This window comes from Strix aluco, chromosome 3 (genome assembly GCF_031877795.1).
Source record: "Strix aluco isolate bStrAlu1 chromosome 3, bStrAlu1.hap1, whole genome shotgun sequence".
NCBI classification, from domain to species: domain Eukaryota; kingdom Metazoa; phylum Chordata; class Aves; order Strigiformes; family Strigidae; genus Strix; species Strix aluco.
This window is the reverse complement of record NC_133933.1, coordinates 49585198-49873555: the sequence shown is the minus strand read 5'-3', so window position 1 is coordinate 49873555 and position 288358 is coordinate 49585198. Positions and strand designations below refer to the sequence as shown.

The window sequence follows — 288358 nt, the reverse complement described above, 5'->3', positions numbered from 1 at the left end:
CCTCAAGCTGTTTCCTACAACCATTCTGAGCATCATCTCCACAGCCTCCTCTGAGTTATGGGAGATTCTGGAGGAAGTTTATTTATAGCTGTCATCTTGCATCAAGCCTCCGTGGTTCATGGGCCTAACATCTAGTGAGCTCTCTACCAGTTAGCTGATCCACTGTGTTTCATCCACCAGGGGTGGGGGGGTGGAGGGGGGAGAGATTCCCCCAAGGTTAAGCATCTAACTTAACAATCCTAGTGGGGCACAGCCCAAGATAAAGAGTTGAGGGGATGCTGATGGCCAGCCTACTGATAGCGTTTGCACTTTTGCAAGTGATCCTGGTGTTGGAGGGTGTGTTCCCCAGTCACGTGAGGAAACAGCAAAGAAAATATCAAAATATTTGCAAGGGTGAAGGGCAGGTCAGCGAGATGAGCATTGAAATTATTTGCTAGCATGGGCCACCCAATGTTCTCTCTATACAGGAGGATACAGGCACTAGCAAGCTGGGAAAAGATAGCCATGGCCCTGTGGATTTAGAAATACATCAAAACACTTTCTGTCTTTTAAATTGTATTTCAAATTCCCTGCAAACAGGCTAAAATTTCACTGTCATGGGTATTTATGGGATGGTTAAGGCACAATAATTCATGTTTTAAAGGGCGCTGTCTACTCCTACTTGAGATATTGCTGTCATATATCCAGTCTAATCCACTTCTCACACTGCCAGGTACATAAAGCAGATGTCTGTCATCACCAACCAGTTCTATCCCAGACCAGTCCCTTGAAGATGTTCAAGTTGCTGACTTGCAATGTTGCTGCTTTAGTCATTATTGTGTTTCCTCACGTTCCTCGGGGTCACCGTCTCTTCTTTCCTCTTCATGTTGAAACAGGGCTGTTGAAGGACCTGGTTATCTGGCACTCTCAAAACATGGCCAAGGTCAATCTGTTTTCTCCACTGTACTGTTTGTACAGCTGTGGGTAATCACGCAGGCTCTGAAATCTCAGCATTCCTTTTGCTCTCTGGGTGCTTTACAATCACTGTCCCCCTCAGGCATCCGCACTGAAAGCACTTTGATTTCTGGGGAATAGACATGTTCTTCCAAGACTTCAACTTGTACAGGTGTATGTGTAATGTATTTTTAATAACGGTGGCTCAAAAGAGCTACAAGGAAGCTTAGTGTTGCTGCTGATGACTTCCATATGGGGTGTATCCTTCTCATGGAAACAAAGAAAAGATTCCACCCATTTGGATATCATGTTCTTAGACCAGTGAGTAGAGATGTGCATGTCATGTATAGGTATCCTCAAAAGCCTCCTGCTCCAAGCTTACTCTATGTTGTGTATTACCCTTACATAGCCTGTGGTAAAGTTAGAAACCATTAATAAAGGCATTTATCATTAAATAGGCATTAGAATTGATGTTTCAGTTATTACAGCTTTCTAAACGAGTACTGATTTGCTGGGATTTGTTGATATAAATAGATTTTCCTGGAGGACAGGAAAATAAAAACTTCATCCTGAATTTTTAAAGGTGAGGTTATAAATGCATATCAAATCTTTATTAGTTTGCTCTCTAGGGCCTTTGCACTGTGACAGAACTATAAAGTGTTCAGTCTGTAATGAGCACAGTTTTATTACGATTTCAGTTTTCCAGGCTGGAGCTGATTACACAGCAGAGCAGTCAGGGAGAGCAGGGCCAGAATTCTGGAGATGCTTGGTCAAGTAACAGACTATGACCAGGTCACAGCATTGGCATGCGTATGGTAGATTCAGCAAGGAGGTTTTTAGTTTTACAGTCCTCAGCATCTTCAAGGTCATCACCCATGACACAAAATTACATTCTTAGACTAATACGTCTTGACAAAGTCTTCTTCAGCTCATTTTCAATGGACAAAGGTCTGTAGTACTACTGTACTTCATCTACTTGTCTATAATTCTTTGTATAGAAGCTGCATCAAGACCCTCCCCTGAGACCCAACGTAAACCTTCTAGTTTCTGTGTCTGGACCAACACATCTTTATTCTTCTGCAGAGTATGAGAAGGCTCATGAGCCCCCTGTGGCACAGAGGTGGCAGATAAAGTCTGCTAGTGTGATGCCAAGACATTGTTCCTAGAGCGCCTGAGTATAAAAAGGCAGAACTAACTTTGTATTAGCATTTAAACAACAAGGTGAAACCTGGTCAGTATGAGTCACCGTGACCCTGTGGAGCAGAAGAAACTTGGATGAAAGTAGCAGCTAGGCACCGGAGGTTATAAAGCTATATAGGAAGGTAGATGGAAGACCACCAACACTGTAAAGCAAGGGCTTCTTCAACGCAAATCTGTAACCAGAATCTGTAACCAGTACCCCTGCTCCTGACTCCTTGTAATATGGTTAGCATAACTAATGCCATTTTTAAGGCAAATGGCCATTCTCTGTGACCAAACTGGTCATGTATCAGTCCCCTTTCCCCTCCTCATCAGGCCTGGAAGGTCCTGCACATCAGGCAGATTTATTCTTCCCCTCCCTATCAGCCTCAAGGTTCCTTGGCACCAGGCCAACTACTCCCCTCCTTACCAGCCTTGAGGGTCCCAGGCATCCGGCCAACCAGGTTGTGAGGACCCCATCACAGAACAGGAAAGTGCAGCAGCACACACTGTATGTAAAATCAAGCAGTTACAAGTCCTAAATGGGACTTGGACCACAACTGCTGCTGGACAGCAAAACCCATGATCCCCCAGTGGTCAGGGATGCCTTCACCGTCATCTGCTTCCTCCAAGGATTGAGTGAGTGACTCATATTCTTTTGCATGTTTTGAGTCTATATTATGATTGTTATATTGATCCTGCAAGCCAAGTATTAAGATTTGACCCAATCTGCAGAGGGTTCAGGGGATTAGGAACCATAAGCTAACCTGTGCTACAAATTTTGTGCTATGCTACTTATAAAATTGTGCTACACTGATTCTGATTATAAAAATCCTGTGCTATTATGGTCATAAAATTGTATGCTATACGGATCATAAAATTCTGTTTAAAAAATAAAGCTTTAATTGTAACTACAACTTAGTGCTGTCATCATTCTATCCAGGATCCCTGTAGCATTGGGTGACAAAACGCTTTCATGTAAAATCTGTCCTGGTCCAGCTGGGAATAAATCATCTAGAAGAAGTCCCATACAAATACCTGGTGCAGGTGTAGCTATTTTTGCAGGAAGGGAACCAGATTTACACTGGTGTAAATATTTCAAACAGCTCATTCTCCAATGTAATAAAAAGCAACAGATGGCTCTTCAGCTCTGCATTGTGGAAGGGGTCTACTAAGTGGAGTGGTCAACCACAGAGAAAACACCGTCTGACAAAGTCAGAGCAGTTCCCCGAGACCAGCAGTACCAGCAGAGTGCATGCTCAGGGGGGCACTTGTTAATCTCTGTTTTTTTCCCATAATTTCCATAGCCTCTACGCATGCACCAGCCGCTAATGCTAGTGTTGCAGAAGCCAGAGGCTTTTGCACTGAAGCGTGTGGGAGGGATGGGTATTTGGTTTGTTTCTTTATCCCGCAGAACAAGGGAAGCTTCTTGTTGGGGTTTGGAGTCTGTCACTGGGAGTGGTTAATATGAGGTGTGCACGATAGCTTATGCGAAGAAGGTTCCCCTAACCTGTCATTTCTTGTGTGGGTGTGTTTTGCCCTGGAGCAACCTTAACTGCTTTTTAACAGAACTTTTTGGTGGGAATTTTTAGGAAAGCATTTCTCTAACTACCTGAGCCTTGCTGTGTTTTTTTGGCCCTACTTATACCACAGCATAAAATATTCTGTACACTGGGAATTCTCAAGACTTGATAGTCATCTCAATGGCACCCAATTTAAACAGAATTATTCCTGATTTACATTGGCACGAATTAGGGTTTTCCATATATAATGTAATATTTTGCCTCTCTCAGATGTAGACACAAACACCATTCTCAGACTCCTTCTTACAGAGGGTTAACTGCAGATGAATCAGATAACTCTTTTGCTAAGAGCCATTACCTCCAAACTGCAGCACTGAAGAGGACCAGGAGGGTGGAGGAGAATATGTATTTGACACTGCTTATCCAGAAAGTACTGAGGGCTGTAGGCACTGAAGAGCATCTGAGACTTTTCAAGGTTGGTAGGATCCAGATGAGAGACTTAGGCATGTGTACAAAAAAAATAGCAAATTCTGTTGTTATGCGATCAGATTTACCATTTCTCATGAGAACTGCACCTTCAGACTGCCTCACTTTTGTGACTCCCATAGCTGAAGGAAATGTTTTGGTTTTGCTTTGTTTGCAGCTCTTACTCCATCAGCATCTTTTCCCAAACTACAACAAACTATAACTTTAGCCCATACCTTTTCTTTGTCCTGCCACTATGGCAGAAAAGCCCAGCATTTCATCGAGTGGGCCAGATGGAAGCAGCTAAAAATATAAAGGTTCATATAACTTCAGTTATAATTCGCAAGGGGCTCAGGTACAGAGAGGGGCATGGGAGAGATGAGGGAGAAAGGTCAGTCTCTGCACTTCGCTTCTACTGCATTAAGGGTGTTGGTGTTGCTGTAGATGCAGAATCAAGATATTCTCACCTTGAATTCCTCCAAAACAATTCTTTCATGTGGTTGCCTCAGTAGAATGAAATCTTTATGAAGTAGCCAGCACACCCACCCAGACATAAGCCAGGCACTAACTGTTCATGTTTAGAAACAAACTTTCCCCATGGGTACATTATTCATAGTCGGTCACTTGCCAGTTTTCCCTTGGAAGATATGAACTAAACATTAGGAATAAAGGCAATACACAGTTGGATTTTTTTTTTTTTTCCCAGCTGGATGCTGCAGCAAACCTGTAGGTTCTCTCAGTCCCTCTCTTTTCCATCCCCTCATTTACAAGCTGGCTAAATTGATGGTGCATTCCCAAAGTCTTCCTGCTGATCCCCTCAAAGGCTGCACCATGGTGTATTAGCACTTGGGAGAATCCTGCCACTTCCAAGAGAAATCCCAAATTCAACTGGCTGAAAAACATTCAGAGCTTTCAAACATTATTCCAGGAAAAGAGGAAATCATCCTGATCCATCCCGCCAAAAGACTCTGGGCATCTCTGTTGCCTGAGAAACATAACAGGTTGTTGTTATAACAACTAGAGACCAGCTGACCTCCCACTTCCTTTCGTCAACCAGCTGCAGAACTCCTCGATCATGTAACAGTCTCAAACTGAACATCTGACCTCAGTTTATGCAATTCCCCTGTGACCATTTCATAAGTTTTTTGTCACTTCACTCAATTGTTTGTTGAAAGCATTTAGTTATATTGGCTAATGTGAATGTTTCAGTATGACAGATAGCCCCATGGTTAAGCCCTCCATCTCCAAGGCAACCTCACAGCCTTGCTCTAAGAGTATGTCATGTCATGAGATAAAACGAAAACCAAAAGGATACGCAGAGATAATTTCAGCTCTAACTATCCATAGTGCTATTGATTAGCAGAGACTTTAGGAGACGTTCCCAGGCTGGTTATTTAAATGTGGGAGGGCATCGCAAAGACAGCATTTGTCTCTAAAGCTAAACAAGCTGTATGGGTCCACTGTGAGCTCTGACAGTAGACCCCAGGATCTTAAACAGTTTCCAAAGAGCTACATTGAAATGACTGAGGGCATAAAGCTATGGTGATGTTATGTGTCTGCCAAATCATTGCCCTACCTCTGTACAACCTCATTACCTGGAGCTGTAGGTGTTGAAGCAGCTTCAGTACTGCGGTCCTTGAGTTGGACCCACCACCACTCCTATGTCTGCCCTTCACAGTGTTCAGCTGAGTCGATATGGGACTTGGGCTTTTCCAGAGAAGGAAAGATTCATTCTCCACTCCCTTGAGTATCATTTCAAAGTGGTCTCTGCTGACAATACTGCAGCAGAGCAAAAGCTTCACTGAAGAATATTGTGTAGGAGTGTTATTAAAGTAGGTCATTGCCCAAAGCGGCAGACTTCATGGATAAAATGAATTAAGAAGTTCCTACCTCCTACAGTAGTTGTTTTCAGTTAGTTTGCCCACTCAGAAAGGCACAGATCGTATCTGGTCCACCTACTCATGCTCTGTCCTCACAACTGTGAGTCTTAAAAACCACTTTTTTTCCATATGAAAGCTGAGTTACCAACCTTGTCTTAGGATCTGGAGCACAGATGTATGCAACCCATATGCAACATCTCAGTGTGACCTTAAGACTCTGAGAAAACCTCATTGGTTTGTTAGCTTGTTTGGGTTTTTTGCCCTACCCGAAGTCCTTGCACCTCCTTTCTGTTACCATTTACTCCCTCAAAATGTTGCTGTTCCTCCTTCACACTTGTGCAGGTGCCATTTGCTTCAGGCATAAAGAAAACATAACCGGAAGGGAAGGGTGAAAGGTATAATTATCAGCTAGAAGAAAGGGAAAGATATTGCAAATAACCTGTTGCCAAAGAAGTTTAACATTGTCACATTTAAATGGATTGTCTCAGAAAAAAAACCCAGTTCTTATTCATGACAACATCTCAGGGATGTCAAGCAAGCTGTTGAGTATCTCTGGGCATGTGCAAAGTGTCATGGAGTCCAACAGAAATCAGTGGAAGACCAAACCTCCACTCCCCACAACTGGTTGAAAATTCTCCACTGCTGGGAAACATTCAAATGTCAGCGCTCTTTCAACTATCCAGTGACATCAGCATAACCAAAAACTACTCTGCTTTTTGTTCGAATAGCTGCTGAGAACAGGGAAATGCACAGTTTTTTTAAAAAATTATGTTTCCAAAGCAGATTTGTACATCTTCTAAACCAAAAGGCTGTGCTTAACTGTGTGCAGCGATAACACTGACACAAATAATTTCATGTTCTGATTTTGCTACGTAGAAAGCAGAAAGCTCCTGTGCAGCTGGTAGGACAGCAATCAAGCTGTTGCACAACTCCATATGCAGATCAGGCCTGAGGAAGTTCTGCTGGGATCCTCTTTGTACTCTGTTTTTCAAATGTGATAAACATCTGTTTTCTTAGATTAGAAAACTGGAGAGAGGTTTTATGTTATACTTCTGAATAATTTTGAACACTGCACGACAGAGTCATGTGTTCTAGATATTTGGAAATACCAGGTTTTAGCAACTCCTGCTTGGCTGCCTAGGGACTGTTTAAAGCTCACTGTCAAAGCTTTTCTCCTCTACTATCTGACTTCGGTGATTTATTGTCCTTCTGAATCTGTTGACAGATTCGCCTGGTATTCTATTTTTTCAATTTATAGCCATATTCATTTGTTAAACACAAAGGCCTGAGTCAGGACTGGTGTCCCTGCTCTGTGAGAACTCCCAAAGGCTGGGCTCTGCTAATGTTGGACTCCGAAGCATTTGCATCTCCCAGCTGGGCTTATCTGGTTTCTAGTAAGGTGCAAGTTCCACCCAAAATTTTTTCCCTAGTCAGGATGTTTATAATCAGTCCTGGAGGCTCTTTCCCTCTGTCAAATCAGATCAACCAATTGACCAACAGATTCAAAAATTATTAAGGGTGGGGAGGAAGGACAGACACATATGCACACCCACACACAAAGGCTGCGAGCACTCCGCCTTTGTGCTCATATGGGCTTTGTTTCCTTGGGAATCCAGCTACTAAAACAGGCAACAGATGTGACAAGAAATGAAATCTAGCAGAAGAGCAACAAGACTGATGATTTGCAAGCCTTTTGGTTTCGGGATTTGCAACACCCATCCCTTTTTTAAACATGTTAGAGGAACACATCAGGATGCGTGTGTAGGAAAGAAAAACATGAATAATTCGTTGGGGCGAGCAGACTTTTTGTAGCTCATCACCATAAGAACTGAAGTGTCATCAAGCGCCCTCTGTGCAGGGAGATATTTAGAGTGTGCATCCATCTCCCTTGTGCTCAGTCCTGTGATGTCTCCTATGAACGCTCACACTAAATCCCTAGCAGAGCAATCACTTTTTATCAGGTTTGACAAAACACAGGATGCAAATAACCTGGGTTCAGGAATTAGCAGTTCCAAACCAGGTCAGATTAGCAATCCACAGTCCCCTCCTGACCCTCTCTCCCTGCCTGCAGGCCAGGGACCTCTGTTCTACTGCTGTGGCCACCGCCTTCCCTGTGACTGCAGCTACATCAGCTGCTTCTCAGATTTCTTTTCCAGGTATCAGATGGCTTCACTATCAGATCTTTTCGGTGTATAGTTAAGTGTCTCCAGTTCCCAAGTCCTGTCTCACTATCAGTCTGCATCCTCCCTGGCCTCCTTCACCTGGTGCACCTCGTGGCTGGGTGCTGTGGGGCCCCCTCCCCACTGGGCACTGAGGTGCTGGCTACTCTGGGATGATGATGTGTTCCGATTCACCTCGTGTGGAAGGAAAGCACCATGGTCCTGAGATGGCAGGGATGGAAGGGCAGTAAGGAGACAGGGAGTGGGGAGAGGGCCTGAGAGGGAAGGGAGGTGGGTGAGGGGAAGGCGACATGACAGCAACTTTCTGCGGGTCCAGGCCGAGAAGAGTCGATAGCACCAACGCCGCCACCCCTCCCGCTCTGTTCAACTGGTCGGGCAGGGCGGTGGCGGTACACACCGGCTGCCAGAGGGAGTGGCGGGCGGGCAGCACCGGAGCTCCCCCGCCCGCAGCTCTGCCACCCAGCCCCGCTCTGACGGCATCGCCACTGCCGCCCCAGCACTACATGTCCCGTCGTGCCGCGGGCGCGGGAGGCCCCACGGCGGGGTCGCACAGTAGCTGCCACGGAGTCGCCTGCTCGGAAGCACGGCCCGGCCCACAGCGCTGCCCCGATCTCGCGGGCAGCAAGGCCCGATATCACCCCCGGGCCGCCACAGCTCCGCACCGCGCCTCCCACGCCGCGGGCGACGAGCCGGCGCACCCCGGCTGTGTGGCATCTTGCCGTCAGGCACTTGCGCGGGCGCCCCGCCGCGGTGCCGTCGGGGCGGGAGCGTCGTGCGCCGCGGCGGGGCCCTGGCGGCGCGCGGGGCGGAAGCGGGTTGCCGGGGGGACGCGGCCTGGCTCGTCGGTGGCAGCGCCGGCACCGAGATGAGCGGCAAGGAAGGTGACGGCGGCGGCGCGCGTGTACCTCTCCCCCTCCCGCCCCCCGGCCCGGCCCAGCGGCGGTTGGAGCCGGCGGCTCTCCGGTGTGTGGCGCAGCGCGGCTGCGGCCCCGGCCCCCGCCGGAGCGAGGCGAGTACTGCGGCCCCCTGAGGCTCGGTGCCGCCTCCCCAGCGGAGTGGGGCCGCCCGCCGCCACCTGGCGCGCTGGGGTAGGGGCGGGCGCCTCTTGGGGTGTGCGGCCGATGCGCCGCCTGCCGCCGCCGAGGGGCGGTCCAGCCGCAGCTGGCCGGGGCCGGCGGCTGTGCGGGCCTTCCGGGGCCGGTTCGGCTCCGTGAGCCGGCGGGAGACAGAGGCGCGAGAAGTTAGAGCTGGCGAAGGCGGCGGGGAGGCCCTGCAGCTAGGAGGGGACGGGGGTGTGAGCCTGTGCTGTGAGCCAGTGATTTCCTTCAGCTCTGTCACTGAACTCTGCGCTCAGGCTGAGAGAGGCCGGTTCTTCTGAGGTGTTACCGCCTTCTCGCTTGGGCTTTACAAATATGTCTGTGAATGTAGTTTTAGAATTGTTCATCCTTGGCGATAAAAAAGCAGTTGCTACAGTTGAAAGCTGGGTATGTGTTAGGCCTGTAAAGTGCTTGTAGAAGTAACGAACTTTCAATAACGCAGCACTTGCTTTGTGGCCTGTATGTTGGTTTAGCCTAGGCAGTCTCACACACCTCCTTTCAGCCAGAAAGTAAGCTCTGCAACAAGGAAGCTGGCTTTTTTATTTCTTATTTTTTCAAATTAAGGCTAAGTTACTGTTATTGCAGGCAGTGGTTTTCAGATACTCAAATTGTTGGTTATTTAGTGGAACCTCTTCTCTCTATTTCTAACCCCCCCCCACACACACACTTGAGGAGAGCCTGTTTTTTCCTGTAGGTCGTTATGATGTTCCTAAATTTCAGAGTACTGCAGAGAGTTTAATTTTCTGCACTATTTCAGGGGTTGTGTTTGTAATGTTTTCAGCTGCTACAGGAAAAACAAAACCCTGAACTCATGTCCTAACAGAAAAGAAGGAAAAAATGATTTTCAGTTTCCTCTTTTAGAAAGTAGCTACGCCCACTTCTGGTTTTGGTTTGGGATAATAAACAATTAAACGGAAACATTTTAAAATCCAGTGTTCGTCTGTAACTTTTAAGTAGCTTCCTTTTGTTCTTTTAAGGAAATTGAGAGAACTCCACATATTCAAAAAGGTATGCTTGTATGTAAGAGTTTGCCAAATTTTGGCCTCTGTTAGGAACACAAAGTATACAGCTTACCCTTAGCGAGAGCGAGGGATGGTTAAAAACATGAATGACACATTGAGTCAGTGCTAGGTGAAGGAAGGACAAAAGTGTAAATCACAGTCCAAAAGAGATGAGTTCTGGGTGGGGGTTTGAAAAGGGAGGTTAAGAAAGAGACATATAAGGCCGTGTGAAAGGAACAGCTATATTGGTGTGAAAAGAAAAGAAACTGGTTAATGGGCAGAGTGTAAGGACTTAAGATGCTATGCTGTAGGAGCTAAACCTGCATACATGGATAATGGTAGTCTGTGAAGACCCATGATGTAAATAATTGCAGTAATGAAAAACTTGTAGTTTTATTGACTCATGTCAAGCTGAATATTTAAAATAATAAAAAAAAAAGAAGGGGGGGAAAAAAAGGTCTAATCCTGCAGGTCCTTGCTCACACAAGGATTTCCATGCAGCGATTCCTTACAGAAAGGAAACATAAAATGGTGTGAAGACCTTACCAAAAAAAAAGGACTTTGGATCCTACCACACTCATCCATTGAAATTGGTAGGAATTTTTTCTAATTTCCACTAGGCATGTGGTGGAAAAAGTAGCATGCTAATATGAAGATGAGGTCAGTTGGTAATGAGGTTCATCCAATTACTTTATCCTGTAAAATATGGCTAAAGTCAGGAATGCTCTGAAGATGGCATTCTAATGCTGCTTATGCTCTGGCAAAACTACTCTGTTTTTAAATATATTTTTTTGTGTGTATCTCATATTAATAGGATCAGGTGGGTTCAGAAAACGAAAGCATGACAATTTTCCACATGGTCAAAGAAGAGAGGAAAAAGAGAATGTTAATCCATCTTCAGCTTTGATGATGTCTTTTAAATGTAAGTAACCATTTGGAAAGCCAGATTGTAAAAACATGTGGTGTAGAAATTGTTAGGAAATTACTAGTATTTAGTGATGGAATAAACCAGCTTTCTCTGGGGGAGAAACTTGAAACTAGTTGAACTTGTACTTCATACGTTTAGAGCTTGGTGTTTTGCTTTTTGTGCAATAAAGTCCTGAGAGAGGGATTTCACATAGCTCCACCTGACTCATGACTTGCTCCCTTTTTCATCCTACCTGCTGTTGCCCCTGCCGACCCCGCTTGTGCTGACCCTGATGCTAAGCAAACTGCGGAAGTGTTCAGCCAGAGAAGAGGTGATGAGGCCCTTTGGTGGCAGGAAACTGTAAGATCTGCAGAGGTGTAATGCAAAATCTGAGCCATGGGGATGAGAGGAGGAGATGGCTACCGCTGGGGAGACTGAGATTCTCTTAGCTGTTGACCTTAGCTCTGGTGCACAGATGACTGAGCTACTTTAGTGTAAATCTGGATGCATTAATTTGCGAGTTGGTAGCTGTTTATACATGCACTTTTTAAAAATATAAGTTTAGCTAACTGATACAGACCTGTATGTAGACACTTATTTCAGTTTGAGTGCCTTTTTAAAATTAGCTTGTATTTCGGTTTCTTAAAAAAGGAAGTGTAAACTTCCCTCCAACCAAATTGTTTTTATGGATTTTGCACAAAACCAGATTTAAACTCTAGTAAATTTAGTTGAACTTTCTCATTAGATGAGCCCTAACAAGGCAAAATTGAGCTTCAGAAATGAGAAGCCTTGACAGAAAAAAGGAGATGTGATGTGGGGAACAGATTAATTCTTGGTACAAAATTTTCCCTGTCCCACCTATTTTTTGTGAAGCTAGGGAGGATGAAGAAGTAAGAGCTGAATGGCTGTTATAGATGGTCACTTCAACATCATATAATTTCCTTGCTTCCTTTAAAATGCATAGTTCTTTTTTCTGTGTAAGTCAGCCTGGCAGATGATTAACTTTAACCCCTGAACTTTTATACTGAATAGCATACATACACTTGCACTTGAATTGAGTAGTGCAACTGTACTTTCAACTTTAATTTTTCACCCTTAGGCATATCAGTTTATTATAAGGTTCCCATTAATTCAAATTCAAAACAACACTTGTTTTCCTCCTTTCACATGAGATCCAGTCAGCAGCGTTTGGTTAATTTCAGAGAGGATGTAAGGGACGCGGTTTATTCAGCTTTTCAGTGATCCACTTTTTGTATTGCACTAGTGCTTATAAGACCCAGACAGAGACACTGGTGGTCTTTGTGTCCATGTCAGGCACAAATGTTAAGCAAAAGGTGTGCTCCAGATGGCTTCTAATTGAACAAGCTGTGTCAGGTGAACTGGAGTGGTGCACTATTTCTATGTATGTTGCCTGAATCTAAACAACTTAATGTGTGAAATTAAATGATTATACACATTTTGCTCTTTTTCGTCTCTTTGGAAGAATGTTGTACTTGACATAGTTATCTGTTGGCACCAAAGATTTCTAAAAAATGAATGAGAAATTGTCTTCTACAATAAAAATTAATCAAAAACCAAGGAGTATTCAGTTACATCTTTTTTAGTTTGGTTTGTAAGATTAAGATTTATTAAGTGTCATTTTTAATGGTCTGATTCTGGACCACCAAAATCAATAGAGTCTGAGTCCTTGCTTTCAGTGATGGATTGTACATTAAAGTGGAATGTGTGGAGGAAGTGACTGTGCAGTCTTGATGTGTTAGCCTGAAGAATCCCCTGGGTTCTAATCCTTTGCAATTTCAGGCAACAGTACAGTAGATTTTCTTGCACCCTTTTAGGCTAAAGATTACCAGTTTTGTCTGTGTTTTACTTCAGGTGACAAGACACTTGCTAGTAGTCCCTAACAGTTTAAAATGTAGCATAGAACTCTAAAAGCCACAACTGTCCAGAAGAGCTTGGGGGCATTGCTAATATTGTAGATCTTCAGAATAGTGAATTTCCTGGTAGATGAAATCTATAAATGGTAATTGGAAATGTCATATATGGCATCCTAGGAAGGAAAGTACCAGTCACCTTCCCTCAAGTTCCTGTTACTATGATCTGAGGGAAAATGGCTTCCTGATGATAAATCAGTGGTGGACTTGACTCTCAGAATTTGAAGAGACACAGCAATCAGACACATGAAACATTTAAAAGATCGGTGGGAGCGTTTGTGACTTAGGGTTTCAGACAAAGATTGGGAAGAACAGAACAAGATAAGAGGAACCAAGTTTTTATCAAGACGATGAGAAATACAGTTGTTTTTGTAGCTTCATCTAAACTTTGCTTGCTAGCAAACTGCTGTGCTTTTCTAAAGGATATTCACTTGCTAGGCCCTTTAAAAATGTAACCTCTTAGCTTATTTTCACCATCTTCTCACACAGACACTTTAACACTTCAGACAATTATGCAGGAAATGTGTTGAATTTCTTGTAAGTATCTATTAATGGTTTACTTAGTGGAATAATGGTCTATCAAATGTTAATGGTATCTGTGAAACATTCATAATATTTGAATGTGGTAACCAGATACGCGTCCTCTCTTCTCTGTGTTCATTGTAGTTAGAGGGAATTTACATCAGTAAGTCAGAAATCTTATTTTATGTAATTGATCTCGCTTTGCTTTAGCACTTCTGTTTCTTAGGGATATTGAAATACTAGACTTTTGGCCAAAGCTGGGATGTGAAATGCAACCTTTCTTTTTACTAAATGGTGCATTTTTAGTAGTATATGTGCCTTAGTCAAATGCCTTTTTTTGTTTGCTGTTTTTCTTTTAGAGACTGGTGAATATCATTTACTAATGATTGTAGTATTTTATTTTTTGATTTATCTTGTTTAATTTGGGTGAAGCTTTAAGTCAGTTTCTTAAACAGCAGTATTGCAAGATAGATTTTATGGGTTAAAACAAGTATTTTTACCTTAAAATTGTTTGGGCTGCCTTAAATCATTATAAGGTTTGACATATATTTAAGCCTGACTTATTAAACAACAGTAGTATTAATGATGACTGTTGCAGCTCTGGCAGGTGGTGGGCAGTGGTGGCCTCCGCAGCCATGCCCTGTGCAGGAGCAGCTGCGCTGCCCAACCTGGGAAAAGGCACCTTGGGGAAAAGGCTGGTGAGGCTGGGGCCCAAAAGCAGTTACTGTAGCACAGGCCCTCTGCTCTTCCCCTGCGCTGTGTACATGTGATAACCGTGTTTGTTACTGTAATGATTGACTCTGCAGCGTTTCAGCTGGAGCTTGACACCAGACACGATAAATATGAACGGCTTGTGAAGCTCAGTCGTGATATAACTATCGAAAGCAAAAGAACGATATTTCTGCTCCACAGGTTTACCAGGTGAGTCATACTGACGTGAGTGTTCATAGAAACCTAGAAGCTGCCTTGCAGTGTTCTCTCTATCTGTGATTAATAGCTGCAATGTTCTGTTGAGAGGAATTTGATTGACTTCCCATAAACATCCTTTAGGCTGGATGTGAGCTAAGGAGTGCACACTCCAGTTAGAGAATTAAAAGATGCTGGTTCAGGTTTCTCGGTTTTATTGACGTGTTAAACAGGATCGGAGCAGTAGAGTGTAACAGCAGATGGGAGCTTTCCAGCTTTCAGCAAGCTGGGAGAGAAGAGCATGCACCCTTCCTTCAGGTTAGTTGCCTCTGCAGTTATTTCACCATTTTGGTTTTTGCAGCCCACCACAGGTCATCAATGCAAAGAGGAGGTGACCTGGGTTCTGTTTACTTCGATACATACTGCAACCTAGGAGGCTTTTGTATAGAGTTTTGAGCTTTTATGTGTGTTGTATTCTCATGAGCCTTCAAGCAATCTTAGGAAGCCACAGACAAACTAGAAGAATAACAGGAAAATGTGAAGCTTTGCATAGCCTGTTGTATAAAATGCTTGCTCTATGTGTCAAGCATTGGTCTTACGTTTTACAATTTTAACAGCTCTCACTGTTCCTTTTATTTTTAATTTAATTTTTGTTATATATTAATGCATTTCTGCAGTAGTAGTAACTATTTATATTTACCAGTAACAGTTATAAATAGGGATTTTGAAGTTGCCCTGTTTTTAGCTTGGTCGTCTTCTGCGAAGAGGCATTGTGGTAATTCTAGTAACTGCTACAGCCTTGACTGTAAATAGCTACTCCCACTGCAGGGGCTGGATAGCTGGGAACTGGTAGAGGAAAGAACAACAACAAAAAACTCCTCTTTACTCCAAATTTTAGATTCCTGTTTTGTAAGACATTCCTGGTTTTGTGAGAGTGGAAGCTTTCCATACTGTAGCTTTATTTCCTTCTCCTTTGCTTTTTGCTATTATTGTGGCTTTACTTTCAGAAATCTGTTTGTTTTTAAATGTTTTCTTGAGACTAGTTGATCAGTAGTTCCTCAAATAGACTGTAAACTAATATACCATATAGATTATTAGGGGATGGGGGAAGTTTAAAGGAAATTAGATAAACTAAACTTTAAATGCCAAGTATATATTGTGATTGTGAATCAGATATTTCAGCTGTTCCTGAACAGCATAGTCCATAATTACTTCCTAAAAAAAAAGAAGATATGTAGGTCATGTATTATGCAATACTGTAATGTATTGCAAAGTATTGATTTTTTTTTTTTTTTTAAGGTTGAAGTACTTCTGCAAATACTTCTAGTTTTCCGGAATACTCTTCTGAAGCCTTTGCACATGTTTCTCATTGTTCTTACTTAAGCAATAATTAAAATTCTAGTCTGGAATAATCATCATGCTACCAGAACTGTGTTTGGCTTGTTGATTATTTTCATGTTAAGAATCTACAGAATTTCAGAATCTGCAACAGGTAGCAATGTTAAACTGTTTCTTATTCCAATATCAGCTTTGTTTTTCCCTGAAGCCGTTGAAAATGTATTGGTTAGTAAAAGAAAATGTGTAGTATTTAACTGTTTGGTCATGATCTGAAAGGTGCTCTTTCAGTTTCTGTTTTATGATTGCAGTGCTCCCAATGGGGAAGAAATACTAAATGAATCTGAAGTCAAGCTAGATGCTGTCCGACGGAAGATTAAGCAGGTTGCCCAAGAACTGATTGGAGAAGACATGTATCAGTTCCACAGAGCTATATCTCCAGGTAAATTATTTTAAAACAGGGAAAGTAGCCTATTTTGCACTAAGCTCAGTTTCTCTTTATGTGGCAGTGGTTCCTCTTAATGCTGCAGGTCATTTCTGTCACATTTCTATGGTTATAAATTAGGGCTCAGATTAATCTTTGTTGTTAGCAAAGTTAGCTCTGGTATTAGAGAGGCTCTTGCCCTACAGTCTTCTTATCATTGCAGTTAAGCAAAGACTTAAATGGGAGACTACAGCTGGAAGAATTTGGACCCTGACCTAAACTGAAGCTGGGAGTAGTTCTAATGAATGTACTGGCTGGTCTTCTCTGACTCAGAGGAGTATGTGCAACACAATCATTTACCCCACCTGAAGGGTTATAATTTCTAGGAGGGGAGCGGGAGCGACTGTCTTGTGAAATGATCCCATGTTGAGTTTATAAAGTTCATGAATTAAAACCCTTAGATCAGTATTTTCTTCTCAAGACTCAGAATGTGCTTCTGCCTGTTACAAGCATTAAATCAGAGTTTATATCTGTTTCAATCACATCTTTTCTGTTTCTCTCTGTAAATAGCAGTCTTTACTAATGTCCTTGAGATACTGTGTCCCAGTGCTTTCATGACTCTTGCTGTCAAATCATGTTTCTTTGCTGAATCTTTGCCGACAGTCTGAATCTTACCTAAATTGTTATGACCCATTTGTGGCAACACATGAGTAAAATATGTAACTGCTTCTTTGTCATCTTGATCACGGCGTGAAAGTGTCTTGTGTTTATCAATCTTGTTTTAAACATACTGGAATCTTTGAGACAAACAGTGCACAGGTTAACTTGTACTTACATCTTACACAAACTTAAGTTTGTTAAGAGTGAGATAGCTCTTAAGTGAAAGCTCAGTTTGGCACTTCTGAGTCAAAAGGAGCTTGCCATGCTGGTCTGCAGTGGCTCTAATTCAGTTCCTCAGTCCTCTTGCCTGTGGTGCATTGGGTTGTTCAAATTAAATAGAAGTAGTTATTCTTAAAGAGCCACTTAATCTCTGTGTGTCTTGCTGCTATTTATAGCTTAGTACTGTAATGAGGCAATGAAAAGAAAGATAATTCAAAACTCTAACACTACAGATGACCCTCAACTGTGAACAATACTAGTCCAAGTGTATTATGAGTATCTTGACATGCTGAAAATGTGTTTGGATTTTAATTTTAAGTACTGCTTGTAAAAGCTGAAAATCCTTGCATTCATTTTTATGAACAAAAATTTCTGAAAGCTTCATTGGGACTTGTAAACCTTGTCTGAATAACCCATGAAGTTTGTAGTCCCATGTGAGTCATATAATGCTGTTTATAGAACAACAGCATTTGAGGTCTGCTACCTCATGAATCTTTGTGAGACCTCATGATAGAAGCTATCAGCCTTGCCATGTGAGCAAAACTGGTACCGTGCAACCAGTTACCCTGCATCGGCTGCTTCACATGAATTGTCTCTATTTTCTTAGTATGTGGCTTTGTGTGGGTAAATTCAAAGAGGCATACCTACCTCTTGTTTTTACTGAGGGGCAGCTTGCCTGGAATTAGCTTGCATTCATCTCAGATGTAATAGAGTACGCCTACATAGCAGACATATGGAAACTTAGCGCACAATAACTTCTGTGTGTATCCATGTCTTATAAAGCAAGTGAGCAAACCTGACGCTAGGTTTCTACTTCCAGATTCTCTCCTCTGAGTAAAAAAAGATCATTGGTTTTGTTTTTTAAAAAATACATCTTTTCCAACCTGAAAAGTTGGATTTTTTTTTTATATGAAAGATACGTAAACTTAAGCTAGCCATAGCAACCTGAAAATACAGAAATTAATGAAAAAATTTCTGTTCAGATTTGCTATGTGTATTGGGTAAATACTCATCCACAATCAGCTACACTGGTTCTCCTGCATAATTGGTTTCTGACTTGCATAAAAATACCTGTTAATATCTAAATGGACCTGAATAAACTCTTTAGAAAACAACTGAAAATATGATATCAGAAACAATTCATTGTTTCTAAAACTTTTCCCCATTATTTTAAATCTTAGCCTCTTAAAAATTACTAAAATTGACATTGTAGAGCCAACCAAATTACTATAGACCTCTAGTAGAGGAAGTTAGAGGCCTGCTGCATGTGTATGATGACTCAATGCATCCACAGCTGCAAAGGTTTTAGGATAGACTATTTCAGTTGGAAGGGACACACAACAATCTCCTAGTCCAACTGCCTGACCAATTCAGGGCTGACCAAGTTAAAGTATGTTGTTAAGGGCATTGTTGAAATGCCTTTTCAATACTGACAGACTTGGGGCATCAACCACCTTTCTGGGAAGCCAGTTGCAGTATTTGATCACCCTGTCAGTAAAGAAACTCTCCGGTCTAAACCTCCCCCTGACACAGCTTTGAACCATTCCCAGGCGTCCTATCACAGGATACGAGGGATCAGCACCTCCTTCTCTGCTTCCCCCGAAGCTGCAGAGAGCAATTGAGGTTGCCCCTCAGCCTCCTTCTCTCCAAACTAGACAATCCCAAAGTCCTTAGCTGCTCCTCATAGGAAATTGCTCCAGCTCTTTCACCAGCTTTGTTGCCCTCCTGGACGCATTCAGGGACCTTAAAATCCTTCTTAAATTGTGTGGCCGAGAACTGCACGCAGTTACATATACAACAGCACATCCATAACACTTGCATGGGACTTGGAGTGAGATTATCATAGAATTAAAGAATTGTCTTACTACAGTTTTAAGACAACATAAGAGGGTGAATCTTACTGACCTCTCTAGGTAGGAAGAAAGGATGACAAAGAGGTATTAATTAGTACACTAAATAATGATGGGGAGGAGAAGCAGACTTTGCTGTCCATCTTTCCAGCAATCAGGTGTGCAATCTCTCAAACAAATGCCCGAACTTTGTGGTTTTGTGGACAGAACTAAAAGACAGAAATATGCAGCCCCCCACTGCACTTCTGGAGCTAGAACTGGGAATGGCTGTGCTTTTACCTTTTTCCTCTCTTCAGGTGACATGAGTAAGTGTCAAGCCCCTGGAATCTCATCAGTTGTGTAACTGTATCCTGGGCTGCATCAAGAGAAGTGTGGCCAGCAGGTTGAGCAAGGTGATTCTCCCCCTCCACTCCACTCTTGTGAGACCCCACCTGCAGTGCTGTGTCCAGCTCTGGAGTCTCCAGCACAGGAAAGACATGTGCTCGAGTGGGTCCAGAGGAGGCCACAAAGATGATCAGGGGGCTGGAGCACCTCCCCTATGCGGACAGGCTGAGAGAGTTGGGGTTGTTCAGCCTGGAGAAGAAATGGCTCTAGGGAGACCTTATAACAGCCTTACATTACTTAAAGGGGGCTACAGGAAAGATGGGTAGGGACTCTTTATCGGGGAGTGTAGTGATAGGATGAGGGGTAACGGTTTTAACCAAAAGAGGGTAGATTTAGATTAGATATAAGGAAGAGGGTGGTGAGGCACTGGAACAGGTTGCCCAGAGAAGTTGTGGCTGCCCCCTCCCTGGAAGTGTTCAAGGCCAGGCTGGACGGGGCTTTGAGCAGCCTGGTCTAGTGGAAGGTGTCCCTGCCCATGGCAGGAGGGTTGGAACTAGATGATCTTTAAGGTCCCTTCCAACCCAAACTGTTCTGTGATTCTGTGGTAATGCTGGCTAGCTCTGAGATCTCCCTGTTGTTGCTGTAATTAGGTAGTTCTTGCCTTATTAAGAAGACTGTATATAAAATCCAAATGAATAAGTTGCCTTCAATCAATTTCTATAGGTCATCCACAGCATCTTCTTAAATTCTAGCTCTTCAACATGCTGCTCCTCTGAGGGGAGTTTGTGCCAGCTGGTGTCCCATTGTGCATGTTTTGTAAGGACTGTGTTAGAATATACGTGTGTCACTGAGAAGACAGGGAATGCTTTTAGGCATTGTTTAAATGAGCTTGTGTGTACAAGAAGTATGAATTGCAAACTTTTAGCCAGAGCTAAAACTTTTAGCCAGAGTTAGTCACTGGGATGGCAAAAAAAAGGAATATGCAGGCTTAAGGCTTGTAGATCTTTGTCTTGGTGAAGCTAGGATCAAGGAGGTGTCAGAGATGCAAGGATATTTGATGTCAGGATTATGATGCTGAGATGGAAAACCTAGAGACCTGAAGAATGAGGGGATAGTTAGATAAAGAGCAACTGTGGGAGGGAATGCTTTATTCCCCCTGCCTCCCACTGTTTATGAAGAGCTGTAATTGGGAGGGAAACAGTGACAAGAGTTCAGAATGTTGCTTTTAGTTTTGTTTTTAAGTCTAGTGTTCTTTAATTGTTGCTTTGCTTTTTTGGCAGTGGAAAAAGCTTGCATGTTTTGAAAATAAATGTAGCTAGGAAAAGTGCTAGATCTTTTGTCTTTATGTATTTCCTAGAGCTGTAAGTCTTGACCTTCCTTTCACCTGGTTTTCAATTCTGATTTTGTATTTTAAAGAAATTCTGGAGAACTAGTTAAAAAGCTTTTTATGAACAAAAACATTGCCATTAAACTGCTTTTTTTCTTCAAAAAAGAATAAAGAAACGCCTATGTCCCATATCTCAAAAGCAGCATGTCCAATTAACCTCAAACTTCCTAAAAATATTCTCCTTTGTCTTGAAACCAAACATGAGACATCCTCCTGTTCCCCACCCTACCTCTCACAGAAAGAGTAAAAGGGATCAAAACTGGGCTTATAATGGAAACCATCGTAGCAGCCTTAACTGGGGAATCATGACTGTCTGCATAATAAAGCTGCCTAATACATATTTTATTCAGTATAATAACTGTTAGCCTATAAATAGAATAGTTCTATGAGTATAATGCTTGGGAATATTGTTTGCCACTTGTAATTGTTAAATGCTTTTTTTGGGGTTACTCCAAGCAGTTGTTCTTTTGACTTGAAGATAAAACAATTCTGGCAGAGCACTAAAGGAGTTTCATGCTTTCCCTCATTAAGAATAGTGCTAATGGCACGCAGGACGTTTCCCCAAAGGACACTTGCATGAGCTCAAACACTGAGTATAGCACTAATTGAACAACAACAAAAACTGATGACTGTTTTCTACACGTTTCTTAACAGTACAGATTGTCCCAGGGGATGATTAAACAAGCAAACAAAGAGATACTGAAATAATGAAGTCTTTTTTTAATGTAGAGCTCTTCATTTGTTATGTTAGAATGTTCTGCTTTGTTGATATTTTTAAAGCTTTACTATTTGTAATATAGAATTCCTGCTCCTTTACCCCACTTTGCAGTGTATACCTTATATATCCTGTGAGGAAATGTGTACTGTTTCTTTAAAATTGTTGTGAGACACTGTGCAAGAGAAGGACTGGAAAATATTGTAGGAATTTATGAAGGGGAGGAAGAAATTTTTGAAGATTTTATATATGTATATCTCTGTGTTTGGGTATTTTTATATATAAATATCTAAAATACTAAGGAAAATATTAATTGTATACAGGAAAGACCTCTATGCACCTTAAAGACAAGAAAGAGAGTGCTCTGCAACATGTTAGCATTTATGGAATTATTCTGAGCATGTTCTAAATCTATTCTGCATAAATGCAATCTTGAGGGAGGCTAAGACAGTTAGGCTTGATAGGTTGGCACTGTGTGGGATTGAATAGAGTACCTTTTTAACATGATTTTGTTAAATGAAATCTGTAGCTGTTTGAAGACTCACTCAGTTTTTTGTTCCTTAACAATAAGGGCTTGTGAGAGAATAGTAAGGCTTTTGAGATGTTAAACTATTTTCTATAGGGCAGCTTGACTGAAAAACCTCTAGGAGTGATAGTTTTAACTATGTGTTGATGTTTTTACAGTGTGGTTATTAGATTCTGCTTGGAGCAAGTACAGGTGTGGTATTATCTTCACAGCTGATAGCCGTGCATAAGACAAGATACGGAATGAGGAGACCATAATTCTTTTGGGGCTTCTTCAGTAGAGCGACATAGAGTGATGATAGTAGGTGGAACTAGAGCGTTGTTGGCTGACCTTTCTGTTTGCTGTGTGCCTGTGCTAGCAGCAGTGGTGAGTGGAGTGGTGTGCACAGAGAAGCTCATTAGCTCTTTATCATGTCTGCACTTGCTCTCAATAGGATTAGATGACGAGGCTGTAAAATGTCAGCACCTTGTCAAAACTATTGCTCTGACTGCTTCTGCTGCTGATGATGTGGGAAATTCTGTGTAAAAGTTCAGCATTGACGCAGTCCAACACATAATTTATCTGGTGCAGGCACTATTTGTGTTCTGCGAGAATGATATAATGGAGCTTATTTCTGTCTCCTCCCTTATACCATTCAGAGTCACATTAGGTGTGTAATCATACTGCAACAAACTGCATTGCTGGACTGGACAAAGTCAGTTAAGTCTGTGTGGATGAAAAGGAAATACTTCAGTTGTGCTAGAATACTATTTTTTAACTGCAGTATGTAGGACCACCAGACATGATGCTGTAAGAAATGCTGTGCGGATGAGTGAGGTCCATCCAAGCAAGCCAGATTTAGGTTACTGATTATTTAAGTAATTTTGGGTTTTTTAGTATTGGATGAAGGATTTTGATTAGAACACAAACTAAAGAACCATCCAAGTGATGCTTTCTGTGTTACCTGTTTTTTTGTTCTTAACTCTCCTTCACTCATAATATGGAAAGAACATCTCATACTTGAGCTGTGCTAGTTATCTTTGTATTTGTAGATACCTATGTATTTCTGAAATAATACCAAGGTAAAGAACTATTCTGCACATTGGGAACAGTAGAAGTAGGACATTCTTTTCTTCTGAGGAAAGCTTAAAAAGTGTAGTAAAAATAGGTGGCATATTTAATCATAGGTTGGTGATACAAAGGAAAAGCTTTTTACTGCATGAGGAAGGTGTCATGAATTGTAAACATCTCACCCAGGAAAAGGTTTGAATACACCTAAAACTTGAAAGGAAAGCTATCCATGAAGGAAGCAATCAGGTTTCTGCAAGATGGTGGGAAAACATAGCAACACAGGAACAGGATGTAACTGAAGAATTAAAGTTAATCTCTTTGCTGTTGTGGGTGAAAGGTAAAATGCCAGAACTGGAAACAAAGTTTCCTGATTATACTGGAAAATTAACAGAAATTGCAGTGAATAAGCTAATATTTATCAGATCTAGTTCTGTTAATTTCTTTCTCTGTTTCTCTGATGTTCTTCCATCAACAAGCATGCCAACAAATTTTGTCAAACTGATTTTCTTCACCCTACAAGTTGCTTATTTGAAACTTGATACCTTCAGCTTGTTGCATTTTGTTACGCTTTGTTTATTTCTGGTTCATGCCTTTTTTCCTAGGTTCTTCCATTGAAAGTAAAAAAATAGCAACTGCACAGCCTTTTTACTTTCTGCTGCAGGGTTTGTATGTCCATACACAAAAACTCAAAATAAACCTGGGAAAATGAATGTGAATTCAGACATGACCAAACAGGGCATGCACTATGTGAGCACTGATTATCAGCTGATCCTTGAATGAGCCATTGAGTTCAGCATAAGCCATAAATTCAGCAGGAGCCATTGAAGGCAACATAAGACTGTTAAGAGAAGCTATATACAGTCTTTTAAAGATATGTGCTGTGGATCAGGTGAAACAAAGATTGTCCTTTCCTGGTTCTAACTTAAGACCTAACTGTCCTAAAGTTCTGCGGTATGTTATGGCAAGTATTGCAGTTACTTACATGACAATCTAAAACTGGTGATGTTGTTTGTCTTTTAATTCAGTTTCATAGCTAGCAAATAGAGGAGACCTTGTGCTCTGGCTCAGGAATTTTTTTTCAACCTTGCAGCTGTTAAAAGCAGTCATTCACAGACCAGAGCCCTCCAGCCTTTACAGGAACCAAGTGCAGGTGGAACATGAGAGAAGACCAAGAAAAAAATCTGTGAACCTTTTTTGTTTGTTTGTTTAAAATCAGCAGAATGTGTCATAGAACTACTCCATTCCAGGAAACAACTAGTATAGCACATCATGATTAGGTTTTTGTTTTGCAGTCATGTGGTGAGAAATAGCTCTTAGTGAGTGGTGATATACCTTTTTCACCATATCATCAGATCTGTATTTATGAGGATAAATGGCCACCATTGGTATTTCTTACATGCTAGTGAGTTGGGGCTGTTGCACAGAAACATCATCATCTTGAGGAGAACTTTCACTGGAGTTTGAACTGAAGAAGCTGTGTTGTGTTAGGTGCTCTTTCTTCTTTGATCATTGAACATCCTGGCTGAGTCAGAGCTTCCTTTCTTTGGTGTCTTGAACCCTTGCCTTCAAGGCCATTACATAGTGTAAAATTTGCTGTCTGACTGATTGACTTTTAAAAGTCTGTATCAATGATCAAGGCAATTGGAGGGGAGTCAAAGAGATCAAGAAGACTACTTGTCATAGGAATAGTTTGGGATTTTTCTGTTTGTTTTTTAAGAACTCATAGAACGTAGGCTGCTCTTCAGAATTACTACATTTTTGGGGGAATAAACAAACCAAACCCGTCAGAACAAAAAACACGGTTACAAAAGTAACCATGGTACATCCCTCAGGTCTTCAACTAGGAGTGAAATGAAAGCTTGTGAATTTTTCATATGTGAGTTATGTGCAAGAAACGTAGCATTTGTCATATGTACACGTTTCTAATAACGATAACAAAGAGGCTTGATTAAAGTATTCTCTGCAATCAGAGATTAAAATATTCTTTGCAGTTCTATGCAGGGGTTTTGTGGCTGTTTGGGGAAATAATTTAACTCTCACAGGCACCTGTGCCTATTAAATAGGGAACTTATATTTGTTTCTGTAGTTACTGGGAAAACAGGCTAATCTCGGGATTACATTTTCCCTAAAGTTTGTGTGTATTCAGCTTTAAACAAAGTGCAAACAATATTAATACTTCAGTATCTGAAATATATCACTTCAACACGTACATCTAGAAGGGAACAGAACTTGGTGGTTACAGATGTGTCGAGTAGCAATTGGCTCATCAACAAAGCATTCAGGACTTAATATGAGAAATTTGCATCAGTTTAATTACTGATACAATAGTAAACTGGTTTAGACAAATCACTGCTAGATGTAATATACATTCTTTATTTATATTTCGTTAGTAATCAGTTCAAGGTTGTTTAAGTCTGACAAATACATCTGGGTTTGTACTGATTACTAAAGTAATTTCAAAACTGAATTGATAACATGGAGCAGTTTGTTTACGTGGATGTGGATTTAGTTGTGTTTTTTCTCTCTCCAGTTCCCTTAAAAATTCAGACTACTCATAGCCTTGTCTGCCATAATGACTCAGCTTTTGAAGTATTACTCAGTGAATAGAACCAGATTGTTTTCCCCCAGATTTGTAAGCTTTTGTGGACATTTGTTCTAGTGCTTCCATTTGTATTTGTTTAGTCCCATTTTATAAAATCCGTCCCTGTTAGAATTATTGTTTTAAGGCATTTTCACAACAGGATGTCCAGAGCATGCCTGTCTCAGAGGATAGTTGGCTTTACGCTCTTTCAGTGTACTCTCATAAAATTAACCTTTGACTTCATGCACACAATCAGCAAAGCAGTTGGATTGTTTCACGGCCTCAGTTTTAGTTTAATTACTTAAGTTTTTGTCACTTATGCGTGGAAAGAGACCTGTGAATCTAAGGAATCATTGCCAAGTCTGCAGAGAACTTAAATGAAAAAGACTGAGATGTGAATTGTCAGTTTATTCTTAATAGGACGCTGACTCTGAGGCAAAATGATTTAATTTGTGTATTAATACTTTTAGATTTATTGCTTGTACTTGTTTCAGTTGATGTACCTGGTTAATTATTTGCTTATTTCACCAGTTCTCCCCTTCAGTGATCAATATGCTTGTAGAAGTGGGTTCTTTAAGTCTTACCATCCTCCCAGTATTCTGCAGAGCTTAGCAGTAAGGGCCCTTCAGTTTAACTTTGATTTTTCTGTTTGGGCTTTACACAAGAATATGACACCTATTTTTTTTCTGGGTTGTGTGGGGTTGTGGTTGTTTTTGTTTGTTTTTTTTTAATGAGAATACAACTTGCCAGCCTAAACATGATGATAAGATAGATCTGTGGCTGTGCTGTTTTGATTTTGTAATGAATTTGCAAGTGGGTAGTTTCACATGACTTGCCCTGTAAATTATCTGCCCCACCCTTCATATAGTGATCCTAGAAGAAACTTGCTGTGTAGATTTTCTTACAATCTTTTTAGTGGCTGCTATGGGCCTGGGATTCCTGCTGCAGGGTTTAGGGGAGGAGCTGGGTAAGAGAACACAGGCTGTCATGTGCTTGTGTCCCTAACCGTCAGCACAGACTGCTCTGTGAACAAAAAAATACAGAGAAAGAAAGAGGACAAAGGGATAGAAGGAAAATGAGTTTGAGAAGAAATAGGGAGAAGCAGCAGCTTGTTTGGGAAGATGGCAGGTAGCATTGGCATTGCTAACCTTAAGAACTGAGAGGCATGAAATCCATTTTAACCCATTTTTAAACTGTTGAACAGATACTTAAAGGAGAAAGTGAAGTAAACAGAATTTTAGGAGGAAAGTTTCACCTCTTTGATTGGTCATTCTGGGTTAAAACTTTCATGTATGCAGGCATGTACAATCTCAGGTGGAACTGGATTCTGTTTACCCTAACCTGAGTCCTGCAACCAAGGAATTTCTATTCTTTACTCATTTTTTAAATAGAACTATTTTTTCCTACCCCTTATGCATTCATTTGACTCTTTGTTTGAGTGCTCCCATGACTTGGTTTTTTGAAGAAACCGGATTTCTTGCTAAGTTTCTGCTTAACAGATCTGTCTCAGAGATTGCACATGTAGACAAGTCTTTCACATCAGCTGATACAGCTGGCAAAAAAAAGTGCACGAACTTTCAGGCACAAATTTCCTCCTTTTCAGATAATATGTGCTTAGAAGATATCTCAGGGTAACTTTCTAGTTCTTATGTAGAAAATAAAATTCCAAAATGTAGAAGGAAGCTGTTATACTGGGTCACTGGAACTTATCACTAGTACAAGCTATTTATGTAGAGTAAATGTAATAAAATACCAAAAATACTTAGCCATTTTTTTACCTCACATCTGTAATTTTAAGAATTGCTAGTAGAAATAATACAATGCTTTTAATTGGGATTTTTGGTTGGTGTACTAGAAAAAAAAAAATTACAAAAAAGGCAGTGTTACAAACTATTCCATTACTGGCAACTCAATCTGTAAATAAGCCAATTTTGGAATAAATCCAAAACAAGAGCATAAGGGGAAAGGTATTGTTGGATGGAGTAGTGAAATGGGCTGGGGTTTTTCACCTTGGGGATTGTTTGCTCAAAATAGCGGATGTCCTACCATTAAGCTAAAACATAACATGTTTAAACATCCTTCTATCTGCAGGTGGAAACACCTTATTTCAAGGTCTTGGGTCATGGAAGTGTCATGTTGTAGCAACTTCTGGAAGAAGGACTTAAAAAAGGAACAAAAAAAGTCAAATATGAGTATTTTTTGTGAAGTAGTTGTTACCAGGATTTGTTACCAGTCTATTTGTAATAGTAACAACTTTAAATCAGGTTTTGTAAGCCTTACTTGTAAATAGTAGGAGATAGATTCCCTAATTGTGAAAAGGTGACACTAAATGACAAACCAGACTGTTGTGTGCAACATTCACATGGTGGCATTAAACAGAAGAAGTGAGGAGAAGAGTGGGACATGTCAGCTCGGGTGGGATGACGAGAGGAAGTAAAAATGTGTGTGTGTATATGTACATATAAGTATGCCTATATAAAAAAAGGAATAAAAAGTGAACTGCGGAGCCAAACGCTTATCATGGAAAAGGACAAAACCTGTGTGAAGAAATAGTAAAGTGGCGTGAACTGAAACTGGAAGTTATGATGGATCAAGAAAACTGTTTATTAAAAAAGTTTGAAAGCTGATTTGATCTCTCTGAGAACTTGGGAAAATGCCAAGTTGATTCTTCGTATGTGATAGTTTTCTCCACAGATAGCAGAGAGAGATTCGCAGAGATGTCATGTTGAGGGCTGCTGTATCTGGTAGTTTACAGCTTATCTACAGAAAAAGCCAAAATTTCGTAATGGATTACTGGCCATGTTACATCAGAGGGTAAGGCAGGAAAAGAACGGGTGATGAAATCTTCCTCTCTGCAAGTTTTGAAGTTACTTATCTTAGAAGATGCTTTTATCTAGTATTCTTCTATTGCTTGTGCCCAGAATGCTTTATCCAAATTCCGTTGATTAAATTACTGTATTTAATTGGCCTTGCAGCTCCCTGTGTGTGTTCTGATCTGTGAACAGCTTATGCTGAGTGTGGCTTTGGTTGCTGGATGTTTATTCCGCTTTTCCCATTGCTGCTGTACAGAAGCATAAAGGGTGCAGGCTGAACTGTCATTCTGAATTGCCTCTGCTCACCTTGCAAATACACACTTAAAAGGAAAAAATGCAGGTCACTCATCATGCTTTTGTGGTTGTAACGTGGAAAGTTGCCTACAATTGAATTTTCCCTTGAGGTTACCTCTAGTTTTTTTGGGGTATTTCCACCCTCATCTGTTGTTCAATTCTATGGTCTCTTCTTTTTGATTTAGACTTTTTCTTTGATACAGGTGAAGACTAAATTTGCTGCTTCCTGCATATCTCTGTAGGTTGAGGTCCTGGCCCTGTAGTGGTCAGTTGAGGATTTTGAGATTATTCTAATGTGTGGTGGTTTAGCCCCTGCCGGGGTCTGAGACCACGCGGCCGCTGCCCGTCCCCCACAAAGGGAGTGAAATACAAAGCCCCAAGACTGAAATAAGGAAAAGTTTAATACAACAATGCAATAGCAACACAACAAACAACAACAATAACAATAACAGTAATAGTGATAGCAATGATCAGAGCAAAATAGCTACCAAATACAGCAGTGAGAAGCACGATGTACAAAACCACGAGTGCGCCGCGCTCCCGTGCCAGGAAAATGTGACCTGCCAGGATGTGACATCCGCATGGTATCTGAATAACCCGGCTAGAGCTCCCCCCCACTGCTGGGGAAACTTAACCCTATCCTGGTTAAACCAGGACATAATGGAACCAGGATTCTACTTTTGATACTCTTGGGTACCTCCACATTTTCTCACTTTATGCACTGGCAAAACTATTGTCTAATCCTGGTTGTCTTGCAGCATGATGTGGCAGTGTCACCTTTGCTTCCTTTGAAGTGAAACCCTTAAAATGACTCAGAATGGCTCTGCTAGAGCCATCTTGGTCATGTTACAGTCTGTTCCTTTAATGTCCTCCTTTGGTGCTTTCTCTGTCTATAGGTCAGATATACACATGCATTGATTTTTATCTTCAAAACTTTTTTTATCTTAGTCCTGCCATGGCTGTTTGTTCCAGGTTTGTTTCTGCTATTTTTCCACTGACAGTGCCAATTTCAGCTTTCTGCTTTGAACTTTTCCCACATGCTTTCCCCAAATCTGGTCTCTGCATGTAAGGAAAATCTGACAGAAGCTGTGAAATTGCTGTCTGAACATCCAAGCTCTTTTTTAGATCTCACCTTTGCTATAATGCATACAGAAAATCACCATCTGCTAAGTAGGTAGTGAGAGGTAATTGTGGCAGGTGGCTGCAGATGGCATATAAATCTGGTACAAGCTAGATTTGTTATCCAGTCTTTTATTTCCTTGCCAACACACCAACTCCTTTTGTTGCCCTTCATGTCTTGTTTTTAGACTATCAGGTCTTTTGGGCAGAGCTGTTGTTGCTCTTACTGGACATCACAGCCCTGCCTTTTTTTTGTTTTTTTCTTTTTTTTATGTGTTTTTTTTTTTTGTCTGGAGTGATTTATAACAACAGATGCTTTGTCCTGCACATGAATTTCACCTAACCTGCCTCTTTTAGGGAGCCTGTTCACGAATTCCCACAAAATAGTGAAGTGGGAAACTCAGTTTTAAACAAGTGTTTACTGTTGCTAGTGTCTTGGTTTAGCCAGGATAGGGTTAAGTTTCCCCAGCAGTAGGGGGGGAGCTCTAGCCGGGTTATTCAGATACCATGCGGACGTCACATCCTGGCGCTGAAGCGAGACGGTCGGTTAACACGTGTGTTATGCCATCGCGCTTCTCACTGCTGTATTGGTAGATATTTTGCTCTGTTCATTGTTATTACTGTTATTGTTGTTTTTTGTTGTTTTTTTGTTGTGTTGCTGTTGCAACCTTTCCTTATCTCAGCCTCGGGGCTTTGTATTTCACTCTCTTTGTGGGGGAGGGGCAGCGGCCGCGTGGTCTCAGACCCCGGCAGGGACTAAACCACCACAGCTAGTAAGATGGAACAACAGGAACTTTCTTTTTCTGTAGGTGAACTGCCTTGCTTTTGATTTATCTGCAGTCTTGTTCTCTGCGTTGTGTCCTCTGTCTTTGTGAACTCATGAAATAGTAATCTGCGCTGTCCATCGTACAAATGCTGATTTTGAAAAACTCTGTTATCATAGAATGGTTTGGGTTGGAAGGGACCTTTAAAGATCATCTAGTCCACCCCCCCTGTCATGGGCAGGGACACCTTCCACTAGACCAGGTTGCTCAAAGCCCCGTCCAACCTGACTTTGAATGTTTCCAGGGATGGAGCATCTACAACCTCTCTGGGCAACCTGTTTGAGTGTTTTGCTGCCCTCATTTTAAAAAATGTCTTCCTTATATCTAGTCTACCTTCTTTTAGTTTAAAAGCATTGGCCTTTGGCCTGTGCAACAGGCCCTACTAAAAAGTCTCCCCATCTTTCTTATAAGCTCCCTTTAAGTACTGGAAAGGTGCTATAAGGTCTCCCTGGAGCCTTCTCTTCTCCAGGCTGAACAACCCCAACTCTCTCAGCCTGTCCTCATAGGAGAGGTGCTCCAGTCCTCTGATCATTTTTGTGGCCTCCTCTGGACCTGCTCGAGCAGGTCCATGTCTTTCCTGTGCTGAGGACTCCAGAGCTGGACACAGCACTGCAGGTGGGATCTCACCAGAGCGGAGTAGAGGGGCAGAATCACCTCCCTTGACCTGCTGGTCACGCTGCTTTTGATGCAGCCCAGGACACGGTTGGCCGCTTGGGCTGTGAGTCATGTTGGGGTAAAATTGCTGGGTCATGTTGGAGTAAAAACTGGAAAATGTTTATCTGCTGTGTTCTTGGTCTGGTTTTTGTACTTCGGAACTGTGCTATGTTAGATTATGTTTCAGTGTTATTTCTGGATTATTTTAGTTTTCACTTTTTGCTAGTAACCTTAAAATAGTCTCACTCAAAAGATTTCTAAAAAAATAAATAATTGTGAGCATGGATCACTGCTGGAAAGTTTGAATCATTAGCTTAATTCTTCTGCTGTTTCTCCAGGACTTCAAGAATATGTTGAGGCAGTCTCATTTCAGTATTTTATCAAGACACGATCTTTGATTAGTGTTGAAGAGATCAACAAACAACTAATATTTACAGCGGAAGACAGAGAAGAAACAACAAACATGGTAAAATTTTTTCTTATGTGACAAACATCTTTCTGGGATGGAAATGCAATGAGTAGGCTTAGTCACATTTTGGCATCTGATTAAATAAGGCCAGTTAGTGGAATGGTATTAGATATACATGTGGGCTTTGACTCACTTGTTCAAAACATGCTTTTCATTCTGGCAAGTAGTAAACTAAATCCGTGGGATTCAAGTTTATAAATTTCACATCCTTTTTATTCAGAGCAAACTGAACTTCTGGTAGGGGGAAAGATCCAGGATAGTGAAATACTAGCAAACAAATATAGAGGAGGGGTTTTTAATGGCTGGGACTGCCTCTAAGGCCTAACAGTGTATAGTGATGTCACAAAAGTCGGGGGAGACAAACGAATCCGAGGCAGGATGAACTCCATGAATGAAGTCTTACTGCTGGTGCTGAATGAGTCACAGGAGGCACTGTATTCAGCTTCTGTTAAAATGCACGGCGTACGTCTTCGCTTAGTCATTGGTAACTTTCCCGGAGTTGATCTTGATGCTTCCCCTCAGAGAACAAGCTTGTGTTCCATCATACCTGGGCCCTAATACCGTATCTGCTGTTTCTTGACTTGCCCATACTCCTACTCTGTCCTAAATAGAACTTTTTGCGTAGGGACAAACTGCTGCCACCGACCACAGTGAACTGGGTACAGTTTGATTGTTGATAGGGGACAAAAGGCGATTTTGTAGTAATGTACAGAAATACACATGTGGTGTACTGCTGCTTTAGATGAATTCCTCAGTCTGCTTCCATTGAAGAGATTCTGCTGTAAAGCACTTCTTATTCTTTCTTCATTCGCTTTGTAGGATATTTGCAAAGAAGCCAAGTTTTTAGCTTAACTTCATTTGTTCTTACCAGAGGCAAACCCATTGTGGCACACCTGTGTTAACAAACTGTGAAGCTGTTAACCCCTGCATACACATCTCTGACCAGATTTGTGAATTTGGGTGGATAGCATGTTATGGGAGCAAGGAAACAGGAAGAAACCTGTGTTGTCTTCCATGTTACCAATATGGTAATAAAAAAGTATTGGAAACTTGGATATAGGAGAAAGCTGGTAACTTTGTGATGAGTTTTCTTCATGAAGTATTTTTTAAGCTATTTTAATGAGTGCAGTTGATATCAAATGCATCTGAGAGAACTGTACCTATCAGCTTCTTGTAGAAAATAGATTTTGAAATTCCAGATGCTATTACAAAATCATAATTTATTTTCATAATGCAGATTATTTTTGATTCTTGGTTGCTTCGGTAGCTTTAGACAGACCATTTAGGGAAAATTTAAATCTTTTATGCTGAGATCTGTCAGCCTAAACAAGAGTGCCTAAAAGGCAACTGCAAATAAATGTTGGTACAAAGACGTGATAATTCTGTTTGCGAATAGAGATGGTAGAAGTAGGGTATGTTTATCATGCTTTGCTAGAATGGAAATCACATCTCAAGTGGAAATGATGCTTTCCTACCTTCTGGTATGCCTGAAGGAGATTAGTACTTCTGAAATCAGACTGTGTGGAGGTGCCATGCAATTTAATTTTCCCAAATGTTTTTAATTACCAGTTATGTTAAATAAGTTAGTGTGTATTTGAACCATTATAGACTGCTTTTCGTTGTTCTCTGTACTGGACTTTGTTCTGTTCTGTCCTCAGACCTCCAATTCCCATGATAAACAACCACACACTTGGAGCCTGAAGGTAACACCTGTAGATTACCTGCTGGGAGTGGCTGATCTAACTGGAGAGCTGATGCGGCTGTGCATCGGCAGTGTTGGAAATGGTGACATAGACACGCCTTTTGAACTGAGCCAGTTCTTACGTCAGATTTATGATGGGTTTACTTTCATTGGCAACACTGGACCTTACGAAGTATCTAAGAAGCTGTATACCTTGAAACAGAGTCTGGCAAAAGTAGAGAATGCCTGCTACACGTTAAAAGTACGGGGATCTGAAATTCCAAAGCACATGCTGGCTGATGTGTTCTCCACCAAAGCGGAATTGATTGACCAAGAGGAGGGCCTTTCTTAAAATAAGGAGATTGTTGCAACTCAGAAGGAAGGAGGACTTAGAGAAAGATTTCTAGTTAGGGTTTGTGGGGTTTTGACCCTTCTCAAAGCTTTTTAGGTAGAGACATTTTTAGTTTTGTCTATGAGAAGATTGTTTGCAGTGGTAATTTGTAACCAAAAGTACTTTTTATGATGTGCAAGAGAACGAATGTTTGACTTTGTCCTCTTGGTATGGAATTTCCTGTATTGCTCCATTGTATCTGCTTTCAGAATGACCAGAATTTCCACTGTCTTGTACACCAGTGACTGTCAGATGTGTGAGTCACCTCAAACTGTTGTGGTTGCTATCAGTTTTCAGCAAGCACAGCAGTAGAAAAAAAAATGATTAGGTACTGTTATTTAGCACTATCCACAGGTTTCTGCTGACCTGTTTTCTGAGTATTTGGATTCTGTACTAATGTCACACCTAAAACAATGCACCTATGTATGTGTAAGTTCATCCCTTGACTTGAAACTGAGGTGGTCTCAAAGGTGCCATGTAACTAAAGTTATCCCTGTTTAATGCTTTTGAGCATGAAACTGAAGCTAAGTCAACTTTTCACCGGTTGATAATGAAGCTAATTGCACAAGGTAAATACCACTGTGCACTCATTATTTTGGGGCTCTGTTTAAATTGAGCTCTGTTCAAGTTAACATTGGTACTTCACGGTTTTGACATGAGCTAGAAAATTCACCGAAAAAAAATTGTGGAATGTATTAGTTTACACTTTTTGCAATACAGTTTAATGCAGAATCTGACATCTTTCTGTTTGTAGACAAAAGCAGAAGACCTACCAAGTATGTTTAACATGAATAATTTGGTGTTAGGACAAGCAGGTTTTGGCCAAAACAAATGTGGTGTGGTGTTGGAAATCTGTTCTCCATTGTTTGTGCTGCCCTGAGGACCTCCAGTGGGGTTGAACTGTTACATGTGAAAAAGGGCTAGCCAAGCTTTAAATATCTGTTAGCAGGAACTATATCATGTGCATGTTCCTATGGAGAGGAAATTGCAAACAGAAATAAGGCAGACATTCTGACTTCCACATTTATCTTTAAGGTGGGTATGTCACCACTGGCAAAAAATCAGGGCTTTCTGCCGGTGTCTGAAGTTAGAAAAGTCTGATAATGTACATTATGCTAAAGGAAAACAGATAAAACAACATGATCTTTAGACTCCAGGAAATAGGCCTCCCAGCTGCAATTGAAAATATTGCATGTTTTTTATTTCCACTTCCATATGCTGTGATAGTGCCAATATTTTTCCCATGAGCATGTCCTGAGTAGCTGGGATCATCTGATATATGGATAGGAAAGGGTAAAATACATTTATGTCACATTTTTCCATTGTTTCCACATAAAGCAATATGTGGTGGGTTGAACAAGGAGTGGCTTTTTTCCTATTGTTTAATACTATTTTTTACAATAAACTCTGAAAAGCACTCACTGCCTGTACGTTGGTCCTTCTGCCTCTCGGTCCCAGTGGTAAATAACAGTGCCAGTTTCCCACTGTGCAGGACTTGACTCGGAAGTTTCACTCCATTCCTATATTCATACTTTGAGGAGCAGTTTCTAATCCTGAATCTCTTTTCTCTTTCTCCCTTAACTTTATTCTGTGAAGTCCAAAACCTAGTTAGGATAGAAATGTCATGTGATCCTCTTGAATTAAAAAAATGCAAAGGATTCCGATGACAAAAGTTTATTGCTGGAATAAATCTTCAACAGTACCCATGTTTTTATATCTCTCATTGTTTTTTTTTTTACTGCCTTTTTCCTAACGGGAGAAGGGGAAAGAAAGGAGAAGGATACTCATTAATATGGAACGGCTTTCAGGTTTTTTTCTCCCAGAAATATATGCATCTAGTATTTCAGTTGATTCAGGTAAGAGTATAGTTCTGTGTCTTTTGGCACAGCTAAATTTGCTGCAATTAATTTCTTGTTGAGTGTATGTGTGTGAAGTGAAAGCAGATATTGGTATTGTGTGATATTAAACAGAGGTCTGTCTCTTGTCTGTCCTAGCAACTATCAGGTGGAATTTAAAAATTTTCATGGCATAGTTTGAAACGGGATGAGATGAACTGCAGCACGTGGCAGCACTTGGCCAAGTGACATTGTGCCTCTAGCCATGGAATGAGCACACAGTGGCCACCGTGTTAGTCAAACAGCTGCTGCTTTTGTACAGTCATTCATTATTTTATAATTACAGATGTCTAAAAATAGGACTTTTTTCCTAGCAATCTCTATAAGTAGAGGTTCTCTCAAAAAATACATATTGGTTCTAATGATTTTGAGATTTAAATTTTCTGTAAGGCAAGAGAAAACTTTTTAATGACAGACGTGATTTCTAAACTTCAGGCTTCCTGCCCATAATCAAAACCTGTGAGTAATTTCTAATAGGGAGCAAAGTGTATGTGTGGTGTATTAAAACACCAGCACAGATGGGAAATAGCTAATGGCCTGCAAACCTCCTGCTCAAGGAAATATTTTCCCCAAAAAAACAATTACACTGTGGCTATTTGAAAAGTGACAGGCATTTATCAGCAAAACAAGCTGCTAAACAAGCAATGGCAATTTTCCCATTTCTTATCCCATTACTCTGTGGAGCTATTGATACGTTTGGTCTACGGCCAGAACAGGACTACGTCATAGCAGATGTTTCATGAGGGCAGCTCTGCGTGCTAAAAATCATCTGCCTTTCTAGAATCTCCTTTCTCAGAAATGACTTTTCTTTACGGGTTCACTTTTTTCCTGACTATTAATTTGCAGTGAGGAAAATAAACTCAACCGCGTTTAGCTTTCCAGAACTGCCGGAGAAGTTATGCAAGAGAAACTTCCTGTTGACAGGACACGTATGTCTGTCTACTTTTCCTGCTTGCTTGGATTTTCAGTGAGTTTATTGAAAATCAAAAGCAAAAATAAAAGAAAATAGGACCTTTTATAATATTTAGCATATTAGGTGCCTTATGGAATTCTATGGACCAGATTCTGGCACTGCCCTCAAAGACTTTGCAATTTTATAGTAGACAAAAGAGTAGCCAAGACAAACAAAAGGAAGATGGTAGAAGCCGGGGGGAGATGAAGTGACAGGATTTTTACCAGAAGACTAGTAGGTTGGTTTACCACTTCCCGTTTCGGAAAAGAAACTTGCCAAAACTTCAGAAGTTTGGAGTGTGACAGTAAAGGGTTAGTTGGGAAGGGCAAAGGCAGTGGAGAGGCAAAATGTAAGGAAGTGAGGTAGAGACAAAGGGGGGAAGAGTGGCAAGGAGTGGGACAGCATGGAGGAAGAGCAGGGTGAGCTGCAGGACAGCGGGTGCACATGTGAGTAGGGTGGGACTGGGAGGACGTGGGACAGGAAGACAGTCCTGCAAGGAGTTGAAAACAACACTTCAAAACCAGGTGACTCAGCTATAAAAGAGACTTGGAGTTGACCATAGGAACGAAATCTAAAATGACCACAAGGTCCCCGAAGCATCAGTTTGTCTATCCTTGGGTCATAAATAAGGGGAACTTGATTTTCTGAGCAGCTGAGAACCTGCAGGTCCTGGACTGAGCAGGGTTTGCAGGCTTCCAGCCATGCTGTCACAAATCAACAACAAGTAGACCCCGTACCGCCCAACTTGCCATGCACGTTCCATTCACTCCTATATTGGTAGCACTACCACCCTTTGCAGCTGTTAGAAACATGGTTACATACAGTTTTTAAGATAAAGGAATGCTTACGGTGATCACTGTTTTCCCCTTGTGTGCTGTTTACGTGTCCATTTTGCTGTCATTGCTGCTTCAACCCCCTCTCTGTTTCTTCCCTTTCTTTACTTATCCTTTCTTAGGCTGTACCGTTCTTTGGAGGAGCCATTGCCCAGGTCCATCCCATGGTTCGGTCCTTTCTGTGTGTAGCTGGAATCCTGGGGTAAATCATCTCCATGCAGGAAGAGGAATCAGTTGTTTTCTTAGGTAGGTTTGTCTACTTGCACCTCCAAATTTGGAAACAGTGCTCTGGCTGTGAGGGGAGAGGTCTGGTACTCCTGCACGCGGATAAGGCCTGGTGCGTATGTCCTACGGCAGCCATGGTGCCATGTGTCAGGATGGATGGGTGGGCAGGTCTCATGTTGCTTTTGCAGGTCAGCAGACCTTAGTTATTCTGAGGTTTGCAATCATCCTGAGCCAAGGTAAATTGCCTACAAACATGAAAGAAGTTTCTTCTCCAGTTCTGAGGAAGATTGTCTTTGAGGAATATTATTTCCTACCAACTCTAACACTTTTTACCTGATGCATTATTCCTTTGAAAGGCCTATTTGCAGAATGTAGTAGAAGAGACCTGCCTATGACTTCTTGTGGAGACAGTCAGTGCCTCCCTGAACACTGGCCAAAAGTGATGTGATGGCTCCTTTCTCAGCTCCTCCTACAGGCCAGGCAGGCTGGCTCTGGTGTCTCTCCGGCCACACAGGGGGGCTGACCTCAGAGCCTTCACTATTGGATTTTGCAGACCAGTGACTTGTGGGCTCATCCTCTGGTTTTTTGTTTGGTTTTTTTTTTGTTTGTTTTTTCCTAGTGGTTGTGTTTTCATGTCATGCAGATGTTCATTCCTCCCAAAGAAAGAAGCTGTTGTGTATTCTCTGCTCCGCCACTGCCACAGCATGTCAGATGACTTCTTAAGCCCATCATAAACTGTTTCTTGGGTAGTGGTGCAGTGCAGATTTCATGGGACGTCATCTATCTTTGGGCACTTCTTCCACAGTCCTGTGCTTTCCTGCAGGCTTGCAAGTCCCTTTTAATCCACAAGGGTCCTACCACTTCCATTTAGTTTTTCCTCAGGGTCCTCCTCTCTGATAGCCCCAGCAAGAAGAGCTGACAAAACTGATCTGGAAATAGCCCAAGTTTTTGTTAAAATGAGATTTTGCATGCTTGGGGACAGGAACCAGATGGGCAAAGGATGCACTTGAATGGACAGTCCTGGATGTTTCAGTGTCACAGGAATATTGTGCTGGCAGTCTCATTTTTAGAGGGAGTAGGGGTTTCTCTCTTTGCAGCAAGGACTGATGGTAGGTATGTTTTGCTCTGCATACCTCACACCTGAAGGGAAAGGTGACAGACAGGAGACACCAGGACTGTGAGGGAAAATGAGTCAGATGAAGCAGTATAAGGTCACATAGCAAATTAGTCAGGAGCCTGGGATTAGATGTGGCTCTTTCAACTTCCATCCCAGCTTTCACTGCTGCAAACCTGAGCTCCTTCTGCTCTCCAGAGTCAGGCAAGCCAAGAAGCTGCTCCACTGAAATGCAAAGGCCACTCGCATGTGCAGGTCTGTCACCTGCCACGTGTGTGTGTTTGTGTGCCCAGTGGGCAGGTAGCAGTGTTAGAAACGCTGATCATAGAATCATAGAATGGTTTGGATTGGAAGGGACCTTAAAGATCATCTAGTTCTAACTCCCCTGCCATGGGCAGGGACACCTTCCACTAGACCAGGCTGCTCAAAGCCCTGTCCAACCTGGCCTTGAACACTTCCTGGGGGGGGGGACAGCCACAGCCTCTCCGGGCAACCTGTTCCAGTGCCTCACCACCCTCACAGTAAAGAATTTATTCCTTATATCTAATCTAAATCTACCCTCTTTCAGTTTAAAACTGTTACCCCTTCTCCTATCACTACATGCCCTTGTAAAAAGTCCCTCCCCACCTTTCCTGTAGCCCCCTTTAGGTACTGGAAGGCCGCTATAAGGTCTCCCTGGAGCCATTTCTTCTCCAGGCTGAACAACCCCAACTCTCTCAGCCTGTCCTCATAGGGGAGGTGCTCCAGCCCCCTGATCATCTTTGTGGCCTCCTCTGGACCCACTCGAGCACATGTCTTTCCTGTGCTGGAGACTCCAGAGCTGGACACAGCACTGCAGGTGGGGTCTCACAAGAGCGGAGTAGAGGGGGAGAATCCCCTACCTTGTCCTGCTGGCCACACTTGATGCAGCCCTGGATACATTTGGCTTCCTGGGCTGTGAGTGCACATTGCTGGCTCATAATCCGTTTTCCATCCACTACTACTCTCAAGTCCTTCTCCTCAGGGCTGCTCTCAATCCACTCATCGCCCAGCCTGTGTTTGTGCTTGGGATTGCCCCAACCCATGTGCAGGACCTTGCATGTGGCCTTATTGAACTTCATGAGGTTTGCACAGCCCCACCTCTCAAGCCTGTCCAGGTCCCTCTGGATGGATCCCTTCCCTCCAGCCTGTCGACCTCACCACACAGCTTAGTGTCATCGGCAAACTTGCTGAGCGTGCACTCCATCCCACTGTCCGTGTCACCAACAAAGATGTTAAACCCTGCTGGTCCCAGTAATGACCCCTGAGGAATGCCACTCGTCACTGCTCTCCACTCGGACATCGAGCCATTGACCGCAACTGGTGACCCTCCAGCCGGCCTTCATAAAATCCTGTTGCGTGTAATTTTCTCAGCAGAACCGGTTTTTCTAATCCTTTCATGGAGCTCCGTGTGCTTGGCGCTGCCCCCCCCGCCCCCCAGCCGTGCCCGCAGCGGCACGCGCTCCCCTCCCGCCGGCAGCGCGCGGACAGGGGCCCGACGGGCGGGCAGGGCCGTGCTGACACCTCGTGGTGCAAAACGCTTCCTCTGCCTCCTTCCCAGACCTCTTTTCCAGCCTTTTCAACTCGGCCTTTGCCCACGGTGGCTCCTAGTTGATGTGGTGTTGCAGAAATGTTGCTTTACAGGAGCAAAGCAATAATTAGCAATTTAGATGCTTATTTCTTCATTTGAGGTACCTTTGCAGTGTCCTACCAACTTGCAGTTACACCAGTGTCCCTAAATCACTTGGGCTTATTTGAGATTCTTACATCTCTATAAAAACTTTTATTGTCTATTAAATGTTGGGGTGGAGTTTGTCTGGGTCCTCCTTTAAGAACGCATTGTAAGGGGAGCCACGGACATTTGTGGTGAGACCTGAGTTTGTGACTAAATCATGACCGTCATTGTAAAGAACTTAAAAGGTTTAAACTCAATCTTAACAGAGCCTGGCTCTACAGGAACTGATCAGGAAAAGCAGGGCAGCTGTAAGCTTTCAATTTATTTTAAATATATGCTAGACTTTATCGTCTCTGGGCCTGCCTTCTTAACTGAAAGGATGCGTATTTGTCAGCTATTAGAGAACACATATTTGTTCTGCCACCTAGTGTCCAGTTCTAGAAATACTCAAAGCAAGCAATTTTGGGTGTTAAAAGTTATTTGGGAGTTATAAGTTATTTTCTGATTTCTCTTTAAATTCTTACAAACACAATTAGTGGTGCAGTGTAAGCTTCATTTTTAGACTTAGGTAGGCCTCTGATAGTAATAAATCATGCTCAGCACCTTCTACTATTTGGAAATTTTGGGAATACCAGGGAATAGCATATGCTTATTTTATATCTCCTCATATGTGTGTATGGTGTTTTGAAGACAATAAAAAGCCATGAGAAACTTTGACTAAATGCATTCTTGCAGACTTGTGAGTTATACAAATACTCTTATTTGAACTAGTACTTTTAAGGAGTACCAGTGCTAATAGGGATTTGTAGACTGGAGTCCTAAATTCCTTAATTTATATTATAATCATGCTACCCATACAAGAAAATGCAAGCCTTTTTTTAGCTGTTGAACTCCTGGTATAAAATCAGATGCTCCTGCGTGTGTGAATGTGCCTGTGTACTACCCTGCCATGACTATGTTTGCCACAGAAAACCCTCAGGTAGAAGGCACAAGTGGCTTTAAACCCACAAGAAAAAGAAGTGTCTGTGCTGCACTCTGTGAACATAATGAGGCTGGGGTTGGTGTTTAAGCCCCGGGGCATTGCCCAGTTGATGCTAAAGGTGAGTTGTTCCCTCTCGTTGCACTGGTCCATTGGCTCTCCCTTGCCCTGTGCTGCTGAGGGGTGCCCTGGGCCAGGAAAGACCTGGCATGCACCGCAGCAGAGGGATGATGAAATACCGCAGTGGGCTTTTGAAGGGGATAACACAACCAGAGTTGTTGCTTGGATCGCCCCAGTGGAAAGGGACCGATAACAATCACTTGTAAAATTGCATCAATAGACATAGAAATGGTGGCACTGTCACCATGGAGATTTATCTATTCTTCTAAAAGTCATTCAAGGGTCATTTAAGGGTCCTTCTCCTACAGGGCCCATTTTTTACTGAGTACTTTCCACAGGATACCCACTCTGGGACTGAAAGCCATTGAGCAGCAAGATCTCCTGTTCTTACACCCACAGTTCCTGCTTGTCCTACACCCAGCACCAGGGTGGTGGGCTGGCACACTGGAAATGATTGGGCAAGGCTGATGTGTCTGGACATGTGGCTGCAGATATCTATTGCTACCCAGGCACTCTGCAATACTAAATTAGCCCTGTTTTATGTTATAGTGTCACAGTCATATCTGAACATCTTTGGCTTTTTGTAGTTTAGCTGGGGCCAGATACCCCATTAATGTAAACTGTGTTCTGGATTACAGCCACAGGAGGAAGGAGATGCTAGTTTGTTTTAGAGCAGTTCCTTTGCCTGTGGAAGATCACAGGTTTTGGAGGGATTTCCGTCTTTTTCCGCCACAGCTTAACAAAGACTAAGATTTTGTACAAACCTCTGAATGTATAGGATCGAACTTGCATTGTGTATAAAGGTAGGAGAGAGTTGGAGTCCTTTCTGTCTTTCGGATAAACTCAGGTGAGATTCTAGCTGGTGTCTTCAGTAAAAATACTTTGACATCCCTAGCTCTGGCAGGGAAGTTAGTGGCATTCCTCACCTGCTGAAACTTAGCAGCTACATCCTGCAGCTCTGTCTCGGGTCAAAGCTCTCCCTGAAGTCATAAGGAGCTCTGGGCAGCACTTGATGGTCCCTCTGGGCAACAGGAAAACCCAGAGATAAGCAGCTACAAAGGTGTCTCCACACCTTGGAAGCTCTTCCCTGGACTGCTTATGGCCCTGCTTCTTTTCTGAAGATTCTGGTCACCTTTGCTTTTGGGAATTGCACTTTGCTGTAGGGTGTTACCACAGGGGGTTGCTGATGCAGCACCCAAAACCAGAATAACAACTGGTATATGAGTACATACTTGTATTTTTGCTTTATTTCCTGCACACTTCCCTCCCCGCTGCCCTGTGCACACACACGGAGCATACCTGTAAAGATATAGAAAAGGAGGTGAGCTGTGAAGTGAGAGAGTTAGCTTGTGGTGAGATATCCACTGTAGTAAAGACAACAGTTGACTGAAAAAATGCAGAAGAGCATTACGAGACTGCAGAGTGACAGGATGGGGAAACAGATTGAGTGTAGGTAGATGTGAAGCGATACAGGGGAAAATAATCTCTGTGTACCCCCTTCAAGATCAAAATATTGGGATTTTTTCCATGAAAATATCAACTCAATGCTTGTCAGCAAGCAAAAAAGCCAGTCAAATGTTAGGAATTATTAGGAAAGGACTAGAAATAAAGATGAGGATATGCTGTATAAATGTCACCATAGGAATCCCGGTGTCATGTGCTTTTGAGTGTGACTCTGATCCCTTTATCTCAAAAAGGATATAGCAGAACTGGAGAAGGTCCAGAGAAGGGCAGAAAGGATGACCAAAGGTAGGGAATAGTTTCTCTATGAAAGGAAACTATGGAATTCCAGCGGGCTGGAATCGTTCTGCCTGAAAAAAAGGACATTAGGGAGGGTATAATAGACATCTACAGAGTTATGTATGCCATAAAGAAGGTGGGTATGGAGCAGCCACCTACTGTCTCTGGCAAGAGAAGAATTAGACACTATCAACTGCAGCTGGCCACAGCCTGGCTCAGAGCAAGCACAAGGAGCTGGTGCCTCGCACAGTGGATGCATACCTGGGGAGCCCCTCACCCATCAGTGGTGCGTGTGCCAAAAGCTGAAGAGGGCTCAAGCTGGGGCTGGGCAAGCACTTGGAGAGCATGAGAGCCGCTGCAGGTTACTGACTCAACAAACCAAACTAAGCTGAGGAAGCCTCTGAGCTCCTTTTAGGCCCAGGTTCCTTTCAGGTGAGCGCTGCTCTCAGCTGGAGGGTCGCCCTTCCTGGTGCTTTGCCCCCCTGCCCCACTGCGGGCGAGCGCTGCGCAGCTAGGCAGCCCCCGCAGGGGCTGAGCACAGTGACAGCAACAGGGACAGTGCACACCCCCGGGAGAAAACAGCCTGTGCTCTGGGACAGCTGCTGCTGCTGCTGCTGTTCTTCCTGGGAGGGGGATGCTGGACGTCTACTTGTGTGGAGGCAGCCACAAACATGGGGAAGGAGGATGTTGGCATAAACTGCTGTGGCCATACTTAGGCTCACATATGTTACAGCACAGGGGAATAGAGTTTAAACTGGGTTTCCCGGGTCATAGAAGCCAAACGCTTTCTACCAGAGTCTTACGCCTTTCACCTCAAGCTCCCCCAGCAAACCAGCTGGGTTTCTCCTGTAGGGCTCAGGGCCGGGAGGAGGACAGGGTGAGGGTGGCCACAGGTCCTAAACACAGCAGGGTACAGCCCTGAGAAGCAGTGGGGATCCAGACTGTACATGTAGCAACGTGCAGCAGAGACCACTTGGGCACCTTGACACAAAGCTGCTGCTGGATGTGCTTCAGGCACAGCTCTGTGACACAAATAGGACCATCGCAGCATCGCCCAGGCTTGACCTGAGCTCTTGCCTCGCCACAAAATTCACACCACTTGAGCTAACACAGGTTTTGATGTCGATGTCCTTAAATTGTTTGTCTGTTTGTAACAGGCTTGTATTGATTTAAGTTAATTTGGTTACCCAAAAAAAGGGTTGTGCTGATTGCTCTAAATGGATTAAATAGTGATTTTAGTTAAACTGATGGTAGGCTTGTGTGTAGACAGGGCCTGGAGCTTTGTAAGCTAATGACTTGGCAGTAATGCAGTGAGTTGTTTTAGACAGCTGAGACCAAGCTGTTTTAAATATAAGACTGTAAGTGTTACTGTTCTAGTAAATGGTCCCCAAACGTGATAATTTTCCACTAACTTGAGCTCTTTCTGAATCCTGACAGATCTCGGATAACTCTCACTTTTCTGATAATAATTTGGCAAGTACTTTTACTCCAAATGGATTTTAGATTAAATCCAAGTGTAAAACATGGAAAATTTTCATTTTTTTGGGCAAGATTTCCTAATTTCTGTTCACCTTCCCAGCCTGCTAAATTTTCCACATATTTGGCAATGGAAAAAAAGTTCATCCTTGTTTTTTATAAAAATTCAGATAGAAGAAAAATGCAAATGAGCCCAGCTCCTGCCAACAGCAGGGACCTTTCCCCACAAGTGAGACCCGAGAGGAGGACGGATCCAGAAGCAGCTACTATTTAATTTCTTCACTCAGAAAAGAGCAAGGGTGAGATTAGCTCTTGGTCATTAAATCTTTTGTGCCCATATCATCTCAATGGGAAGAAACTATTGTATCTGCATAAAGTCTTTCCTGCCTGCCTCTGAACCAGCCAGCTGAGCTTCTGTCAAGTGAATCTGCCTTCACAGGTCTTTTCTCTACCAACCTGCAAATCCCATTTTGATTCATCTGCTTTCTCTGTTGATGTTTTTTTCTCCAGGTTGGGACTGATATTTGAAAAGAACGTGACTCCAGACCAATGAGTCACTGAGCCTTGATTATCTTTGATTTGCAAGGAAGCCTGCTGAGATACTGAATAAACCTTAGCTCAGAAAACAACAGTCCAGCAGGTAGGCTGTGATCCCTTTCTGTCTTAGGCAGGTTTATGGAACCAGAAGCAGAAAGTTGGTGGCAAGATGGGAGGAGACTTGATGCCTCAGAGGACAGAGAGAACAGGAGGAAGGAAAAGCTTAGGGCTACCAACAGGACAGCGATTGGAGACGAAGAGTCTGAATTACCTAGAGAAGTGAGTACATGGTAACCACTGTGCACTAAGAGAAATTTTTGGCAATGAGGTTTCTATACCACTAGTGCATGTCAGGTCCTGACCTGTCTTCTGCATTCCTGTATTCTGGAATTGGAACCCAATAACCTGGAGCACACATAGAGCTGAATCTGTGGGAGGGGGACAAGACAAATCAGGCAAATCAGGGGTTAGAGGATTTCTGGAGGAGCTGTGTTGCAAAGAAGGAGTAACAAACTGATTCTTTGTCCAAGACATAGGCCAAAGAGATCAAGGGAATCAGCACCGTAAAAGCAAGCAGGTTCTGTGTGACCCAACCACTGCAGCTTGCTGGTCAGTAAAGGGTAGGGTAGGGTGAAAGCACAGCCAAAAGGCAGTCCCACGCCATAAATTTGCTTGTAACCCTGAGGCAATAAGCACTGTGGAAGCCATCCCCATCTTCACTGACCCTCTCGCCAGAGAGATCTGCCAGTGGATGAATGCCCTTCCGTTCCTCCTTCTAACCTGCAGCATGTCCCCAGCCGTTTGTGCAACCCCTAGGCCTGCGACTGCACTCATCCCTCTCACATACATCCTCAGTGCCCACACCAGGGTGTATCAGCATCGCAGGAGTACTGATGAATTGTTCTTATGTGAGGGAAAGGAAGTTGACACTCCACTATGCACTTACAAGACTGTGGCATAGCAGGACCCTGAATCCACATGCCTCCCAGACCCCCATTCATTCCCATTCATCACCCAGGATGTAACATTCAGCCCCCATAAAGTAAACCACCAGCAGCCAGGAGCTCTTCCCAGTCTTGTATCCAGCTCTACAGCTCCACTGAGCAAGGCTCAGGGGCCAGTCATTGAGACATCTTATCCAAGTCCGGAGGCTTGGGGGTAGATATATTTGTCAAATAATAATTAGAGTATCACCTTCTTGCCATGAACACCTGAAATGCAGGTGAACAAATCTTAACCAAACTGACCAAAACCTTTGCAGAGAGATGATGGGACAGCTGGACTGGGAATAAGGCCATTTATCCCCTCCTTCCATTTGCCATCAGGTGGTGTCTGAGAGCTCCTTCTGGACAGCTTCAAAGCTATTCCAGGCTCACAGAAGAAAATGCTGCCCACGAGGGATGCCCTGCCCTGGAACACAGCCCTCCCTGGGCTACAAGTCGTAAAATAAACTCTTAGATCAGAACGGCTGGCTTTGCTACAAAAGACTACAAAGCTCACAATGAGTAAAAGAATATCCTACAAAATCCTTCTTCAGACTTCCCTGAGCCTCATCCATGAAACAATTAGTGGATGCTCTTGTTTTGAACTCTGTGACTCACTCTTGTAATTCAGTTGTGGCCTGTGATCACTCAGTTGCTTAATGCGGTGCAGGGAAATAGGCAATTGTGAGAATTTCCTCTTTCCCTCCCTCAGCCTCTTGTAGCTCTGCAGCACGTTATACTGCAGCGCCATGCGACCGCAGTCTGGATGCTCATATCCCAGATGTGCTGGCTCACCCTTCAGGCAACACTTCCTCACAGTATTAAACAGTGATCAGGAAGGTTTCTCAAAGAGAAAATGCATCTCACTACATTTTACAGTACTTTGTAATCCAGCTGCAACTGCAGTCCTTTGATCAATGGTCTTAATAGTTAAGTTGTGGCTTGGCGCTACTAGACTTTTATTTCTAATTTGGTATCTTCACCATGTGTACATGTGTGTGCGCATTTGTATAAACTCCATTAAAGATAATAGACTCTATTAAAGCAATTACACTGGTTAATGTATTCCACATTCTTTTCTGTTCACCGTATTTAACTCTGCCAGTCAGCTGTATAGTTACTGTTATGAACTAGTAAGTGATTTTTAATCCCTGGATTTGCATAACATACACATTTGTGTAACTTTCCAAGTACATGGTAGATATGAAAGACTTTTAACAATTAAACCAAAAGTGTTTCCAGAGATTCTCAGCACCCACAGAATATGTTTGGGAGGCTTCTCTGTGCTTACCTTGCCTTGGTCATGCTGTGATAATTTTGGCAGCAGAGCAAGGAAAAAGCCCTGAATAACTGGCCAACTTTTTCACATCTAAAAGAGAATGAAAACAGAAAACTAAAAAATTCCTCCTGCTGGTACCATGCACCAGAAAACCTGCCCTGTGTCCACTAACAGTTCTGTATGTTTGTCATGAGGAGAAGACTATTTCATTCTCTGACTGCTGACTACCAAGTGCTAAATTTCTACTGTTAACAGGAATGGCAGACGAGGTGGTCACAGGAGTAGCCCGGACAGAGCAAGCTGCAGTGTCCTTCACACAGGGCTCCCTCTGCCCCTAGGGGTGGCTGAACCAGTGACTCCCACAGCCACAGGCAGCAGCTGCTCCTTGTCAGGGTTTGGGGACAAGGGCTTCTTCACGTGATGCTCAGGCTTCTCGCTTGTCTGCTTTTGGCTTTCCTCTGCTTGCTCTCTTCTCTCACACACTTTTTCCCCCTCAGTCTCTTTGTTATTGCGCTTCAGCGGTTGCTTTCCCTCTTACCACTCATCTTCATTTCTTTCCATTTCTTCCCCTTTTCCTCTTTTAGCTTCCCTATTTCTCTTGCTTTCTGCCAAACCATACACACCACTTTCTCCCTTTCTGATCATTTTCCCAAGGGCTGAATCACAGCTGCTCTGTTTGTGTGGCCATTTGTATGGCCCAGACTCATCTCCCACAGTTTGGGGTGCTCAGCTGAGGAAGGTGACCTTCCTTGGCTCCCTCTGTAGTCAAGGGGGAGAGATGGGAGCCTCCAGAAGGTGACTCAGTTTTTAAGGCTGATGAAAGACCTTGTGAAGACTGATCTCCTGCCATAGTGTGTCAGTAAGACAGATGAATATCCTAACTTAAGAGCTTTGAATTGGGGGCCAACAGTTATTTAGTACAAATCCTGCTTTTGCACAGTATTTTCTTGCGTCAGATGGAGGAGCACAAATCAGAGCATCTTTCCTCTAACCAACACTGCCCTCCCAGGTGCCAGACTTCTGCCTACACCTTGACGATTAGCACAAGTTGCACCTGCAGCACAGGAGCAGACTTGCTGACAGAGCCTTTGCAACAGCTTTCCCCCACCCCAGAGTCCTGTCTCTGTGCTACAGACAAAGCATTTGGTCCAACTTCAATAAGCCAAGTGAGCATTTTTGCTCCTGTTCCTTTTTTGCCCTAAAAATAAGTATCATGTAAGGAATAAGGAAATAAAAGTGAAAAGGGAAGTAAAACTATTAATTCTCACTCAACCATTTAAAAGCATGTGTCCGCACAGTTTCCACGGCTTTCATTTTGCCAGGAGAATGCCTCCCAGGGACTAACTTCAACATTTTGTATGGAGCCATGTTTAGCCTTTTCCATAGCAAATCACACAGGAACCATGAACCACAAATGCAGCCATATCTCTATCCAGACATTTGTTCCCAAAGAGATTTTTCCAGTTTTCTGTGATCAGACCAAGAAAAAACAGTCGAAATTATAACAACCCTCCCAGAGTTTCTCTGTAGTCACAATCTATTGTATACTGAGGTTGCTGACAAGCTGTTATATGGTAAAGGTCTATTTTCTATGTAGAAGTCTGGTCCTATGATCTGCCTGGAAGATTTTGTCAGTGACTTTCCCAGGATTTCATCTCCAGCCTGGATCACAGGTTTTATTGCCTGCTGATCCTGGAATGCAAAAATTTGTTCAGGTCACATGCTCCCTCCTATTCCTTGTGCATCTCTGCCCTCCCTTCCGTTTCAAACACTTGCGGGCACAAGAGGGATGACAGCTTTCCCAATGAAGGTCCCTTGTCCCCAGGGCAGGCTTGATGGGACACTCCCACACTTAACCCTTGTCCACAGGTCACTGGTGGAGGGAAAACTGGGTCCACGTCCACATGTTCTTTGACCCAGACAGCTCATGGGAGTATTTTTGGTTAATTTTATTACTGACCGCAGGACATGACATAACAGAAAAGTGTAATTCCTTGGCCTTGTGTCTAACCAAGGTGGCTGTTGTGGCAGTGGCTGTGACAGCTCGCTCTCTGTCTGCCGACTGCCATTCTGTGTGCAGCTGACCTGGTGGCTTTGATAATCAAATTTTTATTAGCCTGTTAAATAAAATGCTGGCATTGAGCCACTGGCAAGCTGTAAAGCTGGCCAAATAATTGGAATAATGATTCACTCATATTGAATGTGGTCCATTTAAAGGTGGTGCTTATTTCCTGAATGGAAATGAGTCTCTTCTAAGGATTTGGTTTAGATTAGTTCACTGCATGGTTTACTTCAGCCCTATAATTTTACCACTGATACATAAAGTAGATTCATAAATAGAGCAATAGAGCCTTGGCTGTGCTAGGAGATAGTGCTATGCACTAATGTAAATTATAAATGTAGAGTTAGAAAACCTAACAAGCCCAGCTGGCAAACTTCCATGTATTATCTCACAATAATTGCTTCCAGCCAGTAGATATTTTTTGTACAGAAGAAGACAGGTTATTTATATATTTAGCTTAAAACTGTAATAACATCCTCTGGCAAAGGTATTATCTGATGGTGTCTGAAATGGAACCAGCTTTCCTCTTTCCAGGCATTAACAGATGAAAACCTTTGTGTCATCTCATGGCATTTCCTGAATTGGAGAATAAAACGAGGAGGATTTTTAATTCATATAGTTTATTTCTTAAAAAGTAAATCTATTTTTGACAACCAGATTTCCCAGAATTGTTACATGTGGTTTGTATCACTGACCAGAGAAATATTTCCTTTATGATTCTAATCAGGCAGAAACAACAGTACCACTAGCTGGAGTGGCTCTTGGCTTAGTACAGCCAGAAAAATACCTGTGAACAAGCAAGGCACGTGAAGGTCACAGAAGAGAGCATGTTTTTCTCTGTTGCCTCAGAAATGCCTGGATGCCTGCTACGTTGCCCATCTGCACATTCTCAGGCAAGCACTACAGTAATGAGGATGTGAAGCTAATGATTAGGAAGAGAAATAAGGGTATGTTTTAGAAATCATAGGCAGAGACAAATCTTAGTGATGGGGCAGGCTCACTGCTCAATGTAGCTGTTCCATCTGCTGGTGATGACAAAGAATGAGAAAGCAGGAGGATGGTACTTGGGATTTTTGAAGACATCTCAGGTGCTTTCCAGTCCTTCAGTAACTTGGGAGGATGTCATGAATATCAAGAAATTTGTTGGCCTGAGTTGTCTTCTCCCTCCCCAGTCACAGGTCTTGGCCAAGGAAGTCTCTGCCAGTGTTTGGGTTAGGTGACTAATGGGTCCCGGCAGAACCCCAGAAGGTCAGGCTGTGCTAATGACAGGCTCCTTCTCAATAAAGGAGACTAGCCCCAGGGAACTCTAGGCAGGTTGTCTTAACTTTTGCCCCAGGCAGATCACTAAAAATAATTTAATTACTGGTAAAGAACCCAAACAGTTGTGAACTGAAGATGCTGATATAGTAAGTGTGGAAATCATTAATGTAAACAAGCCTTGTCAGGCCTGAGGCTCAGTATTCATTGTTGAGAGCACAAGTTTGGTGGATATGGACCACCATAAATGTAAGAGTTTACTGTCAGTTATTTGGACAAGTCACATAACAGCCTGATTTTTTAAAAAAAGAAAAGGTAGAACTATGTAAGATCAAAATATTCAATGGTATGAGACCTGGTAGATTGAAAAAGTACAGTTGTCCAAGGAGAACTGTTAAGGAATGGGAGTTACTGTAGTGAAGTCTATGCACGGAGCAGTATAAGACTTATTGCTGTTTAATGTTTTTATCAAGATCTGAGAGTAACCATAATATTTCTGCTAAGAAATTGAATAGTGCAAACACTGGCCAGGTGGCAAATAATGATGAAAAGAAGAGTCACCTAGAGTGGCACCTAGGATTGCTCAGTAGAGTGCCCATCCAGGCAAGTGGTGTCTCAGAACAGTCTGAAGATATCTAGCTAAATTAGATATCTAAAAGGCAGGAATAGAGGCTGTACTTACTGGAGGTGAGTTTCAGAGGGTAAGCAGTGACTCTGAAATACTTTGGAGATGTCAGAAGAGAGAAAGCAACTCAGTAGGAGCTCCCAGTGTGATGGAAGAAAAGGTGTTGACTGTCTTTGGATACACAGTTGGTGAGAAGTGGGTAGTGATCAAAAGCCCCACATGAAACTGTTGCTGGAATACATATCCCACTGGAGTGTTCCCACTTAAAAAGAGCACTGAAGAATTTTCTGCCAGCACATCAAAGAGTCACAGAAATAATTCAAGAACTGGAAAAGAAAGGCCTTTCATCAGCTGCTGTAGAGTTCACTTTATTTGGTTTATTCAAAGGAAGAAGATACCAGTCTTCATCACCCAGGGTATAAACACTTATATTGGGGTAAAGCCCCAGGGTGGGATTCAATGACCTAAACATGGTCACCTACAGTGTGTTAGATGCCAGAAGTGTGAGTCCTCCCTTGGGCAGAGGGAAGGATGAGATAAACTCTCAAGGCCCTGCTCAATCCTGTGTCTGAAAGTCTGCTGGATATGCCACAAGCTCAGAGTTAGGCACGGTGTGCTCTCCCTGAATTAAGCCCTTCAGTCTTCCCATGTCAGCAAGTCCCCCAGCTGCTCTGCAAGCTCTGCAGGTAACAGAAGAGTTTTAACAGAACAGCAAAAATTCCCTGCAATTACTGCTAACATAGTTGCACGCAGAGAATAACCTGCAGTGTCTGATGTAAACTCCAAGGACAGTCTCAGCACAGACATCCATGGATCAAGTTGAATTTGAAGCCAGACCCCATCCTCCAGCTGGAGACCCAATGCACTGGGCTTTCAATCCCTGGACTGTGGTCCTGCTCTAGCACCCCTTTCTGGCATGCAGGGACCATGCTTTACATATTTTCACTTTTAATATCTTGTATTTCTGCTTAATATATTATATAAATATGCTACACATATAAGGTATATTGGCATGAAAATAGGAAAAATAAAGGCATCAGGAGTGTGTTGCCAAAGCTATCACATTTGAATGCTCTTCGTGGCTGGGTACGTGAGCATCTCTGAGGGGCCCTGTACAGCCCAGGGCACTCGCCTTCTCTGCACCTGCTGCTCCTTCAGGCAGGGCAGCCGTGTTGACCAGCTGTGGGCAAGCCACAGGACCATTCCTCGGCCAGCGTTTTCACCTGCATCACAGCACCGGCAGGTCATTCGATAGCACTGATGCAGTTAGCCAGGGACTGAGTGTGGGAAAGCCCGCAAGAGCAGCCGCGTCCCAGTGCTACAGGATGGGACAAACTATTGCCACAGCTCCGTGAAAGTGGGAAATGTTTGTGAGGGACTCTGTGCCCAGATCCCAGGCCTTCCCCTCTATGTGATCTACTCAATCCACACAGGAAAATGAATGTATACAATGATCATCTTATGGGTAAGATGGCATGTTAAAGGGTTAAGGTCTATTAAAATGAATGCTACAACCAAATAATGACAAGTTCAAATCCAAATACACATGTGTTGTGGGGAAAAACCCTATAGTAATGACAGTTCAATAGAAAATAATTCTGTATCCAGATGTGAAAAGATGAATGCAGGAATGGTTGTTTACTGAGTGGCTGTACTGTGATGTTTAAATCCCAATTTGTGACAAGCAGTAGGTACTGAAGAGTGTGAGACAAAGAAATTTGATGCGATTTGGGGGGGTTAGTACAGTAAAAAGGATAGTTGCTGAGAAAGATATGCTTATTCTGCTTTTTAAACCACCAGTGTGCCTGCTTTTATTTCTCCCATGTTTGTTCTTAGTTGGTCTACTGATTTAGAATTATGGTTGGCCCACACTACAATGAGTAAAGGTCCCTAAAATCCATTTTTAAAGCCTGGAGAACAGCAACAGGAGTCCTCAGCTTGCTTGCTAGTGATCAGGTGTCTCTAGGGAAACTAATTTCTTCTTGGACTAATTTAAGTTTATAGGAAGGCATTCAGCCAAAATAAACATCCAAAGGCTTAACTTTTCTGATCTGCATATCCACTGGATTAGGACTTCAAACATTTTTGAATTATCTATAATGTAAGATTCTTAATCCCATAAATATTTTGAGCTGAGTTGTAATGAGCTATCAGCTTTACTCTTGTTTTGAAGTCTACCCTGACACCAGTTGAGTCACTGTCTTTGGAACAGGATCGGAAAATGATGCCAGTGAAGTCAACCAGCTGCTCTGTTACAGCTGTAGACGAAAAACAAAAAAGATTATTCTAGAAAGTGAAATATATTCACCTGTAACAACAATCACATTAAAGTCTCATCAGTTTCTTTCAGATTTGCATGAGTTTGTTTTAAGAAGTTGTTAAAATATTTTTAACAAAAATCCTGGCTTAGCTGAAGTCTCTAGGAGTTCTGTGGTTTAATAACTGGGACTGGGACTTTTACATTTTGCATTAAGCATTCCGATTTATTTTATTTACTTATCTATTATGAAGATTACCTTTATGCTAATCACATCACAAGCATGTTCTAGAGTTATTGTAAGTACCCATAGAATTAACTAAAGCACAATAAAATTTAGAACATCTCTTTTTGGATAGGGCATGGTAGTATATCTAAGCTAAGCACTGATTAAAGCTGTGCAAAAAAATTTTGCTTCAGTTCTGTGGATGAGCTAAATATATATATACTTAAAGGTTCTTTGCAGATTAACCCAAAATGCTCTTACTTTCACTGTTTCTTGACAGAAAACAATCCTTAGGGAAGGAACTTCACCACCGAAAGTGAAATTAATTCTTCTGGTTTTGGACGTTTAAAGTGAAACTGAAGGAAAAGTGGAAGATAGCATTAGTTTTCCCTGCAAAAGGTGTTACTGAGGGGAAAGAAAATGTGTCAGCTGAGCCGTGAGGGTGTGCAGATGAGAAGGAAGCATCTCAGAGGTTGTGGCTTCAGCAGGACCAGGCAATGGAAAAGTATCAGCCAAGTTCTGGCTTCTGCAGAGGGCGGAGCAGGAGCCCATGGCCACAGCAAACAACTGAGCTGAGTTGCCATCTCCCAGCCTCCTGGCCAGCCACAGTTATCGTCATCCCTTGTCCTGAGTCTTCTGGTGAGATCTGGCAGCTTGACTGGGTGCCCTACCTTCCCATGGGCACAGTCACCATCTCACTCTGTTCTGTGCCAGCCCATGCTGCTGCTCTGCCCTTGCCACCCCTTCCTGGCCTCTCACCTCACTGTTTCCCCAGTCCATGCTGAAGCCATGCTTCAAAAGGTGCCATGGAAATGTTTTTTTAAAGTGAAGGAGAGATGATGAGAAGAATAGCTTAAGAAAATCCGTATTAGAACACGAGGCCATGGCCATGATGGTTATTTACTCTTCTGCTCTGTGATAGATGCTGCAGTGCCACATGGGAGCCTAGCTTAAAAAGATCAAGATGTCTTGATCCTGGAGAGATCAAAATAAACGAGTCTAACATGTCTGGGCTTTCCTCATTTTTATGCTAGGCAAAACCTTTTTTTTTTTTTTTCTGAATTTGACTTGAATTTGCAAGTAGATTTGGCTTCCTTTCAGCGGCATGTTTTGGTGAATACGTTATTTACTACTGAAATAGAAAAGGTCTCTGGTGTAGCAGTGATGGGGTAGAGAGTGAAAAACAAAGATGAATGCAAGAAGAAGAAAAGCAGAGTTTGCAGCTGAGCTATGAGACGACGAACCAGAGGTCGTAAGGGACAGAGCTACAGGAAATCTGTTCACTATGGCAGCAGGTGCAGGGGGAGCTCTCATACACTGATGTCAATTGGAAGCAAAGGTACCACACAAAGAAGCAGCTATGTGAGACAGTGAGAAGCAGAGAGGCCGAGATGAGGACTGGAAAACAGAGGGGGCCATTTTGAGCTGGCACGAGGGCTCAGGAAGCCGTTTGAGAAGGAAAGAGGCAGCAGCACTGCCTTCAGTACACAGGGGGGATTGTTAAAATTTGGTGGGATTTCTGATGCGGCATGTAATGCTGTAGTTTCACAGGCGCTTTCAACTGGTGAAAGGTTTTTGGTGAAAAAAAAAAAGGTTTAAATACACATCTGTTCCCAGTTTACTCTAGTGCCAGAGAAATGCTCTTGCCAGCACAAAGTGGGCAGTAGCATGGGGGAAGGGAAGGAAGGCACAACTGGAGAAGTGGAGGGAGCCAGCAGGAACATTTCTTTTGGCAGGTGTGCCTGTATATGCCATCATAATGAAAACTGGAAATTTAGAAATAGAAAATATAATCTAGCTCCCTCCTGTCAAATCTAAAATAGAAGATAGCCATATAGTATCCGCTGTTAGGTATGTCTTCTGTGTAATTTCTTACACCATCCATCTCACTCTAGACACCTAGGTACTGCCCAAAAGTGCATTAGGGCAAACTGTAGGGAGGTAAATTTCTTTGTAAGCTCGGGATGTCTCACCATGTCATTTGGATCAGACCTTCCATGAAGGGCAGAATTCAAACAGCATTAAACCCCAAGAATACTATTCTCACCTACTAGTATTTGCTTCAGAAGTCTATCTGTTTCTTGCACCTTTTTCTCCAGGTATGCTTAAAGTCCTCTGTAGAAACTGTCTGCCATCTCTCTCCAACAACTTTCCAACAGTCTGACAACTGAATGAGGGTGATTGTCCAAAAGCAGCTCCTCTCTTGATTGAAACAGATTGCCATGTTCAATATATATATTATATACACACAATGCATACACATATTCACACATACTGCTGATTATCTACCGAGGTAATGAATTACCATCTGCTGAGTATTCTGTTGTGGTGGGACTTTTTTGTTAAATATACACATTGATGTGAGTATGCATGAGGTAAGGCAAAGTCACCTGAAGCGGAAGTGTTGAAGTTTGGTAGAAACTTTTAACTCTTGGAGCAGATTCAGAGCAAATGCAAAGAATCCATTCACAGGGCTTCTTTCTGAGTACAGATTATACCATACTTCTTTTGAATAGTAGTTTAGGGAAGTTACCTTTTGGTAGCTTTGGACTGATTAGTGTCTCTAGAACCTCCACTGTTCAACATATAAGCAGCTGAAACAAGTCTGCTGCTGATGCTGAGTTATTTGAGGTAGCATGAACAATGGCTGGCTGCAAAGAGCTGCAGAAGGACCTTGTGAGACTGAATGACTGGACAATCAAACAACAGATGAAATTCACTGTGTATAAACTGAATCACCACCTGCCAATAAGAACAATTCTAGCCTCTCATATAAAATGAAAAGCTCTGGGATGATCACTGCCACTGAGAAGGAAACCATGGGATTAGTTACGTATCAGAAAATACCAGCTAAGTGAGTGGCAGCAGTCAGAAAAAAACAATCAAATGTTACAGACTATTGGAAAAAGAACACAGAACACAACAGGAAACATGAAGATGTCACCATAGAAATCCATAGCTAACTCGCACCCTTACTTAACCTTCTCATCCCAAAAAGCAGACAGAAAACATTGAGAGGGGCAACAAAGATAATCAAAGGTTTGGAGCAGCTTCTGTACAAGGTCAGTCTGAGTAGCTTAGCACCGCACAGTTTGGAAAAGGGATCACATGATGTGATAACACATACGGAAATCATCAGAGGCACAGACGCATTGGGAAAAAATCTCTGTTTCTTCAAGCACAAAAATCTGGCAGCTCTCAAAGGCAGTGAGACACAGCCAGTCTCAGAGCAAGCGCCAGGAGCTGGTGCCCTGTGTCACGGGTGAGACCTGGGGAACCTGTCACCAGTGGATGCTGCGTGGGCCAAAAGCTGAGCGGGCTCAAGGGGAGGCTGGGCAAGCACCTGGAGAGCATGAGAGCCACTGCAGGTTACTGACTCGACAAACTGAACTGAGGAAAACCCTAAGCAGGCATTAGTCAGAGGGTGGGAGAGTCCAAAGAGGAAGTGGCGTGTGCGCTGCCTTGTTCCTACTCTTGCTGAGGCAACTGCCCTGGGTTTGAGTTGGAGGCAAGGCTGAGCTAGACGGGCCCTTTGTCTGCACCAGTACAGCTGCCCTTTTACATCAAATTTCTCTCTGAGTGATGGGAGCTAGCGCTGACATCATCTGAATCAGATGCACTACAGCGAGGCTGAAGGAAGAAGGAGAAGGATGCATGGCTATTTTTGGCATGTGAGGGACAGCTGCTTGCTGTCTTCTTTCACAAGTCAGGAAGGGCACAGACTGGAACATGAGGTCAAAACTCCCTTAGCATGTCCTGTATTTCTTAATAAATGGACTGAAACCAGAGAACATCAGTAAGCTGTCAGTTGTTAGATAAACCTGGGCTTTTTTTTAGCAACTTTTCTGAATGTTATGAAAACTTCCCTGTGCACAGGATGGTATTTTTAACTTACAATAGCATTTGCTGCATCTGAGAATGCAGAAGTATTCTTGAAGACTAGGATGGATGGATGTCATCTTGAAAAATGCTGATTTCATCTATATGGCTAATATAGTGGATATAATGATCCATGATTGAAGCAGGTGTTACTTTAGCAAAGTTAAAAAGCTGTAGTCAGTGAACAGTCATAAACTTATATAAAGTTCATAATTATGGGTATTAATAGAATTAAAACTGACTGTCAGTAGAGAAATACTAGGGATAGCAAAAGTGATGCATGTGTTAAATAGGGAGAAAATACACAGGAAGTGATGGAGGACTAAAATTATCTAAAACACAAAATAGGAGATGGGATTTTAGCAGAAACTCATGTTGTTGCAATGATATATGAGTTCAAGAGGACAGACTCAGGGAAAGTACAGCGATCTTAGAAAAAGGACTTCAAATTATTTGGTGTATATTGCTGTGGGTTAACTTTGGTAGGCAGCTAAGCCCCATGCAGCTGATTGTTCACTCCCCCTGCCCTCCCCTCCGGGTGGGACAGGGGAGAGAATCAGAAAGGTATAAGTGAGAAAACTCGTGGGTTGAGGTGCTGCATGCACAAGCAAAGCAAAGTAAGGAATTCATTCACTACTTCCCATCAGCAGGTCGGTGTTCAGTGATGTCCAGGAAAGCAGGGCTCCATCACGTGTAATGGTTACTTGGGAAGACAAACGCCATAACTTTGAATGTCCTCCCTTCCTCCACCTTTTCTGCAACATTTACTGCTGGGCATGATGTCATATGGACATATGGGCTGGGATATCCCTTTGGTCGTTGGGGGCAGCTGTCCCAGCTGTGTCTCCTCCCAGCTTCTTGTGTACCCCCAGGCTACTCACTGGCAGTGCAGCATGAGAAGCAAAAAGCCAGTGTAAGCACAGCTCAGCAGGAACTAAACGTCCCTGTGTTATTAACACCGGCCACAAATTCAAAACAGAGCCCTACACGAGGTACTACGAAGAAAATTGCCTATATCCCAGCCAAAACACGTTCATATATATAAAAATGATAGCACCTTGCAATAAAATGAAAAACTCCATGTTTGACATCAAGAGATGTGAAGCCATACAGAAGTAATGAAAACACATACGGAGCACTGACTAAAGCCAAAGAATCCCATATTCTCTAATTGTATGCATGCCTTGCTGAATTCAGCGAGTATCTGACACACAACGCAGTACCAGAGTAGGGCGCATCAACATCATGGCTGTAAGACCCAAGCAACGCACAGTATGGCTAAATCTGAAAACAAATCGTTTCCCAATAGTTTATTTGGTATATGCACTTGGTTACAGCCCTATCCCGGTGATGCTGGGGCTGCAGCTCGCCAGGACACGGGGAAGGAGGCCGGACGCCTCTGTACGTCCGGCAGAAGCGGCTCTTCTGGTGCGCTGGTCCCTTCAGGCTGATGGCGATGGGGAGTGGGACCGTAGTCGCCTCCACTTCCCTCCCAATTTACCGCCGGTGTCCTGCAGACCTGGGGGAACAGAGACCGGGCAGCCTGAGACCACTGCACGGGCCGGGACCCGCCTTGACCTGAAGGCCCCTCGCTCTCTGCGCCGGGCCTTTGCGCTGAGGACAGCCCCGAGAGCCCCGCTCCTCCCTCCCCGCAACACCCGCCAAGGCCGGGACCGCCCGCCGCCCTCTGCTTCCCCAGGGCGGCGGAGCTGCCTGCGGCCCGCCCCCGGCTGGGAGTGGCCGGCGCCGCCGCCGCTTTCCGCCCCGGTGAGGCGGGGAGGGAGCGGACGGGAGCGGACGGGAGCGGGCGGGGGGGCCGGGGGGGATGTCGGGATGTGGCGGCCGCAGTCCCGGCCGGGCGGTACCGACAGGCGGCGCCGCGGCGGCGGGGGGGAGGCGGCGAGCTCAGGTGAGCGGGGGGCGGCCTGAGGGCCCGGCGGCTGCTGAGGGGGAGGGCGGGCCGGGCCCGCGGCGTGAGGAGGGGAGAGGAAGGGGGTAACGGCGGCCGTTACCCCCTTCCTCTCCCTTCCTCACGCCGCCGGGGCAGGTGCCCGGCCAGAGAGCCGGTAACGGGTGCGAGGCGCCGAGCGAAGCCCGTGAACGAGCAAGGGGTGTCGGGGAGTGAGGCTGGAGGGGCCGGGCGGCTCGGTTGGACGCTGCCTTCAGGCTGGGAGGGCCGGCAAGTCGTGTGGAGTACGGGGGAATTTAGGGGTTTTTTTAGGTGAAAAAATAGGGATCTTTCATTTCACAATCTGAAAGTTTTGGGATTTTTAATTTTTTAAGTCCCCAGTTGGCATTTGTTTCAAAGTAAGCAGAGTTTAAGAAACCATGTTACAACATTGAAATAACATCATTATTTTAAACTCCAAAAATCTTTTCACCTGAAAGCAGTTATGTTGATACAAAGATGTAAAATTTATTCATTTATTTTTATAAAATAATCAACTGCAAAGAGGGAAGTAACGGTGCTCTTAGAAAAGTCACCCGTATAATACCTCCAAACTTGGCTTAAAGGAAGAAAAAGGAAACTGCCATCTTAACGGAGAAGCTGTGTGTGTATACTTTTATGAATAACTGGGTTTTATAAGACCGTGACCTCCAGTGCGGACGAGCTGCCCTCCTCGTCTTCCCTCGGAGCAGCAGCCGTCAGCTGGCCCAAGCTAGGGCTGCCCGCCTTACTGACACTGGTGCTGGTGAAAGGCTGGAGCCGTGGGGAAATTCTGGAAGCAAATGCTTCACCTTTCCCAGGAGAGCTGGGAAAGAAAGGCCTGTTGCTCACCGGGTGCGTCTGCTGCCTTTTGGGTTGTTTTGGATATGCAGTTCTCCGAGCTCCGTTAGTCCAGCAAGACTTTCTGCAAACACTTCAGTTGTCCTTGCCAATGTTTTTAATAGAAAACAGCTCATTCATGTTTTGGTAATCCATGCTAATCTTTGTGTACAAGTGCTTGAGTAACTTTTTGCTATACTTCTGAGTAGTGATTTAAGAGCTCTGCAGTCAAGTGTTTTTATAATAAAGGCTTTTACAAAATATGCTGCAGAACAGCAAGCACTACTGGTAATTAAAAGTAAATGAGAGTTTTCAAAGAAGTGAACAAAGTACACTGAGATGCGTTATCTCTGCTTTTGTCCTTTCATATTTGTTCATTTACTCGCTAATTTGCAATTGGCCATACAGTAACTCATGAAAAGGGGAGAAGTTCTACTTTATTAAACTTATCTTGTTGTTCAAATACTGAAGTCCCTTAATTATGTTGTATGGGTATTCTCCCATCTTGCTGCTGAAGTTAAAAAGTTGTGATTCTTTCTAGGAAGGCATTGACAGTGGTTTTCCAGTAGAAGCTACAGTAGAGTTTTACTATTGATAGGGCTTTTAGGTACTTATGAAACTGAAAAGTAGGGATGTCTAAAATAAATATTTGATTAAAAAAAAAAAAAAGTTGAGCTTAGACGTTTGTGGTTACTTAAAATGTTGTGGTCATGGTGGGTCGGGGAATGTAAATGAACCCCCAAATGCTTATGAACAGTGTTTTGTACGCTTGAGATTAAGGCCGTGTCCAACTATGTATTTTTTTCTTACTTCCAGTGCTTATACTGTCAAAGTTACCAATTTTCTGTATAGTTGTTTGAGATTGGGTGCTGAAAATAACATATTCATATACATGATACTGATGATTACAGTGCAGCAGCACTTTAAAGCGTGGTCAGAGGCAAGTGTTGTATTCCTGCTGCCTTCCTCCCTCTTTAAATTTAGATAAATCAACCTTTGTTCTTTTTGGTAAAGTGAAGTCAAAAGTTTGGACTGAAGCTGCTGCTGCTGGAATTGTAGTGGGGCCATGTAAGAAAAGAGGATTTATTAGTACCAGGATAAATTAATTGTGATGAACAGGAAGACAGAAAGCACTGCAAACAATATTTTGTAGTCAGAAAAGCGAAAACCGTAAAGGTTAATTCTGACTTTGTTCACAAATTAGGCACGCTCGCTTAGGCTTTTTTTTGCTCACCATAACTTGGGCCTCCGACAGCTACTGAAGCACCTGACCTTTCAAATGAGATTTACTGGAGTGTGTAACAGCTTCTGAGCTATGGAAGTTATGGAAAGAGTTATGATTTTTTTTGTTTCTTTGTTTTAGCATTGAGTTTCCTTGAGCAAACCTTCTTTCTAATTGAGCGGCAGACAGGCTGTGGCCTTCTCTGGTTTTGGCCATAATGCAAATTAATGACTCCTGTGGAAAGGTGTTTTCTTACCTCTTTTGGTGTATTGGCCTCTAAGGTGAACAAAAAGGAACCTGCAGAGTTGCCATAGTGATTTCCAAGTTCATCCTTAGCATCTTGTGTCTTTTTCCAGAGAGCAGCCCTTTCATGCTGTGTCACTTAGATTAGGATTGAGCCCAGGGTATGTTGTAATACTATTCAATATTCTTGAAGGAAAACTGCTGCAAAACCCTTATGTATTCGGGATGAATGTGCCCTTTGTAAATCAGCAGTCACACGAGGAAAAACTTGGCCCTCTGGCACTGAACAAAGGCTACTGTGCCTATGTTAAGCATGGTAGTATCCTTATTTGGAGTTGTTTACTTAATTCTGTGTAATGTTAACTATCTAACACTCCATTTAATTTTCTTTTTTTCTTCTCTTTTAGCCTGTAGGCACAGATTCCATTAACTGCTTACCTGAAAAATGCTTTCAGGGAGAAATGTTTCTTTATCGAGCCTCCTAGCTGCTGCTGCCGTTGAAGCTGAGATCTGCTATCGAAGTACTTTGTTTGTTAAACATGAGTTTTCTGTATGGAAATTGAATTAGCTATTGACATGGAGTTACTTCCCTATTTATTGATGTAGAGAATGTAAAGTGGCTTAATGACTGATCTGAAGCCGGCAGGCAGAGGGGTGAGATCATGAGCTTGCCTCAAGTAGGGTGTCTTTGTTCAGCACAATTCCTTTGGGGCACACAGAATTTGGATTCTGCCTCCCCTCTGTACATCCCATACAATGTTGCTCTATCTGTTTCAGACCCTCCTTCATCTTATAGCCATGCTTTCTTCCAGCACATCCCTTTCTATCTCTGTGTGATAAATTACTAGTTGGGACCCTGCTGGCTAATGAGTATGTTTGGTGGCACTTTCTATTCTTTCTCAACCCTTCCTCCTTTTTCTTTCTCTCTTGCTGCCTTATGAATAGGTGTGTTAGTTGTGTGACCCTGGTGTCAGAGCACACTCTGCTCTTTTTGCCTTCTGTCAATATGTTTATTTGTAACAAGTGTAAAAAAAAAAAAATTTAGATTTTACCTTGAAAAGTAAATAGTTACTGCATAAACAGCTCTGTATTCAGAATTAGGATGGAAGGTAGGAAATGCATTTTCTTAATAGTGCTTAGCTAGCTCCTTTCCTTTTGAAGGTGTGTGCATTACCTGTATTTATAGATCAGATCAAACAGCACCTGAGTCAGAACTGCAAATGTAACAGTAATTTGCTAAACACAGTGAATGTATGCTCAGATGATAAAATCTCCTTGGGAAAGAGCTGTGTGTGGGAAGTGCCTGCTTGGAACTAAGAGCAGAGCCAATGTGATGTGTGTGAACTTACTCTGTTCTCTGCAATGGCAGAAAGGTTGGTTGTTTAGAGGGGTGTAGTGGGCTCTGGTTGGAAGGTTTATTTTGTTGGGCTGAGAGGTCAGTGGGGCAGGAAACTGTTACAGGGGAAAATCTCTTAGTAGAGTGACTCTGAGGCAATCTGTAGAGTGAAAAGTCAAGGGCTTGATACTGAGTATTGCAAAACGGAGTACGAATGAAAGGATTAGTATCTGTGGGAGAGGCAGGAACTGGGAGGTGATATTAGATTTTCAGAACTGTTTTGCAAGTCTCCAGATCTGTGTATGGTGAGGCATGCAGCATCAGTGTAGCTTTTCAAGACCTTGCTAAATTCTGCGTAATAATAATGGAAATTTAGAATCAAATGATAGTGATGTTTTCAATGTGCCTGTAGATAAGGAAGTTTGACAATGGCTTCACAACTTTGCTGATTGATGCAGTGAGCAGAGGAGTCCCAAGCTCAGCTCAACTATGTGGCATCACTTTGAGTTTCAATTGGCAGTCAGGCCTTTGGGTCTGAAAAGTATGTTTTGAGCATTAATGAAAACCATCCTTAGAGTCTTTTTGTTTTGTTTTTGGAAAGCCATAAAGGGAGCTTGGGAAGTGGAAGGACAGTTTTTTCCTGCTAGTAAGCTACTTGCTTGCTGTTTTAGTGGGATACTGAAAGTATTTTGTTTCCCATCTTTAATGATATGATGGTAAGCATCCTTTCCACTGACATACCAGCTTAGTTTTATGGATTATCACTGCTGCAGATATGCAGGCACCTGGAATGGTGCTCGTGGAGACTACTTGCAAGGCCAAACACTTATAGCTGCAGGATTTTTTCTTGCGTTATGGCTGTCTAATTCCTGTGGTCTGTTTGTTTTCCTTCCCACACACACAAGTGTTTTACTTCAGGGAAACACCCTGAGGTTCTAAGGAAGGAGCATCACCATGCCTGTTCAGTGTGGTAAATCCAGGCAGCCGCAGCCCTGTAAAATATCTGACTTCTTGTTGTGAGGGCTAAGCTGATCATATCAGGAAGGACTTGTTTTCCCCCATTGTTGGAAAGCACGGCTTTAGGGACAAGAGCTTTCCCTTCTCTGTTAGGGTTTTGGCCGGGGATGGTTACTGAGGCAGGGACGAGGTTGAATTTCATGCGCTGGGCTAAGGTCCAGGTGCTTCCTGTTGTTAATGGCCCATGGAGACCCGGGTGATGGGGGGAATGGGCAGCACAGCTGTTTGCTGGGGCTTGGCTGTTCCCATTTATTGAGCAGTACATTAATCTGTCAGTATTTGTTCTAATAGCTCAGGCTGTGATCAGTGGGAGCTGAGCTGTGGACGTGTTGCATTCCCAGCTCTGCTCTTGAAGAGCGATAGGCACACCAGTCTCGGGAGAATGGGACAGACAACTGCTGAGTTTGGTGGCGTTTTACATTGCTGTAGCAAGATTTCCTTAATTTTAACATCTTTGTCGTTGCTGTGTCTCCAGTGGCAGTGACACAGAAGGGATGCTGACATCTCTGCATCAGCAGTGGTGTGGAGTCTCAGGGGCATGAGATGCTCTCAGACACCCTGGATGGTCCCAGGCTGTGCTGCTGCCACAGTGGGGCAGCACTGTTTTGGCAGGGCACTGTGCTGAAACTTTGCTCCCATCCTGCTGTAGCCCTTGTTTAGGAGAGCAGTACGTTTTTTATTTGCTTAGTGCAGTGAAAATCTTAAGGAGGCCCATGCTGAAATTCTGTGACAAGGGCCTGGTTGCCATTGACTGGAGTGCAGCACCAGTGCAGCTGATCCTCTGTGTGGTTTTGCTCCCAAACTAGTTAATAATCATCAGGTATTGCATTTCCCCTTTCCTTGGGAAACCTGAATGTGATCACGGTGAGACAGCTGCTGTAGTGTTCCCATGCTTGTGGTCCGCCAGGGTCTTACGCAGGCTTGGCCATGAGAAGAGCTGCTCAGGTTCCCTTTGAGCAGTGCATCAATGCTGGCTCTCTGATTCCTCTGAGAATGAAGATGGGGGGAAAATCCTGCTTTGTCAGGGGGTCTCGGGTTGCTGTAAGGTAAGAAAAGACCAGCTCCGGCTTCTTCCTTTGTATGCAGCGAGCACTAGCAGTATAGTATTTGTTCTTTTAGGAGATTGAGAGTTTTCTTGTTACAGTGCCAGCTTTCGCCAGTGACAGAATTTTCCATGGGATGGTCTGCTCCAGGGCCAAGTTAGGCACCATTTCATGTTAGCCAAGGAGGTATTCTCTGCCTACCTTGAGTGCAGTTACAATGCTTAGTTTTTTCAGAAGTACATTTGTTACCTTCTTTTTTTATAAGAGGTAGGACTGGGAACTAATAACCAGAGTTGCCGTTTTAGGAACAGCAATCCATAGGGCTTCTGACTGCCCTCTGTGAAATCTGCCAGCATGCCCTGTTGTTCTTCAGGGCCTTCTGTTTATCCCTTAGAGTGTGGTTGGTAAGGTTTTTCATCTTTGAGTTGAATAGGCTGTGTATATTCATGCCATTCACTTTAAAATAATTTACATAGCTCAATTTAAAATAATTTAGCTCTGTTGTAACTAGTGATAATGGTATGCAGCAACACTTTTGCCATATTTCTGGTGAGCTTGGTGTGGCACTGAATTTCTTGATGAGGGTCCAGACCTTTCTACTGCATGTGGACACACGCTCTTCTTGCGTTACTGCTTTCTCCGCTGCCAGGTCTCAGTGAAACTCTGTGTGCTCTGCCTAGGCACTAAGTTGGAAGCTTAGGCTTTAAGTGTGGCCCTAGCAAGTTTAGATTGGTTGTGTTTTTAATCTTGAAAGGCCAGTATGACTGTTCAGTGCAAGCTACATGGGAAGTACAAGGAATTGTTGTCTTTCTTTCAGGTCTCTCCTTAGGAGCAATTGTTTTACACATTAGCTGTCAAAAATGATCTCTAATGACTTGCAAATCAAGATATAAAATATGAGAGAAGTTTTGAAGAGGAGGATTACTATTCAGGGAGCTAAGGTAGGGAATAATAATAGTAGTAATAATAAAAACCCAAGCAGACCAGATAAAGACAATGCAGAGGACAGCTTAAGGTTATTCTAAGAAATTCTGTGTAGCAGCCTGTGTACACATTTTAAGCACCAACATTGCAAAGTAGTGGAATAAGAAAGAGACCAGCCCCATAAATCCCTCAAATTCCAAATAAAACCAAGAAAGAGGACATATAGGAATAACTGTATTTGTGCACTCAGTTATATAGAACTTTTACATCTGTGGCATGGTTATGGCTGCCTGATACAGCTGTGTGGCAGAGTATTCAGGTTTGCCTTTTTCTATGCCTGTGTTATAATTAGACTTCATGGACTAGGTGGGGTAGAGGCAGTATACCCTGGGCAGAGGTGGTCTTCCTCCTTCCTTTGCCAGGAAATTTGTGAGAGCCAGGTTTTGTTGCAGGTGTTCAGAGGTGATGTTAGATTTTTTTTTTTTGTGTGTGTGTGTAATGCCCTTGGCACCATGTATGGGATTATGTTTTTGAAAGGCAAGTGTCTTCAGACAGTTATAGTCTCGCAGATGGCTCCATCTTGTCCTCCAATTGTCAAGCAGCCTAGGAAAAGGTATCAAGTAATTTTTAATATAGCAAACTGAATAATGCCTTGAGAGAAATGCTCTCCAATGTTTGTACAGCCAATAAAAAAGCCTCAGTAATAAACATTTTGTGAAATAACTGCAGTAGATCAAAGTGACATTTAAGTGATGCTTATGAGCATCATTTAATCACCAGCTAACTACTAAAGGTCTGCTGCTGTGGAACAATAGGAGTTTCTATGTTATTATGTCTTACTGTGTCTGTCTTGCTTAAGGCACTGACCATCATTGAAGCTTGTGATTTCTCTGCGTGTGTGTGCATTCTGGATGCTTAAATGCTGGTTGAGAACCTATTTATTTCAAGTACTGAACTTTGTTCTTAATTTTGTTCACAGAAAGTCAGCTGTTTCCAGCTTCCAGGATGTGATGAAACTATTGTTTATTAACTTCCTTGTGACTCCCTCCTTTGTGGAGTTAAATTGGATAAATTGTTTTCTTGCAGAGTTGGATGCACCTTCACAGATTAAACTCTTGAATTTGTTGTGTGTATAGATAACTTGTGGAATACTGCAAATCCTGAGACATGTCTTTAAAGCTTAGAGGTATGATAGGATAGTTCGGGTTGGAGGGCACCTCAGGAGGTCTCTGGTCCAACTCCCTGCTCAAAGCAGGGCTGACTCTGAGGTTATAACTGTTGCTCAGGGCTTTATCCTATTGGGTCCTGAAAACCTCCAAGGACTGCCCAACCTCTCTGGGCAGCCTGCTCCACTACTTGGCTGCCCTCGGGGTGAAAGTTTTTCTTTATATCTAGTCTGAACCTCTCTTGTTATGTTCATCTGTTTCTTGTCCTACCCTTGTGGATGGGTTACTCTTATCCTCACTATTGGTATGTAGCATTTAGGAACATTGTTGCTAGTAGAGGGTAATCAGATGTCATTTATAACACCTTTAAAAGTTTTAAAGTAGCACACTTGGCATTCTTTGATTTGCTTTCCTTCCTATAGCATAAAATAGCACTGTATTTGCTGAAATTTACTGTTGCTGCAAATATATCTTTAAACCCAAAGAGGGCATTCTAACCTTAAAGATTTCCTCAGTTCTGCCTTCATGGCTTTCTCTGGTACAGAAGTCCTTGCTTATGACTCAGACTTTAAGGTAATTTAAGTTTAAGACATTTCATATGTTTTTGTTCAGTAAAGCACTATAACACTCTTTATTGTACAGAAATGAAAATCCATGTGTCTTCTCAGTATCTCTCACAGTTTTATTGGCACCTCTTTGTTTCTGTAAGGCTATTCATGCAAGATTCTCCTGCTCACTGAGGGTTGGAGAGAGAGGATGCTTTTTAAGTTGTGAAACTTTTGCAAGTACCTTCAAAATACTGTGAGTTTTCCTTTCCCCCTAGTCAAGAGAGGATTTAAAAGGCTTCCAGCTTAAAGGTAGCACTGTTTCACTCAGGAGTTAAAGGAGCCTGTCAATGAAATTTTTGTGTCTGTGGGCTATCCTAGTAGACTTATTTGACACAGATATTTTATAAATATACTTTCCTATATCAGATCTGTGGATTAGAATAGACTTGTTCAGATTTGGAGTACAAAAACATAGGCAGGTGAAAGTCATGTTATAGATAAGTTAAGGAGTCATCTAAACATCATGTTTGTATTTGCTTCAAATTTCTGGTAAAAATGTAAGTTAAACCTGAAGTTTCCGATGAAACTTCACTGTACAGAGTCCCACACAGAATAGTATTAGTGCAGGATCTGCCTCGAGGGGTACCAGTGACTCCAAGATTTGGTAGTTCTGAGAATATTAAGATACAATTCTATTTAAATGCTGCTTTTAAAATCTCCCATCTTTTCCATGAAGACAGGAGTTTAAAAGTGCAAAGCGTTAGGTGTATTCTCATAGCAGAAATGCTTTTTTTTCTGGCTGTCTTTCAGGAGTCCTGTCTAAGTCCTTAGTTCTGTCTTGGGTGTGCTTTGTGACTTGGGTAAGTTGTGTAGAATCTCATGTGGTCTGCTTCAGCCACAAACTGATGCATCAGATTACTGTTGTACCTCAGGACTGATGAGATCAAATCAGCCCTTGAAAGGAAGCTACAGCAGTTCTGTCTGCTACTTTTTAATAATACTTGTAAGGAGTACTGTGCGTAAACCGGAAAGAAGCAGAGGAAGAAATCCCCTGCTGCTACTACATTAGTACTACTTGGGGGCCTGTCCTGTACAACTGAAAGGGATAGGCAAATGTGAGCTTCTTTGCACAGGACCCTGCTAATCCTGGATTCTAAATTTACGTTTTCTAAAGCAAGTAATAAAAAAAAAGTATTGGAAATAACGAGTTAACTATATTTATTCTGGAAAACAATTTGAATGACACTCAAAAGTTTTCCTCTGCCAAGCTTTTTGTTACTGAAGCAGATCTTTTCAGGTGTGCATGTTTAACACCATATGGTACAATCTGCACCTTTTTTATCCATTTAAAATGCTAAGCTGAATCCAGAATATGTTGACCTGAAAAAGTGCTTAATTGGCTTATTCAAGACAATCTTTTTTTAATGTATTTTTTAAAGGTCAGTCTGATTTTTGCATTTACTTCTCATTATTTTTTAACTTGAAGTATTTTGCTTAAGACTTTGTTTCATTACAATATCTCAGAGAGTCCTTGGCACCCAAAAAACATCTGCAAGCTATCTCATGTAAGGGTACAATTTCTTTGACAATTAATACTGTGCTTTAGTTTATTTGGGTAATAAAAGCAGACAGGTAAGGTTCAGCAAAAGGTGGCAGATCCTATGGCCTTGTACTTAGGAATACTTAAGTGAATTACAAATAATATGTGACAGAAATAAGTTAAAAAAACCTCTGGCAAAAATCTGGGCTTTTGTTGAGCATCATAGGCATATGTTAATAAGCGTAACCTGTATTATTAGCTAATATATGTTAGTCCAGGGAGACTGTCGGAGTAAACTGTGGCAGGTAATTGTCTTGATTTCCTAGACGTGAATAGCAGTGATTTACAGTCAGGGGAAAGAAACTCTTAGAAGTGTGTTTTTATTGAGATAATCTCAAAGGGGATGAAAGGAGCCAGTGTGACTTTAGAGCGAGGTTTGGTTTAGACGCTCATACAAACTGTGTGTGTGCTGGGAAACAGGTAACAGGAGCCCTGAAAACTGGCTGATGTCCTGCTAGCCAAAAGGCTGAGCACCTGGAGATAAGCAATGAAATCAGTGGAAATGGCTGAAGTGGGGTCAGACTCCTTTTAAATGCACCTGGAGAAGCCTAGGAATTTCTGAGCCCTGCTGATGGAGAGTGTGAAGCAGGAAGGCTTTCCACCTGGGGAGGGATGGGGTGGTCTGAGGGGACTGGGGAGCTGGAGGGCCTGGAAGCTCACGTGAGAAGGATTTTTGGAAGTAAGTTGAGATGTGCTTGTTTGCTGTTGTGAGGGAAATGCTATTAGGGGCCTGGGGAAGGCTTGTGCGTGTCGGGGTTGTGACAAAAAGGGTAAAGCAAAAAGGACCAAAGAGGTGGTACTGAAGAGTGATATTGGGAAAGAGAGTATTTCTTTGTGGCTTTGAACATTGTCTGGGAGCTCTGCAGATGGTTATCCCTGTCTAGCATTAAGTGTGACCCATGCACAGTTCAGTCAAGGGTCCAGAGCAGCAGTTGGAATGATTTCTGGTTCAACTGTCTTTTTCACTTACTTGAAGAGAAATGAGCAATTGGTTTGCGAGAACTAATTGGGGACCAAGAAGAGAAATGCAATGAAAATTGGTGGAAAAGAAGGCGGGGTTTGGTGGGAATGGTGGAAAGCATGTGCAGCACTGGTGTTGGCAGAGTTGGTATGGAGACAAAGATGAGTGAATGACAATCAAAGGAGATCTGTCAGTGGTGATGATGTCGCTCCCTCAGCCTGGGGTCTGACTGCCTGCTGCTTGACTGTATCCCCTGATCCTTGTCTGCCTCTAGTGGGCACAGCTTTTGAATGTACATGAAGACAGGGCTTTGGTCCTGTTGAGTCTTTAGTCTCCAGTCACCGTGTGAGGCGCATGGGGTAACTTTCAGCTGCTGTCTGGAGCTGAGTAGGCAGTCACTCAGATCTTGTGGGAGTTGTCATCCCAGGAGTCTGGTTACGGAGGCAGTGTTCCTGCAACACCGAGTGATGTGGGTAGGAAATACCAAGTTTGGTCTCTAATGCTGGGGCTAGTATCTGGTGATAAGACTGCTAGCTGTCCAGCACTGGTGGGTGCCTTCTTTGAGAGCTGTCCAGCCCTTTCTTGAGGTCTTCTCATCCTCTGTATTGATTGTCATCATCACTCTGTGCTGGCACATCTGCTAAATTCTGTAATTCAATGCAGTTACCTTCTAGAGAGAAACTACATTCTTTCCTGGAATGTTAATTTTTTGTGGTGTTTTTTTTAGATATCTAACTTGCTCTAGACAGAATGACTTCTGTCCCACCTTATTTAGATGGAACTGTAATTTCTGCTAGAAGAAAGGCATTCTTGCCCATGGTTAGTATTCTGCTGCAGTTTCAGCAATATCTGCTATAGTACTACTTCCATAGTTTGTTCATAAGATATCAGAATTTCACCTGAACCATCTACTTTTCTCCTCTGTGCTAGAAGAAAAGGACATAGCTGATGTCTTCACTTTTGTATTCTCAGACCCAATAAAACAAACTTTCGACTTGTTTTGTCTGTCTACAGCCTTGGGTAAGGGTTGTAAAGGCTGAGCCATATTCTCACCGAAGATCTCAAAAGGGATATACTGTGCATCTTTCCTGCTTACCAGTGTAGGTTTTCAAGGGAACTGCACTCGGCTTGCTGGAGCACAAAGGTTGACCCCTCACAGGCTATAACGTCTGCAGACTGATGATGCTGAGTAATCTGCTGACCTGATTAAAAACTTGCATTAAGTGAAGTTGTCTGTGTAGCTGTTGAGGATAGGAGAGCAGTGCTGCAGTCTGTGCCTCATGGGCTCAGCTGAGAACCTTCATCTCACTGCTTGGAGTGGTGATTTATTGTCAGCCAACAAAAGCACAATCCACACAATCGCTGCTGCAAAGAGCAGAGAATACCTGAGTAGGGGAATTTTGTGGGAGCATACAGAGTTGCAAGGGTTCATGTAAAGCCCAGAGATTTTCTTTTCAGGGGAGCAGCGTGAGGGAGCAGTGCTGCTCATTTCCCTGCCTCTTCGCTCCAGGTGGGCTCTGTGTCCCATGCACTGCTGTAACTGCAGTTTGTGTACATGCCTGGCTTTTGCAGTATCTTGTATTTAAGCTGCATCCTGAGGTGCTGTGTTTTCTGGAGGAAGTTATTGCTCAGCTTTCCTGATGTCTGGAGCTCCATTCCATCTCCATTGTTGTCTAGACTGCATTGACATCGTGTTCTGACAGCCTGACTGGGGCTATAAGGTAAATTTCCTTCAGCAGGCAAAGGAGGAGCATTTGTCCTGGGACTTTGATATTAAATTGTAAAGCTAAAAGCATTCTGACTCCTCACCCTTGGCAATATAGGAACTGCCACGTTGTTTTATTTTCATTATATGTGATCACTACTGAGCTGTTAAGAGAAAATTACTTTCTATTTCAGTAAACTCAATTCTGGTTTCAGACTGACTGTGCATCAGATGCTTAATTTGGAACCCACTCTCTTGGTGAAATTAAAAATTCAAATCTCCAAGCTGGAGCACTCAAACTGTGCTTGAATTAGAAATTGACTGCTGTCAATGTGCTCTCACACTTCACTTTTTTTTTTTTTAATTCCTCCCTCCCTTCCCCCCTGATGAGTTTTATATTAGAGTCTTGCTGTAGATGATCTGACTGAGCAGAAGTAGTGGGAATCCACACTGTCACTCCGTAGACAGAGTGATGAAGGAGAAGTGTGGTGTGTTAAATAGACCATTCTTGAAAAGGACTGCTGTGTACTAATTTCATAGTTACATGCATGTTTGGTGAAATACTTTCATGGGATATGACTGCAAACCCATTAAGTGTTGTTTGCAAATTAATTTATTACCTAACTAAACTTCACAGTTGCTATGCAAAATCCTCGCTCCCCTATTTGTGTGTAATATTTAAAGCTCTTTTCAGATCTTGACTGAAAGAACCAGGGTGTTCTCTCCACTTGAGACATTTGTGTGGACTGCCTCCACAGACTTTTGCACTGAAACTGGGAACAAAAGGGTTTTTCCCCAGGAAGAAAACCAACAAACCTTAAAAAAAACAAAACTCCCGAAATACACTTTGGTTCTCTATTGTGAGTGTTCTCTGTAGGCTTGCAACTTGTGTGTCCTCTTGCCTCTTTGGAAAGTGAATAAATTATTCTCAATTATTTAACTATAAGTTAAAAAGAATTCTACTCACAGGTTTAAAACAATTTGGGCTGGATATTTGTGGGAAAGTTAAGTGTCCTCTGTTAGTGACTGTGCTGAAGGTGCCCAGTTCTGGTATTGGCTTGTTTTCCGAGACCTGCTTGTGTTCTCCCCCAGGGTGTTTCATGGTCCATCAGGTGGTCCGTGGGATGGATTGCAGAGCTGGTTGCAGGATAAGGGGTGACTGGAGAGCCTGAAAGGGTAACTTATGTTAGGCAGTTGGTCATGTGAGTTCAGCAGTTCCAGCTAGCCTGGGCTGATAGCAGTGAGGTGGGTGACATATATAAGCGAGCTGTGTAAGGAGGTTTGGAGACTGATTGGGTTGAGGCTCATCAACCGGAGATGAATTTTGAATTTGAGATGTAGTTAACAGCTGGAGAATGAGATGTGTGAGGAGTGTCTGTAACAGGATTACGCTGAAGTTTATCGCAGAGGTCTTGGGCTTCCCTGGCTTTTTTTTGCTTGGGACTTCTGTAACAGTAGCTGACTGCATGAAAACAAAAATGAAAAGAGCAGGAATGTAATTTTTTTGCTATTTAAGTGATCCTGCTTTTTTGAGACAGCGCGGAGTCACCCGACTGTTCTAGAGTGAATTTGGCCACTTGCTTTTCTGGCCAACAAAATGAGTTTCCTTGTAACACCGCAGTAGAGAAATTGGGTGGTGTAATTTTCATTCAGCTTGGAGGAATGCAATTTTCTGTAATAGCCAAGCCTTGGGTCTCAGGTTGCCAGCCACAGGGTGTTATTAGTTATCAAATAAGCCTTCCCAGTGCAACTGCATGCTTTCATGGATAAGCTGGATACTTATTATATTTTTAAATTTGAAAAGATCAGAAAGGCATATTTCTGTTCTTTTTGTCACATCAAGGTGCTTAGGCCCTGATTCAACAAGGCACTTACTTGAGAAAAAAGCCTGCTTTTGTGCATAGTCAATGCACTGCTGAATACTGATGGATGCAGATGTGTTTTAAAGTGTTAGTAGTATCGAACACAATTATAATATGTAATTAAGGAAAGGGATGCTTCTCTTATTCCCCCTGAGTAAATAGGTGATTGTTACTGACATGGGAAGTGTTTGATATTTACCAGCTTACTTTTTAATAGATACATTTTTTCTTTCTTAGTGTTAAGGCAAAACCAGATTTAAACCACTTTTTTTTTCTTGAGGGGGAAAAACAATGGGCATATTGAAACTGGTATCAGCTAATGTGATTCTTACTCTAGAGAGAGGTGCTGCAATTTCATCAAATGGCTTAAAATGAGTTGTTGCATTAAGGAGGTAAGTGGCTCGAATGTAACAACTCAGTGACATGCGCATTATGGGAGTGTGTCAATAAAAATACAATTGTTTAAACACTGGCTAAGGAAGACCACACTCACCTTGTAAAATGCATAACTCTCTGAAGTATTTTTTAATGAAGAATAGAAACTAACATGCATTTAATGACTTCAGAGAATATTTTCTATGTGACATCTTGAAAATTTAATAGTTGAATAAGTGAACCCAGCCTGCAACCTTAGAAATCACAGGAACCCTTGGTGAGGAAATAATTTGTAAATGGTATCAAATATAATATAGCTTAGCCATTGCTTGTCTTCTATAGCTGCACTTTATAAAATGCTAGATAAATCGAAGTATAGTTAACATTCAATGAGTAAGATGAAAAAGCTAAATGAGAGCTTTACATTTTAAGAGTTACAAAAATAGTCAAAAGTAACTCTTTGAAAGCTTACTAGTATGAAGAGATGGTGCTGGTTTGTTTTAACATGGACTGTATTGAGATCAGTGCTATCTTATTTTGAATATTTAGTGGTATCTATAAAATTCAGCAAATGAGTCAAAATATAACTGATTAGGAACATTTTACATAATTTTATGACATAGGAACTGAACAGTAATGGTTATTGTCAAGTCAGATTGATCAGTCCCTGAGAATGGTTCACTTTTGTTACTGATAGGTTAAACGTTTGTGTGTCTGTAAATTCTAAATATTCTCATCTCGGTTACTTTGTTCGTGTACAGTTTAATGCAGATGTTTAAAGCTTCCTTGACAGAAGCAGCACTACCGAAATTGCTTGGAGCAGCGCTTTGATGGTTGGCTTTAAATATGACCTAGTATTTTTTCCTCCACACCACAGTTACCGCCCACAAATGCTCTGAAGGTATTCTTCTAATAAAAATCAACTATGTGTAATATAGGTGTATTCAGATAGTCAAGCTCTCTTTAAAACTGCATATATTATTTCTCAGTTACTTTCAGGAAGAACTTAATGAGCTTGCAAGCGTTCTGCGTTATGTGTTTAAAGCAGGGGTGAAGAGGTAATGGCTTCAGAGTTTCTGTCTCATCTGTAAAATCCTAGTGGGCTTTGCAAAAAGGTAGTCTGTCCATAGGTGCTACTAGGGCATTTGATCAAAAAACTGAACTGCAGCTTTTGTGGCTGGAAACAAAGACTGACTACCTAAATTAAATGAGATGACTGTTGTACTGTCCTTTAGCATTAGGCCAGGTACAAGCAAATGTGCTCTTTCCATCAGTGGGAAACTCTTGTTGGCTTCACCTCTCCCTCTTTCATCTTGCTGGTGCAACTAAGATGTGAACAGCATTGCTGGTCATGTCTTGCTTTACAGCATTTTTAGTTTTTTTTTTTTCCTGTGCTCTGGCTCTGAGCTGTTAGTTTTTATGAAATGTCATCAGGAAATATTGTTATGGTGAAAGAGCTGTTATAATTAAGGTATTTCTGGGCTTTCATAATTTGGATTTGAAGCGGTTGCACGTAATCTGACATTAGAATATATGTTGCATCATCATCTAGGATTGTAACACATTTTTTTACAAGTTGATTTGTACTATTACAACTGAAAGGCTTTTTCCATTTGTGACTTTTCTCTTTTTCTATGTGCATGTCTCATATAATGCATGACACACTATAATGTAGGTTTTTTTAAATTACCTGCAGTTGTTTCACGGTGTTCCAAGGTACCATTTTGATAGTCTTGTAGTTAACAGCCATCAGTTATTTGACATGCTTGAAACTGAGGGATTTATATGAAAAATTTGAGGCCTGTCTTTTTTTAACAAGCTAGCTGGATTGGTTAAGTGTAGTTTCTGTATCTGATGCGCTGACAAAGCAAACTGTGGTTGTAAGGCTATGAAGAAAAAGAAAGTCTTTGTAATTAAATTTCAGATATGTGATGATAAACAACTGAAATTATTCTAATCTTCAGAAGAGGGACATGACAGAAGGGTAAACAGCACACAGACAGTATACCCAAAGCCCTAGTAACATCCTGGCTGGATTTTGTGATGGCTGAGGGCACTGCAACTGCTCTCTAGCTGGAGCTGGGGGGTCAGGCTGCGGCCACCTCCTCCCTCCCTTATGCTCTGGGGAAAGCATAGGTGTTCGTGTTGAGGTGTTGGTCCCAGCTCTGTGTCCATCCACTCCTCCTCTGCCTTGTGCTCGGTGCAGCTCCCTGGGGCTAAGGACCTGCAGCCCTCTCCTCATAGTGTCCTCTGAACAGCTTGTGGCTTGGACTATAATCTTGAGTATGATTCAGGCAGTGGTGCTGCTCTGGTAGCCAGGTGAGGGACTTGTGCTGCTGGACTCGCCAGAAGGCAGACCTGGAGTCCATAAAGGAGCTGAACGGTAAACGTGTCTAGAGGGTTACCAGCAAATGTTGGGAGGAGTGCAGAGATGCATGGGTTTTGTGTGGACTAGTTCAGGCTATTGGAATTGTATCACTTTGGCTCAATAATTTTTAGATTTGCATCCAGTTCATTTGGTGCAAATATCTAACCGTTGGCTAATTTAAACCTTACTTACATTAGCTTAGTTTAAATTTGGTGTTTAAAGAGCTGTAATTATGTCTGCTTTAGAAATTCATAGTGATTTGGTGAGATCAATTTTAAACTGAATTTAATTAAACCAAAGAATCTTTTCCATTTTTACAGATGAGGCCTGTGACTAGCCTTTGTAAATGGTGATAAAGTATATCCAGTCTTAGAACAATTTTTTTTCTGCATGACTGATTTCTTCTGCTGAAGGCAAATTTAGGCTTTTATTTTGTATATAAACCAAAAGAATTAAATTCTAAAGAACATTTTGTTGCAATTTTTATTCCCTTACTCCAAGAGCAATTTCTATTTGTTAAGACTTCAATTAAATTACTCCCAGTACAGCATTTCACTGTCTTTTTATAGTAGACAGGCTGATGGACTCCATGACCTTTTTATTTTGTGATTTCTGTGATGCTTTTTTCTCTGACAAAAGAGAATGTAAGAGACAGCTGGGGTATTCTAATTTATGGTGATAGGAAGCAGAATACAGAAGCTTAACTGCAGTCCCATGGTGAGATGTGCCACTATTCTAGTATGTGGAAAATGTATAAATTGCTTTTGTTGAAGGTTATTTGGAGAGAGTGTAGTGAATGTTGGGAAAAGTCTCCTGGGAGGTTTTGGGTCTAATGCTTAAATTTTTGTACAGGATGTCATTGTAGTGAGGTGTGTATGAGACCTGTGTTAGGAGCTGCTGAGGAGTTTAGATTATGTGCACATCTATCAACGTAAAAATTGACAAAGGGTTGTGATTAGAGATGAACACTAAATACATTACATGTAAAGAAAAAAAAAATCTGAAAATTGTGTTTTTGGAAGAGCTCTGTTTGGGTGATGAGGATACTTCTAACACCTGAGATTCTGGCAATTCTGTTTCTGTGAGTAGAGGGCAGCTAATTGAGGGTGTAATTCAGCTAGTCACTAGATCCCTTTGAACGGTGATTGTGGCAAAGAGGTCTGGTCGATATGTTTTTGTGTTACATAATGGATGATGGTGCAGAGCTTGTATTCCCATTGATTGTGTGCAGGACAGATGAATGGAATACCTTTTGACTAGTGGTAAATCCATAAGAAACTGAAATTAGTCACCATGTAATCTTTCACCCATAATTTTTTTTTTAATAGAAATGTACAGAAGAAAACAAAGATAAGTTACCATGTTCTGATCTCCCACTTTTAATGTTTGTTGTGGTTTTTTATTTTGTTTCTTTTTATTCTGCTCTACAAACAGCAAATTTATCTTTTCAACTATGTAAGTAAGGTGTCTATATAGGGAAATTGAGCTAATGAGGAGAGGCCCTTTCTTAATGATATTAATACTGCAGTAATGCTACCAAGCATATGGTGGCATTAGTTTTCTAGGACTGATGTTCCTGTCTGCAAAATTTTTCTTTAACTTTACATTTTGGACAATAGGTAGTACAGTAAATCTAAATGACAATTTATAAAACACCTCATTAGACTGACATCTGCAGCCACAGAGTGTTACAGAGTGCATCTGTTCTGGAAGCAGAATCTGAATCACTTGCTCATACTAATAAAATATGTATATGAACACAAGAAAATGGACATGAGCTACAACAGATTAGGCACACAATTTCTTTGTGAGTATGGTTCTCATCTTTCTGATGCAGATTCAGTCCTCTCCTCCAGGATGTGCTTATAAGTCTGAAAGTCATTCTGGATCAGAAAAATTTAAACAAGGTCTGTGCTTTAGTGTGCTGCTAAGCAAATTGAGGATGAAGCTCCCAGAGTGGTGCTATGGATAGGAAAGATGATGTGATTCATTGTACCCAGGTTTGTGTCCTGATGGATGTGATTATGTTAGCTAGTTCACTTAAAAGCAGGTGCAAACTCTTTAGTAAGTGAATGAATACACACAGTGTTCTCCTCTATCTGCAGTATCTTTTTTTTTTTTGTGAAATGGAAAGTGGTGCACTGTTTGAAATTCCTGAAACATTTTCAGATGCTACAATACCTTAAGCCTAGAAAACTGCAGAAACACTTTAACGACTTTTTTCCCCTTTCCCAGATGGTCAGGAGCACTTAATGCCTGCAGGCTCTCTTCGTAAAAAGAAACTGGCAAAAAGACCTGGATACATGAGGGCAGAAGCTCAGCAACAGATAGAGTTTCAGTCCCTGGGTGCCTGCAAACCGTTCAGCCCAGAAGAGCTCAAACATGGCAAGCAGCACTGTGGAGACTTTGAGAACTGCTCTCAACGCAGACTATGCCAAAATAACTCTGAATTCTTACGCTGTAGTGCAGTGAGTAGTACCATAGTTCCTGCTAATGGGATAACAACGTTGGCCACTACTGGAAATATGCCAGGACACTGCAAGAATCTTTCATGTTGCAAGAGTCCACCATCAGAAAACACAGTGATAGCAGCTTACCCTGCTGCAGAAACAAGCAAAGATGTTTCTGCTGTATGCTGTACATGGCAGAAAAGTCACGGCGCTAAAGTGAGCAAGCCCCCAAACATGTATGCATTGGATCAGACAGAAGTGAATAACAACTGTGAATATCAAAACAGAGATGTTTCTTGTTCTGTCGGTGCACATGATAGCTTTAGTTCAAGTTTCAGCTTCATACAGCTCTCCCTGAACTCAGCCTCTGGAATAAGTGATGCTGAAGGCAAGTCAACCGTCAAGGAAGCTGAGTATGTTCTGCATCCCAGCACTGCAGGAAATTTGCAGAAGCCAGAAGAGATGGCGCAAACTCATGAGCACTTGGGAGCTTTGCATTGCTTCTCCAGGCCCAGTGAGGATTTGGAGTATGAAAATGAGACTACAACAAATGATAAACTACAGGACTGTGAGACTGTGTCTCTCTCGGATACAGATGCAACATTTTCATATTCTACAGATTCCTCGGATGCAGCATCTGCTGGCTCTTCTGTCACCTCAGGCTATGAAAGCAGCTTTACTGTTAGTGACCATAACTGGGATACTTTGATGAAAAAATATGAACCAGTGCTACAAGACTGTCTGCTTGGCAACCGCAGTACATTAAAGGTTAGTAATCTCGCTTCATCTTTGATTCCTCCCCCTGGCCCTCAAAACATTTGTATTTATAGTGCCAAAGTCACAGTTGATGTAGGAGTTGGGATATTAATGGCTTTTGTGGCATTTGTTCATAGAGGTTTACAGTAGCACGCTGTGTGATAAAAGTGAGACAACCAGTTCCTTTTGGTTCTTTAAAAAAAAAGTTGATGTTGTTGTAGTGCCCTATTCTACTGAAACTGATATTCTACTGAAACAGTACCCTGTTCTACTGAAACTGTGATCCTCTCAGTTCTAATGTATTGCACATTGGTTTCTGAATCCAACAAATACCATTTTCTTCCACAGGTGGCCTTTTTGTCTGCAGTCTGGAGTATATGTAGTACAAAATTTAGGGGTGGTAAGAACTCTTTTCTTGAAGCACCATGATTTAACAACACTAAACTTTGTAACTGGAAATTCATAAGTTTAAAGATTTCTTGCAGTGAGGCAGGGTATGAGAGTAGCCTGTAATCTAATAGATGAGTACTTTCCCTGCACGAAGAAAAATGGGGGCCACGTTCCTGCTCTAACTCCAACTGGGAATTGAACCTTTTTTTTCTCCCTCCACTCCAGAGGAGTACTAGGCTGTTGAGTCAGGAGTCTTTTTGCACATGTGTATACCTACCACATGTACAAGCAGTCTCATTCACTGTGTTCTTTGTGGGAGAAGGGTGGGGAAGCCTTTAAGAAGTATCAGTTATATTTTGTAATGCAGTTTTTGGGATGGTGGGGTGGGCATCAGTGGGAAACCATTCTGAGCTTACCTGCAATAAGGAGCCAAATATTGGCTTTATTTTGCATGCAGGAAGCAGTAATCCAGAGATTAATGTGGACACGATGGATTTTACAAATTAGTTCCAGTACTAAGTGGGTGGTGGGGGGTTTTTGTGGGGTTTTTTTGTTCGTGGGGTGTGGGGTTTTTTTTAGTATCTCACTAGTCCTCTGAGTTTCTGGGATGCCTTTCAGAAACTCAGGTTCTTGTGACTTCTCAGCTCAGACATAGCTGCTGAGATGCACTTTAGGCCTGATGAAACAACCTGCTCTGGGGACACTTTGCACAGCCCTCCTATCTGGGTAAGACAGAAAGTTGAGAAACTTTTATTCATACTTTACTCTTCATGATGTCTGACCTGACGGTGCTCTCTAATATTAACTTTTCAGAGGATGCATGTAGGACTTAAACTAGGTTCTCTTATTTACAGACTTCACACATGACAAGGAGCAGTTTCTTTGGCTTCATGCCTGGAATGAAAATGTGCCCATAGTCTGGAATTGGGAAATTAATTCGCTGCAAATTTGGGAATGTATAATATAATCAAAATAGGAAATTATTTTTCTGTCTTTTCAGTATGCTTATTTGATAGGCACAGAAGAAATAATGCTATCTTTAATTTCTGTATTCATTGAATGGAGAATTGAGGATTTGTGCCCTCAGATGTCTTTGCCCTTGGTTAGCCAGTCGTGTATGTTTAATTTGAAGCACCTTCCTATTGTAATGATAATAAGCAAGTCTCAAATTTTTCAGAAAGGAACAAAGGCAACTGTAGTAAAGAAAAGGAGACAATACTAAAGTTGTTAAAATAGGCTTTTTCTGCACTTATTAAAAAAAAAAGTGGTCGTCACATGGTACAGATATAGGACATGCCACACTGAAGCACCTCTTTGATTAGTTAAGCTCCGAATGTCTTACCAGCCTGCAAATAGAAAGCACTTTACTGTGACAGCATCAGTCAGCTTGCTGTGGGCATGCCTGGGCTGTGGTACCCAAGCAGGCTTTAAATGACCTGCCACTGTGAGTGCATGATGGAATAAATGCTGCAAACAGCAGCAAAGCTGTACTCTCAGTATAGATGGTTGTTATACATCATATATATGAAAAAAGTGTCATTTGAATCATTCCTACTGCAGGCTTTTTTAAAACTCTATCAAAAGTGTGGCATAAAATACAGAAAATAATTTATGGTGAGGATTCAGAGCTCCTCCCTTCAATATGTTACACATTCCTCACCAACCTCAGAGAAAAAAGATTGGAGTTTCAGATTGTGAAAAACAAAATAATGCCTTGAGGAAAAGGGAGTATATACAATGTTGTTTTTTGTTTCTCTTTTTCCTCTAGGGCATCCTACAGCCTATTATTAATCAAGCATTTTTTGATTCTTTTCTGGCTTTATTTTTTATAGTTCTTTTCTCACTAGTCCACTTCCACATACTGTATGACAGATACTATTAATTTGAATGTCTTGCCTAATTTGTGTGTTGATTGTGCAGTCATGATAACTGAGTGTTTCTGTTAAGTTATTGGCTGGCTGCACCTATTTTTCTCTATGCAATTTAGAGTTTAAATATAGGGATTTAAATATGAAAGAGTTTCAGGGAGGAGTCGGATCTTTTGTAAATGTGGAATGTCTAAAGCATGGATTTTCTTGTTTTGGAAAATGCTTTCCCAAGCACTTTCAGGCTTTAGGCTATGAGAATATACACTGCTTCTTTTTCCAGGCTTACCTTTTTCAGTTCTGGTAATGGCTTGTTTGGTACAGGCCACGTATAAATTTAATAAGACTTTTCAGTCTTACAACTGTAGCCATGTTAGGCTGTGGCTGGCATGTCAGTGAGGAGAGGACTGTCAATGTTCTAACCAAATTCTTCTAGCAGTAAAAACTTTTAATGGCCTTTGAATGCACACCTAGCCTTTCAAATTTTTAGTAAATTTAGAACTTTGGTCCACACCCTTTCATGTTAACAAAGAGAAGCAGTAACTTTTGAAATAAAACTTCATTATGGTAAGAATTTCGTTTTGGGTGTGAGAGGGCACTCTGTATGTAGTATTAGTATAGGTATTGGTGGTTTGTTTTTTTTTTTTCCCCATCTAGCATTTGCAGTGTGAACATTTCTGAAAATGCAAACTTCAATGTTATATAGGTGAGCATAAATTATATTTTAATGAAACTAGCACAATTTTCTGTGCCATAACGAGTATACCTGTTCCAAGATATTAATACTGTATTTCTCTTTTTACTTAGAGAAGAAATGTGGTTTGCATATGGAAATTCTGGATTTGTTGTGTGCAAAACTCATACAGGAAAAAAAAGTTATAATGGGCTCAAGAACACACTGTTGAGTACAGTGTGATCAGAAGATGTCATGCTGACAGAATCCTCTAATAATCCTTTGATTTATTCAAAGGGTGAAAAATATCCTACAATCACATGATCTCTTTTGCTTTTCAAGAAATATTGTTTGTTATTCTCTGTGTTTGGACTAAAGCCATGCTTGGCTTAATTAGCTGCAGTTCAGCTGACTTACAAATAGGTCTGTCCACTTAACAAATGTTGGGGTTAACTCTCAAAATTGGGCCATTCTAGTGATGTGGTAATCCATTAAATTTATGTTATGTTGAGGTTAATAGTCTAAACATTTTTAAATGCAACTTCTTCATAATTAACATCTTTCTCTTTGCATAGATAAAATCCTTGATCTTACGGCTTCAGCGGCTTCAGGAAAAAGCAATAGAGGAAGATAACTATGATAGAGGTGAGAGTTGCTCCCCCTACCCCCCACTGCATCATGCTGCTTTTTTTTCCTTCCTCCTCATTCCTTTATTAAGTTTATTTTATATTTGCTACATAGCAGTGGGTAGATGTGGAAGACTAGTTCAATGAACTGTATTGTTTATTCTGTCATATGGCAGGAAACAAATTAAAGAAAGAAGTAGGTCAGCAGCAGGTAGCAACAGTTTTTATTTTCTTGAGCCACATCACCATGTGGGAAGGTTGAAATCCAAATATCCACCATCTGGATCAGCTGTTTTGAAGCAGCATGACTTTAAAAAATGCAGAAATGAATGAAAGCTTTGAAAGGAGAAAGGACAGGCATTGGCTGCTGACAGAGTGTGATTTGTTGCTTGCCACATTTAGTCATGACACTACAGCAGGGCTCAAACACAGAAATGAGGTCAGTAGCTATTATAAAAGTGAATGATACTGTCCTGTGGGATTAACTTGATGTCCACTGGGTTGAATCAAAACCAGCTAGAGAATGTGGTGGTGATACAGCTGCTGTCAAGTATCTGTATTTGAACAGTGCTTTTCCTTTCAAATGCCTTGGCACTTCTGATAAGCTCTGTGTGTGTGCATGTTAATAATTAGAGCATCTATTAACATACATCGTGGTTTTCTTATTGTTTCCTGTTATGGTGGTCTGTGTTGGTACTCATATTTTGATAGTCTTGAGGTTCTAGATTGAATTCTTCCCACTAGATCTATCTTCAGTTGGGAAGGCCTGCATATGTTTCAGTAAAATCTGCATGTGTACTTCAGAGAATAAGGCTAGAAAAAGATAGTTCCTTTCCTGCCGCTTTTTTATTCTCAGCTTTTAGGGGTTGGAAAGTGCTCAGACTTGTGGTTTGCCTTTCAAAATTAATGTGTGAAGTTGTGCAGGTGTACCATAGCTCTGTTTCCCTGACCCTGAAGGTGTCCCCCAAGACAATTAAAGTGTGTTTTAATAGTGTCTAGGGAGTAGGTGTGTAGCCCTTTTGCAGGAGTTGTTCTGTTGGTCTCTTAAAGGCTCGCCTATATATAGGAGAAGAGTCTGCTACTGTCACAAGTCATTCTTTTAGTGTGGCATCTCCCAGTGGGGAAAGCCTTCAGGTATGTTAAAAGCTGAGAATGTTGTAGATATTCATGGGTTTAATCTCTGTCAAATAGACATTATTGATGTGTATGCTTTACATGTGTAACACTCGTAACTCTTCTTTTTTAAGTGCCTGTGGGTTGAGTTCCCAGTTGGAGACTTCCCAACAGCTGTGTACTCAGTGCGCGTGGTTCCCACAGACTCCAGCTGGGATTCTCTGGGCAGTCAGCCACTCCAACAGCAGTATTTTAGTATATCAGGTGTGACATCTGCGTGTGATGCCACATAGTTGTTGACCACAGTGGAAAATGATGACTTGTCTAACCTTGCACAGAAAGCTCAGGTGTAGTTTTCTGGGGTGCTAGTCTTGTATCTTTAAAACAGGACCATCTTTCTGTTGACCATCATTTTATCAATTACGCTTTTCAGTTTCTACCCTAGTTATCATGCAGGTAGCACAGAGGGTGGTTTGCAGAGTCTCTCATTGATTCCCCTCAGAAAAATGGTCTGGCTGATCTATGATTTCATCAGGTGTTGTGGGCACAGTTTACAGAGAGCAAAAGTGGCAGCAGTATAGAGGTGGAGGGGAGCATCCACAGGTAGGATTGCTGTTTTCTGTGCTAAGTCTGGCATATATAGGCAGAAAAAATTTGACCTGATATGGGACTAGATGCTGAGGTTCTTGAGAGGCTTTGCCTTGACTTTCTCGATCCTTTTGAAAACTGGAATTCCAGCTTCACACAAATGTTCTCAGAAAATGCCATGCTCCATGCATGCATGTGACCATGCATCCTTAATTTTATTAATTCCTAGTTTTTGAGTCCTTGACCCACTTTCTGTCATACTGGTCTTTGTTCCTCTTCTGATGCAACTGTCAGCTGGGGTTTTTTTGTGACTACTTTTCATTATTTTTGTGGTATCTGAACTGGCTTCTTTATTTTTTCTTTTGTGAAGCAGGGGCAGTGTATCTGCAGGGAAAGACTCACATGGAGAAAGTGCAGTGCTGCAAGAAGAGTTAGAGCTGTGACCTTCCCTCCTTCTCTTGCAGTGGCAGGCTTTTCACCTTTGCTTTTAGAGCTACACCGCTGCTCCTGGTGTAGAACAAAGTCTTGCCTGCCGTGAAGTGAAGTTTGAAAGCTTTTTAAAGAGCTTACAGATTGGCCCAGTACCAATTTCTGTTCAAGTGAAATCTGTAATTAGCCTTCTTTAAAGGGATCTTATTGCCAAATATTGCTAGCAGGGAATGGAATTGCTAAATGTGCAGAGCTGTGATGTGGGGCATAAATGGAAATATATTATCAGGGAGTTGGAGAAACCGACACAGTGTATGTGGAGGGCTGAGGACATTTTAACTATAACGCTAAAAAGAAAACGACTGTCCCTGTAATTTGGGGTATTTCTTTGAGTATAGAGCGAGTCCTCTGTTAAAAGCAGAACTGTTTTGAACTGGAGATTGTGGTAGTGCTGTGTGTGGGGATAGCACAGGTCTTGCTGATTTGGGAGTGCTGCAGGGGAAAGGGAGATCTAGTATGATGTGGGTAGCTGCGAAATGCCCTGTACATGGAAGAGGTGAGTAGAGGGGAAGGAGAGCAGGTGGCCCATACCCTCGAATGGAAAACTAAATTGTCAATGAATACATCATTGTGTGTAACTCTCTTATCGCTTCAGTGGTAGAGGCTCTTCTCCAGCTTCAACCAGAGATGAGAACCCGAGATCTTCTGACTTTGGCTCTCTAAGAGCCATCCAGTCTTGCAGGAGGGGGCTCGGTTTTTATCAGCAGTTCAGTGGGAGGGAGATGAGTTAGTACTTAAAACTCCTCTAAGTGCTCAGGACTGGTTTCTGCTGTCTGACACTGCAGACTTGGCAACTTAAGGAAAGGCAAGCCTTTACTGTCTGATGTTGTTGCTTTCCTGCTCTCCAGAGCTTTTTGAAAGCTCCGATAGTTTATAGTAACTTTTGAAACAGAAGTGCAAGTAAAGTGGTGCCCCTACAGAGAGGGGAAAGTGATGCACTGTTTTCATTTGTGACAAGGAGGCTAGGAAATGGCACAGAAATAAAGGCAAGTTTTTCCCACTACAAAGCCACAAACAAATACCTTGTTGCAAATAGGTGACGAATAAGGATATATTTGTTTTTCCCCTTTGCAGAAACACAGAACAGATGCTGCTGCTTGGGTCTGTTAGAGAACATTTGTGTTTTCCAGGTTCATGTTAATAAATTAGCTTTTATTTCCTGAACAGGTGATGTGGAGTGGTTTTTTTTGAGGGATATTTGGAACCACAACCCTCCATTGTTGTTTAGGAGAGAAGTCAATGCCTGTTTAAATCTTCAGCTTGTTTTTTCCTAGTTCTTCCTTTCTTTAGATGAATCTATTTGCTCTGTCTTCCTCCTCCCCTCAAGCTTGGGAGGTGCACAGCAGAAATGGCTTTTGCTATTGCTTGTTTACCTGTGCTATGCCTTCTTAAAGACCTGCCTTGGCATGGTTAGGGTGTTGCTGTAGAGAAGTTTCAATCAGTCATTCCAGCAACTACAGTTTCTTCCTATACTTACTGGCAATGCTGTCTGTATGGGGGGGTATGTTTGGTCTGAGAGTGTCGGGTGGGGCTGCTTGGGGCAGAGGCTGCCCTCCTGTCCCATATTCGTGCTCAACTGCTAGAGGTCATCGAGCACAGTGTTGAGAGACCTGCAGGGTTCTCCCTCTTCATACTGTAGCCACCTTGGGCTGTTTCAAATGCTGATGTTCTTCAGCTTTGAAATGGTGTGAAATGCATATTCAGTGAGACAAATCTCCTTCTCGGTCCTGGTTTAATTTTAAATAGGAACCATTAGGATGTTATGTGTTTTATTGCTTGTTCTGTGTTTGTAGGCGATGAAATATTGGGAAGTAGCTTATTTTATCTGTATTTGCTTGTGGTTTCCTCTTGATGGCCACATTACTGTATATTTTTAAAGCAGGTACAGTACCATGGGAATATGATAACAGTGTTTTGCCTTGTGTAGCATATAGTAAAAATTGGTCTGTTCTCCAAGGATCACTTGGAGTGTTGTCATGGCTCATTATTCATGATGGAGCTTGACAGCTCCAAGGTTAAATACTGTGCTGAATACAGGAGGTTAAAAAAAAAAAGGCATATTTTTGTGTCTGTGGAAGTTGTGCTTGCAGTGGAAGCAAGTGTATTTTGCTCAGTACAAATCTATTGCCCAAACTCTTAAGAACCCTTTTCCTGTTCTTTTGTTCTTTAACTCCTCAACCTTGACTAGTGCAGGAGGCGAATGGATTGGTAACTAAATGTCAGGACTGAGTCTTGCTGCTGAACTCCACTAGTGGTTCACGTGCCATCTTGTTACTCATAATTAAGTTTCTGCAGAACTACTGATTTTTTTTTTTTCCTTAATTCTTGTATGCAGGAAAGTGAGCGTTACGGATTCACTGCTTGCAACTGGTGGGGAATGGTAACTTCCATGTGCAACAGATTATATTCAGAGTTAGGGTTCTTCAGTGAAGGTTGTTGAGTAGATAGGAGCAACTCCGTATCAGTCCAACATGGCAGCTAGAATACAGAAAACATTTACACTTGTCATGGCAAAAACCTATCCTATCTCAGCAATAAAAATTCATGCTGTAGATACATTTAATATCATGTGAACCTTTGGTTACTTTAGCTGAGGTCTCAAAGCTTGAGCTATATGAATTGGTGAGCTGCCATGGACTTGTGCACTGTATGCTCTGCAGAAGTGTTTATATGTTGTTTTCTTTTTTTTTTCCTCTTTGCTAGTGCTCTTTGAGACCTCTTCATGCCAATTGTCCCTTCCATGTCTCAGGATCTGCAGGGCATCAAGGACAGAACCCTATGCTGTGTAGGAGTTGGAGTCTCATTTCTCACATCTTCTCTTAATCACAAGTGTAGGAAGGGAAAGGAAAGACTGTAGCAGTTAGCCTCCTGTACGTTTACACTAGAAGAGGTGCTGTTGCTCACTTGAGCCTGATATTTGTTTTAAGGCAACTGCAGAGAGAGAATACAATAGAGTATAATATTAAGTAACGTCTGGGTTGAAAATGTCATTTGTTAAATGGTATTCAGAAGGAGGTCTTGGGCACTTCTTATGGTGGTACTTGCAAATGCTGAATTATGCAGTAACCCCAAACTTCTGGCCAGATGTATAGTTGTTTGGTCTTTCCAAATTTATTTTTGCAGTTTAAACTGGAAAAATATTTTTCTAGCTTAAAGTGCTATTTCTAGTAATAGCTCTTAAACATTTGAACCCAATTTGGTCTTCAAGCAGGTGGATGATGTGTTTTGTTTTTTTTCTTTTTTTCTTTTCTGGAAGAGCTATTTGCAGATGAGGGTTGGATAGAATCCTTGCTTTACTGTACTTCTAATATTTTGAACTAAAATGCTGGCTTGACAGATGGCTGTTATAACAGGACACAAAAATGAAGGCAAGTTAGCTTCTTTCTGAGGAAGGACAGTGAATCTGAGAGAAGATGTATCTAGAAATAACTCTCAAAGAACATGTTACTTTGGATTGTACTTGTTTCGGGATGGCGTGTACCTTAAACCCAGCTGTATAGTGAGTGAAGCTGTATATGTGAGGCTACTGATTAAATGAAAGGTGGTGGATGCTGGAGGAGCAGGATTTCTGTGACACAGGAGACTTAACTGCGAGCTTGTAACTTGCAGTTGCAGGCCATTGAGTTGGAAATGGGTTTGGGATGGATGGGACAAATAGGGCTTTCTGTTGTGCTGTACTGTCAGAGCCTTGTTCTATCACAAGCTTGTAGAAGCTTCCTGAAATGTGTGGGTAAGTCTCTTTGGGTTTCATTTTTATAACTTTCCCATAAAGCTATTAAGAGGATGGGGGGAAGGACTTGTACAAATTCTCAAAACCAAATCTTCCTTGCATGATTCTTGTTTATCTTGTCTTTTTCTGACAAACTCGGATAACCTCCACAAAAGGGTGTGGGTAGTTAAGGAAAGTGCATGCTTATGTGAAGCATAAATTAGACTTAATTTTCCTTGCAACAAAACAGAGGCAGCGCAAACCTTGCAACTCTCCCAACTTGTCTGTGTTTCTCTAAAACACCAGTCTGAAATTAAAAGATAGAAATTTTTTCATCCATATCAATTTATTGTTTGGTGCTAGCTGAAACTGTAGACCAAGATGCTGTCGTTCAAATGCTTGGTCTTGGCTTCTGTCTACTAGGAGCAGTAATGTCATCACTGTTTCTTTTTATGCAGTCTATGTTGGGCTTATCCAGTCCCAGTTGCTATTGATTTTTTTTTTTTTTTTTTTTTTAAAAAAAATATCACAGAATGGGGACAGGAGTTGAGCCAGTCACAATTTAAAGTATGAAACTCCTTATCTCACTGTCAGGTAGACAGCTGGAAAACTGTCAGGCTTTTTTTTTTTTTATACTAAAAGAATATAGTAATGGCCAATGTTTATAAGAGGTAGGTCTGGTATACACTTCTGGGCACTTTCACTTGTGTTTACTCATAACATGTGTAGCACATACATCTTCAGCAACTTCTTGAAATGCTTTTGATGTGAATCTTCTCTTTAGCCCAGTTGTTCAGTTTCCGTCATGTCAAGGTGTGTCTTTGAAGGAAAACAGAATCTTGGTGTTGGTCTGCTTATGCCCACACACTACAAATGCTGTCATGTTTTCTGCATCTTTAATTCCTTAGCCAATATTGGAGAGGAAGCTGCAGTAGTCATGCAGTATCTCGCTTAGACTGTGCAGCCTAAATATTTTTAGGAAGTGGTAGTATTTTGTGGGATTCTACTATGCTCTCTTATTTTAATCTTGGCCAGCGTGAAGAGGTTCAGCTACATCTTGTGTTTCTGGAAGCTGCTTGACAAAAAGAAAATTGCTGAAGTTTTGGCATACCATGTGCTTGGAAGCTTTCTCTACTCCCGGCCATCTGCTGTCTAAAACTGACACTGTGGGCTACCCCTCCTATGATAGTTGGGCCCTATTTCTCAGTCCATGATGCAGCCAAGCTGTTCCCAGACAGCCTGGCTGGTCTTTTACAAACAAACAAGCAACGAAAAAATCCGAACAAAATAAGCTATTATGGATAATTTAAGAGCTTACTTGCTGAATTGCAGTTTGAAGCATAAAGCTCTGATGCTTGTAACTTGGGAGAAGTGTTGATGTGCTATCTGGACAGTACCCACTGAGTGAGTGACATGGCTCTCCTGCTACCCAGCCCATCTGCCTACTTTGCACTTGCAAAATCATGCAGCCCAATTTTATATTCAGGACAGACTTTATCTTTCCCTTGCTTTTTAGAAATATTAACTCCAGATAAGACAATTTCATTTGCAGTGTGACCACTGGAGACAGTATGACTATTAATTCAACCCACAACTAGAAATTGATTTTGCTGCCCTTATCTTATGCTTAGGATGTAAACATTTTAAGGGAATGGGGGGACACCTGCTCTTTTGAATTATTGTCTGCTTAATAAATGACCAGACATGGACAGAAATTTCTGGATGGCATGGTAATGCAACTTCTGTCTACCTGGGGATTAAAAAGATGCTGAATGACTGTGACTACCATTTGAAAGCAAGCACTAAAGTCTTCCAATATGAATCCTCTGTGGGGAAATGATAATGCTCCTTGCTGGTTGCTGGGTGGTGTCTGATCAAATTCCTTAATATGATGCTTCTGTTGGACATCTCTGCAGACCTTCCATCAGTTGCCAAACTCCTCTGCAAAGTGGGATTGCCTCAAGTCAATTAACTTCTCCTTTCTCCTGAGGCTTCCCTCCTGTCCTCCCTGTCCACATGCCCAGACCCAACTGCCCATGGTGGGGTGTGTTCATAGTTCTGCCGGCACGTCTGCCCTCTCTGATGCTTCCCTGCCCTGCCTTTGGCTGCATTCCTTTCTTATCTTTAGCTGATGGAAGGTAAAAGTAGCAAATATGCTGTTTTGCAGACATCCTAGTCCTCTTAGGACAGTGATAGAGTTGTGGCCATGAGTGTTAATCAAAAACATGAAGAGGGGAAATTTCAAATTCCTAGCACTCTTATGCAATAACATGCTTTGGACAAAGAGTTACTGAGTCTGTAGGAAATGCTGAAGTGGGAACATCCAAACTGATGTCAGGTAATGTGACCTTTAAACTACTGCTGTTGATACCATCCTACCAGTCTAATACTAGTCAGGTTTCTTGGTAGGTTTTGATTTGGGAAGTGATTGAGACATCTCCATGCTCACTAAGATTTTTAAAGCATGAAAAAATAGGTGGAAGTTAATGAGTTGGATTGGTTTGATGTATGGCAAAGTTGAACAAAAAGCAAAGTGAGGTGCTGTGAATCAGAGGCATAATTGAGACATGATGTTGTAACCAAATACAAATAAAAACATACTGTCTTTTTGCTTAGGTCATTGCAGAATGTGTTATTCTTCTGATTTATTTGTGGGTGTTCGTTCATGCACACCTCTGGCATTCCCATGCTCGCCTCTATGTCTTCCTGCTAATGATAGCTCACTGGAGGAATAGAATCTTGGGTTGCTAGAAGCTCTTCAGGGATCATTCAGCTTCATGAGAAACTGTCTCAGTGGCAATAAAGAGCAAAACTGGTTTGGTTTTGTATGTGCTATGGCACCATACAAAACATCTGTTGCATTGCACCGAAGTGTCAGGGACAGCGTTGTAGACTGGAGCACCTGGGATAATGGTCTCAACAATAAGACCTGCTTATAAATGAGTGGGTCTCTATCAGATTTTTTTTTTTTCATGATGTGCTGTACCAGAAATATTTCTATGCTGTCCTAATATCCAACCCTAAACTTGGAATAGGTGCAGCTGACCTGAGATCTAGAATTGCAATATCTAAATTTCAGACAATCTTGTTTCTAGTTTCTGCCTCTGCCTGAAGAAACATTCAAAAGGCATATTGCAAGGAGATACTAACGGATGTATTCTGAAAAGCCGGTGTACATGAGGAGAGGGAGGCTTGAATTTGACATGCATAACAATATAACTTCAATACAACAATATAACTTCAATACTTAATAAGCACTCTTGAATACTTGTGTGTTATAACATTTTTGTATAGTTCTAGGCTTTCAGTTGTGCAAAAGATGTGGGAAACTTGTCTTTGTTTTCTTCCTGTTGCATTGTGAGGCAGTCAGATAAGGTTAGTCTTGGACTATAGGCATAGGTGTTGACTTTCTGGAATTAAATACACTGATTTCTCAGGGTGGTATCTTGCAGGGCCATTATGACTTCCAGACAAGGTTTGTCACAGGGAAATATCTTTAGGAGTCTGACCATAAGCAGACAAGCTTTTGGACACACCAGCTTGAGGAAGGTCTTGTATGCCTGAAAGTTTATTTTATTGTTCCAACTTAACTAGTCGCCCTGGCTGAGTAGTTAGCAGCACAAGCCTTGTGCTACCTATTTCATGGTGTTGTGGTAAAATGCATTGTAAATAATGGCATGGAATTGTGATGTATGTGAGGGGAAAAGCCAGCTCTAGCTTTGTTAATGGTAGATTCCGTGGTTACCATTGAAACTTCACAGTGAGAATGACAGTTGCTTCTCTAAAAATGTCAGATTCATACTTCGCAGTAGTTGATAATTGATAATACCAAGTAAGTTATAAGTTTTACCTGCTTCATTACATCTGAATAACCAAGAGAACACACAGGTAACAAATTGCTAACTAGGAAGGGTTTCTTTTTATGAAAAAGAAATGCTGAGTACTTATTAGAAAACTGCAAATTCAAAAGCAAGTGGTTTGGAATTTCCCATTGTGCATACCAATAACTGTAAAAGAAATGTTGCTGGAATTAAAAATATTTTTAGAGACTTCTGAATGAATTATTAGCAAATAAAGTTCTTGGGTGTGGCAAGTACTGGGGAAACTATTTTTTTCCGTTTTGTTTTCAGATAGCAGGTGTCTTGGAAAACACTTTTTAAAGATAAAGTTAATTGTTTAGTAGTAAGACAATTTAAATTCTAAAAACTAAAATGAAAACATTTGTAGATTAAGAGTACATCATTTGGCTCCTGTATTTCTTCTGAAAGCACAGGTGGAAAAGGTGGTATCATTCAGTGGTTTGACTTTAGTTTTCCTTACAGAGGTGAAGATCAGCCATGCAGTCACACCAATGATCTGTCACTTTTAGAATTGTACATATTTTGAAATTAATCATGGCATCAGAAAAAGGCATGTGGATAGGGATGTGACTATCAGTCTAATACTTGGAACTTAATTCTACTTTATCTGTTTTTAGAGTAAATTATTTTTAGTCTGAAGAGTTTTATAGTTTTAAAGTAAAGTGTATTGTTAAAAAAACCTCCAAACAATACAACCTGTAAGTGAATTTTTCTTGTGTTGTCAAATGCATATGAAATGCTCTCATGTATTTTTTTTTCTAAAGGAAATGTTAAAGGTCGTTCACTGTTTTCATATTTCACCAATGAAACGTTCTTCTCATGTTGTGTTTATAGCTTGAGATAAGAATTTCACTAATATGTAATTAATTTTTCAGGAAAAATGCAAGGCAACCTTCTAAGTATGTACAGACATACCGTGTTATCCACTGACAATGTATTCCCAAACAGTATGTCATTTAGCAATGTGATGGATAGCAATACATTATTTTTCCCTATAAAAATTACTATAAGGGGAGCTTTTGACATCCAGCATACATTCAGAGACAGTGTAGATGATACAGCAGATACAGTTGCAGAAAGAGGACCATCACCCTTATCAGGTGAAGGTGGTGCTTGCTTTCTGGAATGGATTGCTGTTCTAAGAGTTCTCTTCTGCTTCAGCTGTGAGACTGCATACTCAGCATTGCACTTTTCTGTCCTTCACCCTTAATTGGCTTTATTCTGAGTCATTTCAGAAAGGTCATGAAAATGTAACCATTCAGAAGGAGGCAACAAGAATGCTTCCAGTGGAAGACTTGCGTAAAACCTTCAGTCTCAGGTGAAGCAGTTGAGAGCTTTTAAGAATGGCAATCCCTTCCAAAAAGTCGGCATTTCTTTCAGCTGACCATACTGATGTTCCCATTGTGCATCTCCATCTTCCACATCATATACAGTCCCTGTGAACTTGAATTTTATGTATTCAAGTCTCTGCACGCATCCCCCCTGCATTACATCAATTCGTAGGGGAAAAAATTACTTTGTAGCCTGCTCACCAGAGCCATTTAATCTGTGAGACTGATGGCAGCTTGTGGAGCAGGATGTTAAATGATTGCTGATGGAATACTAAAATAATGGAGAGAAATGGCAGAGGCAGTAGGGTCTTGCAGTACTACATAAACCACGTTTGGTTTCTTCTCAGTAATCTTACAAACTGTTGGTCTGTTGATGCACAGTCTTCTCAGTCTATATTTGTTGGCTGTTACTGCATTGGGTGGTTTGATCATGCTTTGGTTGGGCCTGGCATTGAGCAAATTCAGGGTAGATTTGAACATCAAGGCCCTCATTAGAAGAGAGGGGGTCTAGGTGAGAGCTATAGGTCTGTGGACATGTGTGCACTGGAGGAGATGGCAGGATTTGATTAGGATTATGGGAGGAGAGGGAATTTTTTAGCCAGGAAGCATGGTTTAACATTAAATTTACATCTGTGGGTTGAGTGAATTCCTACGCATAGCTCAGCACTGGATGGAGGTGGCAACTTATTTCCATCTCTAAATGAGGTCTAAATTACAAGGAGATGTCGCAGCTAGGCTTCAGGAAGGGAAGGGATGAAGTTGAGTTGTAGGAAATCATCAGTACACTTGGATTTTGTGGAGGCAAAGAAGAGTTCAAGAAGCTTTAAAACTGCAATGAATCAGGCCCACATAAACTGCGATGTACATGACTTCCTATTTGTTAGAGCTCAAGCAGCTGACAGTGTGGTTCTGCACCCTAAATGACATTTAAATGTTTTACCAAAGTAAGTTGTTTGTTTTTTTCTTCCCCCCCCATGTTTTGACTTTCACCTGCTCAGTCTCAAGGGTATGGGTGACTCCCAGTACTCAAAATACTCTGGTGGTGTAGTGGAATGCCTTTTGGCTGCTGCTCTGCACAGGGCTGAACCTGTGCTCTTTTCAATATGAGTCCTGAGCAACAGCGAGAATGTTCTCAGTGGAAGTCATCTGAAATGAAATGACTGTTTTAATGATGAGCATATAGGAATACAGAGAGAAAAGGTTCCTGCTGTACACCATAATGTAGTGCCAAGCCTACTACTTGGGGTTTTATTGCTGAAAAATCCTCATCTATCAAGTGCTGTTCAAGGGGAACAATTTCTCAATCCTTAATCTGAGCAAAAGTCAAACTGGTGAACTGGAAGCAGAAGGCTCAATAGCACAAGACTGAGTCTTGTGTTTACAGATTTAAGAAAGTATCTCTGGTGGTTTAAGGGTGCTATGCTGATCCTGACCTTCTCCAAATGTGTACAAGCAGTTTCTGCTACTCTGTATTCATAGGTGAAATGTCATGCTTTGCTGTCCAAGTTCATTGAGAATCTGCTGTCCTGTCCTTTCAAAGAACAAACAAAAGGAATAAAACAAAAAAGCTCAGCTCTTTGAAGTGCACAGCGGTAATTAAAATCAAAACCAAATTCATATTGAAGTGCAGGGGGGTGTTGGTTTGAAATATTTTGACCTTTCCTTGTTGGAGAAAACACTTGTGAGCAAGAGCTGAAATCGCCCATCTCAGGCAGGCTTCAACAGCCTTGCAGGACCTAGGGCAAGAAGAGTCAAGATGTATGAGTGGTTTTTTTTTAAAAAAAAAAAAAATACAAATTTTAAAATTTTTCATAATATTGTATAAAATGACAAGATCTTCCAGGGAAAGAAATGATGAAGATGCTGAGGAGGAGAAAGAATGAGAAATATTGAAGTAGACTTATTCTAGAATTAAAATTTAATTCTGTTTCAGAGCACTGTGCCTGCAAAGCACTGCCACTGGAATAGCTTTCTGATATTAATTATTCTGTCATCACAAGTCTATTCATGTCTGCCTGGAGATAAGTCTTCTTAGTTTTGTGCAGTTTTGTATTTCCTGTCTCAGGTGCTTTTTTTTTCCACCTGTAACTCCCAGGACTTGCAACAAGGAATACACAGGATCCAGGAGGATGCTGTTATTTCATTTAAATGACTCTTACGTTTCTTCTTTTGGATATTTTCAAAAGCAATCATGCAGGCCCAAATAAGGAAGAAGAGAGAAATCTGGCAGAGGAACAAATAATCTTCATTTCTCATGCCATGCACTATATTTGTCCTATTATCAAATGTCCTAATTTTTTTTTCATTTATGTGCCACTTTGCTTGTTGGTTGAACCTGGCTGTTACTGTATACAAGAGGTGTTTCTCTCTTCCCTCCTCCTGCTTTCAAAATACTTAGGCTCTGCTTACATATAGGTGTATTGACTGACCCATTCAGTCTGAATATTTAGGGGCAGCCTTACACACTCAGCAAAACTATTGCTATTACTTCTCCTGGGGAAGAAAAAAAAAAGGAAAAAAGCTCTTTTAAACTGAGCAAGGAGAAGGCAAGGCTGCATGTCTGCGTGTGAATGGCCAGTGCCTCCCCAGTGTAAACAGATGGGAGTTACTCAGGAATTGTGTGGGCAGCAAAGCAGCTGAGCTGTATTTGACTTGCTTTCTTCTATTGTGGCACACATATTTGTTGAGTGCAGGAAATAAATTATTTATTATGTCAAAAAAAGTGAAATTAAGCTTTCTTTGCTCATTGAAGTGTCCTAAAAAATGCTGCTTTTGCTCAGATGAGGAAAAATAATTAATTCGGTTCCTATCCAAGAGAGAACTCAGTTATGTGATGGCTACAGGAGGTGTAGGTCGTGTAAGGACTGGAATCATTCATAAGAATAATACAGCAGGCTTGGTTCTGCTGGACAAGCATCCCCTGGGTTGTAGCTTTAAGGAAGCAAACTTGGGACTTTGACTTCAACAAGCCTGTGGTGAGAGGTTTCTTGTACCTCCATGTATGCTCCTCTAGGGACTGTGCTATTCATAGAATCCTGGAATATCAGGTTGGAAGGGGCCTCAGGGATCAACCTGGTCCAATCTTTCTTGGCAGAAGCATGGTCTAGACAAGATGGCCTGGCACCCTGTCCAGCTGAATTTTGAAAGTGTCCAATGTTGGGGAATCTACCACTTTGCTGGGGAGATTATTCCGGTAGTTGATCATTCTCATTGTGAAAATTAGTGGTGTCGGACACATTTCGTGGCCACCCTTGTGTGCTGGCAACAGTGTTGTGTCTCCTGTCTCTCTGGAGTTCAAGGCCCAGTCTGCCTCACATGCTGTGCCTGCTCTAATTTGTCTAGAAGCCCTTTTTTCATTGCTTTAATTTTATAGGGTATAATTGCTTAAAAGAAACTTTCTTGTGAAGTGCCTCTAATTGTCTTTCAGAGGGAACGCTGTTAAGAGCAACTAATAATGAACTGAATGGTTGCCTACAAAATCAATTTTTATTTCAGAAGTTAGAAGGGATGGAAAATTAGCTCTTAAGAGAACCTTACCCTCCTTGCTCCTAAAAGCTTTCCTGGCTCTCCCTTTCCTCTATTTCTGTTAGAAGAGTGAACTTTTGTGCTCCCAATTCCCTGCTCCGGAGTTCAGCATGCTGCTTGGCCTTCTCTGCGCTTACCCAAGTTACTTCCTTCTATAACAGATGTGGGCAGGTCAGTGACTTGTGTACCTTCCCCACTGCTGGAGCAGGGATCCTAGAAGCTGGGGTGTTCTTAGCCAAGATAGATGCGGATTTTTTAATTTCTTTCATGTAAGGCAGATGCCTGTGGGGTTCATATTTCTTTGTCTGTAGGAAGATCTAAAGAGTTATTTGGTTGGTTGTTCAGGTATGTATAGTTGTTGCCTATTAGTTCTAAGAAATGTCATCTTTCTCATGTTTTTTTATCTTAATTTCCTTTCCCCCATCCATTACAAGGATATACTGTATGTCTGCCTAAAATTACCAAAGTCCATTCTTAGTGTTCAAGATTCAGCTGTCATGTAATGCAACAGTACACATAGTTCCTAATATCTCCAATGCCTACCTAAAAGAAATATTGCTAAATATTACCTGTGGCCCAGAATTTCTTGAAATACCCATGGGAAAGTAAAGAAAGCATTTATACAGCACACAACCAGAAAAGCTACCTATACCAAAGTACATTGGATAACCTTTGGAAAAATCAAGAAAACAGTGTGAAATACTAGATCCTTTCTTCTATTCTCATCTGCAGGCCAATTGACTCTTGTCAGTTGGAGGTCTTTTTGAAGTGATGTATAGTGCACAAATGTATCATCTCAGCTTCCGAGCAAGTAGATGGAAGATACCAGGGCTAGCTAAAGGTCTCAAAAAATACCACTTGCCCCTTCAGTGCCGAGGGGTTTAAAGCAACCCAAACCAATTTAGAGAAGAGATACAGAAAGGATGGATCTTCCTTGATGTTAATATTTTGCTCAGCTAAGATTAACTAACTGCTGCAGATTTCTTTTGAAGGTTAGGATGAAGCTGTGGCAATGCTTATTTCTGGTCAGAGAATGTTCTTTTTTGGGAGCTCATGGTAAGGTTAAAAAGTTGAATGAGTATTTCATCACTGCCAGCTCTCACAAAATTCATGACTGTCCTGCTTCCTGCTATCAGTGAGGAGGCCAACTGGGCCTTGATTACCTGTTTGAGAAATATCCTGTAGATTTGGGATATGTTTAGCAGTATTATGATGTGTTCAGTGCCACGCTGCCTGTGCATGGTCTTTGTGCAGGTGATGCTCTTGCCATGCTTGGTTTTTTAATCGATATTTAAATGGCCTCTTCCTTCTGTATTGCTTGGCTGCTTCCAAGCACAGGCAGCAGCTTGCTACTGAAATCTGTGGGAATGACCATAATGAAAAAGGGAGTGTTAATTACCAGGGTAACCCCGGTGGGAAATGCGGATCTGTCAGAACTGCTGTCCCTGGGTGGATTCTGTACTCTTGGGTTTTGCACTTGTTCATTCAGAAATACGCTGCTTGGGGTTCCTTTCTGGCGAAAGGGCTAACAAATGGCTATTTCTTTACTGCCTTAATTTTGGCCATGAGGAGTTGCCAAGGCTCCTACTGTGCAAATTCAGCCCCAGCAGATGCTGTCTTAAAAATGAAGATTTCCAGTCTTTCAGGCATGGGAATTGTGCATGAAGAAGAGTGCATCCTGTGTGCACACAGTATGAGGAACTTTAGTGACTGTAAGGCAAGAAGCTTGCTCTCCCGTGTCTCTCTCTCTGATGTCCTCTGTTCTCATGCTCTCATCTTACATTAGGATATCTCCTACCAGTAACTTTTCTTCCCTCCACTTTGTGTTTTAGGAAGGTGCTTGGCAAGTGTCCTTTGTCTCCTCCCCTGAGTTACAGGTTCTTCCTCTCCTGTGCCCTTCTTACGCATTTATTCAGCCAGGAGGCTTTGTTAGCCTTTGCTGCTGCTGTTTCTGCTTGTCACCTGGTGAGCAGGACTTGAATTTGCTCCTCACCTGCTAACTGTAGTCTCCTGGGGGTAGTAGTGGCTGTTACCAGCCTGCTGCTGTGCTGCGTTTCTGTGGTTGTAACTGTCCTCTGGGCTGCAGGCTCCCAGCTGGTGCAAAATAGTCACTCTGCTGCCTCCCTGTAATCTGAAGTCAAGATTAGGGGCATGATGACAAGGTGCATCTTCCTTGTGCCTTTCTCTCAATGAGTTAATTTTCATCAGGCTGGAAAGGTATTGACCTTTTCTTAGCAGGTGGTGTTTTCCTGCATTCCTTTATTTGCAGCAGCCCCGCAGGAGCCTGAGGGACAACAGTGCATGTATGAAAGGAGCTGGAGGTCAAGCCACTGTGCTCTTTAGTATGGGAGGGAGCCTCATGCAGTGTGTCTGTATGCATCAAAATGAGGTGCTGGTGGTTTGAACCTGTGCTCTTTGGAAGCTGGTAAAAAGGATTTGGGTGGTGGCAGTGTGTGTTTCTGCATGTTGTTTTTCTGCTGGCAGTGAATGGTTTGGGTTGGATTCTGTAAGTTCATCCTCAACTCCTAACAAAGTTCCCTGTTCCATCCTGAGGCTTCAGACCTCTATCTGTGATTGCAGGAGAAGAATTCTGGCAGGAAGGTGTAACAGGGAGAGCCTGTGTTAAACTTACCCTTTGCTGTCCTGGTCTCTTGGGAGTGAGAGAACAGAACTGTACTTCTGGCTTGCTCTTTGCCTATAACTTTTGTCCTTGGCCTTGTCAGAGCTTCCCATTTTGGAAGAATGGTGGGATTGCTGTGTGTGGTGTGTTTTGTTTGGTTTGTTTTTTTTTTTAGCAAATATTTACATTGAACCATATCTATTTTGCTCCCAAGACATGGTAGAGGATGTATTAAACGTTGGCCCCAAATACTCCCCTTTCCTCCCTTTCCTCCCTTTCCTCCCTCCCATCCCTCCCTTTCCTCCCTCCCATCCCTCCCTTTTCTGTTATTTCTCAGCCTAAGCTCTCACCTCAGAGCGCATTCCTTGGAACCTCTCTGCCCGCTGCCTGCAATACCTTCTACTGCAGCTGGCAACATTTGCACCTTATTTATCACACAGAATCACAGAATCATCTAGCTTGGAAAGGACCTTGAAGATCATCCAGTCCAACCATTAACCTAGCACTGACAGTTCCCAATTACCCCATATCCCTCAGTGCTATGTCGACCCGGCTCTTAAACACCTCCAGGGACTGGGACTCCACCACCTCCCTGGGCAGCCCATTCCAATGCCTAACAACCCATTCTGTAAAGAAATGCTTCCTAATATCCAGTCTAAACCTTCCCTGGCACAACTTGAGGCCATTACCTCTTGTCCTATCACTTGTTACTTCGTTAAAGAGACTCATCCCCAGCTCTCTGTAACCTCCTTTCAGGTAGTTGTAGAGGGCGATGAGGTCTCCCCTCAGTCTCTTCTCCAGACTAAACAACCCCAGTTCCCTTAGCTGCTCCTCATAAGACATGTGCTCCAGACCCTTCACCAGCTTCATATCATTTGCATCACTGTTGCTTTTCTTCCTTCCTTCTCCTCTGTTTCTGTTCGTTCCATGCAGTCGCTCTTCTTGCCCCCAGTATCTCCTGGAAATTCACAGGCTACCTTTAGTACTGGGGAGCGAAGCACCCATACTGAGCTATTGTGGGACATTTCTGCTGACCTGGCTCCTGAAGCTCTCCCATATCTTTGTTTCTTCCTTTCCAAGTCACTGCCTGGAGCTAAAGCTGCTGGTGGTCAGATTGCTTCTTTAGTCCCTATGTGGCAGCAGGCATGCTGGCAGCCTGCAGGTCTGGGGTTCAGCTGGAATCACCCCTTGCTCTAACCACATTGGGTGAGCTTCACACCCTGCCCTGATGAGAGCTTCGTGGCCAGCCACCAAGAAGGTTTTAATCCTGTTTCAATCCTTTTTTCCAGAATTTGAGGAAATCTCTGCTCATTTCACATCTAGGTCTCATTGTTAGAGGATTTAGGTAGATAAATCAGTCTTGCTTATATGTGAAGAAAATAAAGGTATGCTAGGAAAGGAGAAGCAGCCAGAGTGCTAGAGGATGTCTTAGTATCTAAGTATCTTAATCCTTTCCTTAGAAAATAAGTAATTTAAAGGGTCAGATTAAGTATAAGGACAAATGATGGTTGGTTTGGTTCCCAAAGGAAGATTTGTGAAACTGGATGGAGTGATCAGGAATGTCTGAATTGGACAAGAGATTTTGCTACTTCTTAAAAGATTTTATTTCTAACTCTTCAGGTGTTTCACGCTAATTCTCTTTTCTAATAACAATGGAGGAAGAAGGTGAATATAAATTAGAATGATGACAGTGCAAATTGAGCAGTGTCAGGGAGAACTTCTGTAGAATTTATTTGAAAAAAGAAAAAAGGCTTTTGATCATCAGTGAAGCTCAGTAACAGGGATATAATGTAGGAGATAAGGTAGTTGTACGGAGGGAAATATTCTATAGGAGTTTTCTGAAAGAATAACATTCAGACTTTTCCTTTCTTTAAAACTTCATGGAAATACTTTCTTGCATTTTTTTAAAATTATACTCTTTCATCTATTTGACACGTTACCTATTGTACCTGATTGCACTTTCTGCTTAATCTGTTTAAAAAAGTATTTCTGGAAAAGGTTTTGGAAACTTGGCACAAATGGAATTTTGTTTGAGGGTTTATTTCTTAATGTTCTTCATAGCATAATTGCATTAAGTATAGGATATCACAGCCTGGTAATTCCTGGAGCCTGCTGAAGAAATCCATAGGATTTCCCGTCACCAGAGCCTGTGCAGTGTTCCAGAGGCTGGCAGGCTGCCCTGTAGGCCTTTCTCTCCATCCTTTGAAATGTTGAAACATCCAGTCGTCACTGCTGCAGGCAGGATCCTGTGCTGGATAGACCTGAGTCTGATCTAGTCTGGCAGTTCTTGTCACTTCAAGACTGTCTTTGTTTCTTCTGCTGGTGTAACATGCCCATGTTTTGGTGTGTATGTACTTACATGCTGCTGGATTGTCCTTAGAAAGGTATAAGGTATCATCTGTAAACTTTTCTTTCTGGTCCTTTTATTAAAAAAAAAAAAAAAAAAAAAAAAAAAAACAAACCAAAACATTTTTCTTCTGCAACTTAAGCTCATATAACCACTCCAGCCTGCAAATAGGCTGCACACCTGAGAATCCCACTGACTTCAGTGGATATCAGATTCTTTAGATCACGGATTTTTAAGCTTTCACCTCTTCAGGTAGGAGACAGCTGACCAAGAGCAAATTTTATTTACACAGTAATGCATCTATTTGATGAAGTTTCCAAGTAAACGTAAGTAACATTCTCCAGAATGGGAGGGATATATAGTGTTGTGTTAATGCAGTTACAGTTAAAGCATCCACATCTCAAGGGGCATTCATCAAACATGGTGCTTTGTTAGCCTAAAAGTAAAAGGCTTTAAAATTTTATTTCCTGTGTGTTACTGAACAGCTAGAAAAGAAAGATCTTTGAGACTACTTTTGTTTTCTTCTGGATGTGCTTTATTGCAGCTACTTGCAACCTAACATTTTGATGCTGCCATCACTCATAGTGCTTGTCACTGAAGAAACCATTATGGCTTTCTAAGGTCTTGATTCTGTTGTTATTGAGTATCTTTGAATAACTAGTTGAATTTGACACACTTAGGAAACATGCCAGAGGGCAAAACAAACATCACTCGCATTCTTGCATGTGGCAGTGAAGAGGTCTGTGAAGAATGCCACCCTGTCCCTTGGCCAGCTTCCAGCCTCCCCTTCCCTGTGGAAGTGAAAAAGGAGTTATGTGTTATTGTGCTGTGCCAGATGTTTTTTGGTTTTTTTTTTTTTTTTTTTTAATGGAGCAATAATGCTTTGAAAGAGAGGTATGTGGCTTCAGATACCTGTGCTGTATCTCTTACAGTACTCGTTGACAGGATGGCCCAATTCTGTTACTAATGTTGATAAAGTTAGAATTCCCATTAGCCTCGTTCTGGAGACATTCAGGTAGTTAGTTTATTCTGTATCTTAGGGACAGAGCTGCAGCTGTCTCTGGTTAACTTTTTGTTTCTTTAACAAAAAGTTGTTTCTTCTTGATTTAATCTAAAACTTGCTTAGGATGCACACAGTTTTAGGTTATATTCAGCTGGCATCTGGGAAATCTGGTAAGACCTGGGTTTCCCAGATGTAAGCTTTGCAGCAAATCCAGAAGCCCAGTGCTTACAATCAGAGCATTGATTGATTGATTGCACACTATGGTGAGAAAGGTCCTTGGTTGTGGGTGTTTTTTTTTTTTTTTGCTATTAGAGTCCGCTGTGTAAAATACTTCTACTACTCTTCCCAGTAACTGCAAAATTTCTTCCAAACTTATCTTAATGATACAGGATATGAATCTTATGTGCTAATGTTCAATTTTTAATCTTTCATTAATAATGGAAACTGAGAGTACACTGAGTAGTATATGAATCGCTTTTGGATTGATGTAGTGAGATGACGTGAACCTGAACATCTTCCTTCCCTTTCTCTTCCACCATTGTACAACACAACCCAGGCTTTTTCGGGTGACAATGGTCATGCATCTGTGTAAGTTAGGTTGTTGCTCACTTAGCCTTAGGATTTCAGCTCCAGCATTAAAGTGGCCTAGTATTGACTTCTGTATTTATATACATTAATTTTACAACACAGTGTGATGTTCCAAATGATAGAGTGATACTTTTTGGAGAAGCCTAGTATTGACTCCTGTATTTGTATACAATAATTTTACATTTTATAACACAGTGTGATGTTCCAAATGATAGTGTGATACTTTTTGGAGAAGCAGAAAAATGCTCTGATGAGAGAGAATAAATTATTATACAGGAATAGGGAGCTAAAAGAAAAAAAAAAACCAACCCACAACAGATTTCCTTTTGTGATTTTGGGTTTTTTTGGGGGGTTTGTTGTTTTGGTGTGTGGGGTTTTTTTGTTTGTTTGTTTTAGACTACATGATCATATTTGCTTTTTGCTATTTTCACTGTAGGCAAGCTACTTCAGTCTGCTTCACATGAACTGTCCATAACATGGGTATATCATCACTTGCCATACTACAGTCTTCAGAGTTTTAATTAAAGACTGTAAAGCCCACTGAGCTCCTATCATGATTGGAGCTTTAGAGTTGTAAGGTGTTACTATCAATAAATGCTGACATTTTAATTTTCATGGTTTTATGGAAAAGTTATCCTTATGTAACTTCAGGTATTATAATTGATGCACTTGTGAAAGCTATAGAGCCTGTAGGTTAAGCTGTTCTCATTAGACTGTATAGGCTGCAAGAAAATGACTGTAATGTTAGTTTCTCATGTCTTAGAAAAAAATTAAGGGCTTGAATTGCTTTTTTTCCTCTATCATGGAGATTACAACAAAGTTATTTTCTGTAGTAGCAATTATTGGATGGAGTGACCTTTACAATTTATGACATTGATGTAGTGGAAGGGACATTTTTCCACTTGACCTTTATGTAATGTGTCGGCTTGTCCTGTAGCACCAAATGAGTTGCAATTGACAGATTTGATGGAACACTAACTTGACAGGATCTTATTGTTTGGAAGAAGATATGTGGTGAAATGTGGAGCCTCTAGTAAATAACATGATAAAAGTTATTTGCCTGTCTTCCGTCACTGAGGAACAACTTGCTTAAAAATGACTGCTGCCTAAATTGCAATTTGAACACCGATTAAATGAGATTCTAGCAAAACAGTAATCAAATAGTGATATTTCAGAATAAAATGTGTATTGTTTTAACTTTTTTTCCTCTCTTTGTTGTTCTGGAACCAAGTAACAATGGTTTTCTATATTTTAACCTTGCTTCTTGTCTTAACATCTCTGTCCATAAAAGGAAGAGGAATAAAAGTCAGATAAAGTTTTCGGTATATGATGAGGAAGACATGTCTCCCAAGAGGACGGGAGAATGTGTGTGTGTATATGTAAATATTGATGCACTCCACCCAGAGATGAATATATATGTATGAGTAGCTTCTTCGGTTATTTATTAATATATTAAAGAAATAATGGTCATATATAAATCTGGGAAGAAAGAAGTTCTGGCTGTGGGGAGGAATGGGGAGCTATGAGCACATGCTAGGGTGAGGGTGGATAGTGTAGAGAGAACTGCAAAGGAGGTCCAGACTGTCCCTGCCCCACTGCTCCTGCTGGGAAGCCCAGAGGTCAGCTGCTCTTCAGATCTGTCAAAATAAAGCAGGGAAAGGATTGTGCTTTTTGAGGAGAAATTTAAAAGCAAAGAACAGCAGTCAGTTATTTCGGGTGTCTTGTTATAATCCAGTATCTTTTTCTGCTCTGGTTGAAGGTTCTGATGCTTCCTGTAAATAAAGTAATTCCACTTACAAAATGGATAAGACAAGGTTGTAGCAGAACCCAGGATCTGAGCTATTCAAGTAATGAATTACCATGGTTTTTTAAAACTATTGAGCAGCAGGATTGATAAAAGAGCAGCAAATACCATCTGTCTGATCTACATATTTTACCACAGTTCTTCTCAAGCTGTCCAGTTGAGGTAAAGTAAAAAGGAGCTGAATGGGTGTGGGAGGGGAAAGCAGCTCAGCTATCTTCTGTTGCATTTGCAGGAGGTATTTGGAAGGAAAAACAAAAAAAGACTATTATAGAGGTTGCTGTTTAAACACCTTAATGTAATCCTTACTTGTTATTTCAAAGACAATCTGCTCAAACAATAGAAGAGGATGCTGCTGGACAGAGTCAAGGTAGGAGGCTGAATAGACATGTTTATTTTGCTGTGGCAAAACAGGTGTTGTACGTGTACTGACATAGAGTGAAATTCATAGCAAGATTCATTACTGTAGCAACGCTATTTAATTGTAACTCATGAAGAAAGTAGAGATTAGTTATTGTGAAGCTCTATGCTAATGAGAACTTATTTCTTGCAGTGTTTGCATTTGTAGTTAACACATGTTACAGAAGATAGTAGGCTTTAATGCCTTTATTTTATGTGCTTGCAGGAGATGTGTGGAAAGCTCAGATGCAGGGCTGGAAGCAGAACCTGTGTCTGGTGAGCTGCAATTCTGGGGCCTACAGCAGGATCACACTTAAAAAGATGTTCTGTCTTTTGTATGTGGGTCATATTAAAATGGCAAATCCCTCGTCCTTGCTGGAGCACCAGCTTTTCTGAACCCCTTCTGGAGAGTGTGGCAGTAGCCAAACCTCTCTCCCTGACCTTGGCTTCTAGCAGGTGCTCCTACCCTTGCCTCTACAGGCCGAGTCCCATCCGAGTCTCATTCTGCTCCCCCTCCCCCTTCCCTCCTGGCTCCGATTCTCACCTGGCTCTCAGTGAACACAGGTACTGGTCTGGCAGCTTTGATTTCCATCCTGAGGAGGCTCTGATGAGCAGGTGGAGAGGCTGCTGGAGACAGTGAAACTTCATGGGCACTGGAAGAAGGTAGTGAGCCTGTATTTAAAATTTTAAAGTCTCTTAGTGTGAAGCATAGAGACCAGTGAAGGTACCTTGGCACTGCTGTGCTCCACTCAGGTTGGAGATGTGAGAGGCTCTTCTGTGGATCTGCATGCTGGAGGAGGTCGGGCTGCTTGGCAGTGGCTGTTGAGTGGGCTCAGGTGTTCCTTTGTGAATGCAGTCCAGCCAGGCCTCTGACTGCATTTTGTGGTCGATGGAACGTTGTCTCATTCGTAACTGCTTTGCTGAAGGGGACCAAAGCAGAGTTAAAGGGCTGTGGAACTTGCCTAGAGAGCCTTTTGGTCTTCTCCCCAATGACCTCTGCCGACATTCTCCTGTGCAGCTCTGCCCGCTGCCCTGTGTGCTTGAGGGGTAATTCTTATATCTGAAAAACTTCCAGGAGCTCTGTGCTGGGCCAGTGGGGACAGTTGCAGAGCCAGAATGAAAAGAATATCATAAACGTGAAAAAAGTAAAGTGTGTGTGTGTGAAAGGAGGAAGGTAGGGGAACAGTGATATTTAAAAAAAAAAAAAAAAAAAAGACTCCAGGTTCCCTATTGTTCAAATAGGAAAGAGAGGCTGGGCTCTATCTACTTTTGAAATTAGAAAATTAAGAGGTGACTCCAGGACGCGATAGTCTTTTATAGGGAACAGAGCCCTGTAAGAGAACAAAAGGGCACTAACTTTTAAGAAAAGGTCAAATTATGAAAGGGATAATACAAGCTTTCTTATGCAAGAAGCAGTTCAGATTGTGTAATTACAGCAATCCTTTTATCTGAAGATCTCACACAGGTGTTAATTAAGCCTAATGAGGTCCCTATGGAGCAGTTGTTACTATCTACATTTTTACAGATAGAGGACCTAGAAGCTAAAAGAAGTGGGGTTATTCATCTGAGATCCTGTAATGCAGCATTGTAGAATCGGTGCTTGGAAGAGAATATGCGGAGCGTGACTTGAAGCCACCTGGCACAGCCATGGGCAGAACCCTTTCCATGAAACCATGTTGTGTATTCCTACTGCTTTTTTTTTTTTTTTTTTTTCCCTGAATATGTAGGTATGTGTAGATGCATAAAAAGAACCCGTGGGCTAAGAAAAATTACTCTTTTTAGATGGGCTGTCTTGATTATGCCTGTAACTACTCCTGCTATTTTTCCTTTAATTTTTTTTTTAATGCTGTGCTTAAGATTTGCAGGTTCCTGTGATATTTTGGTTAGCATTCAGTGTTTTGAGAGCCTTATGGGAACCAGCAATAAGGAAAATTTACTTATGCTAGTAAGATTTTGTATGTTAATTCCTTTCATGTGTTCGTGTCAGTCTTTCCAATGCAAAGCAGATGGACAGATTGTTTTGTGAGCTCCCTACAGGGAAATCAAACAACTTCTAATTGTCATTTTCTTCCTATAATACTCTTGAGCTGTTAATTCCACAAGAAATTCTGTTAAAAGTACTGGTGGGTGGATGAGGATGGGGAAACAGAATTCTGAGATACTCTCACAATGCTTTCTTTGTAGGATGTTGGACTTTTGAGCGAGTCATCCAAGCTTTTCGTCTGTTTCTGACCATACCCCACACAGTGTGGGTGGTTGACTGCCTTGTATTTAGTTGTTTTGTTCTTTTTCCCTGGCAGTGGAATTTGGGCAGCTCGAAGACTAAGCTTGTCAAAATTGCTACTGTCGTCATGTCTGGAAGCCTCTGTAATGGATTGAATGTGGTGGGTGCATTGACTCGACCACTACCATGATGTGTCATTATAGATCTGTTTTAGAGAGGTGGTGCCCCTGAGTTGCCAGCTCTGTTTGCACCCTGTTGTCCTACCGTATGGACTGGGTCATTTATAAATGACAGTGTTGCGGTGGAGATCCCCGTGTTTCAAGGCTTTGTTCCTCACATGCAGAACACACAGCTACTGTTTCAAGGGAAGTGTGTTATATCTGCTCATCTTCCATAACAGAGACTTGCAGGCCATGAAAGGCGAAATAGCTCAGCAAACTAAAGCAATTTTTAGAGTAAGAACCTGCTGGGCTAGTTTTTTTTTTTTTTTTTTTAAATTTTTAGATCGGTCTAAATGAACAGCAGTCTGTGAAAGCGTATTAGTTCCAGTACGGAGTCATTATCTGAGAGGGATGCTTGGGACCTTTGTTTGCTGGTAGGCACCTGGTCTATGCTACTTGTGAAAACATGATTGCTCAGCAACATAATGGGTAAGAATCTGATCTGGAAGACTTAAAAGAAAATTAAAGCTAAAGACTGCTTGGGGCAGTGTGTGTGTATCCCTTGGATTTCTGTGCCTGTTAAGGGAAGGTCTTATTTTCACAAGGTAGAACAGTTCACCGTTCACAGCAGTAACTGTAGGTAGTTACTAAGTAGGTAGTGCAAGGGCTGTTAACACATGTGTGTGGAGTGGGAGAAGCCTTTGTTTCAGGGCAGTGCTTTTGCGGAAGGTGGTGACTTCGGTGCAAGACGTTACACTGCTGCAAAGCTGCTGACATGGAGTACAACATGATAGCAGAGGAAGTGCCACCTCTGAGGTTATTACAGTGAGATGCCGCTTTGTTCCAGTTCAGCTTGAGAACCTGTTTCTGTAGAGAAGTTTACTTTGCACGGTGCTCTGAACTCCACAAACTTTCTGAATTTTTTTTTTTACAGAATTTGGTGCTATTTTGTGAATGTCAGGAGATACTGAATGTTTTGAAATTGGGAATCAGTTGGACAAAGTGTGCTTGAGATACAATTTCCAGAGAAAAAAAAAAAGGTTTTTACAGCTTTTACATTTGATTTTTTTTTTTTTTTGCCTTCCAGAGCTGCAAGATTCAACTACAATTGTCACTGCCCAAAATTATTTAAATTGTTTTATGTTTACCCCATGTATGCTTTGGTACCAAAAGCAGTCTTGGGAATTGGTAGTTAGGAAACATAAGCTGTGTGTGTAGGTCAAATAGCTAAAAAACTTTTATTTTGTCATTTTTTGTGTGTCTGTGCCCCACCAAAAGTTAACTTTATTCTAACCTTTGTTCACAGTCTGGAGTGTGGTGGGGGAAAACGGAGTTTTGATGGAGGCCTCTGTGTAAATCTGGCAGTGTAATCTGAAGTCTAGCAGAAATCCAGGAGGAACCCAAATCACTTTCAGGAAAGAAAAGAGACTGAAGAAGCAGATGCTAGTTGAGGTGGAGGGTGTAGGAAGGGAAGAGGATGAAGGGGCAGAGAAACAGAGTGGGGAGAAACTAGGGTTTAAGGGTGCCTGTGAGTTGCTGAGGAGAGGGAATTGGTTTGTGAGGCCAAGTTCAAAGGGAAAGGCAGGAAATAAGTCACTAGATATTAACAGTCAGAAAATATTCTGTGTTTAATTTATTTCCTTTGCCATTGAATTCAGACTCCTTGAGCATGGTGGAAATTAGTGGATCTGACTAGACATAAAGAAGAAATTTTTTTATGATAAGGGTGGTGAAACACAGGAACAGGTTGCCTGGAGAGGTGGTAGATGCTCCATCCCTGGAAACGTTCAAGGTCAGATTGGACAAGGCTCTGAGCAACCTGATCTAGTTGAAGATGTCCCTGCTCACTGCAGAATGGTTGGACTAGATGACCGTTAAAGGTCCCTTCCAACCCACACCATTCTATGATTCTAATAAATTTTTAAATTCCTGAATTGATTTTGACTTACAGCAGGCAAAATAGTCTGAGAACAAATTAAAAATGTTGTAACGGGTTGTCTCTTATTGCTTGCTTTCTTAGAATATGGGCTTTTCTGGATGAAGTAGAACAGTGTAACTTCTGGGTGCTAGAACAGTGATGGATGGTGGAAATTGGAAACGTGGCTAATCTGAACTAAGCTAGCATCTTTGGTCGTTTTTTAAAGAGTTTTTGGTTTTGCATCTGCTGATCCAGAGTGCTTGGGAAGGGTATCAGCTTAATTTGAGTGTAAAGTTTTAATTCCTGAACAGCACTGGGGATAAGGAAGGAACAATGAAAGAGGAAATCAGATATATATATATATATGTATATATATATATATATATATTTGAGATTATGTAGACTACTAAATGTGAGAGTGGAGACCTGGAATATGAGAAAACATTGAGAACTATTGTGGGAACTCATGAAGGGGAATGCAGCGAGCAAGAGAGGAAGAAAAAAGATTTTCTTAACCAAAAGCAAAATTCTGACATTCAGGTAGTCATCCATAATGAATGGATGTACTGTTTTCAGCTCAACTATCACAGAGACTTCCTTTATCTTCTTTGTCCCCTTTTGTTTCTAGAGTAAAGCTTCAAGTTTTCTTACAGAGTTATCCGCTGCAGTTTTCAGAGCAATTGGTTTGGGGTTGTGTGCACGTATTTATAATCTCTTCATAGTTGTCTGTGTGAAATATCCATTCTATAAGAAAGAATATTTGATACCTTTTTATCAGCATGCCTTGCCACAGAAAGAAGATGATATTGTCTAATTGCGCTTTGGTTTTTGTAGTGCTGATCTGTAGCAGGTGGCTTAAACAGAACTGCAAGCTGATTTCGTCACGTATTATAGTCCTTTGGGGAACATTGCACAATTTAATATGTGCCACATTGAAAGAAAATAGATTTTAAAAACTTCAACTTAAAGGAACTTTGCACCTATCCATTGGTGCTTCTTAGCCTAGGCTTCGTGCTGCTTTGGGCATTTTTACAGCATGGCTTTTAAGTATGAAGATAAACCTTTGCGGAACACTTATTATTTATACTAGCTTTGGATTTATATCACAAAAAATAAAAAATTAAAATCTTTCAAACAGAATGCTTTAGGATAGTATTCTCAATATATTCAGGTTAGGCAATAATAAAGGAACCTTTTCTTTGTTTGACAGCTGGAACAAAGCACTTTAGATTCACAATATGTGCTTAAAGAGAGGATGGTACAAAAAAATCTCAACATAATCTGACTGTGTCTCTAGTCATAAAATCCTTGATATGAAAGCCCAGATATAGTCCATCAGATTTTTAAATTTCTTATTAGAGTATTTAGAACTTGCTTTATAAAAATGACTGGTATCTCACAATATAATGCAATTAGTGGTAGAGTATTGCATTATTTCACTGTTAATCAACTGGCCTGTCTTCTAATCAACCCATGGCATTTATTCAGAAGCAGTGAAGAAAGGCAGATGTTGGCTTAGAGATCCTGGAGCAAGGAAAGGGACATAATGAACTGGGACTGAATTGTCCTCAGTTGACATTAATATATAGCTGACAGTTGTTCATGTATATGAACTGTGCTGATTGGAAACCTTTACCAAAGCTCTTCCTCTATCATCTCCAATGAAAGAAGGAGCTGTACTGCAAGCCAAGGAGCTATGCATTGATTTCTGCTAGCTACCTTGTTTTGAGGGATCTTTTTAAGAGTAGAATTTAATTCAGAATAGGGATCTATGCCATTGTGCTGCATAGCCTTTTTAAAAAATGCACATTCAGCCTGGAATCAGCGATACGTGTTTTTCTTTATTTCTGTACAATTTCATATGTAGTGACAGTACTGTCAGCACTGCTTACAAAATAATGTTGATATCAAATAAAGTGCACTAGCAATCAGCTTGTTTTTTCGTTTAATGTATCTTTTGATGTTATTGTAAATTATTTTTACTGTAAAGTCATACTGGAAATGTAGGCATCTCAGTGATTTCATTGGAAATTTGATGTTTACAAAAGAATATGAAAAGCAAACAGTCAACAGGGCACAGATTATTTTGTATTGTGCCTTGACTAAACCAGACATGATGTCTCCAAAAATGCCTATGCATTAAAACCCTTGTGCTGTTCGAATGAACGTACAAATGCATCAAATATGAAGATAAGGACTACATGGATGAAGATAAGGACACTGTATAGAATTGTACCTTTGTTTTAGTGCAGTTAGAGATGAGTAAGGGGTTGTCACAAACAGAAAACCATCCACTATTTCAGCAACTGTTATGCATGTCAAGCACTTGAAAAAATGGAAGTACTCCAGCGTTTAGAAAATTATGGAAGTGGCTAGTTTTTGCTGCAGTGTAAAATACTTATAAAGCTCCTACTATTAAAAATGTTGCTATTCAAAATACTGTAAAAACTTAATGTTTTTCAGAAGTATCAGATTAAGAGCAGTGGAGAGTAAGATGCTTCTGGTATGCTGGAAGTATTGTGTATCATTTTCACCCCTACTGTGTGTCTGAAGCTTTGTTCTCTCCGTTTGTCTCTTTGCCTGTCATTTGCTTTGTTGATTGTAAATTTATTGGAGTAGGAATTTTTTTTTTTGCTGTTTTCCGAGCCTAGTACAATTAGGTTCTGGCCTCCATTGGAGGCTCCTCTGTGAGATGATAGCGGCAAATAATAACTACTTTGTTTGCAGGATAGTCATGTTACAGGAAATTGTGATGTATGTTTATGCAGATAATCCTGATGTGCCTTAAGCTCAGCTCAGAAAGAACAACTGTGAGGATAGTTCAGCCTACATCATTGCAGGTGATGACAAGAAAGAAATATGAAAAAACAAGATTTTTCTAATGCTGGCCAAGTAATTTAAGAGATTAATCACCCAGGTCAGGACTCGGACATTTTGTGCTGGGCTCTCGCCCCCCTCCTGTCCCAGAGGCATGCTGGAAGAACCTTTCTGGCTTTGTGGCTTCTTGCTCTCATCTTCCTGCTGGTATTGAAAGTGACTGTACCTACACGCTCAGAAAACCTGCTGAGTCCTACAGCTTGTGCCCAAATCACTGCTACATTTAACTTATTACTAAGAGACAGAGAACATGTTACAGATCTGAGTGGCAATCTGTCAGCAGTGTTGCTGCTATGGATGCCCTACGAAATAGGGGGACTGGTCAAATTTTATGCTGAAAGTCTACACCAGGCTTGTAGTAGCACCCTTCTGGGAAGAAGTTTCATATACAGCATAGACTTTTCAGTGTTAAGATGTAAACTGTAGGTGGGAAACTTGGTGTTGTGCTTTGGAGGAAGCATCTGTGAAACTTCTGAGAGTTTATCTTTTTGTTCAAAGCCTAAATGAATGCTCTTAAACTCAATATGAGTTTGAGGGGAGGGAAAAATCAATATCTGCCAATGTGTCAAGCTTCTTTTTATAAGTAGTGTAACAGCTGAAATGTGTTCTTGTATTTTTTAAAGCTTTGAGACTTCCTAACTCTGCTGTAACACTGACATTCAGTACATTAAATTCTGAAATGTTATATATGTTTTAAGGAGGCAGCATTTTCCTGGCTTGTAACTAGTACGGATTGATGGGGGGGAAATGCAGAGCTTGCTGGGAGGCAGAGAGCCTGCTTGTAAGAAATCCTTCAGACACTGTTCTCCATTGCTTCTCTCGCAGGGGCTATTTTGAGTACCAGGATTCCTTCACTTTCCTCCCCCATCCGATTTATGTATACTGGAGTCTCATTGCCTGGAAAGAAAAAGGAGTGGGGAGACAGTAGACAGTTGATGTTGCCTGCAGCAGGGGAAGCTTGTGACATCGGATCTGACATCAGGTCATTGCTGTGTGTTTTGGCTACACTGCCTTGAGTCTGACTGGGAATTCAGGAGATGTATTCTCTTGTACTCTTCAGGTTACTAGTCTTTTAACTTTAAATAGCACCAGAATTGGAGGCAAACATCGATCTAGCATCTCAGTAGGGTAAAGCAGGAATTAGAAGAGTTTGTCACCTGTACTAAGAGTGCCAAATAACTGAGGAATAAACATAAAATAAAGAATTATGGAGTTGTAGCACACTCTACAGGTTCTGAACCTCCTGCTTTAGGATGAATTCTGTGGTAGTTGCTTCTGACTCTAGATGGTGTTCAGCAGCCAGGTGTTTTGCTCAGCTGTTCCTCAAGGTAGTCTTGATAGTTCAGGAGCACAGCTGGAGTGCTGAATTTCACGAAGTTGCCTTTTTGGTTGGAATGGAAAAATTAAGTGGTGGATAAGGGGCTAATTTAATTTGCGTTTTGCTCTAGCCTTTTATGGACTGCACACAAACGTTTGGCTGCAGGTACATATCCTGGTTCAGCTAGGATAGGGTTACGTTTCCCCAGCAGTGGGGGGAAGCTCTAGCTGGGTTATTCAATACCATGCTGACGTCACCTCCGGGCGCTCAAGCGGGAGCGCGGGACAGTCAGTGAACACGTGTGTTGTGCGATCTCTCTGCTCTCGGTGCTGTATTGGTAGATATCTTGCTCTGTTCATTGTTGTTACTGTTATTGTTGTTGTTTGTTTTGTTGCTGTTGTGCTGTTGTATTAAACCTCTCCTTATGTCAGCCCCAGGGCTTTGTATTTCACTCCCTTTGTGGGGGAGGGGCAGCGGCTGCGTGGTCTCGAACCCCGGCAGGGACTAAACCACCACAGTACACAAGTGGTTATAGCCTCGTCTGGAAAGCTTTAACATCTGCTTACTGGCCTTTCAGGAGCTACTTTTTCTACTGACTGCTGGAAGTATTCCAAGGACCCTGGCCCAAATAGCATTTTAGTTCAGATTAGGTGTGCAAGCCTTTGAAGGGAATCTCCCAATTGTCCCATTTACTGTGCTTTGCTTTGCATTGTAGAGCAGTCTTGGAGTGCATGGACTGGTTTTCTTTCAGGTGCAACAAAGTCTGAAGATGTGCTCTAGAGATGTACCCAAGGGTCTCCAACTACAAACTGGCCTTCAGTCCATGCAACTATGCTAAATCTGGTCTGAAGTAAGACCCTCTGAACTGCAGATGTTGGGGCCTCAGTACTGAACTCTTGGCTCTGTAGATGTGCTCCGTTTAGTCCCCATAGTCAATAGGGTAGGCATAGCTCTGGGGTACAGCTGCTGCTCCTGTCGCTTCAGTGGGCTCTTCCAGTGTCAGTCCCCAGCCCCATGCCTTTGTGGAGCCAGCCTTGCCTGGGTGTGCCGTTTGACTCTGCACTGGGTTTATTTTGCTGATTTCCATATGCAGGGCTGAACGGAAGGTAGAAAAGGTTTTGCTCTGTTCCAGTGACCAGATAGCACATGATAAGGGCTAGCTGCTCAACTATCCAAATGTAGTCTGAAGCTCCCTTTTAAGCATATCAACTGTGTTAGAACTTGCGAGGAATTGAGTATCTTCTACTGTGTATCTTTTTGGTACTGTTAAATGGTTAATTATTTTATCCTTAAATTAAGAGCACACACATATTCCAGTTGCTTGTAATACCTTCAGTTTTCACCACAGTATATGTCCTTAAATGTCATATTTGGATATTAATTGGTCTGCATGTTCCCCTGCAAGTAGTTTTGTAGGAGTCAATGCTAGTAATTGGGCTGTAGACACCTTGATTATTACTCTGTTCTCCAGCTGCATTTCAGTCATGTATTCAAGCTCATATTAGACTCCTCACTTTCTAGCCGTTGTAGCATTGCTTTAGATAATATAAGTCCCTCTGTCCTGGAAAATGAGTAGTGCAATTTGAACATGATGATGCTTAAGTTATTAATAAGCAAGGAAAGTGAAGAAGGAATGTTTTGTTTTATTTAGAGTGGAAAAAAAAAGAAAGCAAACACCTAATAAGATCATCAGACTTTACGTTTAAGATTACCAAATGGGATATGTGTTTAAATAATTCATAATTCCATTTTGAAATTTCTGTTATAGTATATTTTGGAGACCAAAAGAATAGATAGCCTGAGAAAAGAGAAGTTTCTGGTGGATAGATGTCTACATGTTGGTGACTTTTTTCTTTTACTTTTTTTTTTATTCCATTTTCCCTCGTATCAGTGAAGTGATCTAGGAGTAGTGTCTTGCTCAGGAAGTCCTTCAGCTGACAGACATTAGAGGTTCAGGAACAGTATCGAGGTAAATGGGCGCTTTGCACCCTGGTTCTTAGTCTCCTCTCTAAAGGCCTGCTGCTGTGTGTGGTTGGAGACAGGCTGCTAGAGGGGTCTTCGGATCTGAACCTGGGACTTCTTTAGTTCTTACAAAATAGGTGAGTATCCTTGATGCTGAGTATACAAAAACCCTTCAGTCATCTTGGAAGCTTCAAGTTTTTCAGAAAGTGAATGCTGGGGAGGTTACCTGGTGCTGGAATTATCTAGCAAGTAAGAAAAAGATTTTTAGGGCTGCAGTGTATGATTTACGCATGTAAACCCTACACAAATCCTGGTTTAGGTCTTTCACATTTTAGGGGGAAAGAGGGGAAGGAGGTTGTTTACAGGATTTGTGGGGCGGGATCAAATGGCCTTCTCTAGTTGAACTAGCTGAAGAAACACTTTCTTAATGTCCAGCAATTTGTAGAATAGCACAATTGATCAGCAAAGAACAGACAGAAATAAATGTAAATACATGCAGTATGTGGCAAATGAGATTCTACCCTTACTGTGATGATTTTCTTAAATGGTGATAAATAGTTCTGATAAAGTGAACCTTGTTTTCAAGGGAATAAAACCAGTATCAGAATATGTAAAAATTAGAGAAGGAGAAAGATGTTCTCATATGGTCAGTTAAAAATTATGAAAATTGTTTCCTTTGCTCAAGCTATTACAAAACATGATGTTTGGAGACAATGCAGTTCTCTGACTGCTGTCTGTTTAATCGAGTACAGCAGTTGGCATCTTCCAGGCCTGTACTCTGGCTCGGCTTTAAATTGAGTGGGATGTCTGAAGTGCACCAGGTGGTAACAGATTGGGATGGAGGGTAATTTAAGGGTTAATTTTTGCTGTTTGCACTGTAGTAGAAGCTTTGTCTAGGGTATCAGTAGGACTGCTGCAAGGCAGCAAGCTAGCAACAGAATACAGTGAAATAAAAGGCTGGTAAAGAGAATTAAGCCTTATTCCAAATGCTTCTCTGTGAAACAGTATGTATTGAATACATTGAAGTTCCTTCATTTAAGAACTTCATCAAATGGGGGATTGCTTTTTGCATGTAAGATGTGTGTTAAATAACTTATTTTGAGGTGAAGTATGGGACAGAACAACAAAGCATTAAGCCTTTGCATGGGATGGAGGTGTCTGAGTGTGTGTGGTTTCTTTCAGTGTCTCAACCCATTGGTGAGCTCTGGGGTTCTGTGAAGGGCGTTTCTGTGTTGGAATAACATGCTTAAAAGACTAAAATGAAGGCAAAAGAAAGAGGTGTCCTTGAGTCTGATGGCTTACGAATAGCAAAGGCCTTCTGTGTCTGTTTCTTGGCTGAAAAATCCTAGAAAATATGGTGGGAAGGAATCTCAGGAGAACACATTTGATCTTGCTGGCCTTGACCTTAAAAACTATGCCAGCGCTATTCCTGAGAGATGTTTGTCTGACCTGAAAACCAACGATGCTGGAGATTTCCTGTCTGTCCCAAGCACTTAGTTTTAGTGCTTTACTATATATAATGTTTTTCCTCATCTCCTTTGCTGCAACTCAGGTTTGTTACTGAGGACTCAAGTTCTGAGGAGAGGTGAAAAGCATTGTATTACTGCTTTCTTTGCAGCTTCCTGCTATGTAATAGTACTGGAAGTTACTCCTCTCAGTCTTTATCTCCACTAGACTGAAGAACCCTTCTTATTGCCCTCTTTTTCACATGCCTTATTTGCTAGACTTCTGATTGTTTCCATTACTTCTGCTTGATCCAGATCTCTCTTAAGCTGCAGTGCTGAAAGCTGAACTGAGATGAGCTTATTTGCATGGTTTCCTGCTCAGCAGCTGACACTGAGGTGCCCTGGTCTCTCCATGAACTGAAGACATCAGCCAGGTCAAGCTGAGGGGTCTCAGTGTTCAGCTCAGTGGTGCTGGAGTCAATCTTGAGACATAACCCCTAACTGCAGTGCTGAAAGGATAAAAAAAATCATTTCGTGCTGAGAGATAACAAGGGGATATGGCCAGCAATAGTACTTATAAAATGCCAGTGGAACAAACTATTTAGAAATGTCTTTTAGTAGAAACTAATTGAATACTGTGTAGACTGGAATGTATAAAGCAGGATGCAGCCAAGAATTAATGAGAGAGACTGTATTGGCATGTGAATTCCCTCATGTGTTTTCCTTCCCAAAAATAGCCCGTTTCTAGCGCCAGGATGGGTAGAAGTGGAACGATGAAACAACTGGACAGACAAACACAGCGTGAGCATGATTATGTTGAAGAACAATGGCAATGTTGTTAAATGGCTGTAGAGGGTTGCCACAACTCCCACTGGAGTAACACAGGAAGCCCAATGGTGAATGGTTTGAGTAAAAGGAGGTGTTCCCACATGTTTTGGCATTCAGTGGTCATTGGTCACAATCCAACTCTTACTTTTCTGTTTGTAACAGTGATATTTTTGATGGCTGTGCTTGAAATTCCACATGAGATGCGAATATTGATATGTTTTTCTGGTCAAAGTATGGGCTTGGGAATCTCATCTGGGCCCAAATTCCAGCTTCCTCGTGGTGATAGGGATAGGATCAATCTGTTCAACTGTGGTCCCTGAGAAACATGTGGTAAATGTGGTTCTCCACTGCTGAAAAGGTGTTTCTCCTTTGCAGGAAGAGTATGCATATGTGTTTGTGTGGTTGTTGGGGCAAGGCCTACACCGTGCAGTAACTCAGGTGGTGATCATTTCAGCTAGAGCCTTTTGGCAGTGTTTTGCACTGTAATAATAATAACAATGACACGAGTTGAACTACCCTGGAAAAGTCTGCTGGTCCAGGGAGAAGATCTAGTCTCATTAGTACGTTCTGTGTCTTTGTTGCACCCTATCGGCACAAAAGCAGAAGGGAGATCAATACTAGTCATAGATTATTGTAAAAATGGATCATTTCAGTAAACCAACAAATGTAAACAACCCCTCTTCTTAAAACCCCTTTGAGGATAAAGAAAGAAAATAAGCAGTATAAAGCATGCACAGATGGATGTTATTCTGATAGTAACATGTTGTATTGAAAATGTTAGAAGGGAAGGAATGCTAATCATGCAAAATTGTAGGCAGCGAGGTCATGAGGAAAGTACTGAACTGTAAAGGTTTTCCATTTGTGAGCTAGTTCAAAACTCTCTGATTTGACTAATGTATCATCAAAGGTGTTCTGGCTTGGACCAGCCAGGCTTGTTATCTGTCATGTATGTGATTTTCCTAGTGTACTGGCACTATAGAGAATATATGTACCAGAAATAATAATTTGTAATTGGAACTATGTTCCTTTGTTTTCTATATGAGGAAAGAAAACAAAGTAAAAACCAAGTTATACAGAGAAATGTTTGCTCTAAGAAATTTATAGTTATGATAGTCAATGAACTCTCTTAAGGACCACTGTTACTTTTATTTAAAGTTGAAAGTAAATCTTTTTGTTGGATGATAAAGTAAGCATAATTCAGGAGAGCCTGGCATAAAATAATTGTTTAATTGATATAATTGCAAGTGCATTTTCTCCTGAAATATATTGCTGAGATATCATACATGATTCTTCAGTTCTTGTCCTAATAACAATGCAATTTTTTAAAAGATCAGACTTTAAATGTATAACTGCTATCTAAGATTGTTTTAAAACCGGAGCAATGAAGAATAGGAGTTTTCTTAGAATTGAATTCAGAGCTGTTACTCTAGGAAAAGAGCACAGATGATAACTTTGAGCCAATTCTTTGGAGCCTTACCAAATTAAAACTCTGTGAAAGTGCTGGGAAGCCTGCAGTTTTGTCCTTGTCATAGAAGAAAGTAGCTTAGCATCCTGGTTATCTGATGTTTTCCATTGTAGTCTTAGTAATTCATCCTTGAGCAAAACAGACCGATGTATTTTATCAAAAGGGGAAGAACCATCTGTGAGGTAGATTTTATTTTTTGTTGATCAACCTTTTTTCTTCAGGTAAAATGGAAACTTTTTGTCACTGTTATGTAATATTTTTTTTTTTAATTTCATTTCTAGCTGATAAATTTAGACAGAAACTGGAAGAACTGGAGAAAGAGAAAAATTCTTTAAAATTTCAGCTTCCTTCAAGGCATCCTTCAATTAGCAGTTTTTTGGATAGATTCATTACCCAAGTTCAAGCAGCATTGCGCTGGGCTGCTGATCATCGGTAAGTTTGTTAATTCCTTATTATGTAAAATGATGCTTTTGTTTTTCTCAAAACATGGAATACAATTTATGAATGATATTAATGAAGAGTTTTAAGGACCTTCTGACATATCAATATGGAGCTTGTTTATGAAAATCCCCCCCGCCCCCCTTCTTTTTTTTTTTTACAATTCTTTCAGAGTTGCCCTGAAAAACATTGATCATTATGAACTCATGAAGTAAATGGAACTTTTTTTCACTGATGTTGAGTGGGAATGGGATTAAATCCTTGACACGGCAGCTTGAGCATACAACAGCAAGGCAGCTTGAGCAACGGTTCCCTGTGGGGTTAATTCTGATGCTCCTTTTCAGGCAATGAAAGGATATTTAAATATAAAGAAAAAACAGATTCTTTTCTGATATGCATAGACCTTTGGGAGCTTCCTTTTATGCGTCACTTGGTAGGTGGCAGTAATGTGCTCAGCACTGAACAAAGTCACAAAAATAAATTCTCAGCCTTCTCTTGAAGGGATAACTACTTCAAAGATTGGGGGAATGTGAGATGTGTTGGATGACCCAAGGGAGGTAGTTAGCTTGGGCAGAAAAAGTCTCTCTTTTTCTAGGTCTTTCTTCTGCTATGCTACTGGTTACTGTTGTTAAAGTAAGAGGATTCTTCATAAGTATTGGCAGCTATTCTCAAATGCAATAGCACAAATGAAAGAAGAAAACCCTTTTGTTTTCTGCCAGCTTGTGTGTATATAAAGGCTGCAGTATGCTAGTCAATACATTTGGTTGTGATCTTTGATATACATGAAAATTAGATAAAATCAGTACAGATAACAGGATTTTATTGCAAAAGTTGAGACTTTTAAGGGTATTTTTAGCCTCTATTTATAGTATTTAGTAATGAGGCAGGTTTAAAACAAACTGCACTTCCTCAGAGCTGTTTTCTTTTACCTTCTGAGGCCCTAAGAAGCTGTTTTACCATTGCTTAAAGATTAGGATACAACATTCTGTATTTTGTCATTAAGACATGTTTGCTCTATGCATCAACTTGTAATAATGATTTTGGCTTTAGAGGTGGTGTTCTCTTCAGTGTCATAGAAATTGAGTCAGTAAAGCATCCTTGAAACATATAGTCTGCTTATTTTTTCCTATATAATGTATACATTATATATGTATTTAGATAAAATATACATCATATATATAATTTATGACAGTGTTCCTGTTCTGTGGATGATTATATCTGTAACTCTTCTCTTTGCACAGGTCTGAGAGCAGTGCCATTCTTCAGGGTCAGATGAATATCCTCTTCACTTTTGTCTTGTGCTGCACACTCCTTTCTTTGAGCTTGAGTTTGACTGTTGTTGTGACACCCTTTCTTTTTCTTGCTTGATTCTTGTAGCCTTTCACACCGCTTTGTCTGTGGTCTGACTCTTTTGTTGATGCAGCAAGAGTACCCTTTGTTTTCAGTAGGGGTGTTTAAAATTTTTTTGTTCCGACAGTATTTTTAGTGGTATAGTACAGGGTGGAAGACATGACCACTTCTTCAAGGAAAATTTGTAGGCTTCAGTTTTTATTTTCATTTTAAATCAGAACAAAACCAATATACCCGAGATTTCTTATTTCACCTGGAAAATTAAAAAGATGATCAAACTAGTCCCAGAAGACCAGATCATTGCAGTTTTACTGTAGTTAAGCCAGTCTCATCTTTTTGCAGATAAAGAATGTTTTAAATAAAAAGTGTGTATGTCAGGTTGTTCATTTAATATGCAAGACTGAAATTCATGCCCTGGTTTTGTTTTACTTGATTAAATCATGAGATGAGTTTTTAGGTGAATGCATTCTGTATTGACACAGGGTATTGGGGGCAGGTGGTAGGAGCCAGGTTTGGTTATATTTAGCTTAGGAACAGTACTGTGTTCATGCAATCACCGAGGTTTGGTGAGATCAGAGAGATTTTATTTCTGTTTCCTCATTACAACTAGGCAGATGTATATGGGATTTCCAAGGTGGTTCTCAGAATAGCCTATTGTGGAATGTTTCCTAAATTTTGACCAGTCACTCAGAAATTTCTATTGCATACTGCTCTTGGAAAGATGCAGCTCTTACTAAAAGAAGGCGGCTTCAGAACTGCTGGGAAGTGTGGTCAGCTGGAGCCACAGCAATCTATAATGATCATAGGGCACATACACAGTGATGGCCTAGCACCTCATAATACAGGTGTCTCTTTGATCTATTTTGTTATTACAGAATACAGTTATACTGTCGTTATGTCTATTTTGTTTAAGTATTAATTCCATTTATTTTAGTGCCAGGGTTTTATTTTGCTTTTTCAGTACATTCTTCAACCATAGAGAAGAGAGTTAAGCATGCATTGTTTTCTGATGGTCCTGCAGAAGAGACAGGAACCTCTTGTCCTACACACTTGTTAAACAACTGTGCATGGAGATCATCATTGTGTGATAAATCATGCTTAAACCAGACTTGTGATGCATGGTTTGTATGTGGCATGGATGTATTTGCTTTGCAAGATTATGATGGGAAATCATGCTTCAAAAACATTCTTTGTTTGAGACGGAGTATTTTTTTAAAACAAGATACTGAAATGCATCTGTACAAACCTTTGTCTCTAGAGACAAGTGTGTGAAATCCACACACTTGTCTCTAGAGATGGACACAGAAATGCAATTGGTCTTGCAAGCGTGCGTGCCCTTATGCAGGAACATGAAAGGCAAAATAGATTTGTGTGGTTTGCAGGTGCATTTTGAGAGGCTGGTTATAGACTTGACACTTAATGTAATGCACTTGATTGCCTTGGGGTCCAATCATGCAAAGACTTACAGCTGGGGGTTGTACTGACCATTGTGAGGAATCCCACTGCCTGTGATTTTGAAGGAACTCGCTGTGCAAGAGAAGTAAAATTTGGCATCATGGAGCAAACACTCCAGATGATCTCTAATGTAGTCTCCAAAAGCTGACAGAAGCTGCAAAAATGGCTTTGGCAAGTTTCTAAACTTCTGTCTAAGAGATTTTTCTCTGTATTGATAGAAATTACATGCCTTAGTTTTGTCTCTTTCAAGGCAGTGATGGATAAATTTCTGAAATATGAAAAAGCTGGGGGAAGCCTGAAGCTATACAAGTTTTCCTTTTTCCTTCTTCAGCGTGTTGTAAAAACAGTGTAAATGTTTGAGATAATAAAGGAAGTTATGCCAAGGAAAAATCTCTTGTTCTCTAACTCTATCCATTTAAGATGTAATCATTCTGGTGATGGAGTGTTATGACTCTGATGGTAACATGTAGCATTCTGATCTATTTAATCTTTGACATGTCGATACTCAGTGATAATGCTAATTTTTAGCTTTTGTCATTTTTTTTCAAAGGGTTAGACATGAAGAAATACAGCATTGGCATGCAAACGACCACAGACTTTTGAGATCTACTTACCAGGAGAGGATGCAGGTTTCAGCCACAAAACGAAACCAACTTTTTCAAGAAAAAAAATGGTTACAGGTAACAGGACTACGAAGTTGTCTAGAAGAACCAGTGCTGTGTGGGGAAAAGCTTGTAAGCCATCACACAGAATTAAATAAATTTATTGTAATAGTAACTTTGCTTCTGTGCAGCAATTAGAGCCTTGGCTGTAGTCCAGTTTCTAAGTGATGATTGGAGATGGCAGCCACAGGAGTTGTGTTAATCTCATTACGGAGAAGCAGAACTGGAAGGCTCGGTGGCTTGTGTGCGTGCTTTAACCTTCCTCATTATCTTTTTAAATGTGCTCTTTATGTTCTAATTTGCCATTTTAATATTTCACTAATCTTAAGAAGTTTTTGTTTAAAGACAAAAAGTTTTATCAATTTCTGGTTAGAATTGACTATAAATACAAGATTTACCAGCTTTTGTTCCTGAAAGATGATTGATGCATTTCATAAGGATGAAGGAATCATCATGGAACAGTCAACACTTGCCAACAATAACTTTACACTGACACGTGATGTCACAATGTGGTAATTTGGCAAATGGAATGTTTTTAAGATGGCTTCTGTCCAATTTTAAATCTGCAAGCCTTTTAAGCAAAATTTAGCTCTTTCTTTTCACTGTCCTTCAAAAATCTCAGTTGCTGTCTAGTACAAGTCTTTGTTCCACCTCCTTTTAAACCTTGTCAGTCACACTCAGCAATGTGACTTCTTGGAGAGCTAGTAGGTCCGTTTTGGGTTTTTTTTTTTTTTTTTTCCTGTGGTCTTGTCTTGAAATATATCATTATTTTTGATACTTTTCTTCCTTTGATGGATCCAATAGCATAATCATCTGTGTGTTTGCATACACATAAATGTATATATAAAACCAGAAAGAAATAGAGAAATGCATCTTAGATGGCCATTGCAAAATCTTAGATGAGGAAATGTCTTTTCTATCCTAGTCATCGCCTTTGTATTGTTTAGATTTATTTCATCAGCATATAAGAGGACACATAGTGTAGTTCAACATTATCAGCGTCCAGAAAACTATTTCTGATAATCTAGACATCCAGCCAGCCACCCCAACTGAAAACTGCTGTACTTAAGATTCTACGCCAGCTAACTTTTTTATATTTGCTCCAAGTGAATCTTTATTCCTATGTAGTTATACTAGGGACAGGTTAATGACATCGTTGTACAGGCATGCTATTTATGAGCATTTGATCAAAATTATCATGAATTCAAGGTTTTGGAGAAGGCTGACCTGTGATGTTTGGTGGCTCCCAGCATCCCTTAAAAGGACTGCTCCTGTCCAAAATATCACATGATCTGAAATCATCATTATTTTATTTTTTTCCTCATCCCTACTTTACTTTCCTTTTCCTTCTACCCTCTCTTGTTGGTTCTGCATTTGTCTTCAGGGATTTAAGAGCCTATGACAGTGTCTAAAATCTACATATTAATGTTTCTACTGCAGTCCGTACTTCATGGAGAATACCAGCCTATAAGTGAAGCTGGAGGTTTACAATCAGTACTGATTAGCTGTCATGTTAGAAATCTCAGTTTAAACTCAAATCCACAAAGTAGAACTCCAGCTTATGTTTAGTGAGCTGAATATCATCTGCTGCTCCGTACTGAGACTTTAAGTCCTTTTTATCTGTCCCTGGAGGCTGACCAAGAGCACATTAAAGGCATTTCTGGAAAAGAACGCGGGAGAATTCCAGTTTACTGGCTAAAGCTTCCATTCTCCCAAGAACGCCTGTGAACTATTCCCAAGCAGAACAGCTTTCTCTCTGTGAATGCAGATTGTGTGCTTCTGGTATCTATTTATGTTGTAACAACATTTCAGTACTAAAAGTGTGTTCGTAAAACCAAATTCTGTTCATCTCCCTTTCTGTTCTCATGTAGGATGATTACTGCAGTGATTGCAATTACTACATTTTGACAGAATATGAAGGTCTTTGTATTAAGTAGGGCCTATTAAGTTTTTGGCAGTATTCCCAAACCAGTAACACGGAGACAGAATTGTCCTTTGTGCGCACTAAAAGCCTAATTTGAGACTGAAAGAGACAAAACTGATGTTTTTGGCCTGCTGACCTTTCTGTCCTTGATGAATGCCGGTGGGTTGAAACATGGGCTGCTCTGTTCTTTTGTTGCTAAACGTAAAACCAGAAAAGGAGGAAAATAATTGATGAATCTAGTGCGCAGCACTAACATAAGTTGAAATTTTTGAGCCAGTCAATCTTTTAACATGCAAGGACTGTTTCTTCCTGTTTTAAGTGATACTCAGGGAGCTTGTTGCAGTGCAGCAAACCTGAAAGTATGTTTGTTGACAAAATGAGCATTACTGAACTAAACTTAACTTACATTACATTGAAAACATTAAAAGAATGTTAAGTTTCAAAATGAAGCACTCAAAAAGCAAGGAAATGCCGAAGTCGGTTATCTGTGCATAGTATGTATGTTTTATGAGAGTCTTTATTTATGTGAGCATGTCTTTTTTCCTGAAAGATCGCTGTAGATGAAGGGTGCTTGTTCAGGTATTCAGAATACTATTTTATCTTCATTACTCAATATTGGGCTCCGGAACCCTTTTACTGTATGCCACTCAAACCCCCTTTTAGATGCAGATTTATTAATTTGTGAATGAGCTCTTTTTACAGATTTAATCAACATGGCATCTGAGTGATTCAAAACCACTTAATTTTATCTCTGTTACATCACTTTGGGTGAAGAGAGATTTGTATTGCCATTTTACAGTTAGAGAGTGAATTGCCATAAAAAGCTATATGGTTGTTTCTAATGTCAGTTGTGTAGTTTCTAGTTATTTACCTGAAAAAGGTTTGGGGTGGTTTTTTTTTTATTTTCATTTTTCTTTTTAGTTGGCCTGAATTTGATTTCTGTTGACAGTTTATAGGTAGCACTTCAGAGACCCTTCTTGTTGGTTGAATGGAAAATGGTAAACATTCAGAACATTCAGTCTGTGGCTGTGTGTGGAGATAATAGTTTAAGTGGCTTGCATTTTCACAGAGACTGTAATAAATGTAGGTATAGAATCAAATTCTCCAGTATGGCATTCAGCTACTTTGATAGCAAGTAGTTCTCCTTTGATTTTTTTTGTTTGTTTTTTTTACTCACTTTTTGAATTCTGGTACAAATGAGCCAAGGGCCATATATTAAATAACTCAGCAACCCAGACTCCTTCATGAAGTGCTCTTTTCTGGGTGCAAGCTATCTGTTGGGCCTTCAAGGAAAAATTAGAATGTGCTCTTGCAAGAAACATTAGTATCGTAATGCATGGAGTTTGAACTGCTGGCAAGACAAGTGCAATTGAGGTTGAAGCTCTGGTTATTTTAAGTCAAGGGAGGGATTTTGTGCTTTAAATTAAAATGAAATATTAATAACCAAAAGGACTGACCAGCTAGTCAGTGATTCACCACTTGCATCCTGTTCCTGATGTTGGATTGGAAGCCTAGAGGAACAATTGCAGGGATATTCTGCAGCAAGACAGATAGATGGTTCATCGCTTTAGCTGCCAGCCTGTAGCAAGTTTCTGTTGTCATGGTTGAACTGAGATTTTGGGTTTTTTTGGGGAAGTTTTTAACTTGGGAAAAACCTGTGTATCTTAAAGGTAAAAGGTGACTGACGGTGTTAGAAAAGGAACCTGAAATTTGGTGTTGAAATGCACGTGCGGAATCTCAGACTGTGGAAACACTAGAGTTTCTAAATACAACAGACACAAGAATTTTTTTGTGTCAACAAAAAGAATGTCTTCTCATTGACTGTTGTGCTAAATTGGACAACCTTAATTCATGCTACTTCTGAGACTTGTACTGCATTTTCCTAGGGGCAGAGCGGTTTCTTTAACAGGGTTCATAGTAAACTCAGGTTTCTGTTCTATGCAGAAAGAAATTGAAGACCTCCAAGCAAGACTGGCCATACTAGAAGCAAAAGATCAACAGCTAAAAAAAGAAATTGAAGAACAAGATAGGCTTATTCAGTCACCAGATTGTGAACTGACTGCTTTACTTGGATGCATTTCTTTGAGAGAATTACAGGAAATAAGCAAGGCTGTGGATGACACTTTAGCATCTTCCTATCAAATTCCACTCAGTCTGGATCTTCCAGGGACAATAAAGAGGTATTTAAATTTCAGTGTGTTTTAAGTGATGAAGAGTCTTGTATCTTCCCCAATGTACTGTTGAATTGGCTGTCAGTTGTTTTCTTCGTAATTGTGCTAGCTAATTAGCTGGATTTAGACACTTCAACGTCTGTCCTTAGAAACTTTTGAAGTTCTAATATTAATATACTTCCTCAGGAAGGAAGACTTTGTAGTTATTTGAAGGTCTTGCACTTCATATTTTTTATGGTAAAGAGCCACCTACAGAAAGCATATGTATCCATCAACTGTTAATACCCATCATCAGTTTAAACTACTTCTTATTAACTGGTGGAACTTTTTCCCTAGCTTGGTAATGCAGTAATTACAACATATTTCTCACAGCCTGAAAGTGTGTACTAAGCACCATCCAAATAAATACTAGAGATGCTTCTTGCTTCTGTGAACTTCCAATCATAATCAAGTCCGATGTGATGAGTGTTAGGCTCAGACAGTGGACTTGAGGTAGTGGAGGAAGGGATGCAGTATGGAGACTTTTGAGACACCTACAGTTAAATACACAGCATATGGTATGGTTCCTTTAAATGGAAAAGTAGCTACTCGTGGTAACCTTTTGGAAATAACCTCATCTTTATTTACAAAAGCAATAGAAGTGCTCAGGGCCTAAACTGTACTGGCAGTCAATGGGGACGTTGCTGATGGAACTTTGAAAGTGTTACTGATGATGTGTCACCAGAATAAAATAAAATTCCTGTTTATCCTAACTTGCGTTTCTTCCAGATAAGCAATAACTATGTTGCTTGCAATTTTTTTTCTCCCTTCATGTTTATTTGATTTAGTTTGGTTATATTAACATTCATGAGAAATTGCTGCTCATGTGTGCTAATTTATACAGATTTTTTTTTTTAAAAGTCAGCAGAACATTTTATAGAGGACATAGTCCTCACTTTTGAGGTTTGTTTAAAATTTTAAATTAGGTTATTGGAAATAATTTCTTGAATTAAGTTTAGTTTGTTTTAATAGTATCTTATACCTGTGTTTCTGAGATTGAGGAATAAAAGGTCTCAAGCAGTCTGTCTGAGAACCCATGCTTTGATTTGATTTTTCTCTTAGTTTTGGATTTGCTTACGAAAGAATATTCAGATGTTTTTTTCTCTCACACTGCTGATGCAATATTTGAATTGCACTTAACTCTTCGGGAAATTATTTAAAGATTAGTTAAATTAGTACTGGTTCAGGAGGAACTTGCTCAGAGTTCTTCGCTCACTAGCACCACAAATAACACAGTCACTTGAGGGGAAACAGGCATTCATCCTTCGTAGTGGGTTCAGAACTTTAATGAAGATTTAGAATTAATTTATTTCCTTTCTGTTCATTTTTGAAAGATGCCTTGAATGGAGCTTTTCTGTTTTAGTTTTGTTTGTTGACCAACTTTGTGTCACTGGGGCCAATGATCATGTGCTTCTGCTCTGTTTACCATAGCTGGAGTTCCCCTATTGCAAGTGGGGACAGATAAATGCTGGTTTGGGCTGCACAGGTAAGCACACTTAGGGACGCATCTGTGACAGCCTTCAGAAACAGTTTAAATCTCCTATATCAGGTTATAGTTGGGTGCTCTTGTCAAATCCCAAAGCCTTTTCTGAGCAAGACTAATGGCAATGATGTAGATGTCCACCTATGGCATGGTCATGTGGAAGCTAAAGTCCTCAGTTCAGAATGTGGAAGCTCTGCACTTAAGTTCTCTGCAGCCTGATTAGATCAGAACATACAGAGCAAGCTCTTACCTATCAAGAATTTCATTGTCTTGTCAGGGAGTGTGCTCCATCATAGTTCTTAAGATGGGCCTTAATGTATCTGGGAATGCAAAAGCAGAAATCTGGCAACAGGCCAGAAGGCTAACAGGCAAGATGAGATCTGACTCTGGAAGAGTGAAAGTGGAGAGGATTAATGGTTATAGTACTCAGCTGAGGTGAGGGAGAGACCTGGTGGTCATAGTTGTTCAAGGAGTTGGCAACTGTCCATCTAGATTATTTTTTTTTCTTCTTATCAACTTACAAGCAAAGTATGGTGATAGGAATGTGTTACAACCTGGCTGATGTAGCTTTTCAAAACAACAGTGAGGGATAACTCACTGTTTATTCAGCAGCTTCTCTCCTCACTGCAGGAGATAGTGACTCTCTGAATTAAAAATGTCTTGTAGGTGTGTTCTCTACATGATGTGGCTTCTTGGTCTGGTACATCCCATTCAAAATCTGCCCAACTGTTGTATATGCTGTGCTTGCTGCTCTATTGAAAAATGGACAAGCTGTCTTGGGAGCACAGACTGAAATCTCCAGTCCAGCTGTGTGACTCAACCGCTTGACTTTATCACGTGGCCCTATACTTGCCTTTCATTCTCAAATCTCTTCCCCCAAACCACTTGCTACTTTAGGTAACTGAAAGCATCCTACAGCTGCGCTTGCGTGATGGTCAGCAGGCACATTTCCAGCATGGGTTCTCTGCCACTTTCAGGGCAGCCTATATATCCAGAAGGGCTGAGGGAAAGAAAATGCTCCTCCTGCAATGGTTGCAGTTATTTAACAGTGAGAGTTAGGCTCACTGTTAAACTGAACAAAGTGATGGGTGTCTTCCTTTTAAAGCTGTGCAGTCCGTCATACCTCAGATACAGTGGTCTTATGTCTGTATCCAGTCATGTTCTGGTCTCTCCTTCTGTAAGATGAAAAAGGAGCAAGCAAATAGTGAGATGTCTGGTGTGGATATACATCCTGTGTGCCTATGGGTATCCCGTACACTGTCATACAGTTATAGAATAATTTAGGAGATCATCTTGTCAAACTTCTGCTCAAAGCAGGGCCACAATTTCCAAGTGAGATCAGGTTGCTCAGGGCCCCATCTGTCTGAGTTTTGTGAGTTTTGCGTATCTCCAAGGATGGAGATTTTGTAGCCTTGCTAGGCATCCTACATTTCACTCCCTTTGCTGTGAACTCTTTTTTTTTTTTTTTTTTTGTCTCACATCTAGCCAGAATTTCCATTGTTGCAACTTGCATTACCTTGTCCTACATCTGTACTTCTTGTGAAAGGCAGTTGTATATTAGGTAACAGGTTAAAATGCTTGATGAAGCCAGCTCAGCGTATTAAATTCCAAAGTCTTGGGATATTTAACATGAAAGAGATTTTTCTGGAAATGTACATTTTATTTTATGAATCTTTGCGGAGAAAAAAAAAATTAAAGTCCTCTAAAGTTAGGGCTATCTGCACAAGAAATATAGCTATTACTCATGCATATATATCAGTGCTTATGTAGACAGTTGTTCGATATTGATGGGCTGTAAATTACAAGCTCCTGGCTGTTGGGTTGCAAGGTACTATATATTTATTCTAACTGCATTGTGCTAGTTGTAAAGTACTGCTATAATGTGCTTTTGCATAATTATTTATTGGATACATGAATTGCATTCAGCACTGGAATAACACAGGGCTGATGTGAAGCATCTCTTAAGACAATCTATGCTATAATGAAGTGTATTGAGTGGCTTGCAGCTCACTATAAAATACAAATTATTTTGCTTTTCATGGTCTAAATGCTATCAAATAGCAACTTATTAAAGCAAACTTCAGGGAACGTTAGAGAACATCTTAAATGAGGAATAATTGCCCAGATAGAAGTGTGCAGAAGCAAGAGAGCAAGTCAGTGTAACACTGGGTTGAGCATTGTTTCTAAGCTTATTTTTCTTGTCAAATGTTGTTATTTGCAGGAAGATTAATAATCCTTTGTCTTGTTTATCTTTGGTATGTGGTGGACTTTCTGAAAACAAAAAGCCTTTGTTGGTAACTATAGCATGCTTTGAGTTTGAAGAATGTTAAACATGTTACCTAGGGCCCTTTCTTGTGGACTGTTGGAAGCCAAGGTTAAAACCTGGCTGGTTAATGTGCAGATATGTTAGGTTACGTTTTGACAGGGATTCTCATCAAGATTTAGACCACAGAATGTGGTTGCTCATCCAGACAGGCCTAATTGCCCTTGGTAAACTAAAGGGTGTAATCATTATTATAAAACAAGCAAATGGCAGGGGAAAAGCTCAGTTCACTTGCATGGGGTTGCATGGGGATGTTTTTAAAAGGTGTGAGGAGCTGGTGGTGTGTGCACCACGACACATCTGTGTTTTAACTGAAGATGACATACTGAAATAGGAGGAAAATAGGTCTGTGTGTGTGAAGTACTTTCTCCTGGAGATTGCAAAAGGTAATAAAATATATAATTTCTGTACCCTCTACTGAAGAGGACACCATTTCAGAAATACATTTTTTTAACTAGTGTAACTTGAATCTTCCAATTATAAAATAAGACCATGTTAACTATTTGACTGATTCTCTTCAGTACCTGTTGTTTCCTTTTTCTTTTTATTTCACAATGAAAACTGGGGAAGCCTGTTACACTTCTGTTCATATTTAGTTTCATTTAGCATTTTCTCTTTTGGTTTTATCCATATTTACAGATGCATGTGACAGTACAACATGTTGTCCTTAAAATAAATTGCACGGTTCCATGTGGACTATTGTCTGGGCACTGAGTGCTGGCCGCAAAAAAGAAATTCAATTAAATATCTTTCAAAATATTTGAATACTCCATCTCTTCTTTCACCCTTCCCATGGAACAATTTTTAATTAGTAGGAATTTGTTCCACAGTGTGTGTGGGATCTTCTGAAGATAGGGAAATTCTCTATTCTGTGTATTAGTTATTGTAGTACTGTCATGGCCAGTGGCGCAGTGAACTGAACTTGAAGTTTTATGCAACCAGTTCACTCTGGTTTAGTGATGCCTGGAGCTCATCTGACAAAGATTAATTCAAAGTGAAATACAAATGCTCAGGGGGTTGAAAACCTTATTAGTTGGAATATACTCAAAGCATTCACCAACTTCAGTTGAGGCCAAAGCCTGATAAAGGCAAAAAAAGTGGTGGGTTTTTTTTTTTTTTAGAGAAGTTGGTTTACTTGGGAAAAGTTGGAAAAAAACTTATAGTTTCACTTATTAACTTAGGAAAAGGGACATTCAGAGTGGGCTGTCATGTACAGTCATTAGGAGAGACTGCTTTGTACAAGTTTTGTTGTCCTTCAAATTATATGTGCACATGAAATTTCTAGTCAAATTAACGGTTAGCAAGCTACGTGAAATTACTGAAGAAGTCTGAATGCAGCCGTGTTTATTCACATCAGCCTTTCCACAAAAATCTTAGCTTTAAAGAATTTTATTTAGAAGCAAACCAAATTGCATCCTATCCTTTCAAAAAGATACCTGTTTGCTAGATAACATGCAGTCTATTCAGGAAAAGTCCTTTTTAAATATGTGGTTTAAGGTTTTCTTTGGCTATTTCTGTGAAAATGCATGCATATCAAAAATATCCTCTGGGAACAGAAGGGTAGCACAAATTACAAAGAGCAGAGGGATGAAATGGCTTTATAGCATCAAAAGGTTTCTACTACAGTGCACAGGCTGCTAATGTTCCTGACTCTTTGTTGGGCCTGTGTGTGGGACAGCAGAGGACTGAATTGTATGTTAAATGCCAGATACTCTTGAATCTTTACTTTTGGGTTTACTTTTTAGATTCTTGAGTTGTTTGGAGCTTTTTTCTTTTCTGCACTTTTTCCTAATTTCACAATCTTAGTAGTACTTAATTACAAGTAGAATGGGATGTTGGTAGGTAGGTTAGAGGCAAAAGATCTTCATGAATATTTTCAGGAGAGACTCTTACGCTGTGTTATGAGTCGGACCATGAAGACCCTGATGCTTTAGTAGACCTCTGAGCACATTGCATCATTATGTAACTACTTGTGGCCTTATTTGGTGCTGGGGAGGTTTTAGCTGATCCTGGGTCTGCATATACATGGAGCTGTTTTCAGCAAGTCACTGTTGCTTTCACCTTCTCATGCAACTTAATTTACTTCTGGGTCTTTCACTTGGTGGGTGATTTTCATGTGGTGCATCATCACGTCTGTGCCCTGGTAGGATGTCAGCAATCCCATGGTGCTCCCTTGGCAGAACGGCTTTCTGCCCTGCTGACCAGAGTTTCCCTGTCCTGCTGTCAGTTGTCACTACCTAACAGCCACTTGCCTTCCCAGATACAGTTACATTTCACTGATGGTGGTGTAAGCATGTATTTGTGTATGTATGTGTCTGATCTGTGTAAGGTTCTTGCTCCTGTGCTTTGTGAGAGGATAAAGCTTCTGGGCTCCTTCCTCTGTGCTGTTCCCTGCTTTGTATAGCAATCTTTCTTCTTTTTCCCCTTCTTAAAAATCTCTTTGTCTGTCACACCCACACCATACTATCTGTCCACATGGTGTTTCTGTAAAATATCAAATGTCCAGGAAAAGGATAGTATTAAATAGGAATGAAACTAAATAAAATAGATAAGTGAGAGAAGATAGCTTCTCCCTCTTTGTTTTTTTCTTATAGTCACGATGAAATGAGTGTCTTGAGCTGTTAGATGCACACGCAAAACAAGTTACTTGTGTAATGGCCACCACAGCTAGGGCTTCATCACTGAGTAACAGGAGTGAAGAAGAGAGCTCTCAGTCACCTCACTAATTCAGTTATTTTGGCTTTGCAGGTCTGCAGGAATTGAAAAACAGTGTTTGCATATGAAATACACCACATGAAGAAGTGCTGCACAGCCCCAGAAAATGCTTTTCCTGTTCACTTCTGTCCCAATCATAAGCTCTGGGTATGGGAGTCTTCAAGGCTTCTGACAGCTTCAGTTCCCCCCCAGGCCTGCTCATGGTGATTTAATTTCATTCAGTGATAAATCATGTTCCATGACACGAGGATGATGCACAGGTCACTTTAAGTATTTGCCTTACTGCCTTGACTTAGGGTCCTTTCATGCAGCTCTGATATTTTTTTTTTTTTTAATGCTTAACACAGAATTTTAAAACTCTTTTTGTGGTAGGAAACATGTCTCTGTCTATGCTACTTGATATGAATCAAAATACAATTCTGGGGTTCTTAAAATATAGCTGATACCATTGCTGCTACTATAGCTAGGTATAATGAAGATGGTACGTTGCCCTGTTTTTTAATTGTAGTTCTTTTGTTTAGTGATCCATTAATCCATTTGATTCTGTGCACTACATAAAACCTGTAGCAGTGGGCTTACAGCAGAGGAGCAGAGCCAGAGAGGATGTCCCCTGGCACCTGGGGAGGACTCTGCCCTGGAAATTCCCCAGGCCTCCTGCCCTCCCACTGACTGGCTGCACAGCCAGCTTCCTCTACCACAAGGGGCTTTTTGAGGGGGAAACTCTAAATTTCATGTCAAATGTCATAACCCAACTTGAGCTTTGATAATAGGATTATCTCATTTTCAGCAAGTCCCACAGCTGGGTTTGTGTTTTGAGGAGGCCATCATCTTGACTTTCTCAAAGAAGTTGGCTGCAGGCTTTTGTGAGAGGCTAAGATGAGTCATAGGTGAAAGAAGAGGTCTGCCTCTTCCTTTGTGATCTGACTGATTAGGAGGCTCAGCTTTCTTTTTGTAGTTAGGTGTTTTCCTCTCCATTTTGTCTACCTAAGATTAATTTCATTCCTTTGTTCTCTGCCTAGGATTGAAGGGGGTAGACTCCTTTGGCAAGTGGCTTTGCTTTTTTTCTCACTTGTGGGAACAACTCTAGAAGAAACTTTGTACTGAAAGCCTGGGATGCCATGCAATGTCTGTGCTTCAGCAGGTGAAGTGAATTTGCCTCCTGCAAAGTTGCAAACAAAAGTAATCAGGCAAGAGTTGCCAGAGTTTGAAATTGTGGCTGAAGGACTTCTTGATTGACTTGCCGGTGTCTGAGCCAATCCTTTGTTCTGTGGCTCAGCAGTTCATAGGGACTCTGATCCCCGGTTGGAACCCCTGCTGTAGGGAGGAAAAAGGGCTTCTGTGAAGCCTGCCCTCGCACCGTAGGCACTGGCCTTCCTTGGGAAGAACAGGAGGAGTTGTAAACACAGCAGGGAAAGGAGAGAGCAAGTCTTGCAACTTGGAGGACAGAGCCACTGCTAGCAACCTGAAGTATTTTGGAACAATCTTAGAGACAGTTTTTTGTCCTTCCAGGCAGCATTGTAGAAGGGAAAAGTCCCAGCAGAAAGATGAGTGCTACCTGCTTGAGTACCCACGTGTGCAGTGTAATGAGGAATCTGGTTTTCCTCGCTCTGAGCATCTGGTTCCCTCTGCTTGCCTGAACAGCATCCAGTGGGATGTAGCAGCCTATAAAGTCCGGGCCACATATGTGCTGATTCCTCTGGGAATGCATATGATGAGATTTATTTCTCTTTAGGGAAAAATGACCAGCTGTCCCAATCAATGTATGGTACTGAATTCATTTGTATATAATAAAAAGAAACAGCTAACAACAATATCCAGGGACAGACCCTTTCAGTCAGTGAAGTACAATGGATGTTATTCTTAGGAGAATAATTGCAGCTGCTGTGGGCAAGCTCTGTTTTTTGTGCGCTCCAGACAGATGTAGCAGAAGTATGGGGATCTCTTAACACATCATAAAATCTGGGGAAAGTGATGTGATGAACTGCTGCTGCAGATAGCTGTTTGATTGTGCCTTTGTTTTCAGACTCATGCTCCTGTTTCAGGTAGCAGCTGGAGCAACAACTGCCACAACCGCTTTGTGGCAGCAGCTGACAGAAGAGTGGTGGGAAATACAGCACCATGTGAATGGTTGGTTGAAACAGACAGCCAGTTAGACTGTATGAATGGTGTATTATAGACCAGAAGATTTCTTAAGACATGGTAATGAAAATTCAGCTTGGAATCATCATTAAAGATGCTAGCAGTATCTTTCAAGTGACTGTGAACTGGTTGTTTCTGTTGGAGTGTTTTTAGCTAAAAAAACCAGCTACCATACTATGTAGACTGAGGTGCTGCCTCAGTCTTCCTATTGCAGGCATTTAAAAAAAAAAAATCTTACTAATCATGCAAAAAGTGGTGAAGTGTCATCTAATGCTCTGATTTTTCTTCAAGCCTCCCATAATTGGGGCTAGTGTCTGGCAGCACTGCAGCAAGTCAGGGTTGTCTCAGTTTAGAGTTCTTGTATATGTAAGAGTTTCTGGGCAGGATGATGAGTTATTGTAGTCCACTTAATATAGTTATAACTCTTCAAGAGTTGACAAAGACAAGTGCAGTCACCAAGCAACCCATGAGTCAATGGGAAACCTTACTGATAAGCTGAGGTTATACAAAGACATTGGGAAACTGTACTTCTAGTTCTGCCTCTTGATAAATTCTGAGTGGGGGAGCACATATATTGAAGCAATCCTTGACATAAAGCAACAATGCAAAAATACTACTCTGCAAATGATAACTAGAAGAGCAAATTGCTGGAGCAAAATCATCTCTCTGATGGTTCAGAGCTAGGTGCATAGTTTTGGATTCTCATTCATATTCCTTGGAGAACTCTGTAGATTGAAACATGCAGAAGGTCCAATGCTTCTGTACCTTAAAGTACATCTCTTGACAATTGTTGTCTCAGATCAGATTAATTTTTGAGGTTGGAAGCTTTCCAAGGTGACACTTTGCATTTTACTTCTAATTCAGGTGACTAGTCCTTGCAACTGCCACAAATTTCATTTTCGGTAAGAATTAAACACAGAATTTCTCTCCTTCTATTCAGTGTCAAAGTCCATGCCTCAAGAGCACTGACAGGTTTAGATAGAGAAATTGGATTTTCACCACATCAGTTCAGCAGAAATTTTGTGGTTTTATCATTGTTTAACTAGCTCTGTCATCTTACAGAAGTTTTCTGTGGGCCACATTATCACAGTAAACGTCAGAGTTTATTTGGAAAACCCTGACTTACATTTAAAGGATGATTTTGTTTCCCAACACAGAGATATGCTACTGTGAAAATCTCATTGTTTAAAGTCTCATGGATCGTTGCATGAAGATGAAAAGGAACTTACATGCTTGACTGAAAAATTGCTTTACTGGTATGTTAATATCCAGATATGTAGCCCACCCAGGCTTATAAACAGATCACAGAATGAAAATCTTGTTATCCGATGTTTTCCTTGATTCGGTAGAATTGAGCTTTGTGGTGGAGAGTTTAAAAAGAAAACAAAAAGTGCTGTTTCACTGTAGTGCATTTAATGCAATCTAGCTCTGAATGTTCTTAATAGAGCAGAAGTGTAGGACTGGCAACACACTTGTAGGTCTTGTCCTGGTAAAAAACTGCACGTGGTATCTGTAATAATGAACCTGTTGATTTTACCCAAGAAAACTTTGGGTACAAGTATGCTTTCTTATTTTTTCTTTTAGTCCTAGTTGTACATGTCTAGCTTAAAGCTGTCTCTTGTTAAGTATAGTTTTGTTCAAAAGCTTTTTTTTTTCTGATTTATCTTCAAAGCTGAGATATGCACATCAAGGGAAAGTAAGAGTGCGAGAAAGTTATTGATCGTTTTATTTCATTTTGTGGATTTGATTGTGGATTTCTTCCTTAAAGGCCCAGTGAAGTCCCTAGACTTAAGATTTTTGGTGGATTTCTGGTGGATTTTTGCCTTGATGTACACTATAGCAGATGTTTACACCAAATGTTACCCAAGTAGCACTTCTGATTTCTTTTGCAAAGGACTGGACAAAGGCTTTTTTGGAAGGTCAGCTTCTGTTTGCTGTTAAAAGCAAGATTACAAGTGTAGGGTCTGGTTTATATATTTTCATCTTCTAAAAAAGTACAGCTTCTTGTGACTTCAGAATCAGAGAAGGAATTGTGTTAAAAGACTTAAAGTTGGAAAAGTCATGCTCTCTGCATGCTGTGACCTTTAGAATGAGGTTATCCTTTGCAGGCAGTCTCATTACTCTGGGCCAAATTCAGACATACTGCAAACTGTTTAAATGTGCTGATAGTCAAGAAAATACTCTTCAATAATCATTTTATCTAGGAGGGAATACATATTCATATGAATTGAGGGTTCAGCTCATCATGCTTTCTCATATGCATACAATCCAAGCGTAGGCTTCTAGGCCATTGCTCTTGAATTAGAAATTCAAATATGGGTAATTTTAAATTGTTCTGACTTGTGCTTAGTTTTAAAGAAATGAAAGTGTTTTTTTTTTTTTTGCTTAAGCACTGTATTGTTTTATGGAGAATAGTGAAATAACAGGATCTGGAATAATCTTTTAGGTGACAGAAATGTAAGGAAGAATATTTGCTGTTAAAGGGCATCCTTTTGTCTTTCAGTCTCTTCAGACAGGGATCAGAGATGGCTGCTTAGTTTCTGTATGAATATAAGAATTGCCAGTACAGAATTTATTTATTTATTTTACACTAATACCACGTGTGTGGTGTGTTCTATTGTGCAGTTATGGAAACTGCATTCTGACTACATTTTTTTTTTTTTGTCACTGTATATATGATTTTGTCCTTAACACAGGAACTGTTTCTGTTTAAGCAGTATGTATATTTATATACCTTGAATGTAGAGAACAGCATGACTTGCTTTTTGCCCATTTTCATTCTTTGAATATTTTCTTAGGAAACAAAATATAAATACACAATAGCCTGGTATGCAAAGGGAAATATACTAGCAAAGTGGAAGGAAAGACATTCAGAAACATGCCTTCCTTTAGTAGAAAGCCATTCTTCCCAGTATTGTGCTAGTCAGCCTTCCTCTGAACAAAGCCGCTTCCATTGCATCTGTAATTCCTGCATGTAAATCATAACTTCTCAGAATATTCTTTAAAAGGCTTTTAAAACATTATCTGTTACATCATGATGTTTAATGTCCTCTGTGGTCATGTAGGAAGCCTGTGATAGAGCAAGGAATGTGTGAACCAGACCACTCGATTCTTAGTCTTCCTTCTGTCCCTTATTGCATTGAGTTGGCTTTCTTTATTTCACCAGCATACCATTCCTCATTATGAACATCATTGTCTCAGCAGGTTCCAACAGTGTTATTCAATTCAACGTATTTGGTACCTATTTTTCTTTAAGGTCACTAAGATGAGATACTTAAAAGGCACTGCCTTGCTTGAAGTATTGGGATCTTAAAATTTTTTCTCATAGTCTGTTACTACATGCCAAGTCAGCCTCAGCTCCTGAATATGCAGCATTCCCACATCCTCCTGCAGTTCTCCAGCTGAAGCCTGTGTTTTGCCAAAGTAATACTTCATTCATCATGCAGAAAGGGTAATTCCTCAGCTCCCGCTTTCCTGATCTGGTCTAGCATGTATGCAGTGAGGCCGTAGGATGTAGCAAGTCTACATTCCTCTTTTCTTCTCTCCTCATTATGGATCCTAATGTGTGTAAATCCACTGTAAGCCATTTAAATGATAGGCCTACGTGGCCATCTGCGTGCATAAAGAAATTACACATGATGTATGGATTGCGGTCAGTTCTGCAAGTGTTAAAAACCTTTATTTTCTTGCATTTAGTCAGTTAAATTTGCGTTAATTGAATTCCTGTCTTATTCTAGTCCTTCCATCAGCTGGGTCAAGAACTTTTGCTTTCTCTGTGATGAGTTAGCTTATATTGAATTTGAGAAGTAACTTCTAAATGGTCCTTATAATAGATTTCAGAGACTGCGAGGACAAGCAGTCAAATTCTTGATTAGCTGTTCTGCCAGAGAAGAATACCAATGAGTCAAAACTATGGACATCTTCATAGGCAAGAATTCAGTGTTATTCCAATGAGCTCTTTTTAAAGCCATTTTCCCTGGTAGTAGTAAGTAAAGCAACTTTTAAGCGGACATAATACCCCTCTTAAAATGATATATGATGCTCCAGGGTGGTGGTAAAAGAAAATACTATTTCTAGTTCAAGTCACATGTAACAGATCATGGCTGTTAAAGCCCTTTGTCAGTAGAATGAATCAGAATTGACTGCCTGGTTTCTCTTGCGGGTCATTAGCTTGTCAGTTAATTGGAAAGCTTGTGAGGGGCTTCTCTGTGACAGTGTTTGGTGGTAGAAGAAAACAACCTGGGAATAAACTTAGTTAAAAGCTGTTCATAGTTGGTAACTAAGGCTGGTTCGTACATGGTTTTGATTGCTGTGTTGGAGTTGTATGATGGGCTAATCTCTGAAAGGGATAAAGGGATTCCTGTGGTATCTCTCTGAAGGGCTAACAAGGATTCAAAGCAGGATACTACTGTGAAATTCATGTCATAAATAATACAAATACACTTGTTAAGAGTCTACATGAATGCTGTAACTGTAACAAAAGGATTCTTTAGATTCAAGTCTGTGGTTAATGTGGCTATCACTAGCTTGAGTCAAAATGATGGTTTACTAATGATATTCTTTATTGATACGTGTCAGATTAATATAAAATTCTCTTTAAACTGTAGTTCTGCAAAATTCTCTTAAAACTATAGTTCTGCAGTCATTAAAATGGCAGTGTGTGATTTCTTATTTATTTTTCAGTGATTTGATAGATGCTCATAAAAAAGAAATTTGGGTATAAAGAGGGTGTTTTCTCCCACTCAGCACCTGGACCTGAAAGTCTGCATGGGCTTGTGCATCTTTGTTAGGAATGCAGACTCTACAACTGGGTCTTAGTTTGTAATGCTGTTTAGATGTATGGTTTTAAAAGAAATTAAAAATTGATCTCTCTTCTGTTAACTGAGTTCTGCAGAGGAGGGAAATGTTGTATGAACCTGGGGGGGCTTTCTATGAGGAAAGTAAACAGATAGGAGGAAAGGCACATGGAAGAGATTTGTTAAATAGAGGTGCCATCTTTATACTGTTGTTCTTCTGGCTATAACTGCACTTTACATTTTATCATGGCCTGGGTCTTTAGAGTTGAATTTTATAAGGCTGTTTCAGAACAATTGGGTCAGTCACCCATTATTCATTCAATTACACACCACAGCCTTGCTGCTCCCTGTTGACATCTGTACACAAAGCCCAGCTCTTTTTTACATAACCTGACCAGCTCAGATGCCGATCAGGAGATGCTGAAAGTCACTGGGAGCTCCAGAGCCTGAGAAAAGAAATGGCTAAATAGTTCATCCCTCTGGCATGCCCAGAGGCAGGCAGAAAGCTAATAATGGCATCATTACACATGTAATATTTTGTGTTTTGCCCATATATTGCTGTAGAAAAGGGAGAGATTGGAGACTGCTATGTGGGAAATGTTGTTAAACCACTTTTACGTAGCTAGCCAGCTGCATTTCTGTTTGTTGCCGCACAGAGACATTGACTTACACTGTCATGAGTTATTTCTGAGGGGACTGCCTCATCTGGAGCTGGCGGGACCCCCGTGTGCTGTGGTGGTAAAGAGGTGACTGGCCTTGCTGGGCTGTAGATTGAAAAGGTGTGTGCTCCATGAAGCAGGGTGTTAGGGAAAGCAGTGCAAATAGCTGTCTCATTAATGTGATTAAATAATATGCGGGGCAGCTGAAGTCTGCCTCTGAGGCTGTCTCTCTCCTGTGTGCAGCTGGGCAAGGTGGTCCAGCCAGCCTTTCTGTAGGTGGTCAGTAACTGAGTGCAAGTTCAACCTCGTGTGTTTTGGGGTTCAGACTTAGTAAATTCTGACTCTTGAAACAGGTCTTTGTAAGTGCTCTGCTTGAAAAATACGAAGGAACAAGTTCTCAAAAGAAAACTGAAATGCATAGAGGTAGGCAGCAGGGACTGTGTGCATGTCAAAATGGGCACTCAGCCTTAATGTGTGCTTTCTGAATAACAGTGACTTGTGTTTCTTCCACCTGTAAAATGAATACAATACTGCCTTATCTTGCAAGAGTATCATTGAAATAAGTCCTGTGATGTTTCTGAAATGTTTGGATACTTCAGTGCCAAACACTAAAGAAAAGCTCAGAAATAAATTAATAGTTCTTTATTCAGGAAGAATATCAGTGGTAGGTCATGAAAGAAGTACAATCTTTATAATGCACCTAAAAGGAAGAATTGAAGTGCTGCTGGTGGGGAGTGCTGACTGTCATGTATAGTGAATTGAGGTGTCTGACAGAAAAGAAAAATAGTGTGTGATAAAGTAATTGAACACTGTATAAAAAGTGTATGCCTGCTAAGTAGAAGGGAGGGAGGTATTAAGTCGCGAAAATAATCTCTGTGCTAACTCCTAATGTTTGATTTGACTTGGATTTTTGAATTTATGTTAAAAATGTAACTTGTGAATTTATTTACAAGCACCAAAGACACAAGTTTTTTGTTATGTTCAGTAATATCAAAGTAGTAAACCTGTTTTTATACGTGGAAGAAAACCTTGAATTTTTTTATATAAGCATGGATGATGCCTCCATTTCAGCCCACTGTTGAATCAATTTGGTACAAATATTTTGTAGGTTTTTATTAAACTAAACAAACTGAGTAGTGGTATTTATGTAAAATTACAGTGAGAACAAGTGACTGTAGTTGAACTTCTCCTGGCAGAGTTGGAAATGGGGTTGTAAGAGGATAGTTAACTGCAAACTCTTTGTGTCAGAAACATGTTTGTGTTAGGTGTTTGGATGGTAGCCTAGCAAAGCAAGCTACCAGTCCTGGATGGTAGCCTAGCAAAGCAGGCTAGCAGTCCTGGACACTGCTGGGAACTTCTGAGATATTACGGTTATACAAATAATCATAATTGTGTTTCAGATGGTAAGTAAAATGCATATAAACTCATTAATTAAGAACTGTAAAGCTAGGGTACAAACAGTTTTGCAAACAAACAGGATTAAATGCGTAGAAATTGGGTGGAAAAAATGTTGATTAGTCACTAGCAACACTGAAACAAAATACATAGATTTTATCATTGTATTGGCTCTTTTGTGTTAGTATGAGTCATCTTAAAGCCTATGTGCTTCCATATGAAAAAGTGTCTTGTGTAGCAGGCAGTGATGAGCAGAGAAGGTCAACTTTATTTTATTTTATTTTAATCCCTTCTAGCCTTCAGGAAAAAGAACAATCATTCAGCATGTCCATTAAAGAAACTACTGACAAAGTAAGTACACATCAGTTTTCAGTTCTTCAGAATATTTAGAGAAGCAGATAATAGCTTGCATTTTAATAAATTGTTTGTGTTTTAAAAAATTGTTTTGTGGCGTTTCTTCTAAACAGATTTTGCATGTAAATATTTTTAAACATACACTCCAAAAAACCACCCTGGTTTATATTTGGACAGGCCACAGAGATTATGCTTAAGGAAGCAGATGGAGTAATTTATTGTTTCTTGGCTTATGTTTACTAGTGATCAGTTTTCTCGCTGGTCTCCATTTTGGAACAGACTCCTTAGCTTCATGAAATGAAAGTGAACTCTGGTCACAGCTGGATGTTTTTACTCTTAACTCAGTTCCTCTTACTTTCCTAGCTGATTTCATTGATGTGAAGGAAGAGCATAAATGAAGTACCGCTTTTCCCTGCCCTTTCACTAATAATAAACTAGCAGTCTAATTCTTATCCCCCTTTAAAAACACAAAGAAAAGTGATGTGGCATATTTAGCATACCTTTTGTGTCTAACCAGAGATGTTAATGCTTTTCCTTTAATTTTCTTATTTCTCATGGCATCCTTCCAAGAAGGAGAATACTAAATTTTTTATTTCAGAATGGCACAGTGAGCCATAGAGCATCTTTGCTCCAGGAGTGCTCTAGAAAAAGAGTTCAATTTGTGGTAGCTAATTCATATAGGTCTATATGGAAGAGGGGGTGGAAAATATTTCTGGCTTTTGATCAGTAATGAATTTATACTCTGAAATAAGGTTATTTTTCATGTTCTTTCTCTAATATCACTCACCAAAATTAGTGAAAATTTTATCCTTTATGATCTTTTCTTCCTAGTCATCTTGACCAGTGCTTTTAGTGTGCACTGTTAAAAAGACTGTTTAGACTGCATCTCAATACCCCTCCTTTGTTCTCTCCTCCTTTATTTTGAGCTCATTCTCCTCTGTTCCTTGCTTTTGCACACATCTTGGGAAAAACTAGTATAGACAACTATAACATGATGCTCCTCCCTGTATTTTTTAAATGACTATGAATAAAGTACCAAGGAAAAGATTGTAATTGACCTATAGCTCATCTACTAAAATGATTGAGACATTCGGTACCTCAGAGAGATCTATTATCTGAAGCTATCTGCAAGCTGAAACCTAAGTTACAGATTTTTGCCTTCTCCCCAGAAAATGTGCCTCTTAAAGTTTTATTTTATAACTGTAGCATCTAGACACTTTTTCAATAAGAGCTGAAACATTGCGTGACAGTTGAGAAGTCTGAGAGGTAGAATTCCACAGCCTGTTTGGTTCTTTAAAAATTCAATAGATAAAAATACTATTTTAATTTCATTCTAATCATATGTGATGGCCTTTATTTATTAGAGAAGATAAATAGGAAGCATGTAATGAGACTCCTCCAAATCATTCATTATTTTATTTATTTAGATTGACTTATACTATTATTTTCTTCTCAAACTGAATAGAGCTAGTCTTTTAAACCTTTTCATTGTATGGGAAAAACACCACTTTGTCAGAGGTCTCTTTTTCCTTCCTGTGCCATTAGTATTTATATGGCCTTTTCTGCCTCATCTGTGTTGTGTTCAGCTGAAGCTGCAAAAGCTAAGATTAGTCCTTCCTTCAGAAATTAATATCTGCTTTTGCTAATGGCGAGATTGTGCTGTATGGAAGATCCAGGTGGGCTGTCCTTTTCTTCAGGCAGTGTAAAGAGAATTTTTCTATCTTTTCCAAGGTGCTGTTGTAAAGAAATGTGAAGGTTACTCAAAATTTATTTTTTCTTGAGATGGTTGGAGGAAGAGTAAATTTCAGTGCTTTAGTCAGTGTTCTTGTCCCTGTTTCTACTGCTATAGATTAACATCATACGCTGGCAAGATGGAAGAGGATGACAATGGGCAAATGTGCTTTTGATATTTTGCAGCTTTTCATCTTGATTCCGCATATCTTTGCTAACCAGCATCCTGCTGGTTTCAGATAGACTGCTGTTTTGAGTAATGTTTATGTGTCTGAACACAGATTTGTAAGGTATATTCCTAAACAGAAACCTTTTTATTTTTTGAAAGTCTGCTTTTAAAAAAGCCCCACGAACCACTGAAGAGGGTTTTTAAATAGATACAGTAATATTTGACTGTAAAGAATTTCTCTGAAACTCAAAGGAATTTTTTTTGGACTTGGAGCTCATTGGTCCCCCTGGGCTGCAGCAGAGCTGGTCACTGGGGACAGGGAAAGGGCATTGCTGGGGCCACAGGCACAGGTGCTTGTGATCAGACTGGTTAGGGGAGGATGGTGCATTCCCCGAGAGCAAAGGAGGAGCTTTGTGAATGTTCATCATCTTTATTAGCGAAGAAATAACCTTTCCTCAGTGGCTGAAGAAGGTACTGTAATGAAGAATGCTAGCTGTTATTAAGATAAAATAATTAGAAAAAATTAAAAGAATTGGAGCTTGTAGAGTAGAACTGATGTAACATTGAAGAAGTGCTATTAGTTTAGAGGACATTATATTATTTTGCCTTTCCCAGTCCTCACTTAGTTTTGTTGAACTATGCCATATGATAGCACTGAAGATTAATGTTGTTCATTTATCTACAGAATACACGTGACATAGATACGGGCAGAGTCTTGCTAACATACTTATTTCATGTTCCAGGAGAATTATCTCTGCGAGCTAGAGGAACTTCCTTTCAGCCTCTGTTCCCTGCATTTGCTCCATTAATAAAGAGTGCCAGTGAGCTTCATTCTGACAGTAGTGCTTACAAAGTGGACAGTGTTCACTAGAAACTGATTAAACCTCCCAGCTTATTTTGCATAATTGCCAAACAGCTGTCTACTGGTAATGACTTTAAGTTACTACCAGCATGGGATATATTCATATAGTTTTCCTGGAGCTGAAAGATTCCCCATCTAATTGCAATTCACTGAGCCATTCAGTACACCTAAAGAGAGAGTGCTGCTTAGAAAGAAGTTATTAAAAACTTTCAGATTTATTTTGGAGATGTGAGACAGAAATGGCCTTTGGGTTCTTTGGGCATGTTTATTCACCTCTGACAGGTTTGGGTTTTTTAAAACATTTTAAGTGAATTAGTAGTCAAGTCTCTTAGAAGAGGGCACTGAAATAAAGTGAAGTATCTTGGAACTGAAAAATTATAATAGGTGCAGAAGTGATGAGATATATTTTTTTTAAATTAATAGGAAGACTCTGAAGTCTTTAGATAGTAACAGTTACTGCTTGGAGGATAGTTCTGTTGACTCAAGGAAAAAAATACGACCCATTTCTGGTTAAGAGATTCTTTCAGCTAAAGCAAGAGGGTATTATCCATTTAAAAGGATTTACGTTAGTGTCATACCTGAATTATTGTACTTTAATTGTACAAACAGATAAGCCGTTAGAGCTGTAAGGCTTTTACTCTTAAAAAAGTGAAGTGATAGCTGTGCTTCTGTTAATAAGCATGGCGTATACATTTGTTTTTGAAGTGGGGGGACAAAGTCAAGGAGGGTGGGGAAACTTTCCTCTGGAGATTTCATTTCACATCTCATTTCTTCACAACTGGCCTGTGCCTCTCTTGACTGTTGCTTTACCCTTGGTTCCAGTGAATGCAATGTTTTCTCAAGTGTCAGCTACAATTTTAAGCAAGTGTTTGATGGTTGCCTTCAAAACAAGATTTGCTTTAGCTTGATGAGAGATTTTTTTGTTTGTTCATTTGCTTTCCTTCACAAATGATGCAATATGGAGTAAGAACCAACAGTTTTGCATATGTGAGAGTTGTGTAAATTGCATGTGCTGTATAAGGTCCTTCTGAGGTGATAATGTACACTTAAATGTAAAGTACAGAAACAGTTGCACTTCCTTTATTTTTTTTTTCTCCTGTCTCTCTCCATGTTTTTAATACCAGTCCTGATTCATTGCTGAAGGAACTTGCAGTTAAAAAGATAAAAAAAGAGAGATAGGAAAAGTCAGAAACCTGAACCCCAGTCAGCTGTGTCTCCTGACTGTGAAACAAAGTACAGTATGGAGCTGGTATAGCCTTATTTATTGCCTCTGCAGATAATTAATGATGGCTGCTTTGCCTTTTTCCAGTTAAGATGTGCAGCATGTTATATTTTGTATAAAAATTGCTGTACACCCTGTGTTATGACATCTTGAACTCCAAACATTGGCTTATTTATGCTCCAGGCATCACTGTTAATGCTAAAATTTTACAAAATTTGTAACTTGGCCCTTCTTCTATGTGCAGCCTCAGCATCTAGTAGTGAAACGTCCTCTGTCATGTAGGTAGCTAATGCTAATACTGTTCCCTATTTTTATAATAGTATGTGCGGCTAAGCCTGGAAGTTTTGATTTATGTTGGGTATTTCTGTAAAGACATCACTTTTTATTAAGCTTTCTTCACCTTGCTGTAGGATGTTATGTCGTGTCTGTAAACGAAGAACATTTGAAGCCTCGTTTAAATTGCCTTATACTTTTACATGAATGAATTATATATCATGGCTGTCTGCCTCAATGTAGGTTTGCACGAGTCAGAAGCTCTGCAGTACTTTGAGGAGGAAAGTGAGTGATATTGAGACTCAACTACCAGCTCTACTTGAGGCCAAAATGCTGGCTGTTTCAGGTAAGTTTTAAGTGACGAAAATGACTAACATTGAGTGGTGTGTTAGAGCAGTTGTTGACCTTTTCATAGCTGAGACTTCTTAAGAAAAGTCATTGATGTGCACTTGTCTAGATCCCTCGAAGGCGTGGCAAGTCCAGCCGAATCAGGCTGTGTCATGCCTTGTGTAAGGTACTTCAGGCCCTTCTCCGTGGCTAGGAAGTACTGGCGAAGTGGATGCTGTGTGGTAGGCAGTAAGCATGCAAAGAACATGATATTTTTCCATAGGTGAAATTGATAAATAACTATCAATAGCTGTTCCTGGACCTTACAAGTTAAATGCCTAGAGCTCTCTAGCTAAGAGCATAAATTTACAACAAAGGTATAATAATTACAAGTGTGGCTTAAAATGACACTTTAAAAGGGAATACAATAACTGGCAGCTTCTGCTGTTCAGATCATTAAACAACTAATGTTGGCAGCAAAAGAGCAATTTGGTCCTTGGTGCACTCGTGCATGTTATTTACAACCAGTAAAACACTGAAATGTGATTACAGAGTCTGATACATAACAGCTTTACATGCCACTTACTTGGGATTACTGCACTGTTCACTAAGGAAAAAAGGCAAAGCATGGTTCTGTCCCTTAAGTTTGAAGAGGTGGGTTTTCTAATTCAGCAAATTGTTTGCAGATGTATAAGTAGGTGTCTCTTTGCTAGACACCTGTCTCAGAGGCAGCTGAATAGGAGAGAATGTGGACTTGAGCACAAGTTAAAAAAGGCTAGACGGTTTTAATACATGTCAAAGTGACATGTTGTAGATACCTGCTGGTGATTTACCTTCTCAATTAGATACAAGAATCTACTACCAGCACACATGAATTATTTTAAAATGAAACCTTGTGCAGTTTCACATGGTTTGTTTGCCAGAAGTGTATAACGTCAGGCTTGAGCAAAATCCTAAAGGAAATTAAGGACCAGATCTTGTATCAGTGCTGAGCATGCTCAATTTCCTTGCTTCTCATAACACCTTTTTGAAATGGAAACCCTCTCTATTTCTCTGTATCCACCTGCAAGAGGTAAGCTGAGCAATCATCCTTCTCTGCCCGTGGGCTGTTTGAACGTAGGTAATTTTCTTGCTTTCAAAATGGGGTCAGAGTTTTCCCCAGCCATTTTATGACTTTCTTGAGAACAAAATAGCCCATAAACTGGACTTGCAACTGCTTCACGCCGCCTACAGGAAGTAGTTGGCCAGAAAAGATGTACCTCAATCTGACTCTTTGAGAGAGTAAATGACAACTTGAGGATGATTTCCAAAACATTCATAACAATATTTTATACTTGCTAGCTCTTAAAAGAGGTTGCTTGTTTCAGGAATAAAATCAAAAGGCAATTTAATGCTGATGTTTCTAGAAACTGTATTCACAGTACTGTGACTGTGATTGCCTTTCTATGCTTTTTAAGAAGTATCAGTGCTATTTTGTAGTACTGATAAGAAGCACTGTTTCTTTTTTTTATTCTTACTCTGAAAAGCCCTTACTTCATGGAATTTTAATGACTGTGAATGGTACAATCCTAAGTTGTTACTGCGGCAAAATTCTGAAGGGAACTGGTTGAAAATTGAGGATGAAATGTAATTTGGTGACAGTGGATACTGTAATTTCTTTACCTCATTGTAAGATATGGATACATTTAGTTGATGTGATGGCGCTTGCTTATGTTAAATGCAGAGTAACATGCAGAGGATGCAGGGGAAATACAGGAATCAAGAAAATTGAGCATGAAGAAATAAAAACAGAAAAGGCAGGATGCAGAATGAATTGCAGCTAGCAGAGAAGCAAGTCAGGAAGAAAAGATTTGGTAAATGCAGAAGAGGAAAGAGGAAGGAAGAGATAAAAATAGCTTTTTTTTTTTCTTACTTAACAAGGTGAAAACAATGAGGAGTGGATAATATAGAGAAGTCTGAATTATTCAGTTCCTGTGTATTCCTGTGTTAGGCATAAATGGACACCTCTTAAATAAGGCATAGTTAACAAGTAGGTCTTAACCTTTTAAATACTGGTTAAGATTTAAGCAAGATACTGTATGTATGTATCCCCTGAACTGTCAGGCAACCAACAGAATGTTAGTGAACAGCCTAGATATATTAAATTGTTAGACGGTGGGAGAATCTTCAGTTGGGTAATATGCAATTATTTAAGGACAGCCTTGGAATAGCATGAAATTTGGAGGAAATTACAGTGTGTGTACAGAGGTTACATTAAGTTAGTTTTTCATTTAGTCTGGAAGCATCAGGCAGTGATAAATGTCTGTTATTTCTGGTTTTTTTTACTGTAGCAGTCAGATCATTCATTCATTCAATTTCCGCAGACAACAGTATTAATGGATACTGAGAAAACTGTTTTCTCTAAACAGATGTTGCATCGTTTTTGATTAACATAGCATTTTCCTTGAGGAAGCAGTCAGAGCTAGGTGATTTTGGAACAGTGTCAAAACAAAAAGGTAACTAAATGCAGTTACACACATCTGGATTCATGTATCCCAAAAGTTAAATTAGATGAGTTTAAGAATATAGTGAAGTGATACATTAGTTTCCAGAGCTTACCAGTGTGATGACTTAGAAAGCATGATATATACCTCAGCCTTTAATGGCTACCTTGATAGCTTCAGACAACATTAATCTTCTACATGAACTGTACTTTCTATTCCAAACACATTGATTTACAGTATTGGTGTATTTGTACCAGAAAATATAAGAATATAGCCGATATTGTTTTGAGGGGAAACTACCACAATAAATGCAATGTAAGCATAACAATTCTATTAGTCCTGTCAATACAATACCTTGGATATTGAGACTGTATAATAAATGATACTGTAAAGACATGAATCAACACTACATATGTGAGCGTCTTTCCTCCTTATTATTTTGTCATTGGGAGGAATATAAAATTAAATTTGGAGGAGAAAGAATGAAGGTTTATGATTCTTTGGATTACTGAAGGCCATAGAAAAAAATAGAGTAGATTAATTAAATCCCAGTGAGATTTCATACCAAAAAAAGCGCCCATACTTATATGTTCAAGAGGTATTTCTGTGAACATTTACAATTCAGATCCTTTATATCAACAACTCCTTCTGATTGGCATTTGCCAGTTGTGATAAATAACTTGCAGTTAATACTCCTGAGATGCTAGTCCAGAATTTTTCTCCAAACATAATTAGTAGAATCTTATTATATTGTTCACGTTTTTTAAGTCAGTAGCTTTAGCTAATTATAGCTAACAAGTACTCCTGATTGCATGAGATGTTACTGTTGACATACACATTTGTAAATACTTATCGATGAAATCTTAGGGTTTAGCATCTAGTGGGTTTTTTTTAAATTGAAACAAAATACCTTAATGTCAGTGCTTAGAAACCTGCATGTGATTATAATAACAGTTGCTTCTTATGTTAGCTCTTAACATGCTTATAAAAAATTTGTAATCAGTTATGGGAAGAACTCTTCTGTTAGCATCATGTGACTACTTATCATGAAATTTTTTGGGGGGGAGTAAGTTGCAGATGAAATAATCCTAAACCAGTAAGAAAATTCAAGTAGGATGACACATAAGCAAGTGTCAATGTAACAGTAGAAATACTATTAAATTTTATTTTCCTACTTTGGGCTGTTTTGCAGGAGAGGAAATAATATGTGAGAAATGGTGTGTTTCTCTTTTTTTCTTTTTTTCCTTAGTGAGAAAATAATTTGGGAATAGGAGGGAGAATGTAAACTAAAATTAATTTTTAGTCGTCCTTTCATCAGTTTCCTGTATTTGAATAAAAGAGGTCATTGGCTATATTTTACAATGTCTTCATAGACCCTATGTGAATTTTTTTTCCTCTTGAGAATGTGTAATAGCGTGGGACTAGACAGCCAGCAAGTGGCTAGCAGGGAGCTAAGCAGACATGAATGAAATACTGAATTCATTATGTAGTTATCTGAGGTGCATGTCATTAATTTACATCTTTGCAAATACAAATTAGATCCAAACACAGAAGTTAGAATGGGGTGACTTGTAAGTAGTTAAAAAAAAATATTCTGATCTTAAAACTGTCTATACCAGTAAGAGATCATGTGTCATCATCCTATAATTAGCACTATCTCTCTCATTAAATACCTGCAAGTGGGAGCTGCTTGGAAATACTGTTGTGGGATGATTTCCAGCAGTACAGTGAAAAGGGTTTTCTCCTTATGTCAAGGTAGAAGTGTAGTTTATAAATAGCATGACATAAATACTAGATATCATATTTTCACAAAACTTAATGCTAGGACTGTTGCCTCTTTGTCTGCTCTTTGATGCTCATTTAGGGCAAGTTCTGCATGGCTCAGAAAGCAACTGCAACAAAAAAGCCCCCAGCCTTCCAGCTTTGGTGCTAAGCATTCCAGTTGGGAATGAGTGTTGTAGAGAGGGGACAGAGCAGTCAGGCTGGAAAATGCCAGTGCAGGCTGAAAGACATTTTCAGACAGATATTATGTGCTTTGGTAAGGTGGATGTCTTGTTTTCATGCCTGTGCTATTTTCTTTCATTTAATGCAGAAATACGTATGGGCATAAAGTTCTTGACATGATGTTGAGATCTTCCCCAGACATGCTACATACAGCTCTCAATTTGTCTTTCATTGGAAGGCAACGGTACTCCTGTTTTTTAAATCTTTCCTGTTTCTGAGAACTGTTGTTTGGTAACAGTTGGAGAATTTGGCTAGTCTTAGAGGCAAAAATACCAATGCCTCTTTGTGCCTCCTCATGAAGGCTTAGGTTTTTTTTATGAATTGGAGACTGGTAGAGATCTGTGTCCTGTCAGGTGACATAGCTGGTTCCCTACTTTCAGATTTTTGCTTCCAGCAGAGGCCTGGGTTGATGGCTTAGGGGCATATTGAGATTAATTCTTCTTCGTGCCTGTATCGCAATGTCTGGCTCCAGTATACAATGCTGTGTATTGGCATGTCTTGCCACAACAGTCACTTTATGCTCCATGAAGTAAAATTTGCCACTTGTGTATTGGTGCAAGTAATGTATTGGCAAGCCGATTAACTCATTTAAAAAAATAATGCCAGAGAGCCCCCCAAACAAGCTCTCAAACAGTCACGCAGACCCCAGACAGCTATGCTATTTGTCTTTTAATCTCATTTCCAAATGAGACTGCTGGATGTTACTGGCTTTCAGTGAACTTCAAGGATAATTTGTTGTAGCTGAAGTTCCAGCATATGTGACCAGACAGCAGAAAATCATTGCTTCTCTTGCAGAAGTCAGTCATGTAACAACTTACTCTTTTTCTCCTCTGTTACTGAAGCTGTATCCCTGGAGTGTGAGAGAAGGTCAAGTAATCTCTTTGACAGTTCTTTTTCTGTGGTTTTATGCTCAAAGGAGAAATGTTAGATGGGGAGAGCTCTCAAGGGAAGGTGCTCTCTCCCCACGGAAAGGGTATGCTGTGGTCTGGAGGGGACGTGAGAAAACCCCTGTGCAGTCTGCAGAGGGGGGCAGTGATGTCCCTCTTTCCACTGACTGTCCAGGGAGCCAAGGTGACAAACCTCTGAACCTCAGTGTATGTACTTTTGGTGCCTAAACCTAGGTGGCATGAATGTTTCTCTCCCTGATTCTTCTCTGATTTTCTTTCCTGGCCTGGTTAGTAAGAAAGGAGGTTGATGATTTCATGCAGCCATCAAGATCATGGAGATCAGGTCTGGGCCGTTTCCCTACTCCCAGCATGTCCCTTCCTCTCCACTGGTAGTAATAGTGAGTGGAGGCAAAGGCAGGAGAGAGAGGAGATGTAAAAGAACCAGAGATTGAAAGGCATATGGTGAGTGGGAGCTATGAGGGAGGGGGAAATGATTATGTAGGGAAGCCTGTGCATACATCTGCTATTGGGTGACACTTGAGCCTTGGAGTCACTTTCAGTAGGGCATCCTTTACTATGTTGAAAGAGGATTATACAGGACTTGCAATAACCATTTACTGGTTAATGCATATAGTTAACTGCTGGGACTAACCTGCTCCTGGGCTATATTTGTCACCCCCAGTGCAGGCAATTGAGAGCATCCACCAGTAGCTATTGCTCTTTGGAACAGGTTGTGTCTCAGAACTGCTGAATTGGCATCTTTCAAACCTCTGCCTTTTTCTTCAGGGTTTTTTTGTGCCTTTTCTCATTAGTAATTTTCATTTGAGCCTTTGAGTTGTTATTACTGATTTAAAATTTTATTGTTGGGTTTTTTGCCCCCCGTCCCCCCCCCCCCCTTTTTTTTTTTTTTTTTTTTTGTATTCCTGTGTTGCTCTGTGGTGACTGATTCGGTCCGGGTACAAGAGGCTTTCTGTGGCAGAGAATTCCTCCTCCAAATGTATGTCTGTGGGGTCTCTTGCCAGCTTCTAGATAGATTTTCTTACTTTACCTTTCAGGATCACGTCAATCATTCAGTTGCGTTATGCTTCATAAAAGTGTTGGCACGTGTTATTCCTTAAAAACAATGATTGTGATTCAAATATGCTGGAATTTGGTAAAATGTTTCAGGAGATGATAGACTGTCCTTCATTTGCTATTTGTTTTTTTCAGAGGTGCAAACACACAGGCAGTGCTTTCAAAATCTTACATTTCTGTCATGTTTTTAGCTTTTTTCTTTTTTTTTGTCAGCAGCTGAATGATAATTTATTTTCTTCAGTTTCTTTTCTGGTGTTGGAATCAGTTTGTATTCTCATTAATCACAGGGTGGAGGATTTTTACCCTTGAATTCCAGTGCCATTGATAAATACCATGGTGGAAAATGCCCTAAACTAAAATGTAAATTTTCACTTTCTTATGTATTATTAAAGGTAGTGTTAGTCTATGAAGAATTAGCTTATAGATAATGATAAATAATGACCAATCTATTCTTTACTACATTCAAGCCAATGTCCAGTACGTATGCTTTACTGTTATGCAAAAATTACTTGTACTACAACAAACATAGTTTCAGTAGAGATGGGACATACCTCTCTGCTTCAAGTATGGATAATAGAAACTATGAACGTATGTAATTTCTGGCGTAAGTATGAGAAAAAGAGGTAGTAAAAAACTTGTGGGCCATTAACTTTGTCTTGTATTTTGAAGGGCAAATATTTAACAAAGCTTAAATAATAACAACACATTTGTTGGTTTTTACAAAATGGGACCGATTTCAAACCATATTTTTAGTCAATTTGTTGCTGGCAAGTGATATCAAAATACTGATATGTTAGTTTGAGACTACTAAATGGGCAACAATCTGCCCAATATAGTAAAATCTGTCAATGAGCTGTTATAAGGGACGTGAGTTTGTGGCATGTAACTATGTATAGAGAAAATATACTTGGTATGCAGGGCACTGTTTAGCTGTAGCATATAGCCATACAAGGACAATTTTGGGAAAAGAGGAAAATAAGGTAAATATACTATTTCTATTCACAGTGAGTAAAAGCAATTATATAACTACTTTGTGCCTGGGGATAATTTAAAAAAAAAATTTCCAATTTGAGTTGTTTTGCTTGATTTGGCTGGTATTTTTGGCCTTCATGCCAACTTGTTGGTAAAGAGCGGGGGATGAAGGATGTACACGAGGAGAAAGCCCTAGAGGGAAAGATTAAGGAGGAAATTTAAACTGGGTTTTTGTTGTTGTCTTTTGAGATAATGCGGTGTTAAGCCCCTCAAAGTTAAGTGTACATACCCAGCTCCTTATGACAGTATACTGCAAGTATTCAACCTCTTCAGAGCACTGGATGCTTTGAATTAGCTGGAAATTGAAAATACAACTTTCTAGTGTTGTAGAAGTATAATCAGTTTGGCCAAGTTCATGTGAAACGATTTCAGATTTTATGATAATCCCAATTATACTTCACATGGTTACTCTTCCCCTTCCCCTCCCTTCCATTTTATCCAAACACTGTTGATTCCATGTATTTACTCAAGTTTAAATGGAATAGATTTAAGATTCTGATAGAGCAACAGACTTTCTAGCCTCGACATTTATAAACAGTTTTCTCAACTTGTGGCTTTTCCCATTTGGTGTGCCAGTTTGTCCCCAGCATGTTTATAAGTAGATGTATGCAGTGGCTAAAATTGCACATTGCTAGTAAGCATCACTGTGAGACAGGAGGAAGGATGGGAAAAGTGGCATTTCACCCTTCAGTCCCCTTCACAGAATCCCTGCCTCACTTCTTGGTTTAGACCAGAAGCTCAGCTTTGGTCTTAGATCATTACTTCCTTAGTTTTGTTGTCTCTGTACAGATCTTCTGAGGGAGCAGTCCTATTAGCTTCAGTGATTTTTTTTTTTTTGAGTTTGCTGGGAAGAGCTAGGACTGACTTTATTTATCTAATGTCACCCAACTAGAACTCTCCCAGCGGTATGACTGTAATAAAGCATAGCTCTGAGTGGTTGACAAAGTAACAGTTATTGTGTTCACTTAGGCAAAATATTTATTTTTTCATCAAAAAGAGGAATTTTAATATTTTCAGGATATTAGCAGAGTAAAATATTTTGACACATGTCTTCAGAGTGTTTCTACAGCATCAATGTGACTGTGTCTCTTAACAAACAAAAAACCCCAGGAGGGCATGTTTTTAATACTGGCAGCTAGGGATTATATATTAATTTTTATATCTACTTTCTTACGGCATTTAGAAAGCAGTTATTTTGGTTGCTGTGATTGAGGTCACTGATGGCACCTGCGGGGCATGAGTTAGTATACACTCTTCTGAATTTTCACTGCAGACTTCTAGACATTTCTGCTGTAAGGGGGAGCTGCGTCAGGTAGTTTTGGCTTTTGGGTATATATATCTGATGCCATTTCCTCACAGCCTCAGTTTTGATATAAATTTCCCCTCTGGGAATTAAGATCCATTCAATATGTATAAAACTTTCATATGTAATATCATACCTTTTTCCTTGCTATCTTCTGAAATGTAAGAGCAGGCTCCAGATTCTAATGAGGAATCTCTTGCCTTCATGTTTTATTAAGGCTCTTGTGTGTTGATGCTTGGGATGAGTTCAGGGGAAGTAAAGGTTCACTGTTTAACTGTAAGTCTTTTTGCCTTAGAAGCATCTGAATATCTGCCATTTTTCCAATGATGTTGTCTTGCTTATCTTGCTGCTGTGTTTTGCCCATTTGGAAACATGTGACAGATTAAGATAATAACATTTGTGGTGTTGTTTCCCAATAAATGCACTGGTAAGCCATAAGATCCTACTGTTTGATAAGCATATTTATAGTTATTTAACTGTATAATTCTTTGTAAGATAGAACTGGCAAACAGGGTTTTAGCTGAGAATTAGAAATAAGGGAGTTTTGAACTCTTAAAAAGAAACAAAAAAAGGTCAGCTTTAAGCAAGGAAAAGGGGTTGACTGAAACTACCACAGCCTTCTGACTAAATTAAAAAAAAAAACCAACACCAAAACCAAACAAGGCTACCATACTTAGCACTGTTCAATTTTTAAGCCTCATTTATTTGATACAGTCTTTTCCAAAATTTTGGAAAGTGTGGTCTTCCTTTGGCACACCTGTTCTCATATGGCCACTCGAGTTTTCATCAGCATCTTTCCTCCAGGAGGATGGTTGTAATTATTTGCTGGAAGTGCTTTCATTCACTCTTACGCTCTGGAGGAATGACGCCACTCTCAGCAGCTGGTGGTGGTTTGCCATATTCCAACCAGTGTGAATACTTGTGTCCCATTCTTGCTCCTAACAGCAGCCAAACCATTCCTGTTTAAGACTTTGTGTCTAATGCTTTTGAGACACCAGGTAAAAATGATGTAATGCCACAATTTAGGATGCTCTGATGTGGATTTGAGGTTTTGGATTATGTCTTAATTTTCTAAAATAAACTTTTTAATTGATATGTTGTGTATAAGGAACAACTTACTATATTCCTGAAACAAAAGCCAAAGGACACCTTTATATCTGAATAAGATGGTGGTATTATAAAGTTACTTCAGGAGTCTATGAAGTCATTGCACATACTTCAGAAGCTGATGAGACATCTGAATGTGTGACTGTATGTGCTTTACATTAATATTTGCCTCAAGGCTAATTTTCTAAGTGCCTTTACTTAATAGATGCCTTTACTTATTAGATCATGCCACCAAATTTTTGCTAAAATAGGATGATGCTGGAGTTATAGATCTTGTGCTAGAGATCTCTTGTATTGGGCAAGTCTACATGGAAATTATTTTTGTCAAGTATTCTTTAGATTACAGTGGGTTTTCTGTGGGTTTTTTCTTTTTTTTTTTTTTTTCCCAGACAAGTAGCTGCATCATTGAAAAGACACAGGTATAGCTGTATAAATGTATCATGTAATAGTTGCTCTAGTGCTATTTAAAAATCATTTAATAGCTGAGCATCTCACTGTCATCGTGCACCTATACTCAAGACTTCTATATGAAGTAAGGAAATGTTCCTCTCCAAGTTCTTATAAAAATGGTTTTCATAAAGATTAAGTGGGCAAATGTTACTCGACTACACTGTAAACTAGTTGAGAATGGAGCTTTTGACTCTGGATCCCTGCCCAAAGGAGCCAAACATTTTTAAAAACTCCAGAGCAGTGTGAGCTGGTGATACTGAGGTATTCTGCCCATCTCAGGTTTCACACTTCAGGGAGAGCCAGAAGTGAAAAGTTTTGACTTGTAAATATGTTTTCTCAGAAGAACATCTCCTGATGGTCATTGCATAGGGCGCATGCCATTTAAGAAATGCAGTGTGTCCTTTATAAACAACCTTCTGGTGCCTGTTATGAACAGCATAGTGCTGCTTTCTTCAAGGAGGAAATACTTCAGGGTTTAGAAGATTAATAGCATCTATTTCAAAAGTATTGTGAGTTGAGATGTCCTCCAAAACAGGAAAATGATCTGACACATCACACCGCAATGATCAATGAATTACAGTATGATATTTTCTGAAGTGTGGACCTTAGGAAAAGGTTTTCTCCAAAAATGTAAATTGTATCAGTAATAATAAAAAAATACTATTTCTGTGTGTATAAGGTTAAATGTGCTATGATTATGATTATTTTTGTACTATGTTAATGAAATGGATGCTTGCAAAGCAGGGGTTTTTTTCTCTTTTTTTTTTTTTTTTCCCCAAAATTGGGTTTTTCAGTTGCTGTTGGGAAATATAGTTGCTTAATTTCCCTTGTTTGCTGTGTAACCTACTGATGTTGCAAGTGTCTGCTTCATTGTCGCTTTCCTCCCCCTTCTCCCTGCCCCCACAAAACATGCAGGAAGTAATTTCGGTACTGCGAAGGATCTGACAGAAGAAATAAGGTCATTAACATCTGAGAAGGAGGGGCTGGAAGGACTTCTCAATGAGCTGTTGGTTCTGAGTGCCAGAAATGTCCGAAAATTAGAGAGAATTAAGGATGATTACACCAGACTGAAACAAGAACTTGAACAAGGAGAGGCTGCCTTTGGTAAGTAGTTCACAGGCTGTTACAGCTTTTGCTCAGTCTTACACACCTAGAAGTCTACTGGGTTTGATGAGCCATCCTGCATTTCACAAAGCGTAACTTTTTTCTGAGGAAAGTTTGTCCAGGACTTAGCTAAACGGTATGCTGTTTCCACTGGAGGTTGGGGGAGACTGAGGGGGAGAAGGGGTATCTCAGCAATATACAACTTTTGGAGATCTATCTTAGCCCAGTTCTCCAAAACTTTCTTTTCTAAGCCCATGTTTGTAATAATGATGATGATGATACTGTGCATTTGTTCAGATACAGAGAAGCATATGTAGTCTTTTATGTGGAAGCAGTTGATGCAGCTGGCTGTGACAATAGAACCATATTTAGTATATATAACTAAATATTTAGTATATGTAACATATTTGGTGATGAGTCTGAACGTATGAGGTGCAAGTGATGCCTGGTTCTGAACGCAAGAGTTTTCTTTGCAAATTTATGCTTGAGGGGGAGGTTAAACATCTTGCCAAACACAGCTCACCTGTAACTATAAGCAGTGTGCTCGGGTTGTGGTGTCACGGTGCAATTGGGAAAGTTCTATGCAATTGCTGGGAAAGCTACTGACAACAAAATAGCAAAGACATTCCTAGACTTGGCTTATTCTCTTGTCTGCTATACCCTCTCCTGAAGTTAAGTGGATAAAGTGGCCTTGCTGCTTGATTAAATGAAAAGGCTGAATAAGATTTAATTGACTACAAATGTATAGTTACTATAGTTACCTCTAAACAGCTAAGTATAAATATAAGAGCTACTGTAAAGCTCTAGGGGTTTTTCAGGATCTTATGAGCAGTAGGTTGGTTAAAGAGAGGAAAGTGCCTCTGCTCTAAAAGTATATGAAGTTTCTTCATAGGCAAGTGCTATTTTAGAATCAAAAGTTGTTGTAGGCAATGGAATACATCAAAGACAATATTTTCAAGATGCATAGAGGAATATATATATACACTCACACTCTACTAGATAAGAACTTTCCTAGAAATTTCTTAGAAATTAGATGGTTAAAAATTTAAAAAATGATTCCTCAAAGTAGTCCGTTGTTACCTAAGTCGTGTGGTTCTAACCCGCATCAGGCAATACTTCCTCATTGCTTGGATTTGCAAGTGGGTTGAAGGGGGTTCTGACATTCCAATCTGTCCATTTTGTTGCTCCTTTGTTTCTAGGACAATTAAACTTCCTATAATACACATGCACTTTGCATTTGTATTTTTCTTCAGCAGGGTTTTAAACAAAACCTGTGCAAGACTGTTGCTGAAGCAACCGAACTGGTTGCAGTTCATAGATTCCTTTTTTCCCCTTTGCATTTATGTAGCTGTAATGAGGTGTCGTCTTGGTCTGATCTCTCCTGTCCCATTATAATTTATGACAATAAGTTGCAAAACACTGTGTATTTACTGTGTGGATTATTCTTTTAATTTATTCTGATTCTGTAGACTAAAGGAGAAATTTATCCTTGTGTAAATTAAAACTCTATCAAGCACATACTAGTCAGAAATACATAAATTGATATCTGAGATCTTTCCTTTTCCTCATCCCTCCCCCATTGCATGTAATATACACAGTTTTCTTCTTTAACAAATGGAAACTCACTGAGGTTTGAGAACACTAGCATGAGTTCGATACCAACACATTTAATTGAATAAAAGCCTTCTGATACCCTCTGGAAAATAATAAACAGACTGTATCTTAAAGACAGCATCCACTTTTACGAACCAGTTGTTATTTTGTACAGTACTTTCCTGTTTGGGGAATAAAGCATAAAGAATTGGAATACGATTTTGTTACCATTTGTTTTTGCTGTTTAAAAGAACTGGAGATAATTGTGTTGGCTTTGTCTGCACTGTGAAAGGTGTGATTTGTGTCGGGGTAGCCAAGCTGCCTTGCTGCATAGCCTCAGGCTTTGTGGTTCGTTTAAACCAGTAAAATCTGTGTTGCGGCTGAAACGAGTGGTTTTGCCTTTTCCTCCTGTTCCTGCCCCATCCCATAAGCCAGCTCAGTGCTGACCAGAAACCTGATGTGAGTGGGGTGTTAGCACACCCATGAGACCCACCAGCACATGGTGGGAATGCCATCATTGGCATAAGGGGCGCAGCAGGGGTGTGGGGCTTGTGATGGGGAATGTGTTGCCCTGCTGCTGTCTGACAGGAAAATGGCTCCTAAAATGCTTCTGCTGCTTGAGCTAGTAGTGCAGCATGGGCTCAGCTGCTCTGTGCTGTGGGTTAAATTAGTGTGAGCGGTTGGTCTTGTTGCTTGGTGAAGCCCATTCCTGGTTAGTTTGATTTCTCCCTCTATAGCTATGATCCAGGGAGAGAAATCCTTTTTCCATCTAACTCTACTAATTGAGGATGTTACTGTCCTACAGCTTTTTTTACTCTCTGTCTGCCCAGAGTTCATTAGGGAGCCCTTCAGGCCAAATTAGCCATGCTAACTTTAACAGCAAAAATGATGAGGGCTTGGCTGGCTGATCCATGTCCTGGCATGCAGTAGGGATGTACCTGTGATTCCTCCTTACAGCACAGTTGTACTATGCTTTGGCTCAACTCGTTATGAAATAGGTGTCTACCCATAAGCTAAACATAGGTTAACAAAAGTAACATAGAGAAAGAGGCCCCTTAGTCTTCTTGTCTTTGAAGGTTTATGCTAGTTTAAATGAATTAGTGGGCTTATATGTCTTTCAGTGTAGAAAGGAGATGCTTCATTTTTCTCCAGGAAAGGTAGTTGGATCAATGGGAGCTGTTGTCTCCTCTCATTCTTGCTTTTGTGTTGTTTCGAGGGAATAATCTTCTTTCTCTGCATCAGGAACCCTCCCTCTTTTTTTAGTATAGCACCTTTAACTTTCTGCGCAGGTATTCCTGTACATGGCTATTTCAACATCATCTAGCAAAAACTTATTTTGAAATGTCGTGTGGTTGTTTTTTTTTAACTGCAGATAATTCCACTTTGTCTGGAAGACATTAACAAAGAAACTGAAATGCTAAAATATGTGTGTATGTTTGTCTTTCTCTTGTGTATAAATTGATCACCTATTTTTTACTTCATTAATTGTTGATTTCTCACAGTAATGCAGATATAAGGAAGCAGACGTCAAGGGAAGAGACTTAATCACACAATAATCAGAGCTGGAATTTTAAATAGGACACATCATTAGCATGTTAATGAATTTTCTCACTTTGTGCCAGCTGCCCAAGTATAAAAGATATTGCAGATGTAGTGCAAAAATCAGGCTTGGCTTACTGTGCTGAGAGCTGTCAGTGCTCCCTGTAAAGGAGATTTGACAAAAATCCTTTCATATTTTTGGAGATGCTCAAAAATATGTTTTCCCCATTAGATAATAGAAGCATTAACAAGTAATGCTATTTATTAGCATTTTAGGATGAATAGTACTAATTTGCCCTTTAGACAGTAACTTTCTTCTAAGGGCATTAGAACGCTTCTATTGAAGTGATCAACTGTTATTGCCATTTTACGGATAGGAAAGCCAGGGACAAACAGGTCATGTCATTTTACCTGAAATGGTGGTGAAACAGAGTTTCCTGATTGCTCTAGCATTAATTAAATAATGATTTAATTAATCACATTCAATAAACAGATCTGAAATCAAGTTATACTCTCTGTGAGCTTTACGTTCTTCTAGATTGCAGGTATTTCTGTAGCCTAAGACATAATAGTTCTGGAAAAATCACTGAAGGTGTTGTACTTTACTGTTGAGCAGATCTACCTTATAAAGTCAGCAGGTTCTGTTATGGTGAGGAAGAGAACATCTTTGCAACCCAAAACAACCCAACCTGTGTTCGAGACAAGTGAAGCTTAATTACTTTCCTGTCTGCCAAACTGCTGGATTGCGCTTATAAATCCTGGCTTGGGTTGATTGGCATTTGTAACCCAGGGCTGGAAATGAAACCTACCCTCTTGTCTTCGTTTCCTCATTACCAGTACTGACGGGCAGGTTTTCCTGCCTCATTTACTGAATTCTTTTCTGGCTGCACTCAGCCTTTTTCTGCCCCTATTACACTTTTGGAAAAGCATCACCTGGTAAATAATGTATGTATGCACAAAACTAGGGGGGGACTGTATTTCTCAATCTAATTGCTAGGTTGTGCTTGCCAAGCCATGTTAAGTACAATTTCTATACTGAATTAAATTCTAGGGGAAATATAAAATAAAGGCTATCATGCACATCAAAATAGCTTTTTAACCCATTTTTTTGAACTATTGTTTGGAGGCTGATACTTCAATCTCTACTGATCAACTCTCATTGACATCATTGAGTTTTATTGTCTTAGAAATTGCTGTGTAAGTCCTAAAGCTCTTACCAGCCTGCTGGTAGAGTGAAGCTTTCTGGAATTGAACAGATACATTTATTAAATAATGAATTAGATGTAGCAGAGGGGTTTCTTAGGAAGCTGGAATTTTCTTTCACACTTAGTTTTTCTTTCTCTTGTTCAGTGCACATACTGTGCATGCTTGCACAGAATATCTCATAGATTTTTGTCCTCTAACAGAACAGCAATCTATCCAAGTCCACTTTTTAAAATTTGCTGCTTCTAAAAATAAGTGTGTTTTGGCTTAGCTACCTAAGTATAAAATGTGTTCAGAATGTACTTCAAAGAATAAGAAAAATTCTTCTAGTCTTTTTACAGTCATTGTTCAAAAAGCTGCATATTTGGCTGTTACGGAGAATGCAATTAATTAGCCGAAAGCTTAATATCACGTGGACAGCAGAAACCACTAGTGGTGCTGCTTAAAGTAATACTGGCTTTGCATACTGAAATATTTATGAAAAGCAGGTTCTGTGTTTCATATACAGTTGTATAGGATGTGACTTACCAAACTGTTAATGACCATTTACTAGAAAGCATTTTTATGCTCTTTCAAAGACACACTTTTATTCTGACAGATTCAACACTGAAAGTCTTATAATAGAAGCACATGCAAAGCGCTTCCCACCAGGAAACCCTTATGGTTTTTTAGTTTAAATATTTGTTTTTAATAACAGTTGTCATACAAAAGCTTCTCTATTTCTCTTCGTAACTGATTTTTATAATGCTTTTTGAAACTAAGGATTAATAAAAACTTTATACTGCTTTTAATTAATTCAAAAAATACCAATTCAATATCTGCCTATGACATGACAAAAATAGTTCCATGTTTTGCTTTATTGATTTTTCAGGTCATGGTTTTAATTTTTTTCATCAGTGCTGGTTTTTCTGCACCAAATAGGCTTTCCATATTGTTTCCACAGTTGATTCTCTGTCTGAGTGATTATCTGATTCTAAACTGAAAAGCTGAACCTTTTGATTGCTTCTGCTTAAATAAATCATTAAAGGAGAACCACACAGTGTGTAACAGATGGGTTTCCATGAGGAAGAAGCTGTTCTGAGTCTCATTGTGTGTCCACTTCTAATTTGTGCAAGGTCATTACTTTCTGCGTGTCATACCTATATGAGATGCTTTTGTCATTCAAGTGAGTGGTGAAATGGATTGGCTTATTGCTTGTGTCTGTGGCCATCTCTATTTAAACAGTGATCTTGTCAGATTTAGCCAGTGTTCACTTATTTAACTTTCACAGAAAGTATAAAACCCTCAGTGGTGATGCAGGAATGGGGCTGGCACTGCAGCTGGTAACATCCTTTATTCTGAGCTGACATTCAACTGATTCTCCAAAGTAGCACTCAGCAGCCTTCTGTCAGGCAGCATGTAAAAGCCAGGTCCACATAAGAAAAGAAAAGGAAAAAACAACAACAGAAACCACAAGAAGCCCAACCTTGCAGAGCTCCTTTTGTGTTGTCATGGCCAAATACAGCATGAGTAATTGCACTCTGCTCATCAGTATTCTCTCTGCTGTTTCATTTGAAAAATTGGTATTTCTGCATTTGCTTGGACTTGCACTGTTATGCATATTGTGTGCTTGTCTGCATTTCATTGATTGTGAGCATGATTCTCATTTTCTTGGGTCATTTTTTAAAGCACTTGGGATCTTGCAGGTTAAGTACACCCATATACATCTTTTGGTCTTATAATTCTGTAATGGTAGTCAATGCGTTTCAAATTGTTGCTGAGCTTTGAGGATCAAATTCAGACTAATGGTATTAATTCCAAGTCATGCTTCCACAAAATCTATATAAAATAACTAAAACCATTTTTTAGTAATATCATCTCTGTTAAATAACATTTAATTGTAAGTAGTTGAGGGCGTTTTGTGTTATGGAATTGCTACCTTTGATAAATAGCTGCAGAATTTAGTAACACATAAAGAGTAAGTTCTGCTAAGTATTTCCTCTAACTAAAATGTGTAATACATTTTTATTTTAGAGATCCCTTTTTGTCAGGATTCAAAAGTTTGGGAACCAGTCTGTTTTAGCATAATTAAGTTTGCCATATATTTTGAGTCACTTGTAATTGTGTTTCTTATAACGGTGATTATAAAGGTCATCTTGTCTTGTGGTGTTCATTTAAATATGTAAAATTACTTTATGATTTTCAGTTGGAGGATAGAGGTTTCGTTTATATAAATGCAATGGAGGTATTAAATTTAATCTGGACATTCTGTATAATTAGATGCAAATATCTGTAATGCAGGAAGTATGAAATATGTGTTCAGGCAACTTGAACTGACGCAGCATTTTGGTTCAAAGCCAACTGGTATCTGTTGGGGGTCTTTTGATCAGGGCATTTCTCTGTTGATGCTCAAAAGTGAGCTTCTCCTCTATCTCTTTCTTCTGAGATCTGATGGTATTAACTTTATTGAAATGTTTCATATACCTGTGTAATATTTTTTCTTTGTAGATAGCAGTATGACCTAATTACACACAGAATAACTACTCCTGAAATATTCTGGTACTGGTTTTGGAGTCATAGAGGTGGTTATGTACCAGGTACAAGAAATAGAGCTTGGTCTGAAGTTTTGTGCTGGATCTTTTCAGGGAAAATGATCATCTCATCTTTAACTAGGATAAGCAGTAAAGACATCAAGGTTTCCTAGGCTGTAGCGCTACAGAAATATAGAGTGGCTCTGCTGGAATCATGGAAGTGCAATCCAATGGTGAAAAGTGTTACTGAACAGCCTTCTGCTGTAATGAGAAAAGGGCAGCCTCAAGCCTGTATTGCAACATACACACTTTAATGTGCTGGTGTAAAACAAACAGCAAGCAAGCAGAAAGGTCTGATAGTATGCCAGGCAGCTTCTTCCTTTATATCTGAAATGCTACTGCCAGCTATATACACAGTACATTCAACTTTTGGGGTGTGTGTAATATCAAATTATTCCTGGTTTGACATCTCTGCTCTAGATTTCTGCATTACTCCACTTCTTAGTTCAGCTGCTTCAGCGATTGAGTTGCAACAGGATAAATATGAAGCAACACAGATGAGTGTATTTGGAATAAATTTGGAAGTGTATACCACCGATTTTAATAATTCTTCATTAGATTCTAATTCTGCAGCTGCATCTTCTGAAATAGTGGGCTCAGATTGAACTTTCACAATTTCTTTTTAATGATTATAGCTAGTTTCAGAAGGAATGAGATGCTAAGATGCCAGAAAGCTAGGATTAAAAAAGAAAGAAAAGATAAAGTGTCTTCTGCTCATCAGACAAATGGAACAGGTTCCCGTATGCAATAATAACTATTTTAGCATGACACTAGGCCTGGTGATGACCAACAAACATTCTTTAAGTTTTGCCACTTCTAGGATTTGAGCAGATAGTACTGTCGTGTTACTGTACTTTCTGTTTTATTTCATTGTGAAGCTCTCTTTTTCCTGATGGTGTACAGCTGCCATTTCTACACGTTGTATTAAGAGAATTCTAGTTTTGACAGAAAGATAAAGTTGCGTCTGACTGGAGCTGCTCAGAGGCAGGCAGAAAGGTGTAGCCTGTCTGAGGACAGTGGGGTGCTCAGAAGAGGACCAAGAAAACTGCTGACATACCTAGTTAACACTTAACAGATAGGATTGAATTACTTTTCAGAGAAAGGTAAATACTGCTTTCCTTGTCTCACAGATGAAGTAACTGAGACACTCAGGTAATTGGTTTTGTGGTTCTCTTCATTTTGCCATTTCATATAGGTACCACCAGTATGTATTTGCTCAGGACTTGTTGGATGGGATTACAGCATGTATTTCACAACTCGATCCTGAAACATTAACAGGTTGGAAGTACGAAAACAGTGTTTGACCTCTTAAAAACCCGAGGTTTTATTGAAAAAGTCAGTGAACAGTTGGCCTAGCATTCACAGTTTTCTTTATTTTAAGTTATATTCATTCTAGGTTTTATTCTCAATGTGATATAGTAGGGTTTCACTTTGTTTTCTTGGTATATTTTTTTCTGACATTGTTCAAGTTATGTTAACATGGCATGGTATTTTCAGGTCCCCAAAATGTGCAGAAGGGCTATTTAGGATTCTTTGCTTCATTTACTTTTCTTTTGAGGATGAGTATAGAGATGGATAGGATATTTAAGGAATAGTGTCAGTTTGTTTTCAAGTAGCACTTCAGTGAAACCAATCTCAGGCAGTTATCCTCCCAAAGGTTCAGGCTTTCTGCAGATTGAAGATAAAAATAGTACAGCATTTTACTTTCAGTTAATGTTTTGGATTTTATTTATTTTTTTTGGCTATAGCCAAAGCAAGAAAATGTTGGTTTGAGTCATCTGGGATCACTGATGTAAAATCGATGTCCTAGAAAAGGATTATACTGCAGCGGAACCAGAGTGAATATACTGTTTAACTTTGCAGTTACAGGTATTTTTTCAGATGTATGTATTTTGATTCAAAATCTTAGCACATTAATACATTTCCACCCCAAAGTTTTCATTCAAGAGTTTTGGCACTGTTCTCAAGTTACAGTGCACAAGTCTAAATCTATGCTTGCATAAATGCATGCAATTTGTAAAGAATTGCACCTCCTTACACTGATGGTAAATTCACCTCAGTGACTGAATGAAAAGTCAGATAATTTTCGGAGACATTACTTTTCATCTTTGCTTTGATATTGGCTGGCAATATTCAGATACAGCATCTAGGAGTATCAACATCTAAACAAAAGAAACCCCTGAGATACCATTCCATTTAGAATACAAGACGTTCCTCATGAAATAGGGGTTTTTTCCAGTTTTTGTTCCTGTTGATTGTCAGATGCAGAGTAGTTAAATCTTTCTGCCTCATTGTTTCTTGTTACTGGTTTAAGGTTTTCCTTGAGGTATTTGCAAATACTGTAGTAAAGATACAAGCTAAATGAAGGTTTCTGTAATTAAGATATTTTAAAATAGGGACATTATCATCCTCACCTGACTTTTCACTGAATTGTTATATACTTAAAATTAATAAAATGACTTTCTGCTGTCTAGTTTGTTACTTCAGTCACCGCAGGGTTCCAAGCATGCTGCAGGCTTTATACCCACAGATATGCAGAAGTATAACCAAATCTGGAGTAATGGAAAATACTTATTGAGAGATGGGAGAGGTATATAATATCTGATGATAAAAACAGAATAAAAACACTGAAATTGTAATTCTTTCTAGAACAGCTGTGTTTTGTCCCCAAAATTATTTTAATGCTGCATGTATTATCCTAAAGAAGGTTTAACAATAGAAAACCTCTTCCAATTCACACCTTTTACCAAGATACAAAAGTGGAAATACAGAGAATTTAAATGGAAGAAAGAGAGATTATTTGTTCTGACTATGATTCCCTAGAGAAAATGAATCTACAATTCTTGGTTTTTCTCTGTAAGCTTTTTGTCTTTTTCCATACTTCCATTAAATCCTAACTGATTACTCTGAGGCAATGGAAATCTTATTATTTAGAGCAGAGTTAAGTACCTTGTATCTCCTGTTCAGGAATTTAAAGTTTTCATCCAACAATTTTCTTCCTCCCTCTGTCCTTGGAAACATAAACTGGAGTAAAAGGCAGAAAACCAAGGAATTGTTAATGCCTGGAGTCAGGACCTGGAACTCTGTATCCTTCAGTTTGATTTCTCTTCTCACTGGGACGGGGAGAGTTTGCTCGTTTCAGTTATTTGTGCCACAGTTTCCTTGTATGAGGAGTGGAGGTAACCATTATTTCTCCTACAGTTATGTTGCAAGGTTTGTGGTCTGCAGACTCAATACTAAAGCACAGGAGACAGTAGTAGCAGTCTATAGTATAAGACCAGGGATTTTGTCACCTATAATTTCACAAAATCTGTGGTCAGTGTGCAGCAAGTGCTAGTGATTAGTATTATTTCTGATTTACCTGCCAGATTTCAACTGATAGGCTGAGATCATGTAAGAAATGTAAGAAATACATCAAACTGGATATTTGAAAGACTTTTTTTTTTTTGTTTGAACTCTGGTTTATTTCTTTATACAAAAATACTGTAGTAGACAGAATATAATTAAAACTTTGAGTGATGCTAACTGAAAAGAAGATTCAGTCATCGTATTTGGGGAAGATATGTTTCATTTAATGTGTGTGTTGAAGGCTTGGGTAAAGATAAACAGGTAGTGTTTGCCAGCTGCAGAAGATTAGACAGTTCATTACCTGTTGGAATTATCAGCTGGAAGACACATTGCATAATTTGGACTACAACCTTTATACATTCTTGGCTGGATTATACCTCTTATCTAGTGAGGTGCATTGAAATATAATTAACAATGCGCGCTGGAAATGACAGGCTGAAACTGTGTGTATTTTTGTGCAGATAAACAATCCTATATCTAGATCAGAAGTCATAGTAACATTTTCTCTAGTAATTTTTTTGCCAGTTCCTGTATTCTAAAACATTGTACAGAGAAAAATTATCTGTGCTCTGTGCCAGAGAAAAGCAAATAGGTACCAGCCATGTCTTCTGTGGGCTTGACTTTAAGAACCTTTGGAAAATATTAAATCCTGCAGAAAACAGCAGGAATTGAAGATTTCCTGTATTATTGATTTTGAATGTTTTGTTTGAGAGAGAATTTTGAAAATACATGGAGGCAGAAATTCTGATCCATTAATATCAGTAAGAGTTTTGCCTCCAGTTTCAGCAGAGTTCAGTGTTTCACCTCTGCCTTTCTGCTATATTGAAGCTGTGGTGTCCATTTCCGACCTGAGCTGCTTGGATGCAGGTCATTCTGCTTTGGAAGTGCTGTCCACATAAGAGAGCAGAACTTGGTCAGAAATTCTTTTAACTGGGAAATCCTTCAGTTTTATCACAACATGATACATTTTGCAGTTTGTAGGCCTCTCCTGTTAAAGAAGAAACAGGTATTTTATGTTGTAGTTTTTAAGCTAAAAGCTAATTACTTTGATTTTAGTTCAATGAACTTACAGTACTTTGACTTTTGCAATGAAATTTTTATCTTAAGACGCTGTTTCTCTGTAGTTAGGAGATAAATATTTTTTTTTACAAGTCAGAGCATTTGCAATGTGGCATTTACAACAGAATCATCTCTAGCATTTATTCTTGTTCCTGCAGTAAAAGAATGACCTGAATAAGATGTATTACACTCATATTTTCAGGTTTCCAGTATACAATCTTGTGGGTATATAAATGTTCTTGTAATTATTATCTAGTGATCAAAATAAAAATTTGCATGTCCCAGCAGAAAAATGTTAAAACCCCAGTATGACGCTTATTCCTTCTATTCAGTACCTGTGAAAAAAGGTGTGTAAGTACCAGTGTAACACACCATCGTTCATTAGCTCAGCAAGTGGTGAGCCGTGTTCTTAGGTGGGAGGATATTATTCCAGTGGAAGAGATGCCCTCTAAATAAGCCTTATACACTGTCTGAAATATCCAAAATGGTATTGTCCTTTTTAGGACCTTAGATGGCATTACAAAGGCATAGATGTGAATATTTGTTAGCTTAGCTCTTTTTCTCTATGTGCTTTCTGTTTATGTGCTAAGTAATGATTGTCTTGGGAAAACTTAAAAATTACAAAACTCTTAGAGAGGGACACAACTATTTCTGCAACTTTCTGGTGCTGAACAGAGCTTTTGACAGTTTCTGCAAGTATTTGGCTTAGATTTTCGCCAGCCCAAAAAAGTGTGGATGGTGTGTCAGTGTTGTAGCCTGAAGATGCTTCATGAGCAAATTGGCCAATACTCAAAAAGATTTTGCCTACAACCTGTCTGCAGCATGGGTTGTAGACCAGAGGAAATTGAAAAATAAAGCCCATGTATCTGAATAGCTTTTGCCAGTGAGGCTGGTTAAAACCATTTGCAGGTAGGAGCCCTCTTGGTTTTGCCATCCCAGGAAGCTTGAGAGACAGTATTGTACTTTTGTTCTGGTAGGTAAGAGCATTCTCCATTGCCTGGAGTTGGTTTTGAGTGGAATGTGAGCGTATTTGCACTGATTACAGGATTTGTTTGGACAGCAGTTGGAAGAAAAAAAGAAATTTTACATTGCCATTTGAACTAGTCTTTTTAATTTTTTATCACAACCCTTTTCCCTTTTTTTTTTTTTTTTGGGCACTGGGTGTAGTTGTTTTCCTAATGTCAACAAAAGAGAGAACTTGTAATTTTTAAAAATATTTCTGTTATCTTTCAGAATGTGATAGATGGTGCTTAATGATGAAATGAAGTCAGTACTTTCAAAAATTGAAGAGAATTTATAGAACAGTTGTGGGAGATGAAAAGGTTGGGACATGGGCCTAGTCATGGAAGGCTCAAGGTGCTTAGTGGGTCTGTTCAGCTTAATGAACATAAGTCTGAGATCATTTGATGGCAGTCTGCAGCTGTATGCTCAGAGACCAGAACTTGATAGTGGAAAGATCTGTATGGTGATAGACAAAAGCAGAAGTAATCACTTATAATGGCTAGCAATTGAAGTTTGAGAACTTTAGATTAAAAAATGAGTCATTCACCTTTTAACTGACAGGACAATTAGCTTTTGCTAGAGTTCAGCAAAGATTGTTGTAAATTCCCGGTAACTGTGTTTGAGTTATTTTATACCTAGTTCCAGCTGGAATTAATTCAGAGAAATCTCACTGTCTGTGTTTGGCAGATGATCAGGATCAATGAATGCAATAATCTGTTAGACTTGCATTCCAGAACTGTTGTTTTATCAATATAATGATAACTAGAGAAATATTCTTTTTTTTTTTTTTTTTACCCAATGCAGAATATTATTAACATTCTCTGTTAGTATTACAATTCACTGGATTCTGTAGTAACTCCTGGTTCTCTTCCTTCCCCCTTTTTTCTTTCATTTTTAATTTACTAGCTCCCAATACTTTTTTCAATCTCTGCATAGTTTATTCTCTTGCCCAGCTTATTCTATATGAAATTGTTTTCTTGCAATTCAATAATTCATTGAAGTTCTGTTCATCTGAGCTCCTAATCACATGGAGCACAGTTTCACACCTTTTCCAGGGCAGTGCACAATTCACCAAGACCACTCTCTTTACCTGATATATTTATTCTTAAAAAAAGCTACCATGTCCAAATCTTTTCTGCCTTGTTTAATTCTTCAAAAGCACAGTATGTAGGTGTTACCTCATTCTTATGCTGCTTGCATTTTGCCTCTCATGGTGACCCCTGCTGAGGTTACTTATGTAGCGTATGAGTGGATTGGTTAGGGAAACGGAGACTGCAGGAAAACACAGAACACTCTAGGAGTGTAGAGCATTTTACAAGCTGTCTGCTTGACCTTGAAAACCAATATTCACTGGTCTAAATGGAAGAAGATGTATGCACAGTTTTGCAGGATAAAGTACCAGGACACCTGAATCTTTTCCTGTGTTAGAATACTTTGTCACAGTGCTAAAATTCTGAACTGCAGCTGAGAACCATCAGGGTATACACGTTTATTAGTTAGTTCTGCTTCTGTGGCATCCCCCTAGGTAGGGTACCAGGCATCCTTTTATGCCTTTCAAAGAAATATAAAGTAGGAAGAAAATCTCTATCTCTTAAAATTCTCTAGGGGTTTGGGAGTTGTTTTAAAATTTCTGAACCCCCAGAGTCTGTCTTTGGCATTCCGATATTTATTTTATACTCTCTAGCATTAAGCATTCTGCAAAGCATGTGCTTTAATATTTCTCCATCTCTGATAAATGCCATGCATCTCTGCAGCAGAAAAAAAGCTTTAACTTCTAAAATCTGGTCATTAAGTTGTTTACAACTTTTCCTTTCTTTCCGTTAATTGTTCTTCCTACTTTTGTTACTTTCATTGTAAGCCTTCATAATTCCTAAGTCCAGTTGACATGTATTTTTCCTTTATTTTTTACTTCTTTCTTTCCTCATCTCTGTTCAGACCTTTTGCACCTTCTGTAGACTTTTTATTTGTATCCATGTATGTGCAAAATAATTTCGTTTAATTTATTATGCTGTTCACTCATTGCTAATAGTTTTTTCTGGTGCAAATGGTTCCTGAAGCAAGCTGCATGAACAGACTTCGTGGTTAATTTCATTTTCTATTCTGTAATTTATTTTTGTTGTTATCTTTAGTTTTCCCCAGATGACTTCGCTTCGGAATTATTCTTTCTTTCTTTCTTTCTGTCTTGATTTCCTCCATGGTGTTTTGCTGCTGAACAGTAGAGCTGGTGATAAACTTGTATACCCAAGATATTTCTGGAAATTACATTATCCATAAAGTTTAAAAAGGCAAAAAGATACATTTCTGGAAACAACCTACCTAAAATGATTGTTTACTGAAGAATTCTGCTTCACTACATAGAGCATTCTTCAGGGAATAGTTTGAGTCTGAGTATTGTGAGATTTTAATGTTATAAAACAGGTAACAAGCATAGTAATAGAAGAGTTGCTGTCCAAGAATAACTGTAATAAGGAGTTAGGTAGGAAAAGTTATCTGATTGTCTAGCAGTCAAAGGTCACTAGCACGGGCAAAACTCATTTAGCTTTTGTTCCCCATTCCTACTGTAGGTGATTGCTTTCTTCACACATTATTGTTGTTATTTTGGCACACTGTGTGTGAGTGACAGCAAGCTCTTTAACTCTCCCCAGCTTTGGCAACCACTCCCCTGCCTCTGTGAAATGACAGTCTCTCTGTAGGTTTTGATAAGGCATTCTTTAAAAGAGAGCTTAATCTGCCATCATTTATTTTATTAGATTGAAATATGTTCTTGCTGCCCCCTTTGCTGAGAGTTATTGCTTCAACAATCACAGGCAAATCTGATTTACTGTAAACAGCTATAACAGCAGAGTAGGGATGTGGGCTGTAAATTGGTTGGAAAACGGGAGCAATTTGCTAGCAGAGAGAAAGTAACATTAAGTTAAACTGTTGTAGCATTCACTGGAGTCTTGTATCGTCAGCTATGCCAGCTTAACTAAGTGTTACGGGAAGCCAGTTCTTGTCTGCCACTGTGCCTGCGTTATCAGAGAGCACCGAGAAGGCTCTTCCCTGCCTGGCAGGGTATAGTACTGGCTCAGCTGTGACTGGTAGTAAATCAACTGCAATGAAGAAGGGAAGGGGCTGTTCCTCCGTTTTCCTGAGGGGGCATCTGTGATTTGGATACTGAAAATAATTTATTTTTCATTTTGTCTAATGAACTGGAAAATTGAGGGAGGGAAAAAAAGAAAGCTTCAATGGAAGAATTTAAGCAGCAGCAGGGAGGAGGCATGAAAACTGAGGGTACGTTTGAAGAGAAGGTATTGTAGATTGGAAGAAGCTCTTGATTTAGTAATGCATGAAATGTTTCCTTCAGCCAAAAGGAAAGCTTAAGTCTCCTTCCCTTGCAAACCTCCAGAATTGGGTAAATTCAATTTTTTTTTTTTCCCCTTAAAGAAAGGGTGGGTGATCAGTGGCCCCATGGTTAGAGTGCTATCTCAGTGTGCAATATCTGGATTTGGTTCTTCCTGAGTCTGGGATCTGAATCCACCTCTCTGGCTCCCGCTGACCCGCAGGACGGGGGCAAGGCTGGAGCGGGGGATGAGTCCCCAGTAGTTGAATGTGCTCCGGAGGAGGGGCTACTGCCATAGTAGAGCTTTCTCCTTTTAGGGGTTATAAAATGCATCCCGCTCATTCATTGCTTTTTATCATTCATTGCTTTTCTTAGTGCAAACTGTTTCTGGAGCCATGGGAAGTTGTAATTATGCAATTTATATGATTTATTGCTTGCACTCAACAGCCACTCTGCACTGCTGTTTCCAATACTTCTGAATCCATTTAAAAGTTTGATGATCTTACGAATGTCACGTAAATATAATTACAGGTAGCGTAACATTATTGGCCAGTCTCATTTGGTAAAGAATTAATTTCAATAGGAAGTGTTTTCAAGAATGATTTAATTTGAAGAAAAGCCTTGTTTGATGGGTGGGTTAAAGGGTCACTATTTTCGTACGCTGCAGGGTCTGACACTGCGAGGGGCAAGTTCTGCACTCATTAAGGCGGCAAATGTCAAGTTTGATGTTAAAATAAAAACAAACCACCACCCAAACTTTGTAACGTTATGTGTTTCCCACATAATACCGTTTGTGTTGCCTCCAAGTGTTCCTTTTGACCTCGGCGGACGGCTGTGACCAACCTGCCGTTACGGTAAGGCCGGACGGAGCCGGACAGCGCCAGGCAGCCGGCCCTGCCGGGGCCGAGCGCCTCCTCTGCCGCCCTGGCGGCGCCAGGGGGCGGTGTTGCCGCGAGGGACGCCGCGCGCCGCCCCGCGCGGTTGCGACTGGGCTGGGGGTGTGTGTGTGTGTGTGTGTGTGTGTGTGTGTGGTGGGGAGGGGGTGGGCGACACCCCTCCGGCCGCGGCCCCCCACCCGCCCCAGCGGCGACGCGCAGGGTCCTGCCCTCAGCTTCCCCTCGCCACCCTCGCCTCCTGCGAGGTGGGTGCGGGCGGCGCTGAGCGGGCAGGGCCGCGGTGTTCCTGGGTAGCCAGGCGGCCTCTTGAAACCCGATTTACGGCTGTTAGTCCGGGCGTTGAGTTGCAGTTCGTTCTGTCCAGGTTGTTCTTGGCTGCACACCTTGCTGTAATGTTCCAGATGGCTGTCGTCTTAACAATAGATAAGAATTAAGAATGGTAATAGGGGATATTTTATTTAAATCCACTACTTTATCTTTCATTATTTATTCACATTCTGTTATACCCAGGTGCTTTATTCAAAGCGCTTGAGGATTTAACAAGGGGGAAAATAACCATTTGAATTAGGATATTATGTCGGCACCTTTCCTGATGGTAAATTTTTAAAGCAGTAGTGCAGTATGGAAGAGCTGGAGCTGTTTCACATGGAGGAGGATGCCTCTCAAAGTGAAAATTTTGTTCAAGTTGCACTTACAAGCAAAGAGTTAATTCTGAAAGAGGAAAAGACCGACTTACTTAATTGGGTGGGAGAGAGTCACAGACAGGTATGCTCAGAGACCTCTTGTGTGTTGCTAAAGCAATACCACTGAGCTGAACCTTGTTAATCACACTAATAACAGACTCTTACAATCATCAGGAGCACAGAGGGAGCATACCACACATGTATTTTGTGCTACTTCTACTGCTGCATAATGGAATAATGATATTCTGCATTTCCTATATACCTATTCAAAAACAGAGTACCGAGAAGTGTGAGACATCTTTTCTTTTAGATACTGAACAGAAATGGTACAGGGTGTGTAATAAGTAGAACTGTGAGAAAACTTTTTGTAAAAACTTTGCAAAGCTTTTTAATGTGTTGGAGCATCACAGAATACATTGCTGAGACTTCAGACTAAAACTTCCTCAAGCCAAGTGTCATAAATACAGTGATTTGGGAAACTATGTGTACAGGTCCATGCATGGCTTGATTCAGAGCAATCTAGAATACTGATTTCTTCACAGAATGAGGTGGTGGAGGAGTAGAGAGGTCATGCTGAGCCTCTAGCCCTCCTTGTCTCTGCACCAGATTTCCTGGGGTGGATGGATCCACCTTCTCACTTGTAAACAGACACTTTGAGAGACTTAATGTTTCTTGAAACAGTGACTAGACAAATTTGGGCATTGTCTAACCTAACTTCAAATTACCAGAATGCTGCTTTGAAACTGAATTATTAACTGGTCAGTGCTGGTGATGCTGCGACATGTAATGAAGCAAATGTTTAAGATGTCTGTATAGTAATGAGTGATTGAGCTGCATGAAGTGCTTTTTCATACAGGACAAATCTCAAATGTCAGTACAGGGAGGAAACAAGCAAGTGCATTGACACTGCTGTAGGTTTGTTTCTGTGTAGCCACTGTGTGCATAAAATTAGCCTTCTGTCCATGATAATTTTTACTGACAGAGGTGGAAGCACCGTTTTCCTTTGTTGCTTGTGGGATTTGAGCTTGTTAAGAGAGTTTATTTGGTTCGTAACAACCATGCTTAGGTTCAGAAGGACAGCCAAATGTTTCAAGTAATTAGTAATGAAAGGCAGGCCATTCTATGTCTTGATTTCCATCTCGACGGAACCGCTTAGGGCAGATTTCTGAGTTGTTGGTAGTCTAGATAAAATGAGTTGTTGGTCACTGTCCACTTTCCTACAGCTCAACCTATTGTGGTATTTTAGACCTTGATGGGAATTGCACATGAGAACTAGCACTGTATGATAAGCATGGTACTTGAATTTTCTCTCAGGCTTGTTCCCTGAAAGTCAGGGTTTTGGCATAATGAAATGAAACACATACGAAGTATGTGTTGGGAAGAACCTTTCTTCTTGATATAGTTGGTCTCTTGTAGAAGATACGAACAGCTGATTCCTGCTCATAAATCTAGTGTAGCATGTTCTTAGCAAGGTAGTGGATATACAGATAGAAACAGCCCGTAACAAAAATACAGATTCTTTTTACTTAACATGCACTATCTGCATGTTTTCAGAGCTCGACAAGATTGCAAAATGCGCATGTGTAACTAAAAGCCTCATCAGACTGATCGAAACATTTATAAAACACTCCTGATCAATGGAGTGAAGACAATGTGAAATATGTTTTAGGGGGAAATATTATTATCTGTGAGAATCAATACAAATGTTGCAGGTGAATTACTGTTTCAGAATTGCATTTGTTATGTTGAGGTATGCAGCTGTTTTCCTGTCACTGCTAGTGTTTAGCCATTTGTTTAGCAATAAGAGGAAAATCTGAAGTTCATAGTCGACCATACTGAGATTTTTTTTTCCTTTTATTTTTTTTATGAGTTCACTTTACTAATTCTATTGTATGGAAGGCAGGAAAACCTGCCATTGGACTTGCAGTTGTATTGCATTGCTCTCTGGACCCTTCTCTTGTTCTTTGGAGAAGAACACCTGGTATAAGATGACATGTGTACAGTTTTAATGAACACAGGTTTCTGAACCCCTTTTATGCACAATTAAAATGACAACTAAGGAAAGAATGAGAATAGTTCTTGGAAGTTAAATCATCACGACCCAACTATCCTGGAAATGTGTAAGAGAATTTCAAAATGATGGGCAGGATCTAGAGTCTCTGTGTTTTTTGAACCCAAAGCCTTGCAGTCAGCAGTTTGTTTTCCCATGGGTTTGTGTGACGTGTCATGAGTTATTTAAGTCTCTTTATAAAGGACTTCTCATCATGCCTTTTTTCTGTTGAGTTTTGAATACAGCTCTGTTTTGCTCAGTACAATTTGTTTGGTCTGTGTGTGCTGGGACACATCTTTGTCTTCCATCCAGAAAGGTTATCTAGGTGGAAAGAAATTAGTTTAGGCGATTGTCCTTAAATGCTGCTATAAATGTACTCGTTTGACGCGTGTGCATGCATACAGTTAATCTAGTGTGTCCAAAATGCCTACCCTGTTGTGTCCTAGTGTCTCCAGTTCACTCTGAGGTTGGACAAGGGTGGGAATATGAAGCCAAATTTGTGGTGTTATGTGTGACTATTGGAAAGTGTACATCCACATCCCTGCCTGTATACATGCAAGTAGTTATGTCTGTTCAGAGTCAGAGTGCAATTATTGATGCAGCAATACCATGCAAAACTGGGTTTTTTTCAGAACCTAATTCTACAGATTTGCCTGTTTCTAACTTGTCTTTCCCGAGGAAAACAGGTGCTTCAGCAGGGGTGTCTGTAGGTGTCTGTAGGTGTGCTTATGGACTTGTGACAAACAGCACAATTTCTACCAGGTTCATAGAAACCGGTATTTGTTCTTCTGTATCTCCATTTCGAATGTTGTGCTGTGAACACACTGAAAGCAGTTTTTGAAGATCAGTTTAGAAAAAGAATCAACCCTCAATTACACTGTGACCCCCTGAAACACTTGGCTATGGATTTGTGTGGAGACGATGGGAACTTCTAGCGTCAGGGTGAAATGAGGGAGTTGGGTATGAATGGGATGGAAACATTAGAAGGTGATACAAAAAGAGGTTGGTAGTCTCTTGTGAAAACCTGTAGTAAGCAGGTTACTGTGTTAAGTCCCCGTTTCAGCTGGGTTTGATTCCTCAGGACCACAATGCAAAGCCAAGTTCCCATGGAAGCTGCTGTGGAGACAGCACTCTTTCATAGTTTGCCGAAGTGGTTAGTTTTTTGTAAAGATTTATAAAAGTCATTCCAAGAGTTGTGTTTCTGCTTTTGCTGTCAGATATGGATGAGATTAAAGCTGTGAAACTATTTACAGAGATTTCTAGAATTCAGAATATAATTAAACTTCTCCTCTTGAAAGATTTTCATGACAAAAATGCTTTTGGGGAGGAAGTTTATGGGGTGTCCAGAGTTTATGCCCAATAACTAATGTGTCTTATAAGCTATCTTAGCATGTAATGTAATATGTGCATACAAGATACTAAAATTTAAAGTTATAGTCAAGCTAAAAGTGATGGTTTGATTTTCCTGATAAGTTTGAAGGGCTGCAAATTCTTGTGGAAAATGCTTGGTTTTGCCCAGAGGACTCCATTGACACAAATTAATTTTTGGCTTTTTGTCACTTTAATTGTGAAGTTGGTGTGGTAGCTCAGAACTTGGAAGGGCTAAATTGTGTGTGCAGGGTCTCTGAGGCTGTCAAAACGGTAGTGTTAGTGGGGGTTTTGTAGGCACTGTGTGGGGCTCCTTTGGTTTCCCTCTGTCTCTGAATTGTCTTCTAGTTTTTGCAAGAATGTGTATATACTAACAGCAGAACAGATGGCATCTCTGCTGGTCACTACATCCTTCTACCACGAGTAGGATTTGGTTTAGGTTCGCTTGTGATAAAATTGAGTTCGTGTTAAATGCAGCTGTTGCATGTTGGTTTTCAGACAGGTCCAGTGTGGTGGGCGCAGGGCTGTCCCTTGAGCTCCAAACCAGAGAGCCCTGTGCAATGTTCGGTTTCCTTGTTTAATTCTAAAAGACCGTGAATTGAAAGCAACAGAATAATATTGGCCTTCATAGGCAGAAAGTTTCAGTTGTACGTTGTCTGTAGAACCTTATGCAATTGCTGCCACTTCCCTTTTCCTTCACCCATCTTCCCTCCCTGCATTTTTTTGTCCCTTCTTTCCCCTGATAATTGGCTCATTCAGACACTGATGATCCTGTTTGGATCTTTAACTGATTTTTAAAGAAAGAAACAAAAATTGCTTTGGGAGTGTGGCAAGGATAGGCTTTCCAATGCAATCCCAGTCTTGGATTTGTTTGATGGGATTTTTTTGCAGTTGCGCCCTTACTTGTCGCTGTGGTAGCCATATGCTAAAAGTTTTTTGTTTCAGTGCAATTGGCATATATTTTAAGGCACCCCAAAAAAAGTATTTTAAAAAAGCAAGGAAAAGAAATCCCTCATAAAACATTCCAAAAGATAATAGCAGCGTAGGTAAACATTTAAAATAGTGTTGGAAGGGTGGCTTTAAATTTCCTTTTTAGTCTAAATTATTTAGAAGATCAGCTTAGTCTGTAGCTTTCTGAGTCCTTGTTCCCACAAATGTCTAAGTCAGTTGCAGAGCAATGTGAAAGGTTCAATTAGGTTTGACAAAACTAATGTAAGGTTAGAAGTTTTAAGTCCTAGCTGGGTTGCTAATTTTTCTGGCAGCCACATAACCACTGTGGATGGAATTTCTAGCTAATATTGGACAAATATTATTAAAAATACTTAAAATCACTCCTATCCTTCTTTATTTAGAGCTTGTTTCGCACCAGTATTACAAAAATATGTCATTGTGGTTGTGTTTTCCCCTGACTTTTCAAAAAAATGTATCTGCCTGCAAGCGCTACTTGACCGCTGAGGTGGTGAAGCTGGCAGCTTGGGATACTGCCGTGTGTCTCGAGAGTCTCCCTTTGCTTGGCTTGTCCAGTGGAGTAAATTACCCCAAGTGCTGAAGTCCTAGTCCAAGTTGCATTGGCTTGGACTAGAATTTAGGCTGTTTAATGACACAAGTGATTATAAAAATATGATCTACATCTTATTTTCTGTATATGGCTTCCAATATATTTTTAGGCTTTTTTAAAAAAAACTTGGATCACTAATTGTTTAATGAAAAGTGAATAAAAAGTGTATTTTTCCATCTCAGTAAAGTCTTGCAATATTTTTGTAAAAAAGTGTAGTTCTCATACTAAATGAAAATTTGACAGGAAAAATAAATTTCTATGGACAGAAAAAGTCATGAGTTTTCCATCAAAACCTGGGATTCATTTGATTGAATATTAAGGATTATGAAACTGAGCCAGAGAAATGCAATTTTCTGAATATGTATTTTAAATTCTTCTAGTTAATGTTATCCTTGGAAAGCGAAGCTACAGTGCAAATGTTTCTGAAGTTGGTAACTCTGTAAATGCACACAGCATTTGAAGGCTGTGGCAAATGAGGTAGGAGTGTTCATCTCCCTCACTGTACTACTTTAATGTAAATTACTTTCCTGAATATCCATTTCGCATAAAGGGAGCAGTACACAACAGATGCTTCATATGCTTAACTAGGATCATTTAAAAAACAAAGCGTCTCTGTAAAACCTGTCCCTTCCTCGGCCATCAATATTTCATTTGGCACTAGCATTACTTCTCAGAAGAAAGTTCATCTAAGAACAGCACAGGCAGCACCTCTGCCCAAAAACAAATGTTCAAGGTGATGGAGAGTAGAGCTGTTAGCGGTATGTGATTCCAAGCTGGAGTTTATAACTATGAGAAGTCTGTAATAGATTAATATGCAGATTACATATTCAATATCAAAAGAAGGAGCTTGTCAGAGGAGTATCCAGGTGTGTCACGCAGTCTGCCAGCAATAACTTGCTCCCACTGATCTTATAAATAGTCTGTGGCTTGTTATGTTTTAATCAGAATACCTTAAAGAGCAACATAACATATCAATATATAACTATGTATGTCCCTATATGCTCTTTCAAAAATGAACTTTGGCAGATACTAAAATGGAGAGCAGCAGACTTGTTGGCTCCTCAGACAGGACCTGCTTCTACACGAGTTTTGCATGAGCCAAAGTAGTGTCAATAAATAGTGTGAGCTCTGGATGAATTGTTTGCTTAGGAAATAGAGAAGAACACTGATACGGGTTGTTTTAAATGTGCCCCTAGTGATGAATTGTTATTTGAGAAGGGATGCCTGACTCTGTTTTTAAAGATGGTATCACGATGAATGCAAATTGTCTGTATGTGTCTTTAAAGAGAGTCCTTCCTCACAAGTGTTAAATTTTAGTCTCAATATTTAATTTTATTTTCTTCCAAATAATTTGTATCCTCTGTGTCACTGCTTCCTGCCAATTTCCGTATGTATCCAAATGATAGATTTTTCTTTAGTGTTCTGAGGCATTTTCATGTTTGTAAAGTTCTTTTTCTTCCTGGGAGAAATAGGAGTTATTCTTCTACTGGAATGTATGTGAAGACTCACAGCTCTATTACTAATGTAAGGGTTCATCCCTTGAAAATAACACTGCACAGTGTGTGCTAGCACAGACTTCTTCCCTCCCTTGGAACTGGCTATTATTTGTTGAGCGCTGTCAACACACTCAGCACTGTGTAATATAAAGAAAGAGGAGGACGGGATTTCTGCCCCAAAGGGTTCGCAGTCTGTTAGATGCACAAAACAGATTAGATAATGCTAAATATGGCACCGGTCAGATGCACAGATTAGTCTGAAAATGCCACAGATCTTTTTAATATAACTTCCTCCTTTGATGGATGTAGTCTGTGTTTTAATGAAAGTATAAAAATACTCTTGGCTTCCCCGAAGACTTTACAAAAAGCTACATCTGAATAACTGACAGGTAGGATCTATCATGCCAAGCTTAAGCTTATTGCTAAGCCAAAATATCTGATAAAGATGGTTTGCCTACTGGCAAAGAATTAATTGGATTTTATAGTTTGAGTCCTTTCTTTCACTCCATCATTATTATCATGGAGTTACAGGAGGTAGAGATACAAAAGACCTATTAAGTCATCCAGGCGATAGACTTCTCAAAGCCTTCCTTCTATTGCCCTTCTTTTTTTTTCTCAAGAGTCAGACCATTCTTAATTTCATCTTGTTATTCCTAATTGTATCTAGTTTTTGCCATCCTAAATAATTCATTTTACTTATTGGTGTATGTATCCTTGAAATATTTACAGGCTGTTACTGTGTCCCCCAGAAAGTTGTTCCTTAGCCAACCTTTATGCAGTTTACTTCTAATGTCTTGATGTAATCAATCTCTTCAATCTCCACTTATCATTTTTGTTGCTTCTCTAATAACTCTCTTTAATGTGTTATCTTTCTGGTAATGAAGTGTCCAGAGCTGAATGCAATATTTCATATGAGCCTGTGCCAGAACTCTGAGGAGGGGGGCTTTCAGCTCTCTGCACTGAGAATTGATGCATCTGCAAATGTGGACAAAACCCCTTGAGCTTTATTGTGCTATATTGTGTAGCAAACAGGAGACCAATTGATTCAGATGTGACAATGGCTTTGTATCATTTCAGGTGATAAAGCGGTGTTATTTATGTTTTTCCATGCAAGTGTGAATGGGATTGTCTAGATTTTTATCTCCACAGGAGTGAACTACATTCACTGAAAAGATTTGTTTCTTTTATCCCCTCTTTATAATGTAGACAGTTAAAAGCTGAACAGGCAACTGAGGTTAAAATAACACCAACGTGATTGGCAGTGCCCTGCTGCTGATCTCTCCTTTGAACATCTGCTGGCACCCTCAGGGAGGGGGGGAATGGTTGGGATAAGCGTGATTTCTGCTGACTCATTATGGTTTATTAACACCAAATTGAATATATCGGCAGTGGAGATCACCCTGGGGAAGTGGCAGCTAGAACGGGTGCTCTGTAGGTGTGCCTTATTTGCTTGTGATTAAAATAAATAAATCCTCACACTGGAAGGGGTTGGGAGGGTTGCAGTCGGGATACGAGGCCTTGGGAAAGATAAAGCAAGAGTGCTCCTGCAGTAAACCCTCATTATTTTGAGGTGTGTTGAGGGAATTGCAGCTGTGGTCCGTATCCTCTGTGTAGCAGAAGATACGAGAAGATAAAAGGGCAACAGGGAGGGAGAAGAGGCTGGCGAAATGCCGCCTGTCCAGGTGGTGTGTTCCAGGCTGGTGCCCCATGCAGCACAGCACTGCGTCAGGCCGCTGATCCCAGCCACCAGCTACAGACCCTCCAACAAGTAAATCAGGCTGAACTTAGAACCAAAGGTGAAAACAAATGGCCTGAAATTGGGTTTGCTATTACTGTGACGCGACAAAGAACTAAGCTTGCTATGACATGTTAAATACATTTTTCATATTTAGCTGCTTGTGCACAGAATGGAACTATGTCCAGTTAAAATTTTAACAGGAAAGTGCAGCTGCTGATCTGAAGGGGAGTTTGGACTCCAAGCACCTGGGATCCCAGTTTGTTTGAAACAGAACTTTTGATACCACCTTATCTTTCTTGCCTCTCCTGCAGGAGATGCAAGATCATTTTCTGTTTCAGTTTAACTGATTCAGTTTAGTAGCTGGTTTATTGAACACTGAGGAACTGAGTTAAACTAGTAAGAAACTTGTTTCCCCTCGTCCAATCTGCAAATAAATAGTTTGGACACACACGTCTGCCAGGGCTGTAATCTTGGAAGAATTTGTGGCCCAGAACTGGTTGTGTCCACTACCTAATTTGAGGCAATGTTTCCTTTTGATCAATTTAAAATACCATTTTGGATAAACTTAGCTTCCTTCGTATGTACACCAGTCATTGAAAGTAATTTATTTAGTGAATTAATACCATTTTTCAGTGTTCTTTTTGTGCCTTTTGAAAAGAACTCACTTTCATTCAAGCTGAGCTTGGTATAAATATATTAAAAGTCACTATAGAGACTTAGCTTACTATTTTCTAATAAAATAAATATGAAGATAATAAAGATACAACTCTGGTAGGTTATAACTGTTTAAATAGTATTTATGTTGTGTGCTCTCAGAACATATAGTATATATTCTGACACACAGTGTAAGTTGGTTGTGGATGATCCTGTTTTAATGACTGCTATTCAAAAAGAGTCATGTCTTTTGAAGATTAAGTAAAAAGTAGAAGTGTGGATTAAGACCAATTTAAAGGCAGGCTTTGTTCTAGCTATAATCCAAGATTAAAACTGTCCCAGAGCATAACGTGGTAGTTTTGCTTGCTCTCCAGTTGTGTATTTGATGCAGTGGGATTTGTATCTTTGGTCCTTGCATTCCCATGCAAGGCCTATGGTCTTGGGTGACTGTCAGGATAAATTGTACCATTCACTTCAGCACGTATGCATTGGTGGAGAGTATCTGACTGGTCCCCAGACTGACAAGCCATGGTCCTTGTAAACATCGCTTTGAGATAGTTTGTTCCCAGTGTCTGGGTTAGTATCCCAGTATCTAGGATAGTTTTTCTTCAGTGTTGAGTACTCTTCCTCAAATACCTAGTTGGAGGCAGATCCTGGTTTTGAGCCAGAGGCATGGTAGGATGCTCACAATGTTTTACCCTAATTTGGAGCAAGCCTGAATCTCCTGATAATACGAAAGGAAATTAAGCCTCTCAGCTGTACCTAGTTCTTTTTTTGTTGTGGGTGGTCATAACCTGCCACAGATGAGTAGGCATGTATTGTTCCCAACCTTCTGGCACGTTGAGGACAACAGAGAGGAACAAAGGGCAAAACTACTTGTCTCATTACAGTCTGAAGTTTTAATTTATTCCTTAGCTTTTCAGTCAGCCTAGCATATACAGAATATAAAAACAATGTGTTGAAGCAATATATGGAATAATTAGCCTTAAACTGCAAAGTGTCTTCTACTTCCTTGCTTTATTCAGTGTAATTTACTGGGGAATACACTGATACATGCTAAGGGAAAAGGAGTCTAAATTAAATTAGCTGAAGAAGAATGAATGCTTTGCAAGCAGAGTAACATCATTCTTCCAAGTTTCTGAAGGGTTTTTTAAAGCACAAATTAATTAGGCTCTCAGTCCCTCTGAGATAAAGATCCTTTTACCCAGGCTGAGGCCAGGAGAGACTGTTACATCGTTTAGTCTGACTTTGCCCTTAGTGTGTGCCAGGCAAATGCTCTCTTAATGTCTCTCACAGACAACCTAATGTGGCTTTTCCTACCAGTCTTTAATAAGTTTTTGAGGACTTGGTCTGAAAGAACTGGGTGCTGCAAGGCAGATTGCTGGCTTCTAGATGTTAGACCCTCCAATGTGTGATACAGCATACTGTCATGCGTATGGGCATCCTCTACAGCACTTGGGGAGGATTAGTGCCTTGGATGGGGATCTGCAGCAACTGCTTAGAGCTTGCCGGTAAGAAAGGCTAAGGAGAGAGATGAGTCCCCAGCCTTGTGTCTCTCCAGAGCTTAGGTATTTAGCCCAGACCTTCAAGGAAATGTTCCTTTCCATTTGAGTTCATAGCCTGCAGCCCTCTCCTGAAGACAAGACAAAGTGATTTTTAAAAAATTTTTTTCCAAAACCCCAAGCAAAACTGGTTGTCCTTTAAAGTATAGGCAGTATTTAATTTCTCTTATAACTTGGTGTGATGGTTTAGCTCCTGCCAGGGTCTGAGACCACTCGGCCACTACCCCTCCCCCACAAAGGGAGTGAAATACAAAGCCCCAAGACTGAAATAAGGAAAGGTTTAATACAACAGTGCAATAGCAACACAACAAACAACAGCAATAACAATAACAGTAATAGTGATAGCAATGAACAGAGCAAAATAGCTACCAAATACAGCAGTGAGAAGCACGATGTACAAAACCACGAGTGCACCGTGCTCCCGCGCCAGGAAAATGTGACCTGCCAGGATGTGAGGTCCGCATGGTATCTGAATAACCCGGCTAGAGCTCCCCCCCTCTGCTGGGGAAACTTAACCCTATCCTGGTTAAACCAGGACACCTGGAGGGATAAAGACTGACAGATTTCACTTTGTTGGGGAATATCCAGACTGCCAGGGAAGAAAAGGGAGCCTGGGTTTACTGCCAGTCCTCTTTGTCTCTAACCAAGAGGATAGACAGTGGTATCTCCTGGTGATGTCTGTTTCCTCTCTAATGAGCAGTGGAACATTTTGACTAGGCTGATACCCGAGATAGATGTTGAGCATTGTGCCCTTGCCAAAACAGGGATACTGAACCCAGGAGGCTTTAGCTGATGATGGAACTCCAAGGTTAGTGAACTTGTAGGCATATTGAGTGGTTTAGACCACCAACAAATTACCAGGATGATATATCCTGTGTCGTCAGAGAGCTTGTGTAAGTTATGTAATGTAATGTAGGCTACATTTTAGTAGAGATGAAAATGTTTGAAATGAGTCCTTTATATTTTGCATGAACTGACTCCTCTTGGTTAGAAAGACCTAACAGCGTATTGTGTCAAATCACTTGCATAGAAGGCTTTCTGCAAGGTTTCAGTGCTACAGGTTTCATAAGTTCTTAATAACTTGCAGTTTAACACTGACATGTTTTTAAAACATAAATACTAGAAAAAAAAGTAATAACACAGAGAATACGTTTGCAAAAGGTTAGTTTCCCCTAGACTTTTTCTTGAAAATATTTTCAAGTTTGTTGTTAAAGCAAAACCTTTGCCCATTGATCTCTACTGAAACATCATTAAAACTTACAGTACAAAGAAATGGTAAATTACTTTTGAATCTATTCCATTCTTGCCAACTGTGAGTCAGCACTGTCTATCATTTTTGCTAAGATAGCATTGTATTTCTTATGTGACTAATGTCCTATCTACAAATTACTGCAAAAATTATGGAATAAATTAAAACTAGAATGTAGAAAAACATCCCCTGTAAAGAGGACACTTCTAACGTAAGACACAGGACTTTGATATCAGGATATACTGCACAAGGCTTGTCTTTACCTCTCTTGGGAATTAAAGTTACCATATTCTCAATAAAACCAGTTAAACGACATGGCAAAAAAACTTAGCTGTAGTGGTGGAGGCAGAGAAAGAAAGGGGGAGAGATGGAGGTTTGTCTTAACCGCAACCACATCTCTGTCCTGAGGTGAGTTTTGTCCTGGCTAGGGATGTCTTACAAAAGCATGTCTTAGTGACTGAGCAAAGAGGTTTCAAAAGGTCCAGTATAATTTGGAAGCTGAAGTCATATATGCTGAACAATTTTGGCACTTCTGAGTATCTCTTTGGATGTTGGTGTATCTTAGACTCCCTTGTACCTATGTCACTTAAAATGAGAATAAGGCATCCTGTGGAAAATCTTAACCCTGGTTTTCATTCCTTTGAATGCTATGTTTCACCCCTATCCCTTTGAATAACATTTTTAAACACTCTTTTGGTTGGCATGACTCTGAGGCTCCTTTCCAGTACCAGTCCCTTTTCTCCCTGCTTTCTCATTTGTTCCTCTGGGCAAGCAGGCAGTTCTTATAATTAAGAAATGGGGACTTCTGGGACTTTGGATAATTACAAGATTACTTTTTGAGATGATGACAACTGATGTTTCAGAAGCTTTCCAAGTCTGAAAAGTATTGTATCAAAAATCATAATCTAACTTTTTTTTTGCTTCCTCCTTTATTATTGTGCCATTTGAATTGTCACATAATGATTTTGTAGTGTTCCATAAGAGGCAAACTGTAATTATTTTCTTTGTGATAACTTAAATGAGATTTGTGGCAAAATTGATCTTATGGTTCTGTTGAAGTTTGCTGATCCCTACTGCTTATTCCCCTGCTGACTTCCAGTCTGTGATACTGAAGAGTGGTGTAGCAGAAATATCAATTCCATTGTAAGTGAAGGATGGCAAGTCAGAAGGTAAATGACCAATTGCAGTCAGTTAATTCCATAAGAAAGCAAAAATCAGGACTTGCAAAATGACCTCTTAAAAAAGCAGCTGTCATGACCTGTAGGAGAGTGTTTCTAAACAGATCAAGCTTCCTGTTAAACACTGAAGTCTAACATTAGATTTTATGGAAGAGAGATTCATACTTGAATTTTCTACCATGCTTTTTTCCCTCCCAACTATAACTTAAAAGACTTGTGCCACTGGTCTTAACTGCTCAATATGTGGCTCAGGGAAGCGTGTTCAGATCAATCACTCCTGAAGAGAAACAATGTCAGGAGATCTCAATGAAATGTTTGCTTCACATCTGATAGGTCGTTTATTGTTATAGTAGTCGGGCTATCAAGTGACTTCTAATATGTGAGTGACTGCTTTGCTATCACTTCAAAATGGATGTATCAATTATCTTCTCATACTTTACATTTAATGGTCAGATCAGCCTCTGAACTGCAATTTTAGTTTGTTTTTAGCGTACCCTTTTTAGTCATTGTTCTAGATGGCATATTTCAGATGGAGTTGCTTTATTGAATCTCTTTGGGGAAATCAGAGGAGGAGGAGATTAGAATTGAATTGTTAATGCAAAAACATGCTTCGCTAAGTTACTGAGAGAACTGGAATGCTTATTGCTGCAGCATGTAGTGTATTGATCATGCACCAAGCAATTGTTTGCAGACCCTCCCTTGTTTTTTTCCACAAAAAAAAAAAAAAAAAATCTATTTGTATGTATGTATATCTTGGTTTTCTTTTTGATTGCTTTATTTTCATCCTTCGTTCTGTTACTCTTAAACAGCAGCGGTAGGGTTTTTTTGCTTTCACTCCCTCGTTGCACAGCTTGGCATAGATGTGTTTTGAGTTATCCTTTAGTGAACAAGTACAGGCTGCCACTTGCACACAAAAAGCACTGAATGAATCATCCTGCTTTTCTTCCTCTTCCTTTTTTTCCCCAGTCTTCAGCATATTTGTATTGCCTGAAAAACAGCCTTGCTGTGAAGTTTTGCAGAAGTTCATTATATAATCTCCAAGCTTGGGTTGCCGTCAGCATTCTGCAGTGAACTTGCCGTGGTTGCTTTTCTTCTTCTCCAGTTTGCTGTGGTAATGGTTTTCGGTACTTTTTGTGATAATCTTCTTCATTTATCTGGAACAACAAAAGCTGTTGTGGGGGTTCAAACTATGTGGTAGGTGAAGCCCATCATTGTATTTGCCTGCCCCAGTGACAGTGAAGTAAAGAATAGTAACACACTTTTTTTTTTTTTTAACCTTTTGGTGTTTCCCTTATGTTAAATGAAAATTTCCCTGCTCCTCTTCTGGGAAATTGCTGTGTGCAGCTTCAGTGTGAAAACTTTTAAAGTATTTGATTACATTGATTAGTTAAGCAAAATTCATGTCCACAGCAGGAATCTGTTTTTCCTCTTTGTTGTTCATCACTGTCAGTTTTGCCTAATTAAAATCCTCTCCATTTTTAAAGACTATATCATCACCAGTTTTACTCTGAAGGTTTGTTTGAATCACCCACTCCTTATTTACCTTTGAGATTTAACTGTTGCTGCATGCAATAATGTTAATAGTAATAACCTAGAAATAATGAAACTTGGCACTTCTCCAGGTTTTAACAGTATCAGAGCACCCAAATTATAACTTTTTATACTTTTGAGATGTCTTTGCAGTTTCCGTCTGTGCTTAAAGATCTTGGAGGTACTTCCTGTTTGTTTAGGCTAGTACATAATTCTTACCTCCATAACTCAAGGCGCAATGTTTTAGTCCTGCATTTCATCCTGTCAGTCTGGCATCCTGGTTGCTTCCTTCACCTCAGCATCTGCACCCCTGAGAGAAGTAACTAACACAGCTGCTGATGTTGCCCTGTCTCAGGCTGCCTGCCCTCTCACCATCAGTTGCCTTACTCTCTTCTGAACTTTTCCATGTCCTATTTAAGAAAGAATAAAAAAATTAGTCTGACACTCCAGTCTCTGTGAAGAGTAATTAATTTCTCTCTTAATATTTCTGGTAGAATGTGTGAGCAGAGAGGGAATTACTTGGAAAATGATGCAGGCTGTTTTTTTCAAATAAGGAATTTTTTCAATGTTTTTAAACAACCCACAACAGTGAGTATAATCTAAGTATGATTAATAACAAATTAAGCATGAAAGAATCCTGTGTCAAGCAGCTCTTTGGTTTTCTTTCTCCTTCTGCTCCATCAGGTGGTCAGTTCATGTTGCTTGGCCACAAAGCACAAAAGCTTTGTGGTGAGTGTAATGTTCATATAGCAACATTATCCCCTAGTTCATGGTAATTATTAATTTTTTAAGTATCTGAAAGAGAAGATGGAGCAACTGTGTTTCTAATGAATCTGTAATGAGTTCTAAGGCTGGGTAACCATGCGGAGTTGAGGGATTTGCATAATAAGTATTATAACTGGACTAAAACTATAGAGCTCTTTTCCTGAAGAAATGAGAATTGTTGTACAATTTAGTGAAAATTCAGCTTTTGTAGCTTGGCCAGTGATACCACAACTGTAAGGAAAAGGAACTGTAAGAAGGGTGGAGTGATAGCACTTCACTCATGCATGTGTAAAAGTGTGCTTGAAAGCAATGGATTTTATGGCCTGTATAATTACAAAGAAATAAATTTGAATTTTATACTAATTGGATCTCCTTCAGCCAATATTAGGATTCAGAAGAACTGAATAATGGAGAAGTGTAGAGTGTAGGTAGAAACCTCACCAGCATCCTTACACACTGATAAACTGAGACGATTCTTTTTTAGTATGAGGATCACCAATAAAGGAGAGAGATTCTTTAATTTCAGTTGCAGGAGAAAGGGCTTTTCTTAGCTCTGAGGTGTTGCATGCTAACAGTGGTAGGTTTCTTTGTCCAGTTTTACCTTCTGCTTAGATTCTTATAGTATACAGTGAATGCTTCAAAACTGCATTCATTGATTTACTGTAACATAGCAAGAAACAGCTCACATTTTGTATCTTGACTAGGACTAGAGGATTCTGAGGGCTCTAAAACAGTGAACTGGAAATTCTGATTTTCTTTTGATACTGACTTTGAATCTATATTTCAAAAATACAGTTGTACGGTTTTCCAGGCAACCAATGTTTAACAACAAAATTACTTCATCTGTATGCTGCCTGTATTGGTTTATTCCATCTTTTACTCTATCAGGACCCATTTTTTACTTTAGAAAAGCGTAGCATTTTCTTGCTGGTTTTAAAGGGCAGCATTAAAACGAACCCTGTTTTATCTGCAAATGCTGTGATTGGAGAACACTTGGTATGCAATATTATGCTTCTGATTCGAAACACTGTGCTGACATAATCATTTGGAATCACAACTGTGACTGCAAAAATAAAGCTCTTGTTACTCTTCTCTTTGGTTTTCTTTCTCCTTCTGCTCCATCAGGTGGTTGCTTCATGCTGCTTGGCCTCATCTCACAGTCAGGCTGGTTCTCTTTCTGTCAAGATACTTTATGCTGTGGCTTTCCCCTAACACTTGCTACTGGTAAACTCACAAATTTTCTATGGCTTCACTGATCTGATTACATTTCTCCAGAAAATGCTCCCTAGAGGGGGGAGTTGGGGAGGGGAAAGGGGAAAAAGGGGATGAAAATCCAAAGAGATCCAGCTGTGGGATGGTGGATGTTGTCCAGCAGTGCAAGGGCAATCACTGATGTGTTATAAAAACCTGTGTGAAGTCAGGTGGTTCCTCACCAGGTATAGCAGGTATTGTCACATTTCATCCACTTTCTTTGCCTTCCAGAGGTATGTAAGTCAGGCCTCTCCTTTCCTTTTTCCTGTGTCCTAGATGTGAACGTACCATGGGGATCTATTTCTCTTATCCTGGTGAAGGATTGAGGATAGCAGCTACCAACAGTGCTCACAGCAGTTTGTATGTCTGAGGTCAGCAAAACCAACCAGCTCACATTGGCCTCTGACTGCAGGCTAATGAGATAGTTCATCTTGGTGAGAGATGTATGCTGTCCTTCACACTGCCTTCTTATCACAGTCAGTCTGTTACAAAGATGCAAATGCCATTTCTGACCCCCCATCTCCAGAAATCTTGAGGTCGAATGACGTCAACATTGCATATGGCGTCAGAAAGCACATGGGTTAACACCGTGCTTATCCTAGTCTCATGGCTCTAGGACTGTACAGAAGGAGCTGTCATTTCCTTAAAACCTGAAATCCCTGAAGTGCTGTTTTTGGATTGGTGAAACTTCTTTTTTGAAAGCTCTTTCCTGTGTTTGAAGTCTGGAGAAGCATGAGTCTGGACAAGGTGATTTGAACTCACAGAAATATTTAATTCAGATTGATGTACCTCTACTGCTGCGCTAAACTGATTTATTAATAGTGTCCAGAACAGTGAATGACTCGATTAGGAAGAGAAAAATCTGATTGATATAATTCTTATTTTCTTGAAGAATAATCTGGCTTCTTTGAAGTAGCCTTACTTTTGAATCATTACCATGATATTATTTGTCTGTGTGTTTCTGTACTCTCAAAGCATGATATTTTTTCTTTAAAATGTGGTCTCTAACAAACTTTATTAAATACTCCTTGCTTAAGTGCAACTGCAGGAATATTTTGAGATGGAAATGGATATGTTTTCTACAAGAAAGTGGTAGTGTTTTGAAACTTCCCATCATAGTTTTTAGTTTATCTCCATTGAAAACGATCAAGAGTACTGCATTCAGCTTTGGGGCCCTCAACATAAGAAGGACAGGGACCTGGTGGAGCAAGTCCAGAGGAGGTCACAAAGATGATCAGAGGGCTGGAGCACCTCTCCTGTGAGGACAGGCTGAGAGAGTTGGGGTTGTTCAGCCTGGAGAAGAGAAGGCTCCGGGGAGACTTTATAGTGGCCTTCCAGTACTTAAAGGGGCCTACAGAAAAGCTGGAGAGGGACTTTTTACAAGGGCATGTAGTGATAGGACAAGGGGTAATGGTTTTAAACTGAAAGAGGGTAGATTGAGATTAGATATAAGGAAGAAGTTCTTTACTGTGAGGGTGGTGAGGCACTGAAACAGGTTGCCCAGAGAAGTTGTGGCTGCCCCCTCCCTGGAAGTGTTCAAGGCCAGGTTGGATGGGGCTTTGAGCAACCTGGTCTAGTGGAAGGTGTCCCTGCCCGTGGCAGGGGGGTTGGAACTAGATGATCTTTAAGGTCCCTTCCAACCCAAACCATTCTATGATTAGCAAGCAATGATTTTTGTCCCTAATTCCCATATCAAAGCTGTTTATGTTAACTAAATAAAACATTCTGAGGCAATATGTGCAAAGGCTTGTTTATCAGCAAGAAGCATAAAGTTATCCTCACTTGACCTGAAATTTTTTCTTCGTGCTTTTTCTGGATGCTTCTAAAACATTTAAGTAGAAAAATAATTTATATTTGAACTGCACTAGCATAATTTTATCTTCATGTTTTGTGTTTTATTGCTTAATCTAAAACACATCTGTAAGTAAAGGTAATATTAATAAAATAGTGCTTTTCTTTCAAAAAAACAGATTAATGCTACTGAGACTCATACATTTTTCAGTTTCGTCAGAGAACAGTGTTATTCAGTAAAGAAAATGGTGACTTCCTACTTCTTAAAATTATTATGAACATAAATCTATCTTATGATTACTTGTATGAGAGTAATGTGAAGGGTATTACACAAGAAAACTATTGCCATAGCTTTGCTATCTCATTTGAGCTGTTTCTGTGTGTCTCAGTTGAGGCCCAGAACCACTATGTTTTGTATTTGACTTTGCCTTCCACATGGGTTGTCATTAGGAGGAGTTCAACCCTCTGACCCCTTGCTCTATCCTTGTTACATCTTCTTGTGCCAGTTACCTACTGTGAGCCGTGAATGCTCATCAGGAGTTGAAGCAGTAGGCTTCCAGACTCTGGGAGTTTTATGCAGGTGGACAAAGGAGCTGTGATTGAGGCAAAGAGATTTCTGCTTCTTTTTTCCAGTGGCAGTATTGTGAGCACTATCTATTTGAACTCTTTGATTCAATCTGCAATGCCTCACCCATTCGGTAATTTGTTCTGGTGTTCTCTGTCAAAATGATACAATCTTCATGGAAGAGATGAGAAGATTCCTTTTAAATCCCAGAATGAAAAGATTTTGTTTCTTTAGAAATTCAGAGTTTTGTTCCTTGTTCCTGACAACAATTTAGAAAGGATGCTGTCTTTAATTGTCATTATTTTTATGCAGTATGCTGATGTTTTGGGGCTGTTTTGAAGCAGAGCTTTAGTAACATCACTGAATGCAATGGGAGGTTGTTGAACTCAAAAACCTTTATTATTGGAGAAAAGGTTTAATTGCTCAGGAAGAGCAATTAAAGGGAGGTCTTGGAGTTGCAGTTTTGCTCCCCGAGAGCTGGAAGTGATGAGAGGTGCTGATCTCAGCAGTTGACCAGGAAAAAGGGTTCAAAGTGGAACACTGTCAGTGAGAGAATTTGTAACTGAAATTACTAAAAATGAATGTCAGGACGAGTAATGGGATAGGTGATTTTTTTTCTTAATTTCTCCAAGTGTGTGCATGCCTTCTCTGGAAGGAGGGGGCTTTTTGTCTCTTGTGAGGAGTATCACACCTAGATAACATTGAAATCCATGAAGCTTGTATCTCAAACTTGGTTTGTGTTTTTTTTTTAAAGATTTTGGTATTTTTAAGGGAAGTCAGTTGTAAAGACACTTGATTCTGCTAAGGTGGTCCCCACTGCTCTTTGTGTTTTACGTTGCATTGATTCTTGAGGACGTTATGTTTTTCTTCTTAGCTCTTCATTCCAGTGATAAAACAATAAATATTTCAACTTAGCTAAAGCTGATCAGAACAGGAATAAGTTTTTCAAGGGGCTTTTTGAGGGATCTCTTAATTTTTTTTATTAGTTCTATTAGAAGGTCTGAAAACATTGTGCTTGGGGGTGGAAGAATTTCTGCTAAAATTATAAAGGGAGATGTGAAAAATGATATCAGTAGGAAGAAATCTAAACAAAAGCATTGAACTGAAATATCATTTGACTTGTTCTTGGATTGGGTGTTGCCTGTTATGCCCTATGGAAAATGACTTGCCTGTGATGACTTGTGCTGATGCAGCACTAGAAGCAGCTCTTCACACTGAGATTGGTCTTTGTATGTGTTGGCCCTTTAAGTATGTGAGGGGATAGTAGTGTTGAGCTGGAAGCATATTAAGTAATGCAGCTAAAACAGGATTTTGCTGAAATTACTTATATTGGCTATTCTTTCAAAGACACAGAGACCTTAATGTCGATGCAAAACAGAGAAGTTTGTTTTGTGCTGGGGGATTGTCCCATTTCTGTTTTGCTGTCTTTCCCTTTCTCTTCCAATAGCTATCTATCAGATTCAAAATTAAGCCCCCTGGTACCTCCTAACCCTTCTCTCTGCAGCAGTTCCTGTGTTATGACAGGCCTTGACATGCCTCTTTCCCCAAAGGCGGCCTTCCCTACCAGCCCACCTTAGCTGCAAATGTTCTGCGTGTGGTTTCTGGGTTAAGGTGAATGCTGACACTAACACTATAGGAACATAGACAGTTGATGCAGATACTTAAAGCTCTGACTGCAGATAGATGAAATACCTTTGTTAACAGTCTTTTGAAGAAGGGTGAATGGAAGTGGAAAAGAAATGAGGAAAAAAGCAGATCAGAAGCAGAGCCCTGCTGAGAGGATGAGAGGAGTGAGAGTTTGTTTCTGTGGTATGTACCAGCCGATTAACTTTTTGCTTTGACCTCTGCAAGTTACAGTCTTCCTTTGAGGAGAGTTTGAGGGCCCCCTTGGTAGGCATTGTCAATCACAATCAGTTGTCAGTCACTTAGGGCGCCTTGCCCTCCACGAACTGTTGGCATGTCTTTGGTTTCCTTTGGTGAGGTGTGGTGTATCCCTGTGCAGGAGGCTGGAAAGCAATCTCCCTGAACACTGACTGTTTCTGGTATTGAGGGTATCCCCACTGAGCTTCTGAATCATTCTGGTCCTTCAGGTGACATGATGATCTGGCCCCTCACCTGTGGCGAAATGTGCGTTGGCAGGATGCAGTGTATCCTTCTTTACAGCTGAGGGGTGGGATTTGGTTTCACCTCGGTAATACCTTTAGAAGTGAAACTGCAGAAATAGCCTTAATTTTGGTTATGTGTTTAACAGACTTAGGCTGTGGGTCTGTTGAAGCAGTGTACAGTTTGGAGCAACAAACTGAGCAGTTGGATGCTTGGAATCAGCTCCTGTCTCTGCCTTCTATTCTCTTGGCTGATGCTGACACAGTACCCATGTCTTTCTGGGTCTGTTCATGTAACTGAAATGGTGAAATAGTTTCTCTCTCCATGAAGAACATCACTTAGTTTTTTGGGATCCAACAGTGAACGATGCTCATTTAAAGGCAGGCTGCTGAGCAGTTCCTTGGCACAGGAACTTCCTCGTGGAGGAGGTAACATGCAGCCATCATTTGGAGGGTGCTGGGTACGGATCGTCTGATCCTGGGCAGAAACCTGAGTAGTCTGAGAGCTGCTCTCTTTTTGCCAGGAGAAAATTCCCAAAGGGGTCTTCTGTTAACTGTCTTGGCTAGTCCAGAAGATACTTCATCTGCTCACTGTTTTAGGCAAAAATGAGAAATGTTGTTTCAGCAGCTGCAGTAGACAAAGCACAAGAGGCTGAGATTTGCCTTTAAATACAGTCCAGACATACAAGCTGTCACTTTACTCTGAAGGTCCTTGATCTGAAATAGTTGTGGTTCCCATCAGCTAGAATTCCCATTGTGGTAGCTGAAGTACATTGCTGCCTCCGTGCTTTTTCTAAGAAGTTTTTTCCTGAAATAGATTTTTTTTTTTTTTGAACAGTGAAGGATTTTTTTTCTCTATTGTCCATCTGGTCCTTTCCCCCACATCTGGAATGTCATGATTACCCAATCCACAGCACCAGAGATAATTTAAGAGTCTTAAAAAACCAGCAGAAGTTTGTGGGAAGGATTTATAGCCTGTTGCCTGTATATTTTTTTCTCTGTCTAAAGAACCTTTGCATTATTGTGTTGTTTCTAAGGATGAAATTGCCCTCAGGGAAAACTGAAGTCCATCAGAAAAATGTACTTGAGAGTAGCATTCATTTCCTAGAAATCACTATAAATAAAAGATGCGCTACAGGTAAACACTGAAACTGCAGAGTCTGTTTCTTGGACAGTCCAGGTCAAAAAACCAAATATACTTCAAATAATTGACAAAGTAGGGTAATGACTATTTTTGCTATGTATGAGATGAGTTGTATCTGTGTTGTATTTCCTGTGCTCCGGTAGAAAGCAGCTTACATTAACACCTTTCAGAACTGATGAAGTCTCAAAACAGGACAAATCAAATACAAGAAATCCAATGTCATTTAATGCCTTTGTTGCTAGTTTCTTAGCTAAGGAGGCCAGGAGAGAAAAGGTTAATCAAAGATGATTCTTACTAGACTACAAGGTGATTTTTATGGCGGGGTGACAGAAGCTGTTACGGAAGGGTTTCTTTCCGTTCTCCTTCATTTTGTCTGCCTCTCCGTCCCTCCTTGCACCGTGCAAGCTCGGCAGGTCTGTCCTGGCCTCTGAATCGGGGTAAGTGTTTACATGCCTGGCTGACTCCAGAAGGCTGGCGTGCCCCAGGAACTCAGGGCAGTGGGTCAGGAGATGGCACTGTTCACTCTCTGTAGGGCTCGAGTCCTGCCAGGGTGCTCCCAGCTGGAGACCATCCCCTCGGGTGCCTGCTGCATAATATGCTCCTGGTCCTGAACCTTCATGAATGAGAAATTCCTGTTTTCCAAGTAGAAAATGGATGACTACAGTAGTAACTGAAGGCAGGATGGAAAAAGTTTTGAGGAGAGCTCCTCAAACCATAGAAGGTGGATTTTAAGAAATCGTTAAGAAGCCCAGGAGGAAGAGGTGATAACTTCAGGCAGTAGGAGTGGAAGTGTCAAGAGTTTTCTGAAATTACCATACCTGGCTCCCTGTTGTCTATTTGACCAGTTCAGCTGGCCAATAACTTATAGATTGTCTGATTTGGAGGGAGAACAAGTATTCAAAACTCTGTTAAAAAAATTATGAAAACATCAATATGTTAATGCTTTTCAAAGAATTGTACATGTCCAAATGCCACAGAACTTCCCACAATAACTTGTTTTGAGCAAAGACGCAATGTCAGAAATCAAGGTTAGGCAGCTGTATCTTCCTTTGCTGACGTGCTCCATTTTGTTTTAGTGAAGCAGTGCTCGCTTCCTGCTGCTGATTGCAGTGTTGTGCCCTGTTTAAATATCTTCTGGGGAAGACCAAGGAGAATGAAGCTATTAAAAAAACCCTAAATCTGAGGTTCTCTGGGATCATTTGAAATGAATCATTATTAAGCAATTCTGCCTCACACCTTTTTAGAAAGTGAGTATTTAATTGCTAGTGTTCAAATGCATTTTCTTAGGAAATGGTTCCCCTTTGGACATCTCCTTTCTCTTTGGGTAATTTAGTTTTAAAAATGCTGAAATTGGAATAATGCACAATTAAGAATAATAGTTACACCACTCATTAGGGAAGTGATAGCAGACTGACAGTCTCATGTGAAACACAGAGAAAGCAGAGAAGCTTTATTCCCCCTCTATGCTTGCCCTGACCCTGAGTGGATGCATCTTGAGGAAAAGTCTGACACAAATTCCCATACATTTGCCTGTCTGAATATGTTAAAGAGAAACTTCTAATTGATGTTTCTTTGGGGTTATAGAAATGCAGAATGACAGAATTTCTTTTTTTTTTTTTTCTCCCAGAATAAAATATTTGGCAGTTTCTCTGCCTCTTTAAGAAACATTAGCCATCAAGAACCCAGTAGAAAAGAACAGCAAATTGCAGTGAACAGCTGTAATTGAAATAAGGAAAGAAAATGACTCATGAATTGATTTTAAAAAAATTTGGAGAATTCAAATTCATCTAACTAGTCCTTTAAAGACAGAATTTTCTTCACAGTACATCCTATTGCATCTTGTAATATGTTGCTTCCTTGCCTCTGCAAATTCATTTGTGCTTGTAATCTAATCCTTCTAAGGCTAATCTAAGCCTTCCTGTGCTACTAAATAGGTAGATATAATAAGCAGTCTATTGATTTGTGTTACTCTACCTGGTTTCAGAAGCGGTTATTATACCAAATAGCTTTTACTTTGCTGGGCACTCTAGCTCATCTGTTTTGCTGCTGAGTTTTCATGCAATAGTAAGCATCTTATAGTGCTCACTTTCTGAAATATGCCTTTTTTTTTTTCTTGGTATTCTGACAATATATTTATTTTCTTCCAATTTACATATGGTTTCTGATCTTTCATGTGTTACTGTCTTCCATATAAAGCATTTTTTACCCAGATGAGTATTCATAAGTCCTTGTCAGCTATTTATAATGCACTAAAAGCCTATTTTATGTTTCACACATCAGTTTGCACTGCAGGTAGGGTGGAATCTGTTATGTATTGGTGTGCTGTTTTCTCCCCAAAAGTATGCCCAGTGTCTCAAATAGTCAAATCTTTTTATTCTCACCTCTTCATCCATGAGGAGGTTACAGCTATGTAGCTGGTCATGTTCAGGGACCTGGAAGCATTTTGCAGACACACTTGACTCAAACATCCAAATTACTTCTCCAGTATCTCTTTTTATACCTTTCTACCTGGTTCTGCATATATCTTCCAGGGTTTGTCAGAAGCTTTGGCAAGTTCAACCCCTATAGACCCATTAGGCAGTTGCCAAACAGGTGTGTATGCAGTACAAAGAAAGTAATTATAAATATTAATGATGAAATCCTCCTCTGTGTAACAGTTATATCCATTTTAGTGTATGAGGAATGACCATTTTTATGCTGTTGACTATGAAACCTGTCCATTGAATGATTTCTGTGGTGTGATCTGAAATCCCATCATTTGGTTTAAGATTATATAATCTTTGAAGTCACCTAGCTGTTATTTCAAGTATATTTCTGCAGAGAATAATGATGTATTATGGGTCAGCATTTACAGAATAAGCAGCTTTGTGAGGCAGTTGTTCAGGTAAAATTTCAGAAGCTAATCACAAAATGATCCAAGGAATGAATTTTAAGATCATCTTTGGCTTGGCAGAGGTATAGCCCCTGACTTGATGGCTTGATAAGACTGACCTGAATGGACTAGAGGGTTTAAACCAATCAACTGGCTTGACCAAAATAGTATCCCTTGGCCCTTTCTTTTATTTTTATCTGACATCCTTTGGCTTCCTCAGAGTTGTGGTCCTGAGGTAGAACTACATTAGGATAGCCCTTCTCCTGTTATGTCTATATGCTTCTGTTACAGCAGTTTGATCCAAAGATGCTGTACGTGGTCTCTGAAGTTCATTAAGTTCATTAACTACTTCCATAGTTGTGTGTGTGTATGTGTGTGTGTGCATATATATATATAGTGTGTGTGTGCATATATATATGTATGCTATTTGTCCAAAAGGTAAGTAGTCCTACAGTACTTGTTACTGGGAACTCCCTGCCTTAAGTGGGCCTCCTCTCATCATTATTAAACTGTGACTTTTTGGTCTGTGGCTGTGGGCTTGGCAGTGCTAGGTTTATCTCTTGTGGTAGAAACTAAATAGCTTTTCTGTGTTAGTTGCATTTTCATGTAAGCAATATATTCTATGTTAAATTCCCAGATCCTCCAAGTTTTCCTCATACTCACCTTTTTAATTTGGATGGGGAAGACAGTGTCTCAATGGGTTTCTGAGGATTTCCACACCTCCTGCAACTTAATTTTGCCCCCTCTTTAGAACAGGCCAGTATTGCTTATCAGGTATTAGGGTCACCAGCATCAGACCACACTGCTGTGAGATGAGGCATTCTGGTTTCTCCCAGAGATGAAACCAGATTTCTTTCGAGAGGTGCTTAGCCCAAGAAGGGAGAGGATTTCCTAGAATTTTAATCATACCCCTTATGTTTTCACCCAAACTAATGTGCTTTAGAGCTGTGCTAATTGACCTGATGTTCTGGTTTTAGATTTGTGGTAGTAACTCTCAGAGCTAATTTACACAATGTGCTTTGAACTGAACTTGGTAATGCAAATATAATGTCCTATTAGCAAACTACGAATGGTTCCTACTGGGATTTGTACAATGATTCTGAGCTCATTATTACTGTCATTCTATACTGTGGATGAGTAGAGGAAAAATAATTAAACAAAATAGTACTTTAAATCCCAAAAGGAATGTAAAATCAACAAAGTTGAAAACCCAGAAGTCTTAACTTGTGTTTAATATATACACTCTGTGGAAAGGGAGGAGGAAGCAAGGGTATGTGTTAAACACTCAGCATAGCTGCCCAACCTAATTGGATGGAAAAATTGATACCCAGTGAATCATGTATTTCCCCCAAATGATTCCATACTTCTCTGAATTTAAGACTGATAATGTTACGTGGAAAATAGTGTAAGAAGTATTTTCTTCTAATCCTCCTTTAAATATAAGTCATCTTCCAAAAGTGTTGCTTGGGGATTTAGCTGTGTGACTCCTACTGATATCACTGGAAGTTTCACAGCTAAAATGCACAAACAGTGCTTTGAAAAAGTCTCTTGCAGTCCAACACTGAGGAAGCATTGCTGTGTGAGCATTTCTCATTTCTACAACTTTACCTGGTGTGAGCAGCAAAATCTATGGGAGGCCTTAAAGTTCAGAAAACTGTTGAATGTTCCTCAACTTTGCATAAACATACAGGATGGTACAAGTCTGCTTCTATTAGACTGTGGGCATTTTGGCCCAACCTTTAAAATTCAATTGGGGTGAGGTGGGGGGGAAAGACAGGCAAGCCACCTCTGACTGTTCAACTGACATATCAGTTGGTCAGCCAAGCAAAGAGGTAGTAGCTCAATTGAAAAAAATATTGTCCAGTCTGGTGCTCTGTAGCACTTGGCTCTACTCAGATTTGAACAGTGCCCTAGGAAGTGGGCTATTATGTGCTTATCAGCTGCAGACCAGCTGAGACCAACAGAGTTCCCCTTGGGCTCGGTTCTTCCAGCAGCACTTTCCAACCTGATCTTCATTATTACTTTTTTTTTTTTCCCTATTTACCTCTATCCACTTCTCTTTCTGGCACTACTCCGGTCTGTTCCTGGGCAGATTGTCTCTCTTATACTGTTAACTGCCCAATAAGTAGACAGGATACCTGAGCAGGAAGTGCAAGTCATCCCCTCTATGTTCAGGCTGTGGGACTGGTGGAAAATTTCATTCCCTAGGCATCGCAGTTCAAATTTGGTGTGGTCCAGCTGGTGACTTGCAGACAATTCCATCTACCTGGCCACCTTTTCCATGAAGGAGTGATGAGAAACAGGTGGATGTTGTCTGAAGAGCTAATTAGTTTCTCCTGGCCAGAAGAAGTAAGAGTTACTGCTGCTCTTGCACCTTAGTGAGGAGAGAAGGTTGAGAGAGGAAGCATAAAATCCTAACTCTGTACCTTTTGGAGCAGCCTTGTAATACTGCTCTTGCTGTGGGTTTTGGGATGTCCTGAAGATTTGGACCTTGACTTTTACCAGAGTTGGACTTCTACTTCATGTCTTCAAAACTTAAGAAATTAAAACTTCCCAGAAGCCACTCAAAAAATAATTTGGTCATGAAGATTAGATCAACTAAGCATGTGAATTCATATCTAAAGAACATTTGGTATTAGAAGATGTTAAGCTACTGTAGAAGGAGTCTACATCAGCCACTGGGAAATTATTTCAACATCACCAGAATGACCAGTAAAAGTCCACAAACTACCAACTTGGGAGTCCTTATTAGATTGTGCTAGAACTTTTCTTTTCTGGCAGTAACTTAAGCACTCCAAGTTTGGTGTGGAGGGCAAAACCAGAAGTAAAATTCCCTGTGGTAATGAATGATGTACAGCTTAAGTGAAAGAGCAAAGTTGACAAGAACTGAAAAAGAGGAATTTGAAAGGCAGAGGAGTGGAAAGAAAAAAGAAGAATGGAGAAGAAAATGAGACACAAACAATGTAGACTTAGGAGTCAGAGAGGGAGACAGTTAGGGTCATATGGCAGACAAAATGTACAAGAAAGAAAATCATAGTCAAAAATCAAGAAAAAACGTCAGCTCCACCAGAAATGGTTCTTTTCAGTGAAAAAAAATTATATATATATAAAAAAGAAGCCACTGCATTAAAGCATTGTGCTGCTTTGAAGAATGAATCCACTCATCCTACTTACAATATAGCAGTGCTGAGACTCCATGTGAAGGGCAAGGTCTTTAATTCCCTCCTTTTATGGACATTGTCAAACAGAGGTCTTAGGGTTTAATTCAAATAAAAGATTTTTCTATTGATGCTGAAACTGTCTGCTTCAATCTAGAAAGCGATTTTGAACTAGTAATAAGGCTGATTTTTTCATCATCTCTCGAAGCAAAGTATGAATTAAGTCTCTTTTTTAGCCAAAAAAAGGTTACAGGGAGCTCAAATATTTTATAGTTTATCCAGACAAGGGGAAGATGAAGATTTATGTCTGACTCTGGTGACAGAAGAGGGTATCAAGGAAAAAAAGATATGAAATAGAGTAACAAAGGTGGAAATTACATGGTAATCTGCAATGTAGTAGGTTTTGTCTTCCATTGGAATGTCATTGTAATCCCTTGTTTATTGTGCAGTTGGAAGTAGTGTGTGTATCTCATTTATAAAATGTATTTTATCATCTTAGGGGAAATCTTATGCCTTCATTGTCACCACCTTAACTTAGAGATATTAAAGCTGTTGCTTTCAAGATCTCTAGCAGAGTTTTGCATTGGAAAGTTAACAAGGAAGCTAACAAAGATTTTATGGTGTAAGCAGTGTTTTTAAGTCAGCCAGTTAAATTAATGATCCTGTCTTGAAAGCAGCTCAGAGGATGCCCACTCAACAGCATGCACTTCTGTCTGTGACTGCCCTTTTGGGTGTTCAGGATTAGTATGAGCACTTAGTACACATACATTCTTGTAGCTACATCTGTTTTGCTCAGCTGCTGTGATTTTCCCAATTACATTTTGTAAATCTCTGTTCTAGCTTTGTATATTAGTAGCGTAGAGGCTTTTAAGGCATCACTGCATGTTCATGGTCAAAAGCATCATGTTTACATTGATATGTCAAGTATAGCCAAATATTACCGATGTGTTTAATGAAACTCATAAGCAGTTGTGTGCAGGTTGCATAATGCCAGGAGGAGGAGGCAGCAGCAGTCAGGGCAAAGATTATTAGGGTTTAAGGAAAGTGATATATTAAGGCTCTCTGCTGTACTCCTTGTTCCTGGAACGACTGCAGAACAGGCTCTACTCAGCCTCTGTGCTGTGCAGCTTCACGTTTTTTCTTGTTTAGAAGCCCTGTAATTGCATTGCAGAAAAAATGCCTGGTATAGCCAACAGTGACCAAGTAGTTTAGAAAGGGTTTCTGAAAACTGCAGTGTATTGGACTATGTGGGACACTTTGCTTCTCTATATCGCTGCTCATTGTCAGCTATTTTTTAAAAAAGAAATTGCTGCTTCTCTGTAGTTTGACGACCTGTTCTAGATCCTTGGAGAGAACAGCGGTGCAAAAACGCAAGTTAGAGCTATTTGCAGTTATCATTTATAAGCGTTGGTACAGAAAGTCACTGCTTTATTTGATGTCATTTCAAGGTTGTTAAAAAATAGCTTGCAATGCTGAATATTCCTCTTTCTCATTGCTATCACAATTTGTATTACTTCTAACCTTCAGTATATACCTTTGAGCTCTGCTTTGCTTTCTTTAAAATAATCTGAAGGACTGATGTCTTAGCAGCCATTTATTCTACTGGAGTGAAGATGTGTTTGTCATTTTCCTTTGTCAGTGGTAACATTGGCCTTTTTTTAACACTTTTTTTCTTTTTTGTTGACTTCAAAGCTCTTATGCTTGTACTCAACTCTCCCTTTCATCTCTTTTAGTAGCCAGATTATATGGCAGCATTTGGGAGCAAATTCTAATTTTTTTTTTTTTTTTTGGCTGTGCTGTGTTTTTGTTCCATAAAGAAGTTTTGAGCACAAACATCTTATGCATTAAATAATTATATTTTCTACTTCAACAAATACATTTTATCCTCTGGATGAGGGCTGTCTCTCTCTAGGTGCCTGGGTTCTTGCTAATTTGTATAGCCTGACTAGCCAACATGTTGAGCTGGAGAAAAGATAATTAGCAATATTAAGAGTAGCATGAAATTTTGTGGAGTCCTTTTGGAAGAAAATTTCTGGAGGGGTTAGAGTGATTCAAAGAAGTCTTTGACCGTCTTCCCTTTGTGACCTTAAATTGAAAAGCCAAAATGGGTCACTCATTTAATATCATTTTTTGGTTGCAATTCAGGGACTAAAACATTAGGTTTAATACAGGATGCTTGAAAGTTCAGCAGAACAGCCACCGTGGGAGAACTTAAACTAGCTACTGTGTATTTTAGAAGCCTTGATGTTGCTGAACAGCTCTGACAGACGTCTGATGGATCATCCCTATTAGCCATAAGGTATCCTGTTAAGCCAAAAACTGAATCACGATTTCATTTGTCTTAAAGTTTGTCTCCTCAGACAAAAAAATTTGAACTGTTCCTCCTTTTCATAATATAGGCATTAGATGTTGTCAGTTATTGTCGTGGAGCTTAGCCCCTGCATAAAGCTTAATTGTTCTTTGATATTTGTCTTGGATAGCTGTATAAAATGGCTAATTCTGGGTCTTTTTGTTCTATCTAACAGTGTTAACATAAATCTTACTTTCAGGAAAAACTTGTGGCAATTCAAGTAACAAATCTGAACTCTTTTGATGCCTATGCACATGTCAAGTCTGGTTGCCTTGTTAACTTGTTTAATGGTTTCCAGATGATCTCTTGTGACTGCTGACAGTCTACAGAGGGCAAGCTGGACACATGTCTCTCCTTGATGTTCAGGCTTTGCTTTGCAAGAAGAAATGAGAAAAAAGAAAATGGTTTTTTTTGGGGGTGGGGGGGTGGTCTGAACAGATGGCCAGCAGAGGATTGAAGCAATAGGTTGCGAACAGGCAGAGAGGAAAACCAGGTAAGAAAAAACATGAAGAAAATGTAAGCAGATTGCTCTCTCTCCCTCAGCCTTCCCCTTCATTTCTCCCCAGTTGTTCAGTGAAAAATGGAAGGGAAATAGGAATGGAAAGTGAAAGGAAACTTTCCTCATGGTTTTTGGAAAGGATATGATACTTTCAATCCTAAGGTACATTACATAATAATTTATCGATGCTCTACATAAAGAGTGACTTGGGTGGCTGCAGAGAATCTAGCAAAACAAGAGGGTCCTATCCATGTGATGGGGTGGGAGAGTAAAACTCAACCCTTGCCTTGCCTGTAGGAGAATTAGGAACCTTCATCCCCTAAGGATGTTGTCAGTGCAGATCTTCAGCATCTTTCCGGAAGCAGTGCTGTGCAGCCATTCTGGAGCTAAAAATTGTGCATGGTTCCATGTCTTAACTCATTTTAAATAAAGTAAAACCTGTCTGTAATGAAGAAAACATTTTGGGGAGAAGCTGGCTTATTTATGTCAGCAGTGTAAAGCAGAGAGATAGGTTGGATTTGAGTTCAGATTTCCCTGCAGTGAGAACACTGCCATCCGGTACCAAGCACATGACAAAGTAGGAATGGTTTTCTTAACATCTGCAGCCAATTTAAAGCTCCATTTCATGCACCCTAAACATTTGTAGCTTTTGAATCATTTGTGGAAAGGTAATCAAACCTGTAATAGGGGGTCTGCACCTGGCCTGTGGATACTGCAGAGGTGGTATGTTGCAGGAGAGGAGTTTTAAGTTGGAAGGCCTGGAGGCTGATCCTCGATCAGTGGCTGGACAGGTGGGTCGTCTTGCACTAATCACTTTATAACCCTCCCTACACTTTATATAGCTTCTTAAAGTATCAAGGCAGGTCTGTTGTCCTGTAAGTTCAGTGCTCTGGTCACTGCTGGGCCAACATTTCACCTACTGCCGCTTTAATTTAGAAGCAGTATGCTTGCTTTGATACTGCTTAATAAAACAATTTGTAAAATTTCAGCTGATTTTTTTTAAAAGGTAGATTATTTACTGAAAGTATTTAGAAAGTAATTTGGCTCCTTCCCCCTGCAGTCTCCCATATGTAGCACAGGAGGAATTACTGTGTGTCAGGCTTGCCAGATTTTACAGAATACTGAAAGAAGCTTAGAAACCCTGTGAAAGTATGGTAATTCTCTTCAATTTAGGCAATTTAATCATCACAGAACTTGAAGGGTCACCTGTCTCTTTGGATGAAAAGTACCACATACAGTGAAGAATGTTCAGGAGGTAAATTCTGGGAATGTCGGTTTTTTCAAATGTGCCTTTTTAGGCACGGTGGTGTGTGTGTCCCCCTGGCTTTTCTGCTCTGCAAACCTTTTATGCCATGCCCAGAGAGATAGAATTGTAAGTTGTTATAGGCAGAGCTGCTGGAACCTCCTGTCATTTCTTTTTTTAAGGTTTAGTTTACTGGGTTTTATTTCTTTGTCAAACTTCTGTTCATGCTGAGATTTTCTATACCTTATATCTGCCCTGACATCTAACTTGAGGGCAGAACATGGCCTCTCTGTTAAAATCAGTATTTTCTATATACTATATATGTTTAGCTGTAATTTTTTATGTCAAAGGCAAGGTATCACTCATTGGGCAGGGACTCATTGCAGGCTCAAATTCGTTGTTGCACCAAGGCCTACAAATTAAGCCAGCTGTAAATATGTTGGGAGTCTTGTAGGCAGAGGGACGAAGCAGATGGAGCATGGTTCTTTGCCTGCTTCTGCTATGTGTAAACCACCATCTCCTCAGATGAGCTGGTACTTGGCCTTTCTGGGGTCTCCTAAAGAGAGGAAACTGTCTTGGGTATTGCAATGCCCACCCACTCCCAGCATGTCTAGAGTTTAGACTGTATGCTTCCTCCTCTTCAGGATGTACCTGCATGTTTGAGAGAAAGTTAAAAGTAGACCTTCTGTATTAGCAACCCCAGAGGGAACTTCCTGAGGAAGATCTGCTGTTCACTCTGTACTTTTCCTCTTTTCCTGTTTCAGTGCAGCATAGGTGGGAAAATGCTTTGCTGTCCTGTGTTCTGCCAATTTTGTATTTCTTTATTACTCTTCATATATTTTTATTACTTCCCATATTTTTACAAAGGTTGAGGGTATGAAGTGGCAGTATACTGTAAGATTTTAAATGTAAGAGTGCGCAAAGTATTTTAAGACAGTGATGCTTAAGCTAGAACCTTTAATTGTTTGATTCTATTTATCAGAAGAGTTGCTCTATGGTGTCAGAGCAGTTGACCATCTAGTGCTGGAGAGACAACTGAAGCTGATGGAGGAAATCTTCATATGGACGAGATGCAACATACTGCATCCCTCTGAGAGCTGTGAAAGCAGTGGAGTGGCATTTGACAATAGATTCCTGAAAGCCCCCTGTCCTCTTGTGGGATGGGATTATGATAAAATCAACATTACCAAATCACCTAGCAGTTCCTGCAGACTCTGTTCCATGCAGAGGGATTGAGGCTGTCTAGCAACCCTGCACAGTGCCCCCCTGCTGCATATGCACAGCTCTGTCCTAGCAGAACTGCTGTGCTTGTGTGTCACCGCAAAGCACAGCTTTGCATTTGTGTGACAGGACAGTATCCTGTTCTCCAGGCCAGCTGTTTTCAGAAGGAGGGAAAGGTCTTGTGGTTGAGTTATGGAATCATCTCCAGTTAGGCAGATAGTATCTTCAACTCAATCAAGTAAGATTGGGTTATGTCTTTAAATGTGTGGATTTAATTTCATAGATGTTCGTTACCAATTTTTGTCTTGCCAGTTCACCTTTATGTAGTCTTCCTAGTCAAGGAATAGCCAGTCTATTTAGAATCTTCCTAAATTTTGGCCACCTCATCTCTGGTGGCAGTAATTTCCTCAGGCTAACTTTATGCCATCCTGCAATGATATTTAGATGATTAGCACATTCCTTATAACAAACCACAATTGCTGGAAGAGACAGATAGTAACTACATATCTTGACATTTACTTTATTACTGGAAGACAGTCAATGAACCAGCATAGAATTTGGTTGATTGACTTAACCCAGACTGTTAGCTTTTTTTGGAGTATTTGCACATCTTTATTAAGGCACCTATTTTCCTCTCTTTAATCCTGGCCTTTTCTGTTCTTTCTACTTGAGTTTCCTGGAGAGAGGCTGTTGTTCTTTATGCAGAGCTTGTTCTTTGGGTTTTTCCCCTGTCTGTCTGCACGATGCAAAATTCCTTACCATTCTGTAATCCAAAATCTTATAACTGGGACTTGATAAATCATCTTGACATGTAGTTTAGCAGCTGAGATGTCATCTCTGTAGTTTGACTGGCTTTCCAAGCTAACCTTTCAATTTATCAAAGCCATTCTGCAGTTTTTCAACCCCAACTTCACACATTAATGCAGCACATCTTCCACAACAGAAAAGATCAGATATTTTCAACTCATCATGTTCTGCTTTTGCTTTTCTCTTAGTGTTAATAATAATTTCTACATGTAAAAAATACAGAATAGTGACAGGACAAGCAACCTTGTTCACACCTAATTCTGCCCTCGGAGTTTACCCCAGGTGGATCAATGTGTGTCCATGGAGTTACTTCTATTTTTATATTGTTCTTAAGAGCCAAATATCATCCTAGATCCTTAAATTGGGCAAAAATCTCATTGAAGCCAGCAGTTTTGCTCTACCTGACTAATAAAGTATTTGAGAAGGAATGTAATGTTTGTGGATTAGAGAGGCTAATTGCATAGGCTTCAGGTTTGTTGTGCAGGTAAGTAATGTCTGGCAGTTCTTTTCATGCTGGGTCTAGATCTGCTAGCAGCCATTGCAGCCGTTCCAACCTTTAATTTTGTGTAAAAATGTGTGTCACTGGTCTCCCCTACTCTCCACCCACCCCTCCCAAAAAGAAAAAAAAAAAAAAAGCCTTCCAGAATGGAAGGCAAAAATTAACTTTGGACGTTGCATCTCTGGGACTCAAGGTGTGGATCACTTGTCTGATAGAGAAGTACAGACCTGTAGGCTAGCCATTAAAAACTGCTGTGATATTGGCTACCAATTTTTTAAGGCACCTAATTTAATTTGAAAGACATTTTTCTGAGGTGTCAAGCATCCGCACTGAGAACTTCCATAAGGACACTGCGTTCAAGGTGTCTCCAGTCAGATACTCAGTTTTAGAAAGGTTTTGAAAATGTTGGTCATAGAATCCAAAGCATATGTCATGGTCCACAGGTCTTTGTAAGCTCAATTTATGGTGACCAAGACTGAAGAATAAAAATGATGATACACCTTCACATGCAGGCTCAAATAATATTTGTAAGTAATAGAAATAGCATTACCCCACTGGGACTGCTTTCAGATGATAAACAACATGTGATGTTATTTTAAAGGAACACTATGTAGGTAAATTATTGGAATATATTTATGCAACTTCTAAAATGGCAGATTTATGCTTTGTAACAACTAAAAGGCCACCACAGGAGCTCACCACTGTCCCTCAGCTCTGGCCGACCAGGACTGATTCCAAGACTAGACTTTGCTGCTGTAAGGAGAAAGAAAGATACATGATAAAATAAGAGAAAGAAATGCTGAATCACTTTTCTTCAATTAAGGCTTCACAAGGAAAGTCTATTTTTAATCTTAGCAAATACCCTGGTGTCTGATCTTCTGTGAGTATTTATATTTCTTTATTTTAATAACTCCTCTCAAGGCCAGTATGAGCTAAGCATGTAAATCCCCAGAGAACTGATGAAAAAAGCAATCCCATTCACTTAAATGTAAAAATAAAGCATGTTTATGCAGAAAAGAATTTAATAAATCGTTACTTTTTTTTTTTTCCCCCTCTGTCATCTAGTACTTTCTTAGCAAGATTGAAGGCATGCACAGGTTCCTGTTTGCATTTTTTTCTTTGATGTGATGGTGAATAGATTCATTAAATTAGAACAAAAAAATCTGCTAATTTGTTCTTGTCTTCTATTTCAGATGGATGATCTAAAGGCTGAAAGTATTTCTGTATTTGTTGCAGTGCTGCTTGGAGTTTGTTACGAGGGATGTAACCTCCATCAGATTTTTTAAGTGGTGTTTTCCTTCCAGCAAAATCTCCAGGTCACAGCTCTTCCAATTACATGCAGAAGAAGGCAAGGAGACAAAGCTAGTCTGGGGAGCTTTCTCTTTCAGCAGCAAAGTTTGCATTTCTTTTAATGTACTTAAAGCATTTGACAGGAGAGAGTAGGGTTTAGTGATGTGAGGTGATTTCCAAATGAGTGTTAGCTTTTTACTGACCTACTTTTGACTAGTGGTGTATTCTTGTCCATTACTTTTTGTCATTGAATAATGCTGATATATTAAGCTGTGTGCTTCAAGGGCATTGTAAAATTGCATGTAGGGGCAGGACTGAACTGTGAAAGTGCGAATTACTCTATCAAGATCATACCCAATTAAAAAGTGACAAGCACAGCAGGAGAAATTGAAAGCAAGGTTTATCTTTCATGTAACATAAGAAGTCACTATATCGGTTAGAAACAAAGTGAGTGTGAAACAGATTCTCCACCTCTTCTCATCCCTCTCCAAAAATTAATAATATCTGCTGACTTCGTTATCTGAAAGAATAAGCCCCTGAGTTGTAACAGCTCACGTTGAAGAATATTATGACAATGGCAAGAGAAGGGGAAGTACAGCAGCCATACACCTTTAAGCTATCTGCTATCAAAGCATGCATGGGACCTTGGGTCAGCGCATTGGGGATTGACGGATAGGGAGTTTGGAAAAAGTGGTGCTACTTCATATAAAGCTGTAGTGTGTCATTAAAGGAGGACTTGCAGTCTTGCAGGCTCTCCACAGTTCTGCAGGAAGCGTAGGAATAAAAGTGTGGTAAGGAAACAAAGAACTTCTGCTAAGCACTGTAGTTGTTACAGAACTGCTACAAGCTGAGGAAACTTATTTAGGCTCCACTTCCATTGCAAAAATCCTTATATAACCTTTTACATAGCATTTGCCACCACTCTTCTAATGGTGAGATGGGTCTGTGAATGTATAAATGAATGCAGTTGTTTATGTTCTAGTCTTCTAGAATCTTGCTGGCTCAAGGTGTTGTGTTGCAGAACCTGTTCTGATGGTGAACCTGGATGAAAGATGTTAATGGACAAAATTGTAGTGCTTTCCAGAGTACTAGGGTTGTGGTGGGTTTTGTGAGGGTTTTTTTTGGTTTGGGTTTTTTTGTTGTTGTTGGGTGGGTTTTGGGGTTTTTTTTTTTTTTTGCTAATCTGATAAACTCTCTTGTAAAATAAACAAGAAACCCCACAAAAAGTAGATCAACTGTGCAAAATATGTCCTATATTTGCTATTGGGATGCAGTCTGCTTCAGTGATGTGTGAATGCTGTCTGACCAGGTGAACACCACCTTTGCAGGCAGGCAGTGTTACATTGACCCTGATGTTTGCTGCTAATGGTATTACCTAAGTGGTTTCAGTTAGTGAACTCCTCTGTGTGTGTATGAACACAACTTCAGCACAGCTGGTTTGATTAATGCTGAGTTTTCAGATTGGTTTTTTGTGTGTGGCATTCTACTTTGTGAAATACAAAAAGATACGAAAAATAGAAGGGGAAAGTGAGAAATACGTGTAAGCTGTGCTTGGAGGCACCGTATTGTAGGGAAGATGGGGGAGATAGATGGGTAAATTCACAGGGTACCTGATCCATGTAGCAAGCTTCACCCCTGAAGACAGTGATGCTCTGTAGAATGCATCTTCATATAAAATACATATTTAATTGATGTACAATGAATTAAGAGTTTAAAAGTGACCAACTGATTTAACAGTACTACTAGATTTGGAGTTGGCAAACAGCTATTAGGGAGGGGGGAAAAAAAAAGTTATTGTAATATGAAAATGATTATCCTCTAAAAGCCTCCATTTTCCTGGAGGGAGTTTACCTTTTTCCCCATTTGTACCCATGATGGAGTACTAAGGGTCATCCAAAAGAATGGCTTTATTATTGTGTGTTATGGTGAGTAAGTAGTTTACTGGAGTTTTTTCTGAGTGAAGAAGTTGTAGGGACTCATATGCAGGCAATATCTAGGTCCCAAGTTTAAAAACAAACAAACAAAAAATGCCAAAACATAAAAACCCCGAATCTCATAACAATCTTGAGTGGTATTTCTTTCCATTCTATACTGGTTCAGTTCTAACAGAAGTAGTTTGATACAAGATTCATAACATTTTCAAGGACTTTTGTGCATGGACTGATGAATTAGTTAGGCTTGCTTGCTTCTCCTGAAGGTAAAGGGGAGGACCTAACTGTGTGGGTTTTCTTTCTTTTTTTTTATTTTTTTTGTGTGTCAAAATGAAACTTCTACAAGTTGTGCCTTTGTTAGTCTTACCATTTTTCTGGCACAACAAAGAGGTTAATGCATTAATTACTAGGTATATTAATGTAATACAGATACAATAGACTTTCAAGCATAAAAGGGAGAAGACACCCACATGTGTCTTCTTTTACATGGATGTAAAAAAGATGAATGGAATTCTCATTTCTAACTGATATATGTAAAATTTGTGGGTAAGAGATGAGTTGGTTTAAAAAAAACAAAACAAACAAAACTGTACAGTTATACCATTACCTAACTTTGACTTTTGTTTTGCAGTGACCAATGTAAAAGAAAATGCTGAAAAGTACATGGAGATCCTGGAGGACAAACTACATAGGTAAGGATAATATCATGGAAACCTTTGAAAGTTTAAAAATGCTTGTTAATGCAGCATTGACATACATAAAAGTGTTAGGGAATGTTTCGGAACTTGCATTAAAATAATACCAAAAATAGTTCAAAGTTTGAAATCCCGTAAGTGTTATCGTTAAGATCTCTGTTCATCGCTATGTTCAGCAGCTTTGTTACCAGCCTGCCATGGATGCAGGTGGAAAAAAGAATCTGTGTTCTCTGGTGAGTAGGACTACCCTGGAGCGGTGGTGATATGGCCAGAGAAAAGGGAGCATGTGTGCGGTTGGTGTGCATCACTCCAGCTCCACCTGCAGGTGCTGTAATCCGTGGTGTGAGCTCTTGAACACCCAGAAGCCCGTAAGTGTTGGGTGAAAAGGGATCCCTTACCAGTCTTCTGGGCATCTTTAACAAGTAATGACTCCTTATGTAACAGTTTTGAAAGAATGCCATTTTGGGGGATTGTGGAAAGCAAAGAGAAACCAAGACAACAATGGAGATGTTTTAAGAACTGAATCCTAATGCATAATACACTTATTTTGATACTTATTTTTTTTAACAAAATAATAGCATTTATATTTCCTTCACTTGCTGTGTGAAGGGGGCCCTAGATCATCCTAAGTCTTAGGCTGTTCCTTGAAGTATGATTAGTAAATGTTGCTCTGCTGTTGTAATGTAGTCTTCTATTATAGTGGACTTTGCCTTGCACAAGTATATTTATATTGAAAAGAGATTTCATAGGAAGTAATTGGAGCTTGTGTCTTAATAAAATGCAAGCCACCAAATTAGTGCCACTTCCTTTTCTATTACTGAGCAGGTATAATTAATAAACTTGTTGCCCTCTATCTTTTGTTGTATTGATAGAGAGAGGGTTCTAGATCTTTAGATTTGCTCACTCATACTTTTGAATACAGAAATATTTATTTTGCATAACTCCTAAATTTTAAAGTAAGTTAGAGAGCTGAGTGAAAAATGGTGGAAACAGAGCTCAAAGATCAAGCTGTGTGTGTCCTGCCTAATCCCCCTTAATAACATTTATACTCCGTATATTCCAATCCATAAGTAAGAAAGACAGACAAGCCTTAAGAACTTTGTGGGTTGTCTTTTTGAAAACCATACTCTTTATTAAAAAATGTAAAGTATAACAACATGTATTGATGCTTCTAGGCTATATGGATTTAACTGACATCAGGCTCCCAGAAAGTAGTAAATTTATCTTAAACAATTAAATACTTGGAGAATCTGTATAGACTCTTTTATCCTTCTGAAAATTTTCATATAGAATTTGCAGCTGTGACTTTTTAAGATTTATTTATGCTTTTTTGTGTAATTTTTGGTTTGTCTACTTTTCTGCATCAGTTTCTTAAATTGCAACACATTTTTATGTGTCTTGATAGGTGTTGTTAATGAGCTTGCAGCATGCTTTTTTCCCTTTTCCTGCTATTTGTGGGAGAAATTTCCATGCTGCACTGCTGGTATGCATCGTGCTTCTGTGGGGAGTATCATTTCAGGGGAAGGATTAAAAGTTAAACCCTCTTTTTGGCACTGCGTTATGTTTTGGAAGTGGTTTTTTTATGAACTGTAATTGACCATTTCAAACTTCCCATACCAGATTTAGGAGTTGTTGAATATTGTAATATAATCTGTTGCTTTTGTATGCAAGGCTTGCCTTCCTCAGTACCACGTCGACCTGGGCCTGTTTCACTCTAGGTTCTCTACTGCAACCTGGCTACGGGCTTCAAAGTTTTGCTGTTGAGATAAGTTGTTGTTTTTTTTTTTTTTCCCCAGCCTTTGCTGAGGACACAAATGCATGAAGTCTAAGTATATCGCTGCAGCCGTACTGGTGCATGGACTTTTAACATGCACCTTAGAGCTTGCCATCAGCTTCTCTGTTTCTAACAGACTGGTGGTGTTGCCAGGCTTCTAAAATTTCCGTTCCTGCCCTTAAGAGTTAAAAAACCTCCACAACAAAACCCCCCAAAAACCCCAACAACAAAACCTCATAAAACTCACCAAATAAACCCAACAAAAATCTCCCCCCAAAAACCCACTATAGTGCTGGCCAAGGCCCCAGATGGTGAAGATTCAGTCCTGAAACAGTGATAGTTTTGCAATATGTACAAATGGTATTATTCTAAAAATAGTTTATCCCAAGTAATTAAGGGCTCATAATTTCTTTTAATATTGGTGGGAAGAGAAAATCTCTAATGGTTTTACCAGAAAGAAGTCCTTAAGATACTACATCTTTAAAATATTTTTATATTTATACTAATAAAGTGTTATAGATACTTGTTTTTTAAAGGTTCTTTGACTTAAGTAATTAACTCCATCTGCTTTACAGCTTGAGTAATTAAAAAAAGTAAGCAAGAGCCTGAGAGGCGCATTTTTTTTTTTTCCTAACCTCTTAAGGAAGTAACTTGAGAGACTGTTTCTTTTTTTGGGGTCTTCATATAGATGCTCAGATTACTCCTTATATATCATAACCTAAGGAAAGGCTCTCTAAGGGAAGTTTAAAGACTGTTTTAAGTTTGCATTGTAGACAGAGGTACAATTTGCATCTGGCTCGTGGATGCACTTTTTTGGATGCCTTTGAAACCAATAAAGGATCAAGTCTGCACAACATGAATTCAAATAAGCTTCTAAAGCTTTTCTCCAGATGAAACACATCATTTTGCTAGGTGAGTTTCTAATAGAAACAACCAAGATTCAGAATGCTTCAATTTAAGATACAACTTCAAAATAAGATAGAACTGTTAGAAATGTAATTTTTGACCACTTTTATAGTAGAAGAGAATCAATGAAGAAAACTCAGACCAAAACAGCTTTAATGAAGAATAAAGTTAAAAAGTATCAATTTTATCAATTATAATATGGTTCTTCCCCCCCCCCCCCCCTCCCCTTTTGTTTATTTTCTTAAGAAAAGTTTGGAACATATTCCTCTAGTGTTTTTTGTTTGTTTGTTTTGTTCCTTTTGGCATGGTGGGGGAACCTAGCTTATTCACTAAAGTGTCGTTCTTTTTTTGGTGTGGTGCTTTTTTTTTTTAAAAAAAACCAAACGCAGTACTTTTGACTGCAGACTACAAAATGCATCTGTTCTAAAGTAGCTTAATAGCTTGTTTATTGTTAATCTGCTTGATTAAGAACAGTACTCTTTTTTAATAGCCTTGCACCTATAGAAAAATAAGAGAAAATACACATTGACAGAAAAGGAAATATGCTCAGTGTCTAGTACGTTCACCCCAAAGAAGGCTTATCACCCATTAAGTATACAGATTGCTTGATATGGTTTTTTCCTTTTAAAATATACCTTGTATTCTGAGCAGTGGATTGACAGTTGTTAAGGACAGTATCCTTCAAGCAAAGAATAAATAAATAGCATTTTTAATAATCCTGTAGTCTGTCTCTTTTCCAGTCATCAATATCCATTAAGCCACTCCTAGAGTTTATACATTAAATCACTAGCTGCTCTTTTGAGAGTGTAAATGCCATTGCCATCACTTCTGTAGTAGACCTTGCAAATCGCTTACCTTTTGTTAGTAAACCAGAAATGTGCTAGAATGGTCAGTGTGTTCAGTGAAGACATCTGCCTGCATGAATATCTGAAGTGCAAGGATTTTTGCTTAGATAACTTCAGCTCATCACTTGAGCCATTTAAGAGGGATTGTACAGGAGTTCACTATAGTTGTCTGATCTAGTTCATTGAAAGTCAGCTGAGCATCTTCTTGTGGGACCCTTGTTCTTCCACAGAAAGTGTATTTCTCAATCTTGCTTCTTTATACTATAAGTGGAGGCTCTGCTGGGCCTTTATATCATTACCATGACTAAGGTGGGCTTCAACAATCCAACTCTTTCAAGAACGACCAAGTTCTGCCATAAGTGAGTTTAAGTTGTGTAAATGGTTGAGGGTCATGAATTGAGCCCAGGAAAGTGCTATAAAGCCATAAGAGCAGAAGACTTAGGTTGGGATTTTGTGCTTAAATGCTGTCTCCCAAATCAGTACTTAAATAAAAGTAGCCAGATTTTGCAAAATGTGTGCGGTACCAATAAGCACCCTTGAAATCAATGGAGATGTAACCAAATTACGTTTGTTGAGGTACTTATCTGTGTTGTGAGAATCCAAGTCTAGACTTGGGGTTTGTAAGTATTCATTTGTTTTCGAAGATGCCAAAAAAATCACCTGCCTTCTAAATTGGTAAGAAAACTTTGATATATGTATTTCTGCATGAAGAGTCATCAGCTTTTGAGTTACTTGCTAACTCTTACATACCTCAATGAAAATCATGTGATGTGAGCAATTGTGTGTCTGTCACATTTTACATGTGTCTTATATCTCATTAAATCTCTGTCCTAGCCTCAGTCTATTTCCCTTCCATTGAAGAGGTGGTTGTGAGAATGTGTGTGCATAGAAAGATTGATCTGTGTGAAAACTGTATTTGATAGTTGGAGAAACAAAAACAAATGTGTGGAACAAGGTAAAATTTTTTTTAAAAAATTATCTTTCAGACCATGGCCCTTGCAGAAACTAGTAAATGTTCCACAGTAAATATAGTTATTATAAAGTGCTGTGCAAAACCAGGTATTGGATTACACCACTGAAACATGCAAGCAAAAGGCTTTGGTTCCTTCAGCTCAGTCTTACCTTTGGAGACAGTGCTGTGCTATTATTGCAGTAGTAGAGGGAAATAAGCCACTTAAAAAAAAAAGGTTTTTTTTTTTTAAATAATACTTTTCTTTCTATACTTTTTTTACATTTCTTTATACCAAAGAAAACAAAGATCAAATTAATAGTGCAAACCAGTTTCATGAGATTTAGGATGAAGTAACAATGCTTTTATTTTTCAAGAGTCCATCTGCTAGATATCCATAGAAACATACTGGGAATACATTGCCCTTGTGAAACTTATTAGAAACTAATAATCTGTGAAAGCTTGCACTCTTAAGCAGATGGAGTAAATATGGCAGAATGGTTAGAAGAGAGTGTAATCTGAGGATTTCATTTTTTTGTATGCTGTGAATGATTTGACATTTGCCCTAAGAACTGGGCTTTTTGGTATACCAAATATTTCCTGAGTGGAATTGCATGTTAACATGAAAGTGATGCCTGAACCATAGCCTCAGCAATTAATGATAGATATGATATTCAATGAAGGAGCCATCTCACAAGTGAAAGTACATCTTGAGGGCAAAGGAGGCAGAGAGCAAATAAGTCAGGAGAAACTGAAGATCTTGGGATCATTGTTCATCCTTCTGCATGCACTCAGAATATAAGAGCCAGACCTGTAATGAAGAATTGAACCCTGAGGCAGTAGAAACCCTAGAAGGAGCTGCCTTCATTGCTGATTAAACAATTAGGCATTTAAATGTTTCTCAAGACTGTTTCTGCAGTGCAGTGAGGTCCCTGCATCCAACTGGAGCTTTTTAGCCTCCTGCACCTACCCAGAGCCCTGTTTGAAGTCTGACACTGTGCTGTTGAAGAGCAGCCTGTGGTATCCAAGCCTACAAGTACAAGCTTGCAAATATCGAGCGTTTTAATGACAAAGCCCCTCTGTGGCTGTCTACAGACTCTCCTGTAAGGGTAAGATTGCATCTTGGGCCTATTAGTGTCCTGTATGTCATTGTGTAGAAAGCCTGATGTCTGCTAGAGGAGAACTGCTGTACTAAGGCTGCTGAGTAAGGCTTTGCAAAAGCTTTTCCCTCTCCTATAGGCAGCAGCTCAGGCGTGCTTGGGAGTGCCAGGTGGCCTGTGGTAATTCTGTGTAACCTGTGACCTGCCTCAGTTGAACTGAGGGCCGTTTCAGCTGCCAGTAGCATCTTAGGAGTGCACAGATGGGACTGAAATGCCATCTTTACCTACCTCCTCCCAAGACGGTATGTTTTCTACCTCTCTTTCAAGAGAGCACACAGCTCCCGTCCCTTGCTGCATAATGATCTGATCTTATTTTGCTTACCAACAGTTCTGCTGCAGGAGTGTTAAATGCAGGTTAGCCAAAATACTAGATTCTTCTAGTGACTCATTTAGTCCCTTTCTTCTTCCCAGCTGGTTTAAGCCATACACAGCTGTGAGAACATTAGCTCTGAAATTGTGAGCAGCAGACACTTTATATGTGGTGATGCATTCCTTTATATCTCATGGCCCACATGGTGATGGCTTCTAAATCCCTTATCATAACTGCCTCAGGCTGGAAACAATTTTTTTGTACCAGCCGATGTAAAGATGACATTTCTTGAGCTGATGGAATTTAATATGATTGTACTGTTCTCCAAGCCTCAAAAGATTATGCTGTGACTTCCATTCATCACAAAACCAAGACTTTTTAGTTGCTTTTGCTAATTCCCAGATAGGAATCATGAAATTATTTTGAGGGAATAATATTGTTCAAGAATAACTGGTGACAATTACACAAAGGTGTTTTATTGAGCTATTTTCTGTATTATTCTGCAAGACTGGGGAAATGAATAAATATGCCTGCTAGTAAGGTATAGTATTGCAATGACTGTGCTTTGCCATTGTTGAATGATATAGCACCTAGTAACTTTGCAAATGTATGCAAACCCTTTCTTCTTTAATTGGCTCTCTTTCACTATTTGTCTTGGTTTAGTTTCTGTTCAACAATGTTTGTTTTCATGTTAATGGTGGCTTTTTTTCAACTCATGGATGCACAGTGCAGGAAATGTAGTGGAGTCTTACCCTGATGTAAGGTGTGCTCATCTGCACAGCTCCTTGTTCACTGAGGTGTGAAGGGGATTGTGTGTGATTAGGACAACTTGCATTTACTGAAGAAGCAAAAGTTGAGCCCAAGCTGTGTTTTACCTGATCTCATACATCTGTGATTATTTTTTTTTAAGGGTTTCAATCAAATGTCACTTGACTAATTCAGAACAAATGTGGCTGCAACCTGGTTGCTCAGGCTGCTAGTGCATGCATGCATTCTGTATTAGAAACTTGTGGTTTTCTCATGCAGACAATGTTTTTAATGCATTTGAACGTGTCATCTTCACTGAACTCCATCCCCACAGGACATCCAATGTCTTGAGGGTCCCATGCCATAAGAGGACAAGTCAAGATTAATTGCCACCACATCGCATTTCAGTTTATATGAAAATGAACAATCTTAAAATAGTTGTTCTCTTCCCTTATTATTCATCCTGTTAGCTCACATACCATGTGTCTCAGGTCTTCTTTATAACATACTAAGTTTCAGAAATGTTTTTGGGAGCAGAGCTGGGTATGAATGCTCTGAATAGCACGGCACACTGAAGACACAGTGTTTCGTACTGCTGATGGTATTAAAGCTGGTCTAAGATGGTCTTGGAGCACATCAAAAGGCCTATGTGTTCTTGCAGATGCATAGTGCTCTTTCTCATCTGGTTACAACTTCTCTACTATTCCTATGTGTATGGGGTATTTTTTTTTTTTAATATAACATTGACTATATAGGGGTAGTTTCCCAAAATGTGTTTGCCTGTGACTTCAAGCTGTTGCTAATGAGTGATCCTAATCTCCCTCAAAAAGTGCCCTTGGATGGCAATGAAATCACTTTAGTTGCCTGCCCTTGCAACAAAGGGCTTGCAGGACTAGGCCCAGTGTGATTATCTTAAATACTGAAAATTTGGAACATGGTTAGAAGTTGATGCCACTGAAAGTGAATATGGTAAATAATTTACCAGATTTGCAAAACTGGAAGAAATTTTTACAGGCTTCTGTGACATCTGAAGGCATTCTGCTTCAATGGTGGTTTGCTGTTCTTTAGAGTAAAACATCCCCTTTTCGAACATACTGTGTAGTTTTATCATACTGATGGGTTCCCAAAAAGCCTTAAACCACCACCACCACCAAAACACTTGTCTGGTTTCAGTAATGTTGAAAAAGCATTGCAGTGTCACCAAACCCACATGGGGACATTCAAACACTTTACTTTGGAGAATCAGTTCTCCTTGTTGTGAACAATACATTCACTTTGTTTTGGTTACCTTATTCTTCAGTCTACATGAGAGACACTGTCATAAAAACAGGATTATTATTTCTTAAAGGCTTATGTTTTCCTGATATTCTTTTCCAGCCTGAAAACAGCAACTTATGTCATAGCACTTACTTTGCTGTGGAAAGGTTATGATATCATGAATTGAGGGATTATCACTTCAGCTGTGTAACTGGTACAAGAGCATAGGAACTCGTGAACAAAAATAGCATTTTAAATAGATTTCTATAGGGGAGGGAAGAATTGGTAAGATCCTACTGCTCTTTTGTGTTGGTAATATTGTAGTGAGGGAAGTTTACTTGCCCAAAATATTAATGAATGAAAGGAGCTGTGAATAAAGAGGAGCAAACTGCAGAGTGTACTAGTTAATAAGTTACAGGTGATTTTTTTTTTTTTTTTTGGTTGCTGTATTGGCCAAGCCTTATTTTGTGACATACAGCCTCTTTTTAAAATAGCTTTGGAACTTTAATTTTCACAATGGTGAATCCAATTAACAAAGAACAAAAACCTAAGTGTCCTTTCTTGCTCTATTTCTTTTTTTCCTCTGCTTTGAATGTTTGTGTGCTTTCTTGTTTGCTGTTCTTTAATTGATCTATCTTAAAGTTAGCATTCTTAGAGAGGGGGCTTTTTGATTCATCTTCTGGTCTTTCCTTTATTGTGGCTTCTCTGTTTCTCCTCCTTCCACTTGTCTCATTTCCACTTTGTAAATTCTTACCTTCTTTCTTTTGTTTCTTACTGTATTCCTTAGCGAACCTATTTTTGGGTATCTCTTCTCTGTATATGGGAGGGGTGGAGGAGTTGGATAGTAGGAATATAAGAAAACACTTGATTCACAGAAAATCTATTCTCACCTTTAAAACACAGCAGATTATTTTTCAAGATATCTTAGACTGCATTACCACGGTGCGGGTTCTCATTAAATGTTCTTATTGTCTTCATAATCACTTGCACTATATTTGAAAATGACTGCGATGTCCTGATGGAGTATAGTATCTTGGAAGCTCTTAGTAAATTTAAATAATCTCACAAGAAATTTGATGGTATTGCTTCATGGAAATGGATTAGTCTAGATTAACTGGGTCTGGAGGAAAGGGGAGGATCTTTGCTGTTCCTTTTGTTTCTGGATGTGGAAAGTGTAGCTAATGCCCATGGAGGGTGGAAACTGAAATCATCTCTCTGGAAGTGCAGCAGATTAGAGTTTGTAATCATGTATCTGCAGCATAGTGCACATTTCATCTTCAGGGTGACCTGGTGCCATGTGGTAGTGGAGATCCTTTGATAAACAAACCCATGTCTCGTGCCCGGATACAACTCTTGGTTCCTAACCTATAACTTGTGTCTTTCAGCACCGGCAGAACTAATATTATACCCATCTATAATGAAAGCACGTTGCACAAGCAGTAAAAATGGAGGAGGGCAAAGAATGCAATCTACTACTAAATACTGAGAAAATATTAAAAAAAAAAAAAAAACAAACACAAAAAACCTACAAAAAAACCCTATTGCTTCTGTCTGCGGCCTCCACAAGATAGGAGATAATTGCATTGATGGAGCCCACATGTCTTTTGTGGGTGTAGCAAGGATCATCTGAGTCTGCAGTAATAAAATGAATGCTTGCTGCAAGGGGAGGAGGACTTTTGTTTTAATTTCTGAGGAACCATCTGCTGCTTGAAGGTGTGGAGGGAGATTTTTGCAGAAAGGGAGAGATGCGATGGGGAGGCTTTTGGGTCCAGCAGTTTTCTGGGGGAAGGGAACATAACACAAAATTTACTTCTCCACTTTGAGTCATAGTAAAGAGTTAGTGCATATTTGGTATATCTCACAGAATCATCTAGGTTGGAAAAGACCTTGAAGATCATCTAGTCCAACCATTAACCTAACACTGACAGTTCCCAACTACCCCATATCCCTCAGCGCTCTGTCAACCCGCCTCTTGGACACCTCCAGGGATGGGGACTCCACCACCTCCCTGGGCAGCCCATTTCAACACCTCACAACCCGTTCTGTAAAAAAATGCTTCCTAATATCCAGTCTAAACCTTCCCTGGCACAACTTGAGGCCATTCCCTCTTGTCCTATTGCTTATTACTTGGTTAAAGAGACTCATCCCCAGCTCTCTGCAACCTCCTTTCAGGTAGTTGTAGAGGGCGATGAGGTCTCCCCTCAGCCTCCTCTTCTCCAGACTAAACAACCCCAGTTCCCTCAGCCGCTCCTCGTACGACATGTGCTCCAGACCCTTCACCAGCTTCATTGCCCTTCTTTGGACACACTCGAGTAATTCAATGTCCTTTTTGTAGTGAGGGGCCCAAAACTGAACACAGGAATCGAGGTGCGGCCTCACCAGTGCCGAGTACAGGGGTAAGATCACTTCCCTGTCCCTGCTGGCCACGCTATTTCTGACACAAGTCAGGATGCCATTGGCCTTCTTGGCCACCTGGGCACACTGCTGGCTCCTGTTCAGCCGGTTGTCAATCAACACCCCCAGGTCCCTCTCTGACTGGCAGCTCTCCAGCCACTCCTCCCCAAGCCTGTAGCGCTGCTGGGGGTTGTTGTGGCCCAAGTGCAGCACCCGGCATTTGGCCTTATTGAAACTCCTACAGCTGGCCTTAGCCCATCGCTCCAGCCTGTCCAGATCTCTCTGCAGAGCCTCCCTACCCTCGAGCAGATAATTATATATTGTGTCTTGAACATTTTTTAATGACTGCTGGCTTCTATATGAGATGGTAAGAAGTGAAGAAGTGCACAAGAATTATAAGCTTAGCAATTGTTGTCGTCTTCTGCTTTTTTTGGCATTTTGCCTGTTCAGGGATGCTGGGTCACAAATATTGATTTCTTTTTTTCCTTTTTAATTGGGTGGTGGGGGAACTGTGGCATGTGACTATACTGTTTTATGAGAAGTAGGGGAAAGCTCTGTTCTTAAATCTCATCTCAGCATTGAAATTAGATGTTTTTAGGAAAAAAAAAAAAAGAGGTCAAATTTGGGGTCAGTTTCCAGTGTCTTTTAAAGCTTTAGAAAAAGCAAAGCACACGGTCACACAGCCTTTAGTAACTCTCTGTCCATATTAATTCAGGTTTCATGCAGGCTAGGGCTTTTTCAAAGTTACTGAATTAACTTCAGTGTTAGTGTGCAGCATTGGCAAAGACAAGGTGACAGGGGATTTTGCTGCTTATTCATGGAAAAGCTCGCCCACCTCCCCCCCTTCCCTCCAGGCTCTTTGTCTTCCATTCATTTTATACTTAGCATAGCAAAAATCATCAGAGGGCAAGGCTGGGTCTCCCCTTCTAAAAACAGAAAGTATTGCCCTTGCTTAAAAAGAAAATGTGCTGAAAGTTCACAGCATTTCTAGTTGGTTAGTAATTGCGTGTTTTGTTAGGATCTTTTCTTATTCTGTATGCCTTTTTCTTATGCTGCATTGTTCTGGTGCTGGTCAGTCATGCCTGCAAAGCTAGAGTTCAACACTTTGCTGAAACTCATTAGTGTCACGGTAGTCTTCTCTGCTTCAAACTCTTCCCTCATCAAGAATAAGTAATTCTACATCACTGCTGCTTTGGTGTGCTGAGATTTCACTATTTTGGACCAGAAGTAATGTTTTCCTTATTATTTTTTTTCAGTCACTTGTGCTCTTTCCTGTTTTCTCATCTCTTTCTATTTGATTGACTTACATGAATTTTATTAAGAGTTTGAAGTTCATATTAATCATTTTTATTGTTTGTTAATCAGTGATACTTGTGAATGCAGAGAGGATCCCATTTTGTGAGTGGTGAATATCTAAGATGACTGACATCAGTCATAGTGGCTGCTTCTTCCTTGAGAGTAGGTTGTGTGGTTTTTTGACCTGGAAGCCTATATAATTTTTCTTGTAGATATCTATACTAATATATGTTTGCATTGATGAAGGGAAGGTTGATACAGTGAGCTTTGGTGACTTGCTTTTAATAGTTTTCCATCTACTATGAAAAAAATGCTTTGGCTGTGAGATATTTCTATCCCACAGCTCCATTGTGGTTCAGAGTATTCAGCCACTGACCTCATCCCAGGATTTTCAGAGGATGTTTGAAGATAAGTTCTAAGCCCATCAACATGAGGATGCATTTGCAGTGTGCTATAGCTGTCGAGGAGTTACCTTTGGATACTCTGTCAAGCTAAAGGACAGTGATTTCATCATCACATCCAGATAATGGAGAAAATGTGCAAGAGGAGGTGCTAGCATTATTTGCAGATGTTTAGTAGGAGTGTAGTGTCAGGTGAGAGGCACTCTAGAACCTAGGGACTGAGTTTGAAAAATTGATAAAAGACACTTGCTTAAACAGAAGACTGTTTCCAGTAATTTCATGGGACTTTTCGTGGTCTTATTTTACTGAGAAAAAGATGAGTGTATCATGGCTGTGTTCTCTTTGCCCATCAGCATCACCTGTGCCTTGCCTGGCTCTGCCCTACTGTTGTCTTCTCTGTGAGCTGATTTCATGCAAACCTCAACCTATCTTAGTTGTGGAGATAAGACTGTGTGAGGGGAGGGAGATGCAAAGCTGTTTGTCACCTCTGTGTCCATGGCATTAAGCTTTCGCTCTCTTACCAGGTCCCTTGGTGGCTGTACGTGGGTGCATATACATAGTGACAAAGACCCTGATCCCTTCTGAACTTGGCAGGAAAATTGTTCAGAGGTGGATGTGTGTTTTTCTACTGCTACTGGTTTTGAGTGCAACCCTGAAGACAAGACTTGAAACCAGTTTGTGCATTTCTCAGAAGCTTTCTCATCTCTGTTGAGCAAGATTGCCATCAACCGTAGTAATGGGTGTAGAACAATTAATCAGGATGAGGATGGATGTCTGACATCATCTGCCTGCTGCCCAGCAGTGCTGCTAAATCCTCCTGTCCTGTGTTTGGACAATACTTTGCACAAAGTCCTGACTGGCCAATTAGATACAAGCATCATGATAATTAAACAAGTAGAAAATAAATAAAGTATCACCACCTACATAGCATGAGTATGAAGATGTAGGATAGCTCTGTCTGTCATGCAACTGGGACAGTCTTTCCCACTAGCATTTGGAAGCATTCGTGACTTAATGTACGTACTGCTGGGAACATACTCTGCCAGTTTGGGAAGACATGCAGGCCCTGGCAATTTTAAGTGTGCTGTCAACAGCAGTGCAGGGTTCATTGTAGCTAACAGGGTTCAAACAGGGAGGATCTACAGACCCTGCCCTTTCTCTCTTGCTCTTTTTGAGCCAGAACAGGATTTGGCTCCTGACCTTGTTTGACCCTGCAGCTACAGCAGGTCATATCGTGCCCTCAGACATTTCAGAGGAACTCCGTAAGCACACGGCTATTGACATCAGTATTTGGCCAATGCTCTCATTTTTCCAGGTGTGTCTTCCTGATTACAAAGGTTGAATTTCAAGGTACATTCCCACATGATGACAATATGTCATCTCTCCCAATCTCTTCTAAAAGGGCATTTCTTTGTCCTGTTATTTTAAATTGTTATGTATGCTTAATTCGTGCTCAGTCAGTAGTACACAGGATAATTCACATTCCCAAATTCACTTGACACTGAAAGTCTAAATCTGTTACCCTTTCAGAGAGGGGAATGTGTTATAAACAGTTGAATTTTATATTGGAGAACAGAGATGAAAAAAAATGACAGGAGAGTTGTGAGTTCCTTCTGTATGCTTCCTAACACTTGTGGTCAGAGAACGTAATAAACAGTAAGAGATCAGGCTCATTATTCTAATTGCTTTGCGATAAGAACTTATTCTTCTCTTGACATAAATAGCCATTGCTGCGATTGCAGCAGTTGTGGCAGCTGAGAATGTGGCCTCAATGCAAACGCTGTGCTTTCTTCTTGTGGCATACTTTTGGAAACAAATTTATTTTCTTGGATTAGAACTGGTGTTGTGACATGGAGAGCCACTGCATTGCTTCAGTTTCAGTGGAAGTCACTAGAAGTTGAATCCTTTGTGGGTTTCAAGCTCATGAAGTATTTAGGCTTATTCAACAGCTCTGTTTGAACAGAGCTTAGATGAATACATAGATCCTGAGATGCATGCTTTCCCAAACCAGGGCCTAATTCATGCCTCTCCTTTAAATCTGATTTGGGATCAAATATTAAACAGTGCAGAAAAAATACCTAATACCAGCAATTCCCATCCAGTCAGAAAAAAACCCCAACTGTTTAATGATGTTGTGGGGCTTTGCTGTTATTGCAGGAGCCAAAGGCAAGCAGGATGCAGACTGAGTTATCAGAGTTAGTACCAAACTTGAAGGTGCTTTATCAGATTATGAATGAAGTGAATGATAAACTAGGGTTGAGAAGCTGGCGTTGTGTGAACTGCTTAATAAGAAGAATTCCCTGGTAGCTTTCTCCTCATCTATCAAAGTTAGAATGGATTATTTATAATTGATGTTTCAGTGGAGGTAGGGGCAGAGGACCATTACTCTATTCCTTTTTTTTTAAAGAGAAATAAATAGCCCTGAAAGCAGGTAGTAAATTTTTACATTATAGATTAGGTAATATAGTAAAAATAAACTGTACAGTAAATATAGGGACAAAATTGACTAGTAAATTCTTACTACAAGGTGCCTTCCTTCTTCTCTTGTAAATTACTTAATTTCCTGCATTCGACATGTTGGTCCCATTCCCGCATCCACCTTGCATTAAGAATCAAAGTGAAAACCATCAGCTGCAGCAGTCTATCATTTTGTGTTTCCAGTGGAGATAATTTAAGTATAACACAGTGACATTGAATATTGATAGAAAGATGACAGGCCATGATTAAAGTTTTGTGCTGGGTAAAATAAAAGGCTGGAGGATTGAAGAGAAAACGACAAAAATACTGTTCAGTATTGTATGGTATCTTGTTTTCTAATAACACTAATCAAACGTCCATTATTGTTTTTAAGCACTAGAAAAATTGTTCTTCCTCCTTGTTTTTGAACAGGCCTTTCAAGAAGGAAAAAGCAGGCGTAAAATATGTACATTTCACATAAAATACAAGGTGGTAGCTCTGCCCTTAAAATGCTGATGTCAGGTTTTTTTCTATGGGCAAGGGAAAGCTGTCATGATCCTTATTGGATTGTTTTTAGATTTCAGTTTAGATTCTAATCCTTCAGTATCCTAGATGCAGTAGGTAATGTTTTACCGAGTGGAAGAATTTGTGGATAATGAGTGTAGCTGATAGGCTTAAATTTTTTTTAAACATTTGGCAGAAGATATTTTCAGATATTTATCTTCTTCTGTTTAGTGAGGTCACTGTGAGAGACCATATATTTTTACATGAATATTATTTCTTATTTGTTACTAGACTCTTTTTTATGAAAAATTCTGCATGTCTTAATGGGAAGGAGTTTTTTAAGAAATGTTTATGAAATCAGTTCAAGTTAATAGCATTTGAAAGGTCTGAGAAAATTCCATAGTAATCTTAGCATCCATCCACCATAATAGAATGCGTTTATCCATTTTTTTTTTTCTTAGTTATACAATTTATAGAATTGGTGGCATAACATCATTATACATATTTACAAAATGCCCCAAACTGATTTAAAATGTTAACGTGAGAGTGTGATGACTCTTCATGTGAGAAATATTTTGACGCATTACATATAATTGAAATTTTCTTTGCTGAGGGGAGCAGAGTGGAATTTATGGGAGAGGGTACAACTTGCGTCTGGTTCATCACTTCGTTAACATACAATTATTGCTGTAAAACACAATGCTTCAATAAATCAAAATCTACGAAACCAGAGAGAAAAACAGAATTCTGGAAGGAGCTCAGATATGTTGGTCCCACTTGCAGTTGGCCCTGGGCAGTGGTTTGCTCCCAGCCCTCCCTCCTAACACATGGTTTGTCTTGCCTTCTGCACTAAAGACTGTATTCTCAATAATGTATCTCAGCTGCTGATAGAAATCATTCAGCTACAAATCTAAAGTAGGAAACTGCCTACACTCACAGCTCACCTTTGTTTACCCGGCTTTGACAATTTGACATGCACATTTGAAAACTCTGTCCCTCATTTTGTAGCACTGTGAAATATATAATAGTTACATGGTACATTGATTGTGCTTCAATGTTACTAGTGTTTAAAGGAAAATATTTATACAAGTTAAAAAGGCTTATTTCCTTCATATACGTACATCTTCACTACATTCATCCATTTTCACATACTATGAAGTCTTTCGCACAAGGATAAAATAATACAGTTAAAATTGTTTACAAATTACATAATCATGTAATCTAGATGTTTTCAGATAGTTAATTCTATAGTGCATCATACACTTATTCTGTGCATGATCTGTCATATGGCAGTGTTACCTGCTAGGTAACAGCACAGAAACAGGGAGAAAATAGAGGCGGGGAAGAAAAGAGTTAAGTTTTCAACTGAAAGGAGTGTAAAGACCTGTGGAGGTTGTTCCTGCGGCCAGACCTGCACAAATACACTGTCACTGCAGTGGAAGTTCAGAGAGGGGCAAGGAGAGATGTGAAAGAAGCCAGGCCCATGCAGCAGGCAGCAGCAGCCCGAGGGAGAATGTGCAGTGTTTGAGTGGTTGTATTCTAGTGTGGCATTTTTTCTTTTTAAAGTGGTTTTGTTATGCTTCAGTTCCATTCGGTAAGTGTTTTTTATACTGGGCCTAGGGTGTCTACAGTGTTAAGTATTGGAGATGAGCAGGTGTCTGCTCATATTTGGGGTTCTCCACTAGGACTCCTAGGACTCTTCTGAAATTTGGCGGCTGTGGGCAAGGAGGTAATTGAACTGCTGCTATTTTTTTTTGCTCACAAAGCCAAGAGGCAATATCTTCTAATCCCACCATAATTTAAAAGACTGTGGTGGGTGTTCCCTAGCAGTATCATGGAGATTAGATTACTCAACAAAGACACAGGAGACCTGGCTCCAGGTACTCTGCCTACTGCACCTCCAGGTATACTCTGTCCTGCTACATCCTTGAGTAGGAGAGAAGGATGCCGTAGCCACCACATTGAGGGCTAGCCTGGTCTGGGGGCTCTGCCTCAAATCTGTCCCTTTCTGCACATTTGCCTCTGCTCCTGGGATGCTGTAGAAAGCAGAGCCACTGCTATCACCCATTCTTCCAGCTGCATGAAAGTAGTGTCCACATCTCTGTGCCGCACTATCATGTCCTGTCTGAGTGTGCTGGATGTCTTTTGGCTAGGACTGTTGTGCAGAGGGCTTGGCTGTGGCTCATAAGATTTAGATATTAGAAAAGTCAGCCCAGAGCAGAATTTTTAGATATAGAAGATGCAGAAGTCTAGAAGTTAGATGAGGATTGTGAGGATTGCTTTCTTGGGCTCTTATGGTTCTGGTCCAGAGTATTCTCCAGTAGGTCAAACATCACATTTAAAGAGGGTCAGCTACTTGTTGTTTTCTAGATATTATTATATGTTTTATAAGGGAGAAGGCAAGGTAAGACAAGCAAATTGCTAGTGCTAGAGAAAAGTACTGCATGCTTCAGACTTTGCCTAGGAGTTCTAGTTAGTCTCCAGGGTAGGTGTTAGAGCAGGTTGACATCTGACCAGGGGAGTGTGAAGTCTCCTGATCTTCTGGGAGAGAGTCTTGTTTTTATATGGAGAAGTGCAGTAATAGTGCTGAACAACAACCAACTGTTATCAGTGAGCTTTGAAGTAAGGGGGTAGGAAGAATGTCTCCTGCACTGGGGGACAACCACATGATCGGAACAATATGAAGTCAATTTGTGTCATTTTCAGCTTCCGAGGAGGTTGGAGAGAAGAGACACAATCCAAGGAATTGAACTGTAAAATTGAGGTTGTGTGAAGAGATTTATAGGATAGGGAGACTTGCAAGAATAAAAAAACACAAAAGGTTTTGATTTCAGATGTTTAGAAAAGGTGATTTTTCTAGCCCACAGGCGAATGAAAAGGAAAAGTTTTTCCTGTTCAGGCAGAGTCCAGGTTTTCTTTGTCCCTTTTCATGCACCTTCTTTCTTCTCTCTTTTATGTTGATCAGCTGAGAGCTGTGATCTCATGAGCTAGCCTAGCTGTACCTTCTCCCTTATCAGTCTGCTGTTGCACACCAGCCAAATGGGGAAAATACGTTTATGTGCCTCCCTGTCCTTAAAGCCTCGTGTGACCCACTGAGAGGAACATTGTAGTCCTTGGTTTGTTCAACAGATTGGTTGTAGGCATCTTAAAGTATAATGGCTAAGGTTAACGATCAAGAACTGATCAGGCTGAAAACCCTTTATTATGAAGGAGAGAAGCAAAACATATTGCTGAAGTAGTAAATACTTGTTAAATATAGGAATGGCTATTAATGCATGACAGTGAATTAATATGATAAACCAAATGAGAGGGGTGGATTTCTGCTAACAGTAAAGCAATATGGTTGCCTGCTTTCCTCTAGGTATTATTACTCCATACTTTCTTTTACTTGCCTCCTTTGATGACTGCATGGCTTTGCCTTAAGAAAAGGCAACAAAGACATAACTAAATGTAGAGTAAAAAAAGCTAGTTCCTTCCCTGTGGTGCAATATAAATAGAAGTGAGTGACCAAAATATAGAGAAACTTTCCCTAGTTTGTACAATAGATCAACAAAGAATGGGAATATAGAGCAAAAGTCTTTAGATTCGCATTGCCATTTTCTGCAAGCCTCAAAACTTTTCAATCATTGTAATTGTTGTAGTGAAAATCCCTGTTGTTTCTGCCAGACTATTTTTGTTGCATTTTGTTTGCTTTCTTGTCAGAGAAGACTGCCTTTTAGGGTCAGCGAATGCAGTGTTAACATATGTGCCAGGTACTGGGAAAAGGTAAGTACATGCTTTCCTGAATCTGCACCTCAGTGTGGCTCACCTATTAGAAGGAAGTTGCCTACAATATTTCTTCTTAGTGATGGTTAACCTTTCCTCATAAGTTAGCTTTTGTTTATGCAGCTTCTAAATAGGTGTCTTACTATGTAGCCTTTTAGCTTCAGTCTCACTCTCTTGGCTTTCAATATGTGGCTTCTTACAGGGATTTCCCTTAAAATAAGCAACGTCTATCAACATTATAGGTTATAGTTCAGGGTGTTATAAACCACTTTTCATTCACCAAGGTGCATTCCTAAAAACTAGAGATGATGAGATTTACAAGTACTGACACCTCCACATGTTGATTCTGATTTGCTTTTGAGGAAAATTTGGGGGACTTTGTTTTGGGTTTTTTTAATAGGGTTTAATATAAAATTTTTGGCTATGTTTACATGGGCATGTTTTCATTTAGGCTATAATGTTCAGGAACTGAATGTGCCTTTTGTGTGTACGCAGAGCCCTCAATAGGAAAATCATGTTCTTGTAGTTCCAGTTAGCACTATAAATAGCTTTAGAATAATGTTGTGCTGAGAGCCCCATAGAGAGCCCCCATTGATATCTCTGGGAATCTTATGAAAAGACAGAGGAGCAATGTTCTTTGGTCTTCAAGGAAGAGAGAGAGAATCCGTGTTGGATATGACTCTTGACATGAATTTCACCCAATGTTACGTGTAGATTGAAGATATCCTCTTGTTTCCTTGTACCCTCTGGTCTCTGGTGTTGTTTCTTAAAAAACTACTTGAGACTTTGTAAAGGCATCTGAAATTACAATTTCAATTGCCACTTTATGAAGAGAACTCAAAGATAAACCTCTCTGTTCCACATTAATTTCCTTCTGTCCATAAACAGTTCTGTTTCTCTGACAGCTCTTCCATCATCATCAACTTGACCTAATCCAGAATTCTCCCTGCTGTGTCCTTTTGTATTGCTGTGGATGTCTCAGCCATTCTTTATGTCAACTTAGGCCTGCTCTTGTAGATTCTTTCTGTGTCATATCCTTGAGATAAGACCTGTCCCAGCTATCCATCCAGCTAAAAAATTACTTGGGTTGAGTCTTGCATCTCAGTCACTTCAACATCCATTTCCCTGGCCGTGAATTGACAAAAGCAGTCTTGCCCTATTCTTATGCATTCAAAGTGCCGTTGCCACTGCAATGACTGTTCTCTCCTCCTCTCTCAAATTCTGTGTGTCTGATCATTTCACTTTGTTTTCTTTTCTTCATTGGTTCCCTCTGTCCTGTCACATCAAACATAACTACTAGCCTTCAATGTCAAGGCTGCTTACAATCTTTTACCCACCTACTCTGTCTTTTCTTCTTTTTTTTTTTTTTTTTAATATCAAAAGACTGACTTCCATCTACAGATGTTAAACGATATTGGTATCAATCAATTGCCCATTTTTGTTTTTATACTAGAATCTTTTACCTTTCTTACGTGATTCCTCAGTGGAGGGACGGAGATCTTGGATATCCATTGACCTGTTTTATTGACCTCTTGCAAGTCCTTAAAATGCTCATTCACTGTGATACCTCAGTGTGCTTGACAGTGATTTAGACTAGTTAGTTACTAATTAACTAATTAAACTGTTGTACTGTAACTAATGTGTCATGTTCACTCCACTGATGTCTCAGTGTTTCTTAGAACATCCTCATCTGTATCCTAGCTCTTGTTGCTTGTTTTAAACTTAAAAGTCTTTCTGAGGAAAGGGCCATCATTGTAATCTGTTTGGTGTTTGTACAAAGCCTGGCACTTTGGACTCATGAACACTCTGACACTTGGAAGTTCACAATCAGTAGATGATTAAGGTATGCTTTGTTTTTGATGCGTCTATATACATGGTTGATGGATTGTCTTTTGTTGTGGATTCCAGCAAACTCTTCCTGGCACCTCCATTGAACTTGACACGTATGCCACTTTGATAGTAATGTACAGATGTATAACACCTAGAGGTTGATATATCGTAAAATATTTATAAGTATAGGAATAATATAAAATCTGATCCAATCTTGATCCGTCATTTTGAAAAGTTGCATACCTGAAAAAACTCAGTGTTCAGTACAGGCATCCATACACTTTTGGCTTCATGCAGACTGCAAATGCACTTTTAGTATGGATTGAACACGAATAAATCAAACTCTGAAATTCAGCTGAGCTTGATTTTACACCTGGTGTAAAAGCGAAAGATTTTTTGCATGCTGGGGACAATATAGTTTTTAATAATTATTTGGTATGTGTTTCTGTGTCAGCTATTTGCAGCTTTCAAGTAATTTTTGTTCAAAAAGTGTGTTTGAAAAATGCTTCTAGGCACTGAATTTCAAAATACAGACTAAAAGATAAAAGATGCAGAGTCCTTGGGCTTAGGTACATACAGAATATCCAAGTATATGTGTGTTTTTCTGATTTCAGATGAAAAGTTCAGCATAATTTAGTTCAAGATGTATCAGAGTTTTACAGATACGATGATTAAACAAAGATGTCCTTAAAATAAAAGCAAGCCATTAACAATATGTTCAGTAATTGCTGATTACTAGAATGGGTGTAAAACTTAGATGCAACCAAAAGCATGTTGACCGATGAGCTGAGTCATGGCTGAGTAACAGCAGCCCAGGCCCAGTTACGCTGTACTTTTATATATGCAATTCATCTTCTCCACTGTGAATACTACATACATCGCTATCTCTGCCCTAGTTTTGTCAATATTGCTCTTCATTAAATTGAATAGCCAAAACAAGCTATCCACTGGAAATTATGATTTAGATCTCTTGTGTATTTTCTGAGCCTTTAATAATAAGCTATATATAGCTGCAAACAAACTTTTTCAAAAAGCAAGTAAATGGATTTATGTATGTCTGCAGGGAAATGTTTTGCTTGTGTAACCGTGATGATGTGACTGACAAGTAGAGAAACAGTGGGGGCTATTTTATTTTTCTGGCTAAGTGAAATGCTACCTGGATGGAACACAGAAGTGTAAACCAGTGAAGATTTTTTCCCTTTCTAATTAGTGATACTCTGAACTCCTTGGGGGAGACCAATTTGTGGACCTCACGCTGTATTCTGCCTTCAATAAACATACAGACTGACTCTAAGCACAGATCAAATAGCTCAGCTTTTGGAGCTTAATTTTGCTCTCAGTCTCAAAATATTGCTGTGTGAATTTTTCAGCTTGGCATATTGTAGAGTTTGTAGAGTTAATAATGTAACTTTATTAGATTAATTAATTCATTGTAAGCAGTGCAGCTCCTTTATCCTTCATTTAGAAGAAAAGATAAGATGGTATTTAATTTAGTCAGAAAAGTTAAAATCAAATAGTTATTTTCCTTCTTTTAAATCACTTATAATTGCTTACAATTATGTAGAAAATGATATAATTTGAAAAGCACTGTGAAAAAAATATTGCGGTTATTAGATACTAGCATTCAAATCTGTATGGAAGTGTGTATTGCCATGGGAATTGGCAATTCTGAATCCTATCCCAAGCTCTGCCTCTGATCTGCTATATTTTAGCAAGCAACCTAACCTTTTGGTTCCTTAGAGACAAAAGGTATTAAATGGAGATGTGACCACATCTCTTAGGAGCAGCGTGATGTTAGCGTTCAGTGTCTTGTTCTGAAAAACTATCTATGCCTAGAATTCCCATTTACTTCAGATGAAAATATCTATTGGACGGATCTCAGGAGCAGTATTTGTAATGTACTTGGACATCTCTGAGAGATGATCAATGGATTAAAAGTATGAAGAAGTTTTAGTATTTTGAATTTCCTAATACTTTTGTTTTTTCTTTGGTGGGATAACAAAACAGAAAAAAACCCTAAAGCACATTAGTGAGAGATAAGGGCAACACTCCAAAGTAAAAAACTGAAGGAAAGGAGGAGTATTATAGTTTAATCTAATCTGATTCACCAGAGTTGAAGCAAGCACGTTTCAGTCTAACAAGAAATTTAGTGTACCTATTTTCCAAAAATTAGAGCTGATTTAATGCAGTAAATAGTGTGATTTTTTTCATACATGATCTTCTACATCAGATTCAGGAAAACCACATGACTGCTTTTAGGACGACAGGCCTGTGTATCCAGTAGCATGAAGGAAGCTCTGGCTGTGACCACAAGACCCCTGCACTTGGGTCTGATCAACAGAAGGTCACAGGTAGGCAGTGTACACCGTGCAGGTGGAAGCAACAGTCTTAGCACAAAGGTGTTTTTATGGCATCAGATTTGAAATAGAGCCATAATTGCACTGCTTTTCAGTTTGTGAAATAGCTTGTGTTATCTTTGTGGAAGTATTTGAGCTGCTGTTGGTTTTTTTGATGCTTTAATTTTTCTATCTAATAATAAGCAGTCACCCCAAAAGTTACTTGAAATAGCAACTATTCTCCCTGAACTGCAGTTTTATTTTCTTTTGGCTTTTATTTCAGCTGCAGGAGCCAGCTGCTCCAAAGAGTGTGGGAAGCAGACTTGGAGGCCTGTCAGCTGTTGATCCGAGGGTTTCAACTGAAAGAAAACAGTTGCTGTGTTTTTGAGGAAGAGGAGAACCAATTGGATGAGATGGAGATGAGTGCTGATGGCCCATCTGATTCTGAAAAAAGAAAAGAAGGTCACTTTCCAAAGGGCACAGAGTGGGGCACTGTTTCCTGCCCAAAACACAGGGAGCTAAAAGAGGTATCTGAAATATTCTACAGCTGCATTTCAAGTGGTACTGCTGGTTTTCCTTTTGAGAGGAGAAGTTGAATCTGGGTGATGGGTCAGCAGGGCAGGTTAAGTATGAATTTAACATCTGGCCTCCAATCTGGGACATGAATAAAATAGTTTATTAGCCTCTCAGAAGCCCTTCAACCCTTTTTCCTTTCACCATCAGTCTTTTTAAAATGTGGAAATTATTCAGGCAATAAATACAGAATGTACATCAGGATTTAAAGGAAAAATGTTTAAGTATTTAACACAAATTATCAGCTGTTCCTCATCTCACTGATGAGTTTCACTCTGAGTTAGTTCTGCTGACTAGTTAGCCTGGATCTATGTTAGCTGAAGTGGGGAGAGAGTAAGTTTTCCTTTCCTAGTGAAATGGTCAAAGGCTTCCTAGCTCAGATGCTGGTAAGCTTCCAGCATCGAACAAATACTAAATGGAGGAAAAAAATAATGAGGCTTAAAAAGTTTGACAAATTTCTTCTAAGTTTTCATGTTCTGCTCTGGAATGCAATCCTGGCTTGAAAAATGTACAGCTACCCAATAATCTTATAACTGCACTGCCAAGGTAAACAAGCTGTTAAAAAGCTTCATCACCCAACAGCACTGCTGTGACAAAAAGACCCTCCAACGGGAGTTGTCAGTTTTATTACCTTGGTATTTGGTTGACAAAAATTAAAAGTGTGCTTAATTGCACCTGATGTTAAGAGCTATTGAACTATGTGTTACATTGAAAGCTGATGCCTAATTTTGCATTTATACTGGCTGAGACTTAGTAGAAAGCTGGCCCTTACCTTACTGTAAAATCTCCTCTTGTTAGTAAAATTCTGTTTTTAAATTGGGCTTCAACAGTACTTGCAGCCTTTTCCTAGGGAAAATGGTTTATGGTCTGACTCCACATAAAGAGCATTTTTATTGGAAATGGTCAGTTGTGGCTTTGATTTTTATTTTTTTTTCCCTTTCCTTTTCCCCCAACCCCCCCACCCCTCATTGTATTCCTGATGAGTCTGCTGAAGTTATATGAGGAGTTCTGTTGGTTATGGGAAGCTGTGCTCCCCTTTCAAAAGTGCAGTTGAGAAGCTCTGGAGGTTTTGGGGTTTTGTGACTGCTTCTGTAGCCCCCTTGAGATCTATGCTGCAGATGATGACCTATTTCACCCCTGCAACTCCAGATACTTTACCTGGAAATCAGCATTGCTATCCTAGAATGACATCTAGGCAGCTGAAGTGAGGTGACTTCTGGTTCTGGAGAGAGGTGCAGAACTCAAGAGGGACAGGTTCCCCATATCTTTAATGGAAGAGGAAAGTATATTTGCAGTGCTTCCATTAAGCTTCTCCTTTTGAACTTGCTTTTTGATAATTTCCCTTCTGTCTCTATCAACCACAGAGGGAACTTAGGGAGACTACTTCCCCTAACTTCAGCTCTTCATCTAGGTGTTTAAACTTTGTGGTATAAATGCCTTTGCCTAGGATCTGGCCTTGGCTGGTATCCTGAATAAACTCAATTTTGAGAATGTACCAAAATCCATTCAGAAGCTGATGTGTAAATACAAACGTGAAAATGCCTATCAGTGAAGGACCTGTGAGGGTATTACTGCATCTATTCCCACAGCACTCCTAGGATTGACAAACTTGAAAGAAAGAAAGAAAAAGCAATTTTGTTAGTATAAAACCATTCATTCATTTTCCAGCTTTTAGGAGGAGTTGAGCAACCCAGCTATGTTTTACCATGGCTCACTCGACTAGCCTTCCTCTGCTTCAGTGCTGCCTGCAGCTTTGACCACTGAGGCAACTTTATGCAACAGTGGTGGCTGAAACCCAGTGTAACCATAAAAAACCCCAACATACAGACTGTATTCTGGTTCTGGAATTAGGGTTGGTCCGCTTGCTTTTATACTTTCAAGAGCTGGGATTTTTTCCTCATTGTAGGGTATAGAAGTTTTACCCAAATGAGTACACTTTAGGTAGTAAAGCTGGTAGGATCTCAGTAGGAGTGACAGACAGAATCTAAACTGTTAGAGAAGAGCTATAGCATAACATACCCTAACATCTCCTAGTAGTTCATCACAAGGCAGAATATAAAAACAAATAAAAAACCTGACACATTACTTACAAATCATGCTAACTTCCAGTTTTGAACATGTTGAAGTGCGAGATTTGTCTTGATTTGTAAATGGAGTTGGTTGAAAGAAAAAAAAATTATGTAGCATTTAAGTGTTCTGTTATATGGTATTGTATTCTTTTTTATTTAAAAATAATGTTTGTGGCAAAAAATAAATAGCGGTGTGGGTTTTAGTCTCGAACATAGCCATTCACATGACTTTCATGGAAAAACTTACTGTTGTCCATTAGTAGTGAACCTCTTTATAGCCATTTATCAGCAAGCGGGGATACCTAATAGAAAAATGCATGTATTTGTCAAAATTCTTCGTTTGACATTTTATAACAAGGCTGTGGTGTCCCTGTGAGAGGAGTAGCTTGATGTGGTTGCCATGTTTCTGGAATGACTATTCTCTTCAGCTGTGTCACCTCTGTTCCCCATTGGGGAATTTCTAGAGAGCTGTTGGTCACTGAAGCAGAAGGAAAGACTGGCATTCTTTGTATTGAGAGGTTACTGAATTGCTTGCTTCAAAACAGTATAGCAAAGGATAATAATAGTATCTGTGCATATGTGCCTTGGAAGGTACACTTCATCCCCAGCTGATTGATTTACTTTACGGTGAAATGCTATAAATGAAGCTCTGCAGTTATTTATCATGTTGTATCTGGCTAAGTATTACTGTGGAGTGGATATTGGTTCTGCTGATGTATACTATAAATCAAGTTTTCTTGCATATAACTATCTTACTGTATAGGTTTCATTAGAAAACAAATAAGAAACATACCAATAATAAGAAAAGCAAAATAGATGAATGGAAAGAACCCTTCACTTAGATCCTCAGATACTGCTTTGCAGAGGGGCTGTTTTTCATTTTTAATTAAATATCTTCACTAGATCATAAACTATGACATGTTCTGGTATAAAATATGTAAGGTATAAATTCATTGAAAGTTCAGATATTTTACTGTCATGTGTGAGCACAGGTTTATTAACTGTCAACAGTTACTTTATAGTCTTCATAACTGTGTTTTCTAAGACAGTACGGATTTGTTTTTTCCAGTTCTTTTATGTGGTAGGCTGTGGCATCCCAAAATAATCCAGTAAATCAGGTTTCCTTTATAACACTGACTGGTACCCAGGGAAGACAATCACATGCTTTGACAGCTCAGCTTGTTGAAACATCACTACTAATTTTTTGGTCAAAACTAAATAACGTGAGGCCAGCAAAAATCGTCCTGTGGAACACTCTGAGTTACTTAAAAATTAAGATCTACTCCTCTCAATTACAGATAATTCATTAGATTACGGTATCTTTAAAAAATGCTGAAGCAAAGTTATAGACAATATTATTGGCCTCAATCATGTCAAAGTCAGCTTGTTGTCTAATGTATTTAAATAGATTCTTGAATTTTCATATAAGCGTGTACTCTCCAGCTGGTAGCTATCTTGATGAAATTAGGGTGCCCCATCATTGCAGTTCTAGTTTGTCTTTTCATGACTAATTGGGCTTGATTTTCTCCCAAGTCTCTGAGGAATTAAAGATGGGTTCTAGTTTTCACCCTAGAAATGTTCCATACTTTTAAACTGACTGCAAATTATTTTGCCCAGGTGACATGTGAGTGAGGTGGAAGTCGCTATGATCCTTATTAGATAGATAGATACGTATCTGGGTGATTTCTAAAATATACAGTAACATTTCATTTCTCTTCAGACAGTAACACCTGCTTGTTCCACTCCTTATGATATCCTGCTTTATTTTTGACTTGTTAATAATGTATGTGTAAGCAAAACCTTTTTATAACCAATGATAACTAAGAGACATGTGCAGGGACCACCCTAACACCAAGTGTCTTGATGAACATGAGTGTGTGTGCACCTGCAGGCTTGAGTTCCTGACCTATCCTTTTTTCTTCTTCTTCTGCTATCTGGCATGCTGTGCAGTGCTCCCTCTTAATCACTATGAAGGAAAGAAACACCTACTAGATTTCAAGAAAATTGAGGTGATTAAACTTACAAGGTAAAACCTCAAATTCAGTAGTGTTACCTTTTGTAAGTCAGCATTTTTGGTAGTTATGCCATCAGAATTCTTTGTAGGTCATTTGTCACTTTTTCACTATAAAAAAAGTGGAGAGCAGGGGTAAGAGTAAGGGCTGCTGTCTTTTCCTCACCTCTGCATACTTCAGTTTTTCTATCTGGGACGATCTTTTGGGGTCTTTTGTTGAGTACTCTGGTGTCGGGAAGACCTTCTATAATTGCAGAGCTTTAATGTGATTCACTTTTTTTGAGATACTGAATGTTCTAAGTGATACTAAGTGGATAGTCATGAAAAAATAATAATTAATATTTAATGTGGTGTCTGTCATTAAAAAGAAGTCATCACAGGATATGACACAACATTTTCCAGAATTTAGCGATACCAAGCACCAAGAAAGCCTCTGTCAGCAGGCTGTAACTCATTACTGTGCATTGAGATAGCCTGTGGTTCAGGAGGCAAATGTGCAATGTGTAAAGGACAAAGCCTTTAGGAAGCTAAATAAACTATGCGTTCATTTTAATTAAACATTGTATTTGTAGAGCTTCAAAAATAATTTGGAAACTTTAAATTTAATCTTCGTTTTAAATGTCAGCATTAAGAATCAGTGAAAGTCAGTGTTTGAATGTTTTGTGTATTAATCCAGGCTGGAAAGGATTTCTGTAGTAACAGGCAGCTGGCTTGTACACAATGATCAGATCATCGTTGTACAATTCGCATGCGTTGTTGTGCAGTAAGATGCCCCTTAGCTGCGTGTGATACTGTTGTGTAGTATCTACTGGTAAAAATGCTAACTCTTTAGCTAGAGATCATAGCATCTCAGTAAGCTTAATGCTTACATGTATTTTGCAGTAAAAATATAATCAGAAAATATTACAGGTAAAAGAAATCTAAGCAACCTCTTTTCAGATAGATTACTGAAAATAGTATGCAGTAATAATGATTGTATGGCAGAGTAATGATTTTGCCCTTTCTTATATATACATGTACATACCTGTGATATTAAACATTGCCCTATCAAAGCAATATCCCTATTTCAGTTTATTTAAAGATTATCAATACTGTTATGTGTGATAAGTATTAATGATTTCCCAATAACGTTAACATCAAATTTCTTCGCTCTTCAGCCAATCAATGAAATGTTGGCTAATTTCTTATACACTTCACAGATGAAGCAAGTTTTGAAAGAGGAACTGACTAGTTAGCACATGTTACCAGTACAAAACAACAGTGGGGTCTCTTGTTTCTCCTGCTGAAAATCGCTATCAGGGTTTGTGCCAAAAAAAATTCTGTAGAGTCTTGAATGGTGTATAAATCTGTAAGAGCTTGATAGAAGAGTTTGTTTCAATCTATAGTTAGTCCTTCAGTTTGAGGCAGTATTCCTGTGGGCTTTAACTGGAAAGCCAAAGTCAGGCTTTAATAAAATGTATTCAAATTTAGCTTTAAATATTGGGTGGCTGCCACTGCTCCATTATAAATGCAATTTAGATGTTTCATACATGTGAAGCAAAATGATCCAGTTGTTCAGCTTATATGACTTTCTAATGTGCTATATGGTTCTTAAAAGTTCTATTGAAATCTTACTGTTTATATAGCATGTATCTACCGTATACTTAATAATTTATCTCTAACAGGTTATGGAAGACATTTCATTTGGAGCAGAGGGTCATTTATCTGAGGTAAGTGTTTTCTAGGTGGTATAAAGTGGTGATATTATACAGACTTTTCTGGGTCTCAGTTAGAACTAATGACGCTTGTTTTTATAGTATTACCTTTGGGTAAAAATTGCTAGAGAGTGTGTGAGCACTTAGAAAAGCCACATAGGCACAACTAGAGTGGGCCCGTTCTTTTTCTTCCATTGAAGATAATGGCAAAATGGCTGTGTACTTCGGGGAGTTTATAGTTAGATCCTGTGCTAGTGCATACTAGCACAAACTGTATAGCAGCAACAGGATGAATATGTTGGGGAACAGTAGGACCAATAATATTTAGCCTCACTGTAGCACTGTAATGATGCTTAGGAAGAGAACAAAATCACGATGCTTTACTTGTTTCCTTGTGTACCACTAAAAATACCTTTGAGTTTACTTTCGGAGTATAAAAGCATACTGCAGCAGAATACAGGGTAAGAGGAATTTCATCTGAATAAAAATACTGGATGTTTGACATTTTACACTGTTTTCAAAAATAATGTGTAAAATAATACAGATCCTAGTCTATAAGAAAGTCTAGGATAACTGAGCAACATGATAGGCATTTCCTAGGAGAGTAAGTGATGAGAATCTACATACACACAAACTAAGAGTTTAGGTAATATATGTGTAAGGGGAATTATACTAGTTCTAAGAACTGTACTGATTCAGTCTGGTCCATTTTTATATTGGTATGCCTTGGGCTGCAACTTACGTATTAAGGAAATGTAATATCCAAGCATTGTGTCTAGCCAGCAAATTAATTACAGGAGTAAGTAACCCCCAGTTCACCTTCAATAATAGCACACATGCCACATGTCAAGTACAAGTGACAAGTGCTCAGCCAAGCAAATATTAAATAAATAAATAAAGTTGCAGTTTGGGATAACTATTCAGATGATGCATTTCTTTGGATTCCCACCAGTGAGTCCAAAGACTGCGGAGCAGCTAGAATGCTCCAGGAAGGATAATCTAACTGCAAGACCAAACTCAGATTCTTGACCTTGTGTATAAGGAGACTATGACATGAGAGCATGCCTAGGATAGACTGCTTGGCTGTGTGTGAGTTCAGCATAAATAAAAACAGGAAGCCTTGAGAATGAAGGTGAACTTTGCATAAAATGCAAATAGCCTTTCTCTTATCAGTGACCTTTGCTGTCAATTAAAGCAAAACTGTTCAGGTGCTTGTGTCCACAGATGACATGAAATAGGGGCAGGTAGTCCCATGGGATAAAGGTAGAAAAAAGCCCTACTGCCAGCAGGGCAAAATACTGAGGGCACGTTGGTAGTGAGAGCTGCCCAGACAGCAGAATATTTGCTGGAAACTAAAAATTGCATATGGTCTGGACCAATGCAAATGAGAGTACAGCTGCATGCTTGTGTCCAGCAGTGGCCTGCACTGAAAGCTGTAGTACAGCCCAGCCCTTGACTGAAGAAGTTGTTTTGCTTAACAGGAGATGTGCTCAGCACACGTGTGTGATCTGTGTGCTGGGTTTACAAATGCACCAGAGCTCACAGGCATAGAGGGCTGCCATTGTAGAAGTGTTCGCTGAGAGCATAATACCCTGGAGTCCTCACAAGCAGAGGTACTTTACAAACCTTTTGAAGTTTTGAGGAAAAATAAGTGCATAAAGAGAATAGAGAGCAATGATGCAAATAAAGGAAATGGAAACTTGCTAGAAAGCTGGGCTCTACCACACTGCCACAGCTGGATTGATGTTGACTTGTAGACAGCTCTATAAAGGCTCTGTGAAACTGTCAGCACCCTGTACCATGTCAAGGCTTTGCCTAAATGTTCCTTTGACACTCTGGTCCCCTAATCCACTCTTGTCAGTCTCGTTACTGCCTGCAGGAGAGCACTCTGTTAGTCATTCCAGATTGTTGCATTTTAGTGATTTGGGAGCAGAGGTGGGAGCAAACAGTGCTAGGAACCACCTATAAATGATACCCAGCCATGCTGACTCCTAGTACAGCAGTGAGTGGACACTAGTAAGCAGTTTGGTGCTTTTGTTTCTTTTCCAAGTCCTGGCCCACTGAGAATTTTTATTGGTAAGTCAGTAAATAGCCTCATCCTCCCCCAGCAGGAACTGGCATTGTCCCACTTCAAATGAGCCAGTGCAGTAGTGTGCACTGATTTTAGGAAGTCTGCACTTGGGGAAGATCTTTAGTCTACTAGAGATGAGAATGAGAAGACTGCTGTCACCCAGACCCCAGCAGGATGCTGGAAGGCAGTGGAGAGCTCTATTCCTGCATAGATGCTTTTCCAAAGGCACTCCTCCATAGCTGTAATGGAAGGTACATGAGGGGAAGAATTGCCAACATCGGGCTGTAATACCGATGAGTCATTTAACACTCCCATGTGTTGTTGTATCCCTGCAGAGGAGGGAAGGGGATCAGTGCAAGCAAACAGAATGTGGGAAAAGTGTGTGATGGTGGGGAGGAGGTAGGTCACAGTTGCAAAACAGCTGTCTGGAAAGCTTTATGCCTGAATTGTTGCATATGAGAAACTGAGGAGCATGTTGTAGTGCTGCAGTCTCCTAAATATACATAAACAGGCTGATGGAACAAGCTAGCAGTCTGTAAGTGGAAGGTGATAAGGGCAAAAGTAATTGGGAAATCCCTCTTCTGAGAAAAGATGGATTAGCTACCTCCATGAAAGGCAAACTCGCCTAAACAAAATCAGGAGAGCAACAGGTGAGTTTCTGTGGGACAAACTCTGTAGGAGGAGGAATCAGCAGATGATCTTTGGTGCCCTCCAGAAGACATCATGTTTATAGTAACAGCACCATCTTCTTTTGGTGCAAACACAGTAACAGACTACATATTTATGTCAGCAACTCTTCAGTGGCCCAAAAGAATTTTGAAAAGGAAAGGACAAAAATGTTCATAAGGATGAGCCTAAAATGGTACTGCATAGTGTAGGGGTGAACCAGAAAGACCACTGAACACACTGAGCTACTGTAAACAGAAGACATGCGAAATGGCTGGGGAGTTCAGGGATAAGCTGTATGTAAAGGATAGGTGAAAACAACCATGTGTGTCTTCTAATAAGAAAGGTGAATGAGAAAATAATGAAATGAGAGCAGAGGGCAGAAATAACTTTTCTTCCTTATTTTCTTTGCTTTTGGTCTTTATGAAAATGATAAGCTATGTCTAGTAATGCTCTTAGTATTCACTACAAGGTAGCAAAGAGACGAACACGGTAAAGGATCCTAAAGCAAGTAAGATGTGCTCAAGTCAGGCTAGACTGATGAAGTTTCTTCTGAGTGCATAGGAGCCAAGAAAAACAATCTCCAAACCATTAACAAGCTTCTCTGAAAACTCCTAGAGGAAGACTGAAGTCCCAGCGGATCAGTAAAAGGCAGACTTGGTATTTGCCTTTAAAAAGGAGGTAGGCCAGGAGCTTATGTGCCAGTCAACATAATTTCAATTAGGATTAGAATTCCAAATGCTCTTGATAGATTGAAAGAATAGCCTGAAATCAATAAGATGGGATATATTAAAAGACAGGTGCAAATTACATTTGAGGAAGAAAAAAAGTCGGCTTTATGTATACAGATGGTAAATAGCAGCTAAGATGACAATACTGCAGAAGGAGAATCTAGGGTTATAGTGGACTGCAAATAGAGTGGGATTCATTACCTTCATCCTGTTGCAAGAAAGGGCAAATGTCATTTGCAGCCTCATTAATGGGAATGTCAGTTGTAAGACAGAAATAATTACTGTGCTTAGCTGAGAATGTCAAAGCCTCCAGAGGTCTACAGCACTGGTCTGGGCACCTCGCTCTGTAGAAGACAGGAACACACTGAAGAAAAGAAGGAAAGGAATAGAAATAAAAAGTTTAGAAATCCTGGTCTGGTTGAAAGTCAAAGTCTTTAATCACATAAAAAATAATGATAAAGATGACAACTGTTAGTTATCATTGTGTGCTATATAAGGGTAAAATGAAATGTAACTATCTTGGTTTGTAGCAAGGGAAGTTTGCAGTAGGAAAACTTGCTCACTGCAAGGGCAGTTTAGCCCTGGAGCAGGCTCTACCCTCAAAATCCCTCTCAGCTGCTGAGAACTGTGTAGACAGACACCAGCCAAGGACAGTCACAGTGGGCTTGATTGCACTGCCAAGTGACAGAGTGGGCTTTGGTGGTCCCTGGTTGCTTCCTGGTCAGCCTGGCCATGATGCTAGGATGGTGTTGGTCATGAGTAACATGCATTATTTTCAGAGTGAGACATTAGGCCTGTTCTCTCTCAGTGGCCACTTTGCCTTCCTCATCTACAGCACCTGGCCAGGACAGTGCACACAGGGCAGGAAATCTGGGACACAGAGCAGGGACAAAGGCTTCCTCCACCTGCACTTTGGACACTTTGTGGCCATGTAGCTCATTATTTGAGGGCATGTGCGCTTAGCCTGCATGTGACTGAAGCATCTGCTCAAGGAGGACAAACATATGGATCATTGCATTTTGTTTCTAGAAATGATTTAAGAGATGCCCTGGCCTGATGTGCTGGAGTTTCAAGTGCTCACAATTTCCATTAACTTCTGCAAGGGGTGAGGGTAAGCGTGCAGCACTTCTGCCAACAAGTCACGGTTCTAAACCTGGTGCCATAATGTCAAGTATCTGTCTGCGAGGGCAACTTTTCACAGTTGTTACTTATGTTATTTTGAATGATTTTAACTATTATAGGAAAGAGGGGATTTAGTACAGGTGAAAGAAATCTGGCTTTGATGTTCTACAGAAGGTCTTCTAAAGCTTTTATCAGGGTTATGATATTGCTAGTTGGAAGTAAAGCAATGCCTTTTTACAAAAGTTCCTCTGTAGGAAGAATTAATTTTAAGGATATGTCTGGGAATCCTGCTTCTCAGCACAACCACCAAAGACTCTGTTAGAGACTCTAATCCCTAATAGAGTTAGATTAATCTAGCCACTACAATACCAATTCTTTATATAAAACTGCTGAACTAGATCCAAGACAGCATGGAAGGTGTTTGCACTGGAAAAGCTGATCAAACATTTTCCTTGAGTAATGCTGTTGAGGAGCTGTTGCTCATAGGTGACTAAAATAACTTGTAAAAGGGTAAAAAGAAATGCAGAAGACTAAAGTGGAAGCCATTCCCTCTGCTCTTAATTCAATATGCTGATGCTCTAGCTGTGCATCAGCTGGAACATCGTCTGTTCTTCCTGTTTCTTGCACCAGACTCTCACATCTCTGGGAGAGAATGAGAATTTCTACTTTGCATGAGAAGGCAGAAGAATTTCACCTTAAAAAATAACAAATCATTATGCTGTTTTCACCTGTTTAAGGATTGGGGGGGGGGGGGGGGGGGGAATAAATCCCAACCTGCTACATCCCCTGTTCACAGAAAAATCCGTAAAGCAGTATTGCATCTCAGCTCTTTCCTGACTCCTTCAGTCTCTCCTAGCTGCTTCCTAAAAGTGCTGTTAGTGCAAAAATAACCAAAGTAGTCTTAAGACTTACAATAGCTTGTAGCATTGACATAACCTACAAGCATGGATGAGTTGTATTTTATTAATATGTTGAGCTGGAGGCAGAGTCCGCTCTCCTCTCAGAAATGTTGTTGATCAGTGTAAAGTGCCGCTTTCCAACCAGGAGCTCTTCTGAATAGTTTGTGTGTCACTGACAGCGGTTTCCCTGCCTACATAGACAAATGTCAAATAAAAATGTTACCAGTGACATTACTAGGCATGAAAGGTACTGAGAGAAATCTTTCCTATCTACTTCTCTGTGTTATCAAACTTTTTTCAAATTGAGGGCCTAGGGGCAGAAGCTGTGGAATTGGTTGAATATTTAGAATTATTCTTGTATATTTTTGGGAGTACTATATATTTTTTTTCCATTTCATTTATAACTCTTGTTGATGTTAAACTAAAGTTAGAGTTCTCTGCACAACCACATCTTTCCAATCTGAAATAAGAAAGATCATATATATATGTTCTGGAAAACCATAATTTATATGATGATCCTACTGCATTTTTATGTGATGCCTGCAAGTAAGTTCCTGAGAGATGATGCTTGTCTAAACTATGGAGGAACTTCTCATCTCAACTAAAAAGTCAGCTGTGTCATGTAGGCACAAAAATAGTTTAGCTATACACTATTATTGCTGTATTAAAGAAGAATTAACTGCAAAATACCTATAAGGAGTTTAAAATTAATAGAATATAACCTCTACCTTATGGAGCTATTTTAGTTACACTGCACTGCAACCATAGCCATATAGTTATGATTAAATGGGTTTCAGGTGTTTAAAGATCTTAAACAAGTTTGATCCAATTTTTACTTACTCAGATTTCCCTGCCTTCCTGTATTGCTGTAAAAATTTTGCATTGAGCACATTTTCCTGGTACTCATTCTTCATTTATCTTAATTTCCAAAGTAAACAGGATTTTTGTTACATTTTTAGACAATTCATTATGTACTCAAAATGTGATCATTCAGAAAGAATACACTATTTTTTTCACATGAGATAGAATGGACATTTTACCTTAAGTGAGACTCTAAGTACTCAGTTGACAAAGGAATTCAAACCAGCGAGTTAAAAACGATAGTGTCTCATTTCTAAGCATTTGTACGAGACCAATACATGATAAAATCCTTGTCTGCATTTGTAGCAGAGTAGAAGCTACTAGCCAAAGCTTAGAACCCCGAAATACAGGTTAGTACTGATGCAAAGCACTGTGAGATACCTTCGCTGCAGAATGAGTATTCACCTAAGTGCTAGGGTCTTGGGGGCTTGTTTGCTGGGTTCCTTCCTTCCATCCTTCCTGGGACCTTTCTTTACTTGGCTGTAAAGTTTTATTTTAAAAGGGAAAAGAATATGTCAAACGTGAAATCAGATTATGTAGCAGTACACCAGTAAGTGTAGTCATCCAGCTGCATCGCTACTGTGGATTTCAGGCTATAGTTATATTTTATCTCAGGTTTTCAGGATCTGTGCTAAGCCACACTTGCAACTTGGAGCATGTTTCGCCAATCAGGTATCTAAAGCTTGTCTCCAGTATCTTTCAACCCATCTGAAGTTCAGTAAGGGGGTAGGTCTAAAAGGCCCGTTTTACCCTGTACATTCACTGACATAGTGAATAGGGAAAAATTTTCCCCTGTGAATCTTCACAGCAGGGCTAGACAAATCCAGGCACTCTGCTTATCATTTAGATTAGCTGCCCAGTGAACTCCTTGTATATGCATATATGAGACAGGAAATGTGAGGGCAGTTTTAAAGTGGAGGAAATGGATCTTCTCTTACAGCAACTGATATTAGTGCTGACTGACCGATTATCTGGATAAACATTCCTGTCATCAACAGTACCCTAAAAAAGAAAGGGTATACCCTACTGTAATGCGTATCTTTATAATGCTTTTTATATTTAAATATATTTAATGGCATAGGTATTTGGGAGTGTACTGTAACATGTACTTTTTTTTATTTGCTGTCTGTAGTAACTGATGATTTCAAATCAGGACTAGAAGTGTTATCCTTTTTGACACATGAACGTGATCCAAAATTTCATATAGTAATAGTTCTTGATAAAAGCAGTGACTGGATCAAACTAAAGTATTCAATATCTTGATGTTATAAGAGCAAGAATCTGCTTTTTATGTGTCACTATAAGATACCAGTCCTTCAGGATCTGTACAGGGCTAATTCATTTTATTGAAATACACAGTCTGTAGAAAGAGTCTGGTTTGAAAATTTCACTTGTTTTTTGTCTGTCAGAGCAATGCTTAGGGGTTTGTATATGAATTAAAAGCTGTTCTTCCTAAATTAACTGTTCAATGATTGTATAGCACTGAGTGGTTTTTGTCTTGTTTTTCTTGTGTTTGAGGCAATAGTTATGTGAACACCTGATTTTCTTATGTGTAATTAGCTGTTAAAAGAAAAATCAGTTTTCAGAGGTGGAGCTTTCTCTAGATGGTCTCAATTTTAGATGTGCTTTCAGAGTACTAGGTTTTTGCAATTTACTGACTCTTCTAGCCTGAGACCTAAGTTCTGTTAGACAACTATCATCTGTTCTTGTATGCGTGTCACAGAATGATTCCCTAAAAGCTTTCTATTGATATAAATTGCCTGGGTTATCCCACTCCCTAACAGCATATGGAGTCCTGCTGGTGTACAGAATAATGATTTAGCAGCTGGATGGAAGACTTGTTCCTCATCTTCTGTCCCTGCTCTTGAGAAGAGGACATTCCTAGTTGCCATAGGGAGAATGTGTACCTTCTCCCGTTTTCATTTTAAAAACAATGGGTCATTTTTACATCTATAAATTCTCTGGAGTGTTGCTGTAGATTCTGATGTTTGGTTACGACTCTGAAGATGGCTGCTCAGGTCTCCTGCACAGAGCCAGGGACTCAGCCAGCTGGTTCTCACGTGGTGCTTCTCTGTGTCTGTGGTGGTTTGACCTTGGCTAAATGCCAGGTACTCACCAAGTCGCTCTATCACTCCCCCCCCCCTTTCCCCTTTTTTTTCTCAACAGGGCAAAGAGGGGAAAGAAAACAAGATAGGAAAAAAAAACAACCCTTGTGGGTAAAACAAAAGCAGTTTTAATATATGCAAAGTGAAGCAAAGGTCTGCGCGCAGAAGCAAAAAAAAGAAAATGGATTTATTCTCTACTTCCCATGAACAGGCGATGTCGGGCCTTCTCAGGAAGCAGGGCTCCGATACGCGTAGTGGTTGTCTCGGAGGACCAAGGGTGACCCCACCCCCTTCCTCCTTTCTCCCAGCTTTATACTGAGCAGACGTCATATGGTCTGGAATATCCCTTTGGTCAGTTCGGGTCAGCTGTCCTGGTTGTGTCCCCTCCCAAGATCTTGCCCACCCCGTCCCACTGTGGGGGGGAAATGTCAGAAAGAGCCTTGGTGCTGTGTAAGCACTACTCAGCAGTAGCCACAACACCAGTGTGCTATCAACACCCTGCCAGCTCCCAACATAAAACACAGCCCATGAGGGCTGCTATAGGGGAAAACCAATTTCGGCTCAGCCAGCCCCAGTACAGTGTCTAAGCTGCGGGTGTTTGCAACATAACCTCTCAACACCAGCTCGCTCGTCCAGGATTCGAGCTGCAGCTGGTCGCATACCCGTGCGATCTGCTGGATAGCCATGTCTGGCAGAAGACAAAGGAAAGCAGAAAGGTCAAAGCTCTGTGCTGTAGCAGAGGATGTGCCAGCAAGCAGAGCTCTTCTGACATTTGACTCTGTGTATGCACTGTGTCACATATAGTGTAAGGATAGCACAGAACTGAGGTCTGGCAAATGTGTTAACCAAAAATCAGATTGTTTCACAGTGGGCAGTATTCCAACAAGTGTTAGCATGATTTCTTTGGAAGGCCTTTGATTGAAGGCTTGATTTCTCTTAAACAACTGCTGATGGCTGCTCTTGTAACAACAGATCAGTGCAAAGGACTCCAAGTACTTTTTTAAAGGAGAAAAACTTTCTGATGATTGTATATGGCCACATGTGCATCTGGCTTTATGGACGAGTGCATAGACTAGGTCTAGAGAAAATCTAGTTTTCTGGATTCCAGCTGATAAATGACTCCAGTTTTTTCAACACGGCTTGAGCGGAACTTCACCTTGGCACCATAGTATTTTCCTTACAGATAACCCCTGTCATTCACTGTAGACAGCACTATGATGCCTTGGGAGGGAGAGGAGAGGCTTGTCTCAGTGCTGCACAAATTGGTTGATTTTTTTTTTTTTCTCCTCCCTCCCTCTCTTGTATTCACTGATTATTTGGGTTGTTTCTCAAAGAAGTACTCAATATAAATTGTAAAAGATATAAATTACCGTTGTGCAGTATATCTGAAAACAGACAAACTTACGGGAAGGGTTTGCAACTGCTTTAGAATACTCAGTTTAAAATAGAAAAAGTGTTTTTCTGTGTAAGTAAGTCCTAAATAGAAAAGCATTATTTTTGAGAATTTAATCTTGTTTCATGATAACACAGTAAAAAAGTGTAGTTTCATTTTGTAATCTCCAAGACTTTGATGCATTTTCTCTAATCAGTTGAGAAAAGTACCTAAGTATTCTAGCCAGATTTCTCCTCAAAAAAGTATATTTTATGTTTATAGGAGATACCAAAAGTGATGCTGCTTGGAATTTTTAAATGGCCTAAGAGTGTAAATCATAGTTACATGAACAACTTACAGTTTAGGAATGTCAATGGTGTAGTCAGCGTGAGATTTCCCTCCCCTGCTGTAGTGAGACAACGGTGAAGAGGGAGAGCAGTTCAGTCTTCACACCCCTTTAATCCTCTGCTGAAAGTGAGATCATGACTTTTTTCTGCTGGGAAATAGACTAAGACCACAAACTCATTCCATTTCATATAAATCACCAATTTATTATATAGTAACAACTTTTTGTCTCTCTCTAATGGGAATTTGTTTTCAGGCAATGTCTTAGCACAGCAAAGTATCATATCCCCTTATTAATATTTTATTTTCCCCTTAATTTGATGCAAATTTGATGTAGAAAAGTGCATTCAGCAGCAAACATGCTTTCTTTTCTTTTTCAACTTCCTGTAGGAGTTCTTCATATTTTCTGCAGAGTTGGGAGAAAAATGTGAAGCAATAAGTGAGAAATTGGTGCATCTGGAAGATCAATTGCAAACTTCCGCCTGCAGAGTTGATGAAGGAGTTATTCATATCCTTTTTGATATAGCTATAGTTATGTATCAATCTATGTAAGTATATATGTGAAATACTTGCCTTTCAGATTCATATGGAACTAGTTCTTAATGCAGATTAAATACATTAAGAAGGGAAGAATTGATTGTCTTGATGAAATGGGCGTTTTTGTTGTAACAAGTTTTCCTACAGTGCATTTTCACTGTGGTCTGGTCCAGCTTTAACTGATTTATACAGAAGTTAGTTCTTTGTAAATTGAGATTAGGCACTGAAAAGCCTTTGTTCTACTGTTAAAATCCTTTTGTTTGTAATGCTCATCTAAGTAAATATCCAGTGCACCAAAAAGCTGCATGGATACAAGCATCCATGCACCTGCATTTCCCAACATGATTTAGCTAAATTGAATGCTACATTATTGACTCAGACCGTGTATATTGTCACATGTAGTTTGGGTTTTTTTTCCTTTTAAAAAAATGGCCACCAGATGCATCATGTGGCATCCTATGCAATTTAATCTGCCTCTAAAACTCCAGTGCAAGTAACCAGATGAGATGATGTCTTATAAAGCACCCTTATCTCTTTCTGTTCTTCATCTGTCATTTAGTGTCTGATTGAAGATTGCTTAACTTTTATGAGGCATTCATTGGGCCTACATCTGTAGACATTTTTCAGAATTTAAGAGCACAGAATATTGTTTCATTTGTAACTTTAATAGAAAAACTTATCATAAAAGACATTTTGTTCTTCTAAGAAAGGGAAAAGAGAACAAGAACCAGTGAGGCTAAAGAAGTTAGAGTACTTGGTTAGGTTTTAGCGGAGAAGAGGTGTCAGGCAATGGGCTAATGAAGAAAGATTAATAAATTCAGGTTGGAGAGATTAGCAGAGGAGCCCTTACAGACACCTGAAAGTGAGTTCAGGTGATGATGGTGCTAGGAAGGATTCAGTTCCTCCTAAGCTGAGCTAGGCAGTCCTGCAGGAGAGGGTTTAGAGAAAGGATAATAAATGGAGTGGAAATACCACTGTGTTTTAGGTAATGAGGCATCTATTGCCAGCTCATGGCAAAATTCCTATTATAGAAACTTTGATTTCTTTAAAGGTATCGGAATGATAAATTTTAAAGGGGGATGGGGGGGAAAAGTGCTAGAGGGGAGTGCATCAGAGGGGAGAAATCCAGTCACTAATTTGTTACTACTTCAAATCTTTCTTTTCTAAGCATTTTGATGTACAGAATGATTACTTTCTTGTATTTACCACAGGGCAGTTTGCAATATTCTTTTAATTACATTTACAGCATGTGTGCTTAGTTGCAGTTTTGTTGCAGTTGTGATTCCCCAATGCTGTTTGTGATCATTCTTTTCAGAGTGATATGGATGTGTGTGTCTTGTGTGTGTGTGCAGAGCATCTAATTCCTTCCTCTCTTACATATATGTGCTCTGAAATGAGCTTTTCTCATTGACCCTAATAGAAGAACATTGAGGGTTGAAGTTACGGGTTCTTTCCAGTGGATTTAAGTTCATATTCAAACCAGTCAGGTCTGATCATAGTTATAGTTTACTAGGTAAGGGAAAACAAGCTGAAAATTTGGTTTTTTGATTCCTGAAGAAAATACACTACAAGTATGTAAAATAGTAGTATTTGTATTTTCTATGTAGCTGTTGAAACTGCAAGAATGGTTGAAAAAATAAAATCTAATCATTGAAAGTTTGTGAAGAGTTGTAGATAGTCTCATTCTAAACCACAGTTGTCTGATACAGATCTATCCTCTTATCAGTGAAATTCAGCTCATGTTATCTAAATACAGAAATGCACACTGTGTGATATCCTGGTCCTAGCAAGACCATCAGTCACAAAATAAGAAACCATGTTTAAAACATAGGGACATACAGAGAAGCAGTTCAGCAATTCAGCTACCCCTCATTAACATTCAGTTGCTATTTCAGAGGTAGTCCAGATCAATGTGCATAAAATGTTACCATCTGCTACATGTAATCGCTGTGCTATACTTCCAAAAGGAATGAGAAAAATAGCTACCACAGTGCTGCAGACCTGTAGATTGTTTTTTTAAATAAAAACTGCTCAGTGCCTATAAAATAAACTTTTACTCATTGGTAACTTGCCTATATTGCAGGAATGAGCACTGGAATTGGTATCAATAATTAGCCTTAGTAGAAGAATTTATGATTAGTAGATGGATATATTGTTTGCATGGTAGTTTATTTGGCTTTAAATAAAACAGTTTATCCCAAATATTAGACAATTATGCAGTCTTCATTAAAAATCTATAGAACTCCGAAAGCAGGAGCTTAAAGATCTGGAACTGTAATGAAAGCAGGATAAATTTTTCAAATTCTTGTTTGCTGGTTATTTTTTGCCCTTCTCCTTATCCCCCAGAAAACTGCCTTACACATGAATGCTATAAACTGTATTAGGTCAAAAATCTAACTGGGGGCTGCACAGATGTAAATTAGTCCTGTCGTCTGATTATTAAAAGATTTTTAAAGACTCCACTGAGAAAAATAAATTCATGATGCTCTCGAGCCATTTGCCAGTGTTGTATGTCATAGCTTTGATTAATAATTAAGTTTGTATTAGGAGAAAAATCCCAGATGTCATTGTTTTTCATTTTACGTTTTGATGGCATAGCACACTTAAATCAACCATGCTGCTTGTCATAATTGCCAGCACGACCTGAACAAATGAGAAATCCAGTGATACTTCTTGGTCCTGAGCATAGCCACAGACCCACTTGGGATTCTTATTTATTACTGAAGTGTTTCACAGCAAATATTAAACTGTACTTTCGTGTAAAAAGCATCAAACAGTGGAGAGGGGGGAGGAAGAGCTCCTCTGTAGCACTATGACACATTTGCTAAAATCTATGTAGTATAACCAAATAAACCCACAAAACATTCAATTATGGTTAATCATTGGCGAGTGTATGAAAACAGTCCACATCATTAATTGGAAAAACCAAAGGACAGGAGATGACTCATTCTGGTGTCTACAGAGCTGATGAGAGGTGTTACTTCCCTGACAGTTAAAGGCCTGGGATTCCCAGTAAAATTAAATGGAGCCTATATTGCAATTTCACAGTCATTTTTATTCTTAATTAGCAGTTACATTTTGATAGACAATTTGAATGCTTGTAATAGTTCATCCTAGTAAAATGCTTTTGTTGGAAGAAAACCTGGCTGGGACTATTATTATAAAAGCAATTTCCATTCCTTGCCCTAAAATGGGCATTTTAAACAGTTATTTTGACAATAGAATTTTGTGCCTAAAATGTTCATTAGGCACTGCAGGTTGCTTTGCTAACCCTTCATCCATATCATATGGCAGGCTCATGTACAAGCCTTCCTTTACACCAGGGTAGGTTTTCGACAGAATCAGGAATGTAGAATTTAGCAGCTCTGACTGTACCTCACTGAGGAATCTCACCCTGGGTGAACTTGTAAGAAATTTTGGGATCCCACAAGAGTGAGAGGTGGCAATGGTGCCCTTTTTGATTTTATTTTGAACGACAGGAGGGTGAGCCCTTCCCAGTGTGCATCACATTGAGAGAACATGGTTCCATTTGTATTGTTCGTGCCATGATAGAGGTGGGTCAGTGTATTTCCTCCCATGTGCTGCAGCTTCTTTGTCTTCCATTTTCTGCTGGAACAAGTGATTTGGAGACAGCTGATATCCAGACCACTGAAGTGATCCATTTTTCAAAATGTTGCAATCATTCTGTTGGGATTTTTTTTTGTTTAGTCATTTTTTGGGGGAGTATTTTGGTTTTTACATGGGAGGGGTATCAGGCTAGTTTGTAGAAACACATTCATGGATGTGAAGGACGGAGACAGTAATGGAGGGGAGACATGGGAAATTTCTAATCTGCTTTCACTACCACAAGCATTTCTGTATTTTGTAAGAAGGAAGTGATGGACTTCCAAAGGCTGTTTTGCTCTCTTGCTGTGAGACCACACAGGGCTCATATAGGAGCAGTAGGGACTTTGTCAGTGTCTTTCTTTCACTCCAGAGTGTACTTTAAGAGGACAAAACCCAGGTTATTCTAAATAAACACTGAATTGTCTTGCCTCTTTGCTGGTCCTTTGGCACATGGCACACACAATCACAGAATCATTTTGTTGGAAGTGACCTCTTGAGATCATCTGGTCCAACCACCTGCTTGAGCAGGGTCACCTAGAGCAGGCTGTCCAGGATCATGTCCAGTCAGGTTTTGAAAATCTCCAAGGATGGAGACTCCACAACCCTGTCTGTGTAACATGTTCGAGTGTTTGATCACTGTCACAGTAAAAAAAAAAAAAAAGTTCTTGTATTCAGATTTGATTTCCTACTTTGGAATTTTTGCCTGTGGCTTCTTGTTCTGTCAGTGGACACTAGTGAAAAGATTCTGGCTCCCTCTTTTTCATTCCCACCCTTCAGCTGTTTATACACATTGGTAAGATCCCCCTGTGCCTTCTCTTCTCCAGGTTGAACAGTCCCAGCTCTCTCAGCATCTCCTCATACAATGGATGTTCCAGTCCATTAAACCATCCCTGTGCTGGACTTGCTCCAGAAAGTCTGTATCTTTCTTGTGCTGTGGAGCCCACAACTGGACCCTGCACTCCCCATGGGACCTCACCAGTGCTGAGTAGAGTAGGAGGATCAGCTCCCTCCACATGCTGGCAATGCTTTTCTTAATCCAGTCCAGGAGGCTGTTGGCCACCTTTGCCCCAGGACACACTGCTGGCTCACGTTCAGCTTGCTGTCCACCATGACCTGAAGGTCCTTTTCTGCAGAGCTACTTTCCAGCTGACTGCCCCTGCCCCATGCGTACTGGTGCCTGGGGTTAGGTGAGACACATGCGGTTATGTAGTGGGATGTCTAGCTGAGCTGCTGTCTCCAGCCACTGTAATGTTCAGCTGTTAGAAACAAGCAGAGTAGTTAACCAGGTAAAAGAAATCCAAACCTTTCTGATTATTTCTGTTCTTCAAGACTTAATTTCCTCTTCAGATCTCCAAAATCCCATAGGCCCTTACCTCAGCTCTGTGGTAGTCCTTGACTCTCCTTCCAAGGCCTTCTGTATTACAATATACTCTTAGTTTCTAACTTTTCCTATAGGAAGGCAACTGGTTTGTAATATCTACTTTTTGTCTCCTTTCCATGAACATCTGTGCTGAGAGAACAGAAGATACATTGATGGGCCCATTTTTTCAAAAAGTTAAGTCAGTCTACAGTTATTAGATCTGCTTTTTATCTCCTTGTAAATCATGGACTCTGTCATGATGCTCCAGTTTTTTAAAGAGAGGAAGTCAAACAGGTGAAAAGCTTCAACCAAGACAACATTAGAGCTGCAGCATTGTTGCAGAACATGGATTGTGTTTGTGCAAAGCTGTTCGCAAGTACTTTAATTTACTGCATTGGAGAGATTTTGTCAGTTTTTCACAGGAAGAGAGCAGGACCAGAAAATGTTCCTAGTTGAAACTTGTTTTGGCTCCTGCCTTTGATACTGGCTCAATATTTACAGCACTGGATAGAGAATTTAAGCATAAAGGACACATTTGCCTGTGGACCCATGCAAAACTAAGTTTTTTGCATTTTTAAAATGGGTGAAGCTGTTTATCCAGACATAACCTCTGTATATAGAGAGAGATTCCATGCTCAACCTTATACCATATATTTTGCCTAGTCATAAAGGCTCATTTGACAGTTACTGGTCTACAGTTGTTGTGGTATTATTTATTAGGTTATTGAAACTTGCTGGAGGTAGTCATCTTTCTTGATGCTCCATCTTTGTCTTAACTAAGAGCTTCTTTCCCCATCTCCTTCATTTTCCTCTATCCTTCAAGATTTCTGATCCACTGGCAGCAAAACATTTTAATTTTGCTTTTTTCTCTACCTGAAAATAATTTTGTAATTTCTTGGGATATTACAAATAACAGCATGTAGTCAGAAGCTGTGCATCAGAAGTAATTAAATTTCAGAGGCTTCATAGTGTTCATAAACTGAAGAATTTCTCTTTTACCAGTTAGATTTTCAGCAGAGCATCATAATTGAATTTCAGAGTGGTGGACAGTCCAGGACTGTTTATGAGAGGATAATAATGTTTCTTACTTCAGAGGAGTTGCAAAGCATAATTATTTTGTCCTTGTACAGTGCTTTGAGATCGTAGGATCGAAGTTTTGTGTGTACTGCTATTACTTGTAATCAGAGGTAGAATCCCTTTAGATTAGTAGAGCTGTCCAGACATTAGAAGTATGCATGAGTACTCCTGGTGAATGTACTAAAGCATCATCGTAAATGTATGTAAATACACAAAGATGAAATTCTGAGGAACTGATGACAGAGTCAAAAGCAGTCAAAAGGCTTTTCAGAGGTGTAACTGTGACTGCCTGAAATAGCAGTGACTTGTATAGCTTTCCCATGGTCCTCTCCAGTTGCTGTTTTTCAAAAGTAGCAGCTCACTTTTTACAGTCACATAACCTGAGGGTGTCTTTTTTTTCTTGATATTGCATTGACATCAGGGTCTAGTAAAGCAACATTTCATAATGGATGAGCTCTGTAAAGGATAAGCCTGTCCTTGTGTGTTATCCTTCCCGTGCGTTGTATTTTTGAAATTGAGTTGTTTCAGTGTCAGCCTGTTTCATCTCCCTTGAAGTGAGTTTCTGGCGCTCTCAGAGATCATTTGACAGCCTACTGCTAGAAATGAACTTATTTCTCTATCCCTTGACCTGTTTGGGTTAGCCTTTTGGAGTCCTTGCCCTTCAGCCATACCTGTACAGGAGGCTTCAGTGTGGATGGGGTGGGCCCTAGGGCTTGTTCACATAGACTTGGTTGCTGGTTTAGAGGTTCAGCAGGTTCTGACTTGTCTCAAGCTTGCTTTGCTCTCCACATAATGTAAGCTAGGGAAGAGAAGATAAGGTTGATTGTCTCACTGAGCTACACCCAGTCCTTGCACTTGATCCAACAATGAATAGTCTCACTGACCTAAGATTATCAGCAGAAGGGCCGATGTATTGATAGTACAAACTGCTTATTCCCAGGAGAGACTAGTCATCAGAACAAAAAGCTGTACTGCCAGGAAGCCCAGATGCTTAAAAGCTTGTGCACATCTCAGCAGTTGCCACTATCTCCATGCATGCCCTACCTTCCTCTGCCAGTCTGTTCTTTGCTGCACCCCTCATTCTTGTTACCACCACCTGACACCTCCCCTGCCCTTGTGGAGCTGGGGAAAGAGGGAAGTGGACGGTCTCTTAAAAGGCTGAGCCATTAGCCATCATTTTCTTCCTGAGTGCCTTGCAGGAAACCTGAACTAGGCAACAGCAAATAAAATGTGGAAAACTCTCTTAACCAAATGAAATATTTTTACTGAATTATTAGATGCTTTTCAGGGGGCCTTTTTCCTTTTAATGCATGACAGCATGACCTTGTTACTGCTAATCTCTTTGCTTTTCAACTTGTTCAAAGTATTCACTGTGGAGCCTCATATAGCTTTATATGTGTGTTTTCTGTGCTATAATTATACTGATAATTCAGCTAAGATTAAAGCCTTCTGGAGGTAAGTAAGGCAGAAACACTTTCTCTGCTATAAACTAATTTTGCTACTTGCCTCAATTCCCACCCCACCTAATGCCACACAAGCTGTGGTCACTTGCCTTATGTCTCAGACTGGTCCCACTGCCCTGTTGCCTTCACCTGGGGCCTGATCCACCCAGGTCTGCATCTCTGGCTTAAAAGTCCACTCTCCATCCAGCAGGGAACTCATAGCTAGTGGTGCTGACTCCATGGTACAATTTCTTCATCTTCCTTCCCCTGAGAACAGTATCCAAGCAGTATCCCCCATCCCCTCCCTTTTTTAAAGTGCTAAATAATGCTACTTGAGAACTTCAGTTTGCCTGGATTTTTTTTGAAAGCAAGTGCGAGAAACATATTAATATTTAATCCAAACAATTTGGAAGAACTTGAAGCTACAATTAGATAGCCATGGCCATCTGTTGTGAGCAGCAGAACAAGAATTTATTTAATAACTTGGAAAGAAAAGAGGGACTGCCAATCACCTATAGATTTGTTCCTTAATAAAGCTTGCACAGTCTCTGCAGAGGGAGATCCAGGTGGTGAAGGAGACACTCCAGACCGTGCTGGTGCAACTTCAGCCAGCCAGGGAGGCAGGAGAAGAAAAGGCTGGAGACTTCCTCTGTGACAGCTGGTGTCCAGGAAAACAAGACTTGAAGGAATAATGAGCAGAAAGAGCTGGTAGGATGACATTAATTCACAAAGGGCTGCTTTTAGTAACTGAATACTGTTTTACCAAGCCTCAGGGATCTCTTCTCTCCCTGCATAACTAATAACTAAATCAATTACGGAGAAACAGAGCCTGGAGGTCTATCATCAGAAGTATTCTACACTGCCTTACATGTTTTGGCACAGATTGGGAAACAGCTTTCCGAGCAGAGCAGCCCCTGTAAATGTGTGGATTACAAATTGATACATTTCAAGTGAGTCTGCAAAGTTGCCTTTAATGTCAGTGAAATGTTCTCTTGAAGACTTGTAAACAGTATCTGTCTTCCTTACTCATGGATTTTTTTTCCCTGATTTAAAAATGTAGTGTTAAAGCTGGAACATCTAGTATTTCTTGAAAAATAGCTGTAAGAATAATAACTTTTTTTCCTTTGGCTTTAACAACTTTCTTACACTGAATGTATTTTCACATTCCTGCCAATAATTAAATCAATAGGATGAAATTCAAGCTAACCACGTTCTTTCAACTGAAATTTGGACCTCATTTACTCTGTGGTATTGAGTATAGTGGAGGTAACTAACAGCAGCCCCTATAGCAGTAGTTTAACTTGCTTCATTTAGGTACTAATATAAACAGGCTTTAGTATTACAGGGGTTGTAAAGCACAAGAAAAACCTATGTTGGTGATTTATGTTCCTTATATTTAAATATTGTATGAACAATAAGTCATTTAAGTCTCCTTGTAAAGTTTATTACTACTATTATATTACTTTGATCTTCCTTATAAACTTTGGAAGGAATGCAAGATTTTTTTGCAATAGACACGTATGTGTATATATACATACTTACACATGTATTTTTATAGGAAATAAAAGCAGTGCTCGACTGAAGCCAACTAATATAAATGACCTATATTTAGATCATTGTTCAAAACAGTTAATGCCTTTAGGAATTCATCATGTGTGCTTTCTTGGATACCAATATCTCTCTGATGTCACAAAAAATTCTTCTTCTGCCATTTGTTGCAGAGGGACAATTTTTTTTTTTAAATCTGATTTTTTTTTTTTTAAACCCAATAGATGAAGAAAACATCTTGCAACTCAGTACTGTACTTTTTTATGCTATTTTTGTGACTTTTTAGAATGACTTTTCTTCTACTTCAATCACTCATTTTATTGCCACATTGTGCAGGTTTTTGCAAATTTTGAAGGTCATTGGACTGCTAGCCCACTAAGATTGTGTTCCTTTTCTTTGTGTGTTTTAATACTAGTTGAAACTTCTACCTCAATGTTAAATGCATAAGGAGGGAGGAAAAAGAAGTGCCAGGCAGCTGAGACATATAGCAGAATTATAATTGCATCCAGGAATATACAGTTGTCAAATCAGGGGAGCAGAGCTCAGGTGGTTTCTGTAGTCATCAGATCCTCAGGGTGGAATTACAACCCTGTAATTCAGAACATGGTTGACTTTTCTCACTGTGTAATATATGGGCCAGCATCTGTGTTGTGGTAAAGACTCTTGGCTCTTCACCTCACACGGACTCTGCTACTCTGTTCCCATCCCCAGTCTCAAATGGAGATCTCTTGCTGCTCTGCTGCTGCTGCTGTTTGACAAGTTTCTTTCTCCAGGTTTTTCTGGACAGTCCCTGTTCAATACCTACCTCTCCATAGTAGATTTAGCACTTTCTGAAACTCCCCTGGACAGATGAGCAAGGCATCTTTCTCCAGCTCAAGGCAACCTGACAAGCACAGGAAGCAGCCTGTGGCACCCTGACATTCAGCCCACGCACAGGACTTGCTCCCCTGGGACACCCTGGCTGGGTATGGTAGCCTGGCTGTCAGAAAGCACTCATGGAAACCCACATGGATTCAGGTAAACAGAAAAGAAAGCACACTGACAAGATAGATCTCTTAATCTATTTCCTGAAGACCTGTAGAAGCTCCTTGTTCATTGACACCACAGAGAGCCTGGCTAGAGAGTTTCCAGAAATGAGCATTTACATAGGACAACAAGGACACACCCAGAGATGATGACCAGGTTGCATGACCCCCTCTCCCACACACTGAGGGGTGTGTGGAGTTTTGTCCTTTGAATAAGTAGGGCCTGCAGTGTAAATGGTTGATGGGCCCTGTAAGTGCCTTAAAGCCAGGAACAGCCACAGCTGAAGCATGAGCAGCAAGGGCTCAACAAGGATAGTGACCAACCATCACAGGGGCAGGAGAACAGCACCCTCATTCTCACTAACAAGGTTTCTTGAAGACATTCCCATTCAATTAAAAACAACCCTGTGTGGCTTTTCTGTTTCACAGCTTCAGAGCACCACTGCATTTTAATAAAAATTCAACTTATGCAACCACTCTAATAAGACACTGAACTCCTGAGAAGGGAAACTGAATCAGTCATCATTCATGTCATATTTGTATTTGTTAACGTTTATTTTATACATAATGTGGACTACTACTAATTTATTATTCCATTAACTTCACTGTTTGTTGTGGGAAGTTAGAGCCAGTACTCATTCCTTTTCTCAGACATGCTGAATAATAAGCATACTAAAAAAAAAGTATACTGTGTAATGTATCAGCTGCCTTTTTTATCTGTGGATAGAAGTCTCAAATAAAGAGAAGTATGTTTTAACTAAACCCAGTGTCTGTTTGCATTCTGTGCAGTGTACAAGATTTTAGAAATTTCGTCGGGGGGTGGGAGTGGGGGGAAAAGGAGAAATCATGTGTGTGACTATTATTGTGCTGTTGACAGAAGTGATTCCTCTGCTTGGGAAATTCTGTGATGCCTTCTAGAAACAGTCTAAAGACACATTCAAGACTAGAGTCTCACAGCAAAATGTAGCTATTTTCAGTGTGAAAGGGAGAAAAATACCCTGCAGTGAGCTATACAAACAGGTAAAACCTCTGCTTGAGTCCTGGCTTGACTCAGCCAGTCTTGCTGTGCAACCAAATCCTTCCTGCAGGCCCTCCCTCAGTTCCTCACCTATGGAGAAGGGTGGAGAGAAGGGAAGGATGACTGTGCACCAGCTACAGCAATATCTGAGGTCAAAGTCATGCTCCGACACACACCCTCATAGCCATGATGAGAAGTAGGAGAGGACCTGTGGTATCCCAAGGACCAGTTTCACACATTCTTGCTAGGACTGTCACCTCCAGGTGGACTGGTCTCCCACCACCTGCAAACATGAATCTCACCAGCATTAAGCCCCTTTCCTGCCTGGGACGTGTTTGAAGTTTGAAGAGCAAAGTTTGAAGTTTGAAAGTTTGAAGAGCACATAGAGGGGTATATAGGTTTTGTGTGAAGAAACCTTAATCACAGCAACAGAATCATAGAATCATTTAGGTTGGAAAAGATCTTTAAGATCATGAAGTCCAACCATCAACCTAACACTGCCAAGTCCACCACTAAACCGTGTCCCTAAGCACCATATCTACACATCTTTAATACCTCCAGAGATGGTGACTCCACCACTTCCCTGGGTAGCCTCTTCCAACACTTGACAGCCCTTTCAGTGAATAAATTTTTCCTAATATCCAATTTAAACATCCCCTGGTGCAACTTGAGGCAATTTCCTCTCATCCTATCACTTATTGCTTGGGAAAAGAGACTGACACCCACCTCTCTACAACCTCCTTTCAGATAGTTGTAGAGCATAATAAGGTCTCCCCTCAGCCTCCTTTTCTCTAGGCTAAACCACCCCACTTCCCTCAGCTGCTACTCATATGACTTGTGCTCTAGAACCTTCACTAGATTCCTTGCTCTTCCAAAGTACATGCAATGGACTGCTTGAGAAGAGCTACAAGATGAGGAGTCAGCTCATTTTGAGCAGTTTATTGCATGTGCTTTTGAGAAGTAGTTCATTGTGTTTAATACAGAGACACTCCCACTGCACAAACATATTCTCAAGGGACTAAAAAAGAAAGCAAGGAGGGGACAGCACCCCAAGGGGTATCAAACTCCAGCCTAATATTTCTTTTTGCAATCAATTAGCTAATCTGTTCTAAAGCGTGACAGCTCAGGCTTTTGCTTCTCCTATCATTACTTGTTAAATCAAGATAAGCACATCTTTTCTAGAACACTGGAAAAGGCAGTTCAATAATGGACCTCAGATAGGCAGTAGTGCTGGAGAGACCTCCAGGGTGAGATTAGAATAATCCTCATGTATCCTCTTAGTTTGCTATCCTATTAAAAATGAGACTGGGACCAAGAGATTTTTTTAGTCTCAGAGATTAACATGCTACAGAGAAGCTCTAAAATATTATGCACATGTGGGTATTTTTCTGCACTGTTAAGGAAGATAATACAAGTTTCTGGAGAGATACTAAAAAAAAAAAATAAAAAAGAGCCTGTGAATATAGGAGATTCTTTCTGAACCTGAAAAGCAGCCAAGCCAGCAGCCACAGTAAAGCATTTCTCTCAAATTTCTAGTGAAGGCTCAAATATGAGGCCTGGGAAAAGAACATCTGGGGTTGAGTGAGTAAGGAAATGTTTGAGTTCTTCATATGCATGGCGTTCAGTCACTCCTTGTTTTCTTGTCTGGAAGAGCAGTGTCTTAGGGAAAGGGGTGTTGGGACATTGTCAAAGACACACACAAAATCAATACATCTTATAATTGCCTGCAAAGTTGAACAAATAGTTTATAATAAGCAGCCGCATGGGAATACTAAGTGGAGAAAGAGAATATTAAAATAGTCAGAGTCACAGCTAGGAGACAGATCATGATAGATCTTACTGATGAAATGGAAAATTAGAGACCTTTCCATAGTGACAAACCAATTTACAAGAAGAAAACCACCTCAAATTTATTACTTCTCTGACAATGAGACTGTAAAACACCAAAGGAAGCACCTCTGGGTTTTCTTGCCAAATAGGCTCAAGATTTTAAGTGTATCAGCTTGATTCTTTGTGGCCACTCTCAGGCTTGTCTGTAGGAGCAGCCCCAGTGCAAGACTTAGGAACAGCAGCCTGGAGCCAGGCACAGCTCTGCATGTAGGAGCTCCTCCAAGGCTGTGCTGGGAGGCAGTGTCACAGGGATCTGGCTAGAGATACCAGGGCCAACCTTTTCCATTCCTTGGGAGTTGGGAGGGGCGATAGGGATGCATTCATCTTACAATTTCTGTGCTTTTCTAAAGTTTTCTTCTATTGTTTTTGCTTTAAAGTGTATTTTCCGAAAGTTACTCATGAATCCTCCATGACCTGAAATTTAAAAGGACCAGGATTGTTTAATTTCTCCTGGTTACAGTACAGTAAGGTCAAGCAATGATACCTATTTGTTCTTAGCTACTGTCTGATGAGTTTGGATCACAGTTTACTCCTTTACTTTCAATAACATGAGTTTCTGGAGCAGCAGCTGACTGGTTGACCAGGCTATTTCCAACACTTAGATGGGCAACATTGAAAAGCAGGAACACAGCACTGCCATCCAACACACACCACTGACAAGTCTTTACAAAGCACTGCCAACTCCACTGTCCCAACAAAGTAAAAGCGGACAAGGTTTCAGGAAAAGAGGAAGAAGAATGGTTCCTGGAACAGGAAAAACTAACTTCCTTACAACAAAAGACCAGCAAAGCCTGGAACAAATAATTTAGCCAACTAAAGACCAAAAGGTGACCCTCTCATGTCTGTTAGTATTTACATGGGGAAAGATTTCCAATGCCTACTGGCTGTTTCATCTAGCAGAATCCTCTACAACAACAAGAACAAGACATTTCTAGCAGGAAGAGTAATTGACCATTGGAGCAGGAAACTATCTCAAACTTCAAGCAGAAATTGTGAAGAAAGCCCTCCTGCATCCCAGATGTAACACACTTGATTCAGAAAATAACTCAACACAGGTTCGTATAGCTTGCATGATAAATATGGCACTGAGGAATAGTCATAGTGCTTTACCTTAAATATAGGCATTTTCCTTAGTGGCTTAAAAAGAAAAGGCACAGAAAGAAGAAATGCTTTGATAAGCTGTTGTTTAGCTGCAGAGGTGGAGTTGGAGGACAGGGCAGCTGGGTCTCTGCAAGTTGGAAAAGCCTATTTACCTACTCTCTGATCTTGACCTTAGCTCAAAAGGGCAAGCGAAACCAAACGTTAAAGAAGGGCTTATTGTAAATCTTTCCTGGGATGCCAAGACTGAAGCTGTTACAAAATTCAGAGCCTGACTAGGCAGAAGCCTAGGCTTTCAAGACAAATTTCCTGCCTTCCAGGGCAGGCAGGTTAAATGGAGCTGGGGGCACGTTTCACAGTGCAGCACCAGACAGGACAGGGTGACAGACTCAGTGGCCGTGGAGCCGAGGCAGCACCGCAGCAGTTGCGCTACACTCCAGCCTTAGAGACAACGCAGCCGTTTGCAGCACTGAGCAACATCCTCTGCAAAAGAAACCCGAAGAAACCCGACCGGCACTGTAGTCATCAGGCACTGCTTGTCTTGGCTCATGGTGCTGGCATTTGATCAACCTATTGCCACTTGTTTTCATTAAATGAGAAGGAAAAGGTGAAAAGAGCACCCTGCCTCTCACAGCCATACGTGCTTTGTCATTGCTAATTTTCTATAATGAGCTGTAGCAAGTGAAGCCAGTCTCTGTCCATTAATTCTGATGGGAAACGTTTCTTCTTTGTCTTCCCATCAAGTGCCCCAAATTCATTGAGTGAATATGTGCTACAGATGTACCAAACCCCCAACTCTTCTTGAAAATTCTCCCTAGAATCATGAACAGAAGGCAGCAACACAGAGCAGCTCTTCCAGCACAGTGATACTCCCTGGTTATGACATGGGAACAGTAAGGCATCATCAGCTTTATTTCCTTCTTTCTACTGTGCATGTTTTTTATTATCCTGAATTGGAAATATACTATTGATTTGGTCTGCTTAGATGTCAATGCTTAATAATCCTATTAAAATAAAGAAGATCTTCTGTAGTGGAAAAAAATGAAGCAGTAATGTGGTCTTCTGAAAGATAAATAAATCACCAGGCCTGGTTAATGTTTCCTCTTCTGCAGCCTTAGTTCTCAGGCTTTAGAAAGTTCTTCCCAAAAAGATATATTGAGACCAGGGGGACAATCATTCAGGGATTTCTTTATTCACTTTCCCTATAAATTGGTAACAGAGCCTGCTTATCTTTTGCAACAAATATTGGTAAGCTTCAAGTTTTGCCTCTAAAACTGTTAACAACTGGACCATTTATTATGGGAGGTGGCATTTAGCTCTAGGAGTTGAATCAATAGAAGAAAATAATCTCGACTCCTGTGTACAGACAGTCCTCTACAGCAACCTAAGCAAAGTCAGCTGAAGTCATGCTCAGCAGCTCCCAGGGTGCTCATCCTTCCCTCTAGCCCATCCACTCCTAGGTGAAGGCTCAGGGAGACACGTGCTCCACATTCATCTCTTTAACACCTTAAACATATGGTTTATGCATGTCCTAAACGGTGCACAGATTTGAAAGAAAGAAACCAACTTCATACTGGAATTAGATTATTTTCCCCCAGTGCTAGTCAGCTTTTCACTTCAGCTCATCTCTTTGATCTCCCTGCACAGCATCCTGCCTCTGCATGGGCTGGCACCTCAGCTCTGAGACACAGGTGGTTGTGGCAGTCCTCATCCCTGCACTCTGCAGATGTGCCTGAGCACGCACACGCCTCCCTGCACACACACTTGGTCCAAGGGAATAAGCAGAGCCCAGATGCTTCACCCTGACTCCTTTGGATCGAAGCCTGTGGAGAGCCTGATGCTCAGGGGAGGCAGGCATAGCTGTCAGGGATTAAGGACCCCCAGAGGCCAGTTCTGAGAAAGCTGTTTCCAGCCGAGTCTCTCACACATCTGCCTCTTCAGAGGCTGAGGCCAGCCAGGCACAAAGCAGAGAGAGCCATTTGTCTCTAACCACACACCCCAAGCATCTACAAATCTCCCTATCCTGCAGAAACACTGACAAAACACCACCAGATAGGCAAGAAAGTTTAGTTCCACTGGTTGAAGTGGGAGGCAAAAGGTACATTTTGGTCAGGCAGGGGCTTGCCCTGACAGTTCCCCCAAAGGAGGAAGAGCTGCATGATCCTGTCAGCACCACGCAGACTGAGCTGAGCTTAGGCTCTCACAAGGGCTCATCAGCTGCAGTAATGTGTTCATACACCTTCTTCCCATCTTTGCAAGGGCAAAGCAAACTCACCTGCCTGGAGATACAATAAAAACAAATTCAAGAGTCAAGGATAGTCTGGTTATCCATCTGGCCCTTCCGAAGGTTGGCTGTGTGATCACAGGCTTTCTGCACCTCGCTGTACCAAGCTTGGTTAGAGTTAATGTATGGAGTCCTTACTGTGTAGCTCAGTTATTAGTTGCGAAGGGCTTTAGAGAAACAGGAGAGGGAAACCTCTCATACTTCATCAGCTACTCCAAACTATCTCAAAAATTTAGTAGTGCTGCTCAGCACTATCCTCACTAAAGTGAAATGAAAGGGCAGAGGTCCCTGTACCTCAGGGCTTTTAAGCACATCAGTGATTTTGAGGATGTAAAACAAAGTCTCTAGTATAAATTTTACCAACATCCTTACTATAAAAACATTGCATGCTGGATGGAAAGGCTGTCCATGCTGATCTTTCTAGTCAGTCCTTCTTCACTAATACTACGATGAAATTCAAGTGCCTCTGTTCCTGACAATCAGGTTTCCTGGCCAGTCTGTGGGAAGCCCTCTGCAAGGATGCACTGTGCACCTGACACAGGCTGATCACCAGGCCCTTTTTTTTGGGGTATACATCTCTTCTGACTTGGGGCACCAGTTTGATTTTGAAAATGTCTACAGTGCTTCAAGGAGGTTTGAGGTAAAAGCAAAAGCATCATGATCATCTGTAGTTAGGCAGGGATTTGTGTAACCCCTGGGTTGATGAAGAGGAATGATGCTCACTAGACATCCTCCATGAAGCACGTGGAAAAGATAGACTTTGTGTGACTACACAAGCTGCAAAATTCAGCACCTGTTAGAGCTCAAGTCTTCCTTGTGACTTGGTGACAAGATGTCAACCATATGCTCTTGTAAATCTCTCTCAGTGACACACTGAATGCAGTTTAGTTCTCACCCAGAGTGAACAAAGTTGACCAAGCAGGAGCTTCAAATACAATGTCAAATGCCAACCCCAAGCCATTGACCAAGAGGTTATGGTGCTAGCTCTCACCAAGAGGTGAAACAACTTCCCCCACGCTATGCTTGGGTAAAAGAAGGACTTGTCAAGTTTTACTACAGCTCACATAAAGGAACAACATTGCTCTGGAGCAGATCTTGATCTGGGAGGGCTCTGGATTGAGTTTGGGAGGCAGCACTCACATGGGTGAGTCCAACACGCACTTCCACTTCCCACAGCCTCAGCCACTCCCCAACAGCCTGACATTGATTTTCAGCTGCTCTTTCTACCTGCTGATGCTCTCTGGAAACCCTGCCTCCTCTTTCAGAGTTTCTCTTTGCAGATATTCAGCCTCTCTAGCAGGGGACATGGTATAAGAATTGACATCAGCTGCTGGTGAAGGGAAAACTTCATCTTCACCTCAATACACAGATTCCTACCCCACCCTCTCCCAGACTAAACGTTGAGTCTTGAACCAAAACCCACCTGCCCTCCCAGGCCTGGTAGGCAATCTGACAACTTTTAAACATAAATAAGAGGCAAAAAAAGCCCAGAAAGCAAACTGCACTGCTTAGTTGAGAATCTCTGATCTGCCAAGTGTTCCCTGCCACTTTTAATCACAAGTCAAAGTAATCCTTTAAGAGGTTTTGCTGGAGGGAATGTTACAGAGTGCAGGATCATGTAGAGTTCTCCAAGAAGAGTCACAAAGTGATATCAGGAGAAAAACCGAGGCAAGAGGCGTGCCACTGACATGGCTCCCAAATTCTGCTCTTAAAATATTAGAGAAACCTGAGATTAGACAGATACTCACACAGGATGCTTGTAACAGCAGCCAGTAAGTGCATTTCATTTCTGAATTACATCTTTACAAGCAGCACTGACCCAAACATAAGATTTAAGCACAAAGAACAATTTACTGCCCTTTTTGGAGTAATGGCTGACCTGCTTAAGAAAAGCTTAACCTAAGGTGACAACAAGATAAAGAGCTCCGATGTCTGCAGCCACATTCCTACAACATCTGAACTCTGCTCCTCATGTGTCTCTTCCCTTTGAAACTGGTGTAAGACAGTCCTCTCAGTTCATCTGTTTATTGCTCATAAAATAACAGGAATGACGACATTTGTCATTGAAACTTTGCACCAGAAGGTAGACACTGCAGAAGTAGAGTACAAGCCTGGCTCCTCCAGCTCAGAAACAGATGTGAAGCTTTCAGAGAGTGATAGGAACTTGCTCTTCTTGGAATAAACAGAAAACAAACTCAGGCCAGACACTGCAGACTTTCTACAAGTTACCCATGAGTCTGACACCTTTCATCCAGCAAGGCAGGAGATGAGGTAGGTCCCTTCAAAGGACACAATTTAGCATAGCTTATTTCATGGGTCCCTCTATGTAAGGGCTTATAAGACCTCAGAGCCCATCATGCATTTCAAGGTGGCAGCACTGCCATCATTGGATTTGCTAAGGAAAATACTACCTTATTTAGATTTTTTTATTCCACCTCTCACCCCAAAAATGATGTGAACATTTTCCCTCCAGTTAAAAAAAAAGTCCCTTTTGTAAAGGGCATGGGAATCATTCTAACATAATGATGCTGCACAACTTTTAAAAAAAAGAGAAGGAAAGATGTAGTCAGCAATGCTAAAGATCATTTGGGAAGAACAAGGTATTTATTTTTTCAAAATAATTTGGCCTAATTAAATATTGACCTACACAAAGGGGTACAGATCCATCTTCTCAGTAGCCCTATCATGACAGAGGTGGTTACATATTCATATGTAATACCTGCCCACTTTGGTCCACAGCATGAGTCACTAGCATCACTATGTCACCAGCAAGACAGTGCAGAAGGTGGTGTATGTCCCATTCCTTGCATTACAAGGATTAATAAAACAAAAACCCCAGCCTTCTTGGTGCAAAGAGGAGGGGAGGTAAAAAGAGAATGTGAGGTAAGGAGTTCAGCCACCATCTCCTCACACACCTGGAGTTAGTAGCAGTATTATTCATGCCAGACTATTTTGTGTGGAACAAAATTTGTGCTTTATGCCAAACCAAGGACTGTAACTTCTTTCTCCCTCACAGGATTTGCAGTCTTCCAAACCTAGTATAAAATAGCCAAATAGCCTCCTTCACCCAGGTTCACTGACCAAGACATAAAAACTTGTCTGCATATATGGAGCTAATCCAAACAAACAAGGGTCCCCCACCATTTGCCTGGTCCTCACAGGAAGCTCCTGCTGAAAGGGCTTCTTCCATCTACTTCTCCTTTCCATTCTGTGCCCCACATCAGAGACACCTTTCTCACTCCCTACATACCCTCTAGCCCAGTTGACAAAATGAGTAACATGCACTTGCCAAGCAGCAACCCACTACAAGGCAGCAAAGAAACCCTCCGTGGCACCTGCTCAAGGGCAGGGGTAAGGAGCTCACTGTTTCCACCACTGGCTCTCATCAGCTTCACAGCAAGAAGTGAAGGGAGGGATAGTCCCACCACTGACCAGCTGAGACCAAGAGAACTGAATGCAGAGATCAGCAAACATCAGCTCACAGACAGATGTACCATGTTTCATGCAGCAGTTAGGGCAGGGACTGTCTAGACAAGGGCAACATGATCAGGACTGGCTGGCAGACCTTGCAATTCTCTCTTTGGAGGGCATACTATCCCCAGTTATTCTGCAGGGTCGCTTCCTCCTTCCCCACCGCTCAGCCCTTTGGTACTAATTCCTATCTGCACAAACGAGACCCTGCTTTCATCATGACATGGGCTAATTAACTAATTCTGACACAATAATTAACTGGTAAAAGTAGGTCTACATTTTCTTATTTAACTCATAAACACTATGGTTCTTGTGCCAGGGAAGCTGCAGACAGTGTCTGGGCACATGCTGGATGGCCCTGCCACCTCCTGCATTGCAGCTCGCCCCATTTACACTGCTCCATGATGCTGAAGAGCTGCTGTGCACATGGTGACAGGGTGCTCTGTGTCAGGAGAGGCAAGGGGACATGGCAAGACCAAGGGAAAGCCCATATCTGCCTTGGAAATCACTCCACTGGTACATCCCAGACATCCTAGCGAGTCAGGTCACATTTTAACATTAGACATGTTTTGTATAAGAGCTCTGGTGCATCCGTAGCTGGGTCAGATGATGCTTAATCACTTTTAAAGTAGCTCTGTGAGAGTCACAGAGCCTATGAGCCTGTTTTCACTCAGTAGCCATGTCACGGGTGGTGGTGCCAAATAGTCTGCAGACAAGAAATAACAGGTCTATCAAGCCCCACTGAACCAGGGATCAGGATGCGCATCCCCAGGAGTGCTGGCAAAGCGCATTTCACATGCCATTTTGAACCACAGATATCAGTTTACTCTGAAAATGCTACTGAGTTTTAAATATCAAATGCTCTGCACGAACATGATATTTCTCCTCACTGTCCCCCCACTCCCCACCCTCAGGGCCATATTGTTCTATTTCCAGCTTACAGACTTCTTAATGAAGCTTCAGTACCTCTCTGGTCAGAATGGATAGATAATATTGTGGAACAGACACTGTCTTCTGCCCAGCGCAAATGCACTGTGTGACTAAAACCAAGGGAATGTTTTATTTTGGGAAGGTACTACTTAACTTTGTCAGGATAGAGAACATTAACTATCTTAGAGTAAGCCATGTCCGAAAGACTGGTATCCACTCTAACACCCATCAGTCCACATACTCTGAATTAGGAAGTGTGGCTGTTAGACGGCCATTAAGCACAGACAGGTCCACCCGCGGTTCTGTTAAGCCAAGCAGGGCAGGGCTGTCTGTCTGCACCCCTGTGCTGGGTGTCTGATGTGTGAGCCAGTGCAGGTACATCTGTCTCTCCCCTCCTCCTGTACCCCCCACTAGAGGTATTGCATCCCAGTGCCACTGAAATTAATGGTAGTTTACAACAGCTAGTGTCTGGGACAAAGGCTGGCCATGCTCTGGATCAGGTCCTTACTTTTAGCTTGACAAAGGACCTTTGAGGAACCTGGGGGGTACTGGTGGCCCATCCACATTTGCACAGAAACACATGAAGCTTGCTGAGAGAAATCCTGTAATTAGCCACTATGAAGATGCCTCCATCGCATAGCAGATGGCAGCATCACATGCTGAAGCATTTTTTAAAGTGCTTTATGTGCCAGGAAGCAGTCACATCAGGTTAGCAGTTCACAAGCATACTGAAGTTCAGAAATTCATTTACTGCTGCTCCAACACTTCCCAAACTTCACTTGTGAGCTTTGCTGCCCCTCCATGACTGTATTGCTATTTCCCTGCCCCCAGTAGCTAGAAGATGCATTTTATGTGTTCTGTCCCCCAACATGGATTCCTACAAATATGTAACTTTTCAGAAAGACTCTGCAGGGTGGTTTACTCCACAGCACAACTCATCTGCCTTGCCTATTTTGTACATCTTTAAAGAAAACACATTGAATAGATCCAGGGTCCATCAAGTAACGGTTGCAGAACCCACGGGAATGTGACCTCCCCAGGTTGGCTTCAGTACACATTAGTAATGCAAACTCTGTAACACAAAACATCCTCCAGACAAATATTGAGCTGATGTTATCGGCTGATGTTATCTTGCTGCTGTTCCTCAGTTAAGCATGAAGTATTCAATACTACAGGTGTTAGATATTCACATCACAAGCCTCTCCAGCATCCTCAGTTTCAGGAAGTATGCAGGATGCTTAACAGCTTAGTGGAAGAGTCAGTTACTTTAACCCATGTCCTGATCCCTTGACGTTGATTTTTAAATTTATCTTAGTCCCACTTAATAATGTATAATGTATAATGTTCCAACTTGACCACAATCTCCTTCAAGTACAGGTTGCAGGTGAATATTTAAGTAGTCATATTCCTCAATAGCCTCTGTAGTTTGAAAAGGCTTGGATGAGCATATGAAATAGTGTCTCCTCTGTCCCAGCAGAGACATTAGCAAGTTATGTCAGATAAAACATTTTTAAAAGGATACTGTCAGGGATATCCAAGCAATTGCCAAAGCTAAGAGGGAGAGCTAAGATTCAAACAGTGAAGTGTCAGTGAGCAGCCTGAGCTGAGCCATCCCCTGTGAGGACCAGGACCCTGAAATTGCAGTGTTAAGCTAGAGAATGAGAAACGTTAGAAGGCAAATAGATGAAGCTGGGGTGAGTTTGTTCTCAAAGGTGAGCAAATGTAAACTGTGATTTTAAGATTGCTTATATTTGCATAACCAACACCACAGTAAGAAAATAAGAACACTTAAGTAAATTCTTGGATTATATTTAAATCGACCCCTGATTATGTTGCCCCTTAAGGCAAGTTTAAAGGGTGGTGAGGGTTAAAGGGTGCCTCCTAAATGTACAATTGAGGCTACACTCCCAAAAAGACAGAGAAGAATTGTCACTATCAACCAGAACCCAAACTGTGGGAGGGCAGAGCACCACCTTACTAGAAAGGTCCTACTGGGGTTAAGAGAAGCCACAAGACATGTACTAGCACATCACAAGGAGTCTGATAATTCTGCATTTCTCTAGTCCAACATGGCCAGGTCCCATGGATTACAAATTCATGGCTTAGTATAATCCATACAAATGTAATTACAGACCTTTATGGCTCTTAACAAGCTCTGCATACTGGCCATGTGCAGAACTACAAGCACTTTTCTAATCTCATTTTCTGATTTTTTTTTTCCCCTCCAAAAGCACATTACCAAGTGCTCCTTTATCCAGACTGAAGTTTGATGCTTTTGATCTGTCGAGATTGAAGACCATACACTGCCCAGCACAGAAGTTTTTCTTATCTCTTCATTCACAACCCTTTTAGTCTGTATGGTCACAAAAAACCATTCAGGGCAGATGTCAGGCCACAAGGCCTGTAGTGCCAGTCAAATTTTAAACTACAGGCCTGTCGCAGACTTAACACAGACACCATGCTCCTCTCAGGCTAAGTGCCATGTGTGGATCTACCTGCCAAGACCAGGACATTGGGACTGATACCATAACAGAAGTGGCTGTAGCCAGCCCATGACAGTAGGCTGTATAGGGCAGGAGGATCGTCTCTTTGCCCTGCTCTCCTACCTCAAATGCCTTGTGCAAGGGCTAGCTCAAGCCACTGCAAACATGAGAGCGCAGGCACAGAATAACAAGCATCCCTCTCCTCTTCTACAGTCAGGGAGTAAAGGGGCTGCTTTTCCAGAAGGAACAGAACTCCCTGGAGGGCACTCATCTGAAACACCTTCCACATCCAGTCCAAGATCTGGACAAGCCTGTGCTACACCTGCCTCTGGCTCTACATGCATTTAGTTTAGGTAGCTAAAACTCCTGGGGTGTTTTCAGGTGCCACAGCAAACCCAGGATCTTCCTTGTAGGACCTGCTACTTGCTCCTAGAACAAGCACATGGAACTCCACTATCCTTGTATTTTCTCCACCAAATATATTTCCAGTCCCTCCACTTGAGCCCTGGCCTGATATCTGGGTATTCCCAGTGCTGGAAAGGAAGGTGAGACTTCAGCATTCTCTGTCATGCCACTGCAGGAGGGAGAGCGCTGTTTAAATTGGCAGCTCACCCTAACTCTGGTGCCTAGTTGCTCTGGGAAGGCAGAAAGGCAAGCTCCAAGGGCAACTCAGCATATTTTTTTACCCACCAGCTCTGCAGGAAGCCTACAGAGGCCATGCAGGTAACAAGCTACCGAGTGCCAGTTCACCCCAGAGGCTGCTTCAGGAACAGGCAATTAAAAAACAGCAATCAGGGGAAGTTTCCAGCCTGTCACCCATATCACTCTCCCAGACGTGTGCATGGGGGTTTACATGGTGGCAAAGGATGCCCTTTCTGACAGCCCCAGGTCTCGGCGCTCCTAGAGCAGACGGGAAGCTAGACCAGCTCCCTCTCACACAGACAACACGTTCCATTCCCATGCTGCAGGGACACCTTTGAGGGGCACAGGCAGAGCTCGCTTTCTCTGACCTATTATGTTAATGCCTCCTGTGATGGAGACAGACAAGAACTATGCCAGTTAATGGCAATTATAATGAGGGAGAGAAATAATCCTTTTTCCAGTTGAGGTCGATAACGAGGCTCCCATGGGTACCTATGGGAAGCAGATTAGGACTGTTACAGGAAATTAAGATGTATGCAGAAGAGTGTCGAAGGAACCCTGGAGAGGAGTTTTGAAATTCTTGTAGCCTGATGAGAAATTATTCACTTATTTTCCCAGATGGATTTTAGGAGAAGAGGTAGAGTTGCATGTATGAAAGAAATGCCATGCATTCACTGGAAATAAGTAAACCACAAATGTTACTTGCCCAACTCTAAAGTTTTTCTCCATACTCCAATGGCTGTAACTGCAGACAGTGTTCCCACCTTCCCCTCCAGCTAACTCCTCACTTTCAATGAGCTTCACCTGAAATAGAGGTAGGGAGCCAGTAACAACTGGCCTTATTCTCTCCCATTTTATGCAATGCAGAGTGTTTCTTTAGCACAGACTCACAGCTCGGATGTGGGGACAACAGAGCTGCCCTGGCACCTGAACCAGAGCTGCAGCTCTGTTGCACAGATACCAGTAGTCCTAAAACCTCAGCTCAGAACAGGCCTCTTGAGGCATGCTGGACAGGAACAAAACTTCTTCTGAACCACTGGCATTTTCTGCAAGCAGAAAGGTCTTCATTTCAACAAGCTATGACATACTATCCCAGATGAAGAGAGTTTAGCCCTTCCCAGTCTCCACTGGCTTCTGGGCTTCAGTTCTCACTTGATGAATCATATCTCCAGCAAGCCTCAATGGCCATTAAAGCAAATTCAGTGCCAGCCTGATTTCTCTGCTGCTTTCAGTCCAGTCAGCAACAGAGACAGCATCCCTGGTTCAGGGCCTGTCCTCTCCCAGCCCATGTGCTCATGGCCCACTTGCCCTTCGTCTGCATGCAGATGGCCAGCTGCTGTGCCAATTAATACAAACTCCGATTTTGCTTCCTGATGTGAACATGTGCATTTGGGACAGAAACCAAACAGCCTGCCTTACTTCACTGAGCAGTCAGGTCCCAAACAGCTGACGCTGCAGTATCAGTGAAGACCACATCTGAGTACCAGCTCACTAGTTACCAGTCCTCCAAGCCATTCAGGGCAAACCAAACAGAAAACGCTTCTGGTCTGTGAAGAGCTCCTTCTTTTCCAGTTCAAGACTCACCTCCATTCACTGTCTTCCAACGCCTGAAAAATGTTTGCTTTCGCCTTTGAGGCAGGGCTTTGCTGTTTTGAAAAACATGTATTGAATGCCAATTTTTGAGGTAGCTAGGTTGAGACAACCATATAGCTCTGTAATCCAGAACAGTGTAGTTTTTCCCCATGATGATGAACTTAACACTCCTGTCCAAGAGCACAGCGAGGCAGGTAGCATTTATAGACTTGGGAGCACCAGAGATATTCTGCTGATGATATTCTGGGCTGCTACCACCTCCCAAATCTTGCATGGACAAGAACAGAAACCCACAAATGAAAATTCACCCGGCCAGTAGTATTTCAAGTGTCCTGCATTGCAGCTTCTTACCCTCCACACCCCTGGCTGCCCAATGCAACAGCATGACCAGGGGGCTGGAGTAAAGACTCTGCTTATCTTTTATTCATAGAGGTGGTGCTGCACAGACAAAATAGAAGAGAATAGGAAAAACACTTCCCCCCACCCCTCCCAACTCCAAATAGCACAAAAAACCTGTGATTAGATTTTCTCAGCTACATCTTACTAGCATCCAAGATCCTATCCCTTAAATGGACAGTAGCTATCTTTCTCCTATATTGTCGCCTTCCATTTGGCTTCAAGGAGTCAAAGAGGCTGTGCTGGTTTTCCAAGAAGAGGAATGCTCAGGCTTCCCACCAACTTCTGTGGAAGCTGCAGGTGTGAAGATCAGGATCTTTGAGGTCAGGTGCTTACATAAATACTTTGAGTCAGGTTTGTTCAATTTAGCAACAGCCTGGATCAGGGCTCAGGAGGTCAACGGTGAAGGGAGGAACAAAGTGACTGCAGGGCAGAAAAAGGCTTGGCAGTCTCAGGAAGAGTCATTCCCCAGACGAGCTGGAAAAGAACAGAGTCAAGTGGAGTGCAAGCTCCCATTTTTGACCATCCGGCATCACACTGAAAACATGTCAATATTTAAGAACTATTTCATAGAAGATACTCAGTGAATTACTGATGGCAAAATTCTGCAAGTGCCTGCAACCTTTTAATCTGACTTTAGTCCCTTCAGATTGAAATTCCAGGTATTGTACTTGCTTGTGGCACCTCAAAAAGATCTTCAATTACAGGCTTTTGTTCCATCCCAAAAGTAATCTCCAATATTTTCTCTTTTATTGTCATTACAGTGAAAAGATATCCTTTGGAGCTTTTTTTGAAATGCTGACATCAAAGCCCATCTAAGATTAGCAAAGTACGTGCTTGTTACACAGCTTTAAGGACTCCAGCAAGCTTCTCCCTTATTTAGCTGCTAGATTCAGCTCTCAAACACTGAATAGTCAGTCTTACTCCTGTAGATATCAGGGGAAGATAGATGGGGAGAGCAGAAAAGATGCAAGGGATGCCTAATTCTTTACCATACAGAATAGTAGTAGGTTTCAAGTGAGAGCTCCCATCCATCCCAACCATACATAGCAAATGCAGCCGGTGAGGGGAAAAAAAATGTGCATTTGTGACATGCAGGTCAGAGGAAATATGGCCCTCTCCCCCTTCCTCCATTGGCTCAGTCACAGATAGAGCATCTGCAACAAATTAATTTCCCTTGGTGTGTTGCAGGCCCTTGGCTGCACACAGACTGTGCGCTCAGCATCTGCTGCCTTTCCTCACAAGTTCATGGCATGCTTTGAGCCAGTCGTCACAGCACTTACAGCTGTGGACTTTCAAAGGCTTTTACAACTGGATACAAGATGGATCTTCAAACCCAAAGTCAAGACAAGACCAATAAGTTAATTTTCATACATTGTCCAGATGAGAAATTGAACCTGGCTCTTCTTACAAAAAAAGCCAGGTACAAAACTTCAAAGGATCCACATCCTCTCAAAAGCCATAGCATTATATCTTCCTAAGGAGGTTGGATGGTTAAGTCCCTACTGTGGAATGCCGTTTTATTGAACATACTCCTCTTTACCATTTCAAACCCAGGGTAGGATGTAAACAATTTTGATGTACTACATGTTTGTTGCTACCACAGAGAAGCAGTTATGAGTAATGAGGGAACAATGGTTTCTAAATTGCACACTAGAAACCCACTAAAAGCACTGTTGAGTAAAGTTTTTTGGATTTTTGTTTCTCTTAACCCTCCCCCCAAGAGTAACTTAAAGCACAAATTTCAGAGAGGGTGTCAACCTTTGAAGATCCATTCACCTGCAAGGTGCAAAGCTCAGATGAACCTGATGTAAACAGGAAGAGGACGTAAGATCTATAAACACACAGCTGCCAGATTGACATGAGTTACAGCAAGTCAGAGATAACTCTTCATCCCTTAAATTCCCTTCTCAAAGTTTCCTGCTGCAGACAGGCCCTTCCTCTTCTGTTAGCATGTCCTGATTTGTTTCCTTTGTCACCAGCTCAGAGGAACCCAAGTACACCCTGTAAACATGCTCCAGATAGGAATTAACTTATCCAGAACTACATTCCAGAGGGATGAGATCTCCCTTTCCAGGAGAGGGGACACTCTTCTGTGCATCACCGTGTCATCATCACTAGGGGGTGGCTGCAGAGTCCTGAAGGCAGGAAAGGAAAGCAAAAACTAAAACCAGAGTTCTCACTTGCCAAAAGGCCACAGCTGCCTCTAGTACCTGGCCTCACACAAAGCCAACTGATATTCTTGGGCATTACACCAGCTGGCCTTCATAACCTGCTTGTTAGGAACCCGTTGTTGCGGTCCGGTTCCCCCAGCTGGTGTGAGCCCAGAGCTCCACACACAACCCCCAGGCTTCCCCTCTGCTTTTGTCCACAGGTTCAGTTTTCACTACTGTGAACTGCTGCTCTGGAGCATCATAATTTGCTCGAGGTTGTTACAGGACTCCAGTACGGCTTATGCTTTTTAAATTTACTTTAGCCTGAAATAAATGAAGAAGCCTGGACAGGAAAGCCCAAACATTAATCAAAGGGCCCGGGACAGCTATCATAGCTTTTCCTCTAACAAACTCAAGAATCATGCTGCACCTTTAGCACATGCACAGTCTCAGCTCCCACAGTCAACAACCTCTCTGCTATGTAAATGCTTCCTCCAAACATTTGCCCTTCCTGGCTGTTTCGACAGCACAACCTTGCATACCCTGGGGCTTCCTTCCCACCCAGTACTTCACAGTGTAGCACAGGCAGAAAACTTTAGTGCATAGGGAAGAGAGAGGCTTTGTAACCCTGTGCAGATGTTCATGCTTTTACAACTGCAGAGAAAGCTCATGGTGAGCAATTAAGAGCAAACAAACAACAACCAAAAACCAAGACCAAAATGTACATCACCAGTAGTATTGTTGTTTACAAGGTAGGTACATGTGACAATTTATACGGAATGAGAGAGGCAGCAGATAGCATTTTGAATTTCACTGGTAATACAAATGTAAATTGGCCTAGCTTTAATAGCTTTCATCTGTCATTTAATGCTTCAGCTTAGATCAGCAAAGGCTCCAACTTCTCTTTTTGATGACATTTATTGTGTTCCATATTCATCATTGCTGTGCACTAGGAATTGCTATCTGGGGGAAAGCTAGCAGGGCTAAGATCCAAGGGGGATTTGGGGGGGGGGGGCGGGGGGAAATAAACCCAGCAACAAATACACATTTCCTTGGGGGTAATGCTGTGAGCAACAGGGCTTTCTATTAAGGAGAATCCCCAGCAGCTAAGCACTGAGGCACAGGATTTGTTTGCAGGTTTATAGGATGCCAACGCTGGCCAACCTACACACATGAATATCTACAGAGACTGTTCCCTACCTGGCTGGAGCAACCCAGCAGGGGCCAGAGGACACCCTGTCCAGCCTGTGCTGCAGTAGGCTGTCCCCACAGTGGCCCAGGAGCATCAAGCAGCAAAACAGTGTGTTGAGAAGATACAGAGAAGGCTGGGACAGAGGAAACCATATGCCCCAACTGCCAAGTCATCCCTGCTCCTCCCTGTTACTCATTGTCCTTCCAGAGAGCTTTCTGCTTTGCTGGTACTTGCTGCTCTCACCCAGAGGCAAGAGCCAAATTCCCATCATCTTTGAGGGAGCTGATGGCTTCCTTTTCTCCACTGGAAAGAGCACCTAGGTACAGGCTCCTATAAATTGTTTTGATGGACTCAGATGAGGGAATTGGTGTTGACAGAATAAGAGCTATTGGGCCAAAACAAAGTTCAGCTCAGACTGAGGCTGAGCCACCTTTCAAATCTGGTTAACCACAAATATGAACAACAGCTTTCCCTTCCTGTGCTGTGCACCTTCTGCCTCCCCCTGGGTCCTGCAAGAATAGGGGGTGAACATAGATGAGAGACCATCTTTGACTAGTTCTAAACTTGAGCAGGAGCCAAAAAATACCAGAAACTTGTTTTTAAGGGGAAATATTTTTTCCTAGAAGTTTCCCAACCTCCCAGAGACACTGCTTACCTGAAGTACTGTCTGAACTAATGGAATATTGGTATTAGGACTGGATAGGAAATATTTTTCCTATCCTATGAAAAGAAGCCTCCCTTTTGTATCCCTCCTGAGGAAACCATATTTTGTTAGTCTTCTTACTCAAGGAAAATAAAATAAAACACCCCCCAGCAATTAAGAAACCACCTCTGCTTCCCACCATAGCTAGTAGACCAGCAATTGTGCACTTCCCTGCAGTACAGGAGAATCAGGTTCAAATTCTTAATCTCCCCAAATCAGAGACTTTAGTCTTGCTCTTTCTACATCCCCGACATTGACATGGTTCTCTAGGCTGTTGATATTTCACTGACAATATTTTCAGGAGTTTTGGATAGCCTGAGATACCCTGCAGGATGCACTTGGAGCCTGACACACATTACTGAGTTGGAATGTGGAAGTTCACAGACCACCTCTTCTGAGTACCTCAGAGCCATGGAAACTGTCAAAGCAAAAATCAAAGAGCCTTCCGTGGTGCTGATAAGACAATTCTAGATACCTTGTAAACCATGTCCTAGGTAACAAAGTGCGAGAGATCACCAGATTTATGCAAAATACCATGCATCTCATGAGGAAATAACTTATCATAGCCAGGTAAGGAAGTGCCCCAGCCTGTTACTCCCACTGTATTTCAGTCCAAATGTATTCATCTTGCTTATGAAACTCGAGAGGGACTTTCACACCACACAAATTCAGAGATTCTCCCAGCTCATGCCTGGCTTTGTAAGCTGAAATAAGTGAACTCCACAGGCAGGACAAAACCAGTTTGGCAGCTTTGCATAGGGAAATGGTTGCATTGATAGGCAGGAGCTTTTGAAACAGTAGAGGCAGAGACCCAAGGTGTACAACTGCTATTATAACCAAGGTGTTTTGGAAAGACTTCTGAAACTGCTGACGTATGAGTGGAAATTACTTTTCATATCATTTTGTAGTTGTACAGGAAACTGACAAGGCAGAACTTTACTTCCCTATATACTTTCCCCCCCTTCTTTACTCATGTGAGGGAAATACCAGAAATATCCAGGAGCAAAGACTTCTGTAGGTGGCCCCACATAGCACTCAAGTAATTGCCACTTTTGCCTTAAACCTTTCCCTTATAACTTGAAGAATAGCACTGAGGACAACAGTGCATACTTCAAAGCATATAATGCTCCAGTACAAACAGGTTAACATCTACGGGCAGAGAAAGAAATGCCTTAGTGTCATGGATAGCCAGATCAAGAACAGATCAAAGTTCTTGGTTTAAGAAAGAAAAGAATCAAACACTTATTCTCAGTGTCTTTAACCAGCCTGTGAAGCATAAAGGCCTTTTACACAGAAGTTGTCATATAG

General features: G+C 40.4%; 2 protein-coding genes across 6 annotated transcripts; both read left to right on the top strand.

The window, feature by feature from the left end:
• Window positions 1-8856: 8856 nt before the first annotated feature.
• Window positions 8857-46700, top strand: TSNAX (translin associated factor X). 5 transcript variants are annotated; one of them, XM_074818481.1, is made up of 7 exons: window positions 8924-9041; window positions 11073-11180; window positions 14425-14539; window positions 16171-16301; window positions 31638-31765; window positions 37643-37766; window positions 45378-46700. In XM_074818481.1, the coding sequence occupies exons 1-6, from the start codon at window positions 9026-9028 to the stop codon at window positions 37724-37726; spliced, it is 582 nt and encodes a 193-aa protein (XP_074674582.1). In that variant the 5' UTR covers window positions 8924-9025; the 3' UTR covers window positions 37727-37766; window positions 45378-46700. The 5 variants fall into 5 exon arrangements, with proteins under 5 accessions (XP_074674578.1, XP_074674582.1, XP_074674577.1 ...); XM_074818480.1 differs by lacking the exons at window positions 37643-37766; window positions 45378-46700 and adding exons at window positions 10235-10265; window positions 33427-35258 and having other exon boundaries at window positions 8932-9041; XM_074818477.1 differs by lacking the exons at window positions 31638-31765; window positions 45378-46700 and adding an exon at window positions 39863-41380 and having other exon boundaries at window positions 8857-9041.
• A 13107-nt stretch (window positions 46701-59807) lies between these two features.
• DISC1 (DISC1 scaffold protein) lies at window positions 59808-267959 on the top strand. Its single transcript, XM_074818475.1, has 14 exons — window positions 59808-59881; window positions 79345-80327; window positions 83819-83888; window positions 121722-121872; window positions 125234-125417; window positions 129214-129449; window positions 145286-145340; window positions 149844-149946; window positions 161183-161371; window positions 217089-217149; window positions 240367-240610; window positions 246401-246445; window positions 256993-257103; window positions 265161-267959. The coding sequence occupies exons 2-14, from the start codon at window positions 79362-79364 to the stop codon at window positions 265314-265316; spliced, it is 2571 nt and encodes an 856-aa protein (XP_074674576.1). The 5' UTR covers window positions 59808-59881; window positions 79345-79361; the 3' UTR covers window positions 265317-267959.
• Window positions 267960-288358: the final 20399 nt, after the last annotated feature.

Coding starts and splice junctions, on each gene's coding strand:
- TSNAX (XM_074818476.1), top strand. Junction 11,181..14,424: donor TTTGATGATGTCTTTTAAAT/GTAAGTAACCAT, acceptor TTGACTCTGCAG/CGTTTCAGCTGGAGCTTGAC. Junction 31,766..33,426: donor GAGAAGAAACAACAAACATG/GTAAAATTTTTT, acceptor TTCTGTCCTCAG/ACCTCCAATTCCCATGATAA.
- DISC1 (XM_074818475.1), top strand. CDS start 79,362: ATGCCTGCAGGCTCTCTTCGTAAAAAGAAACTGGCAAAAAGACCTGGA. Junction 240,611..246,400: donor AACACAGGGAGCTAAAAGAG/GTATCTGAAATA, acceptor TATCTCTAACAG/GTTATGGAAGACATTTCATT. Junction 257,104..265,160: donor CCTGCAGAGTTGATGAAGGA/GTTATTCATATC, acceptor TCCTTAATAAAG/CTTGCACAGTCTCTGCAGAG.